Genomic DNA, 288,358 nt, shown 5'->3' on the forward strand with positions numbered 1-288,358 from the left:
ATTAGACTTTTATTCGATCGAATTTGGTTTTGATTTAAAATTCATAAATATTAAAATATGCATAGGTGCACTTACATGTACATATGTATATACATATATATGTACAAGAGCACATATACAAACAAAAGGTAGATTAAAAGAAGAACAAGAGAGGAGATAATTGAAATATTTTTTTTGTTAAGTCATTTTAAATTTAAAAGAAGAGAAACGAAATAACTAAATTTTTTTTCAAATCCAGAAACAATTTTAAACAAAAATTCTTTAAAATAAAAATATTTGAAAATATATATGCGTTCTCTTTTTGCAGCGCACGAAGCCAGCCGAAGGCCGCGACATTATTTTCACATAAAATTTACACAAAATCACACGCAAAAACATACAAAAAGATACAAGTTATTTGGTCGAAGAAAACACGCAAAACAACAACAAACACCAACCACACATACAAAAGGGGTCAATTGTCCAATTAAGGGATTGGGTTCTGTCTAAAAGGGCAGCCAAAGAGGCTATATTGGCCAAAAGCATCCGAACGAATTAGCGCCAGAATTTCGCAAACACATACATAAACACGCACACACAACATAGTCAAAAAGTCACCAACATCACACCGACAAGGAAATAAGACCAAACCCGAACATCAAAGGCAAGACACGCAACTTCACACTATACACATCAAACCACCACACAAAAAGGTAACACAACCTAGTTTACACCGACTTCGAAACCGAGGTCAGCCCGATATAGACAGCAGCAGAAACATCATTGCACGAATACAGGGTATAACAACAGCTACAACAACCAACGTACAAGAAATTCAAGGATCAGGATCCAAGAGACAATTATCCACACAAGGATTTACAAAATTGGGTTGGCACAAAATTGGAGGTAGTAATACATACGTGATACACAACAACACATAACTATAATCAACAGAGCAAAACACCAGGAATATTTCACTAACACACGCAAACGCATACACAAGGTAAAATCCATGAACACGACACAACATATTATCTACTATCACACATGAACACAAAATCCCGCAACATAACTACGGCAATATACTGGTAAGGAACACAGCAATAAGTGTCCCAGCAACATTCTGCACGGTGGCTGGCAACAAGTCAAGACAATACACAGCAACATTGGTAACATGAATCCACCACCACAAAAATATCAATACATGTAACACGCAACATCACTCACCAGAAACAACGGAGCAGAACATCAGCAACATAACTGATTGAGCGAACGGGAGAGCCGATGAAATTTCCCCCACTGGCGCTCTCATCATCCCACCTGCCCACCACTCCGATAAGTCATTAGGGCGCACCAGGAAAATTTAAGAATTTAATCACACAAAAATATTATACATTTTTTTTCTTCTAAGTAATCACATTTGCGTTTTTTTTTATTTTTTTTTTTCATATTTTTGCAAAACTTGTATAAGAACCGAAGCTGTAAGATAGAATTTTTTTTATTTTTGAAAAATTTATTTGCTTTTGAATTTTTTTCCACTGATTGCGTTTTCTTTTTAATTAGTTTACATAAGCAGTCACTTGTGTGCAAAAGGTCATAAGTAGGCTTCAGTTAGATATTCTCTTGGGGATTTTTCTTCTGCTTTGTTTACAATAAGAATTTTTAGACTTTTGTAGTAGAATTTTTTTCTTAATTACATTAATTGAGTTAGTCACTTCTAATGAAACTTACTCTTTCCACTTTTGCACACAAATTTCTTTTATTTTTGTAAACATTTTTTTTTAATTTGTCAAAGTTATGAATTTTAATTTGTTTCTTTTGATCATCAACGATTATGGAGATTTTTTTTTTGCAGTGAATACATCTGCTCACGGTCATGAACCTTAAATTCAATTAATATTTTCTTTTTTTCACTTTTTGTGATTGCACTTAACCTTTTTATTTTTCACTTAATGTACTCGCGCGATTATTTTTTCTTAAATTTTTTTATTTCACAAAAATTCATATTTTTTACGTCCGCGCAACCGAAGTAAAAATCGGAACTAAAAGAAAACTTAAACATCAAAAAGACCAAGAACTAAAACTGTCCTTGATCTTGGTTATTCGGCCAATGCCCTACTAACTGAGTACCCTACATGTATTGTTGTTGTATATTTTTCTTCACTTTCAGCTTAATACGCCGCCTTTGGTACCAAACCCGGTTGACAAAAGCGAGGTGAGTTCACGCTAATATAATAACATATATACACCACATGTACATATATTTATTTATTTTTTTTAATAACTAAACGTACACATATGTATGTATGTACATATTTAAAAGAAATTGAATTTGCATACATAGGCTTTGTGCAAGGAATATTAAGCAAGATCAGAATTTTTGAAAGTTAATTTATAGGACTTAGTTGAATAATGATAAATTATAATTTTTTTTTTGCTTTTGAAATAAAATAATTAGAAATAACTTTTGTTGGGGTAAGCTGTCAATTGATGATCGTTAGAAGAATTGAATTTCGTTTCTTGGGTTAAACCATTAAGTTAGGGAGATTTATTTTTGGATATTTAAATTTTTACGTGAGTTATATACTAATAAAGAATTTGGTATGATTTTATGAAATTATCCAGATACGTTATTATTATATGGGTTGAGGATTATTATTTTTCATACATAGGTAATTTCAGCTACAACATGTCTGGCTAAAGGCCGTTTCTTTGTTGGTGTAGGTGTTGCCCTTGCGGCAACTGATGGTAAGTTGGGGTAGTTGAGGGAAAAGATGGAAGATACGTAGATACATAAAGAAGGACATTAGTCAGGTTCAAGGGGACTCTACTCGGGAAGCGGAGCCATAGTAGAGTCCAAAGGCTGTTCACATCTCGTGAACAGGAGGGGTGGGAAGGCTCCACCTGACTCGGACAGGCTTTCTCCCGCTTTCCTATATTTATTTTTCTTTAGTTTGTTCAGATACTTTCCCTCAGGCATGAACTCAATTTTGCTATGTAACTGTTGGGGAAGGAGAAGTGGCAAGAACCGCGCCTCAAAGCCGACGAGCCTCAGCCGGGCTACTACCATGCCACTCCGCCACTCCTCCTCTCCGCACCAGGCAGTTACGTAACAAGTTGTATGAGTGATGAAAAAAAATGTGTAAAAGGTATCAAAAAAATTAATAATAGGTAAAAAAATGCTAAAACAAAAGTACCATTCAAACAATATGGTTGTACTTTAGGATATTTCAAAATACTAATAATTTCGAAATAAAAAAATTGTGAGTTAAAATCCAAAACTTCCTAACGACTAATGTGCAAGATCAACTTCTGTCAAAAAAAAGGAAAATTTATGTTTGCTTTGGTGATTCTGGTGCTGCCTTGGCGAAGGTTCGGTGAAGGCGATGACGTCCGTCTCTATAATGTGTCTAGTCAGCCGTCTTGCTGTCCGTGGAAGTGTGGCACATCATACCTATCAACTAGTTTCCAGGTGTGGCTGCCACACCCCCCTACTCCTATCTATCGTGGCGACGTATGCAAACCTCACTTACCGGCCATGCGGGATCACAGGTAATCCAGCTTCAACAGCTCGCCACGATCTGCTACTAACGTCCGTCTGCTAGCTGGGTGCCATGCCAGATACCACTTTGCCAAACTGTTGAAGTTCAGCAAAGGAACCCTGACATGGTCACTCAGCTTATCCCTATCCTTTCGTCATGATGACACTTATCGGCCAGGCGGACCCAAACGACGTTGCCATCATGACGGTCCCTGTCCTCAGTCGGGAGAAGGAAACTATGGTTGCGATTTCAAGAAAAAAGTGGAGATAGAAAGCGTTACAATTAGTGAAGGGTAAACAAAAGGAAAAAGTAGTAACATAAGAGAAAAATGGTAAGCAAAAAAAGCAAGAACGTTATTTGGCTATTACGTTGTGGATTTAAGGCCAAAAGGAAAACTGAAAAAAACTTTTTGTAACTAGAGGCAAATGTGCTAAAGATTACAAGTTTTTTTGCTATTGCGTTGAGAAACAACAAAAAAAATAAAAGGAAACTGAATGAAAATTTTGTAAACTAATAAGGCTAAATAAGAAATAAAAACGGAACTTTAAAGGTTAATGGAGGTTGAAAAAGAACAAAAAAGGAGATACAATTTTAAAAGTGATTTGAAAAGAAAAATGAAAAAAAGCTGATCGGGCTATTAAGCGTTGGGCGCCATTGTTACGTAGCTGGCTTGTTGGGGTGGTGAGGAGCGGCGGCAAGCAGGTATGCTAGCTCGTCGTATTGGGCGGAGTATTGCACCACCGACCTCACCCGCAGCCACATGAACAAAAAGGGTTCATACCTGCATGTGTATATAAAGGAGAGAAAACTGAAACAAATAAAAATAAACGTGAGGGGCAGAGTTAAGAGGGGGAAAAGATGAAGGCCTGTCCTGTCAGGTGGAGTCTACCCTCCCTCTGCAGTGCAACTTGCACCGCACCGTGGGCACTATGCTGACTCTTATCTACTTACAGTGCCCCCAATCCTGACCTAAGTCCGTCCGTCCGTCAACAAGTCATTTTCCTTTGTTCACCTTCACTTACCCTTATCGCGCAAGCGCAGCACCTACACCAAATATTTAAATTTAACCCTGCATGACAAAAAAAAGGAAACCTATATATTAAACCATACATTATTTATCAAATATTTCTTAACCTCTACGTAACAATAAGTTATGATTGATTTAAAAGAGAAAGGAAATAAAAAAAACTAAAATACGATTTCAAACAAAAAAAACCTAAATAAATCTAATCTTAATTGGCCTTATCTCACCCTAATACTACGACTACTATTTCAATTGCCAAATAATTTAAAATAAGCAAAAGCGATTACCAATAATATATAAAAAACTTAAGCTACGTTGATGTCTAATTACAAAATATTTAACTTCCAATTCACAAAGATAAACCGTAAATATAAAAGCAAAACAAAATTATATAAATGGCCACAAGGTTAATTCAAAACATTTCGTGTGGGGTTTCTGACCCACCCTAATATGCTACTTTCCGTATGGAATCTTATAGATACAATTTCAAAAAAAAATTCAGTGACAATATTCCTTACGCTAGTAACAAAAAAAAAAACCGACAAAACGAACAAAGCCCTAATCCCTGACCTAACTCAACATATAAATGTAACAAGAAGGGAATGTATACAACGGGAAGAATTAATAATTTTGCATATAAAAAGAATGAGAAAAAGAAATTGAAATTATAGAAATATGTACGTATCAAAATAGGTATATGCAAACATAAATTTCCACGAAATTTTGCGTGCATATATACTCAAATAATAATGCAAATTGTAGTTGTTTTACTCACTTACCAAATCACTCAATTCGTTGAGGGCGCCTTCGCGTGGTTGAGTAGCTAAGCAGGAAAGAGAGGTACACACTCAAAGCATATACGCTCAATAATTGAAATTTTTGTGCAAGAAGTAAAAAAAATTAGGCAAATAAAAAAAAATGCAAATGCCAGCTTTCAAAGCGTGGACTGTGCGCGAAAAGGGAGCGTAAATTTGCGAATAATCTATTTGCAACTTTTAATCTTGCATCAACAAATGTTTAGGTGAGAATTACCAAAATCTCAAAACTTCGTAATTTTGAGTTAGCCGCCATGACTAACTAGGAAACGCGAGTATACCGAAAATAGAGTACGTGACCATAAAAAAATAATGTCAGAAATAAAGCAGGATTAAATGAAAGGTAAAAGAAAAAAATGAAGTGAACAATGCGCAAAAGAAAACAAATGAAAATTGGAAGCAAAAATGGAACCAACTAAATGGTAGGAAAAAAGGGCAAAGAGAATTTTTGTTTTTTTTACAAAAACAGAACTGAATTGAATTTATGATAAAGAAAAAATAAAAAAATTGAATTTTTGAACAAAAAGGAAACTAAATGAATTTATAAAAAAGGAACATGAGTGAATGCACACTAAAAGAAAAAGGGAAGCTATGAAATTCTTATGTAAGAAAACTAAAGCAAACGAGATAATTTATGGTAAAAGAAAATTATGGAGCAAAAAAAACTCCCCCCCCCCCCCCCCAAAATTCACAAAAATTATGAAAGTAGGTAATTACTCTACTAATAGTCTGCAATAATCTAAATCTACAACAATCTAAAAAAAAAACAAAAATGACTCCGTGATCCGTGCCTTCTCGGACGTCGGGACTGCTTCTTCTCCACCTGGTGTTGTTGTTGTTGTCGCCGTCTCGAAATGTTGCTGGTTTTATATAACAAGGTTGGTGGTTGTAGCTTTTCGATACCTTTGCTTCTTGTTTCGTATTAGTGGTGCGGTTTGGGGATGTAAGCCCTGTTCCCGGTTATCATCGAACTATGTTGTGTGGAGGTACTATCACAAATTATTGTTGTAGTTGTAGTCATGGCTTAGTACCAAAAAGGTTTAGGTCTAATGGCCGTTGCATAAAAACATTGCTATATCGAGGTTTACGCCGCCAAATCGGGTTTAGAGCTGCCTAATCAAAGAGTTGTGGTTGTTGCTGTGGTGCGCTGAATAATATAAAAAAAATTCGTTGTGGCGGTCTTTGGTTTTTCAGGCTGGGTGCCGCCAAATGGTACGGTTTGTAGTTGTTGTTGCGTGGCCGATATGCCGGAAATGGCTGTGCCCAGTGGGTCTTACCAACTAGCAGGGTTACCTAGAATTATGAGAAAGGAATAAAAAAATCAAACTTTACTAAGTAAAATGTATGTCGAGCTTTAAAAATTCATCAACCATATTAATGCATACATTTCTTGTTTGCATGCTCATATACTCACCTTACATACATATATTTGTACGTAGGCTTACGTATATGCTTGCAATTTTGATTTGGGCTTGCTTGGGAGATGGACTAGGTTAATGTCCCAGCTCCCGTCGAGCACGCCTAGAAAAACAAACAAAAACTGGAGGTGCACTTACCTATATCTGGCTGGCTGATTATCGCCTTTTTGTGAGGGTTTGGTTGATTCGGCGATACATATCCCGAAACTATACTTTACGGCGCGGCGCGCACAATTTAAGAAAACTTCTTCTTTTTTTTCTAAACTGGTAACTTTGCGGCTTAATTCGCGCACTTTAACCGACTTTCTTCATGTACTTTTTAAATAATCACCCCTTTGACAACCACCACTGGACACTGCTTAAAATGTACTTTTGGCCCGTTGCCTAACGTTCTGCCTTTTTATCTCTACCGCCGTGGTAAGGAAAGTTACCCAAAACGGATAGTTTTAACACATACAAGCTTTTTACTTTCGGCTTTCCCGTACTTTCCTTTATGCATTTACACAATCATACATTCACACATTTGTACGTCCACACAAAATGACACCTACACAGATACATTTCGTTCGTGCCCTCACCGCAATGTAGCTATACCTTTGGCAACATTGTTGCAGCTAAAAACAACCTGATGCCGAATCGACTGGTCACTTCCGCTGCAACAATGTTGTCATAGCGGAGTGTAGATACGTTCTTCCCAACATTGCGGCTGAGGCATGAACCTAGACACACTACACACAGATACGGGCACACGCTACCATTCACTCAAACCAGTACCTATGGTGAAAGGCTGTCGTTACATCACACCAATGGGGAAATTTGTCACACCCTTTCTCCAATCTGTCGCAAATACTGCCCTTCCTAATTTAGAATCTTAGCGCAATGTGCACGATTATCGCATATGAATATCTCTTGTCTTCCATTAACGCAATACCATTTGGAAATTCTAAATGTTTACTACAACCAAATTTGTGTATACCATTGCCGTTCTGGTCGGATATAATGACACGCATCACCTTGCAATCAACACAATAATACGTCCCTTATTATAACTATAACACCACGTGGAGGCTGTAGTATATTGCCACCAAATTTACATACAAACTGTTCAGGTTGATTAAAGATTTGTATTTGATGTGTAGGCGAACGCCCAGTAACAATAATATCTCCAGAATTACGTATAACTGCAACACGATTTGGATATAAAAGTTGCGAATCACGTTTATCACATTCACCAATTTAAATTTAAAACGTCCTTCATTTGGACGTTACCACGTAGACGAAAGCAGCTTAAATCAGCAATACACAACCAAAATCGGGTTTCCTCGTGACTCACCAAAAATGAAAAGGGAAGAAAAAGCAAAGAATCCAGCTTACGTGCATGGCTTCCGCTATCTGGTTCCCACCGATAAATTTATACCCCGATATTCTGTTTAAGCGACTCGAACACAATTCGTTTTGTTCAACCCCATGGTGGCTTATGTCCCTGCCACACATGCCCTGTTCAAATTTCAAAATCGTCGTGTTGATGATAAGCGTATGAGATTCAGAAGCAACTTTTGTGTCGTGAGAGAATTATGCGCTAAGTTAGATGGATTTGCCAATAAGAATAATTTAAAGCGCTAAAAAAATATTCACCATCACGGCAGTGGTAATTACCATTGTGTTGATTACGTTTTGCCTTTGTCATCTCCTTTTGACAATTCCTATGCCAGTGAATTGGAAGAAGACCAAACTCAGCTGATGAGATGGAATTCCTGGCGATGTCAACCGCACGAAATTAGCACAGAAAGTGTTTAACCACCCCAGGCGACCATGACTGAGTGTGAATCCTAACCTTTTCACCTATCACTAACCAACTAGTGCGTTCAAAATGTGAATCCTCACAAGGGGACCATAACAAATCTTGTTTTCAGCAATGGTAACCGGTCACTTCCGGTTCGGTTAGGTTTTTTTTTGCGTTAGATTTTTTTTGAATTTTGAATTGAATTTAACGGTCTGTCCGTGGCATCCAGTTCGACCGGATGTCGTTTTATTTTTAATTTTAAGCGTTTTGAGTCGGCTCTGCGCTTTTTTGTCAGTTTTTTTTTAAGGCATGATATGACATTTTTTCTGTTTGTGGCGCAGGACGGCAAGGTTGGCAAGAACCCCGCCCAGCCGACATGACTAGCCACAGTGCACCGCTAGATAATGCCGACTGCCTTCCTTGCTGCTCCACTATCGATGCGTTTCCATAACAACTAATAAAGCTCCAGTCGCTTCAATGAAGCAAACAAAGTCACGAGCGATTAGGAACAACGAGCTTAATTGGGTTGCACAAGAAGAATATGCCAGGCCACTGAACATATTCCCCAATTTGGTCTATCCAGCGGCATATGATATTACACCTTAGACATTTTTTGAAATTCTTCGTTTCTGAAGTAATGAATATGCTGTGTGATCAAACTAATAAATATGCTGTGTTCAAAGTACCAAACAAGGCCATCCCAGCAATTACATCCGAAGAAATGCGGGTATTCCTTGGGATTACCATTGTAACTGGATATTGTCTTCCCTTGCTGACATGGGTAGTGTTATGGTTAAAAATACCATTAGACGCAATTGTTTCGAAGCGATACACAACAAATTTCATTTTGCGGACATATCTCAGTATGATGAGAAAGACAAAATATGGAAGCTTCGTCCACTCACCGACAAGCTGAAAACACCATTCCGAAAGAACTTTGTACCATAGCAACATCTTTCCTACGACGAGAGCATGGAGGAATATTTCGGCCGACGTTCATAAGAGGAAAGCCTGTGAGATTTGGTTATAAAATGTGGTCGCTAAACACACCTCAAGGCTACTTGATAAATTTCGAGATGTATCAAGCTTCAAATCCAAGGATTAACCCAGAATACATCGAAAAGTTTGATGAAGAGGTCAAACAGTATCCTTTTTTTGTCAAATGCTTTGGCAAAGTCGATCGAAAGGATAGACATGTGATATTTGTTATATAGAGTTTTACATATATGATGATCTAGGAAAGGAAGATCATACCAGACTGAAATCCTACTTGGAATGGGGATAGGAGCTTTTTGTTGTTTAAAAACCCCATCATCCTTGTAGCGACTATTTTTTCCACGGTTGTGCTCATGCAGGGAATAAATGATATAGGTCGAAAGTTTTTAAATCGTCTGGCTCTTACGTGGTTTATGTATTGGGATGATAGTTGCTGTTTTTAAACTTTGAGGGATTATACCGGAGTCGAAAATGGCAATGTAACGCTTTAGTAGCATCAGTTTTATGGATTTAGGGGGTTTGTGATACCTTTGACAGAGTTTAAGGCATGCAAATGTTGAGCAAACTGGAAAGATATATCGCTACTGTTAGTTATGATGGAGTTATTGTAATTGATGAATATAATTCTATTTGGATTGTATGGTCCTGTTAGGGTATTAATTCTTTTCCAAATGGCCGTGGATGAGTAACTTGAGCTAACTTCTTTTGTGAAGCTTTCTAGGAACTTAAATAGCGCATTCTTGTTTTGAAAGCTAATTAAAGAGTCGGGACTACTCAATCGTTGATATTCCTTCCAAGCAGTAACTTTTTCTTTGTGGATATTACTTAAAACTGGGCTCCACCATGGGACTTGTCTTGACGTTTTAGGGCAGAAGGTTGTTGGTATAGCTAGATTTGCTGCCTGTCTGATAGCTTTCGATAATGTAGCTGTTTCTTTGTTAGTGTTCCCTTGCATGAACTGCTCTAGGTTGATGGAGTTAAGAGTGACTTGGTATCTTGTTTGGTTGATTTTCCGACAGGGTGGATAAATGATGTATATTGGAATGATTTTCCGTCATCCCTTGTCAAATTTGGTTTTGAGACAAACCGGTTTCGGCGTTGTGCCATCATCAGTGTCGATTTTCGTTCTGATCTGTTGTTGTCGTTTGTCCTGTATTTATAGTTCGTAGGTATATGACCAGGTATTGTTAAATTGATGCTTGGGTATATTTAGTTATGTGTATGTGCTGTGTGTTCATTCAGAACCGAGGGTGGTTTACTAATCGATTTGTGTGGCTGACTGGGGTAGGTAAAAATCTGTGATTTTAGTCGTTTGACCTTCTTTGTCGGTTTTTTGTTTTGGTGTGTTAAATGTTTTGTATTTATTTGTTGTTGTGTGTTTGTCTGTTGTGCCTGTGTGATTACGTTGTTTCCTGTAAACAAGTTTTAAAGGCTCGAATATTGTGTCAGAAATTGTGTTTATCTGTTCGTTTATTATTCTACCGTCGAATGTCTTCTGTTTGTAGATTTCCATGTTTTCGAGTACGTTGAGACGTCGGCCCTTTTCTTGTATGTGAAGAACCCTAACTGTTTTATTGATGTTTGCTGGGGAATATTCATTCTCGACGCGAATTTCGGAGTAACATTCAATTCCAGGCATTTTTTGTTGAACCAAATGCTCGCCTTTGCTTTATATATTTTCAGTAGACGTCGCTTGTAAATTGTTAGTAGTTCGTTTGCGTTCAAGTTAAAAGCCTGACAAGCAATAACTGACTTATCTTGTTTGGTTGATTTTCCGACAGGGTGGATAAATATATATTGGAACGATTTTCCGTCATCCCTTGTCAAATTTGATTTTGAGACAAACCGGTTTCGGTGTTGTGCCATCATCAGTATCGATTTTCGTTCTGATCTGTTGTTGCCGTTTGTCCTGTATTTATAGTTCGTAGGTATATGAGCAGGTATTGTCAAATTGATGCTTGTGTATATTTAGTTATGTGTATGTACTGTGTGTTCATTCAGAACCGAGGGTGTTTACTAATCGATTTGTGTGGCTGACTGGGGTAGGTAAAAATCTGTGATTTTAATCGTTTGACCTTCTTTGTCGGTTTTTTGTTTTGGTGTTAATTGTTTTGTGTTTATTTGTTGTTGTGTGTTTGTCTGTTGTACCTGTGTGATTACTTTGTTTCCTGTAAACAAGTTTTAAGGGCTCGAATATTGTGTCATAAATTGTGTTTAACTGTTCGTTTATTATTCTACCGTCGAATGTTTTCTGTTTGTAGATTTCCATGTTTTCGAGTACGTTGGGACGTCGGCCCTTTTCTTGTATGTGAAAAACCCTAACTGTTTTATTGATGTTTGCTGCTCACAGAGTATATCAATTTTGTTCGCATAACGGCAATCCGTAGCGGCATAAACTAAACGAGATAGATATAGATATGTATAAACATGATCTGGGCGAAAAAAGAAATTCATTTAGCCATGTCCGTCCGTCCGTCCGTCTGCCCGTAAACACGATAATTTGAGTAAATTTTGAGGTATCTTAATGAAATTTGGTATGCACTAAGTTCCTAGGCACTCATCTCAGATCGCTATTAAAAATTAATGAAATCGGGCTATAACCCCGCCCAGTGCGATAATTCATTACCAAAGACAGATTGTAGGTGGGTTGACCTTATGATGCAGAGTAGAAAATTAGTACAATTTTGGACAATGGGTGTGGCACCGCCCACTTTTAAAAGAAGGTAACTTAAAAGTTTTGCAAGCTGTAATTTGGCAGTCGATTAAGATATCATCATGAAATTTGGCAGGAACGTTACTCCCATTACTATACGTGTTCTTAATATAAATTAGCAAAATCGGAAGACGAACACGCCAGCGGGTTAGGGGATCAGAATATACCCGTGGTAGGTATGCCTGTCGTAAGAGCCGACTAAAATACCAGATTCTAGGGGCTGTGTAGCGCAACCTTTGAGGTTGCCAGCGCAACATATAGCTTCTCCAAACCCAATTGTCAACCTCACCTATCCGCGGCGAATCCTGTTTCACTAACAGACGAGGCTTGTCGACCCCAAGCTCCTCATGGAACTTGGGGGTAGGGAGGGAGGGAATGGCCTGAAGGTTTAATGTGGCCACATTAATCGTTCCCGAGATGGTCGGGCTAGCACCTTAATGGTGCTATGATACCGGAGCGTACCGGATTTGTATCCGGCAAAGGACCATCACATCGATAACACTCCCCAAATTCTTCGGGGAGCAACCTTATCGCTACAACAACAACAACAACAACGAACACGCCATAAGTCGACAAAAATTTAACAACTCTTGTGAAATTTGGTAAGGGCATAGCTTCTATGACCACGCCCACTTTTTCGATATCGAAAATTACGAAAAATGAAAAAAATGCCATAATTCTATACCAAATATGAAAAAAGGGATGAAACATGGTAATTGAATTGGTTTATTGACGCAAAATATAACTTTAGAAAAAAACTTTGTAAAATGGGTGTGACACCTACCATGTTAAGTAGAAGAAAATAAAAAAGTTCTGCAGGGCGAAATCAAAAGCCCTTGGAATCTTGGCAGGAATACTGTTCCTGGTATTACATATATAAATAAATTATCGGTACCCGACAGATGATGTTCTGGGTCACCCTGGTCCATATTTTGGTCGGTATCTAGAAAACGCCTTCACATATACAACTAAGGGCCACTTCCTTTTAAAACCCTCATTTTAATACCTTTAATTTGATACCCATATCGTACAAATACATTATCTGGTCTACCTTTATGGCGATATCTTGAAAAGGCGTCCACCTATAGAACTAAGACCCACTCCCTTTTAAAATACTCATTAGCATCTTTCATTTGAAACCCATATCGTACAAACACATTCTAGAGTAACCCCTGGTCCACCTTTATGGACCTAACTCCAAAAGGCGTCCACCTATAGAACTAAGACCCATTCCCTTTTAAAATACTCATTAACACCTTTCATTTCATACCCATATCGTACAAACAAATTCTAGAGTAACCCCTGGTCCACCTTTATGGCGATATATCGAAAAGGCGTCCACCTATAGAACTAAGACCCATTCCCTTTTAAAATACTCATTAGCATCTTTCATTTGATACCCATATCGAACAAACACATTCTAGAGTCACCCCTGGTCCAACTTTATGGAGCTAACTCTAAAATGCGTCCACCTATAGAACTAAGGCCAACTCCCTTTTAAAATACTCATTAACACCTTTCATTTCATACCCATATCGTACAAACAAATTCTAGAGTAACCCCTGGTCCACCTTTATGGCGATATCTCGAAAAGGCGTCCACCTATATAGAACTAAGGCCCAATCCCTTTTAAATAATCATTAGCACCTTTTATTTGATACCAATATCGTACAAACGAATTCTAGAGTCACCCCTGGTCCACCTTTATGGCGATATCTCGAAAAGGCGTCCACCTATAGAACTAAAGATCACTCCCTTTTAAAATACTCTTTAGTACCTTCCAATTGATACCCATATCATAAAAACATATTACAGGGTTACCCTAGCTTCATTTTCCCACATGGTTATTTTCCCTTATTTTGTCTCCAAAGCTCGCAGCAGATTATGTAATATTCGGTTACACCCAAACTTAGCCTTCCATACTTGCTACTTTATAAAAATTCCCTCTTTCGCTGAGTATGCTACGATTCTCGAGTTCAGCCACTGGTTCGAAACAACTCTTGAGATTTTAGAAGTATGCCTAGTTATCAACATGAGCGCTAATGGTACTAAAGCCCAAACGCCATTTCGAACGAACGCAAATAAATGCTAGGTTAACTAGAGTTTAACACTGCTGGATCGGCCGCTGAAGCTCAGCTTAAACTTCAGTTAAAGTAGACTGAGAAACTGCAGAATAATTTTAAGCGTAGGCTAACTGACAAACTGAATTGAACTTGTACTGAAAAAACGGCCCCTAATCAAAGAGCACAGATTTCACGCATGTTCCGCCTACCACACCGAAGATCCTGGCTTCACGCCCCGGGCAAAGCAACATCAAAATTTTTGAAACTAGTTTTTTCAATTAGAAGAACATTTTTCTAAGCGGAGTCGCCCTCGGTAGTGTTTGGCAAGCACTCCGAGTGTATTTCTACCATGAAAAGATTCTCAGTGAAAAACTCATCTGCCTTGCAGATGCTGTTCGGAGTCGGCATAAAACAAGTAGGTCCCGTCCTGCCAATTTGTAAGCAAAGCTAAAAAGGAGCACGACGCAAATTGGAAGAGAAGCTTGGCCTAAAATTTCTTCGGAGGTTATCGCGCCTTAATTTTTTTTATGTATTTGGTACTCACTTTTGTCTTTTGGTTATATCAGTGTGTATGTGTGAGTAATTACTTCTGCTCTTACCCTGCAAAGAATGCGATTATTCTAGGATGATTCGGGATGAGTCGCGAGGGGTATGCGACTAATGCCAGTTTTGATATATTTTGTATGCGTTAAACTATTCCCTTTTGTTGGATCATGTCCTATGAAGAGACTAACGTACCCATTTATACCCGAACCGGAACGATGGGACCAAATCCCCTTTGTACACATACGGGAACGAAACAAAAAGTGTAAGTTTTCGTATGCCACGAGACTATGTACATTTTAAATGCAATATTACAACTTGCAAAAGATTGTTAAATACATACTTCTAAGTAAATAAATTATTAAGTCGCCAACTCATTCCAAGAGACATGTGGCGACGATAATGAAACAGATGGTCCAAGTCATTTAGGTTCGGTATAATGCACCGCTTTTCTTTAAATGATTCGAATAAATCACCTGTAATCTTTTTTATTTTGCTCATTTCGTTTGGTGTGTTTTATTGTTTCTTAAAGTGGGGTACATAGATTTCAAATTGTGTCCAAAAAGGACTAGAGGGGATCAATTATGCCCCAATGTGGACAAAAGAGATCAATCGGAGCCACTCTCTTTAGGAATTGATCGCACAATTTTTTACAGGGTAGTTGATAACTGCGTGTGTGTATGTGAAATAACCCTGCAAAAAATGCGATTTGCCTAGGATGAGTCGCAAAGGAGTATGCGACTAATGCCAATTTTGATCTCTTTGTATGCGTTGAACTGTTCCCTTTTGTTTGGGCACGCCTTATGAAGAGACTTGGGGTAACTTCATAAAAAAATCCGATTTTTTCGGTAGCCACTATCGTCTCGAATCTTTTGAAAATCTTTGCATCGACCTCAAAAACGGTTTAAGATATTGTGTTTTATAGCCATCTTTCCTTTTCAAAATCGCTTGATTACCGCGCCCACTTTCTGTACAAAAATGAGAAAAACAAATACGCATACAAATTCGAGATATGTAGCATTTTCCGCTTTTTCCCATGTATTTGGCGATGATAAAAAGTACATAAATTGTTCATAACAATATAGTTACACAGCAGTTTCAGATATTCATTAACGGATGTTTTCATATCCTGCTCAACAACAACCGACATTTAAAGATCCATAAAGCTATATGACATCCACCCGTTGATTTTCCTAAAGAAACAAAGTTTATTTGGGTGTTTAATTGATATCTGTGCATGTATGTGTGGCTGTTGTGGTTGCTTACTTTGCTGTTGTATAATCATCGATAGTCTACAGTGCGCGCACGGAAAGAGGTTGAATATCAACTTTTAATTACTTTCAAACAATTCCGTCGCTTTTAGTTATAATTTGAACGTTCTACCTCCAAATATGAAAAAGTCGGGCTTTGAGTTCCGTACGAAAATAGGTATTTTTGGTTTTCTTGATTTACAGATTATAAGAACTATGGAATGAAAATTTATTTAATAATTTGGAAAAAATTTAAACAACGTGACATGAGGACGGACAAGGCGACAGCTGTTTCGATTATATCTTGTAAATCTCTTCAAAGTCTTTTCTCCCGGGAGTGGGAGTCGAACCCGCACTCCTACGATAGTTGAAATGGTTACAAACGCATTCATCTACGTCATGCCTTAGTTGTTGTAAAATTTTTCCCAATTGCCTTCTTTTGCATATTTTTTTAAATCTTTTACACATTGCATACTTCGTATGCAATTATGTGTCAAAGCTATGCTTGTTGGTGAGGCGGTTTTCAAACAAACTTTGGTATTGTTGCTGTTTTTGTTCTATTTATAGAACTACAACGAATTAACCAATTTTGTCTGTTTGTATGATTTAATCGGGGATTGCCCGTATTGCTTTTTTAAATGTATGAAAATATTTTTTGAAGCAATTTTTAATTTTATTCATGCCTATCATGGCAAACGTCGGATGGGTTGCGGCGGGAGTTAAATCGATCAGCACTCAATTCACTTTCTTGCTAAAATGCTATCATTGAATCCGACGGATGCACTGCATTACAATCCGTAAACTGTATTATCAACATAATCAGCTGTGCAATAATTTCAAAACACAAATAAATATTTGTTCAATGTGTAATATGGATTCAATAGCGTTTTATTTAGATTTTGATGAAAACACAAGTAAGGATGCAAGAAGAACCCGAAAGCAAGTAAGAGATAAAGCTGTTGAGGTACTCCGGTTACCTGATGATGTGTAAGTTCACGGAGAATATATATTTAGAACAGTTGACGTTGTCAATTTATGTGTACTCCTTAGATTTGTTAAACAGTTCCGGCTCAATAAGTTAGCCTTTCAATATGTTCTGGATATATTAAAGCGGGAAATGCCTCCCGCTCGCATCTCATGGTCAATATCACCAGAGCTAAGATTGTTTGCTGAAGGGGGCTATCAAAATGGTACTGGACAAGATTTTAATAATGGCATGGCGCAATCCACAGTTTCCACAGCACTGTCCGACGTTCTTAATATTTTAGAAGCAACACTATGCCCTAGATGGATAAGCCTGACAATGACGGAGACTGAAAAGCTTGAAGCCAAAAGGTATTTTTTTGGAAAAACAAGAATTCCTGGTATAGTTATGTGTGTAGATGGAACCCATACAAAAATTTTAAAACCTGCTGGGGACAATGCACACCTTTATTATAATAGGAAAGGGTATTACAGTATTAATGCCATGATTGTAAGTTAATTTCCACTATATAATTTACTACGAAAATAATTTCCTTTCTTAAGATATGTGACCATAAGTTGCGAATAAGATATGTGAATAGCAGATATGCAGGTGCTAGCCACGATTCCTTTATTTGGGAAAATAGCGATGCTTCAACATATTTCCAAGCCTTGTACGAAAATGGAGACAGAAGCACTAGATTGCTGGGTATGCATTTAAGAAAAAAAAATTAACCATACATTTGTAATTTTGTTTTACATAATCTTGCCCTAGGTGACTCTGGATACCCACTTTTACACTGGCTGATAACACCCTTTCGAAATGCTGGAGCTAATACACCCCAAAGCCGATTCAATAAAAGTCATAGCTCGGGTCACAATATTGTTGAACGCACTATAGGTGTCTGGAAGAATTGGTGTCGATGCCTACTTTCCGCTCGCCAACTTCATTATTCTCCAGAAAAAGTGGCTCAAATTATAAACGTTGCGGCGGCACTTCATAACATTCGAATCCATTACAATATTTCAGATGAATATTTAGACGGGGTTTATGAAAACGATGATTATGAAATAGGTGAACCTGTACAACACCAAAAATATATAAATGAAGCAAACCAAATTCGCAATGAAATGTTACAGAACTTTTTGTGAAAGAAAATATATTTATTTTCTCTAAACATATGTATATATTTGTTAAAATTAAATAAAAAAAGCCTTCCTGGCAAATGTTGCACTTTAAAAACTAAAGCTAAAAAAATCACTAATTCAGTCAGATTTGAATACTTGTACTTATACTTATACTTATTTTTTAGGTGTCAGTTGTTTGTTGATCCCTCCTAGCTCAATACTTAAAAGTTTTTTTTTACCCTCAATTTTTCAACAGCATTCGTCTCCATAGCGATATTGTGCCTTTTTGTCTCTTCAAGAAAAGCTTGGAGAATTTCATTATTTTTTTTTTCTGGTAATCACCAAGCCTTTCTACGGATCTAGTCATTCGTTTTATATCATCTTTGACATTTCTAAAATGCAGTTCTTGCGCACCAACACCTTCGCTAATTTTTGAATATAAGCTCTCCTGCACACCTATTTGCTTTTCTAATAAATCAAATTGCTCTGGTCTATTTTTTTTGTGTGCATTGCAAATATTTTGCTGATTTTCTACATTTTCATTTCCTACGAACTCATGGTCCATGGCATCTCGTGAAGTATATAGATTACTACCCTCACGAGTTCTCTTCGATGTAGATGGAGTAATGTCATCAACTGTCAGCTCTAAATTTATTGGAGTGGTATTCTCAGTTATTTTCTTCTGAGGAACTCCTAACTGCTTTGCATTTCTAATGCCACCGACACAGTCATTTAGACCTACTAATTCAGCAACATCTTCTTCCAAACTAGTTAGCGGTTGTTGCCTATTTTCTCCTCCACCAGTTGCTTGCATTTCTCTTTTGTTGTGTGCCAACTTTTTCTTAACTGCAGACTTAAAGTCTAACCAAACCTAAAATTAATACGTAATTAAGTATATTTTCAATTAAATATTGAATAACCTACAAACCTTTTTCCATTCTGCAATGGTTTTCGATGGAGGTCCTAAAGAGTTGAGATCATCACGCACGCCTTCCCAAAATTGTTCTACCTCGTTTGGAGCATTTCTTGTAAAATTTTTGGCTATATCGGGATGCTCCTTCATTTTAGATACCAAGCATTTAAACTGGTCCCTGCTGGATGTGCGTTTCCTAAAAAAATGGAATTTTTAATATATATTACTCAAAAAAGATATATAAAAATATTTTCCCTTACATTTTATTGCTCTCCATCTTTATTTTAATAAGATCCGCAACACAATGAACTACGGATGAGAAACGAGTAAATTTGTTTTAAACGCGGATCGAATGCGTTATCGGTGACACCATTTATTTAATCGATCCGCGCACTACATTCTCGATCCGCACACTGCTTTATCATGCGTTTATTATGATACCGAATACCGTCGGATCGAGTATAACTCCCTCCGCAACCATCCGACGTTTGCCATGATAGGCATGATTATTTATTTAATAATTTGGGAAAAATTTAAACAACGATGTCAGGACGGATGTGTGCAATGTGTAAAAGATTAAAAAAAAATATACAAAAGAAGGCAATTGGAAAAAACTTTACAACAACTAAGGCATGACGTAGCTGAATGTGTTTGTAACCATTTCAACTATCGTAGGAGTGCGGGTTCGACTCCCACTCCCGGGAGAAACGGCTTTGAAGAGATTTACAAGGTATAATCGAAACAGCTGTCGCCTTGTCCGTCCTGATGTCACGTTGTTTAAATTTTTCCCAAATTATTAAATAAATTATAAAAGTAACAAGTAAGGAAGGTTAAGTTCGGGTGTAACCGAACATTACATACTCAGTTGAGAGCTATGGTGACAACATAAGGGAAAATAACCATGTAGGAAAATGAACCGAGGGAAACCCTGGAATGTGTTTGTATGACATGTGTATCAAATGAAAGGCATTAAAGAGTATTTTATGAGGGAGTGGGCCATAGTTCTATAGGTGGACGCATTTTCGAGGTATCGCAATAAAGGTGGACCAGGGGTGACTCTAGACTTTGTTTGTACGATATGGGTATCAAATCAAAGGTGTTAATGAGTATTTTTAAAAGGGAGTGGACCTAAGTTCTATAGATGGACGCCTTTTCGAGATATCGCCGCAAAGATGGACCAGGGGTGACTCTAGAATGCGTTTGTACGATATGGGTATCAAATGAAAGGTATTAATGAGTATTTTAAAAGGGCGTGGACCTAAGTTCCATAGGTGGACGCCGTTTCGAGATATCGCCATAAAGGTGGACCAGGGGTGACCCTAGAATTTGTTTGCACAATATGGGCATCAAACGAAAGGTATTAATGAGTATTTTAAAAGGGAGTGGGCCTTAGTTCTATAGGTGGACGCCGTTTCGAGATATCGCCATAAAGGTGGGCCAGGGGTGACTCTAGAATTCGTTTGTGCAATATGGGTATCAAACGAAAGGAGTTAATGAGTATTTTAAGAGGGAGTGGGCCTTAGTTCTATAGGTGGACGCATTTTCGAGGTATCGCAATAAAGGTGGACCAGGGGTGACTCTAGACTTTGTTTGTACGATATGGGTATCAAATCAAAGGTGTTAATGAGTATTTTTAAAAGGGAGTGGGCCTTCGTTTTATAGGTGTTCGCCTTTTCGAGATATCGCCATAAAGGTGGACCAGGGGTGACTTTAGAATTTGTTTGTATGATATGGGTATCAAATGAAAGGTGTTAATGATTATTTTAAAAGGGCGTGGGGCTTAGTTCTATAGGTGGACCCCTTTTCGAGATATCGCCATAAAGGTGGACCAGGGGTGACTCTAGAATTCGTTTGTGCAATATGGGCATCAAACGAAAGGAGTTAATGAGTATTTTAAGAGGGAGTGGGCCTTAGTTCTATATGTGGACGCCTTTTCGAGATATCGACATAAAGATGGACCAGGTGTGACTCTAGAATGCGTTTGTACGATATGGGTATCAAATGAAAGGTGTTAATGAGTATTTTAAAAGGGAGTAATCCTTAGTTCCATAGGTGGACGCCGTTTCGAGATATCGCCATAAAGGTGGGCCAGGGGTTACTCTAGAATTCGTTTGTGCAATATGGGTATCAAACGAAAGGAGTTAATGAATATTTTAAGAGGGAGTGGGCCTTTCTGGACCAGGGGTGACTCTAGACTTTGTTTGTACGATATGGGTATCAAATGAAAGGTGTTAATGAGTATTTTTAAAAGGGAGTGGGCCTTCGTTCTATAGGTGTTCGCCTTTTCGAAATATCGCCATAAAGGTGGACCAGGGATGACTCTAGAATCAGTTTGTACGATATGGGTATCAAATTAAAGGTATTAATGAGAGTTTTAAAAGGGAGTGGTGGTAGTTGTATATGTGAAGGCGTTTTCCAGATATCGACCAAAATGTGGACCAGGGTGACCCAGAACATCATCTGTTGGATACCGCTACTTTATTTATATATGTAATACCTGCCAAGATTTTAAGGGTTTTTTATTTCGTCCTGCAGAACTTTTTCATTTTCTTCTACTTAATATGGTAGGTGTCACAACCATTTTATAAAGTTTTTTCTAAAGTTATATTTCGCGTCAATAAAACAATCCAATTACCTTACCATATTTCATCCCTTTTTTCGTATTTGGTATAGAATTATGGCATTTTTTTCATTTTTCGTAATTTTCGATATCGAAAAAGTGGGCGTGGTCATAGTCGGATTTCGTTCATTTTTCATACCAAGATAAAGCGAGTTCAGATAAGTACGTGAACTGAGTTTAGTAAAGATATATCGATTTTTGCTCAAGTTATCGTGTTAACGGCCATGCGGAAGGACAGACGGACGACTGTGTATAAAAACTGGGCGTGACATCAACCGATTTCGCCCATTTTCACAGAAAACAGTTAGTGCCATAAAATCTATGCCCCTACCAAATTTCAAAAGGATTGGTTAATTTTTGTTCGACTTATGGCGTTAAAAGTATCCTAGACAAATTAAATGAAAAAGGGCGGAGCCACGCCCATTTTTAAATTTTCTTTTATTTTTGTATTTTGTTGCACCATATCATTACTGGAGTTGAATCTTGATATAATTTACTTATATACTGTAAAGATATTAAATTTTTTGTTAAAATTTTACTTTAAAAAAAAATTTTTTTTAAAAGTGGGCGTGGTCCTTCTCCGATTTTGCTAATTTTTATTAAGCGTACATATAGTAATAGGAGTAACGTTCCTGCCAAATTTCATCATGATATCTTCAACGACTGCCAAATTACAGCTTGCAAATTTTTTAATTACCTTCTTTTAAAAGTGGGCGGTGCCACGCCCATTGTCCAAAATTTTACTAATTTTCTATTTTGCGTCATAAGTTCAACTCATCTACCAAGTTTCGTCGCTTTATCGGTCTTTTGTAATGAATTATCGCACTTTTTCGGTTTTTCGAAATTTTCGATATCGAAAAAGTGGGCGTGGTTATAGTCCGATATCGTTCATTTTAAATAGCGATCTGAGATGAGTGCTCAGGAACCTACATACCAAATTTCATCAAGATACCTCAAAATTTACTCAAGTTATCGTGTTAACGGACGGACGGACATGGCTCAATCAAATTTTTTTTCGATCCTGATTATTTTGATATATGGAAGTCTATATCTATCTCGATTCCTTTATATATGTACAACCAACCGTTATCCAATCAAACTTAATATACTCTGTGAGCTCTGCTCAACTGAGTATAAAAATTGCTTCAAAAAATGTTTTCATACATTTAAAAAGCAATGCGGACAATCCCCGATTAAATCACACAAACAGACAAAATTGGTTAATTCGTTGTAGTTCTATAAATAGAACAAAAACAACAACAATACCAAAGTTTCTTTGAAAACCGCCGTACCAACAAGCATAGCTTTAACACATAATTGCATACGAAGTATGCAATATGTAAAAGATTAAAAAAAATATGCAAAAGAAGGCAATTGGGAAAAACTTTACAACAACTAAGGCATGACGTAGCTGAATGCGTTTGTAACCATTTCAACTATCGTAGGAGTGCGGGTTCGACTCCCACTCCCGGGAAAAAAGGCTTTGAAGAGATTTACAAGGTATAATCGAAACAGCTGTCGCCTTGTCCGTCCTGATGTCACGTTGTTTAAATTTTTCCCAAATTATTAAATAAATTATAAAATTAAAAATTGCTTCAAAAAATGTTTTCATACATTTAAAAAAGCAATACGGGCAATACCCGATTAAATCATACAAACAGACAAAATTGGTTAATTCGTTGTAGTTCTATAAATAGAACAAAAACAGCAACAATACCAAAGTTTCTTTGAAAACCGCCGTACCAACAAGCATAGCTTTGACACATAATTGCATACAAAGTATGCAATGTGTAAAAGATTAAAAAAAATATGCAAAAGATGGCAATTGGGAAAAACTGCATAGGTACGCGTTTTTTTTTTTTTTTTACCCATAAACGTAGACGTATAAACAACGTTTAAAAAAAAAAAGCACGGCAATTAAATCAATTTTATTATCCGTATTTAATTAGCGAGACATGCTCATATTGCTTTATAGAATTGTTTTTGTTTTTGTTATTAATATTATGCTTTAACACCTTGAGTCTTCTTGGGGTCAATACTACTACATATTCATATTTGTAACAAAAGCCGTAACGTGCAGGATAGACTATAATCATTGTGATTTACTCCGAGGGACTAGTTTGGATTGGGCCGACAACTTTACGAAATGCCAAACTGAGATACTTGGTTTTGTTAATGATCAAGTGTAAAAATCGAAATTAACGTTTCAAATGCTATTTTATATTTTCGCAAATAAACAAAGAGGTTTGAATATAAGTCCAAGTGATTTTTTAAACCCTTTTCATATATATGTCTCCTTTTAAGTACGAAGTGAGATAATTTCCAAAGGGGTATTTTAACACAATTGAGTCTCCGGGCGTAAGCTTGAGGGCTGGTAGCCAAGGTTTAGAGCAGATGTAGAACAATTATGTCCGAAAAGAGATTAATTAGTGGTAGCCTTTTTAAGAAAGAGTTACAAAATTAGTTTCAGGTGTGCCACCATACAAATGCAAAATGCTTCCAGATGCGTATTTCGTATTTCATTTTTGTTATATCCATGGACATTTCCTTTTTAACGGAATTTATTACATTGCTTGGCATCATCGATTTGGCCTATTCTTTTAGACAACCGGGATAAAGAAGTTTTAAAAATATCGGTATCTTTTTTGGATAACCTGTTTTTTAAATAAATGGGGTAAAAATTGAAAACATATTCGACTTGGGTTATTTTATTTGCATTCATTGTTCTTGTACGCGCAGCGCCCATATTTATGATATTGAACGACGGCGTGCGAAAAACGGCAAAATCGGCGTAAATTAGTTTTTATACCATAACCAAAGACTCTCTAAATATAAGATGGTACATTGTAGAGTTCTAAAGCTTTGTGGAAATTGTGGGACGGCTGTACAAGGAATTCACCATACTTTTTGCTATGCTGTCCGCCTCAACGTAGCTGATTTTTTAAGGCTGTTTAACTCTGTAATCTTTGCTGTAATCAGAGAGAGTAGATTAATAAGAGGGAGCATTGTAGAGTCGTTCATTCTCCACAAAGTGGGACGGCTGCACCAGGAATACACCATACGTTTTGCTCCTGCTTCGTTTTCACCATCTGGATTAAAAAGTCATGAGCCTGGGCATTTGCGCAATTTTTGTGATGTAAATTGCATGGCGCCAGCGCCAATGCGGTGCCAGCTCAATGGTAACTCATTGACGCAATGACTCCAAGCGAATTTTTGACGCTACTTAGTAGTGAGTGCGTAGTACATTTCACTTGCGCTATTGAGTGAAACAATTTTTGTGTGTCAGGCACGAGTTTGGTGTTATTGGCGCTACTGGCAATGATGACACTGAGCTGATGACGGTAGCGCTGATAGTTCAGCTTTTGAATCAGAGAAAGTATTGATGACCCGTGTAAATTATTATGGCTTTGCCTATTATTGGCTGTGACTTTGAACTAAATAAATGCTGCGGACATAACAACCAGAGTCATTTTTTAGTTTTATATTTTATAATTAATGCACAATTAATATGGGTGTGTTTGAGCAGCCAAATAATAACAGTAGTATTGCTAAAGTGCTGCTTAGTTGATGGAATGTCGCTAATTTCCTAGAGATGATCAATAGATTGTCAACATTTCGTTCAACGAACGCGCGAAAGTGCAACATCTGCTCAAATTTTCCAAGATTTTCCATTGTTGATTTAATTTAGGTTGTTATGCCAATATTTTTCAGCCAGCTTATTTCAAATAGGTCATTTTTCCAAAAGCAAAATAAATTACAGCAAAGATTACAGAGTTAAACAGCCTTAAAAAATCAGCTACGTTGAGGCGGACAGCATAGCAAAAAGTATGGTGAATTCCTTGTACAGCCGTCCCACAATTTCCGCAAAGCTTTAGAACTCTACAATGTACCATCTTATACTTAGAGAGTCTTTGCTGCGTCACACAGGGCAGACGTGAAAATTTATTTTTACCCTGAGGACGGTTACCGTGGAGTAACCGAAATATATTGGTTAGAAAAGAAAAACACTTGTGTTTTATTTTTACGAAAGTTGACCTAAAGCCAGCCTAACAACAAAGTTTAATATAATTATTGTTTTCAATAAAACCGTTTGACTTAAATTTTTTTTTTTAATTATTTCATTTTCAAGTTTTTAGTCTTTATTTAATTACCTATTATTTCTCATTCTATTTAGTTCATTTAGTGATTCATTACTACAAGGACTCTTTCCTGACAATTTGTTACAATCTAAGTCCTCAATACATACTCCTTCCGAAGACTTTACTCGACTTGGCGCGACGTATGCTTGTCCCTCCTCGAACTCCAAAGTATTTTGATGTCACTTCTACCGAACTGTATGTAATATTTGTTCCAAATATGAGCCAAATCGGACCACAAATACGAGTATTTTTAATATATTGATCCTTTCCGCACCTAGCCGGCTTTTTTTCATAAAGCGATTTCTATTTCTGTACGTAATATATGTTCCAAATATGAGCCAAATCGGACCACAAATACGATTTTTTAATATCTCGATCCTTGCGCCACCTGGCGGCGATTTTTTTCATAGGTCGCTTTATATTTCTGTATGTAATATGCGTTCCAAACATGAGCCGAATCGGACCACAAATACGATTTTTTGAAATTTTTCGATCCATGCGCCACCTAGCGGCGATTTTTTCCATAGGTATGTATTTTGTGTTCCAAATATGAGCCAAATCGAACCACAAATACGATTTTTCGAAATATTTCGATACATACGTCACATATCGGAGTTTTTAATCTTATTATTGCATTGCTATCGAGTTCTGAACTATATTCCAAGTTTCAAGCTTGTAGCTTATCGGGAGTTACTTAAATTCTAATTAAAAAATGCGTACACAACGGCCGGCCGCCCTGTCAAGCCAAGCTAAAAAAACCGTTTAATAAATAATTAAAAAAAAATGTTTAAGTTAAACGGTTTTATTGAAAACCATACCTTCATTAAGTAATAATAATACTAAAGCTAGAACATAATTAGGTAGGTCCTAGGTACTAGTCATCACACTCCTCATCAATGTAGGGCGATGATCAGACAATTAAATAAAAGCGTAGGGCGCGTGAAATTTCTAAAAATGGGAGGCCTAGGATTACCTGATTAAAGATCAGTTGGTCTTACTTATCTAATAGCGTTTTCTTTTCTGAAATAAATTTTAGCCTAAGTAAATGGTAAAGCCTTAATAGAGTTACTCTTACCTCAGAAAATGTAGAACATTTATAGAGCATGCAAAGAACATAAATGGCACCCCGTGGATTAGCTGAATTTTAACAAACGCGCTGTTAATGATAATAAAAATTCATTAGCAATTATTTTCATCATTTCAATTTTCTTCGCCTAAAAATATGTGAAGTTACGAAAATAAATTGTCACGATCAGCTAGTTTAGCAGAATTGCACTGCCACACCGCCATTTTTTGCAGGGTAAAAGTGTAACGCTTTTGCGTTGCGAGCAGGCAACAATTTTCACAAAAGAACGAAATACCCCGTAAAGGCGTTACCTGCTTTTTAGAACAGAACAAAATATATTTACAACCCTTGCGCGGCGTTCAAAAAGCGTTACATATTTGCCAGAAAAGAAAACGCTATAAGTGAAGATAAGCGTTTTTTTACCCGTAAACGTAGCCGTATGTATATATACAACGTGTAAAACTACGGCTATTATATCAATTTTATTATCCGTATTTAATTAGCGGGACATGCCCATATTGTTTTATACAATAGTTTTTGTTTTTGTTATTGATATTATGCTTTACCACATTGGGTCTTCTTGAGGTCAATACTACTACATATTCACATTTGTAACAAAAGCCGTAACGTGTAGGGTAGGCTATAATCATTGTGATTAACTCCGAGGGACTAGTTTGGAAAAGGGCCGACAACTTTACGAAATGCAAAACTGAGATACTTGGTTTTGTTAATGATCAAGTGTAAAAATCGGAATTAACGTTTCAAATGGTATTTTATATTTTCGCAAATAAACAACAGAGGTTTGAATATAAGTCCAAGTGATTTTTCCAACCCTTTTCATATATATGTATGTCTCGTTTTAAGTACGAAGTGAGATAATTTCCAAAGGGGTATTTTAACACAATTGAGTCTCCGGGCGTAAGCTTGAGGGTTGGTAGCCCAGGTTTGGAGCAGATGTAGAACAATTATATCCGAAAGGTAGCCCTTTTTAAGAAAGAGTTACAAAATTTGTTGCAGGTGTGCAACCATACAAATGCAAAGTGCTTCCAAATGCGTATTTCGTATTTGATATATGGACATTTCCATGTCAACGGAATTTATTAAATTGTTTGGCATCACCGATTTGGCCTATTCTTTTAGACAATCGGGATAAAGAAGTTTTAAAAATATCGGTATCTTTTTTGGATAACTTGTTTTTTAAATAAATGGGATAAAAAATTGAAAACATATTCGACTTGGGTTATTTTATTTGCATTCATTGTTCTTGTACGCGCAGCGCCGATATTTATGATATTCAACGACGGCGTGCGAAAAACGACAAAATCGGCGTAAAATAGTTTTTATACCATAATTGAATCATGAGAATCGAATTTTCTGGTGTGCTAAAAAAGGTACAAACCCGCATACTCTCTCATCACTGGCTGCTATAAAATGATATTAAGGTGAAAACAAAGAGAGTAGATTAATAAGAGGGAGCATTGTAGAGTCGTTCATTCTCCACAAAGTGGGACGGCTGCACCAGGAATACACCATACGTTTTGCTCCTGCTTCGTTTTCACCATCTGGATTAAAAAGTCATGAGCCTGGGCGTTTGCGCAATTTTTGTGATGTAAATTGCATGGCGCCAGCGCCAATGCGGTGCCAGCTCAATGGTAACTCATTGACGCAATGACTCCAAGCGAATTTTTGACGCTACTTAGTAGTGAGTGCGTAGTACATTTCACTTGCGCTATTGAGTGAAACGATTTTTGTGTGTCAGGCACGAGTTTGGGGTTATTGGCGCTACTGGCAATGATGACACTGAGCTGATGACGGTAGCGCTGATAGTTCAGCTTTTGAATCAGAGAAAGTATTGATGACCCGTGTAAATTATTATGGCTTTGCCTATTATTGGCTGTGACTATGAACTAAATAAATGCTGCGGACATAACAACCAGAGTCATTTTTTAGTTTTATATTTTATAATTAATGCACAATTAATATGGGTGTGTTTGAGCAGCCAAATAATAACAGTAGTATTGCTAAAGTGCTGCTTAGTTGATGGAATGTCGCTAATTTCCTAGAGATGATCAATAGATTGTCAACATTTCGTTCAACGAACGCGCGAAAGTGCAACATCTGCTCAAATTTTCCAAGATTTTCCATTGTTGATTTAATTTAGGTTGTTATGCCAATATTTTTCAGCCAGCTTATTTCAAATAGGTCATTTTTCCAAAAGCAAAATAAATTACAGCAAAGATTACAGAGTTAAACAGCCTTAAAAAATCAGCTACGTTGAGGCGGACAGCATAGCAAAAAGTAGGGTGAATTCCTTGTACAGCCGTCCCACAATTTCCACAAAGCTTTAGAACTCTACAATGTACCATCTTATATTTAGAGAGTCTTTGGTGAAAATCAGAACGAAACATAGCAAAGGCGCGTGCTAAAGATAATTTAGCAAGTTGTTTTTGTTTGAGTTTAAAGTTCACTAATTAACCCCTATTGTCCTTTCATATTTCATTTTATAGCTAATACTAGCCGTGGTTTTCCATGCATATACATCTCCCAGTATTGCATAACTTTTTCAAAAAAAAGCTACATTTTCTGTACTTTGAATAAAACGTATAAGAAATTTTGGAAAACGAAGGTTTTTATAAATTGCTCCTAACAGAAAACTAAAAAAATTCTTTTTATACCTATATGACACTACCTTCCTGTATTTTTTTGTCACCTTCCCTCTTAATACCGTTTCAGTGTTGGTGTAAGTGTGTAAACTATATCCCAAAAAACTAAAGAAATACAAGAATAAAATAATTTAAAAAAAAATTTAAGTTAAACGGTTTTATTGAAAACAATACTTACATTAAGTAATAATAATACTAAAGCTAGAAAATAATTAGGTAGGTCCTAGGTACTAGTCATCGCGCTCCTCGTCAATCTAGCGTGTTGATCAGGCAATTAAATAAAAGCGTTGGACGCGTCAAATTTCTATTGATAGTCATAAGTAAGACCAAATGAACTTTAATCAGGTTATGCTACGCCTCACATTTTTAGAAATTTCACGCGCCAAACGCTTTTATTTAATTGTTTCATCAACGCCCTAGATTGACGAGGAGTGTATTGACTAGTACCTAGGACCTACCTAATAATTTTCTAGCTTAAATATTATAATTATTTAATGTAAGTATTGTTTTCAATAAAACCGTTTAACTTAAAATTTTTTTTTTATTATTTTATTTTCAAGTTTTTAGTTTTTATTTAATTGCATATTATTTCTCATTCTATTTACTTCATTTAGTGACACATTACTACAAGAACTCTTTCCTGACAATTTGTTACAGTATAGGTCCTCAATACATAATCTTTCCAAAGACTTTACTCGACTTGGCGCCACGTATGCTTGCCCCTCCTCGAATATTATTCGTAGTATTTTGATGTCACTTCTACTAGACTGTATGTAATATTTGTTCAAAATATGAGCCAAATCGGACCACAAATACGAGTATTTTTAATACATTGATCCTTGCTGCACTTAGCCGGATTTCTTTTTCATAAAGCGATTTGTAGCATGCATATAATTTAGTATCATAATTATTTATTATTAGTAGTAGTGGCAACGTATATTATAATATCATAAGTATTTACTATGTTAGTAGTGGCAACACTGTAAATGAAAAGCTACATTCTACATTTCTAACTTCTACATTCTGTTAAATATAATCCACAGCAATTTGAATATTCTATAAACTGTAAGCAAAAGCTCTATGCTTGCAGCTATAAAAGCGCTGCTCTCCAGTGACCACTCTTTCACTTTGTGCAATCACTCGAGAGGTAAGCATCCTAAGTATTATTGTAAACAATTAGTTGGACATTGACAAAATGGTCGCTAATATTGTTACCAACAAAACTTATATATAACTGTTCAGCAGTATTTAGTAGAACACTGACAAAGTGGTCGCTAATACTGTTGAGCAGTAATAACTACAATTAAATCTATTTAGCAATATTTAATTGGACACTGACAAAGTTGATGCTAATATATTGTTAATAATAATAATATTAATGAAACAATATCTAATGTTTTGCTATTGTATAAATGATCCAATTTTAAGGTTTTTACTTTTGTTCATGAACCCTACCCGCAATCCAAATAAACAAAATACGCTGCGAATTTCATCCAATCCCTCTGTGTTTATCTTTTTTTGGAATTAAAATATTATAATTGACGCCCAACATCGTGGCAAACCTCTCGAGCAATTTAAATAATTATCGCCGAAGCGAAATAATTGCAAGGAAAAATAATAACATGGCTCAGCTTACTACAGAACAGTCTGAACAGTTTATGCAAACTTTCGGCCATTACAACACACGAAGTGGTTCGTTAAGCAATTGTACTGCTCGCTATGCAGGTGAATGCGATTCCACAAAAGTTGAGGAGTTCATTGCTGCTGTAGGTACTTTTAAAGCTGTCGAAAAAATATGTGACGCTGACGCTATCACTGGTATGCCCATGTTTTAGAGATTGACGCTGCAGAATGTTGGCGCGGTGTACAGCAAAAGCCCAACACTATTAATAATGTTGTGCGAATGTTGCGTGAAGCTTTTTGTCCCCCCAAGCCCAACTGGCGAATTTATGCTGAAATCATAAAAACCAAACAAGCCAAGAACGAGCTTACTGGTTCTTTAATTCGAGAAAACGTGCTCTCTTTTCCCAAATCACTAATGTGCCTAGTGAACCGGCCAAATGATCTTTTGTTGGGTATGACTCATTTACAAATTAGGGACATAGTCGTAAACGTATTAATACGTTCGGTGATTTATTAACTGAAGCTAGAGAAGCAGATATAACCTTGCGCGAACACAAAATATGTACTGCGAACGCCGCACAGTGTAACTTTTTTCACTTTTAGGATGCCAAAATTAATAACAGCCAAACCAATGGAGCAATTCATTTGAAATTTTGCAGTGTGGTTGCAGATATCTAAAGCTGATATGAGTATAAAAAAGGGCGTGATCCGCCCACTTTTTCTCCTTGTCCTCATATAAGGTGAAATTTCACATAATTATATTTTCTACTTTAAAAGCATTTTCCAGTGCCAATATAAATAAAAATTGCTTACATTTCTTAACTTTAGCTTAGAGGCTTTTGATTAGTATTTAACAAATTTCATTTTCAAAGTCAAACACAACATAGGTACATATGTTTGTAAAAACTAAATCGAAATACATACTTATAAGTAAAAAGTGATATTTTAACTGGTATAAAGTTAGTCGGAATCAATATCGTCGACATGCTCTGGTTCAGATAATAAACCAATAACATGCTCGCTGCTTTGACCTAAGGATTTTCCGCAAACTGTTTATGAACGAGTCTGACGATATAAGCAAATCCAAGTTACTACAAATTCTTGACTTTTTTGTGGTGAAAAGTTCACGATAGTTTCGTGCATCTTTGTTTCTGGACTCTTGAGCTTCTTCCGAAAGTTGACCAATAGGAAGAATAGCAGACACGATTATACTCTTTCCATGAAACAGAATTTTATATACGCTTACTGGCATATTGTACCAAGCATATTTTGCGATGATGCCTATGCCGACAGAGCGTTGAAAACTTTGCTATCAATAATGCACAACACAAGCGTTGATTTCACCAGTAAGTTTAGGTTATCTGTTGGAATTGTTATAGGACGAAGACTGGAAATTTGGTCTTTGACAGATTGCACCTCCATTGAAATGGCATCTCGTGTTTCTTTTGTAAAAACAAATTTTGTTGGGCGGCAGTATCTCTTGGAAGATGGAGCAGGATTACTCCAAACTATAACCTTTCGTTTGTCAACCATTGTATACATTTGAAGGAGTACTAGTGAAATGAAAAATATACTAGTGTCCGATTTGTTTTCTTCTGAAAATTGTTTTTTTGTAACAGCTATGCTCAGCTCCATCACATCCCCATTTTATAATTGCATTTAGTTCTTTAACCACAGGAATAGAAAGAAATACCTCTTCTTGTGCAAGACACAATTTCCGTAAGCTGTGATCAATTAGGGATTGCAATTCAATTTCAGCATAGGTTTCCGTTACGGTTATTTTTTCAGGATAGCATAAATTCTTTGATTCTTTTAAACATTTATATGAAGGATATATTTTACTGTTAACTTCTGAAGTGTGCTGCCGGATCATGGAGTATTCATGTGTTGAAAGATGTGAGTCAACTATCATCTCAATTGCTTGATCTGGTGACAAACTTTTCTTATTTCTTCCGATAGTCGGCACTTCTTGATTGCAGTGCCTCTTGATGGTGATGCCGTGGACAACTCCTCAATTATTTTTCAGAATTTATTTTCCCTGATGATCGTAATTTCAATTCCGCTGCCATTAACAGTTGATCATTGTCGACATTGTTCATTAGTTCCTTAGCTTTTCGTTTTTTTTTGTGCATATAGATTAATCAGTGAAGTTTTTTGTTGGCCTCCCCGGCTTAGGAATATCACGAGAAGTGCATGGCTGAACATCAAGCATATAATCTGTAAAATCCTGATTTTCTGATACCCATTCAAAGTTTTTCTCAATAAATCTACTTATAGATCGAAAACAATATGCCCATCTCTTACGAATATTATAAGTTAGCTTGATGATGTATTTTTTTAATTTTGAATGCTCCACATATCTTCCAGTTGTACTCAAAATATGGTTTAGTATGGCTTTGTTAGTTTCTCCATCTTTGCTTTTTAACCAAACTTCAAAGAGTGCATTTCGTGAAATAGGCATAACTAGTTGAGGATATAGGGAAATTTGGTACAGTGCAGTTGGTTTTACTTCAATGCTGTCGTTTTTGGTATGATTCGTTTTTAACTTTGTTCTCTATTTATATAGTCTTACCCCAAGCGTTTTATTATATCACTTAAACGAAAAATTTTCTAAGATTACCAAACTTTTAGTGGCTGCCTAAAACAAAAAAAAATTTTAAAAAATGCCTACGAGGCTGAAACTTACCAATGCTGTTATAAACTACCCAAGTATATTAAATAAAATAGTTTGAAGTCAAAACAGTTATCCACCACGTGACCACAAAGTTGGTCGAAAATTGTGGACTGTGAAATGATTTTTGCACTTGTTTCAATTATCCAAGTTTAATAATGCTTATCATGGTGATCTTGGGTTTTTTACTTTACTACGTAAACATTTTCTTAACAGTTGGTTATTAATCTGTTGCATGTCAAAACATTTTTGAGATTGGAGAACATTGTTTTTGGACTTTTGGTATCTTAAAAGTGAAAAAAGTTACACTGTGTGCCGATAAAGCTGTTGATAGTATAGGTGGTCCCGTATGTTGTAGTTTTTGCCGTAAAAAAGGCCATTACACAGAAGTGTGCTTCGAAAAGAAGAATGAAGAGGCTAAAATAGCGCAAACACAAGCAATTGCAAATGCTAAAGGCACAAAGCCGATGTTAGCTTGTTACGGATTCGATGCACCAGGTGTTACACGCGCAAATTGCCCGAAATGTTGAAATAAACCGTCCACTAGCTATGGTTCGGTAAGTTTTAATTCTATAATTATTCCGATAGGAAGAACGATCCCAATCGCTAATGTATAATTGCCTGGTATGCCTGGACCAATTTATTTTGATAGCGGCGCTCGAAATAGTGTAGCTAGCGCAAACTTGAAGCGCATGATGGATTTTATGAGGTGTACTTACCGCAAATTTGAATTCGAAATCACACTTGCCGACGGAAGTACGAAACTTTAAAGATGTCTTACAACAAAATGCGATATAGTAATTGGTGGGCGTAGCTTTAATATTCAATTCATGGTTTACGTGATGCAGTTGGTAACAGACCATTAATTAAAACAGATTTCGTGGAACAAGTGGAAATTGTTTTAAACATGGGCCAAAGATATTTGTATTTTGAAAGAAACCCAATGCAACATTTCGATTTCGTTGATCCAATGCCACTCGAACTAAATATTGTAGAACATGTAAAAGTATGTTCGCTTGTAACAAAACGTAAACCCGAGGAGGCAGCAGTCAAGGAGATTGACGAGCCAAAAGTATATTTATCTGAATTTGAGTATTATGGTCCTGATTTGCCAAACGATTACTCACCGCATACTGTACAAAGTATTTTTAGAGATGCGATTCCACCCAATATGATGACACCTGAAAGATCTAGGGAGAACAAATTGTTTACTGGCGTTGTTTATAATCAAAACATCACTGATAATGTTGATTTATTTTCGAATGATTTTAAACTTTTGAAGGCAAATGATGGTTTAGGTCTGGAAGTGTCAGAGAAAATTGAACACGACAATATGCTTCAATCATACGTACAAGTTTTTAGTGGGTCCTGCGAGCCGACGCCATATGCACAACATTACATTTGCATAACATAACAATTCATTTGAAATTTTGCAGTGTGGTTGCAGATATCTAAAGCTGATATGAGTATAAAAAAGGGCGTGATCCGCCCACTTTTTCTCCTTGTCCTCATATAAGGTGAAATTTCACATAATTATATTTTCTACTTTAAAAGCATTTTCCAGTGCCAATATAAATAAAAATTGCTTACATTTCTTAACTTTAGCTTAGAGGCTTTTGATTAGTATTTAACAAATTTCATTTTCAAAGTCAAACACAACATAGGTACATATGTTTGTAAAAACTAAATCGAAATACATACTTATAAGTAAAAAGTGATATTTTAACTGGTATAAAGTTAGTCGGAATCAATATCGTCGACATGCTCTGGTTCAGATAATAAACCAATAACATGCTCGCTGCTTTGACCTAAGGATTTTCCGCAAACTGTTTATGAACGAGTCTGACGATATAAGCAAATCCAAGTTACTACAAATTCTTGACTTTTTTGTGGTGAAAAGTTCACGATAGTTTCGTGCATCTTTGTTTCTGGACTCTTGAGCTTCTTCCGAAAGTTGACCAATAGGAAGAATAGCAGACACGATTATACTCTTTCCATGAAACAGAATTTTATATACGCTTACTGGCATATTGTACCAAGCATATTTTGCGATGATGCCTATGCCGACAGAGCGTTGAAAACTTTGCTATCAATAATGCACAACACAAGCGTTGATTTCACCAGTAAGTTTAGGTTATCTGTTGGAATTGTTATAGGACGAAGACTGGAAATTTGGTCTTTGACAGATTGCACCTCCATTGAAATGGCATCTCGTGTTTCTTTTGTAAAAACAAATTTTGTTGGGCGGCAGTATCTCTTGGAAGATGGAGCAGGATTACTCCAAACTATAACCTTTCGTTTGTCAAACATTGTATACATTTGAAGGAGTACTAGTGAAATGAAAAATATACTAGTGTCCGATTTGTTTTCTTCTGAAAATTGTTTTTTTGTAACAGCTATGCTCAGCTCCATCACATCCCCATTTTATAATTGCATTTAGTTCTTTAACCACAGGAATAGAAAGAAATACCTCTTCTTGTGCAAGACACAATTTCCGTAAGCTGTGATCAATTAGGGATTGCAATTCAATTTCAGCATAGGTTTCCGTTACGGTTATTTTTTCAGGATAGCATAAATTCTTTGATTCTTTTAAACATTTATATGAAGGATATATTTTACTGTTAACTTCTGAAGTGTGCTGCCGGATCATGGAGTATTCATGTGTTGAAAGATGTGAGTCAACTATCATCTCAATTGCTTGATCTGGTGACAAACTTTTCTTATTTCTTCCGATAGTCGGCACTTCTTGATTGCAGTGCCTCTTGATGGTGATGCCGTGGACAACTCCTCAATTATTTTTCAGAATTTATTTTCCCTGATGATCGTAATTTCAATTCCGCTGCCATTAACAGTTGATCATTGTCGACATTGTTCATTAGTTCCTTAGCTTTTCGTTTTTTTTTGTGCGTATAGATTAATCAGTGAAGTTTTTTGTTGGCCTCCCCTGCTTAGGAATATCACGAGAAGTGCATGGCTGAACATCAAGCATATAATCTGTAAAATCCTGATTTTCTGATACCCATTCAAAGTTTTTCTCAATAAATCTACTTATAGATCGAAAACAATATGCCCATCTCTTACGAATATTATAAGTTAGCTTGATGATGTATTTTTTTAATTTTGAATGCTCCACATATCTTCCAGTTGTACTCAAAATATGGTTTAGTATGGCTTTGTTAGTTTCTCCATCTTTGCTTTTTAACCAAACTTCAAAGAGTGCATTTCGTGAAATAGGCATAACTAGTTGAGGATATAGGGAAATTTGGTACAGTGCAGTTGGTTTTACTTCAATGCTGTCGTTTTTGGTATGATTCGTTTTTAACTTTGTTCTCTATTTATATAGTCTTACCCCAAGCGTTTTATTATATCACTTAAACGAAAAATTTTCTAAGATTACCAAACTTTTAGTGGCTGCCTAAAACAAAAAAAAATTTTAAAAAATGCCTACGAGGCTGAAACTTACCAATGCTGTTATAAACTACCCAAGTATATTAAATAAAATAGTTTGAAGTCAAAACAGTTATCCACCACGTGACCACAAAGTTGGTCGAAAATTGTGGACTGTGAAATGATTTTTGCACTTGTTTCAATTATCCAAGTTTAATAATGCTTATCATGGTGATCTTGGGTTTTTTACTTTACTACGTAAACATTTTCTTAACAGTTGGTTATTAATATGTTGCATGTCAAAACATTTTTGAGATTGGAGAACATTGTTTTTGGACTTTTGGTATCTTAAAAGTGAAAAAAGTTACACTGTGTGCCGATAAAGCTGTTGATAGTATAGGTGGTCCCGTATGTTGTAGTTTTTGCCGTAAAAAAGGCCATTACACAGAAGTGTGCTTCGAAAAGAAGAATGAAGAGGCTAAAATAGCGCAAACACAAGCAATTGCAAATGCTAAAGGCACAAAGCCGATGTTAGCTTGTTACGGATTCGATGCACCAGGTGTTACACGCGCAAATTGCCCGAAATGTTGAAATAAACCGTCCACTAGCTATGGTTCGGTAAGTTTTAATTCTATAACTATTCCGATAGGAAGAACGATCCCAATCGCTAATGTATAATTGCCTGGTATGCCTGGACCAATTTATTTTGATAGCGGCGCTCGAAATAGTGTAGCTAGCGCAAACTTGAAGCGCATGATGGATTTTATGAGGTGTACTTACCGCAAATTTGAATTCGAAATCACACTTGCCGACGGAAGTACGAAACTTTAAAGATGTCTTACAACAAAATGCGATATAGTAATTGGTGGGCGTAGCTTTAATATTCAATTCATGGTTTACGTGATGCAGTTGGTAACAGACCATTAATTAAAACAGATTTCGTGGAACAAGTGGAAATTGTTTTAAACATGGGCCAAAGATATTTGTATTTTGAAAGAAACCCAATGCAACATTTCGATTTCGTTGATCCAATGCCACTCGAACTAAATATTGTAGAACATGTAAAAGTATGTTCGCTTGTAACAAAACGTAAACCCGAGGAGGCAGCAGTCAAGGAGATTGACGAGCCAAAAGTATATTTATCTGAATTTGAGTATTATGGTCCTGATTTGCCAAACGATTACTCACCGCATACTGTACAAAGTATTTTTAGAGATGCGATTCCACCCAATATGATGACACCTGAAAGATCTAGGGAGAACAAATTGTTTACTGGCGTTGTTTATAATCAAAACATCACTGATAATGTTGATTTATTTTCGAATGATTTTAAACTTTTGAAGGCAAATGATGGTTTAGGTCTGGAAGTGTCAGAGAAAATTGAACACGACAATATGCTTCAATCATACGTACAAGTTTTTAGTGGGTCCTGCGAGCCGACGCCATATGCACAACATTACATTTGCATAACATAACAATTCATTTGAAATTTTGCAGTGTGGTTGCAGATACCTAAAGCTGATATGAGTATAAAAAAGGGCGTGATCCGCCCACTTTTTCTCCTTGTCCTCATATAAGGTGAAATTTCACATAATCATATTTTCTACTTTAAAAGCATTTTCCAGTGCCAATATAAATAAAAATTGCTTACATCTCTTAACTTTAGCTTAGAGGCTTTTGATTAGTATTTAACAAATTTCATTTTCAAAGTCAAACACAACATAGGTACATATGTTTGTAAAAACTAAATCGAAATACATACTTATAAGTAAAAAGTGATATTTTAACTGGTATAAAGTTAGTCGGAATCAATATTGTCGACATGCTCTGGTTCAGATAATAAACCAATAACATGCTCGCTGCTTTGACCTAAGGATTTTCCGCAAACTGTTTATGAACGAGTATGACGATATAAGCAAATCCAAGTTACTACAAATTCTTGACTTTTTTGTGGTGAAAAGTTCACGATAGTTTCGTGCATCTTTGTTTCTGGACTCTTGAGCTTCTTCCGAAAGTTGACCAATAGGAAGAATAGCAGACACGATTATACTCTTTCCATGAAACAGAATTTTATATACGCTTACTGGCATATTGTACCAAGCATATTTTGCGATGATGCCTATGCCGACAGAGCGTTGAAAACTTTGCTATCAATAATGCACAACACAAGCGTTGATTTCACCAGTAAGTTTAGGTTATCTGTTGGAATTGTTATAGGACGAAGACTGGAAATTTGGTCTTTGACAGATTGCACCTCCATTGAAATGGCATCTCGTGTTTCTTTTGTAAAAACAAATTTTGTTGGGCGGCAGTATCTCTTGGAAGATGGAGCAGGATTACTCCAAACTATAACCTTTCGTTTGTCAACCATTGTATACATTTGAAGGAGTACTAGTGAAATGAAAAATATACTAGTGTCCGATTTGTTTTCTTCTGAAAATTGTTTTTTTGTAACAGCTATGTTCAGCTCCATCACATCCCCATTTTATAATTGCATTTAGTTCTTTAACCACAGGAATAGAAAGCAATACCTCTTCTTGTGCAAGACACAATTTCCGTAAGCTGTGATCAATTAGGGATTGCAATTCAATTTCAGCATAGGTTTCCGTTACGGTTATTTTTTCAGGATAGCATAAATTCTTTGATTCTTTTAAACATTTATATGAAGGATATATTTTACTGTTAACTTCTGAAGTGTGCTGCCGGATCATGGAGTATTCATGTGTTGAAAGATGTGAGTCAACTATCATCTCAATTGCTTGATCTGGTGACAAACTTTTCTTATTTCTTCCGATAGTCGGCACTTCTTGATTGCAGTGCCTCTTGATGGTGATGCCGTGGACAACTCCTCAATTATTTTTCAGAATTTATTTTCCCTGATGATCGTAATTTCAATTCCGCTGCCATTAACAGTTGATCATTGTCGACATTGTTCATTAGTTCCTTAGCTTTTCGTTTTTTTTTTTGTGCGTATAGATTAATCAGTGAAGTTTTTTGTTGGCCTCCCCGGCTTAGGAATATCACGAGAAGTGCATGGCTGAACATCAAGCATATAATCTGTAAAATCCTGATTTTCTGATACCCATTCAAAGTTTTTCTCAATAAATCTACTTATAGATCGAAAACAATATGCCCATCTCTTACGAATATTATAAGTTAGCTTGATGATGTATTTTTTTAATTTTGAATGATCCACATATCTTCCAGTTGTACTCAAAATATGGTTTAGTATGGCTTTGTTAGTTTCTCCATCTTTGCTTTTTAACCAAACTTCAAAGAGTGCCTTTCGTGAAATAGGCATAACTAGTTGAGGATATAGGGAAATTTGGTACAGTGCAGTTGGTTTTACTTCAATGCTGTCGTTTTTGGTATGATTCGTTTTTAACTTTGTTCTCTATTTATATAGTCTTACCCCAAGCGTTTTATTATATCACTTAAACGAAAAATTTTCTAAGATTACCAAACTTTTAGTGGCTGCCTAAAACAAAAAAAAATTTTAAAAAATGCCTACGAGGCTGAAACTTACCAATGCTGTTATAAACTACCCAAGTATATTAAATAAAATAGTTTGAAGTCAAAACAGTTATCCACCACGTGACCACAAAGTTGGTCGAAAATTGTGGACTGTGAAATGATTTTTGCACTTGTTTCAATTATCCAAGTTTAATAATGCTTATCATGGTGATCTTGGGTTTTTTACTTTACTACGTATACATTTTCTTAACAGTTGGTTATTAATCTGTTGCATGTCAAAACATTTTTGAGATTGGAGAACATTGTTTTTGGACTTTTGGTATCTTAAAAGTGAAAAAAGTTACACTGTGTGCCGATAAAGCTGTTGATAGTATAGGTGGTCCCGTATGTTGTAGTTTTTGCCGTAAAAAAGGCCATTACACAGAAGTGTGCTTCGAAAAGAAGAATGAAGAGGCTAAAATAGCGCAAACACAAGCAATTGCAAATGCTAAAGGCACAAAGCCGATGTTAGCTTGTTACGGATTCGATGCACCAGGTGTTACACGCGCAAATTGCCCGAAATGTTGAAATAAACCGTCCACTAGCTATGGTTCGGTAAGTTTTAATTCTATAATTATTCCGATAGGAAGAACGATCCCAATCGCTAATGTATAATTGCTTGGTATGCCTGGACCAATTTATTTTGATAGCGGCGCTCGAAATAGTGTAGCTAGCGCAAACTTGAAGCGCATAATGGATTTTATGAGGTGTACTTACCGCAAATTTGAATTCGAAATCACACTTGCCGACGGAAGTACGAAACTTTAAAGATGTCTTACAACAAAATGCGATATAGTAATTGGTGGGCGTAGCTTTAATATTCAATTCATGGTTTACGTGATGCAGTTGGTAACAGACCATTAATTAAAACAGATTTCGTGGAACAAGTGGAACTTGTTTTAAACATGTGCCAAAGATATTTGTATTTTGAAAGAAACCCAATGCAACATTTCGATTTCGTTGATCCAATGCCACTCGAACTAAATATTGTAGAACATGTAAAAGTATGTTCGCTTGGAACAAAACGTAAACCCGAGGAGGCAGCAGTCAAGGAGATTGACGAGCCAAAAGTATATTTATCTGAATTTGAGTATTATGGTCCTGATTTGCCAAACGATTACTCACCGCATACTGTACAAAGTATTTTTAGAGATGCGATTCCACCCAATATGATGACACCTGAAAGATCTAGGGACAACAAATTGTTTACTGGCGTTGTTTATAATCAAAACATCACTGATAATGTTGATTTATTTTCGATTGATTTTAAACTTTTGAAGGCAAATGATGGTTTAGGTCTGGAAGTGTCAGAGAAAATTGAACACGACAATATGCTTCAATCATACGTACAAGTTTTTAGTGGGTCCTGCGAGCCGGCGCCATATGCACAACATTACATTTGCATAACATAACAATTCATTTGAAATTTTGCAGTGTGGTTGCAGATACCTAAAGCTGATATGAGTATAAAAAAGGGCGTGATCCGCCCACTTTTTCTCCTTGTCCTCATATAAGGTGAAATTTCACATAATCATATTTTCTACTTTAAAAGCATTTTCCAGTGCCAATATAAATAAAAATTGCTTACATTTCTTAACTTTAGCTTAGAGGCTTTTGATTAGTATTTAACAAATTTCATTTTCAAAGTCAAACACAACATAGGTACATATGTTTGTAAAAACTAAATCGAAATACATACTTATAAGTAAAAAGTGATATTTTAACTGGTATAAAGTTAGTCGGAATCAATATCGTCGACATGCTCTGGTTCAGATAATAAACCAATAACATGCTCGCTGCTTTGACCTAAGGATTTTCCGCAAACTGTTTATGAACGAGTCTGACGATATAAGCAAATCCAAGTTACTACAAATTCTTGACTTTTTTGTGGTGAAAAGTTCACGTGCATCTTTGTTTCTGGACTCTTGAGCTTCTTCCGAAAGTTGACCAATAGGAAGAATAGCAGACACGATTATACTCTTTCCATGAAACAGAATTTTGTATACGCTTACTGGCATATTGTACCAAGCATATTTTGCGATGATGCCTATGCCGACAGAGCGTTGAAAAGTTTGCTATCAATAATGCACAACACAAGCGTTGATTTCACCAGTAAGTTTAGGTTATCTGTTGGAATTGTTATAGGATGAAGACTGGAAATTTGGTCTTTGACAGATTGCACCTCCATTGAAATGGCATCTCGTGTTTCTTTTGTAAAAACAAATTTTGTTGGGCGGCAGTATCTCTTGGAAGATGGAGCAGGATTACTCCAAACTATAACCTTTCGTTTGTCAACCATTGTATACATTTGAAGGAGTACTAGTGAAATGAAAAATATACTAGTGTCCGATTTGTTTTCTTCTGAAAATTGTTTTTTTGTAACAGCTATGTTCAGCTCCATCACATCCCCATTTTATAATTGCATTTAGTTCTTTAACCACAGGAATAGAAAGCAATACCTCTTCTTGTGCAAGACACAATTTCCGTAAGCTGTGATCAATTAGGGATTGCAATTCAATTTCAGCATAGGTTTCCGTTACGGTTATTTTTTCAGGATAGCATAAATTCTTTGATTCTTTTAAACATTTATATGAAGGATATATTCTACTGTTAACTTCTGAAGTGTGCTGCCGGATCATGGAGTATTCATGTGTTGAAAGATGTGAGTTAACTATCATATCAATTGCTTGATCTGGTGACAAACTTTTCTTATTTCTTCCGATAGTCGGCACTTCTTGATTGCAGTGCCTCTTGATGGTGATGCCGTGGACAACTCCTCAATTATTTTTCAGAATTTATTTTACCTGATGATCGTAATTTCAATTCCGCTGCCATTAACAGTTGATCATTGTCGACATTGTTCATTAGTTCCTTAGCTTTTCGTTTTTTTTTTGTGCGTATAGATTAATCAGTGAAGTTTTTTGTTGGCCTCCCCGGCTTAGGAATATCACGAGAAGTGCATGGCTGAACATCAAGCATATAATCTGTAAAATCCTGATTTTCTGATACCCATTCAAAGTTTTTCTCAATAAATCTACTTATAGATCGAAAACAATATGCCCATCTCTTACGAATATTATAAGTTAGCTTGATGATGTATTTTTTTAATTTTGAATGATCCACATATCTTCCAGTTGTACTCAAAATATGGTTTAGTATGGCTTTGTTAGTTTCTCCATCTTTGCTTTTTAACCAAACTTCAAATAGTGCATTTCGTGAAATAGGCATAACTAGTTGAGGATATAGGGAAATTTGGTACAGTGCAGTTGGTTTTACTTCAATGCTGTCGTTTTTGGTATGATTCGTTTTTAACTTTGTTCTCTATTTATATAGTCTTACCCCAAGCGTTTTATTATATCACTTAAACGAAAAATTTTCTAAGATTACCAAACTTTTAGTGGCTGCCTAAAACAAAAAAAAAATTTAAAAAAATGCCTACGAGCAAAGACTCTCTAAATATAAGATGGTACATTGTAGAGTTCTAAAGCTTTGTGGAAATTGTGGGACGGCTGTACAAGGAATTCACCCTACTTTTTGCTATGCTGTCCGCCTCAACGTAGCTGATTTTTTAAGGCTGTTTAACTCTGTAATCTTTGCTGTAATTTATTTTGCTTTTGGAAAAATGACCTATTTGAAATAAGCTGGCTGAAAAATATTGGCATAACAACCTAAATTAAATCAACAATGGAAAATCTTGGAAAATTTGAGCAGATGTTGCACTTTCGCGCGTTCGTTGAACGAAATGTTGACAATCTATTGATCATCTCTAGGAAATTAGCGACATTCCATCAACTAAGCAGCACTTTAGCAATACTACTGTTATTATTTGGCTGCTCAAACACACCCATATTAATTGTGCATTAATTATAAAATATAAAACTAAAAAATGACTCTGGTTGTTATGTCCGCAGCATTTATTTAGTTCAAAGTCACAGCCAATAATAGGCAAAGCCATAATAATTTACACGGGTCATCAATACTTTCTCTGATTCAAAAGCTGAACTATCAGCGCTACCGTCATCAGCTCAGTGTCATCATTGCCAGTAGCGCCAATAACACCAAACTCGTGCCTGACACACAAAAATCGTTTCACTCAATAGCGCAAGTGAAATGTACTACGCACTCACTACTAAGTAGCGTCAAAAATTCGCTTGGAGTCATTGCGTCAATGAGTTACCATTGAGCTGGCACCGCATTGGCGCTGGCGCCATGCAATTTACATCACAAAAATTGCGCAAATGCCCAGGCTCATGACTTTTTAATCCAGATGGTGAAAACGAAGCAGGAGCAAAACGTATGGTGTATTCCTGGTGCAGCCGTCCCACTTTGTGGAGAATGAACGACTCTACAATGCTCCCTCTTATTAATCTACTCTCTTTGCTACGAGGCTGAAACTTACCAATGCTGTTATAAACTACCCAAGTATATTAAATAAAATAGTTTGAAGTCAAAACAGTTATCCACCACGTGACCACAAAGTTGGTCGAAAATTGTGGACTGTGAAATGATTTTTGCACTTGTTTCAATTATCCAAGTTTAATAATGCTTATCATGGTGATCTTGGGTTTTTTACTTTACTACGTATACATTTTCTTAACAGTTGGTTATTAATCTGTTGCATGTCAAAACATTTTTGAGATTGGAGAACATTGTTTTTGGACTTTTGGTATCTTAAAAGTGAAAAAAGTTACACTGTGTGCCGATAAAGCTGTTGATAGTATAGGTGGTCCCGTATGTTGTAGTTTTTGCCGTAAAAAAGGCCATTACACAGAAGTGTGCTTCGAAAAGAAGAATGAAGAGGCTAAAATAGCGCAAACACAAGCAATTGCAAATGCCAAAGGCACAAAGCCGATGTTAGCTTGTTACGGATTCGATGCACCAGGTGTTACACGCGCAAATTGCCCGAAATGTTGAAATAAACCGTCCACTAGCTATGGTTCGGTAAGTTTTAATTCTATAACTATTCCGATAGAAAGAACGATCCCAATCGCTAATGTATAATTGCTTGGTATGCCTGGACCAATTTATTTTGATAGCGGCGCTCGAAATAGTGTAGCTAGCGCAAACTTGAAGCGCATGATGGATTTTATGAGGTGTACTTACCGCAAATTTGAATTCGAAATCACACTTGCCGACGGAAGTACGAAACTTTAAAGATGTCTTACAACAAAATGCGATATAGTAATTGGTGGGCGTAGCTTTAATATTCAATTCATGGTTTACGTGATGCAGTTGGTAACAGACCATTAATTAAAACAGATTTCGTGGAACAAGTGGAAATTGTTTTAAACATGGGCCAAAGATATTTGTATTTTGAAAGAAACCCAATGCAACATTTCGATTTCGTTGATCCAATGCCACTCGAACTAAATATTGTAGAACATGTAAAAGTATGTTCGCTTGGAACAAAACGTAAACCCGAGGAGGCAGCAGTCAAGGAGATTGACGAGCCAAAAGTATATTTATCTGAATTTGAGTATTATGGTCCTGATTTGCCAAACGATTACTCACCGCATACTGTACAAAGTATTTTTAGAGATGCGATTCCACCCAATATGATGACACCTGAAAGATCTAGGGAGAACAAATTGTTTACTGGCGTTGTTTATAATCAAAACATCACTGATAATGTTGATTTATTTTCGATTGATTTTAAACTTTTGAAGGCAAATGATGGTTTAGGTCTGGAAGTGTCAGAGAAAATTGAACACGACAATATGCTTCAATCATACGTACAAGGTTTTAGTGGGTCCTGCGAGCCGGCGCCATATGCACAACATTACATTTGCATAACATAACAATTCATTTGAAATTTTGCAGTGTGGTTGCAGATACCTAAAGCTGATATGAGTATAAAAAAGGGCGTGATCCGCCCACTTTTTCTCCTTGTCCTCATATAAGGTGAAATTTCACATAATCATATTTTCTACTTTAAAAGCATTTTCCAGTGCCAATATAAATAAAAATTGCTTACATTTCTTAACTTTAGCTTAGAGGCTTTTGATTAGTATTTAACAAATTTCATTTTCAAAGTCAAACACAACATAGGTACATATGTTTGTAAAAACTAAATCGAAATACATACTTATAAGTAAAAAGTGATATTTTAACTGGTATAAAGTTAGTCGGAATCAATATCGTCGACATGCTCTGGTTCAGATAATAAACCAATAACATGCTCGCTGCTTTGACCTAAGGATTTTCCGCAAACTGTTTATGAACGAGTCTGACGATATAAGCAAATCCAAGTTACTACAAATTCTTGACTTTTTTGTGGTGAAAAGTTCACGATAGTTTCGTGCATCTTTGTTTCTGGACTCTTGAGCTTCTTCCGAAAGTTGACCAATAGGAAGAATAGCAGACACGATTATACTCTTTCCATGAAACAGAATTTTATATACGCTTACTGGCATATTGTACCAAGCATATTTTGCGATGATGTCTATGCCGACAGAGCGTTGAAAACTTTGCTATCAATAATGCACAACACAAGCGTTGATTTCACCAGTAAGTTTAGGTTATCTGTTCGAATTGTTATAGGACGAAGACTGGAAATTTGGTCTTTGGAAGATTGCACCTCCATTGAAATGGCATCTCGTGTTTCTTTTGTAAAAACAAATTTTGCTGGGCGGCAGTATCTCTTGGAAGATGGAGCAGGATTACTCCAAACTATAGCCTTTCGTTTGTCAACCATTGTATACATTTGAAGGAGTACTAGTGAAATGAAAAATATACTAGTGTCCGATTTGTTTTCTTCTGAAAATTGTTTTTTTGTAACAGCTATGCTCAGCTCCATCACATCCCCATTTTATAATTGCATTTAGTTCTTTAACCACAGGAATAGAAAGCAATACCTCTTCTTGTGCAAGACACAATTTCCGTAAGCTGTGATCAATTAGGGATTGCAATTCAATTTCAGCATAGGTTTCCGTTACGGTTATTTTTTCAGCATAGCATAAATTCTTTGGTTCTTTTAAACATTTATATGAAGGATATATTTTACTGTTAACTTCTGAAGTGTGCTGCCGGATCATGGAGTATTCATGTGTTGAAAGATGTGAGTCAACTATCATCTCAATTGCTTGATCTGGTGACAAACTTTTCTTATTTCTTCCGATAGTCGGGACTTTTTGATTGCAGTGCCTCTTGATGGTGATGCCGTGGACAACTCCTCAATTATTTTTCAGAATTTATTTTCCCTGATGATCGTAATTTCAATTCCGCTGCCATTAACAGTTGATCATTGTCGACATTGCTCATTAGTTCCTTAGCTTTTCGTTTTTTTTTTGTGCGTATAGATTAATCAGTGAATCACGAGAAGTGCATGGCTGAACATCAAGCATATAATCTGTAAAATCCTGATTTTCTGATACCCATTCAGAGTTTTTCTCAATAAATCTACTTATAGATCGAAAACAATATGCCCATCTCTTACGAATATTATAAGTTAGCTTGATGATGTATTTTTTTAATTTTGAATGCTCCACATATCTTCCAGTTGTACTCAAAATATGGTTTAGTATGGCTTTGTTAGTTTCTCCATCTTTGCTTTTTAACCAAACTTCAAAGAGTGCATTTCGTGAAATAGGCATAACTAGTTGAGGATATAGGGAAATTTGGTACAGTGCAGTTGGTTTTACTTCAATGCTGTCGTTTTTGGTATGATTCGTTTTTAACTTTGTTCTCTATTTATATAGTCTTACCCCAAGCGTTTTATTATATCACTTAAACGAAAAATTTTCTAAGATTACCAAACTTTTAGTGGCTGCCTAAAACAAAAAAAATTTTAAAAAATGCCTACGAGGCTGAAACTTACCAATGCTGTTATAAACTACCCAAGTATATTAAATAAAATAGTTTGAAGTCAAAACAGTTATCCACCACGTGACCACAAAGTTGGTCGAAAATTGTGGACTGTGAAATGATTTTTGCACTTGTTTCAATTATCCAAGTTTAATAATGCTTATCATGGTGATCTTGGGTTTTTTACTTTACTACGTATACATTTTCTTAACAGTTGGTTATTAATCTGTTGCATGTCAAAACATTTTTGAGATTGGAGAACATTGTTTTTGGACTTTTGGTATCTTAAAAGTGAAAAAAGTTACACTGTGTGCCGATAAAGCTGTTGATAGTATAGGTGGTCCCGTATGTTGTAGTTTTTGCCGTAAAAAAGGCCATTACACAGAAGTGTGCTTCGAAAAGAAGAATGAAGAGGCTAAAATAGCGCAAACACAAGCAATTGCAAATGCTAAAGGCACAAAGCCGATGTTAGCTTGTTACGGATTCGATGCACCAGGTGTTGAACGCGCAAATTGCCCGAAATGTTGAAATAAACCGTCCACTAGCTATGGTTCGGTAAGTTTTAATTCTATAACTATTCCGATAGGAAGAACGATCCCAATCGCTAATGTATAATTGCTTGGTATGCCTGGACCAATTTATTTTGATAGCGGCGCTCGAAATAGTGTAGCTAGCGCAAACTTGAAGCGCATGATGGATTTTATGAGGTGTACTTACCGCAAATTTGAATTCGAAATCACACTTGCCGACGGAAGTACGAAACTTTAAAGATGTCTTACAACAAAATGCGATATAGTAATTGGTGGGCGTAGCTTTAATATTCAATTCATGGTTTACGTGATGCAGTTGGTAACAGACCATTAATTAAAACAGATTTCGTGGAACAAGTGGAAATTGTTTTAAACATGGGCCAAAGATATTTGTATTTTAAAAGAAACCCAATGCAACATTTCGATTTCGTTGATCCAATGCCACTCGAACTAAATATTGTAGAACATGTAAAAGTATGTTCGCTTGTAACAAAACGTAAACCCGAGGAGGCAGCAGTCAAGGAGATTGACGAGCCAAAAGTATATTTATCTGAATTTGAGTATTATGGTCCTGATTTGCCAAACGATTACTCACCGCATACTGTACAAAGTATTTTTAGAGATGCGATTCCACCCAATATGATGACACCTGAAAGATCTAGGGAGAACAAATTGTTTACTGGCGTTGTTTATAATCAAAACATCACTGATAATGTTGATTTATTTTCGATTGATTTTAAACTTTTGAAGGCAAATGATGGTTTAGGTCTGGAAGTGTCAGAGAAAATTGAACACGACAATATGCTTCAATCATACGTACAAGTTTTTAGTGGGTCCTGCGAGCCGGCGCCATATGCACAACATTTTATTGATACTGGCGAGCAGGAGCCGATTGCATCCCCGGCGTATCGCTTATCATTTTCTAAGTCAAAGGAACTAAAAACTGAGATTCAAAAAATGCTTGAAAATGATATTATAGAAGAATGTGAGTCAGCGTGGTTGTTTTTGTTGTTATGGTGCCTAAAAAGATGGCGGTACTCGTGTATGTGTAGACTATCGTAAACTAAACCCGATAAGAAAGCCAGACCGATACCCATTGCCTCCAATGGATGACCTATTGCACGCTGCAAAAAGCACAAAATTTATGACCACCTTAAACCTTCAAAGTGGATATTTTCAAATCGCATTGCGGAAAGAGACAGAGACAAAACGTGCCTTATTACGCCTTTGGTTATTCCAGTTTAAGAGAATGCCCTTTGGCCTACGCAACGCGCCGTCTACATTCCAGAGACTAATTGATAGATTCAAAGCAATGTTACCAAATATACATATTTTAGCTTATCTTGATGAATTATAATTTGCTCACCCTCATTCACAGAACACTTAAATGACTTAAGGTGTGTATCCAAAAATTGGAAAAGGTCAAGCTGCGTTTAATTTTACCAAGTGTCGTTTTTGTTGTGCCAGTGTTAAATACCTAGGCCATGTATTAACAACCGAAGGCATACAAATTGACCCAGAAAAGACTCTGGCGATTAGGCATAGGAAAGATCCTAGAAGTATTAAAGAATTGATTTCGTTTATACAAACGTGTTCTTGGTATCGGCGTTTCATTGACAGTTTTGCTGAAATTGCTAAACCGCTTACGGAATTAATGAAAAAGAATGTTGTATTGAGGTGGGATACTCAGCAAATAGAAGCTTTTAACAAACTTAAACAATCACTTGTTTGCCCTCCCATTTTGAAGCAAGCCGAAGATAATATACCTTTCATCACCAAGGCAGATGCAAGTGCTTATGCATTGGGAGCAGTTCTAATCCAGGGGGAGAAAGAATGCGATCACCCAATCGAATATGCAAGCCGATAGTTGACAGCCGCAGGGAAAAATTACTCGACTACAGAGCGCGAATCCCTCGCTATTGTATGGGCATGTTCCAAATTCAGAGACATATAAAAGGAGCCGAAATTTTGTTGGTGTCTGACCACCAACCGCTGATATGGTTATTAACAGCCGCCTAGCAAGGTGGGTATTGCGAATACAGCAATACAATTTTAAAATAGAAATTACGCCAGGTAAAACGAAGCCCGTTGCCGGCATGTTGTCAAGGCCACCGTGTGACTACTACCGAAGCTACTGCCGAAAATTGCACCAAACTATTGATTGGTGAATTTTTTGTTTAAATACGGAGTTCCTAGACGCCTTAAATCAGACAATGGAATCTAGTTCATGTCAGCAGTAATGCAGCAATAGTTTACTGCATGGGAATTAACCAAGTTTTACACCTGCCTATCACGCTGAAAGTAATCCAGTCGAACGGAAAAATAGAGACCTTAAGGCTCAACTAGCCACCATCGTCCAAAATCAACACAACGTATGGAACATAGAGTTGCCCTCTATACGTTTTGCAATTAACTCAGCTAAGTATCAATCTACCAGTTATAAAGCAGCTTACCTCACTTTTGGAAGAGAGTTGCGCACATTCGATGACGTAGAGCATGATATATGCACTATAGAAGAAAAGTAAAATTTCATTCCGTAAATCACACCATATTTGAAGAATATTGCAGAAAATTTTAAAAACGATCGAGAGGTAGAACAGAAGACCCAATATCGCAACAAATTGGACTGTAGCATGCGTATAATTTAGTATCATAACTATTTACTATTAGTAGTAGTGGCAACGTATATTTTAGTATTATAAGTATTTACTATGTTAGTAGTGGCGACGTTGTAACTGAAAAGCTACATTCTACATTTCTACCGTCTACATTTTGTTAAATATAATCCACAAGAATTTGAATATTCTGTAAACTGTAACTGCAAAACCTCTATGCTTGCAGATATAAAAGCGCTGCTCTCCAGTGATCGCTCTTTCACTTTGTGCAATCACTCTAGAGGTAAGCATCCTAAGTATTATTGTAAACAATTACTTGGACATTGACAAAATGGTCGCTAATATTGTTACCAACAATACCTATATATAACTGTTCAGCAGTATTTAGTAGAACAATGACAAAGTTGTCGCTAATACTGTTGAGCAGTAATAACTACAATTAAATCTATTTAGCAATATTTATTTGGACACTGACAAAGTGCACGCTAATATATTGTTAATAATAATAATATTAATGAAACAATATCTAATATTTTGCTATTGTATAAATGATCCAATTTTAAGGTTTTTACTTTTGTTCACGAACCCTACCCGCAATCCAAATAAACAAAATACGTTATGAATTTTAACTAACCCCTCTGCGTTTATCATTTTTTGAATTAAAATTTAAATATATAGATTTATAATTCTGTATGCAATATGTGTTCCAAGCCAAATCGGACCACAAATACGATTTTTTTAATATATCGATCCTTGCGCCATCTGGCGGCGATTTTTTTCATAGGTCGCTTTCTATACATGTATGTATTATGTGTTCCAAATATGAGCCAAATCGAACCACAAATACGATTTTTTTGAAATATTTCGATCCATGCGCCACCTATCGGAGTTTTTTTTATCTTATTATTGAATTGTCATCGGGTTCTGAACTATATTCCATGTTTCAAGCGTGTAACTTATCGGGAAGTTACTTAAATTCTAATTAAAAAATTCGTTCACAGTATTTTGTAAATGGGGGTTCTAACTCAAATGGAGAAAGGAAAAGTATATACACACGGACACACATATATATACACCAAAACAATTTCGTTGCCTACTTTTAGGCGCGCATGTTCTTAAGCTTAGGGCTTTTTGTTTCTGTTCTGGCCGATGTATAAGAAAAAGCTTAGAGCTTTTTGCTTTTAGCAGAGCTTTGCCGTTCAGGAGAGGATCGTTAAATGGGGGGCCCTACATTTTTAAATGTCCCTCACATTTCTAATTTAAAGAGTCCCCTATATTTTTCTTATCGAGCGACTGCTCCCCAATACACCTCCCCTCTTTTTTCTCGTCTACCAACAGTAGCAGTTGGACACCTGTAGTACCGCCTAAGAGTGTGTGCATATGCTGGTGCTGGTCCATATACATATATGCATGTGAGAATTTCACAATTAGCTAAAGGTTATCTTAATATTGAGCCCCTTCAACGTGAATCATATAAAATATATATATGATATATATATATATCAACAAACCGCAAAATACATACCGACACAGACACACCCATCCATATACTTACATTTAGATAAGGGCTACTTGGCTCAATGTATATAAATTGGACATCTTTTCGGTAAAAAAATGTAGTAAATTGTTTAAAGCCGCTCAGCACTCATCTATATTTCACGGATAATCATTTTATAAGGATTTTCAACCGTGTTTAATCAGGATCACTTCTAATGAACAGTAATAAACTTTAATACTTATACATCGTTACTTCTTTAACACCGTTGCTTATTGTAGGCATATTCCATATTATGAATCAAGCTCTTAAGGATTTAAAAGCAATTTCAAAGGTAAAAACCTCGAAAAAGCCAATTAATAAAAAAATAAAAATATATCCGTGCAGTTCTTGTGAAAAGATATATACTCGGAAGAGGAATTTAGATAGACATATTACAATTAAACATCAAGTTATAAAAAGAGCCCCCATTTTTTGCGAGCAATGTAAAATTCAAGTGAAACAAAATGTATGGTCAGCACACTTGAGAACAAATATGCATAAAATGAATTGTATGCATAATGTAAATAGTAATTTTAAATGTATTAACGCTATGTTTAATAATCGTATTGCCACATACGTTTTGGAAAACGATCAACTCAGTGATTTAATTGTTGAACACTTTTTTGAAAAACATTTTAACGAATTATCTGTACTTTTACAGAAATCTATAGAAAAGCATGAAAGCATCAAATTTAACTTTGAGTTATTTTGTAATTATATTCAAATACAAGAAAATATTGAAGAATTTGCTACAATGTCACACCAAACATTAATGGCTGAAGCGTTTATGGAGAACAATAATGTTGGTGAAATAATTAAGGAAAAGTTTAGTAAATTGATTGAAAAAATTAAAACATATCAAGAGCGAGATAGTGGTTGGAGTCTAAGTGAAATTATTCATCTAGAAGAAAACATAAATAAATACCAACCAATTAGAGGCTCATTATATATACCACTACCAAAAGTAATAGCAGATAAAAGAGCTTGTATTAATATTGTTAACAATGATATATATTGCTTTAAGAGGGCCATAATTTCATCTCTTTACCAACCCTCAAAAAAAAAGAGAAAGGTGTTCTTCATATCACATTAGAAATATCCAAGTTTCCATTATAACTTTAATTAATAATAAAGTAGTCAATTTTGAAAATTTAAGTTTCCCATTACAAATAAAAGATATTGAAATATTTGAATCAAATAATCCAGGTAGTAGGACCCTATTATTTAACAAAAGAAGAAAAATCACATCACCTTAATCTTATTTATTTATACAGTGATGATTTCAATGAAAGCCATTATGTTTGGATAAAAAATTTAAGTAGATTAATGAGGGATCAAGTTACAAGACATAAGAATAAATATTATTTTTGCAATACATGTCTAATACATTTTGATAAGGAAGAAAAATTACTAACCCATAAAAAGCATTGTAGAAAAATTGTAACACGTATGCCTACACCTGAGAAAAGAATGCTAAAATTTGAAAATTTCAAAAAACAATTAGATGTACCATTTACTATATATGCAGATTTCGAATGTATTCTAAAACCAATAGATATTCAAAATTCTAGTAGGACTCAATGTGTGCAAGAACATATTCTTTATGCCTATTGTTGTTTTATTAAGTGCTCCTATAATTACCAACTGAATCGTTTTAAAATATATAGCGGTGTTGATGGTCCAAAACATTTTTTTAAAAGTATTTTCGATAATGTTTTAGATATTTACCACCTATATTTGAGTAAAATAGTTAGAATGCATCCATTAACTGCCAACCAAGTTAGGCGTCAAAACGAGGATATATTTTGCCATATTTGTGGAATGTAACTTTTATTAAATGATAGGGTAGCATACCATTGCCATTTAACTGGCGAATATAGAGGCCCAGCACATGATAAATGTAATTTAGAATATCAGATATCAAATTTTATTCCAGTATTTTTCCATAATTTATCTAAATATGATTGTCATTTATTTATTAAAGGGTTGCCATCTGTAAATATTATTCCTTTAAACAAAGAGTTGAATATTTCAATATCAAAGAGAATATATGTTAATAATAAAGATACCATTGAACTTAGGTTTTTAGATTCATTTCGATTCATGCCTTCTAGCTTAGATAGTTTAGATAAGAATTTAAGTAATAATGATTTAGAAATAACAAAGGCTTATTGCCCCAATGATCATCACTTTGATTTAATGAAACGTAAAGGTATTTTTCCATATGACTACTTAGATTCAGAAGAACGTCTCAACGAAACACAATTACCTGATTGTTCACATTTCTTTAATAAATTATCAAATCAATCGTGTAGTATCGATAATTATCAGCATGCACAAAATGTTTGGACAACATTTAATTGTTCCAATTTATTAGATTATTTATTATTATATCTAAAAGTAGATGTGCACCTCCTCAGTGAACTTTTTGAAAATTTTAGATAATTAAGTAAAGGAATTTATCGACTAGACCCTTGTCAATATTTTACATCTCCAGGATTATCTTAGGACGGAATGCTCCAAATAACTAGAATAGAATGAGGATTGGTTACTGATGAAAACATGCATCATTTTATAATGTCGGGTATTAGGGGCGGGATTGTTCAATGTTGCAAACGGCGTTCAGTTGCTAACAATAAATATTTAAGTGATTACGATGAGACTAAGGCTAAGGTGGTTATAATATGTTACAATATCTCCCTCATAATAATTTTGAATGGATTGAAAACGTAGAGGAGTTTGTCGTTTTTAGCATACCAGAAGATTCTTTAGTCGGATACATATTACAAGTAGATTTAGATTATCCCATAACCACTCACAATATTCATAATAATTTATCATTTTGTTTTGAAAATAAAAAAGTTGGCTCAATGAAAAACTCAAAGTTGATTGGTGATTTGAGAAACAAAATAAAATATATTATTCATTATAGAAATTTACAACAATGTATTAAACATGGACTTGTTTTAAAGAAACTTCATAGAATTCTACAATTTAATCAATCAGATTGGCTAAAAAAATATATTGATTTAAATAATTATCATAGAACATTAGCAGCAAAAATGTTTGAGGAAAATTTCTTTAAATTTTGAATAATGCTGTGTGTATAAAATGCACTAATGCGGCTAGACGCACTGAGGTATTAAGGGGGGGGTAGCACTTCACTTTACTAAATAAAATAAAAGCGCGATAACTTTCGATTTCAAATATAAACTTTATTTATTAGGATTAACTATTTAATAATTTCGAATTTATCCCTTTTGTTTATTTTGAATATTTATATTTGCGACGATTATAGTTAGGCTGATGGCGAATAACTAACTTTACAACGGCCCAGCACATTCCACTGGACCGTTTACTTCTTTTGCTGAGAGCATACGTATGTATGTGGGTATACATAGATATGTGTACGCTAAACAGTAATTATGTTTCTTATTTACAGGGTTCTTCAAACAGGTAAATATACATGGTATTCCAAAAAGGGTGAGTATAGAATAAAGGTAAGTAATTTTAAGCAAATATTTCATATAGGTAAATATTTCAAAGGTAAGTAAAAGGTAAATATTTATAATATAAGTATTAGAAATTAATTCATTTCAGTATAATTATAATTTTTCTTTTCAGATAATATGTATGTATTATATATATAAATTTATTTTAATCCTCAAACTCTATAAGGTTATCGCTCATGTCTTCAACATGCCGGCGGGCCTGGGGCGAGGTGATCTGCATGAGATCCTGCAGCTCCTCCAGCGTTTCCTTGGCTTGATTGAATAAGCCGCGAAGGCGCCTTTGGAGGATAGGACGACGTGGTTGGCGCGGCTTCTCTACACGACTGCGCTGGGACTGAGTAGTGGACTTCGGCCTGGTTGCCGTGCTAGTTCGCTGTTTCTGATTCCTCGGAGGTCGATTTGTTTCGCGGTCATGATTTGGCGAGCGTTTTGATAGAGCGCGGGGGGGCCTGTGAAGCAGAGTATGGTGTGCTAGCCCGCAGCGACGACAACTTGTTGGAGAGTCACAGGCGCCCGTTACATGTGAGGTGGCTAAACAATTTATGCAGTAACGGTGCGCCTTTGCGGATTCATAGCGCTCGTCTGGAGTCATAGCCAGAAAAGCGCGGCAAAATCGAAGTGAGTGAATGCGGCAGCAGAGGCGGCACTTCCGATAATCCTTGGATCTGGAAAGAAACGTCGAAACCTTATTAGAAGGGGGTATGTGTGATGAGGAGAGATTACATTCGGGTATCATGAGGGGTCCTATAAAAACTGAGGAATACGATTAGGCGGGGGGTAACAGACAGAGTTTCGTTATGTTGCGAGTGACAGTTCCGCCCTCGGTTCGGATATCTACTACGCGAACACTTTGATCACGAGCAGTATAAAGTTTTGTGATTCGGCCTAACCGCCATTCGTTGGGTGGTAAGAGATCGTCTTTAATGACGACGAGGTCACCTTCCTTAACGTTGGCTTCTTGGCGTTGCCATTTGTATCGCTTGTGGAGTTCCTGAAGGTATTCGGTTTTCCAGCGTTTGCTGAATTGGTGATGCAGTACCTTTAGCTTTTGCCATTTGTTCACTAAAGAGAGGTTCTCACAGTTAGGCTCAGGAATAGACAGAAGGGGAGCACCGCGTATAAAATGACCTGGAGTTAAAGCTTTTAGGTCGTCGGGGTCTTGTGACATTGGTGAAAGCGGTCTGGAGTTGAGGACCGCTTCTATGCGAATGAGGAGAGTGTTGAACTCCTCAAAGGTAAACTTCTGATTTCCGGCAACCTTGGTTAAGTGAATTTTAAAGCTTCTCACTGCTGCTTCCCTCAATCCTCCCATGTGGGGGGCGTACGGAGGGATAAACTGCCATGAGAGTCCGTGGAGAGCATATTTACTTACGATGTCTTCGGCAGCTTCCTGGAGAAATGTGGTAAACTCGCGTTGCAGGCTGCGTTGGGCTCCTACAAATGTTTTACCATTATCGGACATAATCTTTGAGGGGATGCCTCGACGGCCCACAAAACGGGCGAATGCTGCTTTGAAAGCTTCAGTGGTGAGGTCTGAGCAGACTTCGAGATGTATGGCTTTGGTGGAAAAGCATACGAAAACGCAGACGTATGCTTTGGCGTATGATGCACGTCGGAGAGTTGACGTTTTGACGAGGAAAGGCCCTGCAAAATCTACTCCAGTGGTATGAAAGGGCAGTGAGTAAGTTACGCGCTCTGGTGGTAGAGCGGCCATCACTTGAGATTTCATTTTTTGCTTATAGATAGTGCATTTCTTGCACTGAAATATGCATTTTTTCACCCTTTGTTTCAGGCGGGGAATATAATATTCTTGTTGGACCATGCGGATCATAAGTTGTGCATCGGCATGGAGTAAGGTTGCATGGAGGAAGTCCAAAAGGAGAGCGCAGTACCGTGAGTTGTCGGGTATGATTATAGGGTGCTTTTCGTTGTGACTCATGTCTGCATAGGCGAGGCGTCCATTTACGCGTAATAGTCCCATTTCGTCCAAGACCGGGTTGAGCGGGAGCAACGCACTTCCTTTTCCGAGAGACTTTGCGGCTTTGAGGTCTGCAATCACTTTTCCATACTGGTTTTTCTGAGCGTTCGCAATGAGCTGCACCTTTGCATGACGAATCTCTTCTTGGGTGAGATGAATTGTGGAGGGTATCAGCTGTTTCCTGGACTTCGAGACAAATCGGCGAATGTAAGCGAGGACTCTCAATGCTCGAGCAAATGACGAAAACCGGTCCAGAAAGTCATGATTTTCCAGTGAGTGCAGGGCTTCTATCCGTCGTTGTTCTGGGGGTGAGTCATTATGATGGCTATCTTTCGGCCAGTCAGGAAGGGAGTGTACGAGCCACCTTGGGCCGTTCCACCAGAGTGAACAGTCGACCAAGTCCTGGGGTCGACATCCCCGAGTGCCCATATCGGCTGGATTTTCTCCACTGGGTACATGTCGCCACGTTGCGTTACTGACATTGTCGAGTATCTGGGATACGCGGTTTGCTACATAGGTTTTCCATGTATTTGGTGGCTTTTCGAGCCAAGCCAGCACTATGGAGGAGTCTGTCCACAGAGTCAAGTTGCTCTCTGTGAGTTTAAGCGAAGTTCGAATATGCTTTACTAATTTTGAGAGGAGTAACGCTCCGCAGAGCTCTAATCGGGGAAGGCTCACTGTTTGTAGGGGTGCAACTTTACTTTTTGCTACGAGTAAGTGAGAGGATATAGAGTTATCGCTGTGTTGAACTCTTAAATAGACGCAGGCACAATATGCCTTTTCAGAGGCGTCGGAGAAACCATGTATCTGAGTGGGCACGTTGGGGGTGAATTGAACCCAACGTGGAATTTTTATATCTCCAATTGCTGAGAGGTCTTCCGTAAAGGATTTCCATTTGAGAAGTGAACCGGGTTTGACGTGCTCATCCCAATCCGTTCCTTCCATCCAGAGCTGTTGCAGGAGAGTTTTTGCTACTATCATTATAGGCGATAGCCATCCTGCCGGGTCGAAAAGTTTCGCGACGGACGAGAGAATATATCGCTTGGTTGCCGATTGTGCGTCTGATATGGGGTTGTAAGAATAAGAGAAGGAGTCTTCGAGTGCGTTCCAGCGTACTCCAAGAGTTTTTGTGGAGCTTGAGTCGTGGAATTTTAGAAAGTCCGCATCGAGAAGATCAGATTCGGGGATTGATTCCAATATTTCTGGGTGGTTCGCTGTCATTTTTTTGAGTGGGAAGCCTGCTGACTTTAGTGCTTCGATCAACTGAGTCATGGTTTCGCGAATGGACTGTATGTTATGTCCGCCTGAGAGAATATCATCCACGTAGGTCTCTCGCAGGAGAACGTTGGTAGCGAGGGGGAGTTCGGCTTTGCAGTCTTCTGCGAGCTGCTGCAGGGTGCGAATCGCCAAGTAGGGAGCACAGTTAACACCGAAGGTTACTGTTTTTAATTTAAAATCTTCTACTTGGCCTTGAGGAAATTGACGAAAGAGTATTCGTTGGAAGTCTTGATCTTCCTTGTGGACATATATTTGCCGATACATCTTCTCAATGTCGCCGTTAAATACATATTTGTAGAGTCGCCAGTTGAGTATAACGACCATTAAATCATTTTGTAAAACGGGACCTGTATGAAGCACGTCGTTGAGTGAGATGCCGGAGTGAGATCGTTTGGATGCATTGAAAACTACTCGGACTTTAGTAGTTTTACTATCGGGTTTAAGTACGGCATGATGTGGTAAGTAAAACGAGAAATACTTTCCATCACGTATAATTTCCCGAGGGGTTGTGGGCTCCATATGATCTAGGGTTAAGTATTCCGCTAAGACGTTGGAGTAGGTCGTTCGAAGCTCTGGTTTTTTCTCAATGCTTCGTTCTACGCTGAGGTATTGTTGCTGAGCAGCGGGTCTAGAGTGCCCTAAAGCTATTGAGTTGGGAAACGAGTCTTTAAATGGGAGTTTTACTACGTAGCGGCCATCATTTCTTCGGATTGTGGTACTTTTGTAGAGCTCTTCGCATATTAGATCATCGTCTTTGAGAGAGGAAGCCGATGGCACTTCTTCTTGTTCCCAAAAACTTTTGAGTAGGTCTTCGAGGAACTCCTTTTGCGTTTCAACTACTTGAGTTGAGAATGTTGAGATCTGTTCCTTAAGTGGCCCGCTTAATATCCACCCGAAGATTGTGTTCTGGGCTATTAAACTTCCAGCTACATTGGTTTTGAGGCCCGGAATCAGTATTTGAGGGAGTATGTCGCTACCTAGTACCATATCTATCTTGGCAGGCGCGAAACAGTTGGGGTCTGCTAGAGAGAGTGTTGAGTACTCTTTGAGGTCTATATAAGAGACTTTAAACGTTGGCAAGAATTGCGTCAGTTGAGGGAGTATGATCGCATTAGTTGCGATTTTAATATTGAGATCTGGAGAACATATGGTGATTGAGCACACCTTATCTGCTTTCTGGACTGTTCGTCCGCCCATTCCCAATATTTCGTAATTGGTCTTTTGAACGGGTAGACCAAGTAGCTTTTGTATTCTAGAGGTTACAAAAGTTTTTTGGGATCCTTGGTCCAGAAGAGCACGAATATTAAAGGTTTCTCCTTTGTGTAACACGGGGATGTTTGCTGTAGGGAGCAAGGTTCGCTCTCTACTACTAGAGAAGTGTGAGAGTACGTTCTTCGTGCTGTTTTGAGGAGCTAGCTCAGAGTTCATCGATGCCGCTTGTTGAGAGGTACAAGGCTTTTCTTCATCGATGGTCACGTGAGATGTGACGAGATTTTTCTTCGGTTTTGAGCTGTTTTGCGTTTGGTTGTTGGCTGAGTAGTGTAGGAGGGAGTGGTGTCGCTTTTGGCAGTAAACGCAAGTGAAACTGCTTCCGCATTGTCTTTCTGAGTGGGAGTAAGCCAAACAGTTCTGGCAATACCTGTTTTCCCTTACGAATTTGTTTCTATCTTGAACTGAGAGCTCTTTAAATTTGACACAATTCATCAGCGAGTGATTACTGTTGCACAATTTGCACGAAGCCTGCCTTTTTGGGTCAGTGTGCAATGAGTGTGTCTTGTTCCTTGAGTGGAACGAGTTATTAGTAGGAGTAGAAGACCGCGGGGTGAAATTCGATTGATTAGGCTTTGGTTTGTTAGGCCTATATGTGGTTAGGCGTTCAACTACCTCATACCGAGTAGTCAGAAACTGGTCCAATTCGGACCAAAGAGGTAACTCCTTACGAGAGTTGAGGGATTGCTCCCATAAAGCTAGGGTTTCGTCTGGCAATTTGGAGGAGCAGAGATATACTAGCATCGGGTCCCAATTAGCTGTGGATACTCCGTTTGCCTGAAGGGTTGAGAGGCAATTATTGATTGTGGTTTGCACATATTGTATGCGTTCACCATTTTCGCTGGTTACGGGTTGGATATTAAAGAGGGTTTTGAGCTGGTTGTCGACGAGAATTCTGCGGTTTTCATATCGATGCTTTAATGCATTCCACGCAAGCTCAAAACTTTGGTCATTAAGCGGGTAATTTTTAATAAGGAGGGCTGCTTTACCTCGGGTTTTTTGCCTCAAATGGTAAAGTTTTTGGGCAGGAGAGAGTTTGGGGTGACTAATGTACACTGCAGTGAACATGTCCCTAAAGGATGGCCAGTCTTCATATCCTCCGTAGAAGACCTCTGTGTCACATGCAGGTACCTTTAAATAATTGGGTTGATTAGAAGGGGGGAGCGTTGCCAGCGGAGTCGGATCGGTTCTGCTAGCTTCTTCTGGGGCTGGCCTAATACTACTGAGGATCTCATTTATCCGTAGTCTCGTATTTAATCCTGAATCGTTGATGTGGTCGTATCTTTCCTCACTCGATTTCCTTATTGTCTCTTCAATGTTGCTCATCTGAAGGTTTTCATTCGCCATGTCCACCAAAGCCATGTGTTTGTTTAGTTGCTCCAGATAGGTCTTGAGGCCAGCTTCCGAGTGGTCAGTTTCCGCGATGTTCCACCACTTGTCGCAAAATTTCTCTAATCTTGTGGCTTCAAACATGAATTTTTTATTGAAGATTGCTGCTTCCTCTTCGTCACTCTGAGATTTCGCTCTTGTTTTCTTTGGTGCTTGGGGTAGAAGGGATTGTGGTTTTTCTTCACCTGTGCCGCCCATTGTGAATTTAATTCAATAGGAAGAAGTTGATTTAGGGGTTCTAAAATTGTATCAAAAGTTTCAGGGTGATTTGAGTTCTTTTGACCCACTATATTTTGAGTTGTTTTTTATAAGTTGAGGGCCACTGTACTTTTGACTAGCCGGATTTGCATAAACAAGTGAGGGTGGGAAATACTTGTCTTAGCGCATCTAAGTCCAAGTATGTTTATGTGCATACAAATATATATATTCAGCGAACAGAAATAAATAGTGTTGGGCGGAGTTAATTTGCAAATTACCTAAATTAAATGGTGTTATAATAAGTACACCTAAAAGGAATTGAGAGAGTCAATAATGCGCTGATTAACTTTGAATGTTTCAGGGACCGAAACAGCATTAAATATTTTGCAGTTTTAAGGCGGAGTTTGCCTTTTGATTTGGGACGAATACATATGTGTATATATGTAACTTTTGTACTTTTGTAAGTCGCAACCAATATCTAAAGTAATTTATTCTAGGAGAGCAAATTTGTTGTGGTGGCTGTGAGAAACGGTATACGGTAAAATTTTAAGGGGAAATTCTAGTATAAGACCCGACAAATCTTACAGCGGGTTGGTATATAAGTAAATATGTGATATGTGTATGAGTATATATGGATATATGTAAGAATCACAAATTTGAGAGTATTACCAATATACCTATGTATATATAAGAAGAGCTTAGCGGAATTTTATTAAATGAGAGAGATTTGCGCAAAGCGGTGTTTTGTACGGATTCTTTCCAAGATCCTGTCAACTTTACCGTAGATGAGTGCGATTATTTGCTTAGGGGAATTCCGCTGCACTTATATATGCATATGTTTTGGGCAAGGTGTACTTACTTTGGCATATTTGCTTTTACCACCTGATTTTTCTGTTGCTGGATTGCTGTTGTTGTTGTCGCTCGGTGTCGCTGATGCTGTTGCGCTAGCGGCACTTCACTTTACTAAATAAAATAAAAGCGCGATAACTTTCGATTTCAAATATAAACTTTATTTATTAGGATTAACTATTTAATAATTTCGAATTTATCCCTTTTGTTTATTTTGAATATTTATATTTGCGACGATTATAGTTAGGCTGATGGCGAATAACTAACTTTACAACGGCCCAGCACATTCCACTGGACCGTTTACTTCTTTTGCTGAGAGCATACGTATGTATGTGGGTATACATAGATATGTGTACGCTAAACAGTAATTATGTTTCTTATTTACAGGGTTCTTCAAACAGGTAAATATACATGGTATTCCAAAAAGGGTGAGTATAGAATAAAGGTAAGTAATTTTAAGCAAATATTTCATATAGGTAAATATTTCAAAGGTAAGTAAAAGGTAAATGTTTATAATATAAGTATTAGAAATTAATTCATTTCAGTATAATTATAATTTTTCTTTTCAGATAATATGTATGTATTATATATATAAATTTATTTTAATCCTCAAACTCTATAAGGTTATCGCTCATGTCTTCAACACTGTGTATGGGAAAACTATGGAAAATGTAGATAAAAGAGTAGATGTTATATTAGTACAAGATTGGGAAAATACTAGTATTGGGGGAAGAGTAAGGAAAAAATTAGGTGCCAGGGCCTCAATAGCAAAACCAAATTTCCATATTGCAATTGCAACAAGTGTCATCTCTGTACAATAAACCGATACATATTAGTTTTACCGTATTAGAACTTTCTAAATTTAAAATGTATAGTTTTCATTATGATTATTATCAAAGAGAAATATAAAAATAATATTGCTTTGAATTATATGGATACTGTTTCATTCATATATGATATTCAAACTGATGACTTTTATAATGATATTCGTGATGATATTTCAAAATTTTTCGATACATCTTCATATCCAAAGGAAAATATTTTTAATTTTCCTCAGTTGAATAAGAGGTTCTAGGTATGATGAAGGATAAATGTAATGGGAAGTTAAAAAAAGAGTTTATAGGTTTAAGAGCAAAAATGTATTCATTTAAAATTGATAACGAAATAAATGAAACTAAAAAATTAAGGGAATAAAAAAGTGTGTAACTTCTACATTGAGTTTAAGTGATCTTAGAAAATGTCTGTTGGAAAATAAATTGTAAAATGCATCAATGTATACATTTAGATCTAAATTACATACGGTTAATACACAAAATATTTATAAATTAGCTCTATGCAATATGGATGATAAGCGAATTGTACGAGAAAATCGTATTGATACTTATGCTTATGGTCATTTTGAAACCTTATAGTAGTACTTTACTGTAATACATTTAAGAAAAAAGTAATAAACAATTTATATTTTATATAATTAATTTTTATTAAATAAAAATTTTAAACATAATTGATCATGATTGCTCATAATTGTAATGTATTGGTGACTTCAGATAATTAATCATTTCAATCGGTGGCTGTAAATTTCCAAAACTATCAAAATATTCTTTCTAGTTTTTCTTAATACTTTCATGGTCTTAGCCACATTTGCTAATACAGTCATATGATTATTTGACATGATTTTAAACGAGCGATCAAAAAAATCTGTTATCTATCAGCTGTGTATCTGATAAGAATCTGCTAAATCTGTTACCTAACAGTTGTGTATCTGATAAGAATCTGGTCTGATATCAATTTTACTTATTTTGAACTGTTATAAAGTAAACTTGACTCGGGGTTTGCTAACGAGGTCACTGTAACCTTTAATAATGTTACCGATAATTTCCTTGTACATATTTGTTGTGAAGATCTCTACTAATTATGCATCGACTTTGTTTTTGCAGATGGTAGGTTTTTACGTGTATTGGTCTGGATTCGCATCTTTGATGGAGCAGTAAGGAAGGCAGTCGGCATGATGTAGTGGTGCTCTGTGGCTAGTCATGTCGGCTGGGCGGGGTTCTTGCCAACCTTACTGTCCTGCGCCATAAACAGAAAAAATTCCTATCATGCCTTTGAAATGGTCAAACAGCGCAGAACTAATTCAAAACGCTGGAAATTCAAAATAAAACGACATCCGGCTGGACCGGATGCCATGGACAGACCGTTGAAATATTCAAATATGAAATTTTAAAAACTAAACTAAAAAAACAATATAACGCAAAAAAAAAATTACCGAACCGGACATGACCGGTTGCTAACGCTGGAAATCCGAAAAAATTTTAAAAACTGAAAAAAAAAAAATAAAAAAGGGGGAAAATAAAAAATAGGCCGAATATACATAAGGGGCGCCGCGGGTGTTGCTGCGACGCCCGGTGCTTGACCCACCCTCAAATCCATGGCCACCGACGCACCTATTTTTCGGCGGCCCCTTACCTGTATACCCTATGTGCCTTCTAAATGAGAAGAAACCTCAGCATTCCCATTTATAATACAGATTTATTTATAATTCATTATAATAGAAAACTTATTCCGTACTTATAGCCAATACATGTTATACGACTAACCCTATACTAAGGCTTATTCAAACTAATATAAGGGAAACCTTAAGCAAAAAATTCAAGGTTAGGCTAATCTCATATTCTTTTCAAAAAAAAAATTTAGTTGCAAGGTTAGCGGAAGGCCATAGATATAATTAAGTAGGGAGCGGAAGAGTATATATAAAAGAAATTGCTTTATTTTAACTTATTTTGTTTTATTTTCTTTTATTATAGTTTATTTTATTGTAGTTTAATCTATTTTATTTTTGTTTTTCTTATTTTAGTTTATCTCATTGTATTTTATTTTATCTTATTTTAGTTTATTTCGTTTTATTTAGTTCAACATTACTCTTAATTTTATATAAGGTAGTTTATTTGTTATTGAAGATTCAGCTCAATTTTATTGTATTTTATTCTAATTCATTTTATTTTATCTTCAAAAAAAAAAAAATGTTTTCTTCCTGATTTTAATAAATATTATATATATATATATATATATATATATATTTATATATATTCTAAATATATGTATGCAGTACCACTGTTAAGTATCGTAACAGGCTTAGTTTTTGAAGAAATGGAAATTTAAATTATTTCGCTCATCTAAAGGAGCATGAGATATAAGCAGCTGTGTCAAATATGCTTATCTACCCCATTTTTCTTATTTTATAATTTCGTCTGCTAACTATTAATAAGTTAGTGCAAAAACTTGCTCGAAGGTATGTTCAAAAAGCGCTAGTAGAGTATTCAATGCGCGCGAATGTTTTACAATTTAAATTATGCCATTGCCAATTTCGAAATTAACTTAGAAATGGTTTTCAAAATTTTGAACTTTCGATTTTTGCACTCTAATATTCAAATAATGTTAAGCTTCCTAATATTGGGTTTGAAAATTCAAAATTAGGTTCGAAATAATAAAAATAATTCCATTTCCTTATTCTGAAGTCTTAATGCCGTATTAGATAAGAATATAACATAGTACTATCAAAGGTGTACGCACGTACATAGGCTATGTTGCTGATACATATGCACATAAATTTAGAGTAGTTCTTGTAATTGATATTAACTATGAGTAAAAGATGAATGTATCGTTAGGCAGATGTACATACGTAAGTGCATCGTATGGCATTGTGTGGTTTTATTCTACTAGCAGCTACAAATAGGAATGTATGTTTATAAAATATGCTAAAGCAACGTTATAAAAAATTGAATTTTATTAAACAAATGCCATCAAAACCGAAATATTAATGAAGTAAATTTTGTTTGGTTACTGGCAGTCGCAAAATTTACTTACAAATTTAAAAAAAATAGTTTGAATTTCTGTGTATACATGTGCGTATGTTGTGTTGCTGATACATATGCACACAAATTTTAAGTAGTTGTATACTTGAGAATAAGCATATTTAAAAGATGAATGTATGTCTATGCCTATGTATATACGCAAGTGCATGATAAAGTATGAGTGAGTTGATTCTACTATTCTACTAGCAACTATGAATAGATATGTATGATTATAGAATACTAGCCTTTACCCGCGGCCCCGTCCGCAAGGAGAAAATGAAATATGTGGGCTATTCACGTTAGCCTGCTTATAAAGTTATCTGTTTAAAATTTTTTTCTGCCTAATGCATTTTATTTTTGTAATTGAGTAACAAAAAGAACTTTATGAGCTGATAACCTGATAGGATCCCAAAATGATAACGAAATTATCCAGAAAAAGCCACGAAATGACCCCGACGCTATCGCGGACGGATCCCGAAAACCATCCAGAAACGCCCCGGAAATGTTTCCAAAAGTTCCCGAAGTAGTCCCAAAAAAACCCGAAATGACAACGACACGATTCTAGACTTATCCAGAGAACCACACAGAAATGATGCCTGAAGGGTACCAAATTGATCCCGAAATAGTCCCGAAAAAGTTCCGAAATTACCCTGACGGGCTCCCGGACAGATCTCAAAAACCATCCAGGAAGGGTTCCTAAATTATCCCGACATAGTCCAGAAAAAGCTCCGAAAAAGTTCTGAAATGACCCCGAGGGATCCACAACGGACAGCGAAAACCATAAAGAAATGATTCCGAAAGGGTCCCAAAATGATTCCGAAATAGGCCGAAAATTAACCCGATGGAATCCCGCACGGATCCATATGTGATCCCGGAAGGGTTTCAAAACTATCCCGAAAAAGTAACAAAAAAAATCTCAAATAGAATCTTACGGCATCCTGGACGGATCCAGAAATGATCCCAACATGGTCCCGAAATGACCCTGATGGATCCGTCAAACGATCAAGAATTGATGCCGGAAGGGTCTTCAAATGATCACGAAACAATACAGATAAAGTTATGGAATGACCCCTAAGTGGTCCCCAAATGATCCCGAAATAGTCCCGAAAAAGTCCCGAAATTACCCTGATGGGTTCCCGTACAGATCCCGAAATCCATCCAGAAGTGATGCCGGAAGGGTTCAAAAATGATCCCGTATTGTCCCCGAAAAAGTCCCTAAATGACCCAGACGGGATCCCGGACGGATCCCCAAAACTATCTAGAAATAATAAAGGAAGGTACCCAAAATGATTCCGAAAAAGTCGTGAAATAACCCCGACGGATTTCGGACGGATCCCGAAAACCATTCAGAAATGATCCCGAAATAGTCCCGAAGAAGTCCCGAAATGTCCATGACGGGATCTCAAACGGCTCCCTAACTGACCCCGCCGGAATCCCGGACAGATCCCGAAATCCATCCAGGAATCATTTTGGCCCAAAATGATTCCGAAATAGTTTCGGAAAAGTCCACAAATTACCCTGACGGGATCCCGGACGAATCCTGAAAACCATGCTTAAATGATCCCGAAAAAGTCCCGAAATGACCCCGACGGGATCTCGGACGGATCCCCAAAACTATCTAGAAATGATGAAGGAAGGTACCCAAAATGATTCCGAAAAAGTCCTGGAATAACCCCGACCGGATTTCGGACGGATCCCGAAAACCATCCAGAAATGATGCCGAAAGGTACACCAAATGATACCGAAATGATCCCGACGGGATCCCTTACGGATCCCGAAAACCATGCAGAAATGATGCCGGAAGGGACCCAAATGATCCTGGAAGAGTCCTGAAATGACCCTGACGAGATCCCGTACGGATCCCGAAAACCATCCAGAAATGATGTCGGTAGGTACCCGAAATGATCCCGAAATAGTTCCGAAATGACCCAGTCGGGATCCCGGAAACTATTCAGAACTGATGCCGGAAAGGTCCTCAAATGATCCCGTATTAGTCGAGAAAAAGTCTCGAAATGACCCCGACGGGGTCCCTTACGGATCCCGAAAACCATCCAGAAATGATGCCGAAAGGAACACCAAATGATCCCGAAATAGGCCCGAAATGACCCCGACGGGATCCCGGACTGATCCCGAAAATTATCCAGAAATGATGTCGGAAATGTCCTCAAATGATCCCGAAAAAGTCTTGAAATGAATCCGACGGGATCCCGGACGAATCCCGAAAACGATCCAGAAATGCTGCCGGAAGGGAACCCAAATGTTACCGAAAAAGTCTCGAAATGACCCCGACGGGATTCCTAACGGATACCGAAAATCATCCAGGAATGATGCCGGAAAAGTCCTAAATGATCACCTAATAGTCCCGAAATGACTCTGATGGGATCCCGGACGGATCCCGAAAACCATCCAGAAATGATGCCGAAAAGTCCCCAAATCATCCCGTATTAGTCGAGAAAAAGTCCCGAAATGACCCCGACGGGATCCCGGACGGGTCCCAAAAACCATCTAGAAATGATGCGGGAAAGGTCCTCAAATAATCTCGCATTGGTCGAGAAAAAGTCCCGGAATGACCCCGACGGGATCCCGGACTGATCCCGAAAGCTATCCAGAAATGATGCCGGAAAGTTCCTCAAATGATCCCTTAATAGTCCCGAAACGACCCTGAAGGGATCCCCGACGGATCCCGGAAACTATCCAGAAATGATGCCGGAAAGGTTCCCAAATGATCCCCAAATAGTGCCGAAATGACCATGACGGGATCCCGGACCGATCCCGAAAACCATCCAGAAATGATGGCGAAACGGCCCCCAAACGATCCCGTGTTAGTGGCGAAAAAGTCCTGAAATGACTCCGACGGGATCCCGGACGAATCTCGAAAACCATCCAGAAATGATGCCGGAAGGGAACCCAAATTATCCCGAAAAAGTCCCGAAATGACGCGACGGATCCCGAAAATTTTCCAGAAATGATGCCTGAAAGGTCCCCAAATGATACCCTAATAGTCCCGCAATTACCCTGATGGGATCCCGGACGGATCCCGAAAACCATCCGGAAATGATGCCGAAAGGGTTCCCAAATGATCCCGTATTAGTCGCGAAAAAGTCCCGAAATGACACCGATGGGATCCCGGACGGATCCCGAAAACCATCCAGAAATGATGCCGGAAGAGCCCCCAAATGATCCCGAAAAGGTCCCCAAACGACCCCGACGAGATCCCGGACGGATACCGAAAACCATCCAGAAATGATGCCGGTAGGTACCCCAAATGATCCCGAAATAGTCCCGAAATGACCCCGTCCGGATCCCGAAAACTATCCAGAAATGATGCCGAAAGGGTCCCCAAATGATCCCGTATTAGTCGGAAAAAGTCCCGCCCGGAATGACCTGCGACAGGATCCCGGACGGATCCCGAAAACCATCCAGAAATTATGCCGGAAGAGCCCCCAAATGATCCCGAAAAAGTCCTCAGATGACCCCGAAATACTCCAGAGAAAGTTCCGAAATTGCTCCGAGGGGATCCACGACGGATCGCGAAAACCATACAGAAATGATTCCGGAAGGATCCCAAAATGATCCCGAAATAGTCCGGAAATGACCCAGATGGGATCCAGCACAGATCCAGAAATGATCCCGGAAGGGTCCAAAAACTATCCCGGAAAAGTAACAAAAAATCCGTAATGGCTCCTACGGCATCCCGGACGGATACAGAAATGATCTCGGAAGGGTCCCCAAATGATCCCAAAATGGTTCCGAAATGACCCTGATGGATCCGGCAAACCATCAAGAAATTATGCCGGAAGGGTCCCCAAATGATCCCGAAATAATACAGAAAAAGTCACGAAACGACCCCTAGAGGATCCCTAAATGATCCCGTATTAGCCCCGAAAATGTCCCGAAATAATCCCGACGGATCCCGGACAAATCCCGAAAACTATCCAGAAATGATGCCGGAAGGATCCCAAATGATTCCGAAAAAGTCCCGCAATGATTCCGACGGGATCCTGAACGGATACCGAAAACCATCCAGAAGTGATGACGGAAAGGTCCTCAAATGATCACCTAATAGTCCCAAATGACCATGACGGCATCCCGGACTGATCCCGAAATCCATCCAGAAATGATGCCAGAAAGGTTCTCGAATGATTTCCTAATAGTTCCGAAAAGACCCTGACGGGATCCCGAACGGATCCCGACAACTATCTAGAAATGATGACCCTGACGGCATCCCGGACAGATCCCGAAATCCATCCAGAAATGATCTTGGGAAGGTCCCAAAATGATCCCGAAATAGTCTCGGAAAAGTCCAGAAATTACCCTGACGGGTTCCCGGAGAAATCCTGAAAGCCATCCTTAAATGATCCCGAAAAAGTCCCGAAGTGACCCTAACGGGATCCCGAAAGGATTCCGAAAACTATCCAGAAATGATGCCGGAAAGGTCCTCAAATAATCCCCTAATAGTCCCGAAATGACCGTGACGGAATCCCGAACGAATCCCGACAACTATGCAGAAATGATGCCGAAAGGGTCCGCAAATGACCCCGTATTAGTCCGACGAATCCCAAAAACCATCCAGAAATAATGCCGGTAGGTATCCCAAATGATCCCGAAATAGGACCGAAATGACCTCGTCGGCATCCCGGACGCATCCCGAAAATTATCCAGAAATGATGCCGAAAAGGTCCCCAAATGATTCCCTAATAGTCCCGAAATTACCCTGATGGGATCCCGGACGGATCCCGAAAACCATCCAGAAATGATGCCGAAAGGGTTCCCAAATGATCCCGTATTAGTTGCGAAAAAGTCCCGAAATGACCCCGACGGGATCCCGGACGGATCCCGAAAACCATCCAGAAATGATGCCGGAAGAGACCCCAAATGATCCCGAAAAAGTCCCCAAATTACCACGACGGGATCCCGGACGGATTCCGAAAACCAGCCAGAAATTATACCGAAAGGGTTCCCAAATGATCCCGTATTAGTCGCGAAAAAGTCCCGAAATTACCCCGACGGGATCCCGGACGTATCCCGAAAACCATCCAGTAATGATGCCGGAAGAGCCCCCAAATGATCCCGAAAAAGTCCCCAAATTACCCCGACAAGATCAGGGACGGATCCCGAAAACCATCCAGAAATGATGCCAGAAGAGCCCCCAAATGATCCCGAAAAAGTCCCCAAATGACCCCGACGAGATCCCGGACGGATCCCGAAAACCATCGAGAATTGATGCCGAAAGGGTTCCCAAATGATCCCGTATTAGTCGCGAAAAAGTCCCGAAATGACCCCGACGGGATCCCGGACGGATCCCGAAAACCATCCAGAAATGATGCCGGAAGAGCCCCCAAATGATCCCGAAAAAGTCTCCAAATGACCCAGACGGGTTCCCGGACGGATCCCGAAAACCATCCAGAAATGATGCCGGAAGAACCCCCAAATGATCCCGAAAAAGTCCCCAAATTACCCTGACGAGATCCCGGACGGATCCCGAAAACCATCCAGAAATGATGCCGAAAGGGTCCCCAAATGATCCCGTATTAGTCGCGAAAAAGTCCCGAAATTTCCCCGACAGGATGCCGGACGAATTCCGAAGACCATCCAGAAATGATGCCTAAAGGGACTCCAAATAACCCCGAAAAAGTCCCGTAATGATCCCGGAAACCATCAAGAATTTATCTCTCGAAGGTACGCAAATAATCCCGAAAGTAGCCCGACGGGATCCCGGACGGATCCCGAAAACCATCCAGAAATGATGCCGGAAGGGTCCCCAAATGATCGCGAAATAGTCCCGAAATGATTCCGGAATAGTCCCGAAAATGTCTCAAAATAACCCCGACGGGATCCCGGACGGATCCCGAAAACTATACAGAAATGATCCCGGAAGGGTCCCAAAATGATCCCGAAAAAGTCCCGAAATTACCCCGGCGGGATCCCGGACCGATCCCGAAAACCATCCAGAAATGATCCCGGAAGGGCCTCGATATGACCCTTACGGGATTACAAATAAGGTGAAGGTAATTATAAAACCATGTTAATAAGGCAGCAGGCGCATTGGAGCGAATGAAAAGTTACATAGAAACATACAGGTATGCTAATAAAAGCGTGCTAATAAAAACAATTGAAGGTTGGCGGATGGCGGGTGTAGAAGGATAGGACTACTGATCGTTCCTCCAAAATTGTCTAGATCTCGATCTGTATGTGCCAGATACCAAAAACTATTGAAGTAGGAGAAAATTTATATTGAGTTATAACAATTTATAGATTTTACACCAGAGGGGAGATAAAGGGGGGAGGGGGCGGCGGAGTGTTTCACTGCTTACTTTGTAAGCCCTCGACTTATTTGACCCCATGAGTCTGTGATATTGGTGAAGGCCAGTATACGTAAAGTTATAATGTGTAAAAATTATTAAAAAGTAATTGCTCGAAAGGGTCGTGGGACCCCCACCCCTCTTTCCATGTTCGAAAAAAATTTCGCTAATAGACTACTGTCTGTGTCCCAAATTTCATCAAAATCCGTGTAGCCATTCTGGCGTGATTCACTCGAAAAGACGAAAAAATATAATAATTAAATTATAACTGTTCCTAGGGGGCGGGGACCACGCCCCTTTTGAAAAATATTTAGCTAGTAGATCCTTCTAGACTATTGGCTATATGTGTGCAAAATTTCATCCAAATCGGTCCAGCCGTTCTTGTGTTATTGAGTCACAAAGACAAACATCTGGACAAACATCCAAACATCCAAACATCTTCACATCCAAACTTTCCCATTTATAATATATATTAGATGCTGAGTGAAAATTATAATAAAATTGCATTTTATTAAACAAATGCAATCAAAGCCGAAATATTAATGAAGTAAATTTTGTGAAATGATCCCCGGACTGATCCCGAAAATTATCCAGAAATGATGTCGGAAATGTCCTCAAATGATCCCGAAAAAGTCTTGAAATGAATCCGACGGGATCCCGGACGAATCCCGAAAACGATCCAGAAATGCTGCCGGAAGGGAACCCAAATGTTACCGAAAAAGTCTCGAAATGACCCCGACGGGATTCCTAACGGATACCGAAAACCATCCAGGAATGATGCCGGAAAAGTCCTAAATGATCACCTAATAGTCCCGAAATGACTCTGACGGGATCCCGGACGGATCCCGAAAACCATCCAGAAATGATGCCGAAAAGTCCCCAAATCATCCCGTATTAGTCGAGAAAAAGTCCCGAAATGACCCCGACGGGATCCCGGACGGGTCCCAAAAACCATCTAGAAATGATGCGGGAAAGGTCCTCAAATAATCTCGCATTGGTCGAGAAAAAGTCCCGGAATGACCCCGACGGGATCCCGGACTGATCCCGAAAGCTATCCAGAAATGATGCCGGAAAGTTCCTCAAATGATCCCTTAATAGTCCCGAAACGACCCTGAAGGGATCCCCGACGGATCCCGGAAACTATCCAGAAATGATGCCGGAAAGGTTCCCAAATGATCCCCAAATAGTGCCGAAATGACCATGACGGGATCCCGGACCGATCCCGAAAACCATCCAGAAATGATGGCGAAACGGCCCCCAAACGATCCCGTATTAGTGGCGAAAAAGTCCTGAAATGACTCCGACGGGATCCCGGACGAATCTCGAAAACCATCCAGAAATGATGCCGGAAGGGAACCCAAATTATCCCGAAAAAGTCCCGAAATGACGCGACGGATCCCGAAAATTTTCCAGAAATGATGCCTGAAAGGTCCCCAAATGATACCCTAATAGTCCCGCAATTACCCTGATGGGATCCCGGACGGATCCCGAAAACCATCCGGAAATGATGCCGAAAGGGTTCCCAAATGATCCCGTATTAGTCGCGAAAAAGTCCCGAAATGACACCGATGGGATCCCGGACGGATCCCGAAAACCATCCAGAAATGATGCCGGAAGAGCCCCCAAATGATCCCGAAAAGGTCCCCAAACGACCCCGACGAGATCCCGGACGGATACCGAAAACCATCCAGAAATGATGCCGGTAGGTACCCCAAATGATCCCGAAATAGTCCCGAAATGACCCCGTCCGGATCCCGAAAACTATCCAGAAATGATGCCGAAAGGGTCCCCAAATGATCCCGTATTAGTCGGAAAAAGTCCCGGAATGACCTGCGACAGGATCCCGGACGGATCCCGAAAACCATCCAGAAATTATGCCGGAAGAGCCCCCAAATGATCCCGAAAAAGTCCTCAGATGACCCCGACATACTCCAGAGAAAGTTCCGAAATTGCTCCGAGGGGATCCACGACGGATCGCGAAAACCATACAGAAATGATTCCGGAAGGATCCCAAAATGATCCCGAAATAGTCCGGAAATGACCCAGATGGGATCCAGCACAGATCCAGAAATGATCCCGGAAGGGTCCAAAAACTATCCCGGAAAAGTAACAAAAAATCCGTAATGGCTCCTACGGCATCCCGGACGGATACAGAAATGATCTCGGAAGGGTCCCCAAATGATCCCAAAATGGTTCCGAAATGACCCTGATGGATCCGGCAAACCATCAAGAAATTATGCCGGAAGGGTCCCCAAATGATCCCGAAATAATACAGAAAAAGTCACGAAACGACCCCTAGACGATCCCCAAATGATCCCGTATTAGCCCCGAAAATGTCCCGAAATAATCCCGACGGATCCCGGACAAATCCCGAAAACTATCCAGAAATGATGCCGGAAGGATCCCAAATGATTCCGAAAAAGTCCCGCAATGATTCCGACGGGATCCCGAACGGATACCGAAAATCATCCAGAAGTGATGCCGGAAAGGTCCTCAAATGATCACCTAATAGTCCCGAAATGACCCTTAAGGGATCCTAGACGGATCCCGTAAACCATCCAGAAATGATCCCGATATAGCCCCGAAGAAGTCCGGAAATGACCCTAACGGGATCTCGAACGCATTCCTAAATGACCCTGACGGGATCCCGGACAGATGCCGAAATCCATCAAGAAATGATCTTGGGAGGGACCCCAAATGATTCCGAAAAAAGTCCCGCAATGATTCCGACGGGATCCTGAACGGATACCGAAAACCATCCAGAAGTGATGACGGAAAGGTCCTCAAATGATCACCTAATAGTCCCAAATGACCATGACGGCATCCCGTACTGATCCCGAAATCCATCCAGAAATGATGCCAGAAAGGTTCTCGAATGATTTCCTAATAGTTCCGAAAAGACCCTGACGGGATCCCGAACGGATCCCGACAACTATCTAGAAATGATGACCCTGACGGCATCCCGGACAGATCCCGAAATCCATCCAGAAATGATCTTGGGAAGGTCCCAAAATGATCCCGAAATAGTCTCGGAAAAGTCCAGAAATTACCCTGACGGGTTCCCGGAGAAATCCTGAAAGCCATCCTTAAATGATCCCGAAAAAGTCCCGAAGTGACCCTGACGGGATCCCGAAAGGATTCCGAAAACTATCCAGAAATGATGCCGGAAAGGTCCTCAAATAATCCCCTAATAGTCCCGAAATGACCGTGACGGAATCCCGAACGAATCCCGACAACTATGCAGAAATGATGCCGAAAGGGTCCGCAAATGACCCCGTATTAGTCGGACGAATCCCAAAAACCATCCAGAAATGATGCCGGTAGGTATCCCAAATGATCCCGAAATAGGACCGAAATGACCTCGTCGGCATTCCGGGCGGATCCCGAAAATTATCCAGAAATGATGCCGGAAAGGTCCCCAAATGATTCCCTAATAGTCCCGAAATTACCCTGATGGGATCCCGGACGGATCCCGAAAACCATCCAGAAATGATGCCGAAAGGGTTCCCAAATGATCCCGTATTAGTTGCGAAAAAGTCCCGAAATGACCCCGACGGGATCCCGGACGGATCCCGAAAACCATCCAGAAATGATGCCGGAAGAGACCCCAAATGATCCCGAAAAAGTCCCCAAATTACCACGACGGGATCCCGGACGGATTCCGAAAACCAGCCAGAAATTATACCGAAAGGGTTCCCAAATGATCCCGTATTAGTCGCGAAAAAGTCCCGAAATTACCCCGACGGGATCCCGGACGTATCCCGAAAACCATCCAGTAATGATGCCGGAAGAGCCCCCAAATGATCCCGAAAAAGTCCCCAAATTACCCCGACAAGATCAGGGACGGATCCCGAAAACCATCCAGAAATGATGCCAGAAGAGCCCCCAAATGATCCCGAAAAAGTCCCCAAATGACCCCGACGAGATCCCGGACGGATCCCGAAAACCATCGAGAATTGATGCCGAAAGGGTTCCCAAATGATCCCGTATTAGTCGCGAAAAAGTCCCGAAATTACCCCGACGGGATCCCGGACGGATCCCGAAAACCATCCAGAAATGATGCCGGAAGAGCCCCCAAATGATCCCGAAAAAGTCTCCAAATGACCCAGACGGGATCCCGGACGGATCCCGAAAACCATCCAGAAATGATGCCGGAAGAACCCCCAAATGATCCCGAAAAAGTCCCCAAATTACCCTGACGAGATCCCGGACGGATCCCGAAAACCATCCAGAAATGATGCCGAAAGGGTCCCCAAATGATCCCGTATTAGTCGCGAAAAAGTCCCGAAATTTCCCCGACGGGATGCCGGACGAATTCCGAAGACCATCCAGAAATGATGCCTAAAGGGACTCCAAATAACCCCGAAAAAGTCCCGTAATGATCCCGGAAATCATCAAGAATTTATCTCTCGAAGGTACGCAAATAATCCCGAAAGTACCCCGACGGGATCCCGGACGGATCCCGAAAACCATCCAGAAATGATGCCGGAAGGGTCCCCAAATGATCGCGAAATAGTCCCGAAATGATTCCGGAATAGTCCCGAAAATGTCTCAAAATAACCCCGACGGGATCCCGGACGGATCCCGAAAACTATACAGAAATGATCCCGGAAGGGTCCCAAAATGATCCCGAAAAAGTCCCGAAATTACCCCGGCGGGATCCCGGACCGATCCCGAAAACCATCCAGAAATGATCCCGGAAGGGTCTCGATATGACCCTTACGGGATTACAAATAAGGTGAAGGTAATTATAAAACCATGTTAATAAGGCAGCAGGCGCATTGGAGCGAATGAAAAGTTACATAGAAACATACAGGTAAGCTAATAAAAGCGTGCTAATAAAAACAATTGAAGGTTGGCGGATGGCGGGTGTAGAAGGATAGGACTACTGATCGTTCCTCCAAAATTGTCTAGATCTCGATCTGTATGTGCCAGATACCAAAAACTATTGAAGTAGGAGAAAATTTATATTGAGTTATAACAATTTATAGATTTTACACCAGAGGGGAGATAAAGGGGGGAGGGGGCGGCGGAGTGTTTCACTGCTTACTTTGTAAGCCCTCGACTTATTTGACCCCATGAGTCTGTGATATTGGTGAAGGCCAGTATACGTAAAGTTATAATGTGTAAAAATTATTAAAAAGTAATTGCTCGAAAGGGTCGTGGGACCCCCACCCCTCTTTCCATGTTCGAAAAAAATTTCGCTAATAGACTACTGTCTGTGTCCCAAATTTCATCAAAATCCGTGTAGCCATTCTGGCGTGATTCACTCGAAAAGACGAAAAAATATAATAATTAAATTATAACTGTTCCTAGGGGGCGGGGACCACGCCCCTTTTGAAAAATATTTAGCTAGTAGATCCTTCTAGACTATTGGCTATATGTGTGCAAAATTTCATCCAAATCGGTCCAGCCGTTCTTGCGTTATTGAGTCACAAAGACAAACATCTGGACAAACATCCAAACATCTTCACATCCAAACTTTCCCATTTATAATATATATTAGATGCTGAGTGAAAATTATAATAAAATTGCATTTTATTAAACAAATGCAATCAAAGCCGAAATATTAATGAAGTAAATTTTGTTTCTTGCTGCCAACCGAAAATTTTTCTAAAAATTTTAACCTAAGCCTTAGAAAAAAAATTAGCGCATATGCTGAATGCGAGCAGCAATTAAACACGCCTCAAGTTTTGCGTTTAATGTAACATACAATTAGGCGTAATTCTTATTACATATTTGGATATTAAGTTAATGAAAACGTTTTTCTTCTACAATGTCATCCCAAGACAGCTTAATGGCTTAAATATATTTAAATTAAATTATAAATTTAAATTCAAAGGAAAAAGTTTAAATTTCTAAATCGTCCGTATTATGGAACGAACTCACCCATTATATGGTGTTCTCGTTGTCTGAGCCGGTGGTGCGAGAGGCCGTTTAGGGGGGCCTCTGCCTTATGATGTCATTGCCGATGCTGCAGGAGGCCGTTTGAGTGGGTCTCTGCCTTTTAGTTGTCACTGCCGATGCTACAGGAGGCCGTTTAGGTGGGCCTCTGCCTTTTAATTGTCACTGTCGGTGGTGCAGGAAGCCGTTTAGATGGGCCTCTGCCATTTAGTTGTCACTGTAGGTGATGCAGGAGGCTGTTTAGGTCGGCCTCTGCCTTTTAATTGTCACTGTCGGTGGTGCAGGAGGCCGTTTAGATGGGCCTCTGCCTTTTTTTTTGACACTGTTGTTGTTGCAGGAGGCCGTTTCGAAGGCCTCTGCCTTTTATTTGTCACTGTTGGTGGTGTGCAGGAGGCCGTTTAGATGGGCCTCTGCTTTTTTATGACACTGTTCTCTTGGTGCACGATGCGGCGCGCTGATGATGTTCATGCGCGGTTGGGGTATTCGTTTGTAGGTAGTATTGGCGTGCGGTGTTGTCCTGTCGGCGGTGGTAGTGCGTGGTGTGGCGATGGTGGGGCTATGAAATAAGAAAGAATGCTGTTAATGTTTTATATGCGATAAAAACGTATAACATATTACATAGATTATGTATTGCTTTAGTTGGCAATTTGGTCATAATCCGTTTTCGTTAAGAACAGGGCTGCTCAACCCCTATGCACTTGTAGCACGTTTGTTTTGTTTTGCTCCGAATCATATGCGCAGATACAAATTCATACTTTAAAAAAAAATTTTCATGCGCTCGCATATGCCCTCACATTAATGTTGGCAGATCCCTTGATTTTTGAGGAACAATGTTATCTGTGATTGTGACCTCTCAGTCACAGCGGCTTTTAACCGTGACTGTGATGTAGGAAGAGCTACCCTTCAAGACGGTGGTGACTAGCTCACGGACATATTCAAAGCTTTTTTTTGCTCTCCACTAACACATGTAACATTTGATACTGTCATCGAAATGACAGTGTCATATTTAATGACAGCTGGAAATAATTAATCATTGTCGACTAAAAAATCCAAAAGGATCGGTTGTGGATTTAGTCGATCGTTTCGGTCAATTGGGTGGTTTTGATAATATTTTGGAACTGTATCAGAGTCAGGATAACAAATTGACACTTGCATTGATTGGAGCAATGCTAAGAGCAGCTGTTGGCACCTACAACCATTGCTAAGTACTTTATGCAAATTTAGAATGTTATGCAGGATTTATTATATAGTTTCTCTGATGATGACTTGAAGCATGAAGCCAAGCCGGAGGGGTGGAACCATTATATTAATGGTATTGCAAAGTCGGCACGTGTGTTAGCAAGTCGTTTGCTTGGACAAGAGGATTTGATACGTGATCTGGAAATGTTTCGTCTCAAAATGATATTGCACTTATTACAAGTATCTAGCTTCAATGGTAAAATGAATTCACTAAATGAAATCAATAAAGTGATTCTGATGTTTTGGGTATTGTGCTCGAAAGACTCCTTGCATCAGCTACAATATGTTAAAAAGCTGGAGAAGATAATACGATTTCTTATAAAAGAACATGCCTTAACACTTGAGGATTTGGATATAGTATGGCGTGCACAGGCTGGCAAACATGAAGCAATTGTTAAGAATGTGCATGACCACAACAACAACAACAACAACAACAACCTTTTGGTGAAATTAGCTTGGGATTTTACACACGAACCATTAGATCATCTGTTTGAATCATTCCAGGTAGATACAAACTTTGTACATATATGAATACAAAATTAATATTAATTGATATTTAAGAATAATCGTAAAATTGTCACTATGTTTTCTTTCTATAGGCTAGTATAACCACCGCTAATAAGCGTCAGCGTGAACGGCTTCTTGAACTAATAAGGCGCCTTGCCTTATGCCATTTAATCGCCAACAAGTAATAGAACGTTTGCAAAATGATTATACTTTCATCATAATTGTTACGAACAGTTTAACTGCATATATGGATAAAATTCGCAACATGATTGCTGAAATGCCGAATGTTGAGCGGAACACTTTATGTATTGATGGACGTTATCCGTATAATGCCTTAAACACAATGCCGAGCGACGACGATATACGCCGCGTCGGGCGATGACATTTTTCAAATTACGCCCAGACATTTCGTATACTTAAAATACAGTGCCGGGTGAAATTGACGCTGTTTATTCAGAGTGGCCATTATTTAGAAATAAAGATGAAAACAATTAAAACTTTTTTAATTCTCTGCTTTAGCACTTGACTGCTAAAACACGCCCAAAATGGTAAGAAATTAACAAAGATTATTATGTAAAGAAAAAAAATTGTTTTTGTATATTATGTTTTCTTTTTTTATACTTAAAAAATTGAACAGCAGCAACCCTTGGGATGTTTGTCGTCATCGCCCGGCGGCGACGATAGAAATAAATCTATCGTCGCAAAATGACGTCGCGTAAATTTCGCTCTTATGTTCACATTCATGTAATTATGGGGATTCTATTTTTGACAAGGCGATGTTCGTCGCGTTTATTTCGCGGCATCAGGGCATTGTGTTTCAAGCTTAATATGCAAATACAGGAGCGTTTGGATTTTCTCAAGTTGTTGTTAAAGGATGGGCAGCTGTGGTTGTGCGCCGAACAAGTAAGAGATTATTGCAATTGTTTTTCACCTATTAATAAAGGGGTTGTCAGTTATTAATTTTAAGATTTGGGTTTGTGTTGTTGTAGCAGGTTGTTGTTGTTGTAGAGTACTCGTTAGATCGCATTCACAATCCGTATGCATATAATGTGAGAAAAAGAGTGAGATAAGAAACATAAAATAAATATTTCATCCTGCTATTTCATTTTCTGAACTCTATGCTCCGAATTTTCATATGTACACTCTCGGTGTATTTGTGGCTGTCAAAAAACTCAGGTGAATGTGTGCGTTTTTGGTCCCACGATTTTTGCAGGGTAATAGTCGCAGCACGAATCACAGATTCATTGACTCATGTGATTGAGATTATATGTAAACGTGATTGTGAACGAAGTGCAGATGCTATCACAGTCAGTCAGACACGGCGATTCCTCAAAAGCAGTCACAGCGTTCAGCTGTGGTCATTCAGTACCTGTGACAAAATCACAGGTACACGGATATTTGCCAAGGTAGAGCCTCACATATAATTTTGAGTCGTATGAAAATGCTCGAATTTCTTATGGCAGTGCCAAGAAAAGCGCTTCCGTATGAAGCTTAGGCACTTGTGTAAGATAAAAAAAATGTTTACACTTGCAATTTGACAGCAAAAATGTATATTGATAATTAGAAAAATAGATAGCTAACCGCGTAGCTGAGTATATGGGGCATATGACCAAAGAATATAGGCAAAACTGTACCCAAAAGAAGAGGAGCCTCTTTGCACTGGTTATTTTCATGCTTGGTCGAAGAACGTTAGTGAAATCTCTTCTTGCTTTAACAACGTTAAGTCGGTAGATCTAAAATTTAGCAAGTTTTTGAGAGATTTCTTGGAGCAAGCTTAATATGAATGAATATATATTTTTACGTAGTTAGGTGCGTTTAATTTCAATACTTCCGCCAATAGACCCTTGAGCGACTTTTAGGACCACGAATTAGGCATATTATTGCCATATTTTTACTTCCCGGTTTACAACAAAATTAGTTAAAACTAATAATGGTCTAAACTTACCAATTTATTGGGTTTAATTTTAACAAAAACGCACTTTTTATTTCTCTTTTTTTTCACTACCACTCACATTGAAAAATTCACTTGGTGAAACATACCGCCGCCAACGATTGCAATTTTGCCAATGATTTCTACAAATGGCGCCCCACGCCGTCACTTGTTAAAACAAAATTCCACCATTATTTCGGCTGCGCAGTGGAACGGCGCCGTTAAATCGCATGATTTAACTGTATTTGCCATGTTGGAACCATACGAGGTGGCGGTCGCTGTGACATTCCTGCAGCCATCATTAAAAGTTCCATATACTTTGTTTTTGTGGACCGATGGACTAATGTCAAAATCGTACTGCGCTGAAAGTTAATGTGTCAAATCGTATAAAATTACAAGTCAGCTGTCACCTTGTATAGTTACGCCATGGTGGTTGCCGTTATTGGGAATTTTCCCACAAAAAAAAAAAAATATAAAGGTGTAGACATTTTGGTAAAGGAGAACTCGTCCAAACTCCGTAAGGCTAGTCCCATCCCAGCGTGGACTGCCAGGCTGTTCACGGTTCTCGGTGAGAACGCGTGTGAACACCTTATGAGATCGTTGCTCGGGGAGAATACTGGGCGAGATATCCCCGACCGCCAAAACGCCCAGAAAAAAAAGGTCCAATTGGTAGGTTTATTTAAAAAAGTAAATTTGTAAGTTAACAAAACGTTCTTTAGGGTTTATTGTGGACGAATATCCGAAGCATGGAAGCGACCTATCAATTTCCCGTTTAGGTCCTCGAGATCATATAATGCGTTGCCTATTTTCCGGAGCACTTGACACTTAAGATATTTTGGCAGGAATTTGGCGTTAATACCCTGTTTGAAGTTACTCAGAGCAAAGTTTCTCCGGAAAACTTCCTGGCCTTCCTTGTAGTTGACTTGCCTAGAGCGCTTGGTATAGGTGGTTATTCCCCTTTCTTTTGCCTGATCTAAATTTCCACGGATCTGCTCACGAATATTAGTTAACTTGTCAGCTCTGCTCACTAGCGTAACCTGATCTTCCCTAAGGCTGCCGAGTTTCTCTAAAATATTGTACGTTGAGGCATGCTGAACCGTGTTCTAGCCATATAATGCAATGCATGGAGAGCACTGAATCGCCGTATGGAAGTCGCTTCTCAACACTGATAGAATCTCGGATATATGTTTATCCCAATCGGTATGGTCGGGTTTATCCTTCAGGAAAATTCTAATTTTAGACACAATTGCTCTATTGACTCGTTCTGAGGCGTTCGCTTGAGGAGAATATAACCCCGTCCTCACGTATATCACTCCATAATTTTCTAAAAACTGGTTAATTTTCTTCGAGATAAATTGTTTACCATTGTCACTATGAATAAAGTCCGGGTCCCCTACAGCTGGAAAAATTTCTGTAGCGAAATAATTTGTAACGTTAACAGTTGTGGCTCTCTGCAAGGGCTTTAGCCAGACATATTTTGAAAGATGGTCCAATACTATAAAAAGAAATTGATTTCGTCGCTTAAATCTCTGATAGGGCCCTAGAAAATCGCAATAAAATCGCTGAAATGGCCTCGCGGATGCAAAGGCATTCTCTATAGGCGGTCTCGACAGCTAATTAGTGGGTTTTCCTGCTTTGCAAGTGTCACAACGCTGGACGTAGTCCCTGACGTCCTTAGCCTGCTGTGGACAGAAGTACTTTTGCCGGACACGTTCTAAGGTTTTCTGCCACCCGCCATGGTAACTCCGGTTAGCGTCATGTGCTAATCTCACTGCTTCCTCAGTCAACCCTTTCGGCAACCACAAACGCCACAGCGAGTCTTCTTCCCCTTCCACCCCCTTACGAAATTTAACTCTTTTGAAAATTATTCCATCCACCACTCGTGAGTCCGGAAGCGATTCCTCGTTTTCGGTGACGGTCCTAATCAAATCTAAATATTCGTTACTGCTAAATTCGGGAGAGACTAAATCTATTTCCCCGGGTGTGGTAGTGAAAGTCTCATCGGCATCAAACCGCGAAAGCGCGTCGGGTACAACATTCAGGGTGCCTTTGCGATGTTCCATTTTAAAGTCGTATCTTTGCAGCAGGAGTGACCACCTCGCCAACCTCCCGCTCAAGTCTTTTTGCGTCATCAACCACTTGAGACTGGAGTGGTCCGTGATAATCCGAAACGGCAATCCTTCAACATAGGGTCGGAAGCGCTTCACGCTGACTATGGCGGCGAGACATTCCAGCTCGGTTACTGTATAATTACGTTGAGCATTATTCAGCTTTTTCGAAACGAACGCGATTGGATGCTCAGCGCCCTCCTCATCGACCTGGAACAACACTCCGCCAACGCCTATTTTGGAAGCGTCGCATTGTATTACAAACTCTTTGGAAAAATCGGGTTGGGCGAAGACAGGAGCGGAACTCAAGGCTACTTTGAGTTTTTCGAAGGCCTCTATGGCTTCAGAGGTAAGCTTGAACGGGCATGATGAATTACGGAGGCAGTCGGTCAAGGGGCCTGCCAAGCCAGCAAAATTGGTAATAAATGCCCTGTACCAATTTGCCATGCCCACAAACCTACGCACCTGCCGAGGGGATATAGGGATCGGAAAGTTTTGCATCGCTTCTATTTTTCCTGGATCTATCTTCGAGCATCCGCTGCCTATCAAGTATCCTAAATATCGAATTTCCTTCTGACAAAATTTGCCTTTGTTTACGTTTATTGTCAGGCCTGCGTCTGTCAAACACTTTGCCACTTCCACCAGCATCTTCAGGTGGTACTCAAAGTTTGTACTGCATACCATCAGGTCGTCCAGGTAGACGAAGACATTCTCCCGCAGACGCCGAGGGGGTTGCCTTGTCCATCAGCCTACTAATAGTCTGCGGTCCATTGCTCAGACCAAAGGGAATTAACTTGAAGTGGTACAGCCCTCCCCGGAACCGCGAATGCTGTTTTTTCCTTGGAGGACTCCGTCAATTTGATCTGAAAGAACGCGTCTTTCAGATCAATGCCACTAATAAAGTGTGTATCTTTCGGTCTGCTCAATAAGCCGTTAATATGAGGCAGGGGGTATGAGTCTTTCTTAGTTACCGCGTTGACCTTCCTGGGATCTATGCACAACCTAACTTTACCTGGTTTCCGGACCAGTACCACAGGACTACACCACGGAGAGTTCGATTCTTCTAAAACTCCCAACCCGAGTAGCCTGTCTATTTCGCTAAAAGCTTCGGCTTGTCTCGGTGGCGAAAGAGCGAAATGTTTGCTTTTTATAGGAACAGCATCACCGGTGTCAATGTGATGCTCCACTAACTTCGTTTGCCCTAGACCTAACTTTTCGAATGAAGAAAACGCCTCTATGACCTTCTGTAAATTTCTTCTCCGGGTTGGTGACAGATCATGGAGATTAAGTTCTTCGTCCTTTTTGTTGCTAATCTCTATGGACTCTACGCTTGGGAATATTTCGGGAGCTAACGCAAATGCTCCCCAAAAATCCACCCCGAAATAAGTTTCTTGTAGAAGTGAAGGAACAAGGTAAAAACGAATAATCTTTGTGGTGTTTTTGAAGGTGACCGGTAGAGATACTGAGCCTAAGATTTTTTGCTTGTTGCCACCCGCGGTATGCATGTAAGGGTTGATAATCGAAGCCGTTATCTTTTAGGAATTCTACACCATTCTTTCCCAATATGGAGACGTTGGCTTCCGAGTCCAACAACCCTAAAATAAAACTATCTTTTAGTTTTGCTTTCACGAGAGGCCTTTCATCTTCCGTAAGCAATAACGTGGTTGTTTGCAGCAATCTACTACCCTGTGATATCTTTTCCTACACTTCAAAATATTGTCTGATACCGGTTGTTGTTCAAAAATTGCATGTCTTATTTGTTCATACCTATGTTCCCTTTCTTATAGATTAAGTGAGAAATGCGGCTGGCAAGCGGCATCCCTATGCTGGCGTTGCAGAATTCTGGTCGGTTCGCCCATCGCGTATGAGGACGTTTGGCTATCGGATTCAAAACTATTGGAATTATCCGTACTGTCAGGGAAAGTTATTATTACATTTGGGTATTCTTTCGCCAGGGTACTACTGCACCTCGGAAGCTCACTATCTCCATGCAACCCGATACCTGCGAGAGACCCACCCTCTGGTTCAGCGCACTGGACGACGCCTCGAGCACTGGCTGGTATGGGGGCTATGACACCGAACGAGGTTCCCCCGCCTTCTCGTTCGGGTACTGGTTTCCCTGCCTGCGATGCTCTCTAGTGCATTTAGGAGTAAGTACTCGCTTATACCCACATTTAAAATATAACGAATTCCTAATGGGTTCCTCACAGTAAATATAGGAATGCCCCATAGCCTGACAATTCCAACATTGGATTCCTGAATAGTCCGGCTTCCTGTTGCGTCGATACTCCAACGCCTCTATCTGCGGATCAGCTTTGCAGTCCTCGCCTTACATCCTCATGTCCGGGGTTATCGTACGGGATTCGTTCACGTGCCGTCCTGGGTAAGTGGCTTGCTTTCTTTTCAGCACTTGTTCTCCTCTGCGTGCTACATCGCGTAGATCATGGAGGGTCCTCACTTCCGCGTTGTAGAGCATCAGCTTAAGGCTACTCTTGACGTTCCTTTTTATGATGTCAATCAGTAAAACCTCTGACATTGGTTCTCTTAAACGCGCGTTCAAGGAGATTATGTCCGTGTGAAACACGTCATAGCACTCACTTATCTTTTGCTTACGCATGGAGATCTCCATCATAATCTCGTCGTCACTCTTTAGAGTATCGAACTCTCTCTTTAAGGAATAGCACAAAAAGGCATATGCCGCATTTGGGTTTTGCTTCGTGAACAGCCAGTACCACTTTTCGGCCCGCCCAGAAAAGAATAGGTGGAAACTAGCCATTATTTGGTCGTCAGTACATTTTTTACGGTCACACAGGGTGTTTAGCTTAAATATGAAGTCCGCAACGCTCCCAGTGCCGTCGAACGATATTTTCCACTCCTGGGGTTTTACTACTATGTTGTTCGGAGCAGGGTTCATTGGAGTTACAACTGCTGGAAGTGGATTACGGTCCAGACTCGAGAGCTGCGTTGAGTTGGTCCATGTTGTTTCGAATTGTCCCATCTTCCTACGCATTTCTTCCTGCGAGGTCCGGAAAAGCTGGTGTAACACTTCCACCCACGAGTCTTGACGAGGGGCTTCGGTAGGGATCCCTGGGGTGTGCGCCCTATCGCTTGCAGCTTCTCCAAAAGTTCCACAATTTAGTGGTAAAGCACTAGCTCCGTCTAGTGCGTATGTCGACACATTGGTCATTAGCCCCGAGACATTATACGCGTTCATCGGGGACGCGTTCTGGTTACTGGTGCTTCCCGGTCTATCCAGTTCTTTGTGCTGGTCATTTAGGTCCGAGCCTGCATTTGTCCCCGCGGGATCTCCCTATTGCCTACCTACTGGCGTATGCATCACCAGGGGACGCTTAGTCTTCGAAAAAAACCCCTATTATTGCCACCCCGGTGCTAGTTCCCTCTAAAGCTTCCAGCACTCCCGAACGGAGTATTCCGGCCCGGTTGCCCAAAAGACTGGTCACGCGACATTATAATCAAGAAAAAATTTGTAAATTGTTAAATCTTAGTATTGGTATCTCAGAAAAAAATCTTCTGTTTAAAACAAAACGTAAAGCAGTTAGGAGTTAAGAAAAAAGTTCAGAATTCGACCCCCTTCACCCTATATTCTGACGATGATTGGTTAAAAAAATGTATATATATATATATATAAATTTGCGCGAGGAAATAAGAAAAATTCGCGGGAATAAATACAAAAATACGATTAATATTTATTCGATAACCGTATCGAGTAATAAAAAAGAGGTGGAAAGAAAGTGATTATTTAAACATACATACGTCTTATATAATCAATAAAAAACAGGATAGGTTTCGCAAAACTACTTGTGTATTTAGATGCAATGGGAATGTTGACATCCCATCATACGAAGGCACATGGTATATAAAAAAATTTTTGTTACATAAAAAAAAAGATTCACTCACACTGGTCCCTAGTGTCCCCAACCGCAGCGCATAAGGGGGACTTGAGGACCTGCCTCTGGGACTGGTTGGGGCCACTAGGGTCAATTTCCTACACACACAGTTTGGTCCCAACACACCCAGCCACAACGCAGAGGCGGTCTCCAGGGGCTCGCCAGTGGGACTGGCTGGGGGTGTTGACGCCTCCCGTCCATTCACCCTGGCCATCCCTCCTGCCTCCACCGCTATGGGTGGACCGGCTTCATTGCCCGCTCCCCAGACTGGTGGGACAGGGAAGGGTGCCGCTTTGAATCCCAGCTCAACCCGTCACAATCCAGGTGGTATTCAGCGCTACCACTTGAGACGTGAGATGAGCTGGGCTCCTTACAATTCACACTCACTCACACATACCGGACAACACAAATTCGGCAAAAGAAAAAAATTAAACGTTATAAAAAAAAATTAATAAAATCCAAATAGCGGACATATATATCACCAAGCCGACTAACGGACAACATCCGGGAAAACTAAAACCCCAAATCTACAAAAACTAAATGCGTGCAGCACTGCCTCACCGGGTGAATACAAAATCCGGAGGACTTGACGTGTAGTCTCGTGGATCCCTCAGCTACCGGAGACGATGATCACTCCGGACACCCTGATCCGTTCAACCATCCCACCGCAACGCAGGTGGGTGCTCCTGCGGCTGCTCACCTCGGACTGGTGGGATGGTCAACTTCCCAAATTGACCAGGAATGACCCTCGCAACCAGCGCCTCAGGAATCGCGTTGGGCGCCATCTGTTATGGTGCCCTCTGCAACTGTCATCGCAACAGTGCCTCGGACACCAAAACGTTGGGTGCCATCTGTTATGGATTCGCATCTTTGATGGAGCAGTAAGGAAGGCAGTCGGCATGATCTAGTGGTGCTCTGTGGCTAGTCATGTCGGCTGGGCGGGGTTCTTGCCAACCTTACTGTCCTGCGCCATAAACAGAAAAAATTCCTATCATGCATTTGAAATGGTTAAACAGCGCAGAACTAATTCAAAACGCTGGAAATTCAAAATAAAATGACATCCGGCTGGACCGGATGCCACGGACAGACCGTTGAAATATTCAAATATGAAATTCAAAAAGAAACTAAAAAAACAATATAACGCAAAAAAATTACCGAACCGGACATGACCGATTGCTAACGCTGGAAATCCGAATAAATTAAAAAAAACTGAAAAAAAAATAAAAAAGGGGGAAAACATAAAAATAGGCCGAATATACATAAGGGGCCGTGGGTGTTGCTGTGACGCCCGGTGCTTGACCCACCCTCAAATCCATGGCCACCGACGCACCTATTTTTCGGTGGCCCCTTACCTGTATACCCTATGTGCCTTCTAAATGAGAAGAAACATCAGCATTCCCATTTATAATACAGATTTATTTATAATTCATTATAATAGAAAACTTACTCCGTACTTATAGCCAATACATGTTATACGACTAACCCTATACTAAGGCTTATTCAAACTAATATAAGGGAAACCCTAAGCAAAAAAACTCAAGGTTAGGCTAATCTCTTATTCTTTTCAAAAAAAAAAGATTTTAGTTGCAAGGTTAGCGGAAGGCCATAGATATAATTAAGTAGGGGGCGGAAGAGTATATATAAAAAAAATTGCTTTATTTTAACTTATTTTGTTGTATTTTCTTTTATTATATTTTATTTTTTTGTAGTTTAATCTATTTTATTTTTGTTTTTCTTATTTTAGTTTATCTCATTGTATTTTATTTTATCTTATTTTAGTTTATTTCATTTTATTTAGTTAACTCTTAATTTTATATAAGGTAGTTTATTTTTTATTGAAGATTCAGCTCAATTTTATTGTATTTTATTCTAATTCATTTTATTTTATCTTCAAAAAAAAAAATGTTTTCTTCCTGATTTTAATAAATATTATATATATATATATATATATATATATATATATATATATATATATATATATATATATATTTATATATATTCTAAATATATGTATGCAGTACCACTGTTAAGTATCGTAACAGGCTTAGTTTTTGAAGAAATGGAAATTTAATTATTTCGCTCATATAAAGGAGCATGAGAAGTAAGCAGCTGTGTCAAATATGCTTATCTACCCCATTTTTCTTATTTTATAATTTCGTCTGCTAACTATTAATAAGTTAGTGCAAAAACTTGCTCGAAGGTATGTTCAAAAAGCGCTAGTAGAGTATTCAATGCGCGCGAATGTTTTACAATTTAAATTATGCCATTGCCAATTTCGAAATTAACTTAGAAATGGTTTCAAAATTTTGAACTTTCGATTTTTGCACTCTAATATTCAAATAATGTTAAGCTTCCTAATGTTAGGTTTGAAAATTCGAAATTAGGTTCGAAATAATAAAAATAATTCCATTTCCTTATTCTGAAGTCTTAATGCCGTATTAGATAAGAATATAACATAGTACTATCAAAGGTGTATGCACGTACATAGGCTATGTTGCTGATACATATGCACATAAATTTAGAGTAGTTCTTGTAATTGATATTAACTATGAGTAAAAGATGAATGTGTCGTTAGGCAGATGTACATACGTAAGTGCATCGTATGGCATTGTGTGGTTTTATTCTACTAGCAGCTACAAATAGGTATGTATGTTTATAAAATATGCTAAAGCAACGTTATAAAAAATTGAATTTTATTACACAAATGCCATCAAAACCGAAATATTAATGAAGTAAATATTGTTTGGTTACTGGCAGCCGCAAAATTTACTTACAAATTTAAAAAAAAAATTATTTGAATTTCTGTGTATACATGTGCGTATGTTGTGTTGCTGATACATATGCACACAAATTTTAAGTAGTTGTATACTTGAGAATAAGCATATTTAAAACATGAATGTATGTCTATGCCTATGTATATACGCAAGTGCATAATAAAGTATGAGTTAGTTGATTCTACTAGCAACTATGAATAGATATGTATGCTTATAGAATATGCTGAGTGAAAATTATAATAAAATTGCATTTTATTAAATAAATGCAATCAAAGCCGAAATATTAATGAAGTAAATTTTGTTTGTTGCTGCCAACCGAAAATTTTTCTAAAAATTTTAACCTAAGCCTAAAAAAAAAAATTAGCGCATATGCTGAATGCGAGCAGCAATTAAACACGCCTCAAGTTTTGCGTTTAATGTAACATACAATTAGGCGTAATTCTTATTACATATTTGGATATTAACTTAATGAAAACGTTTTTCTTCTACAATGTCATCCCAAGACAGCTTAATGGCTTAAATATATTTAAATTAAATTATAAATTTAAATTCAAAGGAAAAAAGTTTAAATTTCTAAATCGTTCGTATTATGGAACGAACTCACCCATTATATGGTGTTCTCGTTGTCTGAGCCGGTGGTGCGAGAGGCCGTTTAGGGGCGCCGCTGCCTTATGATGTCATTGCCGATGCTGCAGGAGGCCGTTTAGGTGGGTCTCTGCCTTTTAGTTGTCACTGCCGATGCTGCAGGAGGCCGTTTAGGTGGCCCTCTGCCTTTTAGTTGTTACTGCCGATGCTGCAAGAGGCCGTTTAGGTGGGCCTCTGCCTTTTAATTGTCACTATCGGTGGTGCAGGAGGCCATTTAGATGGGCCTCTGCCTTTTAGTTGTCACTGTAGGTGGTGCAGGAGGCCGTTTAGGTGGGCCTCTGCCTTTTATTTGTCACTGTTGGTTTTGCAGGAGGCCGTTTAGATGGGCTTCTGCCTTTTTTTTTTGACACTGTTGTTGTTGCAGCAGGCCGTTTCGAAGGGCCTCTGCCTTTTATTTGTCACTGTTGGTGGTGTGCAGGAGGCCGTTTAGATGGGCCTCTGCTTTTTTTATGACACTGTTCTCTTGTTGCACGGTGCGGCGCGCTGATGATGTTCATGCGCGGTTGGGGTATACGTTTGTAGGTAGTATTGGCGTGTGGTGTTGTGCTGTCGGCGGTGGTAGTGCGTGGTGTGGCGATGGTGGAGCTATGAAATAAGAAAGAATGCTGTTAATGTTTTATAAGCGATAGAAACGTATAACATATTACATGGATTATGTATTGCTTTAGTTGGCAATTTGGTCATAATCTGTTTTCGTCAAAAACAGGGCTGCTCAACCCCTATGCATTGTAGCACGTTTGTTTTGTTTTGCTCCGAATCATATGCGCAGATACAAATTCATACTTTAATAAAAAAAAATTTCATGCGCTCGCATATGCCCTCACATATAATTTTGATTCGTATGAAAATGCTCGAATTTCTTATGACAGTGCCAAGAAAAGCGCTTCCGTATGAAGCTTAGGCACTTCTCTAAGTTAAAAAAAAATGTTACACTTGCAATTTGACAGCAAAAATGTATTCAAAAATAAATAGCACTGAAAAAATGGTTATTAAAATTGGTTCATAAATAAAATTATGATATTGATAATTAGAAAAATAGATAGCTAACCGCGTAGCTGAGTATATGGGGCATATGACCAAAGAATATAGGCAAAACTGTACCCAAAAGAAGAGGAGCCTCTTTCCACTGGTTATTTTTATGCTTGGTCGAAGAACGTTACTGAAATCTCTTCTTGATTTAACAACGTTAGGTCGGTAGATCTAAAATTTATCAAGCTTTTGAGAGATTTCTTGGAGCAAGCTTAATATGAATGCATATATATTTTTACGCAGTTAGGTGCGCTTAATTTCAATACTTCCGCCAATATACCCTTGAGCGACTTTTAGGACCACGAATTAGGCATATTATTGCCATATTTTTACTTCCCGGCTTACAACAAAATTAGTTAAAACTAATAATGGTCTAAACTTACCAATTTATTGGGTTTAATTTTAACAAAAACGCACTTTTTATTTCTCTTTTTTTCCACTATCGCTCACATTGAAAAATTCACTTGTTGGAACATACCGCCGCCAACGATCTCAATTTCGCGAATGATTTCTACAAATGGCGCCCCACGCCGTCACTTGTTAAAACAAAATTCCACCATTATTGCGGCTGCGCAGTGGAACGGCGCCGTTAAATCGTATAAAACTACAAGTCAGCTGCCACCTTGTATAGTTACGCCATGGTGGTTGCCGTTATTGGGAATTTTCCCACAAAAAAAAATATATGGGTGTAGACATTTTGGTAAAGGAGAACTCGTCCAAACTCCGTAAGGCTAGTCCCATAGCAGCGTGGACTGCCAGGCTGTTCACGGTTCTCGGTGAGAATGCGTGTGAACACCCTATGAGATCGTTGCCCGGGGAGAATACTGGGCGAGATGTCCCCGACCGCCAAAACGCCCAGACAGAAAAAAAGGTCCAATTGGTAGGTTTATTTAAAAAAAGTCAATTTGTAAGTTAGCAAAACGTTCTTTAGGGTTTATTGTGGACGAATATTCGAAGCATGGAAGCGACCTATCAATTTCCCGTTTAGGTCCTCGAGATCATAAAATGCATTGCCTATTTTCCGGAGCACTCGAAACTTAAGATATTTTGGCAGGAATTTGGCGTTAATACCCTATTTGAAGTCACTCAAAGCAAAGTTTCTCCGGAAAACTTCCTGACTTTCCCTGTAGTTGACTTGCTTAGAGCGCTTGTTATAGGTGGTTATTCCCCTATCTTTTGCCTGATCTAAATTTCTACGGATCTGCTTACGAATATTAGTTAACTTGTCAGCTCTGCTCACTATCGTAACCTGGTCTTCCCTAATGCTGCCGAGTTTCTCTAAAATATTGTACGTTGAGGCATGCTGAACCATGTTCTGGCCATATAATGCAATGTATGGAGAGCACTGAATCGCCGTATGGAAATCGCTTCTCAACACTGATAGAATCTCGGATATATGTTTATCCCAATCGGTATGGTCGGGTTTATCCTTCAGGAAAATTCTAATTTTAGACACAATTTCTCTATTGACTCGTTCTGAGGCGTTCGCTTGAGGAGAATATAACCCCGTCCTCACGTGTGTCACTCCATAATTTTCTAAAAATTGGTTCATTTCCTTCGAGATAAACTGTTTACCATTGTCACTATAAACTCCGGGACCCCTACAGCTGGAAAAATTTCTGAAGCGAAATAATTTGTAACGTTAACAGTTGTGGCTCTCTGCATGGGCTTTAGCCCGACATATTTTTTTAAAGATGGTCCAATACTATAAAAAGAAATTGATTTCGCCGATTAGATCTCGGATAGGACCTTAGAAAATCGCAATACAATCGCTGAAATGGCCTCTCGGATGCAAAGGCATTCTCTATAGGCGGTCTCGACAGCTAACTAGTGGGTTTTCCTGCTTTGCAAGTGTTACAACGCTGGACGTAGTCCCTGACGTCCTTAGCCTGCTGTGGACAGAAGTACTTTTGCCGGACACGTTCTAAGGTTTTCTGCCACCCGCCATGGTAACTCCGGTTAGCGTCATGTGCTAATCTCACTGCTTCCTCAGTCAACCCTTTCGGCAACCACAAACGCCACAGCGAGTCTTCTTCCCCTTCCACCCCCTTACGAAATTTAACTCTTTTGAAAATTATTCCATCCTCCACTCGTGAGTCCGGAAGCGATTCCTCGTTTTCGGTCACGGTCCTAATCAAATCTAGATATTCGTTACTGCTAAATTCGGGAGAGACTAAATCTATTTCCCCGGGTGTGGTAGTGAAAGCCTCATCGGCATCAAACCGCGAAAGCGCGTCGGGTACTACATTCAGGGTGCCTTTGCGATGTTCCAGTTTAAAGTCGTATCTTTGCAGCAGGAGCGACCACCTCGCCAACCTCCCGCTCAAGTCCTTTTGCGTCATCAACCACTTGAGACTGGAGTGGTCCGTGATAATCCGAAACGGCAATCCTTCAACATAGGGTCGGAAGCGCTTCACGCTGACTATGGCGGCGAGACATTCCAGCTCGGTTACTGTATAATTACGTTGAGCATTATTCAGCTTTTTCGAAACGAACGCGATTGGATGCTCAGCGCCCTCCTCATCGACCTGGAACAACACTCCGCCAACGCCTATTTTGGAAGCGTCGCATTGTATTACAAACTCTTTGGAAAAATCGGGTTGGGCGAAGACAGGAGCGGAACTCAAGGCTACTTTGAGTTTTTCGAAGGCCTCTATGGCTTCAGAGGTAAGCTTGAACGGGCCTGATGAATTACGGAGGCAGTCGGTCAAGGGGCCTGCCAAGTCAGCAAAATTGGTAATAAATGCCCTGTACCAATTTGCCATGCCCACAAACCTACGCACCTGCCGAGGGGATATAGGGATCGGAAAGTTTTGCATCGCTTCTATTTTTCCTGGATCCACCTTCAAGCACCCGCTGCCTGTCAAGTATCCTAAATATCGAATTTCCTTCTGACAAAATTTGCCTTTGTTTACGTTTATTGTCAGGCCTGCGTCTGTCAAACACTTTGCCACTTCCACCAGCAACTTCAGGTGGTCCTCAAAGCTCGTACTGCATACCATCAGGTCGTCCAGGTAGACGAAGACATTCTCCCGCAGACGCCGAGGGGGTTGCCTTGTCCATTAGCCTACTAATAATCTGCGGTCCATTGCCCAGACCAAAGGGCATTACCTTGAAGTGGTACAGGGGCCTCCCCGGAACCGCGAATGTTGTTTTTTCTTTGGAGGACTCCGTCAATTTGATCTGAAAGAACGCGTCTTTCAGATCAATGCCACTAATAAAGTGTGTATCTTTCCGTCTGCTCAATAAGCCGTTAATATGAGGCAGGGGAATGAGTCTTTCTTAGTTACCGCGTTGACCTTCCGGGAATCTATGCACAACCTAACGTTACCTGGTTTCCGGACCAGTACCGCAGGACTACACCACGGATAGTTCGATTCTTCTAAAACTCCCAACCCGAGTAGCCTGTCTATTTCGCTAAAAGCTTCAGCTTGTCTCGGTGGTGAAAGAGGGAAATGTTTGCTTTTTATAGGAACAGCATCACCGATGTCAATGTGATGCTCCACTAACTTCGTTTGCCCCAGACCTAACTTTTCGAATGAAGGAAACGCCTCTATGACCTTCTGTAAATTTCTTCTCTGGGTTGGTGACAGATCATGGAGATTAGGTTCTTCGTCCTTTTCGTTGCTAATCTCTTTGCACTCTACGCTTGGGAATATTTCGGGAGCTAACGCAAATGCTCTCCAAAAATCCACCCCGAAGTAAGCTTCTTGGAGAAGTGAAGGAACAAGGTAAAAACGAATAATCTTGTGGTGTTTTTGAAGGTGACCGGTAGAGATACTGAGCCTAAGATTTTTTGCTTGTTGCCACCCGCAGTATGCATGTAGGGGTTGATAATCAAAGTCGTTATTTTGTAGGAATTCTACACCATTCTTCCCCAAGATGGAGACGTTGGCTCCCGAGTCCAACAACCCTAAAATAAAGCTATCTTTTATTTTTGATTTCACGAGAGGCCTTTCATCTTCCGTAAGCATTAACGTGGTGATTTGCAGCAATCTACACTCCTGTGATATCTTTTCCTGCACTTCAAAATATTTTCTGATACCGGTTGTTGTTCAACAATTGCATGTCTTATTTGTTCATACTGCTAAGCCCGAATCACTAAACTGTTGAATAAATAACTCCAATATTGAATAATGGAAAAATGGCCTTTATTAAAGTACTTCACAATAACACTTATACTTTTCAACTAGCTGGCTTAACAACCAAGCTGATTGATAGCTCAAATGAAACTCTACTTTCAAAATAATACTGCTATGGCTATGGCTAGATAGCGTCTTAATCGAAACTATTTGATAGCTCAACTCAAACTGAATTCCAGCGCCTCTACATTTTCTGCCTTTTATACTCTCTGATTTCAATGTTCGCATCTCCTAGGCGCTTCCAGAATCTACTAGTTGCCATCAGCTCTCAAACTTCTCAGCTGTAACTACTATTGCACGATTTTATAGCTTCTCTCATTGCATACTTTCAGGAGTATCTCAGATATATGCGTGTGTTTGTGCATTGATTCTCCGCTGCTAGTATATGTACATGGTACATGTGTGTAGACGCAATTATTGTTTCGTTTATGTAGATAAATAATGATTGATCTATGGATGTGCATGATATCACTGTTTAGCATCGGCTTAGAGATAGCAGCACCCCTTAGTTTTGCTAATATTCGTAACACTGCCCTCCACCTAAGTCTGATCGTCCCGATTAGACAAATCTCCCGATCTAAACGTTGCCAGCATTTCCAAGTGGATCACTTTAATTTTGGTTCGTGGTTTACCGATGGTTTGTATGCGGTACACTACATCGTTGATCTGTTTTACAGCTTTGTATGGGCCCTCCCAGTTACACTGCAATTTCGGGGACAAACCTTTTTTACGTTGCGGGTTGTATAACAGCACCAAATCTCCTTCCTGAAAACCTTCCGAATTAATTGCTTTATCGTATCTGGCTTTCATCTTGTCACTCATAATCATTGTTCGTTGCCTTATCAGCTCATGTATTTCTCTTAGCTCTTCTTCCAAATCACTAGTCGATTTCTTGCCATTTCTCTCCACATTGGCATCTATCCCAAACTTCAAATCAGCTGGCAGTCTAAGGTCATTGCCAAAAATTACTTTTGCAGGGGTTTGGCCCGTTGTCCCATTCACTGCTGATCGGTAAGCCATCAAGAATAATGGTATGCGGGTATCCCACTCTTTATGGTACTTGTCTACTACTTTCCTTAAGTGCTGCTCCAATGTTCTATTGAATCGTTCTACCATACCATCGGATTGAGGATGCAATGCAGTTGTCCGTGTTTTTCGTATGCCCAATGATTTACACATTTCCTGGAACACAGCTGATTCGAAATTTGGGATAGATGCCAATGCGGAGAGAAATGTCAAGAAATCCACTAGAGATTTGGAAGAAGAGCTAAGAGAAATACATGAGCTGATAAGGAAACGAACAAAGATTATGAGTGACAAGATGAAAGCCAGATACGACAAAGCAATTAATACGGAAGGTTTTCAGGAAGGAGATTTGGTGCTGTTATACAACCCACAGCGTAACAAAGGTTTGTCCCCGAAATTACAGTGTAATTGGGAAGGCCCATACAAAGTTTTAAAACGGATCAACGATGTAGTGTACCGCATACAAACCATCGGTAAACCACGAACCAAAATGAAAGTGGTCCATTTGGAAAGGCTGGAAACGTATAGATCGGGAGATTTGTCTAATCGGGACGATCAGACTTAGGTGGAGGGCAGTGTTACGAATATTAGCAAAACTAAGGGGTGCTGCTATCTCTAAGCCGATACTAAACAGTGATGTCATGCACATCCATAGATCAATCATTATGTATTGACATAAACGAAACAATAATTGCGTCTACACATATGTACCATGTACGTATACGAGCAGCGGAGAATCAATGCACAAACACATGCATATATCTGAGATACTCCTGAAAGTATGCAATGAGAGAAGCTATAAAATCGTGCAATTGTAGGTACAGCTGAGAAGTTTGAGAGCTGATGGCAACTAGTAGATTCTGGAAGCGCCTAGAAGATGCGAACGTTAAAACCAGAGAGTATAAAAGGCAGCAAATGTAGAGGCGCTGGAATTCAGTTTGAGTTGAGCTGTCAAGTAGTTTCGATTAAGACGCTATCTAGCGAGCCATAGCAGTATTATTTTGAAAGTAGAGTTTCACTTGAGCTGTCAGTCAGTTTGGTTGTTAAGTCAGCTAGTTGCAAAGTATAAGTTTTATTGTGAAGTACTTTAATAAAGGCCATTTTTCCATTATTCAATATTGGAGTTATTTATTCAACAGTGATTTGAGCTTAGCAGAAGGGCAAATAAGGGGATTTGCAAGTAAATTCGTTACAATTTGTATGCGGGCTTGCTCAAAAGTGACGCTGTTTCCTGAGTCAGTGCATGGGATATTGTTTCTGCAAATTTTGGCTTTGGGTTCGCGTATGTGGCTCGCTTCGTTTCAACGTCCCGTATGCCGTTAACAAAGCTCTGAATCTTTACCCTTTCACTATATTTCACGGGTGCGTCCGCATTTGCAAGATGAGCCAATCTTTCAACATCCGAAGCAAACTCCTGTAATGTCTCATTTGCTTTTTGGTAACGGTTTTGCAACTCAATTTGGTATATCTGTTTTCTATGCTCGCTTCCATAACGTCTCTCGACAGCGGCCATCAATGCTTCATAGTTGTTCCGCTCTCCCTCGGGAATCGTCTGTAGGATTTCGGCTGCTGGCCCCTTCAATGCTACGAATGGAGCAGCAACTTTATCTTCAGCATTCCAGTTGTTCACTGCTGACGTCTTCTCAAATTGAAGCTTGAATACTTCGAAAGGAACAGAGCAGTCAAAAGATGGAGTTTTTACCCTCGGATTGCTCGCTGGAACAGCTGGGCGATTTAGTTGTAACTGTTGCATAAGACCTTTCAACGCTTCTAACTCGGCATCAATTTTGTCCTCGAGTTGTAAAATTTTTGCATCCTGCTCTTCCAGTTTCGCAAAGAGCTGCGATGATACCTGTTCCGAAATTTTTGTCGACATTCCAGATATACGTGCCTCTTGCGCTTCCAGTTGAGATGACATATGCGACGCCTTTTCTGAAATGCGTGCCTCCTGTGACTTCAGCTGAGATGCCATTGTCGATGTTTGTACAGATATTGTGCTCGTCACTGTCTGCGGTGTTTCGTTTTTTTCTTCCATTTTTGTTGTTGTTTTGTCGCTATCATAATGAAAGACATACTCCTCAGCATTGTAGATTCCTTCAAAAACCATAGCTACACTTAGTCGCTTTTGTAGTTGGGATTTATCGCCAGAAGTAGCCAATCCACGGACTTCCAACTCCTCCTTCAGTTGCTGGATCGTCACTTCACTCAACTTTGCCATGTCCAAGTTGTATTCCCAATCTTCGGAATTTATTCAACAATTCCTCTTCTGACACCGATTGTAACGAATTTACTTGCAAATCCCCTTATTTGCCCTTCTGCTAAGCTCGAGTCACTAAACTGTTGAATAAATAACTCCAATATTGAATATTGGAAAAATAACCTTTATTAAAGTACTTCACAAAAACACTTATACTTTGCAACTAGCTGGCTTAACAACCAAACTGATTGATAGCTCAAATGAAACTCTACTTTCAAAATAATACTGCTATGGTTCGCTAGATAGCGTCTTAATCGAAACTGCTTGATAGCTCAACTCAAACTGAATTCCAGCGCCTCTACATTTGCTGCCTTTTATACTCTCTGATTTCAACGTTCGCATCTTCTAGGCGCTATCAGAATCTACTCCTTGCCATCAGCTCTCAAACTTCTCAGCTGTAACTACAATTGCACGATTTGATAGCTTCTCTCATTGCATACTATCAGGAGTATCTCAGATATATGCATGTGTTTGTGCATTGATTCTCCGCTGCTCGTATACGTACATGGTACATATGTGTAGACGCAATTATTGTTTCGTTTATGTAGATACATAATAATTGATCTATGGATGTGCATGATATCACTGTTTAGCATCGGCTTAGAGATAGCAGCACCCCTTAGTTTTGCTAATATTCGTAACAATACCTATGTTCCCTTTCTTTTAGATTAAGTGAGAAATGCGTCTGGCAAGCGGCATCCCTATACTGGCGTTGCAGAATTCTGGTCCGTTCGCCCATCGCGGATGAGGACGTTTGGCTACCGGATTCAAAACTATTGGAATTGTCCGTACTGTCAGGGAAAGTTATTATTACATTTGGGTATTCTTTCGCCAGGTTACTACTGCACCTCGGAAGCTCACTACCTCCATGCATCCCGGTACCTGCGAGAGACCCATCCTCTGGTTCAGCACACGGGACGACGCCTCGAGCACTGGCTGGTATGGGGGCTATGACACCGAACGAGGTTCCCCCGCCTTCTCGTTTGGGTACTGGTTTCCCTGCCTGCGATGCTCTCTAGGGCATTTAGGAGTAAGTACTCCCTTATACCTACATTTAAAACAAAATGAATTCCTAATGGGTTCCTCACAGTAAATATAGGAATGCCCCATAGCCTGACAATTCCAACATTGGATTCCTGAATAGTCCGGTTTCCTGTTGCGTCGATACTCTAATGGCTCTATCTGCGGATCAGCTTTGCAGTCCTCGCCTTCCATCCTCATGTCCGGGGTTATCGTACGGGCTTCGTTCACGTGCCGTCCTGGGTAAGTGGCTCCCAACAACTTGCTTTCTTTCAGCACTTGTTCTCCTCTGCGTGCTACATCGCGTATATCATGGAGGGTCCTCACTTCCGCGTTGAAGAGCATCAGCTAAAGGCTACTGTTGACGTTCCTTTTTATGATGTCAATCAGTAAAACCTCTGACATTGGTTCTCTTAAGCGCGCGTTCAAGGAGATTATGTCCGTGAGAAAAACGTCATAGCACTCACTTATCTTTTGCTTACGCATGGAGATCTCCATCATGATCTCGTGGTCACTCTTTAGAGTACCGAACTATCTCTTTAAGGAATAGCATAAAAAGGCATATGTCGCATTTGGGTTTTGTTTCGTGAACAGCCAGTACCACTCTTTTACCCGCCCAGAAAAGAATAGGTGGAAACTAGCCATTATTTGGTCGTCAGTGCATTGTGTACGGTCACACAGGGTGTTTAGCTTAAATAGGAAGTCCGCAACGCTCCCAGTGCCGTCGAACGATAGTTTCCACTCCTGGGGTTTTACTACTATGTTGTTCGGAGCAGGGTTCATTGGAGTTACAACTGCTGGAAGTGGATTACGTTCCATTCTATTCGCGTTCCTGTTCAAATTTATGGATTGCTGCGCAGACTCGAGAGCTGCGTTGAGTTGGTCCATGTTGTTTCGAATTGTTCCCATCTCCCTACGCATTTATTTCTGCGAGGTCCGGAAAAGCTGGTGTAACACTTCCACCCACGAGTATTGACGAGGGGCTTCAGTAGGGATCCCTGGGGTGTGCGCCCTATCGCTTGCAGCTTCTCCAAAAGTTCCACAATTTAGTGGTAAAGCACTAGCTCCGTCCAGTGCGTATGTTGACACATTGGTCATTAGCCCCGAGACATTATGCGCGTTCATCAGGAACGCGTTCTGGTTACTGGTGCTTCCCGGTCTATCCAGTTTTTTGTGCTGGTTATTTAGGTCCGAGCCTGCATTCGTCCCCGCGGGATCTCCCTATTGCCTACCTACTGGCGTATGCATCACCAGGGGACGCTTAGTCTTCGAAAAAAAAACCCCTATTATTGCCACCCCGGTGCTAGTTCCCTCTAAAGCTTCCAGCACTCCCGAACGGAGTATTCCGGCCCGGTTGCCCAAAAGACTGGTCACGCGACATTATAATCAAGAAAAAAATTTGTAAATTGTTAAATCTTAGTATTGGTATCTCAGAAAAAAACTTCTGTTTAAAACAAAACGTAAAGCAGTTAGGGGTTAAGAAATAAGATCAGAATTCACCCTATATTATAGACGATGATTGGTTAAAAAAATGTATATATATATATATAAATTTGCGCGAGGAAATAAGAAAAATTCGCGAGAATAAATACAAAAATACGATCAATATTTATTCGATAATCGTATCGAGTAATAAAAAAAAGGTGGAAAGAAAGTGATTATTTAAACATACGTCTTATATAATCAATAAAAAACAGGATAGGTTTCGCAAAACTACTTGTGTATTTAGATGCAATAGGAATGCTGACATCCCATCATTCGAAGGCACATGGTATATAAAAAAATGTTTGTTACATAAAAAAAAAGATTCACTCACACTGGTCCCTAGTGCTCCCAACCGCAGCGCATAAAGGGGTCTTGAGGACCTACCTCTGGGACTGGTTGGGGCCACTAGGGTAAATTTCCTACAGACACAGTTTGGTCCCAACACACCCAGCCACAACGCAGAGGCGGTCTCCAGGGGCTCGCTAGTGGGACTGGCTGGGGGTGTTGACGTCTCCCGTCCATTCACCCTGGCCATCCCTCCTGCCTCCACCGCTATGGGTGGAGAGGCTTCATTGCCCGCTCCCCAGACTGGTTGGACAGGGAAGGGTGCCGCTTTGAATCCCAGCTCAACCCGTCACAATCCAGGTGGTATTCAGTGCTACCACCTGAGACGTGAGATGAGCTGGGCTCTTTACAATTCACACTCACTCACACATACCGGACAACACAAATTCGGCAAAAGAAAAAAATTAAACGTTATAAAAAAATAATAATAAAACACAATTAGCGGACATATATGTATATCACCAAGCCGACTAACGGACAACATTCGGGAAAACTAAAACCCCAAATATACAAAAATTAAGTGCGTGCAGCACTGCCTCACCGGGTGAATACAAAATCCGGAGGACTTGACGTGTAGTCTCGGGGATCCCTCAGCTACCCGAGACGATGATCACTCCGGACACCCTGATCCGTTCAACCATCCAACCGCAACGCAGGTGGCTGCTCCTGCGGCTGCTTATCTCGGACTGGTGGGATGGTCAACTTCCCAAGTTGACCAGGAATTACCCTCGCAATCATCGCCTCAGGAACCGCGTTGGGCGCCATCTGTTATGGCGCCCTCTGCAACTGTCATCGCGACAGTGCCTCGGACACCAAAACGTTGGGCGCCATCTGTTATGGATTCGCATCTTTGATGTAGCAGTAAGGAAGGCAGGCGGCATGATCTAGTGATGCTCTGTAGCTAGTCATGTCGGCTGGGCGGGGTTCTTGCCAACCTTACTGTCCTGCGCCATAAACAGAAAAAAATCCTATCATGCCTTTGAAATGGTCAAACAGCGCAGAACTAATCAAAACGCTGGAAATTCAAAATAAAACGGCATCCGGCTGGACCGGATGCTACGGAGAGACCGTTGAAATATTCAAATATGTAATTCAAAAAGAAACTAAAAAAACAATATAACGCAAAAAAAATTACCGAACCGGACATGACCGGTTGCTAACGCTGGAAATCTGAAAAAATTAAACAAACTGAAAAAAAATAAAAGAGGGGAAAACAAAAAATAGGCCGAATATACATGGGGGGCGGCTCGGGTGTTGCTGCGACGCCCGGTGCTTGACCCACCCTCAAATCCATGGCCACCGGCGCACCTATTTTTCGGTGGCCCCTTACCTGTATACTAGAGATATACGCCGCCGATAAACGCGCCGCCGCCGCCGATTTTGGTCGTTTTTCGCACGCCGCCGCCGAATGTCAAAAATATCGGCGTGGCGGCGCGGCGTCCGGCGCGTTACTATATTTTCTACTCGTTTAAGACTGTTTAGGCCATTTATTGTTCATGTCGAAAATTGGTCGGATATGGTAGAAAGTGGTATCAACGGATGCGCAGTTATAAGAAACTAATTGCAAAATGTAACTATTTATAACTATTCAAAAGTTATTTAAAATAACAGGCGCTTTCGATGTCAGCTTAACACGGACTTTCCATCACCCAATTCAGCAAGTTATTAAAACAAAATACTAAAAGAAAAGTTATATAATAAATTTATATGCTCACTTTGCATTTTTGAAAAAATTAATAATGAACAATCAATTCAAATAATATGACCCAAGGCGAACATGTTTTTAAATTGTCCTCAAGAAGAAATCAGTGATGCAAAATCCTTTAGTAAGTTCTAGGGGCATAAACACTCCTTTGAAATTATTCTTACCTCATACTTAAGTTGAGGATATATGTACTTATGAGAAGGGTTTGAAAAATCACTAAGTCTTGCATTCAAACATCTGTTGTTTATTTGCGAAACTGTACAATAGCGTCTGAAATGTTAATTTTGATTTTCACACTTAATCCTTCAACACCCAGGTCTCCCGGTTTAACATTTCCTAAAGTTGGCGGCCCTATCCAAAACTAGTCCCTTGGAGTGAATCACATTGATTATAGCTGTTGAAATAATAACTTGGAGTTTTAAGTTCAATATTTCCTATTGAGAACATATTTCTAATAATTAGAATGAATAAGACATATTACATATATTGATGAGTTAACTATATGTACACATGAATTTTATGTTTTAGTCCTCATTAAATCGTTGAACTAAGAAGTGCTTTTCTTTTATTGTACCGGACATTTACGCAAGTATACAAATCCCCTTCCAAATTCCTACCAACAAAGGTTATGGTCCCAGATCGCGTGTGAAGTTATTTAAAATTTAATAATTAATCGGGTTTTACAAAAAAAAATTTTAAAAATGAATTCGAGTTTGCAAATCGAAAAACTGAGCGATAATAACTATGATGTGTGGTGCATGCAAATGCGCAGCATATTGGTTAATATGGACCAATGGCGCATCGTTAATGAAGATTGTAAGCGCAGTGATGAAAATGCAGAAAAGTGGGATCAAGATGATCAAAAAGCGCTAGCTAATATTATTTTATGCGTAAAACCGACGCAACTCAGCAATATTAAGGCTTGTAAAACTTCAGTGGAAGCATGGAAGAGACTTCGTGATGTTCATGTGCCGAGGGGACCTTTACAAAAAGTCTCGCTTTATAAAAAGTTGCTTGGTTGCAGTATGTCTGCTGGTCAAAGCATGTCAACTTATCTAAATTCGTTTGTCGAAGTCGTAGATAAATTAGCCGAAGTGAACATCGAGTTAAACGAAGAGCTAAAAGTCATAATACTATTATCTAGTTTGCCGTCCGAGTACGAAAACTTCGTGGTAGCTATCGAGACTCGTGATGAATTGCCGAGTTTCAGTACTTTAAAAGTAAAGCTGTTAGAAGAGGGTGCTAGAAGGGAACAACAAGCAGATCAAAAAGCTCCTGCGCAAGCTGTTTATACAAGTGTAAGAGAATCAGCGCATAATGGTAATAAAATAAATACAAAAGCAAAAAGTCATGTAAAGTCAAATGAGTTCAAGGGTAAATGCTTTAGTTGTGGCATGCGTGGCCATACGGCTTCACAATGCAAAAGAAAGGGCAAACAACAATATGATCGTGAAGATAAACAAAGTTCTAAAATTAACGAGCTTTCTTACGCTGTATATGCTGCTGCTGTGGGGGATGAACGAAGTAAATACAATTGGTGTGTCGACAGTGGTGCAACAACACATATGTGTTGCGACAAGAATATGTTCGTGTCATTCATCGAAAAACGAGAAAAAGTTATGTTAGCAGCAGATAATTTCACTTACTCACAAGGTATAGGTACGGTCAAAATAAAAACAAATGAATGTGAAATAGAGCTACGTGATGTATTGTTTGTGCCTTCACTGAAAATGAACTTTTATTCTGTTAACAAAGCTCTGCAGCATAAACATACAGTGGTATTCAAAAACTATGTTGTGGAAGTAAAAAATTCCATAGGGTTAACATTGCTTAGAGCTAGATTACAAAATGATTTGTTTATATGCAATGCACAAGTACAAGGTTCAAAAATTTATTTAAATAATTTAAAGTGGCATAATCGATATGGTCATATAAACTTCGAAAGTTTAAAGAAAATTGCCGACAAAGGTTTAGTGCGAGGTATGGACACAAAAGATGTGAAAACAAAAACAAATTGTGACACATGCAACAAAGCAAAATTAAGTGCAATGCCTTTTCCAAAAAAATTTGAAATTGAGTCAAAAGAAATATTAGAGCTTGTGCATACAGATGTATGTGGACCCATAAACGTAAAATCAGTAGGTGGTGCACGATACTTTCTCACATTTATTGACGATTTCTCGAGAATGATTTTTGTTTATTGTATTAAAGAAAAGAGCGAAGTATTTGAAAAGTTTCAATTATTCAAAAATATGGTCGAATGTCAAACTCAGAAGAAAATTAAAAAGCTCCGAAGTGACAATGGTACGGAGTACATAAACAATAAATTTACCGATTTTTTAAATGAGTGCGGAATTAAAAGGCAGTTAACTGTGCCATATACTCCCCAGCAAAATGGAGTGGCAGAGAGAGTTAACCGCACAATTGTAGAAATGGCTAGAAGTTTGCTGGTGCATGCAAATATAGAACAAGAATTGTGGGGTGAAGCTATACACACAGCTGTATATTTACGTAATCGCGCACCTACAAAATTACTTAGAGATTGCACTCCTTATGAGATTTGGTACAACAAAAAGCCGTCGGTAAAACATTTCAGGGTTTTTGGTTCGCGCGCATTCGCGTTAAATAAAACGCAGCGTGGTAAATTCAGCGCAAAGGGCAAAGAGTATTTGTTCGTCGGATATTCTGAGGTTGCAAAAGCTTATCGCTTGTATGATAAGGAAACAAGGCAAATTTGTGTAAGACGTGACGTAAAATTTTTAGAAGATGAAGTCAACTTAGCTGTGCCCGAAGGTGACACCAAAAACAGAGATGAAAATGACATTGCTACAATTTTTGTAAAAATCGACGATCGTAAACATGTTGAAGAAGAGCGGAAAGAAGATGAAGAGTTTGAAAGTTGCACCGAAGACGAAACAGAGGTAGAAGAGGCAAATGTAGGCAATGTTGCAGAGAATGGAATCGTTTCGGATGAAATGCAAATAATAGGTGAGTCTCATAGAAATGGAAACGAATCACGTCGCGGTCGAGGTAGGCCAAAAATTATTCACACTGGTCAAGTAGGGCGTCCCAAAAAAGAGTATCAGATGCTAAATTATCTACAATATGGTGAAGATGTAGACACGCCTCGATCGGTCAAAGAAGCATTGTCAAGCGAATACTCCTTTGAGTGGAAGAAATCAATGGAAGAAGAATATTCGGCGCTTCTTGCTAACAACACTTGGTCAGCAGTAGGTCTGCCTGATGGTCAAAAAGCGATTGGATCGAAGTGGGTTTTTCGAATAAAACGTGATTCAGATGGCAATATTCAAAAGTTCAAGTCGAGACTAGTAGCAAAAGGCTGCAGTCAGCAGCTGGGTTTAAATTACTGGGAAACTTTTTCGCCTGTAATACGATATGAAACAATTCGTATGCTACTTGCTATTGCCGTTGAGAAAGAGCTTCACTTACATCAGATCGATATTTCCAATGCATATCTCAATAGTAAGCTTACGGAAGAAATTTACCTTAAACAACCAGAAGAATTTGTAGACAATAAAAATCCTAATAAAGTTTTAAAGCTAAATAAAGCCATTTACGGCTTAAAGCAGTCTGGGCGACACTGGAATAGTACTCTTGATGTAGCATTGAAAGATATGGGTTTCAGCCCATGCAAAAGCGAACCGTGTTTGTATGTCAAACAATACAATGGCAGTTATAGTTACATCGCCGTTTATGTCGACGATCTTATCTTAGCATGTCCAAGCGAGAAAGAGATTGCGAGCATTAAAAAATCATTATCGTCTAAATTTCAACTACACGATAGCGGGGCAATGACATTTTTTCTTGGCTTCGAAATAGAACGTCAGGGTAAGACAGGTGCGATTTCTGTGTGTCAGAAGAACTATATAAACGAGTTATTGAGTATGTATGGTGTGACATCATGTCGTCCGGTAAGCACACCTCTAGATCCTGGTTTTCAAGTAAGCTGCAGAAATGACAAGTGCACTAAAATAGACGCAACAAGCTATCAATCGTTAATTGGATCTTTAATGTACTTGGCCATTTCAACGCGGCCAGACATTATGCACGCAGTAAGTTTATTAGCACAAAGAAACCAAGAACCCCACACCGAACATGAGGCTGGTGCAAAACATGTCCTACGATACTTATCAAAAACCATCAATTTAAAGTTACACTACTGCAAAAATGGTAAACCGGTAGAAGGCTATGCGGATGCGGATTGGGCGAGTAACAATTTAGATAGGAAGTCATACACCGGTTATTCGTTCTTTTTGGCGGGTAGCGCTTTTTCCTGGCAAGCAAAGAAGCAAGATGTAGTCGCATTGAGCAGCACAGAGGCTGAGTACATCGCTTTAAGTACGGCAGCAAAAGAGGCTGTATATCTGCGGCGCTTACTTAAAGAAGTTGGTTTTATTCACGACATCGGTCCTGTTAAGTTAAAAGGCGACAACATGAGCGCAATTCAAATTTCAAAGAACCCTGTGTTTCACAAGCGAACCAAGCACATAGATTTGAAATATCATTATATCCGAGAAGTTGTCGAACAAAAAATAATAGAATTAGAGTACGTCTCCACAAATGAAAATGTTTCTGATATTTTTACAAAAAATCTGCAAAAACAGAAACATTTAAAATTTGTTCAAATGCTTGGTCTTAAAAATTAACTGAAGAAATATTTAACTTAAGAAAGAGTGTTGAAATAATAACTTGGAGTTTTAAGTTCAATATTTCCTATTGAGAACATATTTCTAATAATTAGAATGAATAAGACATATTACATATATTGATGAGTTAACTATATGTACACATGAATTTTATGTTTTAGTCCTCATTAAATCGTTGAACTAAGAAGTGCTTTTCTTTTATTGTACCGGACATTCACGCAAGTATACAAATCCCCTTCCAAATTCCTACCAACAATAGCCTATCAACCAAGTTTAAATATCACCTACACGTTACGGCTCCTTTTACAATTGTGAATACGTAGGCACATATATCTATCAGTTGAGGCTTTGTCCTTCGCAAGAACACTCAAAGTGGTGAAGCAAAAGCTTTCCCAAGACAGTGGAACTAATGACCGTGTGATACTACCCTAACGTAGTGGACAGTCGAACTTGTCTGAAAACTGAAGCTACGCGGTCATCCATAATGAGCTACTATATCGTAAGGCCGGAAAACAGTAGTTAACAACTTTCAACTTAAAATCCGTCGACTTTCATTCTAAATTTGATTTAACGAAGACTATTGAAATCAATGTTGTGAACACAAACGTCTGCAATCTTTGGTCTACATTTTAAAAATTTTATCCAGGGTCCTTGTAAAATTTTAATTATGTAGATGCGCCGAGGATTATATGGATTTTCACCCATGACGCAATGACATCCACTTAGACTGCTTATGAATTCGAGGGCGGCATCTTTGGCCGAATAGTCACTCCCTAACGTTTCAAAGTGTAGCTCGGCAGCATAGCGCGACAAAAGCATCCGTTGGAAAGTCTTCGGAGCTACACCTAGAGCTTCTAGGAAAGTGACGTCGACGAAGGTATGAGTTCGAAGTCGCAGTCCTTTAGCTTCTGTACTAGCATATGGTGTGAGGCTCAGGAGGCGTGGTAGCGATTCCTACAGTTCTCACGTCGGAAATTTTAGCTCTTAAAAACAGCTGAAAAAACTGGAGGCGCCCTGTGCCACGATAGTAATGAGTATTAATAGACCATTCATAGCAACCCTAAGTCGCCTTTATGCGTGACCGCCAAGGAGCGACAAATGATTTAAAGAAATTGTGTTCGCGACGATTATTAGGAGTTATACCTAGGTGAAACTACGCTTTGCACGAGATATACAGGCAAAAGTGTGACTATTTTATGTATCTCTATTTCTTTTCAGCAGACGCAGCAGTACCAATTCCAAAGACCGGGGTTAGGTTCGAAGCCCCTCTGGAGCATGCGAATGAGGGACAATCCCTTCGCAAGGAGCTACTCCTGAAAATTTTTGAACGGTCTGCGAGATTTTGATGCAAAACCCCGGATCTTTCCGAAATGGCCAACACGTTGATTTCCTTAAATACATATAAACAAAACCTTTCCTAAATATTATTTTTTTAAATAGAAAAATCATGATCGGCGTAAACCTCTAGTGTATACCCTATGTGCCTTCTAAATGAGAAGAAACCTCAGCATTCCCATTTATAATACAGATTTATTTATAATTCATTATAATAGAAAACTTATTCCGTACTTATAGCCAATACATGTTATACAACTAACCCTATACTAAGGCTTATTCAAACTAATATAAGGGAAACCCTAAGCAAAAAACTCAAGGTTAGGCTAATCTCATATTCTTTTAAAAAAAAAAAAAATTTTAGTTGCAAGGTTAGCGGAAGGCCATAGATATAATTAAGTAGGGGGCGGAAGAGTATATATAAAAAAATTGCTTTATTTTAAATTATTTTGTTTTTTTTTTTTTATAGTTTAATATTTTATTTTTGTTTTTCTTATTTTAGTTTATCTCATTGTATTTTATTTTATCTTATTTTAGTTTATTTCATTTTATTTAGTTTAACATTACTCTTAATTTTATATAAGGTAGTTTATTTTTTATTGAAGATTCAGCTCAATTTTATTGTATTTTATTCTAATTCATTTTATTTTATCTTCAAAAAAAAAATGTTTTCTTCCTGATTTTAATAAATATTATATATATATATATATATTTATATATATTCTAAATATATGTATGCAGTACCACTGTTAGGTATCGTAACAAGCTTAGTTTTTGAAGAAATGGAAATTTAAATTATTTCGCTCATTTAAAGGAGCATGAGAAGTTAGCAGCTGTGTCAAATATGCTTATCTACCCCAATTTTCTTATTTTATAATTTCGTCTGCTAACTATTAATATGTTAGTGCAAAAACTTGCTCGAAGGTATGTTCAAAAAGCGCTAGTAGAGTATCCAATGCGCGCGAATGTTTTACAATTTAAATTATGGCATTGCCAATTTCGAAATTAACTTAGAAATGGTTTTCAAAATTTTGCACTTTCGGTTTTTGACTCTAATATTCATATAATATTAAGCTTCCTAATATTAGGTTTGAAAATTCGAAATTAGGTTCAAAATAATAAAAATAATTCCATTTCCTTATTCTAAAGTCTTAATGCCGTATTAGATAAGAATATAACATAGTATTATCAAAGGTGTATGCACGTACATAGGCTATGTTGCTGATACATATGCACATAAATTTCGAGTAGTTCTTGTAATTGATATTAACTATGAGTAAAAGATGAATGTGTCGTTAGGCAGATGTACATACGTAAGTGCATCGTATGGCATTGTGTGGTTTTAGTCTACTAGCAGCTACAAATAGGTATGTATGTTTATAAAATATGCTAAAGCAACGTTATAATAAAATTGAATTTTATTACACAAATGCCATCAAAACCGATATATTAATGAAGTAAATTTTGTTTGGTTACTGGCAGCCGCAAAATTTACTTACAAATTAAAAAAAAAATAGTTTGAATTTCTGTGTATACATGTGCGTATGTTGTGTTTCTGATACATATGCACACAAATTTTAGGTAGTTGGATACTTGAGAATAAGCATATTTAAAAGATAAATGTATGTCTATGCCTATGTATATACGCAAGTGCATGATAAAGTATGGGTGAGTTGATTCTACTAGCAACTATGAATAGATATGTATGCTTATAGAATATGCTGAGTCAAAATTATAATAAAATTGCATTTTATTAAACAAATGCAATCAAAGCCGAAATATTAATGAAGTAACTTTTGTTTGTTGCTGCCAACCGCAAAATTTACTTACAAATATTAACCAAAGCTTTAGAAAAAAAATTAGCGCATATGCTAAATGCGAGCAGCTATCAAACACGCCTCAAATTTGGCGTTTAATGTAACACACAATTAGGCGTAATTCTTATTACATATTTGGATATTAACTTAATGAAAACGTTTTTCTTCTACAATGCCATCCTAAGACAGCTTAATGGCTTAAATATATTTAAATTCAATTATAAATTTAAATTCAAAGGAAAAAAGTTTAAATTTCTAAATCATTCGTATTATGGAACGAACTAACCCATTATATGGTGTTCCCGTTGTCTGAGCCGGTGGTGCAGGAGGCCGTTTAGATGGGTCTCTGCCTTTTATTTGTTACTGATGGTTTTGCAGGAGGCCGTTTAGGTGGGCCTCTGCCTTTTAGTTGTTACTGCCGATGCTTCAAGAGACCGTTTAGGTGGGCCTCTGCCTTTTAATTGTCACTCTCGGTGGTGCAGGAGGCCGTTTAGATGGGCCTCTGCCTTTTAGTTGTCACTGTAGGTGGTGCAGGAGGCCGTTTAGATGGGCCTCTGCTTTTTTTATGACACTGTTCTCTTGTTGCACGCTGTGGCGCGCTGCTGATATTCATGCACGGTTGGGGTATACGTTTGTAGGTAGTATTGGCGAGCGGTGTTGTGCTGTCGGTGGTGGTAGTGCGTGGTGTGGTGATGGTGGAGCTATGAAATAAGAAAGAATGCTGTTAATGTTTTATAAGCGACGTACAACCTATTACATGGATTATGTATTGCTTTAGTTAGCAATTTGGTCATAATCCGTTTTCGCTAAGAACAGGGCTGCTCAACCCCTATGCACTTGTAGCACGTTTGTTTTGTTTTGCTCCGAATCATATGCGCAGATACAAATTCATATTTTAAAAAAAAATTTTCATGCGCTCGCATATGCCCTCACATATAATTTTGAGTCGTATGAAAATGCTCGAATTTCTTATGACAGTGCCAAGAAAAGCGCTTCCGTATGAAACTTAGGCACTTGTGTAAGATAAAAAATATTTTACACTTGCAATTTGACAGCAAAAATGTATTCAAAAATAAATAGCACTAAAAAAATGGTTATTAAAATTGGTTCATAAATAAAATTATGATATTGATAATTAGAAAAATAGATAGCTAACCGCGTAGCTGAGTACATGGTGCATATGACCAAAGAATATAGGCAAAACTGTACCCAAAAGAATAGGAGCATCTTTGCACTGGTTATTTTTATAATTGGTCGAAGAACGTTAGTGAAATCTCTTCTTGCTTTAACAACGTTAAGTCGGTAGATCTAAAATTTAGCAAGCTTTTGAGAGATTTCTTGGAGCAAGCTTAATATGAACGAATATATATTTTTACGCAGTTAGGTGCGTTTAATTTTAATATTTCCGCCAATAGACTAGACCCTTGAGCGACTTTTGGGACCACGAATTAGGCTTATTATTGCCATATTTTTACTTCCCGGATTACAATAAATTAGCTAAAACTAATAATGGTCTAAACTTACCAATTTATTGCGGTTAATTTTAACAACGCACCTTTTTTTCTATTTTTTTTCACTACCAATCATATTGAAAAATTCACTTGGTGGAACATACCGCCGCCAACGATTGCAATTTCGCGAATGATTTCTACAAATGGCGCCCCCACGCCGTCACTTGTTAAAACAAAATTCCACCATTATTGCGACTGCGCAGTGGAACGGCGCCGTTAAATCGCATGATTTAACTGTAGTTGCCATGTTGGAACCATACGAGGTGGTGGTCGCTGTGACATTCCTGCAGCTATCATTAAAAGTTCCATATACTTTTTTTTGTGGAGCGATGAACTAATGTCAAAATCGTACTGCGCTGAAAGTTAATGTGTCGAATCGTATAAAACTACAAGTCAGCTGTCACCTTGTATAGTTACGCCATGGTGGTTGCCGTTATTGTGAATTTTCCCACACCATTGGATTATTTCGCGAAGCCACCTGCGCGAAATTAACAACAATTTGCTTTAACCACCCCAGGCAGACATGAGTGAGGGTGAATTCTACCTTTTTCCCTATCACTAGCCAACTGGTACGTTCCAAGGGTGAATCTCCCAAGTGGACCATAACAGTATATTAATCCACAAGTTGCTTAAGTATATACACACCGAGACACATATATACAGCAAAACAATTTCCTTGTCTACATTTAGGCGCATCCGTTCATTGGGTTTGTGTTCTGGCCGATCTATATCATTTAGGTGCATTCGTATGACACCGCAAAACAACAAAACAATTTCGTTGCCTACATTTAGGCACATCCGTTCAAAACCGCAAATGTGTGCATGTGTGTGTGTGTGTGTATGCGTTTGAACTTTGTAAACCCAGCAAATCGAGTGACTGATACTGATCTGATCAGATTTCTTGCTGCTGCTGCACACATTTGCGGTTTTGAACGGATGCGCCTAAATGTAGGCAACGAAATGATATAGATCGGCCAGAACACAAACCGAAAAAACGGATGCGCCTAAATGTAGGCAACGAAATTGTTTTGCTGTATATATGTGTGTCGGTGTATATATACTTAAGCAACTTGTGGATTAATATACACATAAAAACCTACCATCTGCAAAAACAAAATCGATTCATAAATAGATGAGATATCTTCACAACAAATATGTACAAGGAAATTACCGGTAACATTATTTAACGTTACAGTGACCTTGTTAGCAAACCCCGAGTCAAGTTTAATATATAACAGTTCGAAATAAGTAAAATTGATATCAGACCAGATTCTTATCAGATACACAACTGTTAGGTAACAGATTTAACAGATTCTTATCAGATACTCATCTCATAGATAACAGATTTTTTCGATCGCTCCTTTAAAATCATGTCAAATAATCATATGACTGTATTAGCAAAGCGGGTTGTGCGCTGGGCTTGGGACCCGCCACGTAAAACCATACTCCAATGAAATATAACAACAAGCCTCGGATAAATACACTCTCTATTGATGACGAACATGGCAAACGTTTGAAGGACAATGAATTGAGGGCATGCACCTGGAACGTTCGCTCCCTGAATGGGATTGGTGCAGATGCCCGGCTGGTTGATGTCCTCGTCAAAGCAAAATCTGACATCACCGCCATCCAAGAAATACGTTGGACGAAGCAAGGAAGAAAGAAGATCAAAAATTGTGACATCTATTGGAGTGGCCATACGAATAAGCGCAGTTTCGGCGTCGGATTCGTGGTGGGAGAGAGACTTTGTCGCCAAGTGCTGGCATTCACTCCTGTGGACGAGCGTCTCGCCGCTATCCGAATAAATGCAAAATTTTTTAATATATCATTCATCTGCGCCCATGCGCCGGCAGAGGAAAAAGACGATGAGGTGAAAGGCACTTTTTATGAAAAATTAGAACGCACATACGAGCGCTGCCCCCGTCATGATATAAAAGTCGTTCTTGGCGACTTTAACGTCAGGGTGGGCAAAGAAAGTGTTTTTGACCCTACAGTCGGAAAGTTCAGCCTACACAATGAAACTTCTCCTAACGGACTGAGGTGATTGACTTTGCCGGTGCTCGAAACAAGGTCATATCCAGCACGAGGTTCATGCATAAAAAGATACATCAAGCTACATGGCTGTCCCCTGATCGAAATACTCGCAATCAGATCGATCACGTTGTGATAGACGGACGGCATGCCTCCAGTGTTTTAGATGTGCGCACGATCCGAGGACCTAACATCGACTCGGACCATTATCTCGTTGCAGCCAAAATACGCCCCCGCCTCAACGCGGCTAAAACCAAGGAACAAAAAGCAAAAGGAAAGCTAGACGTCGAAAAGCTTCAATCACAACAGACTGCCAATGATTTCGCAACTCGACTCTCACACCTGTTCTGTGAGAGCACAAATCATTCTGAAGGAATACAGGAGCAGTGGGAGCATATCTCCAAAGCACTTCGTACTGCCGCCGAGGAAAAAATTGGTTACCGGCGGCCACGAAAAAACAACTGGTACGATGAAGAATGAAGCGTTGCAACTGAAAGAAAAGATGCTCCCTACAGGGCTACGTTAAAAGCAAGCGCGACAAGAGGAGTGTGTGAACGCTATCGTGAGTGGAAAAGGGAAGCGAGACGCCTTTTCAGGAAGAAAAAAGCAGAAGCAGAAAGGCGTGAGTTCGAGGAGCTTGAGCTGCTAGCCACCAGGAATAACGCCCGAAAATTCTACCAAAAAATACGGCGACAGAAGGAAGGTTTTAAGACCGGGGCAAACTCCTGTAGGAATGAAAACGGCGACCTTGTAACTGATATCCAGAGAGTGCTTAGATTATGGAGGGAATACTTCTCTGCTCTCGTAAATGGAGGCAGCAATTCACCGCGCAGAGATGAAGAACCCGATGCCGCAATCGATGATGATGGAATATATGTCCCCCCACCCGACTTGACGAAGTTAGCATAGCAATAACCAGATTGAAAAACAACAAGGCCGTGGGCGCTGATGGATTGCCTACGGAGCTATTCAAGTACGGCGGCGAGGAGTTGGTAAGGCGCATGCAGCAGCTTCTTAGCAAAATATGGGCGGACGAGTGCATCCCGATGGTTGGAATCTAAGTGTTCTTTGCCCAGGCCACAAGAAGGGGGATACTGCAAAATGCACCAACTATCGTGGAATCAGCCTTCTTAATATCGAATATAAGATCCCTTCAAGTGTATTGTGCGAAAGATTGAAGCCCACCGTGAACCGGCTGATTGGACCTTATCAGTGCGGCTTCAGACCTGGTAAATCTACCATCGACCAGATTTTCACAATGCGTCAAATCTTGGAAAAACCCGTGAAAAGAGAATCGATACACATCACCTTTTCGTCTACTTTAAAGCCGCCTTCGACAGCACGAAAAGGAGCTGCCTATATGCCGCTATGTCTGCATTTGGTTTCCCCGCAAAACTTATACGGCAAAATGACGTTGAGCAACACCATCAGCTCAGTCAGAATTGGGAATGATCCGAGCCGTTCGAAACTAAATGAGTTTTCGGACAGGGTGACCCCCTATCGTGTGATTTCTTTAATTTGATGCTGGAGAAAATTATACTAGCTGCAGAACTTAACCGCACTGGAACCATATACCTACTATAAAAGCGTGCAATTACTGGCATATGCTGATGACATTGATATCATCGGCCTAAACACCCGCGCTGTTAGTTCTGCTTACTCCAAACTGGAAAAAGAAGCGGTAGAGATGGGTTTAATGGTGAATGAGGACAAAACGAAGTACCTGCTGTCATCCAGCAAAGAGTCAGCGCATACGCGCCTTGGCAACCACGCGACTGTTGGCAGCCATAATTTCGAAACAGTAAAAGATTTCGTTTATTTGGGAACCAGCATCAACACTAGCAACAACATCAGCACTGAAATCCAGCGAAGAATCAATCTTGCCAATAAATGCTACTTTGGACTAGGTAGGCAATTGAAAAGTAAAGTCCTCTCTCGGCGAACGAAAATCATACTCTACAAGTCACTTATCGTACCCGCCCTGCTATATGGGGCAGAAGCATGGACCATGACAACAGCAGATGAAGCGGCTTTGGGATTGTTCGAGAGAAAAGTTCTTCGAAAGATTTATGGACCTCTACGCGTTGGCGATGGCGAGTACCGAAGAAGATTTAATGATGAGCTGTACGAGCTATACGCAGACATCAACAAAGTCCAGCGAATTAAAACGCAGCGGCTGCGCTGGCTAGACATGTTATGCGAATGAATGATGATGCTCCGGCCAAGAAAGTGTTTCTATCGGAACCCGCCTATGGAAGCAGAGGTAGAGGGCGGCCCCCACTCCGTTGGAAGGACCAGGTGGAAAACGATTTAAACTCCCTTGGTGTGACCAATTGGCGCCGGTTGGCGGAGCGAAGGAGCGACTGGTGCGCCATGTTGGACGGCCATAAACGTTTAGACGGTTAAGCACCAATTAAGTAAGTAAGTAAGTATTAGCAAATGTTGCTAAGACCATGAAAGTATTAAGAAAAACTAAAAAGTATATTTTGATAGTTTTGGAAATTTACAGCCACCGATTGAACTGATTAATTATCTGAAGTCACCAATACATTACAATTATGAGCAGAAAGTAAAATACAACACAGTAATATGTGATCAATTATGTTTAAAATTTTTATTTAATAAAAATAAGTTATATAAAATATAAATTCTTTATTATTTTTTTCTTAAATGTATTACAGTAAAGTACTACTATAAGGTTTCGAAATGACCATAAGCATTAGTATCAATATGATTTTCTCGTACAATTCGCTTATCATCCATATTGCTTAGAGCTACTTTATAAATATTTTGTGTATAAACCGTATGTAATTTAGATCTAAATGTATACATTGATGCATTATACAATTTAATTTCCAACAGACATTTTCTAAAATCACTTAAACTCAATGTAGAAGTTACACACTTTTTTATTCCCTTAATTTTTTTAGTTTCATTTATATCGTTATCAATTTTAAATGAATACATTTTTGCTCTTAAACCTATAAACTCTTTTATTAACTTCCCATTACATTCATCCTTCATCATACCTAGAACCTTCTTATTCAACTGAGGAAAATTAAAAATATTTTCCTCTGGATATGAGGATGTATCGAAAAATTTAGAAATATCATCACAATTATCATTATAAAATTCATCAGTTTGAATATCATATATGAATGAATCATTATCCATATAATTCAAAGCAATATTATTTTTATATTTCTCTTTGATATAATCATAATGAAAACTATACATTTTAAATTTAGAAAGTTCTAATACAGTAAAACCAATATGTATCGGTTTATTGTACAGAGTTGACACTTGTTTCAATTGAATCGCCATTAAATTATTAGAAAATTTGTTTAGACTATGGAAATTTGGTTTTGCTTTTAAGGCCCTAGCACCTAATCTTTTCCTACCTTTTCCCGCAATACTAGTATTTTCCCAATCTTTTACTAATTTAACATCTACTCTTTTATTTACCTTTTCCATAGTTTTCCCATACACAGCATTTTTAAATGATTTAAAGAAATTTTCCTCAAACTTATTTGCTGCTAATGTTCTATGATAATTATTTAAATCAATTTATTTTTTCAGCCAATCTGATTGATTAAATTGCAGAATTCTATGAATTTTCTTTAATACGAGTCCATGTTTAATACATTGTTGTAAATTTCTATAATGAATAATATATTTTATTTTGTTTCTCAAATCACCAATCAACTTTGAGTTTTTCATTGAGCCAACTTTTGTATTTTCAAAACAAAATGGTAAATCATTATGAATAATCTGAGTGGTTATGGGATAATCTAAATCTACTTCTAATACGTATCCGACTAAAGAATCTTCTGGTATGCTAAAAACGTCAAACTCCTCTACGTTTTCAATCCATTCAAAATTATTATGAGGGAGATATTGTGACATATCATAACCATATAAATTATTAACATCTAAATAAATTATATAATATGAAGCCTTAGTCTCATCGTAATCACTTAAATATTTTTTGTTAGCAACTAAACGCCGTTCGCAACATTGAAAAATCCCGCCCCTAATACACGACATTATAAAATTATGCATGTTTTCATCAGTAAACAATTCTAATTCTATTCTAGTTATTTTGAGCATTGCGTCCCAAGATAATCCTGGAGATGTATAATATTGACAAGGGTCTAGTCGATAAATTCCTTTACATAATTTTCTAAAATTTTCAAAAATGTCACTGAGGAGTAGCACTTCTACTTTTAGATATAATAATAAATAATCTAATAAATTGGAACAATTAAATATTGTCCAAACATTTTGTGCATGCTGACAATCATCGGTACTACACGATTCATTTCATAATTTAGTAAAGAAATGTGAACGATCAGGTAATTGTGTTTCGTTGAGACGTTCTTATGAATCTAAGTAGTCATATGGAACAATAACTTTACGTTTCATTAAATCAAAGTGATGATCGTTGGGGAAATAAGCCTTTGTTATTTCTAAATGATTGTTACTTAAATTCTTAGCTAAACTGTCTAAGCTGGAAGGCATGAATCGAAATGAATCTAAAAACATAAGTTCAATGGTATCTTTATTATTATTATATATTCTCTTTGATATTGAAATATACAACTCTTTGTTTAAGGGAATAAAATTTATATCCCCCTTTACAGATGACAACCTTTAATAAATAAATGGCAATCATATTTAAATAAATTATGGAAAAATACTGGAATAAAATTTGATATCTGATATTCTAAATTACATTTATTATGTGCTGGACCTCTATATTCACCAGTTAAATGGCAATGGTCTGCTACCCTATCATTTAATAAAAGTTACATTCCACAAATATGGCAAAATATATCCTCGTTTTGACGCCTAACTTGGTTGGCAGTTAATGGATGCATTCTAACTATTTTACTCAAATATAGGTGGTAAATATCTAAAACATTATCGAAAATACTTTTAAAAAAATGTTTTGGAGCATCAACACCGCTATATATTTTAAAACGATTCAGTTGGTTATTATATGAGCACTTAATAAAACAACAATAGGCATAAAGAATATGTTCTTGCACACATTGAGTCCTACTAGAATTTTGAATATCTATTGGTTTTAGAATACATTCGAAATCTGCATATATAGTAAATGGTACATCTAATTGTTTTTTGAAATTTTCAAATTTTAGCATTCTTTTCTCAGGTGTAAGCATGCGTGTTACAAATTTTCTACAATGCTTTTTATGGGTTAGTAATTTTTCTTCCTTATCAAAGTGTATTAGACATGTATTGCAAAAATAATATTTATTCTTATGTCTTGTAACTTGATCTCTCATTAATCTACTTAAATTTTTTATCCAAACATAATGGCTTTCATTGAAATCATCGCTGTATAAATAAATAAGATTAATGTGATGTGATTTTTCTTCTTTTGTTAAATAATAGGGTCCTACTACCAAATTGTCTTCTATACCAAACACATTTACACTAATATCTGGATTATTTGATTCAAATATCAATATCTTTTATTTGTAATGGGAAACTTAAATTTTCAAAATTGACTACTTTATTATTAATTAAAGTTATAATGGAAACTTGGATATTTCTAATGTGATATGAAGAACACCTTTCTCTTTTTTTTTTGAGGGTTGGTAAAGAGATGAAATTATGGCCCTCTTAAAGCAATATATATCATTGTTAACAATATTAATACAAGCTCTTTTATCTGCTATTACTTTTGGTTGTGGTATATATAATGAGCCTCTAATTGGTTGGTATTTATTTATGTTTACTTCTAGATCAATAATTTCACTTAGACTCCAACCACTATCTCGCTCTTGAAATGTTTTCATTTTTTCAATCAATTTACTAAGCTTTTCCTTAATTATTTCACCAACATTATTGTTCTCCATAAATGCTTCAGTCATTAATGGTTGGTGTGACATTATAGCAAATCCTTCAATATTTTCTTTTATTTGAATATATTTACAAAATAACTCAAAGTTAAATTTGATGCTTTCGTGCTTTTCAATAGATTTCTGTAAAAGGGAGCTTTGCTCATATTGCTTTATACAATGGTTTTTGTAATTGATATTAGAGAAAAATTGTAAGTTTACAAACGGCGATGGTTACTAGGACATGTTTCTGAATTTCACTTCTTCATCAGCTAGCTTTTCGGGAGCTGAGCGTTGAACTCGAATTTGCAACATTTATATCAGTGCAAGCCTTTAGCTTCTAAGCCATATGAATGTCCCGTTGTTCGCTGTACAATTGGTCTCTAAGAGTTGTCTTTTTGTTTATATTCCTTTTGATCACCATGTAGGCACACACACTCTGTATGTAGTTTATTCCTAATGGTGTGGATATGATTTTTAGGCACGCTTTTGAAAGCTTAGTAACATTTGTTCGGATTTTTACAGTATTTGTGTTTAATACTTCCGCTGTTACTATTATATCAATATAATCATATGTATTTAATTAGCGAGCTTTGCTCATATTGCTTTATACAATGGTTTTTGTAATTGATATTAGAGAAAAATTGTAAGCTTACAAACGGCGATGGTTACTAGGACATGTTTCTGAATTTCACTTCTTCATCAGCTAGCTTTTCGGGAGCTGAGCGTTGAACTCGAATTTGCAACATTTATATCAGTGCAAGCCTTTAGCTTCTAAGCCATATGAATGTCCCGTTGTTCGCTGTACAATTGGTCTCTAAGAGTTGTCTTTTTGTTTATATTCCTTTTGATCACCATGTAGGCACACACACTCTGTATGTAGTTTATTCCTAATGGTGTGGATATGATTTTTAGGCACGCTTTTGAAAGCTTAGTAACATTTGTTCGGATTTTTACAGTATTTGTGTTTAATACTTCCGCTGTTACTATTATATCAATATAATCATATGTATTTAATTAGCGAGCTTTGCTCATATTGCTTTATACAATGGTTTTTGTAATTGATATTAGAGAAAAATTGTAAGCTTACAAACGGCGATGGTTACTAGGACATGTTTCTGAATTTCACTTCTTCATCAGCTAGCTTTTCGGGAGCTCAGGGTTGAAATCGATTCTCCAACATTCATATCAGTGTAAGCCTTTAGCTGCTAAGCCATATGAATGTCACGTTGTTCGCTGTAAAATTGGTCTCTAAGAGTTGCCTTTTTGTTTATATTCCTTTTGATCACCATGTAGGCACACACTGTATGTAGTTTATTCCTAATAGTGTGGATATAATTTTTAGGCGCGCTTTTGAAAGCTTAGTAACATTTGTTCGGATTCTTACAGTATTTGTTTTTAATACTTCCGCTGTTACTATTATATCAATATGATCATATGTATTTAATTAGCGAGCTTTGCTCATATTGCTTTATACAATGGTTTTTGTAATTGATATTAGAGAAAAATTGTAAGTTTACAAACGGCGATGGTTACTAGGACATGTTTCTGAATTTCACTTCTTCATCAGCTAGCTTTTCGGGAGCTGAGCGTTGAACTCGAATCTCCAACATTCATATCAGTGCAAGCCTTTAGCTGCTAAGCCATATGAATGTCCCGTTGTTCGCTGTACAATTGGTCTCTAAGAGTTGCCTTTTTGTTTATATTCCTTTTGATCACCATGTAGGCACATACACTCTGTATGTAGTTTTTTCCTAATGGTGTGGATATGATTTTTAGGCGCGCTTTTGAAAGCTTAGTAACATTTGTTCGGATTCTTATGAAATTCTCACATGCATATATATGGACCAGCACTAGCATATGCACACAAACTTATAACCTAATAAAGAAGACAAATAAAATTTTCAATCTACCCCTGATCGGGTTACTATGTTTAATGCTTACGTAAAATTCTGATAACGAATTTAATTAAATGAAAAACAGCATGCAGTGTTATTTACATATATACATATAAATATGTTTCAATGTTGTACGGTTAAGGATTTTTATCAGTGTGGTTTAATAAAATTCCCACGTACAAACATATGTTGATGGCATGTACACACAAACTTATAACCTAACAAAAAAGACAAATAAAATATTCAATATTCATATTTAAAAAAATATAATTTATGTATATGCTGTCATTTTTAACGAGCTCAAATGGAAAATCATGAGTTCAATATTAAGATAACCTTTAGTTCATTATGAAATTCTCGCATGCATATATATATGGACCGGCATCAGCATGTGTACACAAACTTACAATCAAACAATCATATGTGACGGCATGTACATACAAATGTTCAACATTCATTTTTAAAAAAATATAATTTATGTATATGCTCTCATTTTTAAGGAGCACAAATGGAAAATCATGAGTTCAATATTAAGGTAACCTTTAGTTAATAATCTGCCGTGATCGGTTGCCCGACAGGCCCGTTTTGCAGACGAAAAAAAGGGGGGCGGTACTACAAGTGCCCACCGACTCCTTTTTGTAGACGAGAAAAATGGGGGTTGGGGTTGGGGGGTTCGGGTTGGGGGTTGGTGGTTGGGGGTTTGGGGGTTGCGCGGTTGGGGGGTTGGGCGGTACTACAGGTGTCCAACTGCTACTTTTTGTAGAGGAGATAAAAGAGGGGGGTGGGGGAGGGGAATTGGGGAACAGTCTCTCGATTAGAAATCTATGGGACTCTTTAAAACGGCTCGGGTGAAGTCTAGGACTCATTAGAAATATCAGAGACATTTAAAAATTTGCGGCCCTTAAAAAATGTAGGGCCCCCCATTTAACGATCCTCTCCTGAACGGCAAAACTCTGCTAAAAGCAAAAAGCACTAAGCTTTTTCTTATACATCGGCCAGAACAGAAACAAAAAACTCTAAGCTTAAGAACGTGCGCGCCTAAAAGTAGGCAACGAAATTGTTTTGCTGTATATATATGTGTGTCGGTGTGTATATACTTTTCCTTTCTCATTTTTCCTTTCTACATTTGAGTTAGAACCCCCATTTACATACTATTGTTCACAACGTCCAGCCGGCCTGTCAAGTCAAGCTAAATAAAACAGGGATGCACCTTAACGTTAAGCTAATCGTTTATCAAAAAATTTCCACCGTTTCCGTTGAAACACTTCGAAATATTATCGATAAAGAAATTATCAAGATAAATTGTATCTCGTTTTTATCCGAAACGAAAAGCTTTCGTTAACGTTAAAAACGTTAACAAAAACGTGATACTTTATGTTTGAATTGTGCTGGCAATGCTATAGCCATGGTGAAGCCGTAAGGTGGTAACAACGAGCGCACATACACACACAAACTCCGTATAATTTGTTTGTGTAATTCTTTGGTGGTAATGTCAAAAACACTCTGAGAAATGTTTGTACTGTCAAAATTCATGAGAAAAGTTGCAATCAGCTTGGCTATTGCTTTCACCTTTAATGACTCCGCCATCAATCAGCTTTGCCAGCATAGTTTGAAATTAATAATGAACATAAACGATTTGATTCCGTTTTGATATGGCAGAAAACGAAACGAAATCATTTCGTTAATTTGACGTTTTTAACGTTAATAAACGAAACGAAATGACTTTGTTTCGTTTATTAACGTAAATTATCGTAACGAAATGATATCGGTTCGTTGGTTAAGCATGCCTGAAATAAAACCGTTTGATAAATAATAAAAAAAAATGTTTAAGTTAAACGGTTTTATTGAAAACAATACTTACATTAAGTAATAATAATACTAAAGCTAGAAAATAATTAGGTAGGTCGTAGGTACTAGTCATCACACTCCTCATCAATCTAGGGCGTTGATCAGACAATTAAATAAAAGCGTTTGGCGCATGGAATTTCTAAAAATGTGAGGCGTAGGATAACCTGATTAAGGTTCAGTTGGTCTTACTTATGACTATAAATAGAAATTTAACGCGTCCAACGCTTTTATTTAATTGTCTGATAAACGCCCTAGATTGATGAGGAGTGTGATGACTAGTAGTCTTTATTTAATTGCGTATTATTTCCCATTCTATTTAGTTCATTCGGTGACTTATTATTACAAGGGTTTTTCCTGACAATTTTTTACAATCAAAGTCCTCAATATATAATCCTTCCAAAGACTTTATTCGACTCGTCGCCACGTATGCTTGTCCCTCCTCGAACTCCAAAGTATTTTGATGTCACTTTATTCGGACTGTATGTAATATTTGTTCCAAATATGAGCCAAATTGGACCACAAATACGATTTTTTAATATATCGATCCTTGCGCCACCTGGCGGCAATTTTTTCATATGTCGCTTTCTATTCATGTATATAATATGTGTTCCAAATATGAGCCTAATCGGAGCACAAATACGATTTTTTTGAATATATCGATTCCTGCGCCACCTAGCGGCGATTTTTGCATAGGCGCTTGCTATTTCTAATGTAATATGTGTTCCAAATATGAGCTGAATCAGACCACAATAACGATTTTTTGAAATGTTTCATTTGCATTGTCATCGGGCTCTGAACTATATTCCAAGTTTCCAGCTTGTAGCTTATCGGGAAGTTACTTAAATTCTAATTACAAAATTCGTTAACAATGGCCGGCCGACCTGTCAAGTCAAGCTAAATAAACCCATCATTAAAACCAAACGAGCCAGTTTGTTATTCGACAGGTTTTTTTGACATTCGGCCGTTTCTTTTATTTTTTCTGACAAATGAAAATTGCATTTTTATGTTGAAAATTTTGTGGATAAATATGTAACGAAAATCAGCGTGCTTGTGTTATAAATAAACTAAAAGAACGTGCAATAATTTTGCCGCTGTATTTTCATTGTTTTATTGTAAAAAAAAATTGGTGAAAAATAAAATCATGAAAACAGAACAATAATATGTCAAACTTATTTCTTTTGTGGGCAATATTGCTCTCTCTTGGTCTGGTTCGAAATTATTTTTGTAATTTGACTTTCCGATAAACTTTTGTCAGTATTTTGAGCTTAATATTTATGTGTACTTCTTTAAAAAAATATAATATTTCATCCTGTAAAATCGACTAAGATATGTATTTTATTGGTGTCTAAATTTTGTCGCGTATGTCCTCTCTTTCATAGGTTAATTTATGTATTAGCCTTTAACTTTATTTGGCAGGCGCCGTAGTGGTGATAGCGAGCTCCGCGCACCACACCGAAGACCTTAGGTTCAAGCCCCCGGCAAAGCAACATCAAAGATTTAGAAACAAGTTTCTTCATTTAGAAATAAGTGTTTCTAAGCGGGGTCGACCATCGGTAGTCATTTGGCAAGCACTCCAAGTGTATTTCTGGCATGAAAAGCTTCTCAGGGAAAACTCATCTGCTTGCATTCCAAGTCGGCGTAAAACATGTAGGTCCCGTCCCTGCAATTTGTAGAAAAAATTAAAACGAGCGTGATTCATATTGCAAGATAGGCTCGGCCTAAAATCTCTCCGGAGGCTATAACGTCATGCATTTATTTTTTTTAATAAATTTATTTCTTTTTATTTTGTCGCGATATGCTGCCGAGCTACACCAGAGACTATTCGGCCAAGGATGCCGCCTTCGAAATCACAAGCAAACTAAGTGGATGCCTTTGCGTAATGGGTGGAAATCGTACAATCCTCGGCACATCTACATAATTAAAATTTTAAAAGAACCTTGGATAAAAATTTTAAAATGCAGACCAAAGTTTGCAGACGTTTGTGTTCACATCATTGATTTCAATAGTCTTCGTTAAATCAAAACGATATTTTAGAATTAAAGTCGACCAATTTTAAGTTGAAATTTGTTGACTGCTGTTTCCTGATATAAGAGCTCATTATGGATGACCGCGTAGCTTCAGTTTTCAGACTAGTTCGACTGTCCACACATGGTCAATAGTTTGACTGTCTTGCGAAAGCTTTAGCTCCACCACTTTGAGTGTTCTTGCGAAGGACAAAGCCTCACCTGGTAAATATATATATGTGCCTACGTATTCACATTTGTAAAAGGAGCCGTAACGTGTAGGTGATATTTAAACTTGGTTGATAGGCTATAATCAATGTGATTCACTCCAAGGGTCTAGTTTGGACAGGGCCGCCAACTTTATGTCAAACCGGGAGAATTGGGTGTTGAAAGATGAAGTGGGGAAATCAAAATTAACATTTCAGACGCTATTGCATAGTTTCGCAAATAAACAACAGATGTTTGAATGTAAGCCCAAGTGATTTTTCAAACCTTTCTCATACGTATGCACATATATCCTCAACTTAAGTATGAGGTAAGAATGATTAGGATTTTGCATCACTGATTTCGCTTATTCTTTCAGTCAATATAAAATTTTTTTAAAAATCGGCCCCTTTTTGGGTATTTTGCTTTTTTAAACAACTTGAGGACAAGTTGAAAACATATTCGCCTTTGGTCATTTTATTTGAATTCATTGTTCATTATTAATTTTTTGAAAAAAATATGCAAAGTGAGCCTATAAATTTATTATATAACTTTTCTTTTAATGTTTTGTTTTAATAACTTGGCGAATTGGATGATGCAAAGTCCGTGTTAAGCTGACACCGAAAAGGCCTCTTTTTTAAAATAACTTTTGAACAATTAGAAAGAGTTAAATTTAGAAATAAGTTGCTTATAACTGGCAGTGATGCGCATCCGTTCATACCACTTTCGACCATATCCGAACAATTTTCGACATGAACAATAAATGGCCTAAATAGTTTTAAACAAGTCGCCGCCGCCGCCGCCGCCGCCGAATGCGAAAAACGACAATAATCGGCGGCGGCGTATATCTCTAGTCACAAGGTAACGACAGGGGGCATCTGCACTGCGAATGAAAAGATAGAAGCTGTAAAGGATTGGCCAAGACCACAGAACTTGCATGAATTAAGAAGTTTCCTTGGGCTGTGCACATATTATCGCCGGTTTGTACCAAACTGTGCCAGCGTAGCACATAGCCTCCACGAGCTTACAAGAAAAAATAAAGCTTTTGAATGGAAGGAGCAAGAAGTGGCATTCCAAACATTGAAAGAGCGTTTGTGACCCAATGTTGGCATATCCGATTCCAGGAGCAACGTTTATTCTAGATACAGATGCAAGCGGATATGTCATAGGAGGCGTTTTGGCACAACTGGTTGATGGACAGGAGAAAGTAGTTACCTATTAGAGCCGATCAATTGGAAAACCAGAGAGAAACTATTGCGTTACACGGAGAGAGCTGTTAGCATTGAAAGAGTGCATTAAACATTTTCACAAGTACCTCTACGGCCAGCGATTCCGCGTCAGGACAGATCACGCAGCGTTGAGATGGCTTATGCAGTTCCGTAATCCAGAAGGATAATTGGCGCGGTGGATCGAGCGACTACAAAGTTATGACTTTTCCATTGAGCATCGGAAAGGTAGTACCCATGGGAATGCTGATGCAATGTCACGAAGACCATGTAGTTTGGAATACAAGCACTGTTCAAAGGCCGAGGCTAAAGAAGACATTATAGATGTCCGGCTAATGTCTATAACGTGTTCGGATGAATGGGACATGGAACAACTAAGGAAGTGTCAGCTAGAAGATACAGATCTATCAAATTTTATGCAACGGTTCGAACGAAACGAAAGACCAAATAGAGAGGAGATGTCAGCAGAGAGTCCCATTGCGAAGTCATATTGGGCACAGTGGGTCAGTTTAGAATTGATATCCGGTTGCCTTCATCGGGTATGGGAGAGTGAGGACGGTCAAAATAAGAGGAAACTGATAGTTGTTCCAAGGAAAAGGATTCCCGACGTTCTCAGTGAGCTACATAACGGTCCAAGTGGAGGTCATCTTGGAATTAGGAAGACGCACGAGAAGATTAATCAGAGATTCTATTGGGTTGCTTGCCGTCAGTTCACTGAGTGGATTGCCAACTGCGAGGTTTGCAGCAGAGTGAAAGGGCCCAAAACCCGGAGTCATAGTCAGATGAAGCAATATAACCCAGGTGCGCCATTTGAAAGAATCGCCATGAATGTCGCAGGTCCATTTCGTACTAGCCACCGCGGAAATAGATACGTACTGGTGGTTATGGATTATTTCAGTAAATGGCCAGAGGTATACCCAATCCCAAATCAAGAAGCGGAAATAGTACCAGAAGTGGTTACAAACGATTGGGTTGCAAGGTATGGTGTACCAATGAAGTTACATTCTGACCAAAGCAGGAATTTCGAATCAGCGGTGTTTCAAGAAATGTGTTAGAAATAGGGCATTCGAAATACATGGACAACTGCATTGCATCCTCAGTCCGATGGTATGGTGGAACGTTTCAATAGAACCTTGGGGGAACACTTAGAGAAAGTAGTCGACAAGTACCATAAAGAGTAGGATACACACATATCATTATTATTGATGGCTTACCGATCGGCAGTGCATGAGACAAGGGGCCAAACTCCCGCAAAGGTAATTTTTGGCAATAACCTTCGACTACCAGCTGATTTAAAGTTTGGGATAGATGCCGATGCGGAGCGACATGCCAAGAAACCCACTGGTGTCTTGGAAGAAGAGATGAGAGAAATGCACCACCTCGTAAAGCAACGAACAAAGATTACGAGTGACAAGATGAAAGATATGATATGATATGATAAATCAATGAATGCATAAGGATTCCGGGAAGGAGATTTGGCGCTGCTATACAACCCACAACGAAAAAAGGGTGTTTCACTGAAATTGCAGTGTAATTGGGAAGGCCCATACAAAGTTGTGAAACGGATTAGTGATTTAGTTTGCCGCATACAAACAACCACGAACAAAAATTAAAGTGGTTCATTTGGAAAGGCTGGCAGCGTGTAGACCGGAAAATTTGTCTGATCGGGACTATCAGACTTAGGTGGAAGGCAGTGTGACGAATATTACCATCTGTAAGGTTATTAAATAAAGGCACAACAACAGAAATATTAAGCAAGCTACATAAACACATTAATCATCATTTACCCACATATATACAAGGCAACGAAGAGATAACTCACATACAGGTGTAGTCATCGGTGGAAGTAGTACTCATACATACACGCGCATATGGCTATTCGAGAGGCTATAAACGTGTATCTGTAGTTTATAGCTGGTAGCGTATAGCTGGTAACCAAGTAGAAAATTCTAGCAGAAGAGACTCCTAGATATTTGGCACAGAGTATAAAAGTAGCGAAAGCTGAGTAATCTGGAATCAGTTTGATTTAAGCACGCTATCAGTTACGAAGTGGAGTTTAATTGCGAAGTACTTTCAATGTAGTCTAATGAAGACTATTTTATAATACAGAATATTGGAGTGTTTTATTCAACAGTTTAGCGATACGAACGTAAGCAGAAGGTTTCAAATAGGCAGAATTTCACTAAATTCGTTAAAATATATACTCATTTGAATGCATCGGAGAATAAACAGATGGAAAGTTGAATTTCAGTTGATGCCTTCACTTATAAAAGGGGAAATTTTGCCCCTAGATCCGGATTTTGAGGGCGTATTCGGAACTCCTAGGATGCAGATTTTTCAATGTCAAATAGCGGAATTCATTATGAAACAATTGTCGCGTCCGTTATCGTATAGCTTATAGCTAGAGTTTTAAAAAGACATTTCTACGAGCATAGGGCCTTGTTTCACCTTCATCCTCTCGTCTTTAAAGAATCTGAAATTTTCCCTAAGATTCGCTAAGTTTTTCATACTTTCACAAGTATTAAAAAATTACTTTTAACCGAACCGCATTATATATAGTCATACTAGAAGACCCGGCAGACGTTGTCCTGTCCTAAATTTGCATACATTTTAATAAGCTTTGTCCGTCTGACTCTGTACTCCCCCCCTCTTCACTTTTTCCTAATCCTTTTATTCACTCCTCCCTCCGTCTTTTTCTCTTCCTCTTCGTCTCATTCTACCTCTTTCTCAATCTCCTTCTCCTTCTCCCTTTTCTCTTCTCTCAATTCCTTCTCATTCTTCTGCATCCCTTATTGCCTGTCCCAGAGGGTGATATGTATTTTATTCCAGTCCCAATCCCAGTCCCACTCCGAGTTTCAGTCCCAGTCCTAGTCCTAATCCCAGTCCCAGTCCGTCTCTGGATAATATATTACTCTATATCAAAGCACTAATCAACAGCTTTCATTTGATATCCATATTGTATAAACACTGTCTAGGAATTCACTGGCCCACGTTTTGGCCTATATCTCGAGACCCTGTACCTGTAGTAACCACCGCGTGAGGTTTACGCAACTTGTGTGAAAGTTTGAACAAAATCGACCGACGCATATCTTCAAACACCGGCGACCAACTAACACACATTTAGCCTTTCTTTTTATATATATAGATTTTTATTTTTCACACTTCACTTTTTTATTGATAAGCAGGTTGTTTAATTAAACACCAAGCAATTACACGGAAGTACATCCGCACCACCTGAAAATATGAATGCCACTGCGTATACGTAACATTTTAATATTACGTATAAACAAATAAAAAAAATTGCAATAAAATAATATTGCGACTATAAACTGAGATATAACCTATCCTATATTTCAAGTTAGATCAAACTACACACGGGGTGCAAAACAAATTCAAAATCGGTTCAGTATTTTAGGAGTCCATTGGCGTCAAACCTGTGACACGTGTTTTTTATATATTAAGAAGATATAAGTACTTAAACGTTCAAGATGGCCGATCTTTTCTTAGAATAAAGCATTCTGGTAGTGCTATCGAAACATTAGCCGTGTCTTTTTTACATCTATAGACGTTTACGCTTAAACTTTATATGGACTGCTAAGCGTCAAACTTTAAATACACCTCTGATATTGATGCGCATAAAATTTGTACTACTAAATTTCAATACGCATTATACTCAGATCTAACTGAAATATGTGTCTATGTTTCACCTCAACATTAATTCTATGTTTCACCTCTAAAAATTGTGTCTATCCACTATTCATCACCGATTCAGCTATATGGTATACGTTTGGGCCACCAGAGGTTTGCGTCTCCGATTTTAGGTACACCCTGTTCTGTAGCTAGTTACATATTTAAACACTGCCGCTAGATGGGTCTCCTAAGCATTATCTAAGGATAAGCATTTTTTTTACGCGCAAACGTAAACGTATACACGTGTAAAAAAAAAAACACGGCTATTATAATATCAATTCAGTATACTGCTAATGCTCCCTTTTAAAAAGAAATAAATAAATGTAAGGCGCGATAACCTCCGAAGAGATCTAAGGCCGAGCTTCTCTTCCAATTTGCGTCGTGCTCCTCTTGATTTTCCCTACAAATTGGCCGGACGGGACCTACATGTTTTATGCCGACTCCGAACGGCATCTGCAAGGCAGACGAGTTTTCACTGAGAGGTTTTCATGGCAGTAATACACCCGGAGCGCTTGCCAACCACTGCCGAGGGGCGACCCCGCTTAGAAAAATTTTCTTCTAATTGAAAAACCTTATTTCTAAAATTTTGATGTTGCTTTGTCCGGGGTGTGAACCTGGGGCATACGGTGTGGTAGGCGGAGCACGCTATCATCACACCACGGTGGCCGCCAATGCTCCCTTTTATGCAGGTTTAATTGTGTGCGAATGTCGCTTCCGTGACCTCGGACCGGCACATTTCCATAAATAAGTCTTAAAATAGTTCAATGTCGTAGTGTTGTCATGGCAGCACTTCTTTCTTTCTTTAGTCTGTATCTTACATACAAAATTGAACTTAACATTTTTAAATGAATGTTATTTCGCTGCTTCGTATTACGTTTTTCATAGTTCTTAAAGTTCGCTCCAGTCCTGTCAAAACTATAAATTCGAAAATAAACCTGGAAAGGCTTGTAAATAATGAACCTTTCCCAAAATTAAACTTCGCTCGAAAATAGTTTCGGGGCAGAAAACGATATAAGGCTGATGTTGTTGCGCTTCCCAAGGCAGCCGGTTCTATGTACCGGAGCGACTCGGGATTTTTCCCGACAAAGGACTGTGATTTCAGTGTATTCCCATTTAATTTGTTGCGTCCTTCCCACAAATTGTCATCCTCCCAGCAGCTCCTTGCAGCGGGAGTGCGCCATACTCTCCTGCTCCGGGAAGGTATTGAACCCAATCCGGGTCCTTCTCCTGACCCCGGTCCTGAAAAATGATTTTGCTGCGTTTGCCGGAAAAGAATCTTTTTTGGACGGTCATACTCTTGTCAGTGTGTCACCTGCAAAGGATGGTTGCATAGAACAGGTTGCTCTGGGCTAGATCCCAACTCCCGACGTCCTCGTAACTGTTATAAATCCTTTGTGGCTCTTTGCTGTTCACGCCCAGGGGTTTTCCGTAGTCTATGCCTCAGCGCCCCCCCTACCTTTCAGCAGCTCTGCTGCTCAGCAAGCCACAACAAGTACCCGCTGCTGCTCGCGCCCTAAGGCGCCACCAGCTCATACGGCCGCTCCCACTCATAACTACAATCTCCGTAGTAGAGTCGGTAGCAGTGCCGAGCATCAGCCCCCGCCACCATTTTCTTCTCCCCTCTTTTCCGGCAGCAATCGTGTAGGTCAGGGAAACATACTCTTAGTCACTACCACCTTTTGCACCGTTTGCCAGCACAGAATATATATGTTTGCCTCATCCGCCCAATGCAGTTCATGCCTTGGACGGTGCCACTTTCCTAGATGTTCTGGTCACCGCGACGGCAACCCTCGACGGGCTTTATTGCGCCATGTTGCCAGGCCGCAAACCCAATTACACCCACTTGCTTACCCAGGGACGTCCAGTCCCAGGGCCACAACAGCAATTGCGTCCTGACCTCTCACAACTCAGGCGTAGTCACCCGTCACTTACCCCTAGAGTGACGGCGTCACTGCACTCCAGAATTCTGCAGTTAAACTGTAATGGATTAACTGGGAAGATCACGGAGATAGTCGAATTTTTAGCTCTTTTTTTGCACTTTTCACTCCACTGCACTCACCTCGAACAATCGTAGCGAAAATGAATAAAAAGAAAAAGGATTTCCAACTTTAATAAAAGTGGACAAAATGATTTATTTAAGTTATTAAGCTGCGATGACGCAAATCGACCATAGCGTTCGAAATTTTACAATTTGTGATTTATGTTTATATGTAATGTATATGTTTGATGTGACAATTTATGTGTGTGAATGTGTTAGTGTGTGGTGTGTTAAGTGGGTGGCAGGGTTGCACCTGCCAGTGTGCCCGTGAGGTGGGTCACGCGTGCTTAGCCCCCCTAGGCGAGTTGTCAGCCTAGTAGTCTCTGCAGCTGCTGCAACGTTTCCACCACGTTACTAAGCCCGGTTGGGCGACGAGAGCGTTGCCGTGCTGGATGCCGATGAGTTGCTGGTGCTGGAGGGCGATACCATGCCCCAGGATATGCCCATTGCCTTGGACGATGTTCTTGCTGCCAATGTGGACGCCGTGCCTGCGTATTGTGGTGTGTGTGCGGCCGTTGTCGCACGATGTTGCGAGTGTGTCGTGTAGGTGGTGCCATGAGTTACATACCTAATATTTATCCATGACCCTTAAAGGGTTAATTGAAACTTAACTCGAGAGTGCACATTGAGTAAAAAAAAAAACAAGTAATAAGCAAAGCTAAGAAATATGTAGACTGAGAACAGTTCTCCGTTCTTGGGTCATAGTCGAGACGAGAGGAATCAATTGTATTCTTGATGTTGAGTTGTTTAACACGTAATTCGGATCATCTGATTAAAATAATAAATCTTACGCTACATAAAAATTACTTTCGACAAAATAAAATGTATTTATCTTTAAATAAGATCTAAGAAATATAGTTTTGTTAAAATAAAGAAAGTTTCATTAAATGGTCATTTTTATTTATTTGGCGCAGTCGGTGAAATCGCTTAAAAGCCGCGAACTTTGTAACAAAGTGAAAAATAATACTTTCGCTAAGAAAAAAACTGAATTGAACTAAATTTCGAACTATAAGTTTCACATGAGAAACAGCAAGAGTTAATTATATTAATTATATAAAATTATAAAATTGTAATGCGAAACGTAATTTGCCTCATATATTGTAGTAGCCTATTAAAAAAAAAAAAAAGAGAAAAAAAAATTTACTAAAAAGTACAGTTGCGAACAAATATATATAAGTTAACAGTTAAAAATAATAACGCCAAAAGAAAAAAAGGAGAGTGAAAAATTTGACTGCACACACAAAAAAAAAACAGGTTTCTAAACACACAAAGGAAAAACACGAAAAAAAGAAATAAAATAGCGAACATTTGCGGCGAACACAAAAAAAAAAAAAAGCAAGCGCTAGCTATTTTACAAAGAGAAAAACAAAAGTAAAATAAAACGAAAAGCTAAAGAAATACTTAGGTGAGACATAACTGAGATTCAAACTTGCTTATACGAAATAAATAAAAGCAAATATACACCAAAGAAAATAAACATCATTTTTGGAGAGAGCTGAAGTCAACATGTCATCCACAGTGTTCGATATTATAAAAGAAATTCCATCTTTTTCTGGACAGCCAGAAACATTGGCCTTATTTATTAAGCATGTAGATTGTTTGTTCAACTATACACTTCAGGAAACTAGTGATGTTAATGAAAGAAATTTAGTTTTTTTACAAGTGAGATCTAAAATAATTGGAAGAGCAAATAAAATTCTTATAAATCATAATAATCCAAAAAATTGGGAGGAAATTAAAAGCGTTTTAAAAACCAATTGTAATATTGCTGATTCTATCGAAACTATTATAAATAAAATAAAACTGTTAGAGTTCAGAAGTTCTGTTGAAGTGTTATATGAAGAAGTCGTAACTAAAATGACTGAACTTAATATTAAATCAAATTTGTCTACAGATATAGCGGAATGGTATAACAGCAAACAAAACGAAGCAATGATTTTAAGGCTATTAATCAATAAGTTGCCAAATGGTCCTAAATTAATATTAAATGCCAGAAATCCAAGAACACTTTCCAAGGCAAAAGAAATTTTGATTGAGACTGATAATTTTTATCAAAATTATAGTAGAAACACTAGAGAAAAGGCATCCGGGTTCAAACAAGCTGAAACAAATAATTATAGACACATTACTACAAATAATTCATTGAACTCTGGAATACAAAATAACGACAATTCGCAACGAAATGCAAATAATTTAGGAAATTTCAGAAGAAACTATGATAATTTTAATGTTTTGAATGAAAGTAGGTCTGGAAATATTCGCCATAATACCACTTTTCGACCAACTAATTTTTCACAAAACAATTCCGGTAATTTTAAACCTAGCAACGCATCCCAGTCTAGTAGTTATAATCAACGTGCTCCATTTCAGTCCGACAGCCTTCGAGGAAATCCTGTGAATAGTTCCACAAATGTTAGGCAAAATATCGTAGGAAATCGAGATCAGGTATTAGAAAGTATGGACATCGGAAACCTCGATCCGGATTTTCCATTGGAAGCGTCCGTACTCTTCCCTGCATAGTCGTCAAAACCAAATCTATTCCTTTAAAATTATTAATCGACTCCGGAGCAGGAACATCGATTATTCAAAAAGGTCTATTCCATAACTCTTTTCAAACGAAGCTGAGTAAACCCCTGCACTTAAATACGATAAATTCAAAGGCGGCCATAGACTCGAAAATTACCATCCCCTTATTTAAAGAGTTCAATTTACCAAATGTATATATTGAAATGCTCGAAACAGAACTAAATAGTGATTTTGATGGAATAATCGGCTGTAACTTATTAAAACCTTTGCGTAGCAGAATCGATTTTGAAAAATCTCAATTGATTTCGGAGAAAAGTACCTTACCTTTAATTTTCGATAGGTCACCAGCAAAGCTGTCTGACGACGAAACCAAAAGATTTGTTAATAATATTTTTGATATTAATTTCCAAAGCCCCGAAATTGAAAAAGTCATAGATAAATTTAAATATGACCATCTTAATTCAGAAGAAACAAAATACCTAACCGAAATTATAAAAAAATTCAAAAACGTATTTTATTTCGAAGGAGATAACTTATCATCCGCTGCAAAATATAAACACAAAATTTTGAAAAAACATGATATTCCCGTGTATTCCAAAGTGTACCGATACCCTCAGATACATCAACAAGAAGTTGAAAGACAAATATCTGAAATGCGTAACTCTGGTATTATTAAAAAGTCTACCAGTCCTTATAGCGCACCCATATGGATCGTTGCGAAAAAATCCGATAACTCAGGCTTGCAGAAGTGGCGGCTCGTCGTGGATTATCGCAAATTAAATGAGATAACCATAGAAGACAAATTCCCCCCATTCCAAATCTGGAGGATATCTTCTCTAAGTTGGGTAATGCTCACTACTTTACCACCATAGATCTGGCTAAAGGTTTCCACCAAATTGTTGTTGATGAAGCAGACCAACATAAAACCGCATTCTCGACTTCTAACGGCCATTACGAATTTACTCGTATGCCGTTTGATTTAAAAAACGCTCCTGCGTCATTTCAGAGAATGATGAATGAGGTTTTGCATGACTACATCAACAACATTTGCGTGGTATACCTGGACGACATATTGGTATTCTCTACTTCACTTCAAGAGCATAGAGATTCCCTTAACATATTTCCCTTAAAATATTTACGAGATTAGTTGAATATAATTTGAAGGTACAGATCGATAAATGCAGTTTCTTTCGGTATGAAACCGAGTACTTAGGGCACATCATAACTGACAACGGAATAATCCGAATCCAAATAAAATTGCAGTTATTAAAAGCATTCAGCTACCACGTACAACGAAAGAAATTAAATCCTTTCTGGGCATTACAGGTTTTTACCGTAAGTTCATTAGGGACTACTAAAAAGTAGCCCTTCCAATGACCAAATTTCTGAAGCATAACGCAAAAGTCGATATATCGGATCAGATGTACATTGAATCATTTAACAAGCTTAAAGATCTTATATGTACCAGTCCCGTGTTAGCATACCCTGATTTTAAGAAGCAATTTACCTTAACCACTGACGCTAGTAACGCGGCTTTGGGCGCTGTGCTTTCCCAAAACGGTCATCCGATAGCTTACGCTTCTCGAACTCTAAACCAACACGAGATAAACTACAGCACAATAGAAAAGGAGCTTATATCTATTGTTTGGGCTACAAAGCAATTCAGGCCGTATCTTTTTGGGCGAAAATTTAAGGTACAAACGGACCATCGGCCACTAGTTTGGTTAAATTCTCTTAAAGAACCTAACTCCAAACTCCAAAGGTGGAAGATTCATTTAAATGAATACGAGTTTGAAATTGAGTACATTAAAGGAAAAGACAATTATTTAGCCGACTTTCTCAGTCGCGTAGGTGTAAACCATTTAAATGATGACGAAATTAGGTCTGACATAGCTACCATACATAGTGGTATAGAGAATAATGATGTCCATATCTATATAACAGAAAATCCTGTTAACATTTATAAATATCAATTGATTATAGAAAAATCAAATTCAAACTCTTTCGTCAACAAATTTTTATATAAGAAAAAAAGAAGAATGACTTTGCGTCTTCAAGAATATGACGAAAATTACGTATTAAAAGTTCTAAAAGAAATATTTCCTATAAAAGGAACAGTGGGAGTATATTGTAAAGAATTTGATATGTTTAAAAAATTTCAAGAATCTATTGTGAAATATTTTTCAAATGCAACAAATATGAAAATGTTAAAATGTAACAAATGTTTAGAAGATATAACAAGTTTAGAAAAGCTACTAGAGATAATCGAAGAAAACCATATCGATAAAAATCACAGAGGTATCGAGGATACTTATTTGGAACTAAGAGATATAATTTACTATCCTAACCTAAAGTTAGAAATACATAAGTATATCAACAACTGTATCATTTGTAGTATGTGTAAATATGATAGAAATCCATGCAAAATTAAATTTTCAATAACAGAGACGCCTAGTAGACCCAATGAAATAATACATATCGATATCTGGTTCGCAAATAAGAATTCAATGTTTCTTACACGCATCGATAAATTAACTAAGCATGCTTCGATACATCCAATTACAGATAGAAATTCTACATCGATTGTTAGTTTGCTAAAACAAAGATTTGCTATCTTAGGAAAACCTTGTAAAGTTATAGCTGACAACGAGTTTAATACAGCCTTCATAAAAAACTTCCTCTCTGAAGAAAACATTTTATTTCATTTTACTTCGCCCAACACTCATACTGGAAACTCTAACTTAGAGAGGTTTCATTCGACACTAAATGAGCATATGCGTTTATTTAAGCTTAGTGAAAGGACTATGGATATGGAAAATAAAACCTTAGCTTTCAAGGCAGTAGAAATTTATAACAACACGATACACTCTACAACGAAATATAAACCAAACGATCTCTTACATTCAAATCTAAATTCAAAAGAATGGGAAATTTTGAAAAAACGAGTAGTAAGTTATAAACGTAAAAGAATTGGTAAGTTAAATGAAAATAGAGTAGATCATCAACAATACCGCGAAAGAGAACTAGTTAAGAATATAGGATTTCATAATCTAAAACATTTACCAAAATATGTTATCAAAAATGTAAAAGAAAAGGGAAATACGTATTTCAAAGATGATAAAGGATGTAAACGCGATAGGCGAACAGTAAAGAGAATTTTTAAACACCAAAAGTCTATTGAAAATGCAACTTTCGATAAAAAACAAATAAGTAGAGATTATTCGAAGAGAAAACAAAAATAAATATGTGTAAATATCTTTGCTTTTACCATAAAGAATTATTCATTCACGTGTTAAAAACATTGACATCAAAAATAATGAAATATATATTGATTTACTTTTAAGAAAGAAAAACGCATTTCAGGAGTAATGCTTAATCATGCGCGGTTGGAGTTACATACCTAATATTTATTCATGACCCTTAAAGGGTTAATTGAAACTTAACTCGAGAGTGCACATTGAGTAAAACAAAACAAGTAATAAGCAAAGCTAAGAAATATGTAGACTGAGAACAGTTCTCCGTTCTTGGGTCATAGTCGAGACGAGAGGAATCAATTGTATTCTTGATGTTGAGTTGTTTAACACGTAATTCGGATCATCTGATTAAAATAATAAATCTTACGCTACATAAAAATTACTTTCGACAAAAGAAAATGTATTTATCTTTAAATAAGATCTAAGAAATATAGTTTTGTTAAAATAAAGAAAGTTTCATTAAATGGTCATTTTTATTTATTTGGCGCATTCGGTGAAATCGCTTAAAAGCCGCGAACTTTGTAACAAAGTGAAAAATAATACTTTCGCTAAGAAAAAAACTGAATTGAACTAAATTTCGAACTATAAGTTTCACATGAGAAACAGCAATAGTTAATTATATTAATTATATAAAATTATAAAATTGTAATGCGAAAGGTAATTTGCCTCATATATTGTAGTAGCCTATTAAAAAAAAAAAAAAGAGAAAAAAAAATTTACTAAAAAGTACAGTTGCGAACAAATATATATAAGTTAACAGTTAAAAATAATAACGCCAAAAGAAAAAAAGGAGAGTGAAAAATTTGACTGCACACACAAAAAAAAAAACAGGTTTCTAAAACACAAAGGAAAAACACGAAAAAAAGAAATAAAATAGCGAACATTTGCGGCGAACACAAAAAAAAAAAAAAAAAAGCAAGCGCTAGCTATTTTACAAAGAGAAAAACAAAAGTAAAATAAAATGAAAAGCTAAAGAAATACTTAGGTGAGACATAACTGAGATTCAAACTTGCTTATGCGAAATAAATAAAAGCAAATATACACCACAGAAAATAAACATCATTTTTGGAGAGAGCTGAAGTCAACATGTCATCCACAGTGTTCGATATTATAAAAGAAATTCCATCTTTTTCTGGACAGCCAGAAACATTGGCCTTATTTATTAAGCATGTAGATTGTTTGTTCAACTATACTCTTCAGGAAACTAGTGATGTTAATGAAAGAAATTTAGGTTTTTTACAAGTGAGATCTAAAATAATTGGAAGAGCAAATAAAATTCTTATAAATCATAATAATCCAAAAAATTGGGAGGAAATTAAAAGCGTTTTAAAAACCAATTGTAATATTGCTGATTCTATCGAAACTATTATAAATAAAATAAAACTGTTAGAGTTCAGAAGTTCTGTTGAAGTGTTATATGAAGAAGTCGTAACTAAAATGACTGAACTTAATATTAAATCAAATTTGTCTACAGATATACCGGAATGGTATAAACGCAAACAAAACGAAGCAATGATTTTAAGGCTATTAATCAATAAGTTGCCAAATGGTCCTAAATTAATATTAAATGCCAGAAATCCAAGAACACTTTCCAAGGCAAAAGAAATTTTGATTGAGACTGATAATTTTTATCAAAATTATAGTAGAAACACTAGAGAAAAAGCATCCGGGTTCAAACAAGCTGAAACAAATAATTATAGACACATTACTACAAATAATTCATTGAACTCTGGAATACAAAATAACGACAATTCGCAACAAAATGCAAATAATTTAGGAAATTTCAGAAGAAACTATGATAGTAGGTCTGGAAATATTCGCCATAATACCACTTTTCGACCAACTAATTTTTCACAAAACAATTCCGGTAATTTTAGACCTAGCAACGCATCCCAGTCTAGTAGTTATAATCAACGTGCTCCATTTCAGTCCGACAGCCTTCGAGGAAATCCTGTGAATAGTTCCACAAATGTTAGGCAAAATATCGTAGGAAATCGAGATCAGGTATTAGAAAGTATGGACATCGGAAACCTCGATCCGGATTTTCCATTGGAAGCATCCGTACTCTTCCCTGCATAGTCGTCAAAACCAAATCTATTCCTTTAAAATTATTAATCGACTCCGGAGCAGGAACATCGATTATTCAAAAAGGTCTATTCCATAACTCTTTTCAAACGAAGCTGAGTAAACCCCTACACTTAAATACGATAAATTCAAAGGCGGCCATAGACTCGAAAATTACCATCCCCTTATTTAAAGAGTTCAATTTACCAAATGTATATATTGAAATGCTCGAAACAGAACTAAATAGTGATTTTGATGGAATAATCGGCTGTAACTTATTAAAACCTTTGCGTAGCAGAATCGATTTTGAAAAATCTCAATTGATTTCGGTGAAAAGTACCTTACCTTTAATTTTCGATAGGTCACCAGCAAAGCTATCTGACGACGAAACCAAAAGATTTGTTAATAATATTTTTGATATTAATTTCCAAAGCCCCGAAATTGAAAAAAATCATAGATAAATTTAAATATGACCATCTTAATTCAGAAGAAACAAAATACCTAACCGAAATTATAAAAAAATTCAAAAACGTATTTTATTTCGAAGGATATAATTTATCATCCGCTGCAAAATATAAACACAAAATTTTGACAAAACACGATATTCCCGTGTATTCCAAAGTGTACCGATACCCTCAGATACATCAACAAGAAGTTGAAAGACAAATATCTGAAATGCTCAACTCTGGTATTATTAAAAAGTCTACCAGTCCTTATAGCGCACCCATATGGATCGTTGCGAAAAAATCCGATAACTCAGGCTTGCAGAAGTGGCGGCTCGTCGTGGATTATCGCAAATTAAATGAGATAACCATAGAAGACAAATTCCCCATTCCAAATCTGGAGGATATCTTCTCTAAGTTGGGTAATGCTCACTACTTTACCACCATAGATCTGGCTAAAGGTTTCCAATTGTTGTTGATGAAGCAGACCAACATAAAACCGCATTCTCGACTTCTAACGGCCATTACGAATTTACTCGTATGCCGTTTGGTTTAAAAAACGCTCCTGCGTCATTTCAGAGAATGATGAATGAGGTTTTGCATGACTACATCAACAACATTTGCGTGGTATACCTGGACGACATATTGGTATTCTCTACTTCACTTCAAGAGCATAGAGATTCCCTTAATAAAATATTTACGAGATTAGTTGAATATAATTTGAAGGTACAGATCGATAAATGCAGTTTCTTTCGGCATGAAACCGAGTACTTAGGGCACATCATAACTGACAACGGAATAATCCGAATCCAAATAAAATTGCAGTTATTAAAAGCATTCAGCTACCACGTACAACGAAAGAAATTAAATCCTTTCTGGGCATTACAGGTTTTTACCGTAAGTTCATTAGGGACTACTCAAAAGTAGCCCTTCCAATGACCAAATTTCTGAAGCATAACGCAAAAGTCGATATATCGGATCAGATGTACATTGAATCATTTAACAAGCTTAAAGATCTTATATGTACCAGTCCCGTGTTAGCATACCCTGATTTTAAAAAGCAATTTACCTTAACCACTGACGCTAGTAACGCGGCTTTGGGCGCTGTGCTTTCCCAAAACGGTCATCCGATAGCTTACGCTTCTCGAACTCTAAACCAACACGAGATAAACTACAGCACAATAGAAAAGGAGCTTCTATCTATTGTTTGGGCTACAAAGCAATTCAGGCCGTATCTTTTTGGGCGAAAATTTAAGGTACAAACGGACCATCGGCCACTAGTTTGGTTAAATTCTCTTAAAGAACCTAACTCCAAACTCCAAAGGTGGAAGATTCATTTAAATGAATACGAGTTTGAAATTGAGTACATTAAAGGAAAAGACAATTATGTAGCCGACTTTCTCAGTCGCGTAGGTGTAAACCATTTAAATGATGACGAAATTAGGTCTGACATAGCTACCATACATAGTGGTATAGAGAATAATGATGACCATATCTATATAACAGAAAATCCTGTTAACATTTATAAATATCAATTGATTATAGAAAAATCAAATTCAAACTCTTTCGTCAACAAATTTTTATATAAGAAAAAAAGAAGAATGACTTTGCGTCTTCAAGAATATGACGAAAATTACGTACTAAAAGTTCTAAAAGAAATATTTCCTATAAAATGAACAGTGGGAGTATATTGTAAAGAATTTGATATGTTTAAAAAATTTCAAGAATCTATTGTAAAATATTTTTCAAATGCAACAAATATGAAAATGTTAAAATGTAACAAATGTTTAGAAGATATAACAAGTTTAGAAAAGCTACTAGAGATAATCGAAGAAAACCATATCGATAAAAATCACAGAGGTATCGAGGATACTTATTTGGAACTAAGAGATATAATTTACTATCCTAACCTAAAGTTAGAAATACATAAGTATATCAACAACTGTATCATTTGTAATATGTGTAAATATGATAGAAATCCATGCAAAATTAAATTTTCAATAACAGAGACGCCTAGTAGACCCAATGAAATAATACATATCGATATCTGGTTCGCAAATAAGAATTCAATGTTTCTTACACGCATCGATAAATTAACTAAGCATGTTTCGATACATCCAATTACAGATAGAAATTCTACATCGATTGTTAGTTTGCTAAAACAAAGATTTGCTATCCTAGGAAAACCTTGTAAAGTTATAGCTGACAACGAGTTTAATACAGCCTTCATAAAAAACTTCCTCTCTGAAGAAAACATTTTATTTCATTTTACTTCGCCCAACACTCATACTGGAAACTCTAACTTAGAGAGGTTTCATTCGACACTAAATGAGCATATGCGTTTATTTAAGCTTAGTGAAAGGACTAAGGATATGGAAAATAAAACCTTAGCTTTCAAGGCAGTAGAAATTTATAACAACACGATACACTCTACAACGAAATATAAACCAAACGATCTCTTACATTCAAATCTAAATTCAAAAGAATGGGAAATTTTGAAAAAACGAGTAGAAAGTTATAAACGTAAAAGAATTGGTAAGTTAAATGAAAATAGAGTAGATCATCAACAATACCGCGAAAGAGAACTAGTTAAGAATATAGGATTTCATAATCTAAAACATTTACCAAAATATGTTATCAAAAATGTAAAAGAAAAGGGAAATACGTATTTCAAAGATGATAAAGGATGTAAACGCGATAGGCGAACAGTAAAGAGAATTTTTAAACACCAAAAGTCTATTGAAAATGCAACTTTCGATAAAAAACAAATAAGTAGAGATTATTCGAAGAGAAAACAAAAATAAATATGTGTAAATATCTTTGCTTTTACCATAAAGAATTATTCATTCACGTGTTAAAAACATTGACATCAAAAATAATGAAATATATATTGATTTACTTTTAAGAAAGAAAAACGCATTTCAGGAGTAATGCTTAATCATGCGCGGTTGGAGTTACATACCTAATATTTATCCATGACCCTTAAAGGGTTAATTGAAACTTAACTCGAGAGTGCACATTGAGTAAAACAAAACAAGTAATAAGCAAAGCTAAGAAATATGTAGACTGAGAACAGTTCTCCGTTCTTGGGTCATAGTCGAGACGAGAGGAATCAATTGTATTCTTGATGTTGAGTTGTTTAACACGTAATTCGGATCATCTGATTAAAATAATAAATCTTACGCTACATAAAAATTACTTTCGACAAAAGAAAATGTATTTATCTTTAAATAAGATCTAAGAAATATAGTTTTGTTAAAATAAAGAAAGTTTCATTAAATGGTCATTTTTATTTATTTGGCGCAGTCGGTGAAATCGCTTAAAAGCCGCGAACTTTGTAACAAAGTGAAAAATAATACTTTCGCTAAGAAAAAAACTGAATTGAACTAAATTTCGAACTATAAGTTTCACATGAGAAACAGCAATAGTTAATTATATTAATTATATAAAATTATAAAATTGTAATGCGAAAGGTAATTTGCCTCATATATTGTAGTAGCCTATTAAAAAAAAAAAAGAGAAAAAAAAATTTACTAAAAAGTACAGTTGCGAACAAATATATATAAGTTAACAGTTAAAAATAATAACGCCAAAAGAAAAAAAGGAGAGTGAAAAATTTGACTGCACACACAAAAAAAAACAGGTTTCTAAAACACAAAGGAAAAACACGAAAAAAAGAAATAAAATAGCGAACATTTGCGGCGAACACAAAAAAAAAAAAAAAAAAGCAAGCGCTAGCTATTTTACAAAGAGAAAAACAAAAGTAAAATAAAATGAAAAGCTAAAGAAATACTTAGGTGAGACATAACTGATATTCAAACTTGCTTATGCGAAATAAATAAAAGCAAATATACACCAAAGAAAATAAACATCATTTTTGGAGAGAGCTGAAGTCAACATGTCATCCACAGTGTTCGATATTATAAAAGAAATTCCATCTTTTTCTGGACAGCCAGAAACATTGGCCTTATTTATTAAGCATGTAGATTGTTTGTTCAACTATACTCTTCAGGAAACTAGTGATGTTAATGAAAGAAATTTAGTTTTTTTACAAGTGAGATCTAAAATAATTGGAAGAGCAAATAAAATTCTTATAAATCATAATAATCCAAAAAATTGGGAGGAAATTAAAAGCGTTTTAAAAACCAATTGTAATATTGCTGATTCTATCGAAACTATTATAAATAAAATAAAACTGTTAGAGTTCAGAAGTTCTGTTGAAGTGTTATATGAAGAAGTCGTAACTAAAATGACTGAACTTAATATTAAATCAAATTTGTCTACAGATATACCGGAATGGTATAAACGCAAACAAAACGAAGCAATGATTTTAAGGCTATTAATCAATAAGTTGCCAAATGGTCCTAAATTAATATTAAATGCCAGAAATCCAAGAACACTTTCCAAGGCAAAAGAAATTTTGATTGAGACTGATAATTTTTATCAAAATTATAGTAGAAACACTAGAGAAAAGGCATCCGGGTTCAAACAAGCTGAAACAAATAATTATAGACACATTACTACAAATAATTCATTGAACTCTGGAATACAAAATAACGACAATTCGCAACAAAATGCAAATAATTTAGGAAATTTCAGAAGAAACTATGATAATTTTAATGTTTTGAATGAAAGTAGGTCTGGAAATATTCGCCATAATACCACTTTTCGACCAACTAATTTTTCACAAAACAATTCCGGTAATTTTAGACCTAGCAACGCATCCCAGTCTAGTAGTTATAATCAACGTGCTCCATTTCAGTCCGACAGCCTTCGAGGAAATCCTGTGAATAGTTCCACAAATGTTAGGCAAAATATCGTAGGAAATCGAGAACAGGTATTAGAAAGTATGGACATCGGAAACCTCGATCCGGATTTTCCATTGGAAGCATCCGTACTCTTCCCTGCATAGTCGTCAAAACGAAATCTATTCCTTTAAAATTATTAGTCGACTCCGGAGCAGGAACATCGATTATTCAAAAAGGTCTATTCCATAACTCTTTTCAAACGAAGCTGAGTAAACCTACACTTAAATACGATAAATTCAAAGGCGGCCATAGACTCGAAAATTACCATCCCCTTATTTAAAGAGTTCAATTTACCAAATGTATATATTGAAATGCTCGAAACAGAACTAAATAGTGATTTTGATGGAATAATCGGCTGTAACTTATTAAAACCTTTGCGTAGCAGAATCGATTTTGAAAAATCTCAATTGATTTCGGTGAAAAGTACCTTACCTTTAATTTTCGATAGGTCACCAGCAAAGCTATCTGACGACGAAACCAAAAGATTTGTTAATAATATTTTTGATATTAATTTCCAAAGCCCCGAAATTGAAAAAAATCATAGATAAATTTAAATATGACCATCTTAATTCAGAAGAAACAAAATACCTAACCGAAATTATAAAAAAATTCAAAAACGTATTTTATTTCGAAGGATATAACTTATCATCCGCTGCAAAATATAAACACAAAATTTTGACAAAACACGATATTCCCGTGTATTCCAAAGTGTACCGATACCCTCAGATACATCAACAAGAAGTTGAAAGACAAATATCTGAAATGCTCAACTCTGGTATTATTAAAAAGTCTACCAGTCCTTATAGCGCACCCATATGGATCGTTGCGAAAAAATCCGATAACTCAGGCTTGCAGAAGTGGCGGCTCGTCGTGGATTATCGCAAATTAAATGAGATAACCATAGAAGACAAATTCCCCATTCCAAATCTGGAGGATATCTTCTCTAAGTTGGGTAATGCTCACTACTTTACCACCATAGATCTGGCTAAAGGTTTCCAAATTGTTGTTGATGAAGCAGACCAACATAAAACCGCATTCTCGACTTCTAACGGCCATTACGAATTTACTCGTATGCCGTTTGGTTTAAAAAACGCTCCTGCGTCATTTCAGAGAATGATGAATGAGGTTTTGCATGACTACATCAACAACATTTGCGTGGTATACCTGGACGACATATTGGTATTCTCTACTTCACTTCAAGAGCATAGAGATTCCCTTAATAAAATATTTACGAGATTAGTTGAATATAATTTGAAGGTACAGATCGATAAATGCAGTTTCTTTCGGCATGAAACCGAGTACGTAGGGCACATCATAACTGACAACGGAATAATCCGAATCCAAATAAAATTGCAGTTATTAAAAGCATTCAGCTACCACGTACAACGAAAGAAATTAAATCCTTTCTGGGCATTACAGGTTTTTACCGTAAGTTCATTAGGGACTACTAAAAAGTAGCCCTTCCAATGACCAAATTTCTGAAGCATAACGCAAAAGTCGATATATCGGATCAGATGTACATTGAATCATTTAACAAGCTTAAAGATCTTATATGTACCAGTCCCGTGTTAGCATACCCTGATTTTAAGAAGCAATTTACCTTAACCACTGACGCTAGTAACGCGGCTTTGGGCGCTGTGCTTTCCCAAAACGGTCATCCGATAGCCTACGCTTCTCGAACTCTAAACCAACACGAGATAAACTACAGCACAATAGAAAAGGAGCTTATATCTATTGTTTGGGTTACAAAGCAATTCAGGCCGTATCTTTTTGGGCGAAAATTTAAGGTACAAACGGACCATCGGCCACTAGTTTGGTTAAATTCTCTTAAAGAACCTAACTCCAAACTCCAAAGGTGGAAGATTCATTTAAATGAATACGAGTTTGAAATTGAGTACATTAAAGGAAAAGACAATTATGTAGCCGACTTTCTCAGTCGCGTAGGTGTAAACCATTTAAATGATGACGAAATTAGGTCTGACATAGCTACCATACATAGTGGTATAGAGAATAATGATGACCATATCTATATAACAGAAAATCCTGTTAACATTTATAAATATCAATTGATTATAGAAAAATCAAATTCAAACTCTTTCAACAAATTTTTATATAAGAAAAAAAGAAGAATGACTTTGCGTCTTCAAGAATATGACGAAAATTACGTATTAAAAGTTCTAAAAGAAATATTTCCTATAAAAGGAACAGTGGGAGTATATTGTAAAGAATTTGATATGTTTAAAAAATTTCAAGAATCTATTGTAAAATATTTTTCAAATGCAACAAATATGAAAATGTTAAAATGTAACAAATGTTTAGAAGATATAACAAGTTTAGAAAAGCTACTAGCGATAATCGAAGAAAACCATATCGATAAAAATCACAGAGGTATCGAGGATACTTATTTGGAACTAAGAGATATAATTTACTATCCTAACCTAAACTTAGAAATACATAAGTATATCAACAACTGTATCATTTGTAATATGTGTAAATATGATAGAAATCCATGCAAAATTAAATTTTCAATAACAGAGACGCCTAGTAGACCCAATGAAATAATACATATCGATATCTGGTTCGCAAATAAGAATTCAATGTTTCTTACACGCATCGATAAATTAACTAAGCATGTTTCGATACATCCAATTACAGATAGAAATTCTACATCGATTGTTAGTTTGCTAAAACAAAGATTTGCTATCTTAGGAAAACCTTGTAAAGTTATAGCTGACAACGAGTTTAATACAGCCTTCATAAAAAACTTCCTCTCTGAAGAAAACATTTTATTTCATTTTACTTCGCCCAACACTCATACTGGAAACTCTAACTTAGAGAGGTTTCATTCGACACTAAATGAGCATATGCGTTTATTTAAGCTTAGTGAAAGGACTAAGGATATGGAAAATAAAACCTTAGCTTTCAAGGCAGTAGAAATTTATAACAACACGATACACTCTACAACGAAATATAAACCAAACGATCTCTTACATTCAAATCTAAATTCAAAAGAATGGGAAATTTTGAAAAAACGAGTAGAAAGTTATAAACGTAAAAGAATTGGTAAGTTAAATGAAAATAGAGTAGATCATCAACAATACCGCGAAAGAGAACTAGTTAAGAATCTAGGATTTCATAATCTAAAACATTTACCAAAATATGTTATCAAAAATGTAAAGGAAAAGGGAAATACGTATTTCAAAGATGATAAAGGATGTAAACGCGATAGGCGAACAGTAAAGAGAATTTTTAAACACCAAAAGTCTATTGAAAATGCAACTTTCGATAAAAAACAAATAAGTAGAGATTATTCGAAGAGAAAACAAAAATAAATATGTGTAAATATCTTTGCTTTTACCATAAAGAATTATTCATTCACGTGTTAATAACATTGACATCAAAAATAATGAAATATATATTGATTTACTTTTAAGAAAGAAAAACGCATTTCAGGAGTAATGCTTAATCATGCGCGGTTGGAGTTACATACCTAATATTTATCCATGACCCTTAAAGGGTTAATTGAAACTTAACTCGAGAGTGCACATTGAGTAAAACAAAACAAGTAATAAGCAAAGCTAAGAAATATGTAGACTGAGAACAGTTCTCCGTTCTTGGGTCATAGTCGAGACGAGAGGAATCAATTGTATTCTTGATGTTGAGTAGTTTAACACGTAATTCGGATCATCTGATTAAAATAATAAATCTTACGCTACATAAAAATTACTTTCGACAAAAGAAAATGTATTTATCTTTAAATAAGATCTAAGAAATATAGTTTTGTTAAAATAAAGAAAGTTTCATTAAATGGTCATTTTTATTTCTTTCAGGGGGACGTTGCGCCTCGCCGGGCGATGTAAAAGAGTATGGTGCGGCCTGTCGCACAGTTGGGGCAGGTCGATGGAGGTGCAACCTTCCGTGGCATGCCATAGTGCCAAGCAATTAAGGCAATAGCCATGCGCATGTGCCACTTGATGCCGCTGCGTTGGTTGCATGCCCCTAAAGATTGCACATAGGCGTAGCGCGTGTGGATGGCAACACAGTGGGCAACGCACGCCATGTGCCGCCACTGGATCGCTAACTGTAGCCGGAAATGCGGCCACTGTATCGGCCCTTGGTGTGGTTCGTCGAGACGTTGCGCTCGGTTGGGCTGCTGTCCTGGTGGTTTTAGTGCAAGGCTGTGCGGTTGGCGGCGCTTTTGGCTGTGGTACGATTGCGGCTGAACGGATAGCTTGTGTCGGTGCGATTTTGTCGGTTACCATATCCATGTTCATCTGTTTGGAGAAAGAATGGACTTTAGTGTCTCATAAGGGCGTATTGAGTGCTTGATAGGAGAAACTATGGACATAAGTAAATATAAATATTTTTTTATCATCTAAGCGGTTTTTCGATTGGTTCTTAAAGCATATTCGTTTAGATCGGTAACTTGTTTTGATTTTGTTTATTGTTATGATATTAGATATTTATGTGATCAATATTATCAGCATTAGGTTCGGTAGGTAAAAAGCAAAGCTTTACTAGCGGTCGAGTGAGTGTGCCGTTTTGTGTACGCAGGTCAACTACTCGGACATGACCGTCGGAGCCATAGTGTACCTTTTCAATGCGACCTAGCCGCCATTCAGTTGGAAGGAGACATTCGTCATGAATTAGAACGCATTCTCCAATTTTTGGGGCTTCTTTTGTATTTTTCCATCGACATCGTTTAAGGAGGTCTTTTAAATATTCCTCCTTCCCTCGGCGACTGAAGTCGTGGTAATTTTAATTCGTTCCCTTCGATTTATGAGGGATAGTGAGTCCAATTTGCGTCAGGGATAGCCAGAAGTAAAGCTCCTCTTAGAAAATGCCCAGGAGTAAGGGCTGTAAAATCGGAGGGGTCTTGCGAGAGCGCTGAGAGTGGCCATGAATTTAGAACGCTTCCACTCGTATTAAAAGAGTCGTAAACTCTTCAAATGTTAATTTATTATTGCCAGCTTTTTTCTTAAAATGTAATTTAAAGCTTTTTACTGCTGATTCCCATAGTCCACCCATGTGTTTTTCACTGGGAGGAATAAATTGCCAATTAATGCCTTGCGGTGCGTATTTTTTAATGATATCCGGCGAGACTTGCTTAGCGAATGGGATGAACTCCTTTTCGGTGGCACTTTTTGCTCCGATAAAGGTTTTTCCATTGTCGCTCATGATTTTTGAGGGAAATCTACGCCGTCCAACAAAGCGTACAAATGCCGCGAGAAAAGCTGAAGTGGTAAGATCAGAATATAATTCTAAGTGCACCGCTTTTGTCGTAAAACATACAAAGACGGCCACGTAACCCTTTATTATGGTAGAGGATCATAGCATCGAGGCCTTTAGCTGGAAGGGTCCGGCAAAGTCAACACCCGTGATAGTGACGGACAGAGTGAAATTGCAGCGCTCAGGTGGTAAAGTTGCTATGATCTGCGTGCGCATTTTCTGTTTATGCAATGTGCATACTTTACACATGAAAATGCACCTTTTTATTAACGGCTTTAGTCTGGGTATATAAAATTCCTGTCGGATAACTTATGCATTAGCCGAGGTTCGGCCTGTAACATTAATAGGTGCAGGTAATTAATAAAAAGTGTGGCAAATGCGGATTTTTCCGGAATTAATATAGGATTCCGTTCATTGTAGCTCATATTCGAGTTTACTAGTCTATCATTGGCCCGAAGCAGACCCTTCGAGTCTAAAAAGGGGGTAAGAACTAACAGTGGGCTATTTTTGTTAATCGAATTTGATGCCGTCAACAATGCCTTTTCACTGGTGTAATGTCGATTTTTTGTGAATTCGATTAAGGATATCTTTACCCGCTGCACATCTAGATGCATTAGATCATAACTTGAGGTATTTGGGATTCCTCTTACTTTATTCTTTAAGCGATTTACAAATTGAAACATATACGCTATTATCCTTAACGCTCGGGGGAACGACAAAAATCGCTAAAGGATGTCGTTTTCCACCAGAGTCGCATGGAAGCCTTCGATTCTTAGACTTTCCGGAGCTATGATATTACGTGCAGGGGACTTTGGCCATGATTCTGGTAATTCTATTAGCCAATGAGGGTCATTCCACCAAAGTGCTGTGGTTGTTAGGTGCAGTGGTTTGCAGCCCCTTGTGTCAAGATCCGCAGGGTTATCAGCACTGGAAACATGTCGCCAAGTTGCTGGCCCAACTAGGTCAAGATTTTGACCTGTGTGGTTTGACACGTTTGTCTTCCATGTATGCGGTGGTTTTTCTAACCAAGCTAAGACAATTTCTGAATCGATTGCTTAGCTTTAAGCTGCTTTGTACGGTTGAGGCTAGTTTGGCTCGAGCCGTGGAAAGCTTACGGTTTTAAGGGGTGTGACCTTGCCTTTTGCAACTAATAAATGTCTTGTAGTTCTGCCATTGTGCTGCGTTCGTATGTAAATAGCTGTGCAGTATGCTTTTTCCGAAGCATCGCAGGAGCCGTGCAGTTCCACATGATGATCGGGTGAGTTCACCCACCGAGGTATTTGTATCTCGGATATAGTATGCAAGTTATTTGCAAATCGGGACCATTTTATTAACCGAAGTGGTTTGACTACTTCATCCCAATCTGTTCCATCTAGCCATAATTCTTGTATAAGGATTTTCGCTTGTATTATAATTGGCGCAAATATCCTGCGGGGTCGAAAAGTTTTTCCACAGATGACAGAATTTGTCTTTTCGTTTTTGCTGATATTGCAGATCTTGACTCAAGCGTGTATGGGAATTGATCTGATGTCGAATTCCACTGTATGCCCAGGGTTTTGGTTATGCTCTCTTTTTCCAATTTCAAAAAATTTGTATCCAATTGATGATCTTTATTTATATTTGCCATGATTTCTGGATTGTTTGCAGTTATCTTTTTTAACGGGAGTCCTGCTGAGTCAAGAGCTTTGATGACTTGATGCAGCGATTCGCACGCTAGGGGAAAGCTATGGCTTCCAGACAGGATGTCGTCTACGTACGTTTGCAACGTACGTTACGAAGGGGGCGCAGTTTACGTCAAATGTCACCGTTTTCAGTTTGTAGTCTCTTATCGGACTAATATGTGAATTACGAAATATTATACGTTGGTAATCTTGGTCGTCTGTATGTACAAGGATTTTTCTATACATTTGTTCGACGTCACCATTGAATACGTATTTATACGTACGCCACTGTAAAATCAGTAGTATTAAGTCGGGTTGCAATGTTGGTCCCGTATATAGAACATCATTTAGCGAATTGCCTGAGTTCGTTCTTTTAGATGCATTAAATACCAATCTTACTTTTGTGGTAAGTTTTTAAGGTTTAATAACTACATGGTGTAGGAAATAAAATGATTGATGTTTACCATTTGTAATTTTTTCATAGGAATTTACTGCTTCCATATGATCGAATTGTAGGTATTCCTCAAGGACGTTGTCATATGAGGTTTTTAGATCGCCTTTCTTAAGTAAGTTTCTTTCCATACTTAGAAATTGCTGAAGTGCTGAGGTTCGTGATTGACCCAAGGCGAGTGTGTGGATATTGGTGTTTAAATGGTAGTCGAACGACGTACCTTCCGCTACCTGATCTTGTAGTTGTGGATTCATAGAAAGCTTCACAATACTTATCTTCAGGTGTAGTAACGGGTATGGGAGGGAGTTCTTCCTCTTCCCAAAATTTTTTCAATTGTGAGTTAAGATCGTTATTCGAAATATCTTCCACTTGCGTGGTGAATGTGAATATTTTCTCTTTGACTTGGCCGCTTAAAATCCATCCGAAAATGGTATTTTGGGCCAAAATTGTGTTGGAAATTTTCTCAACACCTTCTAGTATTATTTGGGGGATTAAGTCGCTTCCCAATAATATGTCGATTTGATCTGGTGTATGGCAATTAAAGTCGACTAGTTTCAGATGCGAAAACTTTTGCCAATGCTTGTTGCTAATGTTATAGCTTGGAAGCATTTTTGTAAGTCGTGGTAGCGTGTGCTTTTATTCTTTGATCGGCGTTATGAGAAACCAGAGTAATGAGGCAGATTTTAGTTGAGTTTTGTACTACTCTTCCGCCCATACCTGAAATTTTGAAACTGGCTGGTCTGGTTGGCAGATACAACCTGCTTTGAACCTTAGAGGTTATGGAGGTTCGCTGTGATCATTGATCTATACGGGCTCTTAATTTAAACAATTCTCCTCGGTGTTCTATAGAAACAATTGCTGTAGATAATAAGGTTTTGCTTTCATTGTCGGAATGAAGCGTTTGAATGTTGGCAGATTTTGAACAAATTGGTTGTTCTTGGCAATTTTCGGGATTCCCCGTTTCGGGATTTTCAGACGTAGCAGTTGCAGCTAGTCCTGTGGTTCTTTTAGCGTTAAACCTATTTTGGTTATTATTATAATTGTTATTATGGAGCAACGAATTATGTCTCCTTTGGCAATGTAAGCAGCTGTATTTGCTCGGGCAATTCTGTAGCGAATGAGTACTATATAAGCAGTTTGTATAGAGTTTTTTGGTTCTAACCAGATTATTTCTCTCATTTACTGAAAAGTTCTTAAATTTCTCTTATTACATAACCTCCATTGCACAGTTCGCATGACGGATATCTTCGTTGTTCTGAAGTGAACGACTGGTTTCTATTGAAACCCTTATTGTTTGAATTATATTTATTGGCTTGGGGTTTAAAGAAGTTTTTGTTTTGCATTTGTTGCATATTTTTCGGCTTTGTGGCTTTATTATCTACCCGTTCCGCGATTTCGAACTGGGTGGTGAGGAAGTCTTTCATTTGTTGCCACGTTGGGCATTTCTTTCGGGATGAGAGAGATTGCTCCCATAAAATTAATGATTTTTCTGGTAGTGTGGCAGCACAAATATTTACCAAAATGGGGTCCCAGTTTTCAGCGGAAATATTTTGGGTTGCTAGAACCGATAAACAGTTTGTAACTGTTGCTTGTAATTTAAGAAATTCCTCGCTTGTTTCTTTTTGAATTTTTGACAAGTTCATTAATGTGGTTATTTGTTTATCAACCAACACTCGTTCATTTTCATATCTACTCTTTAACGCTTCCCAAGCCAGATTAAAATTGTCGTCATTAAGTGCGAACTATTTTACTATAACCGCTGCTTGACCTTTTGTTTTATTTCTTAAATGATATCATTTTTGGGCTTGTGATAACTTTGGGTGGTTTATATACACGGCTGTGAACATGTTCCGGAAGGACGGCCATTGTTCATAACCCCCATGAAATACTTCGGTATCACATGCTGGCACAGTAAAATTCCCCATTACGAACAGTCCTTATAACCGGACAGCTGCAATAACCGGACAAATTTTGGGCACACAGGTATTTCATTCATTTTTTCATACAAATATCATCCTAATAAACGGACACTCTAATAACCGGACGTGGACAAAGTATATCAAACCATTATCATAAAAAATTTCTCATAAACGGACAAAATTTAAAAATATCACAAGCAATCTTTGTAAAAGGTATAGTATAGTGAGCCCAAAAATTTAATGGTAGTAGGTACACGTTTATTTTGCTTTGAAAGGTTCAGTTTTGACAAACCACAAGCTACTGAAGTCAATAAAAATAAAGAAAAAACTCTTTCTAAATGAGGTTAATGTTCATCAAAGGCGAAGTTTTCTTAAAGAAGGCGGCTTTAAAAGAGACAAGATGTATTTTAATTGGTTCGCTAAGGCTAAAAGTCAAAACATTCCGATTTTTGGTCCCATTAGATTATTTCTCTCATTTACTGAAAAGTTCTTAAATTTCTCTTATTACATGACCTCCATTGCACAGTTCGCATGACGGATATCTTCGTTGTTCTGAAGTGAACGACTGGTTTCTATTGAAACCCTTATTGTTTGAATTATAGTTATTGGCTTGGGGTTTAAAGAAGTTTTTGTTTTGCATTTGTTGCATATTTTTCGGTTTTGTTGCTTTATTATCTACCCGTTCCGCGATTTCGAACTGGGTGGTGAGGAAGTCTTTCATTTGTTGCCATGTTGGGCCTTTCTTTCGGGATGAGAGAGATTGCTCCCATAAAATTAATGATTTTTCTGGTAGTGTGGCAGCACAAATATTTACCAAAATGGGGTCCCAGTTTTCAGCGGAAATATTTTGGGTTGCTAGAACCGATAAACAGTTTGTAACTGTTGCTTGTAATTTAAGAAATTCCTCACTTGTGTCTTTTTGAATTTTTGGAAAGTTCATTAATGTGGTTATTTGTTTATCAACCAACACTCGTTCATTTTCACATCTACTCTTTAACGCTTCCCAAGCCAGATTAAAATGGTCGTCATTAAGTGCGAACTATTTTACTATAACCGCTGCTTGACCTTTTGGTTTATTTCTTAAATGATATAGGTTAGGTTAGGTTGGGTGGTAGCTTCCCTGATAGGGGAAGCTCACTTGGACAACATGACGGTCCGTTATGATACCACATATAATAAACTAAACTAACGGTGATGTAGATATAACTACTTAGAGAATCGTTGGGTAGCAACGATCCAAGTGAGTCAACCGAAATACTTTCGCCTAGTTCTGGCAAAAGCTGGGCAGTCAAGCATAAAGTGATTTGGTGATTCCACCTCATCATCCTCCATACAGCTGCAGCAGGATGGAGTTTCCAATATATTGAGACGTACCGCATGGATACCCATGGGACAGCGCCCTGTCAAAACCCCAATTACCATTGATAGGTGAGCCTTAATGAACCCAATTATTTCAGCAGACCTCCTGCCATCCACTTTCGGCCAGAAAGATCTTGATATCCTGCAAGACGTAGTGTCCGCCCAACGTTTGCTGAGCTGACTCGAGGCCCAGCTATGGAAGAGCAATCCACAGGTGGCTTGCGGAATCCCGAAATCCCTACAGCCATCTTCATCCGGTTCAGTTGTACCGATTCGGGCTAAGAGATCCGCTTGGCAGTTACCCGGAATATCACTATGGCCCGGGACCCAGATAATCTTAATTGTAAATTAATTCGATGCAATCGCAAGTGAGGTCAGGCACTCCCAGACCACCCTCGATCGCACTGTAGTTGAGCTCAAGGCCTTTATAGCCGCTTGGCTATCAGAGTAGATGTTAAAATACCTAACCGTAGAAGCGCTGGATAGCATTTCATCCACCGCATCCTTATTCGCAGCAACTTCCGCTTGGAATACACTGCAGTGATCAGCCAACTTAAACTTGCGGCTTACATTTAGCTCTTGACAAAAGACCCCCCCCCCCCCCCGCCAACCTTTCCGTCCAGCTTCGACCCATCCGTGAACAAGTTAACCGGTCCCATGCCCCAGATAATTCCTCTTCTCCACTCCTCCCGCGGGGGAATGACTGGGGTGAAGGTTGTATAGGGAGCGGCCACCGGCATGCAATAGTCCGTCCTGTCCGGGATAAAGTCGAAACTAGTAAGAAGGCTAGAGTGTCCGAAATCAGAAAGCATATAACCCATATCACGAAACCTGACCAACGACCTGGCCGCGGCTGCCTTTCCCGCAATATCTACTGGATGTATATTCAGCATGACATTCAGTGCCAAGGTAGGTGTTGTTCTCATAGCGCCACTGATACCGATAAGCGCCGTCCGTTGCACTGACACTAACATTTTGGAGGTGCTCGCCGTGTCCAGTGCTTTCCACCAGACCAGAACCCCATAGAGCAGAATCGGTTTAACCACCTTCTCATAAAGCCAGTGTACTACTCCTGGCGAGAGCCCCCATCTCTTTCCGATAGCCCCCCTGCAGCAGTACAAGGCAACCGCGGCCTTCCTGGCCCTATCTTCCACATTGGGCCTCCAGGACAGCTTCTTGTCCAGAACAACTCCCAAATATTTAACCCTGTCAGTAAGTACCAACGGTACCCCTCCAATCGAAGGAGTTCTGAAGTCGGGTATCTTATATCTCCTTGTAAAAAGAACCAATTCTGTTTTTCCCGGATTGACCGCCAATCCACATGATTCAGCCCACCTAGCCACAGTATCGAGGTAGCCCTGCAGAACATCGTGCAGGGTGCCCAGAAATTTGGCCCTGACTAGGATAGCGAGGTCATCTGCATAGGCAACCACCCGACAACCATTGGCTTCCAGCTCCACAAGAAGCTCGTTGACTACCACAACCCAGAGCAGAGGAGATAGGACACCCCCCTGTGGCGTGCCCCTGCACACCTTCCTCCTAATTATGGCCCCTCCCCACTCCGCTGCGACAATTCTGCCGCATAGAAGTTTGCTAATAAATTCAACCAGAGCTGCTTCGACTCCTAAACCCACCAGAGCTCTTCCAATTGCCCCCGGTAAGACATTGTTAAAAGCCCCCTCGATGTCTAGAAAGGCACCCACAGCATACTCTTTATGTTCTAGAGACCCCTCTATTTGCTTTACAATCGAATGGAGAGCCGTTTCCGTCGATCTGCCTTTGCAGTACGCATGCTGTGAAGCCGACAGTAACCCCCCAGGTATCCTTTCCCGTAGGTACATGTATTAAAAATATCGAGTCACTTTGAAAATAAACATTTTAAATTAAAGCAATCACTGTTCAAGCAATCAAGCATTACCCAATTTTTTCAATCAAACTAGTATTGAAATGTAAAGACTTGTACAATGTACTTAATCGATATATGGATATGTATTTCAATGTAATATTAAAGTATGCAAATATTCTTTACTTCCAAAAATTTCTTAAATAAATTTTTGTATTTGGGGCAGCTCTACTCGTTGAGGTGGAGTAGGTGCAGTAACCGGCTTTAGAAGTTTGAGTTGATCGGAGATCATATAGCCTTTGTTTCTTCGTATCGCTCTAAGCAGTTTTCTTATTTTGAATACGCCGAGTCTTTAAAATTGTCAGGTAAATCTGAATCGTCGGTTTCGATAATTGCGTCATACGCAGATTGTAGTCGTGTCCAAAAATGTTCAAGGGATTTTTCTTTTACCTCGAGAACCGATTCCGTGTTTTCCTCTATAAGTAATGAGGAGAATCTAGTGCAGTATTTTATGACACTGTCACTTTCTGCAATGAATTTTGCAGCTGAAAAGTTTTTGCCTTTTTTGGCTCTTGAACCCTGTTTTGCGCGTGTAGCGTCTGCAGGGGTACCTTGGGGTTTTTCTTCATCACACATTTTTGATGGAATTAAAAGAGGCGTTTTAGGGTTAGTTGACATTTATTGTCGAAATAAATTTAAAGATGTATTAATAGTTTTCTTGTTTTTTTATTCAATTTTCTTCGCTTAAGAGGTTCTTTATTATTCGCTTTTTCGTTTATTGGGTTTTCAATAAATTTATATAAGTTTATATATATATATATATGTATATATTTAATGCTTTTATTTTGCTCGCGAGTGTGTTTTCTAATCGTTGTTTAATAAAAAACGCGTTGTTGATTTTATTCGATATAATATTTCCTTAAAATTTTTTGTATGCTTTTATGACCCAAATGTTCGTTGGGCTGCGCTTCAAGTAAGACCGGTTATTACCTTACTTATGTGTATATATGTATGTATGTTTGTGTATTAAGCTATTGCGGGGGTGGCTAAACACAAGTTAGTGTGTTTGTTTATTTGTATGCCTAGAACAATAGATAAATAATAATTTTGTTTTGTTTTGGTTTTCTTTCCTTTAAAGTCAAGGAACTGGTGATTTGGGTTTTTTCTTATACTGCAGCTTTGTCGCTGACCAAACGTTTATTTGTTTGTGCAAATCTTGCCCTGAATAGGCTTTGTAAGATATGTATGTGAGTAATAAGTAGGTAAAGTAAAGTGCGTTGGAAATGATTGTTATTTTTCCTTTGTCTTGTGCCTACTGCTTATTTAGTTTACACAATCCTGCCTTTGCTCGACTATGGATATGTTAAGAGACACAAGCAGAGGGGGTATTGCGAGATAAATTTGCAAGTTAAAACTTGAATGCTAATTTGTTTTTGTTTTATGGCGATTAAGTTGCGCTTAGCAACAAGAAAAATAAGCAGTAGATTGTTTTTGTTTTTTTTTTTTTGTGTTTTGTCCTTTATTATGGATCTATATATGTATGATTTTAATATGGGCTAACGTAAGTTTATACATAAGATTGATAAAAAATATGTATATTATGTTATTTTATGGGTGCAAACAACGGGACGATAAGTTTATATTTGTATATGTTGTGAGGACCAAATATAATCCATTAATTTGGCCCACACAAAAGCACCACCCCATAACACAGGAGCAGTACTAAAGACAACACGAGACACAAACAAGTCTCTGAAACATCATAAAAACACGATTAGCAACATTGCCAACACAACACGGGACACAAACAAGTGTCAGAAACATCACTAGCGCAACAAGTTGCCGCAACACGCCACAGCAACACCGTAACCATGGCAACGCAACGAACTATGCTAGCAACATCAAAAGCATTGGCTATAAAAAGGGCAACACGAGAAGACAGGATGCAGTCAGCACGCGGTTGTGGTTGCGACCGGAGCTACTATTGGAGCGCTCTGGAAGGCACATCGGTGTTGACCATTGGAAGCCAGTGCGTTTCATAGGAGAAAGTCGTGGACTGAAGATTGTGGGTAAGCAGGTTTTGACCGCTCTACAACGCTTTAGATCACGCTTGCTCCCTCGCAAGCAAATGCCCTCCCCAGCATCGTGATCCCGCGCTCAGCCAAACGTCGTCCGCGGCAGAAGTACGTCGGCAACCGCAGTAGGAGTGAGTCGAGGTGAAACGCAACAACGTGACTGTACCGAGGCTAACGGATCTCACCTAACGGGGCGCAAAGTTACGACTGTCACCTGAGCAGCAATTGAAGGGCATCTGAAAGGCGTATCGGTTTTGACCATCGCAAGACAGTTCCCGTCATAGGAGAGAGCCGTGGGTTGAGGATTGTGGGTAAGCTGGTTTTGACCGCTCTACAACGCCTTAAACTACGCTCGCTCCCCGCTAAGCGAAGGCCCACAACGTCACGAGCCCGCACGCCATCGCCATAAGCCTCGGCGGCAGAGTCACGCACACACACGACGCCAGCAGAGTTACGCATACACACGACGTTGGCCACAGCAGAGTCACGCTTACATACGACGTTGGCCGCAGCAGAGCTACGCAAATATACGACGTTGGCCACAGCAGAGGCCGCAGCAGAGCTACGCAAATATACGACGTTGGCCACAGCAGAGGTCCGCCGACGCACAACGTAACCAGGGTAAGCCAGCGCGAACCGCGGCAGTAGAAGTACGCCGGCAGAGGCCGCAACAGAGCGGCAACGCACGTAAACCAGCAGTCAGTCAGCACGGAGCTGTGGTCGTGACCAGAGCTACTAGCGAAGTATATCCCTATTGCAGTTGACCTTCTCTATGCAATAGGAATCCACTTCATAGGAGCGAGTCGTGGAATGGTGATCGGGGTTGACTTTCTCTACGCATCACCCCCAGAGACCAAAGGCCCCGCCACAGTAACGCGCAACCGCGACAGGTGACACCCGCTCACCTCCGTCAGTAGAAGTACGCCGACAGAGGTCACGTCAACGCGGCGACGCATAGCGCAGCCAGGGTAAGCCAGCGCCAAGCGCGGCGGCAGAGCGCAGCAGAGGTACACCGACAGAGTAATACAAGTAAGCGCCGACGTAGGGCGCGACAGAGCATCGCCTCAGCAATACAAGTAAACGCCGACGTAGGGCGCGACAGATTATCGCCCAGCAAATACGAGTAGACGCCGACGCAAGGCGCAGCGGAGTAATACAAGTAAACGCCGACGTAAGGCGCGTCAAGGCACCTACGCCACATACTAACGGGATCCGTCTAACGGAACACGGCGACAGAGTATCGCTTCAGCAATACAAGTAGACGCCGACGTAAGGCGCGACAGAGCACCGCAGCAGAGAGAGACGCCGTCATAAGGCGCGTCAAGGCACCGACGCCACATACTAACGGAACCCAGCTAACGGAATACGGCCGGACCGCTAAGGCCCGCCACCGCAATCAAGGATACCGCAAGATAATCCAAGTGAAATTAAAAATGAAGTATACAAACACGTTTTATCTTATATTATAGAATTTAGAACCAATAAAGACAGTGAAGTTTTTTATATTAAATCGATTTGCAAGGTGCCCCTTTAATACAAATTTATTGTAAACGAACCCTGGGCACGGCGACTATACCCCAGCAAATATCAAAGAAGCAACGGGGCACGAAAAAGCTTCGTTACAATGTAATATCGAAATATGTGATATGTATGTATATAATATGAAAATACAAATTCTACTTTTTGCCGCAATTAATTTTTTATGTTTATATTTTTTCTATTAAGCAATCCTGCTTCGAGCTTTTTTTTAAGGCGAAGGGGTATTGCGGGATAATATTGGCAAGTATATATTTGCAATTATAGCGGCCTTTTAGATTTGCTATTGTGCTAGCACAAGAAAAAATGCATTAGCCTGGAGGGAATAATAATTTATGTTTAAAGTATTTGCTTCTTCTTTATTTTTTTTTTCTTTTCCCCTAAGGCAATTCTATTATTGGTTAGATACAACTTACCGAAATCTATCAAGGGGTTAGAGTGGGTTTAAAGAACCATTAAGGCCGTAGAGCGTAAACGATTTCATGTTTAATGCCTTTTGGTTTATACTGTTGTTTTACTTCGTAGGGTTGTTTATTTGTTGTATTTAGTGCACGCCCGAAATTTATTTTGCTCTTTCTTTGAATTAACTCGTTTTAATTAAATTTGCTAATAATTTTACGCTTTTCGAAAATGCGTAAATTTTATTTTTTGTGTGTCACCCTAATGTGTACCCACTTTTGCAGTAAAATGTTTTTTTTTTTGTGCTTAAAATTTTGTTTCAACCTGTATGTACATATGTATATATGTATGTTTTATATAGTATATTGTTGAAATTTTCGCGCCCGTTCTGTTTTGTTTTAATTAATGTGATTTTGTACCGTGTATTTTGTTTTTATAATTTTGAAACGCCCCTATATTTTGACTTATTAAATTGTTGAATGTATGTATTTTTTTGTTTATGCACTTTTAACTTGGGCTTTTATTTCTCTAATATTCTTTGTTTTGAAATATTTTTTGCTTGTGGACTGTATTGTCTCTTTTTGATAAATTTTCTTTTTTATTGTCCTTAAGTGGCTTTCCTTACGGCTTGCTAAGGGCCATATATAATTTTTAGCCAGTTTCTTTGCACTTTTCACTCCACTGCACTCACCTCGAACAGTTGTAGCGAAAATGAATAAAAAGGAAAAGGATTTCCAAATTTAATAATGATTTATGTTTATATATGAATGTGTATGTTTGGTGTGACAATTTATGTGTGTAAATGTGTTAGTGTTAGTGTGTGGAGTGTTAAGTAGGTGGCAGGGTTGCACCTGCCAGTGTGCCGGTGTGGTGAGTCACGCGCGCTTAGCCACATGAAGCGGCACAACATCCGTATCGCTGCGATTCAAGAGAATGAACTCACAGCAAAATCTGCTCTGCAGACCTGTTCTGGGTATAATGTCCATAGAAAAGATCGCGAGAACGTAAATGGAGGCGGTCTCGCGTTTATCATACACCACTCAGTGCAATATAATATATTTGATCCCGACATCGGCCGCAGGAACAGTGCCTTAGAACGTCACGGCTTATCTGTCCGGTCAGGCGATGTAAAACTAGAAATCAGAAACCCTAGGGGATACCGCCCTAATATCAGGGCCCTACTCACTGGCGATAATCGCATTATCTTAGGCGATTTCAATGCCATCACGATATATGGCATTCAAACCTGCAGGGGACGGCAGAGTGAGATGTTGGCGGATCAAATATATAGAACGACGTTCTGCACAATAAACGGAGACGCCCCCACTCGTATGGTAGGAAGCTGTCACAGTTCGCCAGATATATCAATCGTGAGCGCAGCACTCGTAAACTGTGTCAACTGGCAGCCGATGGTAACAAATTTATCTGACCACCTGCCTATACTTATTTCGTTTAAGCGAACCGCCGACTTCATATTGACAGAAAAACGCACTTTCATAAAATTTAGAAAGGAAAGTGGGATAAGTACAAATCCTTTACAGACAATCACTTTGCTGCCCTCCCTATCCCGATTGATACTCGCCAAGGGAAGCGTGCTTTCCGCAAGGTCATTGAATCCGCCTCGGCTAGTTTTATTCCCCCCCGTAGAACTCCCGAAATTCGGCCTCATTTTCCGGCGGAGGCCGTAAATTTAGCGAGAGAACGTGACCTTATAAAACAGCTCGACCCCCATCGCCTTGGGCGATAAAGTGCTATCGGATGCGAAAAAACGCGCGAGCGCTTTTTGCCGACAATATATAATGCATTGTACGGTTGACAAAGTTAGACGGAGGGCCAACAGACACGCACATAAACATAAATTCAGCGCGTCCCCAACTACCATCACCGCCAAAGAGGTTGAAGATGCCATCGGTTATGTTAAACCATCTATAGCAGTGGGCTCAGACGGCATAGCCAAATTTTAGCACATGTCTTCAACCTGTCCCTTTCTACCTTTGTCATCCCCGAAAAAAGGAAAATGGCCATGGTGGCCCCGCTACTAAAGCCTGGGAAACCAGCTAACATAGGAGATTCTTATCGCCCGATATCTCTCCTATCGTCAGTAGACAAGACACTTGAAGTCCTACTTTGTAGATCCTGATCAAACGTCATACCCAAGATTTTGGGGTGTAAGACAGTCGGTAGCGTAGTGCCATTGGCGTGGATGTTCAAAATGGTCGACATTTGGGACGTCAATGTTGTAAATAAGGTCGCAGATAATTTAGTCGGTGGTAATGTCAGGTTTCGCGGGGCGAAAAAACTGGAGAGATCAGGGAGGTAGCCGTTTATTTTGTTGCAAAGCTTATCGATCTGTGGGACTGTGCAGTCATCGGCGTAAGAAACGATACTGACTCCTCCCGATGGCGAAGGTAGTTTTCATATGTAGAAGTTAAACAAAAGTGGGGATAGGATACCACTATGTGGCACCAATTGTTAATTCTTCTTGGTTTTGATGTTGCGTTCCTAAATTGCACCGATGCCTACCGACCACCCAGATAATTTGCGGTCCACCTTTTAAGGCTTGGGAGAAGGGTAGACCCTTCCAGGTCTTGCAGTAACGTGTCCTGGTTGACCGTAGTAAAAGCTTTTGATAGGTTTAGCGCAACGAGTACTGTTCTATGGTGGGGATTTTGATCTAAACCGCAATTTATCTGGGTGCCAATGGCATTTACCGCCGTCGTTGTGCTATGTAGTTTTCTAAAGCCATGCTGATGATAGGATAGTTGCAAATTTGCTTTAAAGTAGGACTTCAAGTGTCTTGGCTACTGACGATAGGAGAGATATCGGGCGATAAGAATCTCCTATGTTAGCTGGTTTCCCAGGCTTTAGTAGCGGGACCACCATGGCCATTTTCCATTTTTCGGGGATGACAAAGGTAGAAAGGGACAGGCTGAAGACATGTGCTAAAATTTGGCTATGCCGTCTGAGCCCACTGCTTTAGATGGTTTAACATAACCGATGGCATCCTCAACCTCTTTGGCGGTGATGGTAGTTGGGTACGCGCTGAATTTATGTTTATGTGCGTGTCTGTTGGCCCTCCGTCTAACTTTGTCAACCGTACAATGCATTATATAACATAATATAACATTGACGTCCCAAATGTCGACCATTTTGAACATCCACGCCAATGGCACTACGCTACCGACTGTCTTACACCCCAAAATCTTGGGTGTGACGTTTGATCAGGATCTACATTTGGGTGAGCATGCATCTGCAATTGTACCGAAAATCCAGAGCCGCAATAACATCCTCAAATCTCTTGCTGGCAGTACTTGGGGTAAAGACAAAGAAACGCTCATTACCACTTACAAAGCAATTGGCCAGCCGATTGCATGCTACGGGTACCCGATATAGTCGCCAAGCCTAAAGACCACTCACTGGAAGAAGCTACAGGCCTGCCAAAATCTCAGAACCGCCACGGGTTGTCTTCTTATGTCCCCAGAACACCATCTACATAATGAGGCGAGAATACTCCCCATCAGGGAGATAAATGAAATGCTAACCAAACAGTTCCTGTTGAATACCCAGAAACCTGGGCATCCCAACAGACATCTGATTGATGAACCAACACTGCCCGGGGGCTTAAGAAGTCTTCTCCGCAAGCATTATGAGGAAATACGGCACCTGAAGACACAGCCGTATGAAGCTTAAAAACACAAGCAGCCCCCCCCCCTCACCCCCACCACCCTCATTATGGTCCAACCCTGTTGAAACAGCAAGTTTCCTTGGACTCCTGTTAGAGGATATTGATGACAATTTGTGATCGGTCGCCCCTATTGGATGGGGTGGAGCACTGCTATAACAACAACAACCACAACAGGTTGATGTTGCTTTAATAAATTTACTACGCTTCGATTTATGCCTACCTTAACGCTATCTATTCTTAAGCCCCTCAAATTTCTAACATTTTTTTTTAAATTTAGCTAACGCGAAACTGTTTATCTAAATTTTCCACAATTCATCAACATTTGCACCTACAACAAGTAAGAAAAGCTAAGTTCGGGTGTATTCTAATATTACATACTCAGCTGAGAGCTTTGGAGACAAAATTGTCTTTTTCATGGATACATAATAATTATAGCTGCGTTGGTTTCGTATATGGTTTATAAGTGGTTTTTAATTCCATATCACATACGTTTGGGAAATATGGAGCAAATTGTAGACAAAGGGTGAAATTTTTTGGAACGATTTTCCTTCATCCTTTGTCAAATAAGGGAAAATCACCATGTAGGAAAATGAACTTAGGGTAAACCTGGAATGTGTTTGTACGACATGAGTATCAAATTAAAGGTGTTAAATACTATATTAAAAGAGAGTAAACCTTAATCTATAGGTGGACGCCTTTACGAGATATCGCCATGAAGTTGGACCAGGGGTGACTCTAGAATATGTTTGTACGGTATGGGTATCAAATAAAAGGTGTTAATGAGTATTTTAAAAGGGAGTGGGCCTTAGTTTTATAGGTGGACGCCCTTTCGGGAAAGGTGGACCAGGGGTGACTCTATAATGTGTTTGTACGATATTGGTCTCAAATTAAACGTATTAATGAGGGTTTTAAAAGAAAGTGGCCCTTAGTTGTATATGTGAAGGCGTTTTCGAGACATCGACCAAAATGTGGACCAGGGTGACCCAGCACATCATCTGTCGGGTACCGCTAATTTATTTACATACATATATATGTAATTCCACGAACAGTATTCCTGCCATGATTCCAACGGCTTTTGATTTCGCCCTGCAGAACTTAATTATTTTGTTCTACTTAATGTGGTAGGTGTTACACCCATTTTACAAAGATTTTTCTAAAGTTATATTTTGCGTGAAAAAACCAATCCAATCACCATATTGCATCGCTTTTTTCGTATTTGGTATATAATTATAGCATTTTTTTTAATTTTTCGAAATTTTCGATATGGAAAAAGTGGGCGTGGTCATAGTCGGATTTCGCCCATTTTTAATACCAAGATAAAGTGAGTTCAGATAAGTACGTGAACTAAGTTTAGTAAAGATATAGCGATTTATGCTCAAGTTTTCGTGTTAACGGCCGACGACTGCTTATAAAAACTGTGTGTGGCTTCAACCGAGTTCGCCCATTTTAACAGAAAACAGTTATCGTCATAGAAGCTATGCCCTTACCAAATTTCACAAGGATTGGTGAATTTTTGTTCGACTTATGGCATTAAAAGTATTCTACACAAATTAAATGAACAAGGGCGGAGCCACGCCCATTTTGTAATTTTCTTTTATTTTTGTATTTTGTTGCACCATATCGTTACTGGAGTTGAATGTTGGCATAATTTACTTATATGCCGTAAAGATATTAAATTTTTTGTTAAAATTTGACTTAAAAAAATTTTTTTTTTTAAAGTGGGCGTGGTCGTCATCCGATTTTGCTTAAATTTATCTAGAACACAAATATTAATAGGAGTAAGGTTCCTGCCAAATTTCATCATGATATCTTCAACAACTGCCAAATTACAGCTTGCAAAACTTTTAAATTACCTTCTTTTAAAAGTGGGCGGTGCCACGCCAAAATTTTACTAATTTTGCATTCTGCGTCATATGGTCAACCCACCTACCAAGTTTCATCATTTTGTCCGTCTTGGGTAATGAATTATCGCACTTTTTCGGTTTTTCGAAATTTTCGATATCGAAAAAGTGGGCATGGTTATAGTCCGATTTCGTTCATTTTAAATAGCGAAATGAGATGCCCCAGCGGGTTAGGGGGTTAGAATATACCCGCGGTAGGAATGCCTGTCGTAGGAGGCGACTAAAATACCAAATAGGTTCAAGGGGTGGTGTAGCGCAACCCTTTCAGGTTGCCAGCACAATATATAGCTTCTTGTCAACCTCACCTATCCGTGGTGAATCCTGTTTCATTAGCAGCCGACGCTCTGGCGAGCCCCAACTCCTCATGGATGTAAGGGGTGGGAGGGCGGGATGGCCTAGAAGGTCGCATGTAGTCAAAACAAATCGTTCCCGAGATGGTCGGGCTTGGTACCGGAACGTACCGGATCTGCATCCGGCAAAGGACCATCAACATCGATAACACTCCCCAAGGCCTTCGGGGAGTGTCCTTATCGCTACAACAATAACAACAACAGCGATCTGAGATGAGTGCCCAGGAACTTACATACCAAATTTCATTAAAGTACCTTAAAATTTACTCAAGTTATCCTGTTAACGGACAGACGGACGGACGGACGGACGGAAATGGCTAAATGAACTTCTTTTTTCGGCGAGATCATTTTGATATATGGAAGTCTATATCTATCTAGATTAGTTTATGCCGTTACAGGCAGGGGCGGATCCAGCACGATTTGGGAGGAGGGGGGGGGGGGGGGGGGGGGGGGGGGAGGGCGTTTCAAGTAAGTTTTTAAGTAAGATAAAGTGACCTTAAAATTTTTCACACAAACACACATACATATCTATACTCATCTACAAAAGTCATCATCGCTCAGATTTTTCCAGCTTTTACTAAGTTTTGCTTCGACCTTCATTATTTTCAATATTTTTATAAAAATATGTATTATTATATAACACAAACAATCCAAATATACTCTTAAGACTTTTTAGAAAATTCGGGAAATTTCCGCGAATTTTCATGCAAATTTTTAGCTTTCAGTAAGAATTTTTAGAATTTATCCCTCAGATGGGGTTTTGCATGAACGTTTGCGGGCAATCAAATGAGAGATTTTTTGAAATACATAGGTACATACATACAGTGTTGCCCTTGTGTCGCTTTGCGGAGATTTCATCCTTTTTAGAACATTTTGCTCCTTTGAAAACTATTTCAAATATTCGTATGAGTTAATCGGGATTGCCCGTATTGTTTTAAATGTATGAAAACATTTATTTCAAGCAATTTTTAATTTTATAATTTATTTACAACAACTAAGGCATGCCGTAGCTGAATGCGTTTGTAACCATTTCAACTATCGTGGCAGTGCGGGTTCGAATCCCACTCCCGGGAGAAAAGGCGTTGATGAGATTTACAAGGTATAATCGAAACAGCTATCGCCTTGTCCGTCTTGATGTCACGTTGTTTAAATTTTTCCCAAATTATTAAATAAATTATAAAATTAAAAATTGCTTGAAATAAATGTTTTCATACATTTAAAGCAATACGGGCAATCCCCGATTAACTCATACAAACAGACAACATTTGGATAGTTCGTTGTAGTTCTATAAATAGAACAAAAAAACAGCAACAATACCAAGTTTCTCTGAAACCGCCTTACCAACAACATGCATAACTTCAACACATAATTACATACGAAGTATGTGATGTGTAGAAGAATTATATATGCAAAAGAAGGCAATTGGGAAAAACTTTACAACAACTAAGGCATGACGTAGCTAAATGCGTTTGTAACCATTTCAACTATCGTAGGAGTGCGGGTTCGAATCCCACTCCCGGGAGAAAAGGCTTTGAAGATATTTACAAGGTATAATCGAAACAGCTGTCGCCTTGTCCGTCCTGATGTCACGTTGTTTAAATTTTTCCCAAATTATTAAATATTTCAAATATTTTTAAAACTGTTTTCGGGCTCAATGTTTTACCCAATCATAAACATCAAAATTAAAAATGCACTTGATTATTTTAAGAAGTATCTATAGAAATATGATTCAGAAATTATATCCTTTCGAATTTATAAGAAATCCATAACTTAAAAATAAAGGTGCGTATTCAAAGTCGAAATATAGTTATTTGTACTTCAAATTTGGTCACAGCTTTTTTGACATATTGTCCATAGCAAATTATTTTAAAAAGCCTACCTACATAACATTGATTGTGAATATGACCATAGTTTTTTGGGTATTTTAATGTAGAGAAGGATTTTTATTAGTCCTTTTAAATTGATTTACAGCTTATAGCTGTTTAAAATTTCAATTAAAAGGTGCATTGCTAAGAGCTTGACTTTAACTGATCAGTTTGTGGCACGCTTCTGTGTGGAAGTGTAGCATAAAAGTAAAATCCCTATTGACCGCTTTGTGAAAATTCTCAACAACACTGTTCACAGCAGATTCGAAGAACGGTACTTTTGACATAACGGCTACGGTTACCACTTCGATCCATTTATAGAAAACTGGTGGTTTTTTTAGATTTGGTCTGATGGCCACTTTTCCTCCAGTCTGGTTCCTTGTACGGAAGCGAGAGCAAAAGTGATAAAAACATAGATTTGTTTGCGCCACTAAAATATATACTTAAACCAAGACCGATTAACAAAATTATAGATTTTTCTCCAAGATTTCACATTTCAATGCATATTCAGGCGACTTTTTGGCCGAAGTGAAATAAAAGATTTTTTTATGTGTGTATATCTTTTTTCATAGTAGGGAGGAATGGCCTGAAGGTTTAATGTGGCCACATAAATCGTTCCCGAGATGGTCGGGCTAGCACCTTAATGGTGCTGTGTTACCGGAGTGTACCGGATCTGTATCCGGCAAAGGACCATCACATCGATAACACTCCCCAAGGCCTTGGGGAAGCAACCATATCGCTACAACAAAACAACAACAACAACGGAGCCAGACATTGCTAAATTTACAAATAAACGATTGAATAGGCAGTCCTGAACTGTGATAAAAAATAGATAAAAACAAATATATGGGTCGTTCTTAAAAAACATGACCATTCTGAATTTTGTAATTTTTAAAAATTAAGTTGGCCTCATGTCGTTACGGATGGTATCAACAATAGGAATCCATAACCAGCAGTATTTTTTTTAATTTTTGGAGTTTTTACAGATAAAAACATGAAGAAACCAATGCACTTTCGTCCACTCTGTTACCTAAATTAAATACGAAATAAAAAAACATCAACAATTGAAAATTAAATTCTTTTTATTGTTTTTCCCCAGGAAAGATAATTCATTTTAATTTATTATATAAAAAATTTAAAAAGTAATATAAAAATAACAAAAAATAACACATAATGTCACCCATATTAATTCAAATTTCATTTTGGTGAACTAAGTTAATGATAAATAAAATATTAAATAGTTTAATACTGGTTAATTATTTTTAATGACTTTAGGCCAGTGTACCTTATTAAATTACACTCATATAATAAATCTAATGACTTAGCCTTATTTCTTAATTAAAGAAAAGTAGATGGTAACAGAGGAGACTTAACGTAACAGAGGAGACACTGTTACTGAGGCACTGTACTATTTAAGTATCCGCTATTACCATCACTTTTTTTTACAAAGTAGATTATTAATTTTGTGCTTCTAATATATCTATTGTATGGTTGAAATTGTAGTAAATTCGACCACCTTTCAATTTTATGTTCGCATTTTCCAGGATTTTAATTACTGCTTCTTTTTTTATATACGAAATGTCATTTTCTTGAATCCTGAATTTTGCACTTGTGCTGTCATTCGAACGTAGAAAAATTACCTTGATATAACCATCTTCATCAACACACGTTTTTGCTATACAAACGTATCTATAAGTTATACTTTTTCCTAACACTTGAATTAGTAAAAATGTCCCATTCATAATTCCATTCTTATTTTCAATATCCGTATTTTCTTTTTCACTTTCATCTTCTGACGACGACGGAGTATAGACTTCTTTATAAAATAATTTTTTTTTGAGTAGTTTTTCCTTCTTCTTTTCTGATTAAATTAGTTTTATATACTTTGCTTTCAAAACAGCTACAAAATCCTCGTGGAATGTTGCTACAAAAGCAACAAACATCACGATATAAAACAGTACCCTGAATTTTAGTCATAAGTTGGTGGAGACGCATGGTACCTTTCAGTAATGGTATATTGGACGGAAGTGTCTTGCTGATGCAATCAATTGCCGCTTTATCAATTAGAAATAATTTTATTGTTGTTTCTTTTTGTACCTGTTCAAAAAACTGCTGGCTGTTCATGATGTCTGCTCCGTGTGCGACCATTCTATCAGCAACCCTTTTTAGCACTCCACCAATCCCATCGGCTGCTCCTTTACCATGAGCTGCTTCAAAAAAATTCCACGTTGCTAGCTGAAATCCATTTTCAAAAAGCTTTATTCCGAAAAGGTAAAAATTTTGTTTTTGTCTATACTGAGTGCAGGGCCCGTCTGAGAAAATATGAATTGTGTTAACATCCTTTTTTGAATTTCTTATCAAATCAAACGAGCCCATATTGCGCTGGGGCTGTGTTCGTTACAGGCTGATATGGTACAAAAAGAAAAAGGATTATTTTCACCTGAAAAATATAATATAAGATTGATAGGTGTACAAAAAGAATGGGGTAAGTTCACCTTACATGAGAAATATAATACCCCTGTATGTAGTGTGATCTGGTTACGCGAAGATCCAAAATGATGGCTTTGGATTTCCTGACCCATTTTACAACTATAGTTCTCACTGAAGTCGACGTGTAATACAGCCTCATTGGTTTTTAATTGATCGATACAGCTACGATATGCTTTATGTTGAGTGCGAATATTAAATATATGTTTTTTAAAAACTTGTAATTGAGAACTAAATTTCTCTGATAATAACGATGTTGTTGTGGTATGCTCTACTCGTATCATTTTAATAGCAACAGTTACTTTTTCATTTTTTTGGAACCGCTCTTCTTTTCGAATCCATTCTTTCCAGGCTACTTCAGATTCATTTTGAATACTTAAAGTGCAAGTTTTATTTTTGCATGAGGTGCATTCATTGTACATGCATCTTTTGCTGTTCATATCGCAAACTACAGACATTAATAATTCATTTAAATTGCTAACATGAATTGCATTAATTTGTTTCAAAGCTGACAATTTGAATTCAAAGTTTAAATGAAGTTTGCATGCACATGTATCTCTTGATGCAACTGTTGGTGAAACCACATAAAATGGACGATGAGCAGCAAAATATGAATAAGAATACCGACCTCCTTCAGACTTATACTTTTTGTAGATATTCTATAAGGTATCAAGAAGATATCGTTTTTGTAATTTCTGTTTTAATTTAGTTCTAGTTTCTTTCTTGCCAGCAGTGGCGCGAATTATGTCATCTCTTTCGTAAAAACGTTGCAGACTTAAGATATCGTCTGTTTTTGTTTTTGAAAAACTCTTACGTACTCTTGTTAAATTGAACACATCGTGATGAAATTGCATTTTTAGCTTGTATTTCCGAATAAGTTTATTGCTCAAAATTGATTTAAATCCTTCTTTTTGGCTCTTTGTTCGCAATTCCGCATACCTATTTTTTAACCCTTCAGTTAGTGTGGCGTATTTCAGTAAATTTTTTTTAACAGTTTCAACTCCAACACCTCGTACATTTGGCAAACATGTGTTTATTAGCTCGTTGGTTTTTGAAAGTGGGCTTAACGCTGAACTGATAATATTAACTTTTTTGGATCGCTGTCTCTGCTTCTTCAATTTCTCAACTTTTTTTTTTAACTTATTAACTTCGACTTGCAATTTGATATTCGTCCTATGTATTTTTGCTTTTTCCATACGCATTTTTTTACGGCCACAGACGACATTTCGAACCTGCTCTGTAGAAGGCGACGATGGTGGTGTAATATCGATGACGGCTTTAAATTTTTTTACAGGTTCACGATAGTTTTTTTTATTTGTGCGCCATTTTCTTCTTGCTAACCTAGCCTTTCTAATTTTCATATCACTTATAAGTCTTTTTTTATTATGATACCTTTCCAAATCTTTCTTCTTATTTTCTTCAACTTATATCAACCTTACTAAGCTTCCTTTTTTCCCAATATCGGCGTTGTTTTTCCGCTGCAGATAATGGTTTATTCTTGCCCATTTTCTGAGAAACAAATAGCAAATTTAAGCATAATTGTACACTCTGTTACTTTTGAGTCCCTTCTGTTACTTATTAATAAGTCACAGAGTGGACCGGTAACAGAGGGGACAAATTAACTCAAAAATACCATATTTTAGCTTTTTATTCGAATTTTGGAGAATTTATTTGTCCACTTAATTAATGTACATAAAATATTTATAAAAAAATTATAAAATAAATAAAAAATCACTTTACTCACCGTTTTTCAACAGTAACAGAGTTGACACTGAATAAGGGTACGTACCCGGCATACAATTGGGTTCCTTACTCAACAACGCACTAAACAAGACTGAACAGTTCAAAACACATTTTGTTGATTTTAGCTAAGTTATGATGGAGAAGCATAAGAGAAATATACGCGTCATAACGTTTAACAAAAATTTTTCAATAAAATGAGTGGACGTAACAGAGGGGACCAAAACCTGGGGACAAAAATTTTCTTCATAAAAATTATACAAAAAAATTATTTTTCATCGTTCTTTTCTATATATGGTATTAATATACACAAACTGAATAACAAAAATTGTAAATATTATTTTTTTTCAATTTTATTTCTACTGAAAATAACTATTAAATTTAAATAAATTGGCTCGGGACACAGGTTTTTGCTAAACCTTTGACATTGAAAATATTTTTTAAGTTATTTTCAGATAATTAATTATTTTTTTTTTATAATATAGTTACGTAGAATCGATAATAATTTATAAAAATGCAGATATTTTTCTATTTTCTTTTTGGAGAAACAAAATATAAAATAGTAAAGTCTGGGGGCACCAATTGGTCATGTTTTTTAAGAATGACCCATATACTTGGCGCGATTTATCTCAGAAAATATTTAGGCTGAGCTTCTCTTCAAGTTTGCATCTTGCCCCTTTTTAGTTTTTCCTACAAATATACGGGACGGGACTTCAATTTTTTATGCCGACTCCGAACGGCACCTGGAAGGCACTGAAAAGTTTTTTAATGACAGAAACTTTTCGGAGGGTTGGCCAAACCACTGTCGAGGGCGACCACGCTTAGAAATGCTTTTTTGTAATTAATTCAACTTTTTCTTAAATTTTGATGTTGCTTTTGCGGGGGTTTTGAGCCCAGCACCCTCGGTGTGGTAGGCGGAGTACGCTACCAGAGTCTTGAACCATCAAAAGCAATAAGTTAAGCCTAAATTCCGGTTAAATAATTTTAAGATGAAAATAACAAGTGTTCACTTGTTTTTGATGAAAAAGTTTATGTTACATGGAAAATTTACGCTTATTGTGAACCCTAAACAACCTGTTGGAAAGGATATGTTATTATTCCGTTTTTTCGGGTCGTGTATTGAAACATTATATTATACAGGTTTTGAAACATTATAAATGTGTCAATTAGGCTATTTCAAGACTATTTTTATTAGTTATCTCAGCTGAAAAATATACAAGTTTATCCACATTTAAGCAACTCTCCACATCGTTCATAAAGTACGAGCCAACGACTTTCAAAGAATTTCTGCTGCATTAACCGAATTTCGGACCGGAGGAAGATAGGTTCATTCAACTACTGCCCAAAGAACTATAGGTTGAATTAATTTTACGTATTTTTTATCTTTATGTAGAATTATGTATAGTATAAATCAGAGCGTGCCACAATTCCCAAAATAATATAGACGTGAATGTATTACTGCTGCCAAATAGTAACACATTAACGCGGTGTAGGGACTGAAATTCGTTTTAAAAATATTGGTCTCTCTTTTGTTTTTTCAAAAGGAATTTTCGTACAGAAACAAGATGTGGTGTGGCAACCGTGATCATGAAATAGTGACCAAGGCTGCCAAATTTCAGCGAAAAGTACGCAATTCTTTCTTCAAATACCAGAATGGTACATTTTTTCTGCTGATTTTACCCACAGTGAAACAAATGGAAATTGGAAACGAATATATAGCTAAACTATTCATTTCATAAAATATTTCAACCGAAGTATTATAAATTGCAGATCTTGGAGGGGGCGTAAAAACACTCTTGGAGAATATCACATAGTAGTAGTGTATGGAGCGGTAATGGACACACAAAACGTTTAGTCATAGTACTAGGTGGTCCATGGATCGTGAAAATTCAAAAAATCTTCGGAGCTTGGAAATTTTGCTTTCGACTCTTAACGAACTTCCCGACAACCCAGTGAACTGAAACTTTGAACATAGTTTCGGGCTGTACTATGTTGTAATATTTAGAATTAAACAAGTGCATTTATATCATGTGGAATCTTTCGACCGCTATTTGGGTAACTTCGCGTAGAGCTAGATTATTGAAACTAAGAACATAAGGGAAAAAAAATTGCTAGCTGGTCCAGGGATCGAGAAAATTAAAAAAATCGTCCAACTTGGAAATGTTTCTTTCGAGTTTTAAGGAACTTCCCGAGAACCCTGAGACCTGAAACTTAGCACGAAGCTTTGAACTCTTATTAGGTTATAATAATTAGGATAAAAAAGTTCTCTATATTGACAGGGATCCAGATATTTAGAACTATTTAGGAAATCCATTTACAACATGTTGAATTTGCCCTCGCTATTTGAGTAACTTCCCGTAGAGTGGAAGCTTGGAACTTAGAACATATTTCAGAACCTCATTACTATGCAAAATCAGTAAAAAAAATCTTCGCTAGGTGGTACAGGGATCGTAAAAATTGCATGATTCGTCTGAACTTGGAATTTTTGCTTTCGAGTTTTGAGGAACATCCCAATAACCCAGAGAATAAGGTTGTTATATTTAGGACAGGGATGAAGGTATTCAGATGTATTAAAATGTCGGTTTAGAATTCTGGAGTCTTGCAATCGATTTTTAAGTAACTACTCACTGAGCTACAAACATGAAACGTTACACATAATTCAGGTCACCTTGACAATGCAACAAACAAAGGATATAATCTTCAATCAAAGACATACTCTTGCTGAACTTTGATATTCAAATTTGAATATAAACCCCGTAAAAATGTGTATGATGAGCAAAATTATAAAGGTGGAGTGTAATAAATAGGCTTTCTATATAATCTTTACCTAAACCCGACAATGTGCGCTCCATCTTTATATTTTTGTTCCTCATAAAAATGTTTACAATGAATATGTTAAACTATGAATATTAAAGTTCAACAAGATAATTGTTAAATAATAAGCGTGAGCTCAAAAGTCGTCTGGCCGTGTTGAATTCTATTTCATATCTAATTTTATTTAGGCTTCAGAATTTTAACATAGGTATCATTACAATGTAAAAGAAGGTATGTGGATATATATATACACTAGCCTTTACCCGCGGCCCCGTCCGCAAGGAGAAAATGAAATATGTGGGCTATTCACGTTAGCCTGCTTATAAAGTTATCTGTTTAAAATTTTTTTTCTGTCTAATGCATTTTATTTTTGTAATTGAGTAAAAAAAAGAACTTTATGAGCTGATAACCTGATAGGATCCCAAAATGATAACGAAATTATCCAGAAAAAGCCACGAAATGACCCCGACGCTATCGCGGACGGATCCCGAAAACCATCCAGAAACGCCCCGGAAGTGTTTCCAAAAGTTCCCGAAGTAGTCCCAAAAAACCCGAAATGACAACGACACGATTCTAGACTTATCCAGATAACCACACAGAAATGATGCCTGAGGGGTACCAAATTGATCCCGAAATAGTCCCGAAAAAGTTCCGAAATGACCCTGATGGGCTCCCGGACGGATCTTAGAAACCATCCAGAAAATATCCAGGAAGGGTCCCTAAATTATCCCGACTAACTCCAGAAAAAGTTCCGAAATGGCTCCGAGGGGATCCACGATGGATCGCGAAAACCATACAGAAATGATTCCGGAAGGATTCCAAAATGATCCCGAAATAGTCCGGAATAGACCCAGATTGGATCCCGCACAGATCCAGAAATGATCCCGGAAGGGTGCAAAAACTATCCCGGAAAAGTAACAAAAAATCCCGAAATGGCTCCTACGGCATCCCGGACGGATCCAGAAATGATCTCGGAAGGGTCCCAAAATGATCCCAAAATGGTCCCGAAATGACCCTGATGGATTCGGCAAACCATCAAGAAATTATGCCGAAAGGGTCCCAAAATGATCCCGAAATAATACAGAAAAAGTCACGAAACGACCCCTAGAGGATCCCCAAATGATCCCGTATTAGCCCCGAAAAGGTCCCGAAATAACCCCGACGGGATCCCGGACAAATCCCGAAAACCATCCAGAAATGATGCCGGAAGGAATCCCAAATGATTCCGTAAAAGTCCCGCATTGATTCCGACGGGATCCCGAACGGATACCGAAAATCATCCAGAAGTGATGCCGGAAAGGTCCTCAAATGATCACCTAATAGTCCCGAAATGACCCTTAAGGGGTCATGGACGGATCCCATAAACCATCAAGAAATGATCCCGATATATTCCCGAAGAAGTCCGGAAATGACCCTGACGGGATCTCGAACGCACCCCTAAATGACCCTGACGGGATCCCGGACAGATCCCGAAATCCATCCAGAAATGATCTTGGGAGGGACCCCAAATGATCCCGAAAAAGTCCCGCAATGATTCCGAGGGGATCCTGATCGGATACCGATAACCATCCAGAAGTGATGCCGGAAAGGTCCTCAAATGATCACCTAATGCCAAAATGACCCTGACGGCATCCCGGACTGATCCCAAAATCCATCCAGAAATGATCTTGGGAAGGTCCCAAAATTATCCCGAAATAGTCTCGGAAAAGTTCAGAAATTACCCTGACGGGTTCCCGGACGAACCCTGAAAGCCATCTCTAAATGATCCCGAAAAAGTCCCGAAATGACCCTGACTGGACCCCGAAAGGATCCCGAAAACTATCCAGAAATGATGCCGGAAATGTCCTCAAATGATCACCTAATAGTTCCGAAAAGGCCCTGACGGGATCCCGAACGGATCCCGACAACTATCTAGAAATGATGCCGAAAGGGCCTGCAAATGATCCCGTATTAGTCGAGAAAAAGTCCCGAAATGAACCCGACGGGATGCCGGACGAATCCCAAAAACCAGCCAGAAATGATGCCGGAAGGGACACCAAATGATCCCGAAAAAGTCCCGCAATAATTCCGACGGGATCCTGATCGGATACCGAAAACAATCCAGAAGTGATGCCGAAAAGGTCCTCAAATGATCACCTAATAGTCCCAAAATGACCCTGACGGCATCCCGGACAGATCCCGAAATCCATCCAGAAATGATCTTGGGAGGGACCCCAAATGATCCCGAAAAAGTCCCGCAATGATTCCGAGGGGATCCTGATCGGATACCGAAAACCATCCAGAAGTGATGCCGAAAAGGTCCTCAAATGATCACCTAATAGTCCCAAAATGACCCTGACGGCATCCCGGACAGATCCCGAAATCCATCCAGAAATGATCTTGGGAGGGTCCCAAAATTATCCCGAAATAGTCTGGGAAAGGTCCAGAAATTACCCTGACGGATACCGGACGAATCCTGAAAACCAATCTTAAATGATGCCGAAAAAGTCCCGAAATGACCCTGATGGGACCCGGAAAGGATCCCGAAAACTAACCAGAAATGATGCCGGAAAGGTCCCCAAATGATCTCCCAATAGTTCCGAAAAGACCCTGACGGGATCCCGAACGGATTCCGACAACTATCCAGAAATGATACCGAAAGGGCCCGCAAATGATCCCGTATTAGTCGAGAAAAAGTCCCGAAATGACCCCGACGGGATGCCGCACGAATCCCAAAAACCATCCAGAAATGATTTTGGAAGGGACCCCAATGATCCCGAAAAAGTCCCGCAATTATTCCGACGGGAATCTGAACGGATACCGAAAACCATCCAGAAGTGATGCCGGAACGGTCCTCAAATGCTCACCTAATAGTCCCAAAATGACCCTGAGGGCATCCCGGACAAATCCCGAAATCCATCCAGAAATGATCTTGGGAAGGTCCCAAAATGATCCCGAAATAGTCTCGGAAAAGTCCAGAAATTACCCTGACGGGTTCCCGGACGAATCCTGAAAGCCATCCTTAAATGATCCCGAAAAAGCCCCGAAATGACCCTGACGGGATCCCGAAAGGATTCCGAAAACAATACAGAAATGATGCCGGAAAGGTCCTCAAATGATCCCCTAATAGTCCCGAAATGACCGTGACGGGATCCCGACAACTATCCAGAAATGATGCCGAAAGGGTCCGCAAATGATCCCGTATTAGTCGAAAAAAAGTCCCGAATGGACCACGACGGGATCCCGACCGAATCCCAAAAACCATCCAGAAATGATGCCGGTAGGTATCCCAAATGATCCCGAAATAGTCCCGAAATGACCTCGTCGGCATCCCGGACGGATCCCGAAAATTATCCAGAAATGATGCCGGAAAGGTCCTCAAATGATCCCCTAATAGTTCCGAAATGACCGTGACGGGATCCCGAACGGATCCCGACAACTATTCAGAAATTATGCCGAAAGGGTCCGCAAATGATCCCGTATTAGTCGAGAAAAAGTCCCGAAATGACCCCGACGGGATCCCGGACGGATCCCGAAAACCATCCAGAAATGATGCCGAAAGGGTTCCCAAATGATCCCGTATTAGTCGCGAAAAAGTCCCGAAATGACCCCGACGGGATCCCGGACGGATCCCGAAAACCATCCAGAAATGATGCCGGATGAGCCCCAAAATGATCCCGAAAAAGTACCCAAATGACCCCGACGAAATCCCGGACGGATCCCGAAAACCATCCAGAAATGATGCCGGAAGAGCCCCCAAATGATCCCGAAAAAGTCCCCAAATGACCCAGACGTAATCCCGGACGGATTCCGAAAACCATCCAGAAATGATGCCGGAAGAGCCCTCAAATGATCCCGAAAAAGTCCCCATATGACCCCGACGAGATCCCGCACGGATCCCGAAAACCATCCAGAAATGATGCCGGAAGGGTCCCCAAATGATCGCGAAATAGTCCCGAAATGATTCCGGAATAGTCCCGAAAATGTTCCAAAATAACCCCGACGGGATCCCGGACGGATCCCGTAAACTATACAGAAATGATCCCGGAAGGGTCCCAAAATGATCCCGAAATAGTCCCGAAAAAGTCCCGAAATTACCCCGGCGTAATCCCGGACCGATCCCGAAAACCATCCAGAAATGATCCCGGAAGGGTCTCGATATGACCCTTACGGGATTACAAATAAGGTGAAGCTAATTATAAAACCATGTTAATAAGGCAGCAGGCGCATTGGAGCGAATAAAAAGTTAGATAGAAACATACAGGTAAAGCTAATAAAAGCGTGCTAATAAAAACAATTGATGGAGGGCGGATGGCGGGAGTAGAGGAGAGGACCACTGATCGTTCCTCCAAAATTGTCTAGATCTCGTTCTGTATGTACCAGATACCAAAAACTATTGATTTAGGAGAAAATTTAGATTGAGTTATAACAATTTATGGATTTTACACCAGAGGGGGAGATAAAGGGGGCGGGCGGAGGGTGTCACTGCTTACTTTGTAAGGCCTCGACTTATTTGACCCCTTGAGTCTGTGATATTGGTGAAGGCTAGTATACGTAAAGTTATAATGTGTAAAAATTATGAAAAATAATTTCTCGAAGGGTCGTGGGACCCCCACCCCTCTTTCCATGTTCGAAAAAAATTTCGCTAGTAGACTACTGTCTGTGTCCCAAATTTCATCAAAATCCGTATAGCCATTCTGGCGTGATTCAGTCGCAAAGACGAAAAAATATAATAATTAAATTATAACTGTTCCTAGGGCGCGGGGACCACGCCCCCTTTTGAAAAATTTATAGCTAGTAGATCCTTCTAGACTATTGGCTATATGTGTGCAAAATTTCATCCAAATCGGTCCAGCCGTTCTTGCGTTATTGAGTCACAAAGACAAACGTCTGGACAAACATCCAAACATCCAAACATCCAAACATCCAAACATCCAAACATCTAAACATCCAAACATCCAAACATCCAAACATCTTAACATCCAAACTTTCCCATTTATAATATATATTAGATATTAGATAAGTAGGTACGTACGTACATTGTTATTGAAAAATAATAAAGCATGTAGCGGTACAAGAGATCATCCGATGGACAGGTATCAAAATACAAATAACTGCCTTAAATATGTATGTTTGTAAGTATGTACTAAATGTATGTACCCTTTGTTATTTATTGTTTGGTTTCGGTCACCAACATCTGACGCGAGAGTTGGATGCATTTATTTAAGTATATGGTCATACATACTTATGCGAAAGGGTGTCTCGAAATGAGCGAAGCTCCGCGGGTTGTTCATAGAAGCTTAATAGAATCTTATACATCCTGCCCGGCTGAACCTTCGCGGTTCAGTAAATCATGGTCTGGCCCAGTGAGGCGGCATATTTTCTGGACTGGTCGTTGACAAGTATGTTTTATGAGATACCCTTCTGAAGTCCTTTGTCGGCTGTTGTATTCCACAGTAACCACTCTTACAAGGCCATCTCTGCCCGGGTGAACTGCAACTATCCGTCCAGTGCGCCAATGTGCAGGCGGCAAATTTTCACTAAGGATGAGCACAAAATCATCACACCGGAGATTAGGTTCTGGGCGTGTCCATTTGTTACGTGACTGGAGCGAGATCAAATACTCGTTTTGCCAGTGTTTCCAAAAATGCTCATACATACGCTGTATACGCTCCCAGTATTGAAGACGGTTGTCTGGTACGTCGCGTAGATTAGGTTCTGGTCGGGATACAAGGGGTCTGCCAACCAGGAAATCACCGGGTGTAATCGCTAGCCCTCCTCCTGGGTCGTCATGCAGCGCAACTAGCGGTTTAGGCATGCCTCGGTCCGTACCAAAAGCGTGCTCAATGCGTTGAATCGTAAGGTTTGTTTACCTAGAACCCGAAAGAGATGTTTTTTCGCTGAACGAACTGCGGCTTCCCACAGCCCACAATGATGAGGTGCAGATGGGGGAATACATTCCCAACGCGTTCCAACCTGAGCTATGTGCTGCTGCGAATAGGTACACATCCATTGCTCTAAATCATGCTCCATCAGATGAACGGCACCAACAAACTGCGTGCTGTTGTCGCTATACATGACGCTGCAAATACCACGGCGACTAATAAATCTGTCGAAGACATCGATAAACGCGCGTGTGGACAAATCCTCTGCTAGCTCGATATGAACTGCCTTCGTTGTCATGCAAACAAAAATCGCCGCATAAGTTTTGGTGGTTACGTTGGACAGGCGCACAGTGTTTCGTGAAGAACAAGCTAGCTGGACAAAAACAAAGTTCTTATTCCAAGAAAAGTGTAATGAGAAATGAAAGAAAACAAACAAAATAACGGGATTTTTGCTTTTTTTTGATATTTTTGCTCATATATATTGAGTAATTGAAGTAAGAAGGTAGGAGTGGCCGTAAAATGCATTGATTAATTTGCAAAATTCTTGTTGAATATTAAGCTTCATATTTATTTTAAGTGAACACTTTTATATAATTTTTTTGATGGATTCTAAACTCTAAGGTAAGGAAAATTTTTTAATAGTAATTCTTTCGCAATTAGAGTATTTTCAATATATTTAACATTCCATTATTAAAAAGAAAAGCTTTTTTTCTCTATATTTTTAAATTTAGGGACAAAAAAGTTACATACATCCGCAGACGTCCGGGCTAAATTTTATATGTTATAGTCGCAATTATTCTCTAATAGTCGAAAGAAAAAGCCATTGCGAATTCTTTGCACATCTATTTTTATTTTTTTTGTTTTGCAGATTTAGTTATCTCTACAAATAAAATAGGATGTATGTACGTACCAGCTCCGACGGGATATTTGAACCATTAAAGCTGATCTACAAACGGCAAAACCAATTCCTAGGTACAGGGAACAAACACGTAGCCATAAAAAGCACAAAAATAAACGCGAAAGGTCAACAAGAGCACACCAAAAGCAAAAAGGCGAAGACCACTGACTTCAACCTGCCACAACCTACCGCACCAGTCACCAAGGCATAAAAACAGGTACATACAAAGCAATTCTAATGCAGGTATAACCACACAGGAACGCTTCCCAAGGCAGTCGGTTCTATGTACCGGAGCGACTCGGGATTTTTCCCGACCAAGGACTGTCATTTCAGTGTAACCCCATTTAATTTGTTTCCCCCATTTAACACAAAACAACCCCATTTGGTAGCATCTACGCCAATACCTGAATGTAATATAAATACTGCACAACTTAGATTAATAGTAGATAAACCAAAACCAGGTTTCGGCAATACCAATGACGGCAATACTGCTCGTAGGTTTTTCGAAAATTCTGAGGCTAGTGCTGAGATTACGGGATTGGATGTTACGCTCATCAAAAAATTCGACACTCTCCTTCGCGTATTCGCATCTGGGTACAATATAAATATCCAAAGATTTGAAAAATTTGCGGTCGAGACTAAAAAACTTTACATAGATCTCTATCCATGGTTTAATATGCCTGTTACAGTTCATAAAATCTTAGTGCATAGTACGGATATTATAAAATCAGCAATTTTACCTATTGATCAACTTTCTGAGGAAGCACAGGAAGCCCGTAACAAAGATTTGAGATGATTCAGGGATGATAACATACAAAAGCAGTCGCGTGAAGCCACGAATAGAGATCTTATGAATATGTTGCTTATAACATCGGATCCTTTAGTTAACAGTTTTAGGGAGATACCTAAGAAAAAATTTAAAAGTCTGACTTTAGAAGTCTTAAATTTACTGTCCCCCGATAATGTTGAGGAGTCAGTAAATACCCCAGTTGTTTCAAGCTTTCACAGTAGTGTTGCTGATGCTCATGACTACTCCACAAGTGACTCATGGAATGAAAGTGATGATAGCGAATAATAACATAATTATAAAAGATAACCTACCCTATAACTTTTTCTTGGATCAGGTTTCATTTAATTTAAATATATAGTCTTTTCTACTGTGTATGATACTTTACTTTTAAGTTTTTGTAATAAGTAATTTTCACATAATTAATTTAATTATTTACATTGTTATTATTATTATTGTAATTTACTTTTACATTCCTGACTGGTACTATAAAATAATTTTGTAAAAATTGTAGTGCCAGGATAAATACTCAAATAAATACAAAATATGTATGTACATATGTACAGTCACTCACATAAATAAGTAGACACCCCTTTTTGGACAATTCTTACAATTTTCGCTTTCGCAAATTTATTTTAACTAATTTCCCATAAGAAAATTTGACACGATCTATAACAAAAACTAAATTATATTTAAAAAATGTTTGAAAAATTCGACGAATTTTCATATTTTAACTAATTCCCAATAAAAAAAGTTTGTCACGATCTATAACAAAAACTAAATTATATTTAAAAAATGTTTGAAAAATTCGACGAATTTTCATAAAAAATTTTAATTTTTTTTCCGAATTTCTAGAATTTTTTAGAGTATTGAGATTTGTAGTCCATTCAATTTAAGTACAATAAAGTAATATTCTTAAGTCCTTTAAATTTTTTTGGATCTATGTCACTTATTCACATGAGTTACTGTATATGAAATAAGCAAATGTATGCATATGAAGTAAAATTTTGGAAAAAAATAAAAAAAAGAACATATTGCTGAAAAAAATGACGTAGTTGTAATAAATGACTGCATATGAAACGGAAAATCTCATAAAATAATTTTGTCCAGCTAGCTTGTTCTACCCGAAACACTGTGCGGCGTCCGCCATGACGGACGTGGAATGGACCACAGTAGTCCAATCCAGTACGGGTGAAGGGGGAGCGACAAGTACTCGAGAACCAGGAAGAGAAGCCATTTGTTGCTGCTGACTTACTCTTTGCTGGCGACGGCATACCACACATCGATGAATATATGACTTAACCACACCTCGCGCGTGTACAATCCAAAACTTGCGGCGAAGGAACTGAAGCATTTGTTGTATACCGCCATGCATGTATACCGTATGAGCGTCTGCTACGAGCAGCGTGGTCAACCTGCAATTCTTCGGAATAATCATTGGATGTTGCTGGTCGTATGGCAGCTCCGCTAGATCAAGGCGTCCCCCTACTCTCAATATTCGATTATCATCCAGAAATGGATTCAGAGAGAGTATCTTGCTTAATGAAGAGACACTAGAACAAGACTCGAGAGAATTAATTTCAGAAACGAATATATTACCTTGCGCTTGTCTTATATGAACGGTAATAGCCCAACTTAGTTCATTCGGTGTCAGAATGTCGTTCCGATGGCCTCTGAACATTGGCCGTATCCTCCGAAGACGTGCCGTGACGTACAATAACCGACTCAATCGGCTATAACTCTCAACCAAGGGTATTCTCTGATCGTTATGTGCTGTCAGAATGTATGGCGTCTTAGATCTTACGCTGAGTAGTGTTCGAGGCCCACGACCTTCATCCAAAAGTGCTTGTTCATCTGCTGCTGTCAGCCCAGGCAACTTCGTTGACGATGGATGCTTATTGCGAATGCAGTTGGGACCGGACCAGCATAGCGAATGCCTTTCGAGGCAGATGGAGTTATCCCACGACTCGCGCAGTCAGCCGGATTCGATTCGGAACGTATGTGGTGCCAACAGTTCACATCACTATGCTTTTGAATATACGCGACCCGGTTGGCAACAAACGGCTTTAGGGAGGACGAGTCCTTCCGTAACCAGTGAAGTACAATTGAGACGTCGCTCCAAAGACGTAATCTGCACTCTCTAATTGTAACACGTTACGAATGCTTTGGAAGGTAGAAACTAGGAGGTGAGCTGCTCGGAGCTCGAGCCGTGGGATTGTTATGTGCGACACCGGTGCCACCTTAGTTTTAGCCGCAACCAACGCAACTCGGACCACGCCATCGGAGGTTTTGGATCTTACGTAAATTACTGCAGCATAAGCCTTAGCGCTCGCATCGCAAAAACCATGCAGTGTAACGTTGCCATGGTTGCACATGCCCAGCCAACGAGGTATACGAATTCTACTCACTGAGGCCAGACCATTACGAAATGCAAGCCAACGTTCCTGTAAATCGGTTGGTAGTGGCGTATCCCAACATAAGTTTGCCTTCCACAATTCTTGTATCAATATTTTTGCCGATATCACTATCGGAGCTAACATCCCAATCGGATCATACAAGCGCGCCACTTCACTTAATATTGTGCGTTTAGTTGGTACCACGTCATAAGCGTTTAGCCGCACCTTGTAGAACAGTTCATCACCTATTGGGTCCCAGTGAAATCCTAAAACTTTCGTACGACACTCACCCAAATCCAGTTGTGCGGCTGATACTGTGAAGCCATTAAATGCCTTTAGGACCTCCGAGCTGTTAGAGTTCCACTTGCATAGTTCAAACTGACCTTTCTTAAGAATCTCATATACGTCACGACCACGAATCACAGTTGAATTTGCATCGTCAACGCTGTCTAAATAATCATCTACGTATAAATTGTGAAAGATGATGTCTCGTGCCGCTGCTGCTCGGCCAAATCGACTATGGTTTCGTAGTTATCGATGGCGCATTGCTGCAATGCTCGAACGGCATTGTAAGGTCTAAAAGCCATCCCATAAGTAACGGTGTTCAGTTGATAAGTGCGGAGAGGGTCGTCAGGAGACTCACTCCAGAGAATTTGTTACCAAATTCGATGCCTAGGGTCGACTTCAATCTGGCGGAACATCTTTTTTATATCAGCTGTGATCACGACCGCGAATCGACGAAACCGATGCAAGATATCAACAAGGTTGTCCTGGAGTTGAGGACCCGCAAATTGAGTATCATTCAGGGATACTCCGTTGCTAGTTTTCCCTGAAGCGTTAAATACGACTCTAAACTTCGTTAGTACAGCGTGATGTGGAATGAAATAGCATTGCCCATGGCCGATATCAGTATCGGCAGCCACCTGCATGTGGCCTAGGGCTTCGTATTCTCGCATAAATTCAATATACCTTTCCCGAAGTTCCTCTCTGCTTGCCAATTTGCGTTCCACTTGAAGAAATTGACGAAGCGCTGCTCTACGTGAATCTCCAAGTACCGGGGCTTTACGCCGAAATGGAATTTGTACACAGTATCGTCCGTCTGATCGACGAGTAAATGTGTTCCTGAAGAGGCTTTCACACTCGTCTTGAACGTCGTTTCTCAATTCGGAAGGAACTTCCTCATTCTCCCAAAATTTCTGAAGTAGTATATCGAGCCGTTGTTCTTCACATTCATTCACAGTATATATTTGTGCTGTTGTAGTCTGAACGTTAGCCTTGATTTGACCTAACACGATCCAACCGAGACGGGTCTGTAAGGCTCATGACTGGGTCGCCTTACTGGTAACCACCCCTTCTTGAATAATCGCGCTCCAAGTATCAGCTCCTAAAAGCAAATCGATTCGCCCAGGAGTACCAAATGTGGGATCGGCCAACCGGAGACCACTAATATGTTTCCAAGAACTGGTATCAATTGACGTGGCTGGTAGTGGGGACGTAATTGTACGCAGAATATAGGTATCTAAAGTGATACTGAAGTCTTCATGAATCATTGATTGTAATTTTAAAGTGGCTATGCCCTTCGTGTAGGCTGATGAGCCTCCTCCAATGCCTTCCCCTAGTACTTCGCCGCGTTGTCTACGCAAATTTAGCTTATTAATCATGGACTCAGTTACAAGACTGACCTGAGATCCCATATCGCAGAGTGCTCGGCAGGAATGTTGATTCCCATAGTGATCAATCTGCCAAACGTTATCAGTAGCGAGCAATACAACACGATCCCCATGGATGAGGTATGACTGAACCTTGTCCGTTAGTCATTGAGACCTGGGCAGAACTTGTGGAGGTGTGTTGACTGAAGTATTTAATTTCGAAGCAGTGTCTGGTGAACCATCTGTTGTCGGAGTAGGCAAAGAAGGTGTTGCCGTCCCAGAATCTTCACCTCGGCAAGGTATTGTGCTTACGTCGGCATAAAGTGCAAAGTCTTGACGAGCAGTCCGCAGTACCGTGCCCTGAAATCAAACAATTAAAACATAACTTCAATCGCCTTACCATCGTCCACCGATCGGTTACTGATAAATTTTGAAACCTCTGACATTTGTTTAAACGATAGGCCTGTTGGCAGCATGGGCAGGTTATAGTTGTTGATGTGCCCAAATTAACCTTAGCAACCCGCTGGGGGGTACGACGTGATGATACAGCTCCCTCACGAGGGGTGGCAGTGTTTGGCATATTGTTCCAAAAATCCCAGCAGATCGTCAAGCTTCGGGATATCATTTGTGCGTAGACTCATACCCCACTCATTCTTCGTTGCATCCGGAAGTTTTGGTAGTAGAACAGTAACTATTATAGCGTCCCACTCTTTGACTGGTAAGCTCATTATGGACAGAGCGCGATAGCTGTTGCGCACACAATCGATAAAATCGCGCAACGCCCTTGATGTGTCAGCTGGACGATTTGGCAAATCCAATATTAGCTGGGTATGTACTTGAGACAATAGCATGGGGTTATCATACCGCCGTTTCAGCTCCGCCCATACTTCAGTATATCCTCAGTACAGTCCACCGATCATTGGAACTTTGTCGGCCTTGACATATTGGCGCAACTTACCCAATTTGTATGTGGGATCGAGGTCGGTACGGTTATGTACAAGGCTTTCGTACATGTCCTTAAAAACAAGCCAATTCGACAGTTGGCCGTCGAACTCGTGTATAGCGAGTGATTCTAACCTTAGGTCGCAGGAACGGTGATGGGTTGAAATTGCTTCAGTGGCTCGCTCAGGTACCAGCTGCAAACGCTTTCTACGCAGTTGTAGACAAGCCTTAGTGAACATCTTCTCCGTTTCGGCAAACAACTCATCATGTGTTTCTACCTCCTCAGCTAATGAATCAGCAACGAGCAGATAGTGGTGCTCGACAAAGCGGTCCCAATATTGCTGCAACATTGCTGCCGTATAATCAACTTCCGTTAAGTCAGGTGCAAATCCCTGAGCCTGTACTACTCCAAGAAATCGAGCAATTGATGCGCGAACAGATTTCCGTATATTTAGGGATGACATTATGATGCTTGTATATCATTCCTCACAGGAGGCACCAGAATGTTAAATAATAAGCGTGAGCTCAAAAGCCGTCTGGCCGCGTTGAATTCTATTTCATATCTAATTTTATTTAGGCTTCAGAATTTTAACATAGGTATCATTACAATGTAAAAGAAGGTATGTCTGGATATATATACATATATGCATAAGTAGGTACGTACGTACATTGTTATTGAAAAATAATAAAGCATGTAGCGGTACAAGAGATCATCCGATGAACAAGTATCAAAGTACAAATAACTGCCTTTAAATATGTATGTTTGTAAGTATGTACTAAATGTATATATGTACCCCTTGTTATTTATTGTTTGGTTTCGGGCACCAACATCTGACACGAGAGTTGGATGCATTTATTTAAGTATATGGTCATACATACTTATGCGAAAGGGTGTCTCCAAATGAACAAAGCACCGCGGGTTGTTCAAAGAAGCTTAATAGAATCTTATACAATAATGTCTTTGTTTAAAAAGACAATTTTCTGTTTTTTTATATATTTATATAAAGCACGTGCTTAAAAATTTGTAATCTTTTTTTTTTAATTTTTTTCTTAAAAATTATGAACTTGTATAACTACCGTTTGTACCACTTGCAACACGGCGAACATTTTTTGTGCTAGGTGGTCCAGGGATCGGGAAAATGTAAAAAATCATCCGAGCTTGGAAATTTTGCTTACGAGTTTTAAGGAGCATTCCGATAACCCAAGGACCTGAATCTTTGAACATAGGTTCAGGCTTTACTACGCTATAATATTTAGGATAAAAAAGTTGTCTCGGTTGGACAGTGATCGAGATATTCAGAGATATCAAAAAGGCCATTTACAACATGTGGAATCATGCGACCGTTATTTGAGTTACTTCCCGTGAAGCTAGATTTTTGAGATTAAGAACATACTTCCGATCACCATGGCTATGCAACATCAGGAAAAAAAGTTTGCTTTCGAGTTTTAAGGAACTTCCCAATAACCCAGAGACCTGAAACTTTAACGCAACTTCGGCTTTTATACGGTTGTTGTATTTATTGTTGTTTTTATTTTCGGCCTTTCCAAAGTTATATTAAAAGGGATTTTCGAGCTCTAAGCCACACAGTAAACACCGCCAAAAATTTTATCAGGTGAGCTCTCTCTATCAGCGATAGAATATATTACCGAAAAAATATAAGCATCATCAAAAAAATACTTCAAAACAACGAGTTTCTGATGCACCTTATTAATGGCTATATCCACCAATTTTACGCTACAAATAAAAACAGAGAACGAAACACAAATAAAATATAAAAGACTGCCATGTTTGCACCTGGTTTGTCTAACCGTATAAAACATTCAAACATGAATGACAAGGAAAAATTTCAAATCGCGTTCCAGTATAAGAATACCCTACAACAAATTTACAGCAATACCAAAAGCAAATTCGAAAAATACAAGAAATCCGACGTAATATACAAAATTAAATGTAATGGCGACGGGTCCAACTTATGCAACAAAGTATATGTGAGTACCACTAAATCAAAACTAAAGACAAGGATTTCCGCTCACAAATCGAACATCAAAAATCGCGACAACTCTAACGAAAACAGAACGGCTTTATCCCATCATGCCAGGCCACGGGACACTCTCCGGACTTAGAGAATGTTACAATATTGCAGGAAGAAAAACAATATTCCAAGCGGTACACTCTTGAAATGCTACATATTATCAATACGCGTAATGACATACAAGCCAACCTAATAAAACCGCACTGCGTTTTTTTAGCGCACGCAAACAACCGGCGTTTTTTTGCCCTAACCGAAATAAGCATGCGTTGCGACAATATAAAACATGTATGCAAACGTCCAACCGAAATGCCACGCAGATCAAAAATTGGAAATCGAGTTAGCTTTTTGCGCAGTAAATTCAATTTCGGTTGCTCTCATGCAAGTTGTATGTGGATGAGACATTTTTGACAGAAAATGACTTGCGTGCGTTTTTATTAGGTTGGCATGATACACATGAATTTTAAGAGCGACACCGACCACATCACTCACGCATACAAGCAATTGAAAATGAAGAAAAGCTAGCAACAATAATGCTGAGGGTGTCTAATAAGTTAATATGTTGTTGTTAGCAGATATTTTGTTTATTATTACTGTTTATTATTTGTGTACATCTTTGTTTTCTGTTTATGATACTCTCTGTTCTTACTGGAATTTTAAATTTGTCGACAAGTTGCATTCACAAATGTAAGTATTAGATTATGTTTGTGCATTTATGGTTTTTATAAAAAAATGTGTTATTTACAGCCCTGAAGATGATTTCTAATTGAAATCGAAATATCGACAAAACAAATAAATACGACATATATGGTATAATTGGTTGAATTTTTATTACCCATATATCTGTGTGGCCTAGAGCTCGAAAATTCTTTTTAATATATTAATGATAAAATTTTTTTCTAGATGGGGCAGGGATGAAGATATTCACAGGTATTAAAATTTTTATTTAATCCGGAATCCTGCGTGTGGAATCTTGCGACCACTATTTGAGTAACTTCCCGTGAAGCTAGATTTTCGAGACTAAGGACATACTTCCGATCCACATGATTATGCAACATCAGGGGAAAAAATTTTGCTTTCGAGTTTTAAGGAACTTCCCAATAACCTAGAGACCTGAAACTTTAACGAAAGTTCGGGCTTTATAAAGTTGTTATATTTATGAAAAAATTGTTTTCTAGAATGGACAGGGATGGTGATATTCACAGGTATTAAAATGTTTGTTTAAAATTCCGGAATCCTACGTCCTATTTTTAAGTAACTCCTCACTGAGCTAAAACCTTACACGTAATTCAGGGGCCAAATCGTAACATCCGTGATCGTATAACTCGTGACTTTCGGATTATGACATACGTGATCGTACTACTTCGATCGTAATTTTGGATCGCAACATACGTGACGAGTGACTGAACGTACACGTTGCGTTCCACTTCCATTCGAACACAAGCTGGCTATCGTATACACACAAATTTCATTGAAAATGTAAGAAAATTGTTAATTAGATGAATAAATAAAATATAACAACAAATCTCAAACTCTTATTATTACCAAAGGTCGAATTCAAACAAGCTTAATCCAAGTCAAAAGGATATATTGGCGAGACACCCGCTTTGGTATTAGCTTGCTTCAAATTTAACTTCTCCAGAAAGTAACTAATAGCTTCTTAAGTTAAGTGAAATCTCTTCAAGAAACTGCAATAATTTCTTATTACGAAGAAATAATACATAAATGATATGCTTACGCTTTGTTCGATAAGTCCAAAGGGTTACTGCACTCTCTTAACCACCTTCGGACTATCTTTCCATCGCCTTCGCTATTACTGGAGCTCAAACAAAACAATAAAATTGGGTCCATCGCAGTAATTTACTTTATTTTTTTTTTTTGGCAACCAATTTGACAGTTCAAAATCTATTGTGAGCTGGAAGTACAATCCAACCTAATGTAGATCGTAAAATTTATTGTGAATGGAAAAGAAATTACGTTCGGTTTGCTATCGTATGTTGTAATCCCATTTTGTTTATACGTTTTACGTATCACGCAATTTTCTTTCGTATGGTTGTCGAGCCGTGATCGTATGTTACGATTCGAGCCCAGGTCACATTGTCAATGCAACAAAAGGAGAAAATAAAAAGAAGATAAAAAGGTTTTAAGTACTTTCTTTATATAAAAAGGCCAAAAGAAACAAGCACATCATCTTTTTGAACTTTAATATTCAAATTTTAACATATCCACTGTAAAACGTTTTTTTATAAAAGTGGAGTGGTAATTATTATTTCGATATAACCTTTACCTTAGTCCGATAATGTGAGGCTCACTTTTATATATTTGTTCCTCAAAAACATGTTTACAGTGGATATTGTTATGGAAACGCATTTACAATGGAGTAGCAAGGAAGGCAGTCGGCATGATATCGTGGTGCACTGTGGCTAGTCATGTCGGCTGGGCTGGGTTCTTGCCAACCTTGCTGTCCTGCGCCATAAACAGAAAATTTCCTATCATGCCTTTCAAAACTGACAGAAGCAGAGATGACTCAAAACGCTTATAATTTCCAAATAAAACGACAACTGGTCGAACCGGATGCCACGGACAGACCGTTAAAACATTCAAATTGAAAATTCAAAAATTCCAAAAATAAAAATAAATCTAAACGAAAAAAAATTTGCCGACACATAGACTCGGATTTAAATTTGATTATAACTGGAAACTACTAGTATACCGGAAAACAAGGGAAAAAAATTAGGACCGGATACGACCGGTTATAACGCTGAAAATCAAAAAAATAAAACGGCCGAAAATTAAAATAAAAGTAAAAAGGCCGAATATACATAGGGGACACCGCGGGTGTTGTTGCGACGCCCGGTGCTAGTCCCACCCTCAAAACCATGGCCACCGACGCACCTAATTTTTCGGTGGCCCCTTACCTGCATTACCTATGCCTCCCAAATCAAAAGAATGCCAGCATTCCCATTGTTACAATATTTATTCAGAATTCATTATCTTAAGAAAATACAAAGCCGCCAAGGATGGGGTGCAGAAGAAGAAGAGTGGTGTTGATGGAAATCCGTCAAATCAATGTTCAGCATTCTAAGACCGCTTCCGCAAACTTGTTGCTCTGTCTTGAGAAAGGCGGAGTGGATATAGTCCTTGTCCAGGAGCCATGGCTGAGTAGTAAATGCGGAGAAATTTCTGGATTAAGGACGGGAAAATTCAACACCTTGGTGCATGGGGAGGCAGGTAGGCCTATATCCTGTGTGCTTATTAAAAAGGAATTTAAAGATTTTATTCTCTCTAATTTCAGCAATGCTGACGTAACCACGGTCTGCCTCGAGCGAGGCAGTAACGAATTGTGGGTGGTCTCAGCGTATATGCCCCATGGGGACGTAACGGTACCACCACCTGTGATACTGGGCGAAATCACCGCTGAAGCAAGGCGGAGAGGCGTTGACGTAATCATAGGTGCCGATGCTAGTGCACACCATAGCATATGGGGTAGCTCGGATACGAACACCAGAGGTGAGTCTTTATTTACTTTTATTGTAGATGAGGGACGTTGTATATTTAATAGGGGGAATGACCCGACTTTTATTACTGTGGTAAGGGACCTCACCCTGGTTTGCAGAGAATTGGAAAATCGGATATCCGGTTGGAGGGTTCTCAACGAGCACTCCTTCTCTGATCACCGATATATTCAGTTCTCGGTGAACGAAGAACGTCCCGGTAAAATATCTTTTCGGAACCCTAAAAGTACCAACTGGGACTTGTTTGTTTGGGAGAGCTATTGCCTGAGACGCCTATCGTTGGTTCGGACCAGTCCGAATCTGAAATAGACAGTCTGGTGGAAAACTTCACCTCGGCAAGCAATAGCGCCTTTCAACTATCCTGCCCACTGAAAACTTACAGGGGGAAGGGCAAGCCGCCCTGGTGGTCTGATTCTTTTGGCGATCTAAGAGCGTCCAGTAGGCGGCTCTTTAACAGAGCCAGAAGGAGTAAATTACCCTCGGACTGGGAGCTCTATAAGGTGAGTCTGGGAATTTAAAAAATTAAAAATTAATGTAAGGCGCGATAACCTCCGAAGAGATCTAAGGTCGAGCTTCTCTTCCAATTTGCATCGTGCTCCTCTTGATTTTCCCTACAAATTGGCCGGACGGGACCTACATGTTTTATGCCGACTCCGAACGGCATCTGCAAGGCAGATGAGTTTTCACTGAGAGCTTTTCATGGCAGAAATACACCCAGAGCGCTTGCCAAACACTTCCAAGGGGCGACCCCGCTTAGAAAAATTTTCTTCTAATTAAAAAACCTTATTTCTAAAAGTTTGATGTTGCTTTACCCGGGGTGCGAACCCAGGGCATACGGTATGGCAGGCGGAGCACGCTACCATCACACCACGGGGAATTTATAAATATGAAATAAGGATAGCCAAGCGAGATTCATGGCGAAGCTTCTGCGAAAACGTAGAAGGCTGCAATGAATCCGCGAGGCTTAGAAAAATACTCTCTAGGAATCCCGCCCCTCGGGGGTATCTAAGAGATGATGGTGGGGACTGGTCGATGAGTAGCGAGGAGTCCCTAAGACTTTTACTGGACAATCATTTTCCCGATGTTCCAGTTACACAGGGATCTTCGCTTGCTTGGTCGGCGGTTGCTGGCCATGCAGAAATGCCTGCCATTCCACTACGGGAAAGTCAAATATCCTGGGCTATAAGTTCGTTCAAGCCCTATAAGTCACCCGGCCTGGATGGCATCATTCCTGCGCAACCTCAAAAGTATTTAGGGATTTCCTGCCGCTGGTTGGCCATCATCTACACTGATTGCCTCGGACTTAACTATATCCCTAAGTCGTGGCACATGGTTAGGGTCATCTTCATTCCGAAGGCCGGCAGGAGCTCTCATGTATCACCTAAGGATGCCAGGCCAATCAGTCCCTCGTCGTTTCTTCTTAAGACGTTTGAGCAGTTGATTGGCCTGTACCTACGGGAAAGGATACCTCGGGGGTTACTGTCGGCTTCACAGCATGCGTAATGCAAGGGCAGATCGACGGAAACGGCTCTCCGTTCGATTGTAAAGCAAATAGAGGAGTCCTTAGAACACAAAGAGTATGCTCTGGGTGCCTTTCTAGACATCGAGGGGGCTTTTACCAATGTCTTACCGGGGGCAATCGAAAGAGCTCTGGTGGGTTTTGGAGTCGCAGGGGCCTTGTCGCGGCAGAATTGTCGCAGCGGAGTGGGGAGGGGCCATAATTAAGAGGAAGGTGTGCAGGGGCACACCACAGGGAGGTGTCATATCTCCTCTGCTCTGGGTTGTGGTAGTCAACGAGCTTCTTGTGGAGCTGGAAGCCAATGGTTGTCGGGTGGTTGCCTATGCAGATGACCTCGCTATCCTAGTCAGAGGCAAATTTCTGGGAACCCTGCGCGATGTTCTGCAGGGCTACCTGGATACTGTGGCTAGGTGGGCTGAATCATGTGGATTGGCAGTCAACCCGGGAATAACAGAATTGGTTTTTTTACAAGGAGATATAAGATACCCGACTTCAGAACTCTTTCGATTGGAGGGGTACCGTTGGTACCTACTTACAAGGTTAAATATTTGGGAATTTTTCTGGACAAGAAGCTGTCCTGGAGGCCCAATGTGGAAGAAAGGGCCAGGAAGGCCGTGGTTGCCTTGTACTTCTGTAGGGGCGCTATCGGAAAGAGATGGGGGCTCTCGCCAGGAGTAGTACACTGGCTTTATGAGATGTTGGTCAAACCGATTCTGCTCTATGGGGTGCTGGTCTGGTGGAAAGCACTGGACACGGCGAGCACCTCCAAAATATTAGTGTCAGTGCAACGGACGTCGCTTATTGGTATCAGTGGCGCTCTGATAACAAAACCTACCATGCTGAATATACATCCAGTAGATATTGCGGGAAAGGCAGCCGCGGCCCGGTCGTTGGTCAGGCTTCGTAATATGGTTTATATGCTTTCTGATTTCGGACACTCTAGCCTTTTTACTAGTTTCGACTTTATCCCGGACAGGACGGACTATTGCATGCCGATAGCCGCTCTCTATGCAACCTTCACCCCAATCATTCCCCCGAGGTAGGAGTTGGGAAGGGGAATTATCTGGGGAATGGGACCGGTTAACTTGTTCACGGATGGGTCGAAGTTGGACGGAAAGGTTGGCGGAGGGGTCTTTTGTCAAGAGCTAAATGTAAGCCGCAAGTTTAAGTTGGCTGATCACTGCAGTGTATTCCAAGTGGAAGTTGCTGCGATTAAGGATGCGGTGGATGAAATGCTATCCAGCGCTACTACGGTTAGGGAATTTAACATCTACTCTGATAGCCAAGCGGTTATAAAGGCCTTGAGCTCAACCACAGTGCGATCGAGGGTGGTCTGGGAGTGCCTGACCTCACTTGCGATTGCATCGAATTATTTTACAATTAAGATTATCTAGGTCCCGGGCCATAGTGATATTCCGGGTAACTGTCAAACGGATCTCTTAGCCCGAATCGGTACAACCGAACCGGATGAATATAGCTGTAGGAATTTCGGGATTCCGCAAGCCACCTTTGGATTGCTCTTCCATAGCTGGGCCCCGGGTCAGCTCAGCAAACGTTGGACGGACACTACGTCTTGCAGGGTAGCAAGATCTTTCTGGCCGAAAGTGGATGGCGGGAGGTCTGCTGAAATAATTGGGTTCACTAAGGCTCACCTATCAATGGTCATTGGGGTTTTGACAGGGCACTTTCCCATGGGTATCCATGCGGTACGTCTCAATATACTGGAAACTCCATCCTGCTGCAGCTGCATGGAGGATGATGAGGTGGAATCACCAAATCACTTTATGCTTGCTTTTGCCAGAACTAGGCGAAAGTATTTCGGTCGCGACTCACTTGGATCTCCCGAGGAGCTATCCAAGGTTGAGATCGGGATCATTCGGAACTTTACCGTTGCTACCCAACGATTCTCTAAGTAGTTATATCTACGTCACAGTTATTTTACTTTATTATATGTGGTATCACAACGGACCTTCATGTTGTTCAAATGAGCTTCCCCTATCAGAGAAGCTACCACCCACACTAACCTAACATTGCTTCCACATCTACACAGTTCCCCCTTTTCCCTAGGTACAAAAAAAAAATTATTTTCCTTTCTTCCTAGTGAGCAGGGTTTCCAGATTAATTGAATGTGAAATAGATTTTCACACGCCTAAATTTATTTCTCTACAACTACGAATTTAATCAAATCGGGATATTTATATATACATACTAAGATATATAATCCAAAATCACTGTCTATATCTTATATGCCATACTTGAATTCGTTGCTATTCAGCTATGTCAAACTCGATAACCTGGTCATACAATTTTCAATACTTCCTTTCGATCTTCGAACCTATCACTTTGCGCTTTCTAGACGTTATACTAAATATATTCTATATAGCCCTAGCTTATTTTGGCAGCGTTTAACAATAGATTCGTGTTTTTTTTTTTCTTGTATGCCTTATTTTAGAGTATTCATAATAAATTGGATAGTGTCAATTTATGTCATTAATAGTTTACATAAGCGGTTGCTCGCTACATACGTATTACAAATATATCATGTATATACAATATCAAAAGCATTGGAGCTTGAGCTTTTGTTGGTTATTCACAAGTTTCGTATAAATATTAATTCAGTATAATAATTGGTTTACCAGTTTCTTGATACGGTCTGTCTAAAAGCAATTCATTTGTTGTCAATGCAATTCAATATCCTTTAATGAAAAAAAAGAAAGGCAGAAAGAATGCTGAATTACCTACAGCAGTGAGCACGAAAATAGCAATGAAAGTTGCTAACAATTATTTTCAATTAACATCTCCCTTCATTTATTTTCGTTCGAAAACTAAAAAGTGTTCAGCATTCTTCATTAACATCTCAAAACTCTCCAAAACAATTTCGGAACCATTATCGAAGAGGAGAGAAAAAAATCTAAAGTTGGAAAAATGTTTATGAAAGTTTCGCAGTTTTATTTGGAAAGGTCATGAACTAGTTCAGTTTTGCTAATTTACATTACATGCTTTGGCAGTTGTCTAAATTTTTTCTTTTTTCTATTCTAATTAAAAAAATGTTTCAATTAAGAAAAAATATATTATAACAATAATAATGATAAAATAATTATTGTTAGGCCTTGAGCTCGATTCAAACTTGCGATCTTACAAATTAGTAGGCCGATATAGCAACAAAAAATGTTAATACATCCCAGAGCACGGGGAAAAAGTGTCAATAAAATATGACACTATGGCATCATCGCCATAAACAAAGTCCAATTTTCACAACTATTCTGTAACAGATGTCGCAGTGCTGTGAATATCAATTGGCAAGAACCAGAATTGTAGTAGGAATAATGAAGACAAACAAAAAACCGCTGTGGTGGCTGAATGGTTATAGCAGCGGCGCCTAAACGTTGCCGATGAAGGAATTTAGCAGTTCCCGAAATGAATCTATACAACGAGCTTTGGCAGTTGTCTAAATTTTTTCTTTCTTCTATTCTAATCAAAAAATTTTTTCAATTAAGAAAAAATATATTATAACAATATTAATGATAAAATAATTATTGTTAGGCCTTGAGCTCGATTCAAACTTGCGATTTTACAAATCAGTAGGCCGATATAACAACAAAAATTGTTAATACATCCCAGAGCACGGGGAAAAAGTGTCAATAAAATATGACACTATGGCATCATCGCCATAAACAAAGTCCAATATTCACAACTATTCTGTAACAGATGTCGCAGTGTTGTGAATATCAATTGGCAAGAACCAGAATTGAAGTAGGAATAATTAAGACAAACAAAAAACCGCTGTGGTGGCTGAATGGTTATAGCAGCGGCGCCTAAACGTTGCCGATGAAGGAATTTAGCAGTTCCCGAAATGGATCTATACAACGAGCTTTGGCAGTTGTCTAAATTTTTTCTTTCTTCTATTCTAATTAAAAATTTTTTTCAATTAAGAAAAAATATACTATAACAATAATAATGATAAAATAATTATTGTTAGGCCTTGAGCTCGATTCAAACTTGCGATCTCAAAATAATTTTAAATAAAAGAGATTTAACTCGGCATCAACTTGTGTTCCAATGAATTTTAAAGAGTGTTACACTTATTTAATTTTGTTGTTAACCTTATTTAGTATAATTAGTATAGTTTTGTACTACTTAAATCGATTTATACAATGTAGTTGGTTTGTATTTCAGTATACAAGTATTGAGTATAGACTAATCTGAAAATTTGGTATGATTTTTTTTTTCTGTTTTAGCGGCCAGCGTGGTGTGATGGTAGCGTGCTCCGTCTGCCACACCGTATACCCTAGGTTCACACCCCGGGCAAAGCAATATCAAAATTTTAGAAATAAGGTTTTTCAATTAGAAGAAAATTTTTCTAAGCGGGGTCGCCCCTCGGCAGTGTTTGGCAAGCGCTCCGGGTGTATTTCTGCCATGAAAAGCTCTCTGTGAAAACTCATCTGCCTTGCAGATGCCGTTCGGAGTCGGAATAAAACATGTAGGTCCCGTCCGGCCAATTTAAGGGAAAATCAAGAGGAGCACGACGCAAATTGGAAGAGAAGCTCGGCTTTAGATCTCTTCGGAGGTTATCGCGCCTTAAATTTTTTTTTTTTACTTTGTACATTAGTTTAAAGTGTTGGTACATTAATTTATAGTTTTCCTTAGGAATGTTTTGTTTTGTTACAATAACGATGAAAAAAAAACTTATAAATTAGTTTTGATTTTTATTTTTTTTCTTATGTATAGGGTTGTTTACTAGGTAATTCATGAAGTTTGCTTTGTATGTAGCAATGCTTATGAGGAAAATTTTAGATTCAAAACTTTTCTTTTTTCTTTTTGTGTTTATGCAATGATATACAATGGAAAAACTATTTTAAGTTACTTTTTGTAATCTCTTTTTGCGCATTGTTTTTGGCTTTTTAGTTTCTTTGTCAAGGATTGTTACATTTACGCCATCCACTTGTTTGACTACATGTGGACCCTCGTAAATGCTTGTATGTTTGTTGCGTGACGTGTGAAGGACGTGTATTTCTGTCGTAATACAATTTATTACGTTCTTTATATTTAGTTATGAGCTCTTTTGCTAATGTATGGGACTTTTGCATGCGGTACTTTACTTCTTTTGCGTAATTCTCAATATTATATATTGAATCAATGGTTTCTTTCTTTAGCTCATTTGGTAAAACTGGTTTTCTACCAAATGTTAGTTCAAAGGGAGTGAATTTATTATCGAACACAGTATTGGATGTTGTGTTGTGCAAGAAAGTAAAATGCTTTAAATATGTATCCCAATCAGAAAATGTATTATTAAGATAAGCCCGAAGGTATTCGTTAAATACTCTATGGTTACGTTCGATTGAGCCTACCGTTTCGTGATGATATGCTGTTGAAAAGTCGTGTTTGATATTAGAAAGTTTGATAAGTTCTGCAAGAATTTCATTCTTATACTCGGTACCTAAATCTGACTTGATGGATTTCATAGGTCCATATATCAAAATAAAACTTTCGAAAATTGCTGAAGCTATTGTTTTGGTGCTTTTATCTGGCACAGCTTTTGTTACCAGGTATTTGTTAAATCGCATATAATGGTAACTGCGAACTTGTTACCGTAACTTGATTGTGGTAAAGGTCCGATTGTATCTATAACAACTATATCAAATGGCTTACTCGGAGTTGCAGTCAGTACTAGATTTTCTTTGATTTAAGTTTAACTTTGTTCAAAAAACATTGTTGACAATTCTTAACAAATTTGGCAATGTCGCCAGTCATACTTTTCCAATAGTATTTAGTACGAATTTTCGCGTTAAGCTTTTTAACACCGCAATGACCGCCTGATATAGGGCCATTGTGATAAATTGTCATGATTTTGATTTTTGTATTGTCGTCTATTATGGTTTCGACTGGGTCTGTAAGAAGTATTTCTAATGTTTTTAAAATTTTATTTCCGCATTGCTTTAGGTTTAAAATTGTACAATATTTGAAAAATAGATCATCTTTTGGCCATTCAACTTTGTTAACATAGTGATTGTTAGCTACTGCTTGTAACTTCAAAAGTAACTCTCCTAAGTTTGTTATTTCGTTAGCAATCTCCATATTAAGTAGTTCGATCTTTTTACGACGCATATGCGCGCCGATATGTATTCTAGAAATTTAATTTTTATCATCGTGAAAAATTATGGATCTGATACGCGGAACCTTTTTAGAGAATTTGTATGCATATTTGTCGTAAACCTTTACGTTATATGGACTCTCTGTGTCGTTATCGCTATTTTGTACGTCTGTATCGTTTTTTTGTTTTGTCATCGCTCTAGTTTGTACCGCCAAAACGTTTTTTGTTGACTCTTTTATTTCCTTGAAAGTGATACGTGAAAGTTCATCGGCACCAACGTTTAACTTTCCTTTAATGTATTCTATTTCAAAATTGTATTCTGCTAACTCGAGTCGTATTCTCGCAAGTTTCGATGTTGGATCTTTCATATTAAAAAGATATACGAGTGGCCTATGATCAGATTTAACAAGAAAATGAGTTCCGTAAATATATGGCCTGAAATGCTTAATGGCAAAGTAAATCGCTAGCAGCTCTAACTCTATGATGGGTTTCTTTTGTTCTGCGTTGTTAAATGATTTCGACGCAAAGCATATGGGTAAGTCGTTACCTTCATGGATTTGACTGAGTATTGCACCACAACCTGCTTTGGACGCATCGACTGTAATTATAAACTGTTTTTTGAAATCTGAATATTGTAGTAGTTGTGGTGACATTAAATCGGATTTTAATGATTGAAATGCGTTTACACAAGCACCGTCTCAAATAAAGTCTACCTTTTTTCTATTCAAGCGATTCAAGGGTGCTGCCAGTGAAGCAAAATTAGGAGTAAATCTTCGATAGTAATTTGCAAACGCTACGAAGCATCGCACAGCGCCTTTGTCGGTTGGTTTTGTATATTTATTAATTGCTTCAATTTTTGACGAATCTGGCAACAAGTCCTTTACCGAATACTTGTGACACAAAAAGGTTACTTCTGGTCTAAGAAAATGGCATTTATTAGGATTTAATTTTAAGTTAAATTTCCGACAAGTGCTGAAAACTTGTGAAAAATTCTTAATATGATACGCTTCGCTGTAATCTATGACAATAATGTCGTCAACGTATAAAAATTCTACGTTAGGTGGTATACCAGAAAAAGCTATAGTCATCATTCTTGAGAATGAATTCGGCGCTATGTTCAAGCCAAAAGATACAATTTTCCATCTAAATGATCCACGATCGGTACTAAAGGATGTTATATCTCGCGAGTCGGGATGTAACGGTATTTGATGAAAACCGGAAAATAAATCTAGAGTTGAAAAACACTTCGATCTGCCAAGGTTATCAAGGATGTCATCCACTCTAGCGAGAGGGAATTTATCGGCGATGAGCTTTTTGTTTACCGCTCGAAAATCTACACACATCCTATATGCCTTTTGCCCATTCGTATCTTTTTTTGGAACTATAATAAGTGGACTGTTATAGTTGGAATAACTTTCTTCGATTAAATCGTTTTCTAACAATTTGCTAACTTGTTTATCACTTGGCGTTGCGAATGCGTTAAGCGGTAATTTTTTATATACACCGGCGGTGGTGTCATTCAGTCTTAATCTTTGTTCGTAGAAATTGTTTAGTGTTATTTTGTCATCGTTAAGGGCAAAAATATCCGAATATTCTAAACATAAGTCTAGTAAACTGCTTGCGGCGTACCTAGGCATTTGGTTTTTTAAAATTCTCTTTAACTCTTTAATGTGATTATTTTCTTTTGACGTTTTGTTGATTTTATAAACGTAATAATTAGAAATAGGTTCAGTGCGAATGTTACAATTTTTTATATATTTTATGCTGTTGGTAGTATTTATTACTTTTAGAATAGGATTACTTTTATCTATGATACAAAAAAATAAAAATAAATGTAAGGCGCGATAACCTCCGAAGAGATCTAAGGCCGAGCTTCTCTTCCAATTTGCGTCGTGCTCCTCTTGATTTTTCCCTACAAATTGGCCGGACGGGACCTACATGTTTTATGCCGACTCAGAACGGCATCTGCAAGGCAGATGAGTTTTCACTGTGAGCTTTTCATGGCAGAAATACAATCGGAGCGCTTGCCAGACACTGCCGAGGGGCGACCCCGCTTAGAAAAATTTTCTTCTAATTGAAAAATCTTATTTCTAAAATTTTGATATTGCTTTGCCCGGGAGTTGAACCCAGGGCATACGGTGTGATAGGCGGAGCACGCTACCATCACACCACGGTGGCCGCCATCTATGATACATCTTGCTGTAAAAACACCATCTGTGATTTCTTGTGAGTCCACGAAAAGTGGTTCTGGTGATTTGTTTAAATCAAAAATTCGAAAAACTTCGCATCGAGTTGGAATAACGCAAGTATCGTCTTCCGTTCCGTGCAGGATTTGAACTGATATTTTTTCGTTGCCTATCCAAAAAGAAGTACTATTTGAGTTATAGTTGATATTACATTTGTTTTCTTTTAAGAAATCTTTTCCTAGTATTCCGTCTGTCGGAATATTAAAATCATTATTTACCACGTGCAGGGTATGTATTGTAACGAAGCTTTTTTCCTGGCCCGGTGTTTCTTTAATACGTGCTTGGGGTATACTCGCCGTGTCCAAGGTTCACTTACAATAAATTTGTAATTCGGGACACTTGCAAATCGTTTTCATATAAAATTCACTTTATTTCTTTAACTCTATATATTTTATAACTATAATGAAAATCATGTACTAAAAGAAAGATGTATTTGTATTCTTCACTTCGCTTTGTGCTTGCTCTATGGTTAGTGGTGGGCTAACAGTCCCCGTGTCCCGTTAGGATCGTCCCGTTAGGAAGCCTTGCTGGTCGTTGCCTGGGTGTGTGTATATGTATTCCTGTGACGCCCTGCGTCGGCGGGTCTCTCGTACGGCTAGCGACTGCGCTGTCTCTGCTGCGGCATATGTCGGTGCGTCTGCGTGTGTGTGTGTGACTCTAGTATTCAATGTAGTATGCTTACGTAGCGCTGTTGCGGCCAGCGTCGTACGTTAGCGTGGCTCTGCTGTGGCCCACATGGTATATTTACGTAGTGCTGTTGCTGCCAGCATAGTGTGGTTGGGTAGCGTTGTTGCGGCAGGCATCGTATGTTAGCATAGTGCGGTTGCATAGCGCTGTTGCGGACAGCGTCGTGGGTTATCGTGACTCTGCTGTGGTCAACGTAGTATGTTTGCGTAGTGCGGTTGCGGCCAGCGTTGTATGTTGGCGTGACTCTGCTGTGGCCAACGTCGTATGCTTGCGTATGGCTGCTGTGACGCGGTCACCGTCGGCGCAGGCGGGCGGACGTCACCTGTTCGCAGGTGCGTGTCACTGTGGCAGAGCCGTTGCTTACGAAGTCTCAAGCGGTGTTTGGTGGTATAACCGACACATTCATCACTTGAGGCCACGACTTACTCCTATGAAACGATCTCTCCAGATGGTACAACCGATACCTTCGAGATGCGCTCCACTGGTAGCTCCGGTCTGCTGTGGCGCGGTCACCGTCGGCACAGGCGGGCGGACGTCACCTGTTCGCGGGTGCGCGTTACTGTGGTAGGGCCGTTGCTTACGAAGTCACAAGCGGTGTTTGGTGGTATAACCGACACATTCACCACTTGAGGCCACGACTCACTTCTATGAAACGATATTTATGCTTGGTATAACCGATACCTTCGAGCGACGCTCCACTGATAGCTCCGGTCACGACCAGAGCTCCGTGCTAAGTAACTGCTGTACTGCTGTGTCGCTTCTTTTATAGCTGTTGTGTTTGGTGTAGCTAGCTCAAATGGTTGCGTTGCCATGGTTACCGTGTTGCTATTAAATGTTGCGAACGCTCGTTGTGTTGCTGAGACTTGTTAGTTTGTTGTGTTGCTATTGAGGGTTGTGATTGCTTGTCAGTCTCAGCAACTTGTTGGTTTGTCGTGTTGCTAGGGCCTTTGTGGCTGGCTGTTGTGAATATGTGGTGGGATCGTTTTGTGTGGGCCAAATTAATGGTGTTTTATTTGGTCCTCACAGTGCGATGAAAAAATTAGAAAAATGTAGCTTGGTTGTAAAAGTGCCTAGCGTAGAAACCGTATCGGAAGTAACTCCCGTTATATTAATTGTATTATTATGATTAACTGATGAAGTTTTTTTGATACAAGAAATTTTGATCAAGGAGATGTCGGCTTGTGTGTCGACAAGGAATGTGCAAAGTTTGTTAGAACCGTTTAGGTTAATTTGGATGAAGTCAGAGAAATTTAAATTTAAACAGTAAATATTTAAAGGATTGGATTTTTGTGATGAATCTCTCGCTTCCTTCCTCAGGGTGCGCTGCTGAGGGGCTTCCGCGTTTAAAGCCCTGACATTCGCGTTTCCATTTCTGTTGTTGGAAGTTCGAGAATTATTTGTATTGCCTGTATTGTTACTGTTGTTACTGCTATTACTATTGCTTTGGAAACGACTGTTTGTCGGACGAAAGTTTTGCATTTGATTGCCTCGAGTAAAGTTGTTGTTAAAATTTTGCCTGTTTTGCCTATATTTATTAGAATTACGATATTGGTTGTGAAAACCGCGACCACAATTGGTACCTTGAAAACTTCTATACTGATTATGCGTTCTTTTATTTCGTTTGATTGTTCAACAATCAGTTTAGCTACTACGTCTTTGGGATCGGAAAATTTGGTGGAGGCTAAAATGGTTTTTACTAAAAGTGTTCTCGCGTTTAACCGACAAACATTAACTGTTTGTTCGATAGCCATCTCGTGTGCTTTGGATTGAATAATAAGCGAACGTTTTAATGAATCGGCTAATTCTTCAACGCATTGAGCAAAATCAGTGTAGTTATTATTGTTTATTTGCAAAGCTGCAATTTTTCAGCCACAACTTTCGAGTTGACGGGTTTTATACAGTTTCGTACTGCTATTTTTATATCATTAACTGAAAGTATTTGAGTTGGTATCGCTTCTCGAGCTTTACGATCGAGGTTGGATTTAATAAATGAAATACTAGTGCCAGTTAAATTTTCGTCGACAAATTCTTCGATTAACTCAATTTTATTAATATAAGATTCAAGACCCAGGGGCTCGCCGCTATAATTTTCACGCATAATATCAGCACACATGCCAATAAACGTTCTTTTTTTCCTCAGGAGTTGCCATATTTGTATCGGAATTAGGAGGATTTGAAGCATGTGTTTCGGGCAATTCCTCAAATTCGTGAAACTCTCCGGACAAAGAAAGTCTAACAACAAGGTTTTTGATTGTACTGGTGGTTGAGCCTTCGGAAACTGGGCTTTTAAAATCAAGATTTTCGGAATCTGAGTCTTGCTCTGAAATTATGGGAACTACCTTCTTGTTTCTAAGAAACATATGTAGTAGGAAGCAAAGAAGAAATATTTAAACTGATTAAAGTCGAATTTATAGAAATTGCTTACGAAAATTTAACCGAAATTGAAATTGAATTGAATTTTGATGTGAAATTGAAAGAATTATCCGGCAATTTAATGAAAGACTGAATATTTAATGATAAATTGAATGTATGTTGAAGTAACTTAATTTAATTTGATTTCAGAGGAAAATATTTTATGTTGGTAAAAGGACCTGGCTGTTGATAACGAATCTATTATTAAAAGATATCAATGTGTTGGTGTTATTAAGGAAGCACCGTTTTTATGAAAATTGTATGGTTTTATTTTTATAGATACGGGCGCACCGCATCTTTTCAAACTTGTAATATGAATGTCCTCGGACGCACTGGGATTAAAAAAAATTCATTGGTTTTTCACGGAACCACCGTTTACGCAAAAAAAATCTCTTTGGTTATTTGTGGAACCACCGCTTTAATGTGAAATGAGAGAAAATGAGAGATGTCGCGCCTTACATTTTAATTGGTCCATGATATATGTATATATTTGTGCACTAAATATTAAAAGGCTTCAGAAAATGTACTGTGGTTGAGTTGGTGATACTTCAATGTAGTTATCCCTTGGTATGATTTTTCTTCAGTTAATTTCTCTATTTAGATAGTTCTATTCCGCGCTTTATTTCAAAGCGTATGTACAGCGTCTTCTTTTTTCGCATGGACGAAGGAAATGATTAAGCCCATCATATCTCAATGTCTCCTCTGCTGTTCCTTCCAAAGACCTTTTTCGAGGTCCCTTTGATTTGGGGTGGTCACCGAAGTGTTTGCACTAATAAATGGCTATTTGTCGTCGAAACTCGAGCTGAGGTATTTCTGGGTAGACTGATCTGTGTAGCTGCCAACTACTTTGTACCGAAACGTCAACTAGCCACGTAAAGATACTATTCCACCATTTCCTTCCTCTTATACCTATTCGATACAAGCCCACATTCTGATCCATACGATCTACGCCGCTCATGTATTTATCCGGCAGTACAGGATAACTAATGGCCGTGGAACATCTATAAATTTTTTTGCTTCTGTGAGTATTGAACTGCATTTGTTATCGGGTTTGCGCCATACTTAGTCGAAGCGATGCTAACAACTGCGTTATCATTCCATTTTGTGAGAAAAATATTAGCTTCCTTCAATTTTGTAGACTCAATATTACCACGCTTCTTATTTTTCAGTATTTTTTTATGTTCAGTCGGGCAACTTTTTGGAAGCCGATTTTTCCGGATCGTACCTGTTGCGGTATATCCTCGAGCTTCCTACTAAACTAACAGAGGGACACTGGTGAAAAGATTATCAAACTAGAAGGAAAACGGTAGATTCTGAACCGCCAGTGTAAAATCGTCTATCATGTTCAGCAGTGGAGCCGCTGATTTTCCAAATGTTTGTTCATAAGTGCTATTGGCGTGAGGATTATTTCCTTGGTAAATTTCAAAATTAACTAAATATCCCGATGGCGTACACAAGAACCAAACTTTATATCCGAACCGCAATGATTTTCCTTTGATGAACTGCTTGCATCCGTGACGTCCAAAATATGATATCATGCTCTCGTCAAATGAAAGGTGTTGTTCCGGAGGAAAAAGCTTCAGCATATTTGATTTTAAGTGGTCGGTTAAAGGCCGCAGTTTCCACATCTTATCTCCGTCAGTTATTTTTTTACAATTATCCTCAAAGTGCAAGAATCTTAAAATGTCTTCGAATCAATTCCTACGCATGGCTAAGTATAACATCTCGTTGCACATGTCATTTTCAACGCTCCAAAATTACCTGAACGTACTTAGACCATTATATCCACTGACCAACAAGATTGCTATGAAAACCTTAAGCTCAGCACTGGTAATTTGAGGATTTGGTTTACCAAAAAAAATTGCATATCTTCGCGATTCGTTTATAATGTGCTCTATAGGTTCATCGTCAAAAAACTTTTCAAATTGTTCATGAGGCTTCACCTTACGGTCTTCAAAATTTGATGATGGGAAAATAGGGATCAATCCGTCCGAGTTATCTTCTACCCACGTAAAATGTGATTCCTTACGTGAGAGTGGCGGTAGCACTGAATACGTTGTAGGTTTCAATTTTACATACGTTTCAGGTTGTGATGACGGCGGGTCTATTGAAATTTCGCCCTGTTCCTCTAACAAATTCGTTTGCAAGTTCTTCGTAGAGTTTTCTAATATGTCGATCAAGACAGAATCAGCAACTTCCAAGTCAATCTCCTCATCATCATTATCAATTGTTAAAACCCTTTTACCACTGCTCATCACTAACTCACAAGGTGCTTTCAATTGACCAACACATATATCCTCTGTGGCTTACCTACGTCGTCTTCATCACCATCATCTTCTTCACTGATTGCATCATTTTCCTTGTCCGGAGGGAAGATATATACAGCTACAGGCTAATCTTCTTCATCGCCATCACAAAAGTCATTTAGATAGTCAATAACCTCTTGTGTGTTTAAACGTCTGAAAGTTTGGAAAGAACTCACCACGAATTACAAAGTTTTCAATTCATTTGAACGAAAATTACGTTACATAAAATGAGACGTTAATCTAGCCCAGCGTGACCATATGGTCACACCAGGAAAAAATACCGTTAATCGTCAACAAGAAAGTTTTATTTTTTTACCAAATAGAACTGTCATATATTTTAGCTTTATTATTAATCAAATTGAAGCGTAACTTCTTTTAAAAGCAACACACTTCAAAAAATATTAGCGTACTTACCTTTTGTTTCTATTAAAATTCGTATTTTTTGCCATTTTTTTTTCTTACAACTTTTTCACACCGGCTCACTTCGAAACAAAGACACTATGAAAAATTTGAAACGCAGTTCCCTTCGCGCATGTGTAATTAAATGGAAAAAGGTAGTTCAAAGGAAATTATTTGAGTGAGCTCTGATTTTTTTTTTTTTTAATTCAACTACTACTTCTTGCGTGACCATATGGTCACGCTGGGGTTATCTGAGGTAAATAGCTATCTAGTCCCGCTTCTTGCATCAGTTCTGATGAAGCAAAGGGGATAGAAAGGTGTCTCATCTTCATTTTTGAGAAACGATTTTTTAACAGTGGATAGTTTTGATGGATCGCTAGTATTAATGTGAGAGAGCTTATGTTCTAATTGATTGTTTATATGTATTTTGATATTTTCCTGGATTAGTTTCTTGATTAGTTTTAGTTTTGTCTTTTTTTGTTGTATGTTGCTGAAAGAGCACTGTAGTTGTAGCCGGTTATATTTTTTTATATTGGTAAGAGTTTTACTTTTTTCTAGAAGTAATGTTTTTAATACTGGTATTTTGGTTAGGTTATGAGTAATGCTGTTAGTTTTTGTTTTCGGGACTCTCTTTTCTATGGCAGTTAGAATAATATTGTTTAGCTTATCCAAGTGGTGGTCGATCTCAATATTATTTAGGTTTCTATTCTCTGGTGTTCGGATAACGTTCTGGAGTTCTGAAGTCAAGTTGTTTTTGAATTTTTTCCAATTGGTTTTTTGTAGTCCAATGTTTCCTCTTCTGTGTTGGCCAGTAGTGTAAAAAACGTATCGTCTCTGCGAGCTATAATTTCTATGGCATTGTGATCGCTGTCATAGTGCAGGCATTTCAAACAGTTGACGGTGTCGTTGGATTTTAGTATATTTAATCTGTGGTCAGAAATGCAAACATCCAAAAAAGAGCTTGCTCTCATGTATGAAGGTGATACAGAGGCATACATATTGCATCTAAATTTTAACTCATTTGTGATAAGCCAATCTTTTAACGCTCTGCCCTTAGGATTATCTTGGGCATTTCCCCAGTCCATGTGCTTACTGTTAAGGTCCCTTGCTAATATATAATAGTGATTGAGTTGCTCGAGATTTAAAGCTTCGAAAACTGTGTTAAACTCTGTCTTAAATACATCGTTATTATTTCCTGCTGGGTAATATGCTGGTATTATATATAATATGTTATTCGGGGGCATATGTATCTTAATTATGCAAGTTTCAAGGCATGACAGATGATCAATTTTGCGGTTAAAGACTTTGGTGAATTTAATGTTTTCTTTAATTAGTATTGCTGTGCCACCACCTCTCATGCCGGCCGGCCGACCTATCTTTTCTTATCAAGTTATATCCAACAAATTTTAGTTTGTGCTTCGGGTTTAATTTAGTTTCATTAAGTAATAATATGTCTGGGTTTTTGTTTTTCAGAAATTCACTTAGATCTAGTCTCCTACATAAGCTTATGAGAGAGTTGACGTTAAGGGAAATAATATTTAATTGGGGTTTAGTAATAGCCTGCATGGGTCCAACGCTCATACTGAGTCCATTAAACCACATATTGCATCGACTCTAGCCGTCTGCAATTCTACTTCTTTTTGAAGGTTTGTTATTTGATTGTTTAAAGATAAAATTGTATTTTTTAATTCTACTAGAAATGAATTTTGAATATTTTGATCGTTGGGAGTGTTTAAGGTGAGCTTCTCTAGTTACATTTGCATAGCTTAAGTTAGAGTTAGTGAATCTATTTGGGTTGTTAGTGTTGTTAGTCTTAGTTATAGCTAGATTTTGCTTTTTCAGTCTTAACTTCTGTTGTAGCTCCTTATATCGTTCGCATCCCCTGTAGGCTGCTGGGTGCCCTGATTTTTTGCATAGTACACAGTATAGGTTTTCCTTTTCTGTATTTTCTCCATGTGAGGGAGGGCAATCTTTGCTGTTATGTGTTCCGCTACATTTCACACACCGCGGTGGCATATTACAGTTGGCTGCGCTATGGTAGAAGTTTTGGCAATTTCTGCACTGTGGGATCTGAGGTCTACGTAGATGCTCCCATTTAATGCAATGGTATAAAATACAATTGATTGCTTTCAATTCATTAATATTGCTTTCAGCGGTTACTTGGACCATGAATATTGGCAGCTGCATATTTCGCTGTATTGATTTTTTAGTGGTAAATGGACTTACTTTACGAATTTTTAGGTTGTCGTTTTGGTAGCTGCAAAGCTCGTTGAGAATTTCTTCACACTTGGTATTGCCGTTTAGGCCTTTCAGTATATTTGTTTTTGTTTTTAGGCATTTAGGTGTATATGAATAATATTTGACGTCGGCTTTTTCAAGGTAGCCGCAACTCTTTTGTAATCGTCAATGTTTGTTAAGTATATCGCTAATTTATTTTGGTTGTATTCTTTAATTTTAAATTGTGTTATCTTAGACCATTTTTAATAAGTTCGATTATTTCTTTTGATTCTACATCAAATGTATTAATAGGTGGGATGTTTTTGTTATTACTCTTGCTTTTGACATTTGTAATTACTGTCGAAACATTGTTTTGAGTTACATTAGCAGGTGCAGCTTCGGCTGCTGCTGCGCTAGTTGATGGGTTATTGTTGTTGTTTAGACCATTATTATCTCGTGTTTGTTCGCTCTCATCATTTAATTTATGTACATGTTGTTTAAATTTTTCAAATGCTTCATTACACTCTTCTAGATCATCGTCTAGTAATTTGTATTGTAATTGTAATTTTTTGACATTGTGTTCTCGGTCACGTTGTCATTTTTCCTTTTTCTATTTAACTCATTTTTTTTAGAGTTTATAACTTTATTAAATACAAGGTGAAGCGCATTGCGCTCGCAAGAAAATATACTGTTAATTGCAGAATTTTGAGGGTTATTGTTTGGAAATGGGTTTTTAATAGTAAGGTAATAAGATTTTTGTTTTTAAATACGCTCTTGAATGCTTTTTAGCTGTCTAAATTAAATTTTGATATAATTTTTGAGCATCATAGCTATTGCAATGATCAATAGTATGAATGCAAAAATAAAATGGCTAACCAAACGTCGGGGATGTTTAATTATTCGGTTCTCGGATACCTTGTTTTCCGAATTTCCTGAGTTTTCTTTTCCTATGTCATAACCAGTTATGGCTATCGTAATGTCGTTTGCCAATTTTTCCCACCAAGACATTGTGAAAAATAAAAATTTCCTTTAATAACTTTACTGTTTTGAAAAAAAAAGAAGGACTAAGAATATGAAAAAGGACTAATTTTTGCTAATAAAATTATTGATTCTGTTCTTACTTAAAATTTTATTTTCCACTTTCTTGTTTGTAAAAATTTTTCTTTTTAAAAATATTTTCTTTTCAAAATATCACAATTTATTTTTTATTTAACAAACTTTACAGAATATTGGAATTTGAAAATTTATTTCTCTACTATTTTCATTTATATGGTATTTTTATTTCTTTTTCATTTTCTATGCCACTTTGGGCTTCATATTTTTTCTCTTTTTCTTCATATACACTGATCTACCTAAGTTTAAAAAAAAAATTCACAAAATTTTAAATTAATTTATTTTTTTTTTTCGTCCTAATAAAAAAAAAAAACTTTCTTAAATGTGTTAATTTCTTAATTAATTTACCACAACGCAAGAATACTGCGTCAAATTCGTCCTGATTACTAATGATGGTCATTTGAAAAAAATGTTCTTAAATTTATTGGCAAAAATCTACTTTTTGCTCGTAAACTGGCAGCCGTTAGGTTGCCAAATGTTTCTATTATAATCTTACAAATACCTAAATAATAAATACATAATCTGCTGTATCTGCTTATTCCAACAATCGTCCGACACAGTAATCAGAATGCTATTTTTGATTGGGTCTTCGGGACCCGGCCAACTTCCAACAAGTTGTATAGCGCATAAGGTTTATTCCACTTCGTTATGCGTCGGCGGTGGTCGTGTTGGTGGCGGTAGTGGGCTTGCAGTTGCAAACATTTAATTTAATAACGAGAATGCAATCAGTATTAAAGACCAAAAATATTTTTCCTTCTTTCCTTTGTGGTATTCGAGAATTTTTAAAATTTGAATTGCACCCTTGTTGTCACTATCGCTGTGATCCGCCCCTTTGCATTGACCAGACCATTCGCCGTTGCAAAGTTGATGCCTTGGACTCCTTTGCAAAAAGTAAACTTTTTCCAAAGATTTTTCGTAAAAAGGTTCTCCTCGCCTTTAATCCAATTGCAATTTCCTGCATTGGAATCTACCCCAATGATTAGGTGGTTGTCCTGCTTCAGGTTTTGCAGGATCCTTTCAAAAGTTTAAGGATTTTTGGAGGCAGACTATATTTCAAGCAGCAGACGAGGGAGTCATTTCGGAACTTTTTCGGGACTATTCGGGATCATTTTGGTACCCTTCAGGGATCATTTCTGTGCAGTTCTCTGGATAAGTCTAGAATCGTGTCGTTGTCATTTCAGGTTTTTTTGGGTCTATTCCGGGAACTTTTGGAGAGCCCCGGAAACTTCTCGATGGTTTTAGGGATCCGTCCGCTATAGCGTCGGGGTCATTTCGTGGCTTTTTATGTATAACTTCGGGATCATTTGGGGATCCTATCAGGCCAGGCAAGAACGGCTAGACGGATTTAGATGAAATTTTGCACACATATAGCCAACAGTCTAGAAGGATCTACTAGCTATATCCTTTTGAAAAGAGGGGAGGTTCTCGCCCCCTAGTAACAGTTATAATTTCATTATTTTATTTTTTCTTCTTTGTGACGCCAGAACGGCTACATGGATTTTGATGAAATTTGGGACACAGACAATAGTCTACTGGCGAAATTGTTTTCGAACATGGAAAGGGGGTTTGGGGTACGACCCCTTCGAACAATTAATTTTTAACAATTTTTACACATTATAACTTTACGTATACGGGCCTTCACCAATATTACAGACTGAATGGGTCAAATAAGTCGAGGGTTTACAAAGTGAGCAGTGACATCCTCCGCCCCCTCTCCCCTCTGGTGTAAAATCTATAAATTGTTATAACTTTATATATATTTTCTCCTAAATCAATATTTTTTGGTATCTGGCACATACAGATCGAGATCTAAAAATTTTTGGAAAAACGATCAGTGGTCCTCTCCTTCTCCTCCCGCCATCCGCCCTCCACCAATTGTTTTTATTAGCACGCTTTTATTAGCTTTACCTGTATGTTTCTATGTAACTCTTCATTCGCTCCAACGCGCCTGATGCCTTATTAACATGGTTTTATAATTAACTTCACTTTATTTGTAATCCCGTTAGGGTCATATCGAGACCCTTCCGGGATCATTTCTGTATGGTTTTCGGGATCCCGACGGGGTCATTTCGGGATCATTTTGGGACCCTTCCGCGATAATTTCTGTATAGTTTTCGGGATCCGTGTGGGATCCCGTCGGGGTTATTTTGGGACATTTTCGGGACTATTCCGAGATAATTTCGGGACTATTTCGCGATCATTTGGGGACCTTTCTGGCATCATTTCTGGATGGGTTTCGGGATCCGTCCGGCATCCCGTCGGGGTATTTTCGAGATCATTTGCGCACTTTGAGAGATAAATTCTATATGGTTTCCGGGATCACTACGGGACTTTTTCGAGGTCATTTTGAATGACTTCCGTAATCATTCCAGGATGGTTTTACGGATCCGTCCGGGATACCGTCGTCGTCATTTCGGGGCTATTTCGGGATCATTAGGGCTCTCTTCCGACATCATTTCTGGATGGTTTTCGGGATCCGTCCGGGATTCCGTCGGGGTCATCTTGGGACTTTTTCTCTACTAATACGTGATCATTTGGGGACCCTTTCGGCATCATTTCTGGATGGTTTTCGGGATCCGTTCGGGATCCCATCGGGGTCATTTCGGGACTTTTTATCGACTAATTTTGGGATCAATTCTTTCGACACCATTTCTGGATGGTTTTGGGATCCGTCCAGGATCCCGTCGGGTCATTTTGGGACTTTTTATCGACATAATTTCTGGATGGTTTTCGGACTCCGTCCGTGGGGGTAATTTCGGGACTTTTTCGGGATAATTTCGGGACTATTTCGGTATCATTTGGAGACCCTTCCGGCATCATTTCTGGATGGGTTTCGTGACCCCGTTAGGGTTTTGGGACTTTTTCGGGATGATTTTGGGACCCTTCCGACATCATTTCTGCATGATTTTCGCGATCCGTCCGGGATCCCGTCAGGGTCATTTCGGGACTTTTCGCGATCATTTGGGGATCTTTCCGAGATCATTTCTGGATGGTTTTCGGGATCACGATAGTATAATTTGGAGACTATTCCAGGATAATTTGGGACCCTTCCGGCATCCTTGCTGGATAGCTATGGAATCCCTCCAGGATCCTGTGAGGATTATTTCGGTGCTATTTCGGGATCATTTGGGGACTCTTGCTGTATAATTTCTGAACGATTTTAGGGATCCTTCCGGGTACCCGTCATGGTCAGTTCGGAACTATTTCGGGACTATTGCGGGATCATTTTGCGACCATTCCGGCACCATTTCTGGATAGTTTTCGGGATCCGTCCGGGATCCCGTCGGGGTTATTTCGGGACTTTTTCGGGAGTGTTCCGGGGTAATTTGGGGATCCTTCCGGGATCATTTATGGATGGTTTTCGAGATCCCTTCGGGGTTATTTCGTGACTATTTGGAGATCATTTGTATTTTTTTCTAAGGCAGGGCGCAGTGCACGAAATAAGCTGTGACCTTAGTTCTTGAGATAATTTTAGTGTTTATTAAATAATTAGCACAAAGTGTAAACACATGAAAATTAAGTATTTGTTCAAATAAAAGCATATTGTTTTTAAAACTGTGCATTTGAATTTTTTTGACACTGTCACTAGTTTCCTTTCTATATAGCTCAACAGTTTTCTTCTATAGCTGCACGAAATAAGCTGGGAGCCACTGTATCTATATATGTATCTATATATGTATAAAAAATCAAATTCTGTGTGTGTGTGTGTGTATTCTGGAATATATCATACTGCATATCTCTGGATGTAGTAATGATAGGATAATGAAAATTGGTAAGGAGCTATATGACGTTAAGTCATAACACCTCCAGTAAAATGTGGAATTGGGGAAAAAGGCACGTGGCACCTTCCTTACAAATGGGATTTTTCAGAATTATGACTACCGTACAAACTTCGGTTATTTTAACACCTAAAGTTTGACTGTATTGTAGAGTTTCGCTGTTATTCCTTTTGGACGTTTAGTAATCTTCGCCGTTAAAAAAATTTGTTAGCTTCGGTCTATCTTCATCTTCTATAAAAATCAAATTCTGTGTGTGTGTTCGCTATGGAAACGTATTTTCCACACTTCAATCATCACAAAATTTTGGCTATAGGTTCCTTGGGTCCTTCATATTTCAGAATTAAGAATTTTAAATTAAAATTTTTTTTTTTGCCATGCGAACGAGCAATCTTAGCTGCCAAAAATGATCATGTTAGCAAAATCAATGATGGCATTCAAATCCAAATTCCTGGTGAAGTGGCGAAATATAAATCGATCGACACAGTTGCAGATGTGAATTATCCAATTGAATTTCTAAACCCTTTAGAACCACCAATCATGCTTCGTCGGAGTTTAGACCCACCAAAATTGTGCAATGGAACCAGACTTTGCATTAAGAAATTAATGCCGAATGTAATCGAAGCAACGAAGGACAATCGCTTACTGTTGCAGTATTAAATTTAGAGAGTTCATGCTTTTTCCATTGCCAGCTATACATATGTTGCTTGCTCTAGAGTTGGAACGCCAAGAAATTTGTTTATCTTTGCACCGAACGAAAAACCAAAAATATTGTGTACCCACTTACATTACAATAAGATACAATAATAAAATGTTTTAAACGAAAATTTCGCCAAATATCCCTACATAATTTAATCCAATTTACAGAAGAGTAAAGTAAATTATCAACAAACAAAACAGAAAAAATTACGCAACATTCATTCAATCTCGGGCGTTACAACGTACGCCGGGTAAAGCTAGTCTAATCTAATATCTATTATATCTAATATATATATATTATAAATGGGAAAGTTTTGATGTTTGGATGTTTGTCTTTGTGACTCAATCACGCAAGAACGGCTGGACCGATTTGGATGAAAGTTGGTCTAGAAGGATCTACTAGCTATATTTTTTTTGAAAAGGGTGGAGGTCCCCGCCCCCTAGGAACAGTTATAATTTAATTATTGTATTTTACTACTACCTACTTACTAGCGAAATTTTTTTCGAACATGGAAAGGGGGGTGGGGTTCCCACGATCCCTTCGAACAATTACTTTTTAAATATTTTTACACATTATAACTTTACGTATACGGGCCTTTACCAATATTACAGACTGAATGGGTCAAATAAGTCGAGGGTTTACAAAGTGAGCAGTGACATCCTCCGCCCCCTCTCCCCTTCTCTCCCCTCTGGTGTAAAATCTATAAATTGTTATAACTTTATATATATTTTCTCCTAAATCAATATTTTTTGGTATCTGGCACATACAGATCGAGATCTAAACAATTTTGGAAAAACGATCAGTGGTCCTCTCCTTCTCCTCCCGCCATCCGCCCTCCACCAATTGCTTTTATTAGCACGCTTTTATTAACTTTACCTGTATGTTTCTATGAAACTCTTCATTCGCTCCAACGCGCCTGCTGCCTTATTAACATGGTTTTATAATTAGCTTCCCCTTTTTTGTAATCCCGTTAGGGTCATATCGAGACCCTTCCGGGATCATTTCTGGATGGTTTTCGGGATCCGTCCGGGATCCCGCCGGGGTCATTTTGGGATCATGTTGGGACCCTTCCGGGATAATTTCTGTATAGTTTTCGGGATCCGTCCGGATCCCGTCGGGTTTATTTTGGGACATTTTCGGGACTATTCCGGGACTATTTCGCGATCATTTGGGGACCCTTCCGGCATCATTTCTGGATGGGTTTCGGGATCAGTCCGGCATCCCGTCGGGCTATTTTCGGGAGCATTTGCGGACCTTTGAGAGATAAATTCTTTATGGTTTCCGGGATCACTACGGGACTTTTTCGAGGTCATTTTGGGTCCCTTCCGTAATCATTCCTGGATAGTTTTAGGGATCCGTCGGATCCCGTCGGGGCCATTTAGGGGCTATTTCGGGATCATTAGAGGTATCTTCCTGCATCATTTCTGGATGGTTTTTGGGATCCGTCCGTGATTCCGTCGGGGTCATCTTGGGGCCTTTTCTCTACTAATACGGGATCATTTGGGAACCCTTTCGGCATCATTTCTGGATGGTTTTCGGGATCCGTCCGTGATCCCGTCAGGGTCATTTCAGGACGGTTTCGGGATAATTTGGGTACCTACGAGCATCATTTCTGGATGGGTTTTCGGTATCCGTCCGGGATCCCGTCGGGGTCATTTCGGGACCATTTTGGGTCTCTTCCGGCATCATTTCTAGATTGTTTTCGGGATCCGTTCGGCATCCCATCGGGGTCATTTCGGGACTTTTTATCGACTAATACGGGATCATTTGGGGACCCTTTCGGCAACATTTCTGGATGGTTTTCGGGATCCGTCCGCAATCCCGTCAGGGTCATTTCGGGACTATTTCGGTATAATTTGGGGTACCTACCGGCATCATTTCTGGATGGTTTACGGGATCCGTCCGGGATCCCGTCGGGGTAATTTCGGGACTTTTTCGGAATCATTTGGTGTGTCTTCCGGCATCATTTCTGGATGGTTTTCGAGATCCGTTGGGGTAATTTCGAGACTTTTTCGTTTGGGGACACTTTCGGCATCATTTCTGGATGATTTTTGAGATCCGTCCGGGATTCCGTCAGCGTCATTTCGGGACTATTAGGAGATCATTTGGGGACCTTCCCGGCATAATTTCTGGATAGTTTTCGGGATCCCGACAGGGTCATTTCGGGATTATTTCGGGATCATTTATGGTACCTACCGGCATTACATCTGGTTGGTTTTCGGAATCCGTCCGGGATCCCGTCGGGTAATTTCGGGACTTTTTCTCGACTAATACTGGCGACCCTTTCGGCATCATTTCTGGATGGCTTTCGGGATCCGTCCGGTATCCCATCGGGGTCAATTCGGGACTATTTGGGGATCATTTCGGGACTTTTTTGGGACTAATACGGGATGATTTGTGGAGTCTTCATGGATGATTTTCGGGATCCTTATGGAATCCCTTCAGGTTCATTTCGGGACTTTTTCGGGATCATTTAAGCATGGTTTTCTGGATCCGTCCGGGATCCCGTCAGGGTAATTTCTGGACTTTTCCGAGACTATTTAAGGATCATTTTGCGACCCTTCCAAGATCATTCCTGGATGGATTTCGGGATCTGCCCGTGATCCCGTCAGGTTTATTTAGGGATCCGTTCGAGATCCCGTCAGGGTCATTTCGGGACTTCTTCGGGGCTATTTCGGGATCATTTTGGGATGGTTTTCGGGATCCCTCCTGGAGCCCGTCTGGGTCATTTCCGAACTTTTTCAGGGCTAATACGGGATCATTTGGGAACCCTTCCGGCATTACTTCTGGATGAATTTCGGGATATGTACGGGAAGCCATCAGGGTAATTTCTGGACTTTTTCGGGACTATTTCGGGATCATTTGGAGACCTTTTAGGGGTCATTTCATGACTTTTTCTGTATTATTTCGGGATTATTTGGGGACCCGCCGGCATCAATTCTTGATGGTTTGCCGGATCCATCAGGCTAATTTCGGGACCATTCGAGATTTTTTTTGTTACTTTTTCGGGATAGTTTTGGGACCTTCCGGGATCATTTCTGGATCCATGCGGGATCCCATCGGGGTCATTTCGGGAGTATTTCGGGATCATTTTGGGACCGTTCTGTAATAATTTCTGTATGGTTTTCACGATACGTCGTGGATCGCATCGTGGTCATTTCGGAACTTTTTCTGGACTATGTCGGAATAATTTAGGTACCCTTCCTGGATATTTTCTGGATGGTTTTTGAGATCCGTCCGGGAGCCCGTCAGGGTCATTTCGGAACTTTTTCGGGACTATTTCGGGATCATTTTGGTACCCTTCAGGGATCATTTCTGTGCGGTTCTCTGGATAAGTCTAGAATCGTGTCGTTGTCATTTCGGGTTTTTTTTGGGTCTATTCCGGGAACTTTTGGAAAGCCCCGGAAATTTCTGGATGGTTTTAGGGATCCGTCCGCGATAGCGTCTGGGTCATTTCCTGGCCTTTTATGTATAATTTCGGGATCATTAGGGGATCCTATCAGGTCAGGCAAGAACGGCTAGACGGATTTAGATGAAATTTTGCACACATATAGCCAACAGTCTAGAAGGATCTACTAGCTATATCCTTTTGAAAAGAGGGGAAGTTCTCGGCCCCTAGGAACAGTTATAATTTCATTATTTTATTTTTTCGTCTTTGTGACTGAATCACGCCAGAACGGCTACATGGATTTTGATGAAATTTGGGACACAGGCAAAAGTCTACTGGCGAAATTTTGTCAAACATGGAAATGGGGTTTGGGGTACCCACGACCCCTTCGAACATTTACTTTTTTAATTTTTACACATTATAAATTTACGTATACGGGCCTTCACCAATATTACAGACTGAATGGGTCAAATAAGTCGAGGGTTTACAAAGTGAGCAGTGACATCCTCCGCCCCCCTCTCCCCCTTCTCTCCCCTCTGGTGTAAAATCTATAAATTGTTATAACTTTATATATATTTTCTCCTAAATCAATATTTTTTGGTATCTGGCACATACAGATCGAGATCTAAAAAATTTTGGAAAAACGATCAGTGGTCCTCTCCTTCTCCTCCCGCCATCCGCCCTCCACCAATTGTTTTTATTAGCACGCTTTTATTAGCTTTACCTGTATGTTTCTATGTAACTCTTCATTCTCTCCAACGCGCCTGCTGCCTTATCAACATGGTTTTATAATTAACTTCACTTTATTTGTAATCCCGTTAGGGTCATATCGAGACCCTTCCGGGATCATTTCTGTATGGTTTTCGGGATCCGTCCGGGATCCCGACGGGGTCATTTCGGGATCATTTTGGGCCCTTCCGGGATAATTTCTCTATAGTTTTCGGGATCCGTCCGGGATCCCGTCGGGGTTATTTTCGGACATTTTCGGGACTATTCCGGGATAATTTCGGGACTATTTCGCGATCATTTGGGGACCCTTCTGGCATCATTTCTGGACGGGTTTCAGGATCCGTCCGACATCCCGTCGGGGTATTTTCGGGATCATTTGCGCACCTTTGAGAGATAAATTCTTTATGGTTTCCGGGATCACTACGGGACTTTTTCGAGGTCATTTTGGGTGCTTTCCGTAATCATTCCAGGAGGGTTTTAGGAATCCGTCCGGGATCCCGTCGGTGTTATTTTGGGACATTTTCGGGACTATTCCGGGATAATTTCGGGACTATTTCGCGATCATTTGTGGAACCTTCTGGCATCATTTCTGGATGGGTTTCGGGATCCGTCCGGCATCCCGTCGGGGTATTTTCGGGATCATTTGCGCACCTTGAAGAGATAAATTCTTTATGGTTTCCGAGGTCATTTTGGGTCCCTTTCGTAATCATTCCCGGATGGTTTTAGGGATCCGTCCGGGATCCCGTAGGGGTCATTTCCGGGCTATTTCGGGATCATTAGGGGTATCTTCCGGCATCATTTCAGGATGGTTTTCGGGATCCGTTCGGGATTCCGTCGGGGTCATCTTGGGACTTTTTCTCTACTAATACGTGATCATTTGGGGACCCTTTCGGCATCATTTCCGGATAGTTTTCGGGATCCGTCCGCGATCCCGTCAGGGTCATTTCGGGACTGTTTCACGATAATTTGGGTACCTACCGGCATCATTTCTAGGTGGTTTTCGGTATCCGTCCGGGATCCCGTCGGGGTAATTTCGGGAATTTTTCGTGACTATTTGGGTTCTCTTCCGGCATCATTTCTGGATGGTTTTCGGGATCCGTTCGGGATCCTGTCGGTGTCATTTCGGGACTTTTGGGGGATCATTTGGGGTCTCTTCCGGCATCATTTCTGGATGGTTTTCGGTATCCGTTCGGGATCCCATCGGGGTCATTTCGGGACTTTTTATCGACTAACACGGGATCATTAGGGGACCCTTTCGGCATCATTTCTGGATGGTTTTGGGATCCGTCCGGGATCCCGTCGGGGTCATTTTGGGACTTTTTATCGACATAATTTTTGGATGGTTTTCGGACTCCGTCCGCGGGGGTAATTTCGGGACTTTTTCGGGATAATATCGGGATTATTTCGGTATCATTTGGAGACCCTTCCGGCATCATTTCTGGATGGGTTTCGGGATCCCGTCGTGGTTATTTCGGAACATTTTTGGCACTATTCCGGGATCGCTCCTGTATCATTTCTGTACGGCTTTCGGGATCCCGTCAGAGTTATTTCGGTACTTTTTCGGGATCATTTTGGGACGCTTAGGGAATCATTTATGGATAGTTTTCAAGATCCGTCCGGGTCATTTCGAGACTTTTTCAGTATATTTTGGGGACCCTTCAGGCATCATTTCTGGCTAGCTTTCAGGATCCGTCCGGGATACCGGGAAGGCTATTTCGGGATCATTTGGGGACTCTTCCGGTACAATTTCTGGACGAATTTCGCGATCCGTCCGAGTACCCGTCATGGTCATCATTTTGGAACCCTTATGAGATCATTTCAGGGTCCGTCCGGGATCCCGTCAGGGTCATTTCGGAACATTTTTCGCACTATTCCGGGATCGCTCCTGTATCATTTCTGTACGACTTTCGCGATACCGTCAGAGTTATTTCGGTACTTTTTCGGGATCATTTGAGGTTCTTCCGGCATCATTTCTGGTTGATTTTCGGGATCCCCCGGGATCCCGTCAATCATTTCGTGAATTTTTTGAGATTATTTCGGGATCATTTGCGCACCTTTGAGAGATAAATTCTTTATGGTTTCCGGGAACACTACGGGACTTTTTCGAGGTCATTTTGGGTATCTTCCGGCATCATTTCTGGATGGTTTTCGGGATCCGTCCGGGATTCCGTCGGGTTCATCTTGGGACTTTTTCTCTACTAATACGTGATCATTTAGGGACCCTTTCGGAATCATTTCTGGATGGTTTTCGGGATCCGTCCGCGATCCCGTCAGGGTCATTTCGGGACTGTTTCAGGATAATTTGGGTACCTACCGGCATCATTTCTGGGTGGTTTTCGGTATCCGTCCGGGATCCCGTCGGGGAAATTTCGGGACTTTTTCGGGACTATTTGGGTTCTCTTCCTGCATCATTTCTGGATGGTTTTCGGGATCCGTTCGGGATCCTGTCGGTGTCATTTCGGTACTTTTGGGGGAACATTTGTGGTCTCTTCCGGCAACATTTCTGGATGATTTTCGCGATCCGTCCGGGATCCCGTCAGGGTGATTTCGGGACTTTTTCGCGATCATTTGGGGATCCTTCCGGGATCATTTCTGGATGGTTTTCGGGATCACGTTAGGGTCATTTCGGGACTATTCCGGGATAATTTGGGACCCTTCCGGCATACTTGCTGGATAGCTTTGGGATCCCTCCAGGATCCTGTGAGGATTATTTCGGTGCTATTTCGGGATCATTTGGGGACTCTTGCTGTATAATTTCTGGACGATTTTAGGGATCCTTCCGGGTACCCGTCATGGTCATTTTGGAACTATTTCGGGACTATTGCGGGATAATTTTGGGACCATTCCGGCACCATTTCTGGATAGTTTTCGGGATCCGTCCGGGATCCCGTCGGGGCTATTTCGGGACTTTTCACGAGTATTCCGGGGTCATTTGGGGATCCTTCCGGGATCATTTCTGGATGGTTTTCGAGATCCCGTCGGGGTTATTTCGTGACTATTTGGAGATCATTTGGGGACTCTTCCGGTATAATTTCTGGATGATTTTCGGGATCTGTCCAGGTACCCGTCAGGGTAATCTCGGGAGTATTCGGGATCATTTTGGAACCCTTACGGAATCATTTATGGATAGTTTTCAAGATCCGTCCGGGTCATTTCGAGACTTTTTCAGTATATTTTGGGGACCCTTCAGGTATCCTTTCTGGATGGCTTCCGGGATCGCGTCAGGGTTATTTCGGGACTATTCCGGGATAATTTGGGGACCCTTTCGGCATCATTTCTGGATAGCTTTCAGGATCTATCCGAGATCCCGTGAAGGCTATTTCGGGATCATTTGGGAACTCTTCCGGTACAATTTCTGGACGATATTCGCGATCCGTCCGGTTACCCGTCATGGTCATTTCGGGACTTTTTCAGGGCTATTGCGAGATCATTTTGGGACCCTTATGAGATCATTTCAGGATCCGTCCGGGATCCCGTCAGGGTAATTTCGGAACATTTTTGGCACTCTTCCGGGATCGCTCCTGTATCATTTCTGGATGGCTTTCGGGATCCCGTCAGAGTTATTTCGGCACTTTTTCGGGATCATTTGGGGTTCTTCCGGCATCACTTTTGGCTGATTACTGTATGGTTTTCGGGACCGCGTCAGGGTAATTTCGGGACTTTTTCTGGATCATTACTGTATTATTTTCGGGACCACGTCAGGGTAATTTCGGGACTTTTTCGTAGTCATTTGGGGACCATTCCGGCATCATTTCTTGATTGTTTTCAGGATCCATTCTGTATTCCGTCAGGGTCATTTCGGGACTTTCTCGGGACTACTTCAGGATCATTTTTCGATCCTTCTGGCATCATTTCTGGATAGTTTTTGGGATTCGTCTGGGGTCCCGTCAGGGTCATTTCGGGACTATTTCGGGATCATTTGAGGTACCTACAGGGATCATTTCTGGATGGTTTTCGGTATCCGTCCGGGATCCCGTCGCGGCCCTTTCGAGACTTTTTCGGGATCATTTGGGATCTCTTCCGGCATAATTTCTAGATGGTTTTTGGGATTCGTCTGGGATCCCGTCGAGGTCATTTCAGGGCTTTTTCGGGATCATATGGGGCACCTTCCGCATCATTTCTAGATGGTTTTCTGGATCCGCACGGGATCCCGTCGGGGTAATTTCGGGACTATTTCGCGACTAATACGGGATCATTTGGGGACACATTCGCCATCATTTCTGGATGGTTTTCGGGATCCCGGGATCTCGTCAGGGTCATTTCGGGACTATTTGGGGAATATTTGGGAACCTTTCCGGCATCATTTCTGAATAGTTTCCGGGATCCATGGGGATCCCGTCAGGGTAATTTCGGGACTATTAGGGGATCATTTGAGGACCTCTCCGGCATCATTTCTGAATAGTTTTCGGGATCCATCCTGGATGCCATCGGGGTCATTTGGGGACTTTTTTGGGATAATGTTGGGTCCCTTCGGGTCTCATTTCCGAATGGTTTTCGGGATCCGTCCGGGATCCCGTCAGTGTCAATTCGGTACTATTAGGGTATTATTTGGTGTACCTTCCGGCATCATTTGTAGATGGTTTTCGGGATCCGTCCGGGATTCCTTCGTGGTCATTTCGGGACTTTTTCTCAACTAATCCGGGATCATTTGGGGACCCTTTCGGCATCATTTCTGGATGGTTTTCGGGATCCGTCGGGGATACCGTCAGAGTCATTTCGGGACTATTAGGGGATCATTTGAAGACCTTTCCGGAAACATATCTGGATGGTTTTCGGTATCCCGGGATCCCGTCAGGGCCATTTCGGGACTATTTGGGAACCTTTCCGGCATTATTTCTGGAAAGTTTTCGGGATCCGTCGGGGATCCCGTAGGAGTCGTTTCGAGATTTGTTTTTTACTTTTCGGAATAGTTTTGGGATCATATTTCGGGATCATTTTGGGTCCCTTCCGGAATCATTTCTGTATGGTTTTCGCTACCCGTCGTGGATCCCATAGGGGTAATTTCGGAATTTTTTCTGGACTATGTCGGGATAATTTAGAAACCCTTCCTGGATATTTTCTTGATGGTTTTAGAGATCCGTTCGGGAGTCCGTCAGAGTTATTTCGGAACTTTTTCGGGACTATTTCGGGATCATTTTGGTACTCTTCAGGGATCATTTCTGTGTGGTTCTCTGGATAAATCTAGAATCGTGACGTTGTCATTTCGGGTTTTTTTGGGACTATTCCGGGAACTTTTGGAGACCCTTCCGGGGCATTTCTGGATGGTTTTCGGGATCCGTCCGCGATATCGTCGGGGTCATTTCTTGGCTTTTTCTGGATAGTTTCGGGATCATTGGGGATCCTATCAGGTTATCAGTTCATTTAGATCTTTAGATCTCAGTTGAGCAGAGCTCACAGAGTATATTAAGTTTGATTGGATAACGGTTGGTTGTACAGGTATAAAGGAATCGAGGTAGATATAAACTTCCATATATCAAAATCATCAGGATCGAAAAAAAATTGATTGAGCCATGTCCGTCCGTCCGTCCGTCCGTCCGTTAACACGATAACTTGAGGTATTTTTAACGTATCTTGATGAAATTTGGTGTGTCGGTTCCTGAGCACTCATCTCAGATCGCTATTTAAAATGAACGTTATCAGACTATAACCACGCCCACTTTTTCGATATCGAAAATTTCGAAAAACCGAAAAAGTGCGATAATTCATTACCAAAGACAAATAAAACGATGAAACTTGGTAGGTGACTTGAACTTATGACGCAGAATAGAAAATTAGTAAAATTTTGGACAATGGGCGTGGCACCGCCCACTTTTAAAAGAAGGTAATTTAAAAATTTTGCAAGCTGTAATTTGGCAGTCGATGAAGATATCATGATGAAATTTGCAGGAACATTACTCCTATTACTATATGTACCCTTAATAAAAATTAGCAAAATCGGAGAAGAACCAAGCCCACTTTTAAAAAAAAATTTTTAAGTAAAATTTTAACAAAAAATTTAATATCTTTACAGTATGTAAGTAACTTATGTCAACATTCAACTCCAAAAAATACAAAATAAAAGAAAATTTCAAAATGGGCGTGGCACCGCCCTTTTTCATTTAATTTGTCTAGGATACTTTTAATGTCATAAGTCGAACAAAAATTTACCAATCCTTTTGAAATTTGGTAGGGGCATAGGTTTTATGACGCTAACTGTTTTCTGTGAAAATGGTCGAAATCGGTTGAAGCCACGCCCAGTTTTTATACACAGTAGTCCGCCTGTCCTTCCGCATGTCCGTTAACACGATAACTTGAGCAAAAATCGACATATCTGAACTCATTTTATCTTGGTATAAAAAATGAACGAAAACCGATTATGACCACGCCCACTTTTTCGATATCGAAAATTACGAAAAATAAAAAAAATGCCATAATTCTATACCAAATACGAAAAAGGGATGAAACATGGTAATTGGATTGGTTTATTGACGCGAAATATAACTTAAGAGAAAACTTTGTAAAATGGTTGTGACACCTACCATATCAAGTAGAAGAAAATGAAAAAGTTCTGAGGGCGAAATAAAAAGCCCTTGAAATCTTGGCAGGTATTACATATATAAATACATTAGCGGTAACCAACAGATGATGTTCTGGGTCACCCTGGTCCACATTTTGGTCGATATCTGGAAAACGCCTTCACATATACAACTACCACCACTCCCTTTTAAAACTCTCATTAATATCTTTCTTTTGATTCCCATATTGTACAAACAAATTCTAGGGTCACCCCTGGTCCACCTTTATGGCGATATCCCTAAATGGCGTCCACCTATAGAACTATGGCCCACTCCCTTATAAAATACTCTTTAATGTCTTTCATTTGATACACATGTCATACAAACACATTCCAGGGTTTCCCTCGGTTCATTTTCCTACATGGTTATTTTCCCTTATGTTGTCACCATAGCTCTCAACTGAGTATGTAATGTTCGGTTACACCCGAACTTAGCCTTCCTTACTTGTTTTTACTCAATTACAAAAATAAAATGCATTAGACAGAAAAAAAGATAACTTGATAAGAAGGCTAACGTAATAGCCCATGTATTTCTTTTTCTCCTTGCGGAGAAATGGGAAAGTTTGGATGTTAAGATGTTTGGATGTTTGGATGTTTGGATGTTTAGATGTTTGGATGTTTGGATGTTTGGATGTTTGTCCAGACGTTTGTCTTTGTGACTCAATAACGCAAGAACGGCTGGACCGATTTGGATGAAATTTTGCACACATATAGCCAATAGTCTAGAAGGATCTACTAGCTATAAATTTTTCAAAAGGGGCGTGGTCCCCGCCCCCTAGGAACAGTTATAATTTAATTATTATATTTTTTCGTCTTTGCGACTGAATCACGCCAGAATGGCTACACGGATTTTGATGAAATTTGGGACACAGACAGTAGTCTACTAGCGAAATTTTTTTCGAACATGGAAAGAGGGGTGGGGGTCCCACGACCCTTCGAGAAATTATTTTTCATAATTTTTACACATTATAACTTTACGTATACTAGCCTTCACCAATATCACAGACTCAAGGGGTCAAATAAGTCGAGGCCTTACAAAGTAAGCAGTGACACCCTCCGCCCGCCCCCTTTATCTCCCCCTCTGGTGTAAAATCCATAAATTGTTATAACTCAATCTAAATTTTCTCCTAAATCAATAGTTTTTGGTATCTGGTACATACAGAACGAGATCTAGACAATTTTGGAGGAACGATCAGTGGTCCTCTCCTCTACTCCCGCCATCCGCCCTCCATCAATTGTTTTTATTAGCACGCTTTTATTAGCTTTACCTGTATGTTTCTATCTAACTTTTTATTCGCTCCAATGCGCCTGCTGCCTTATTAACATGGTTTTATAATTAGCTTCACCTTATTTGTAATCCCGTAAGGGTCATATCGAGACCCTTCCGGGATCATTTCTGGATGGTTTTCGGGATCGGTCCGGGATTACGCCGGGGTAATTTCGGGACTTTTTCGGGACTATTTCGGGATCATTTTGGGACCCTTCCGGGATCATTTCTGTATAGTTTACGGGATCCGTCCGGGATCCCGTCGGGGTTATTTTGGAACATTTTCGGGACTATTCCGGAATCATTTCGGGACTATTTCGCGATCATTTGGGGACCCTTCCGGCATCATTTCTGGATGGTTTTCGGGATCCGTGCGGGATCTCGTCGGGATCATATGGGGACTTTTTCGGGATCATTTGAGGGCTCTTCCGGCATCATTTCTGGATGGTTTTCGGAATCCGTCCGGGATATCGTCGGGGTCATTTGGGGACTTTTTCGGGATCATTTGGGGGCTCTTCCGGCATCATTTCTGGATGGTTTTCGGGATCCGTCCGGGATCTCGTCGGGGTCATTTGGGGACTTTTTCGGGATCATTTTGGGGCTCATCCGGCATCATTTCTGGATGGTTTTCGGGATCCGTCCGGGATCCCGTCGGGGTCATTTCGGGACTTTTTCGCGACTAATACGGGATCATTTGGGAACCCTTTCGGCATCATTTCTGGATGGTTTTCGGGATCCGTCCGGGATCCCGTCGGGGTCATTTCGGGACTTTTTCTCGACTAATACGGGATCATTTGCGGACCCTTTCGGCATAATTTCTGAATAGTTGTCGGGATCCGTTCGGGATCCCGTCACGGTCATTTCGGAACTATTAGGGGATCATTTGAGGACCTTTCCGGCATCATTTCTGGATAATTTTCGGGATCCGTCCGGGATGCCGACGAGGTCATTTCGGGACTATTTCGGGATCATTTGGGATACCTACCGGCATCATTTCTGGATGGTTTTTGGGATTCGGTCGGGATCCCGTCGTGGTCCTTTCGGGACTTTTTTTCGACTAATACGGGATCATTTGCGGACCCTTTCGGCATCATTTCTGGATAGTTGTCGGGATCCCGTCACGGTCATTTCGGGACTATTAGGGGATCATTTGAGGACCTTTCCGGCATCATTTCTGTATTGTTTTCGGAATCCTTTCGGGATCCCGTCAGGGTCATTTCGGGGCTTTTTCGGGATCATTTAAGGATGGCTTTCAGGATTCGTCCGGGAACCCGTCAGGGTAATTTCTGGACTTTTCCGAGACTATTTCGGGATCATTTTGGGACCTTCCCAAGATCATTTCTGGATGGATTTCGGGATTTGTCCGGGATGCCCTCAGGGTCATTTTGGGACTATTAGGTGAGCATTTGAGGACCGTTCCGGCATCACTTCTGGATGGTTTTCGGTATCCGTTCAGATTCCCGTCGGAATAATTGCGGGACTTTTTCGGGATCATTGGGGTCCCTTCCAAAATCATTTCTGGATGGTTTTTGGGATTCGTGCGGCATCCCGTCGGGGTCATTTCGGGACTTTTTCTCGACTAATACGGGATCATTTGCGGGCCCTTTCGGTATCATTTCTGGATAGTTGTCGGGATCCGTTCGGGATCCCGTCAGGGTCTTTTCGGAACTATTGGGAGATCATTTGAGGACCTTTCCGGCATCATTTCTGGTTAGTTTTCGGGATCCTTTCCGGGTCCCATCAGGGTCATTTCGGGACTTTTTCGGCATCATTTAAGATTGGTTTTCAGGATTCGTCCGGTATACGTCAGGGTAATTTCTGGACTTTTCCCAGACTATTTCGGGATAATTTTGGGACCCTCCCAAGATCATTTCTGGATGGATTTCGGGATCTGTCCGGGATGCCGTCAGGGTCATTTTGGGACTATTAGGTGATCATTTGAGGACCTTTTCGGCATCACTTCTGGATGGTTTTCGGTATCCGATCAGGATCCCCTCGGAATCATTGCGGGACTTTTTCGGGATCATTTGGGGTCCCTCCCAAGATCATTTCTGGATGGATTTCGGGATCTGTCCGGGATGCCGTCAGGGTCATTTTGGGACTATTAGGTGATCATTTGAGGACCTTTTCGGCATCACTTCTGGATGGTTTTCGGTATCCGATCAGGATCCCGTCGGAATTATTGCGGGACTTTTTCGGGATCATTTGGTGTCCCTTCCGGCATCATTTCTGGCTGGTTTTTGGGATTCGTCCGGCATCCCGTCGGGTTCATTTCGGGACTTTTTCTCGACTAATACGGGATCATTTGCAGGCCCTTTCGGCATCATTTCTAGATAGTTGTCGGGATCCGTTCGGGATCCCGTCAGGGCCTTTTCGGAACTATTAGGTGATCATTTGAGGACATTTCCGGCATCATTTCTGGATAGTTTTCGGGATCCTTTCGGGGTCCAGTCAGGGTCATTTCGGGACTTTTTCGGGATCATTTAGAGATGGCTTTCAGGGTTCGTCCGGGAACCCGTCAGGGTAATTTCTGAACTTTTCCGAGACTATTTCGGGATAATTTTGGGACCTTCCCAAGATCATTTCTGGATGGATTTTGGGATCAGTCCGGGATGCCGTCAGGGTCATTTTGGCATTAGGTGATCATTTGAGGACCTTTCCGGCATCACTTCTGGATGGTTATCGGTATCCGATCAGGATCCCCTCGGAATCATTGCGGGACTTTTTCGGGATCATTTGGGGTCCCTCCCAAGATCATTTCTGGATGGATTTCGGGATCTGTCCGGGATCCCGTCAGGGTCATTTAGGGGTGCGTTCGAGATCCCGTCAGGGTCATTTCCGGACTTCTTCGGGAATATATCGGGATCATTTCTTGATGGTTTATGGGATCCGTCCATGACCCCTTAAGGGTCATTTCGGGACTATTAGGTGATCATTTGAGGACCTTTCCGGCATCACTTCTGGATGATTTTCGGTATCCGTTCGGGATCCCGTCGGAATCAATGCGGGACTTTTACGGAATCATTTGGGATTCCTTCCGGCATCATTTCTGGATGGTTTTCGGGATTTGTCCGGGATCCCGTCGGGGTTATTTCGGGACCTTTTCGGGGCTAATACGGGATCATTTGGGGATCCTCTAGGGGTCGTTTCGTGACTTTTTCTGTATTATTTCGGGATCATTTTGGGACCCTTTCGGCATAATTTCTTGATGGTTTGCCGAATCCATCAGGGTCATTTCGGGACCATTTTGGGATCATTTTGGGACCCTTCCGAGATCATTTCTGGATCCGTCCGGGATGCCGTAGGGGCCATTTCGGGATTTTTTGTTACTTTTCCGGGATAGTTTTTGCACCCTTCCGGGATCATTTCTGGATCTGTGCGGGATCCAATCTGGGCCAATTCCGGACTATTTCGGGATCATTTTGGAATCCTTCCGGAATCATTTCTGTATGGTTTTCGCGATCCATCGTGGATCCCCTCGGAGCCATTTCGGAACTTTTTCTGGAGTTAGTCGGGATAATTTAGGGACCCTTCCTGGATATTTTCTGGATGGTTTCTAAGATCCGTCCGGGAGCCCATCAGGGTCATTTCGGAACTTTTTCGGGACTATTTCGGGATCAATTTGGTACCCCTCAGGCATCATTTCTGTGTGGTTATCTGGATAAGTCTAGAATCGTGTCGTTGTCATTTCGGGTTTTTTGGGACTACTTCGGGAACTTTTGGAAACACTTCCGGGGCGTTTCTGGATGGTTTTCGGGATCCGTCCGCGATAGCGTCGGGGTCATTTCGTGGCTTTTTCTGGATAATTTCGTTATCATTTTGGGATCCTATCAGGTTATCAGCTCATAAAGTTCTTTTTTTTACTCAATTACAAAAATAAAATGCATTAGACAGAAAAAAAATTTTAAACAGATAACTTTATAAGCAGGCTAACGTGAATAGCCCACATATTTCATTTTCTCCTTGCGGACGGGGCCGCGGGTAAAGGCTAGTATATTATAAATGGGAAAGTTTGGATGTTTGTATGTTTGGATGTCCAGACGTTTGTCTTTGTGCCTCAATCACGCAAGAACGGCTGGACACATTTGGATGAAATTTGGCACACATATAGCCAATAGCCTAGAAGAATCTACTAGCTACATATTTTTCAAAACGGGGAAGGTCCCCCCCCCCCCCCCCCCTAGGAACAGTTAAAATGTTATTATTATATTTTTTCGTCTTTGTGACTGAATCACGTCAGAACGGCTGTACGGATTTTGATGAAGTTTGGGACACAGAAAATAGTCCACTAGCGAATTTTTTTCGAACATGGAAAGGGGGGTTGGGGTCCCACGACCCCTTCGAAAAATTAATTTTTAATAATTTTTACACATTATAACTTTACTTTTACTGACCTTCACCAATATTACAAACTCAATAGGTCAAATAAGTCGAGGGCTTGCAAAATGACTCCCCCCTTCTCACCCCCTCTGGTGTAAAATCTATAAATTGTTATAACTCAATATAAATGTTCTCCTAAATCAATAATTTTTGGTATCTGGCCCATACAGATCGAGATCTAAACAATTTTGGAAAAACGATCTGTGGTATTCTCCGTCTCCTCCCGCCATCCGCCCTCCTTCAATTATTTTTAATAGCACGCTTTTATTAGCTTTACCTGTATGTTTCTTTGTAACTTTTCATTCGCTCCAACGCGCCTGCTGCCTTATTAACATGGTTTTATAATTATCTTCACTCTATCTGTAATCCCGTTAAAGTCATATCGAGACCCTTCCGGGATCATTTCTGGATGGTTTTCGGGATCCGTCCGGGATCCCGACGGGGTCATTTCGGGACTATTTCGGGATCATTTTGGGACACTTCCGGGATCATATCTGTATAGTTTTCGAGATCCGTCTGGGATCCCGTCGAGTTTATTTTGGGACATTTTCTGGAATATTCCGGGATCATTTGGGGACTCTTCCTGCATCATTTCTGGATGGGTTTCGGGATCCGTCCGGCATCACGTCGGGTTATTTTCGAGATCATTTGCTTACATTTGAGAGATAAATTCTTGATGGTTTCCGGTATCATTACGGGACTTTTTCGGGGTCAATTTGGGTCCCTTCCGGCATCATTTCTGGATGGTTTTCGGGATCCGTCCGGGATCCCGTCGGGACCATTTCGGGGATATTTTGGGAATCATTTGGGGTATCTTCCGGCATCATTTCTGGATGGTTTTCGGGATCCCGTCGGGTTCATTTCGGGACTTTTTCCCGACTATTGCGGGATCATTTGGGGACCCTTCCGGCCTCATTTCTGAATGGTTTTTGGGATCCGTCCGGGATCCCGTCAGTGTCATTTCGGAACTATTAGCGGATTAAATGGTGTACCTTCCGGCATCATTTCTAGATGGTTTTCGGGATCCTTCCGGGATTCCGTCGGGATCATTTCGGGACTTTTTCTCAACTAATACGGGATCATTTGGGGACCCTTTCGGCATCGTTTCTGGATGGTTTACGGGATCCCTCCGGGATACCGTCAAGGTCATTTCCGGACTATTAGGGGATCATTTGGGAACCTTGCCGGCATCATTTATGGATAGTTTTCGGAATCCGTCGGGGATACCGTAGGAGTCATTTCGAGATTTTTTTGTTACTTTTTCGGAATAGTTTTGGGACCATTCCGGGATCATTTCTGGATCCGTGCGGCACCCCATCGGGGTCATTTCCAGACTATGTCGGGATCATTTTGGGTCCCTTCCTTAATCATTTCTGTATGGTTTTCGCTACCCGTCGTGGATCCCCTAGGGGTAATTTCGGAACTTTTTCTGAACTATGTCCGGATAATTTAGAAACCCTTCCTGGATATTTTCTGGATGGTTTTTGAGATCCGTCCGGGAGCCCGCCAGGGTCATTTCGGAATTTTTTCGGGATCATTTTGGTACTCTTCAGGGATCGTTTCTGTGTGGTTTTCTGCATAAGTCTAAAATCGTGTCGTTGTCATTTCGGGTTTTTTTGGACTATTCCGGGAACTTTTGGAGACCCTTCCGGGGCATTTCTGGGTGGTTTTCGGGATCCGGCCGCGATATCGTCGGGGTAATTTCGTGGCTTTTTCTGGATAGTTTCGGGATCATTTGCGGATCCTACCTGGTTATCAGCTCATTTAGATCATTTTTTTTAATCAATTACAAAAATAAAATGCATTAGACAGAAAAAAAGATAACTTGTATTTCATTTTCTCCTTGCGGACGGGGCCGGTGGTAAAGGCTAGTAGTATATTATAAATGGGAAAGTTTGGATGTTCGTATGTTTGGATGTCCAGACGTTTGTCTTTGTGCCTCAATCACGCAAGAAAAGGGGCAGGTCCCCGCCCCATAGGAGCAGTTATAATTTAATTATTGTATTTTTTTGTCTTTGTGATTGAATCACGCCAGAACGGCTACACGGATTTTGATGAAATTTGGGACGCAGATAGACAATAGTCTACGGGCAAATTTTTTTTTCGAAAATTTCGAACAATTACTTTTTAATAATTTTTACACATTATAACTTTACATTTACTGACCTTCACCAATATTACACACTCAATAGGTCAAATAAGTTGAGGGCTTACAAGTGAGCAGTGACAACCTCTGTATCCTCTCCCCCTCTGGTGCAAAATCTATAAATTGTTGTAACTAAATATAAATTTTCTCCTAAATCAATAATTTTTGGTATCTGGCTCACACAGATCGAGATCCAAACAATTTTGGAAAAACAATCGGAGGTGCTCTCCTCCTTCCGCCATCCGCCCTCCTGCAATTGTTTTTATTAGCACGCTTTTATTAGCTTTGCCTGTATGTTTGTTTGTAACTCTTCATTCGCTTCAGCGCGCCTGCTGCCTTATTATCATGCTTTTATAATTAGCTTCATCTTATTTGTAATCCCCTCAGGGTTACTTCGTGACCCTTCCGGGATCATTTCTGGATGGTTTTCGGGATCCGTTCGGGATCCCGTCGGGGTCGTTTCGGGACTCTTTCGGGACTTTTTCGGGATCATTTTGTGAATCTTCCGGGTATCATTTCTGTATAGTTTTCGGTATCCGTCCGGGATCCTGTCAGGTTCATTTCGGGACTATTTCGAAATCATTTTGGGACCCCTCCTGTATCATTTCTGGATGGCTTTCGGGATCCCGTCAGAGTTATTTCGGCACTTTTTCGGGATCATTTGGGGTTCTTCCGGCATCACTTTTGGCTGATTACTGTATGGTTTTCGGGACCGCGTCAGGGTAATTTCGGGACTTTTTCTGGATCATTACTGTATTATTTTCGGGACCACGTCAGGGTAATTTCGGGACTTTTTCGTAGTCACTTGGGGACCATTCCGGCATCATTTCTTGATTGTTTTCAGGATCCATTCTGTATTCCGTCAGGGTCATTTCGGGACTTTCTCGGGACTACTTCGGGATCATTTTTCGATCCTTCTGGCATCATTTCTGGATAGTTTTTGGGATTCGTCTGGGGTCCCGTCAGGGTCATTTCGGGACTATTTCGGGATCATTTGAGGTACCTACAGGGATCATTTCTGGATGGTTTTCGGTATCCGTCCGGGATCCCGTCGCGGCCCTTTCGAGACTTTTTCGGGATCATTTGGGATCTCTTCCGGCATAATTTCTAGATGGTTTTTGGGATTCGTCTGGGATCCCGTCGAGGTCATTTCAGGACTCTTTCGGGATCATATGGGGCACCTTCCGCATCATTTCTAGATGGTTTTCTGGATCCGCACGGGATCCCGTCGGGGTAATTTCGGGACTATTTCGCGACTAATACGGGATCATTTGGGGACAAATTCGCCATCATTTCTGGATGGTTTTCGGGATCCCGGGATCTCGTCAGGGTCATTTCGGGACTATGTGGGGAATATTTGGGAACCTTTCCGGCATCATTTCTGGATAGTTTCCGGGATCCATGGGGGATCCCGTCAGGGTAATTTCGGGACTATTAGGGGATCATTTGAGGACCTCTCCGGCATCATTTCTGAATAGTTTTCGGGATCCATCCTGGATGCCATCGGGGTCATTTGGGGACTTTTTTGGGATAATGTTGGGTCCCTTCGGGTCTCATTTCCGAATGTTTTTCGGGATCCCGTCAGTGTCAATTCGGTACTATTAGGGTATTATTTGGTGTACCTTCCGGCATCATTTGTAGATGGTTTTCGGGATCCGTCCGGGATTCCTTCGTGGTCATTTCGGGACTTTTTCTCAACTAATCCGGGATCATTTGGGGACCCTTTCGGCATCATTTCTGGATGGTTTTCGGGATCCGTCGGGGATACCGTCAGAGTCATTTCGGGACTATTAGGGGATCATTTGAAGACCTTTCCGGAAACATATCTGGATGGTTTTCGGTATCCCGGGATCCCGTCAGGGCCATTTCGGGATTATTTGGGAACCTTTCCGGCATTATTTCTGGAAAGTTTTCGGGATCCGTCGGGGATCCCGTAGGAGTCGTTTCGAGATTTGTTTTTTACTTTTCGGAATAGTTTTGGGATCATATTTCGGGATCATTTTGGGTCCCTTCCGGAATCATTTCTGTATGGTTTTCGCTACCCGTCGTGGATCCCATAGGGGTAATTTCGGAATTTTTTCTGGACTATGTCGGGATAATTTAGAAACCCTTCCTGGATATTTTCTTGATGGTTTTAGAGATCCGTTCGGGAGCCCGTCAGAGTTATTTCGGAACTTTTTCGGGACTATTTCGGGATCATTTTGGTACTCTTCAGGGATCATTTCTGTGTGGTTCTCTGGATAAATCTAGAATCGTGACGTTGTCATTTCGGGTTTTTTTGGGACTATTCTGGGAACTTTTGGAGACCCTTCCGGGGCATTTCTGGATGGTTTCGGGATCCGTCCGCGATATCGTCGGGGTCATTTCTTGGCTTTTTCTGTATAGTTTCGGGATCATTGGGGATCCTATCAGGTTATCAGTTCATTTAGATCTTTAGATCTCAGTTGAGCAGAGCTCACAGAGTATATTAAGTTTGATTGGATAACGGTTGGTTGTACAGGTATAAAGGAATCGAGGTAGATATAAACTTCCATATATCAAAATCATCAGGATCGAAAAAAAATTTGATTGAGCCATGTCCGTCCGTCCGTCCGTCCGTCCGTCCCTCCGTTAACACGATAACTTGAGGTATTTTTAACGTATCTTGATGAAATTTGGTGTGTCGGTTCCTGAGCACTCATCTCAGATCGCTATTTAAAATGAACGTTATCAGACTATAACCACGCCCACTTTTTCGATATCGAAAATTTCGAAAAACCGAAAAAGTGCGATAATTCATTACCAAAGACAAATAAAACGATGAAACTTGGTAGGTGACTTGAACTTATGACGCAGAATAGAAAATTAGTAAAATTTTGGACAATGGGCGTGGCACCGCCCACTTTTAAAAGAAGGTAATTTAAAAATTTTGCAAGCTGTAATTTGGCAGTCGATGAAGATATCATGATGAAATTTGCAGGAACATTACTCCTATTACTATATGTACCCTTAATAAAAATTTGCAAAATCGGAGAAGAACCAAGCCCACTTTTAAAAAAAAAATTTTTTAGTAAAATTTTAACAAAAAATTTAATATCTTTACAGTATGTAAGTAACTTATGTCAACATTCAACTCCAGTAATGATATGGTGCAACAAAATACAAAAATAAAAGAAAATTTCAAAATGGGCGTGGCACCGCCCTTTTTCATTTAATTTGTCTAGGATACTTTTAATGTCATAAGTCGAACAAAAATTTACCAATCCTTTTGAAATTTGGTAGGGGCATAGGTTTTATGACGCTAACTGTTTTCTGTGAAAATGGTCGAAATCGGTTGAAGCCACGCCCAGTTTTTATACACAGTAGTCCGCCTGTCCTTCCGCATGTCCGTTAACACGATAACTTGAGCAAAAATCGACATATCTGAACTCACTTTATCTTGGTATAAAAAATGAACGAAAACCGATTATGACCACGCCCACTTTTTCGATATCGAAAATTACGAAAAATTAAAAAAATGCCATAATTCTATACCAAATACGAAAAAGGGATGAAACATGGTAATTGGATTGGTTTATTGACGCGAAATATAACTTAAGAGTAAACTTTGTAAAATGGTTGTGACACCTACCATATCAAGTAGAAGAAAATGAAAAAGTTCTGAGGGCGAAATAAAAAGCCCTTGAAATCTTGGCAGGTATTACATATATAAATAAATTAGCGGTAACCAACAGATGATGTTCTGGGTCACCCTGGTCCACATTTTGGTCGATATCTGGAAAACGCCTTCACATATACAACTACCACCACTCCCTTTTAAAACTCTCATTAATATCTTTCTTTTGATTCCCATATTGTACAAACAAATTCTAGGGTCACCCCTGGTCCACCTTTATGGCGATATCCCTAAATGGCGTCCACCTATAGAACTATGGCCCACTCCCTTATAAAATACTCTTTAATGTCTTTCATTTGATACACATGTCATACAAACACATTCCAGGGTTTCCCTCGGTTCATTTTCCTACATGGTTATTTTCCCCTATGTTGTCACCATAGCTCTCAACTGAGTATGTAATGATCGGTTACACCCGAACTTAGCCTTCCTTACTTGTTTTTACTCAATTACAAAAATAAAATGCATTAGACAGAAAAAAAGATAACTTGATAAGAAGGCTAACGTAATAGCCCATGTATTTCTTTTTCTCCTTGCGGACGGGGCCGCGGGTAAAGGCTAGTATATTATAAATGGCAAAGTTTGGATGTTTGTATGTTTGGATGTACAGACGTTTGTCTTTGTGCCTCAATCACGCAAGAACGGCTGGACACATTTGGATGAAATTTGGCACACATATAGCCAATAGCCTAGAAGAATCTACTAGCTACATATTTTTCAAAACGGGGAAGGTCCCCCCCCTAGGAACAGTTAAAATGTTATTATTATATTTTTTCGTCTTTGTGACTGAATCACGTCAGAACGGCTGTACGGATTTTGATGAAGTTTGGGACACAGACAATAGTCTACTAGCGAATTTTTTTCGAACATGGAAAGGGGGGTTGGGGTCCCACGACCCCTTCGAAAAATTAATTTTTAATAATTTTTACACATTATAACTTTACTTTTACTGACCTTCACCAATATTACAAACTCAATAGGTCAAATAAGTCGAGGGCTTGCAAAATGACTCCCCCCTTCTCACCCCCTCTGGTGTAAAATCTATAAATTGTTATAACTCAATATAAATGTTCTCCTAAATCAATAATTTTTGGTATCTGGCCCATACAGATCGAGATCTAAACAATTTTGGAAAAACGATCTGTGGTATTCTCCGTCTCCTCCCGCCATCCGCCCTCCTTCAATTATTTTTAATAGCACGCTTTTATTAGCTTTACCTGTATGTTTCTTTGTAACTTTTCATTCGCTCCAACGCGCCTGCTGCCTTATTAACATGGTTTTATAATTATCTTCACTCTATCTGTAATCCCGTTAAAGTCATATCGAGACCCTTCCGGGATCATTTCTGGATGGTTTTCGGGATCCGTCCGGGATCCCGACGGGGTCATTTCGGGACTATTTCGGGATCATTTTGGGGACACTTCCGGGATCATATCTGTATAGTTTCGAGATCCGTCTGGGATCCCGTCGAGTTTATTTTGGGACATTTTCTGGAATATTCCGGGATCATTTGGGGACTCTTCCTGCATCATTTCTGGATGGGTTTCGGGATCCGTCCGGCATCCCGTCGGGTTATTTTCGAGATCATTTGCTTACATTTGAGAGATAAATTCTTGATGGTTTCCGGTATCATTACGGGACTTTTTCGGGGTCAATTTGGGTCCCTTCCGGCATCATTTCTGGATGGTTTTCGGGATCCGTCCGGGATCCCGTCGGGACCATTTCGGGGATATTTTGGGAATCATTTGGGGTATCTTCCGGCATCATTTCTGGATGGTTTTCGGGATCCCGTCGGGTTCATTTCGGGACTTTTTCCCGACTATTGCGGGATCATTTGGGGACCCTTCCGGCCTCATTTCTGAATGGTTTTTGGGATCCGTCCGGATCCCGTCAGTGTCATTTCGGAACTATTAGCGGATTAAATGGTGTTACCTTCCGGCATCATTTCTAGATGGTTTTCGGGATCCTTCCGGGATTCCGTCGGGATCATTTCGGGACTTTTTCTCAACTAATACGGGATCATTTGGGGACCCTTTCGGCATCGTTTCTGGATGGTTTACGGGATCCCTCCGGGATACCGTCAAGGTCATTTCCGGACTATTAGGGGATCATTTGGGAACCTTGCCGGCATCATTTATGGATAGTTTTCGGAATCCGTCGGGGATACCGTAGGAGTCATTTCGAGATTTTTTTGTTACTTTTTTCGGAATAGTTTTGGGACCATTCCGGGATCATTTCTGGATCCGTGCGGCACCCCATCGGGGTCATTTCCGGACTATTTCGGGATCATTTTGGGTCCCTTCCTTAATCATTTCTGTATGGTTTTCGCTACCCGTCGTTGATCCCCTAGGGGTAATTTCGGAACTTTTTCTGAACTATGTCCGGATAATTTAGAAACCCTTCCTGGATATTTTCTGGATGGTTTTTAAGATCCGTCCGGGAGCCCGCCAGGGTCATTTCGGAATTTTTTCGGGATCATTTTGGTACTCTTCAGGGATCGTTTCTGTGTGGTTTTCTGCATAAGTCTAAAATCGTGTCGTTGTCATTTCGGGTTTTTTTGGACTATTCCGGGAACTTTTGGAGACCCTTCCGGGGCATTTCTGGGTGGTTTTCGGGATCCGGCCGCGATATCGTCGGGGTAATTTCGTGGCTTTTTCTGGATAGTTTCGGGATCATTTGCGGATCCTACCTGGTTATCAGCTCATTTAGATCATTTTTTTTAATCAATTACAAAAATAAAATGCATTAGACAGAAAAAAAGATAACTTGTATTTCATTTTCTCATTGCGGACGGGGCCGGTGGTAAAGGCTAGTAGTATATTATAAATGGGAAAGTTTGGATGTTCGTATGTTTGGATGTCCAGACGTTTGTCTTTGTGCCTCAATCACGCAAGAAAAGGGGGCAGGTCCCCGCCCCATAGGAGCAGTTATAATTTAATTATTGTATTTTTTTGTCTTTGTGACTGAATCACGCCAGAACGGCTACACGGATTTTGATGAAATTTTTGACGCAGATAGACAATAGTCTACGGGCAAATTTTTTTTCGAAAATTTCGAACAATTACTTTTTAATAATTTTTACACATTATAACTTTACATTTACTGACCTTCACCAATATTACACACTCAATAGGTCAAATAAGTTGAGGGCTTACAAGTGAGCAGTGACAACCTCTGTATCCTCTCCCCCTCTGGTGCAAAATCTATAAATTGTTGTAACTAAATATAAATTTTCTCCTAAATCAATAATTTTTGGTATCTGGCTCACACAGATCGAGATCCAAACAATTTTGGAAAAACAATCGGAGGTGCTCTCCTCCTTCCGCCATCCGCCCTCCTGCAATTGTTTTTATTAGCACGCTTTTATTAGCTTTGCCTGTATGTTTGTTTGTAACTCTTCATTCGCTTCAGCGCGCCTGCTGCCTTATTATCATGCTTTTATAATTAGCTTCATCTTATTTGTAATCCCCTCAGGGTTACTTCGTGACCCTTCCGGGATCATTTCTGGATGGTTTTCGGGATCCGTTCGGGATCCCGTCGGGGTCGTTTCGGGACTCTTTCGGGACTTTTTCGGGAACACTTTGGGACTCTTCCGGGATCATTTCTGGATGGTTTTCGGGATCTGTCCGAGATCCCGTCGGGGTCATTTCGGGATCATTTTGTGAATCTTCCGGGTATCATTTTTGTATAGTTTTCGGGATCCGTCCGGGATCCCGTCGGGATTATTTTGGGACTTTTTCGGGACAATTTCGGGATCATTTTGTGAATCTTCGGGGTATCATTTCTGTATAGTTTTCGGTATCCGTCCGGGATCCTGTCAGGTTCATTTCGGGACTATTTCGAAATCATTTTGGGACCCCTCCGGTATAATTTCTGGATGATTTTCGGGATCTGTCCGGGATCCCGTCGGAGTTATTTCGGGATCATTTTGGCACTCTTCCGGGATAATTTCTGTATGATTTTCAGGATCTGTCCGGGATCCCGTCGGAGTTTTTCAGGACTTTTTCCGGGCTATTTTGGGATCATTTGCGAACCCTTCAGAGATGAATTCTGGATGGTTATCGGGACCCGTCCGGTATCCCGTCAGGGTCATTTCGGGACTATTTCGGAATCATGTTGGGACCCCTCCTGGTTAATATCTGGATGATTTTCGGGATTTGTCCGGGATCCCGTCGGAGTTATTTCGGGAATTTTTCGGGACTATTTAGAGAACATTTTCGGACCATTTCGGGATAATTTTGAATGATTTTCGGGATTCTTCCGGGATCCCGTCGGAGTCATTTCAGGACTTTTTCGCGATCATTTGGTGATCCGTCTACAGTCATTTCTGGATGGTTTTCGGTATCCCGTCAGGGTCATTTCGGGACTTTTTCGGGACTATTTCGAGATCATTTGGAGACCCTTCCGGCATTATTTCGGGATATTTTTCGGGATCCATACGGAATCGCGTCAGCGTACTTTCGGAACTTTTTCAGGGCTTCGGGTTCCGTCAAAAATATTTCGGGACTTTTTTGGGAGTATTTCGGGATCATTTGAGGATACTTCAGGGCTAATAATTTCGGGATGGTTTTCGGGATCTCTCCAGCACCTCTCCGGGATAATTTGTGGATGATTTTCAGGGTCTGTCCGAGATCCCGTCGGAGTTATTTCGGTACTTTTTCGGGAATCTTTTCGGGATCATTTTCGGACTCTTCCGGGATAATTCTGTATGATTTTCGGGATCTGTCCGGGATCCCGTCGGAATTTTTTCGGGACTTTTTCCGGACAATTTGAACAATTTTGATGAATTCTGGATGGTTATCGGGACCCGTCCGGTATCCCGTCAGGGTCATTTCGGGACTATTTCGGAATCATGTTGGGACCCCTCCTGGTTAATATCTGGATGATTTTCGGGATTTGTCCGGGATCCCGTCGGCATCATTTCGTTACTATTTTGGTTTAATTTGGGACCCTTCCGGGATAATTTTAGGTCTCTTCGCAACCGGTAGTCAGCATACATGCCTTTTAATATTATGAGCTTTTATGGCCATGGATTTATTTCAAATTGTTTGTTATTAAAATTCGGTATGTTTTATCTTTAATATCTAACACAGCTTCTTCGTTCTATTTTTGAGTTTTGTAAATGAATCCTGTAACGAACTGTTATTAATTACACTTTTTGTAATATTTTAACCAACTAAATAACCGAAAAAGCAACACTATTTTCATCTAAAGTTTCTCTTTGGTTTTAGCTAATTGTAGTTTCACTCCTTTGTTCTATGAGTAGTAATTCTTTCACTCCTGTCATATCAATTAATTTAACTTAAAAACAAAATGTATTTTTTTAATTTTCAAAAAAACTATATTGTACTATTCATGTAAGCGTGCCTTTCAGCTTATCAGATCATTTAGTTCTTTTTTTACTCTATTACGAAAATAAAATACATTAGGCAAAAATAAGTTTTAAACAGATAACTTGATAAGCAGGCTAAAGTGAATGGCACATATATTTTAATTTTCTCCTTACGGACGGGGCCGCGGGTAAAGGCTAGTTATTTCATAATCTCTAATTGTACTTTTTAAGGATGCATTATAAACCATTTCTGTAGCAAGCTGCTGGTGTTAGTGACATTACAACTCCTTCTGAGATACTTTTGTCAATTAGATTATCTATTTGTGACTATGTTAATGACATTTAATAACAAGTAAGGAATGCTAAGTTCGGGTGTAACCGAAAATTACATACTCAGCTGAGAGCTTTGGAGACAAAATAGGGGAAAATCCCCATTTAGCAAAATGAACCTAGGGTAACCCCGGAATGTGATTTTATGACATGGGCTTCAAATGAAAGGTATTAAAGAATATTTTAAAAGGGAGTGGGCCATAGTTTTATAGGTGGACGCCATTTCGAGATATCGCCACAAAGGTGGACCAGGTGCGACTCTAGAAGGTGTTTGTACGATATGGATATCAAATGAAAGGTGTTAATGAGTATTTTAAAAGGGAGTGGGCCTTAGTTCTATAGGTGGACGCCTTTTCGAGATATCGCCATAAAGGTGGACCAGGGGTGACTAGAATGCGTTTGTACGATATGGGTATCAAATGAAAGGTGCTAATGGGTATTTTAAAAGGGAGTAGGCCTTAGTTCTATTGGTGGACGCCTTTTCGAGATATCGCCATAAAGGTGGGCCAGGGGTGGCTAGAAAGCGTTTGTACGATATGGGTATCAAATGAAAGGTGTTAATGAATATTTTAAAAGGGCGTGGGCCTTAGTTCTATAGGTGGACGCCTTTTCGAGATATCGCCATAAAGGTGGACCAGGGGTGAATGTTTTTGTACGATACGGGTATCAAATTAAAGGTATTAATGGGGGTTTTAAAAGGGAGTGGCTCTTATTTGTATATGTGAAGGCATTTTCGAGATATCGCCCAAAATGTGGACCAGGGTGACCCAGAACATCATATATTGGGTACCGCTAATTTATTTATATATGTAATACCACGAACAGTATTCCTGCCAAGATTCCAATGGCTTTTGATTCCGCCCTACAGAACTTTTTCGTTTTCTTCTACTTAATATGATAGGTTTCACACCCATTTTACAAAGTTCTTTCTAAAGTTATTTTGTGCAATTGTTTTTGTTTTTATAGGCCTATTGATAAATGATTCGAGGTTCGATTCGAGCTCAAGGCCAGAACAATAATTTTTTTCTAATGATAATTATTGTTATTTTTTTAATTTTTCTAAATTTGAAAAATTTTATTTTTTTTTTTGGAATAGTAAGTAGAAAATTTTTCAGACAACCTGCCATAGCTGCGCAGATAGATCCATTTCGAAGGGTGCTAAGCCTTCATCACCAGGCATGCTGCGCTAACCATTTAGCTATACAGCGGTGGTTTGTTTGACTGGCAAATTTGCTACTTCTATTCCTTTTTACCAACTATATTTATTCAGTGTTGCGCCATCTGGTGCAAATCACTGATAATGCTGGATTTTTGTTTATTGTCAATTACTTTGTTATTGTTTTAATTTTTCTAAATTTGAAAAATTTTATTTTGTTTTTGGAATAGTAAGTAGAAAATTTTTCAGACAACCTGCCATAGCTGCGCAGATAGATCCATTTCGAAGGGTGCTAAGCCTTCATCATCAGTACGCTTTAGGCATGCTGCACTAACCATTTAGCTATACAGCGGTGGTTTGTTTGACTGGCAAATTTGCTACTTCTATTCCTTTTTACCATTTATTTTTATTCAGTGTTGCGCCATCTGGTGCAATTCACTGATAATGCTGGATTTTTGTTTATTGTCAATTACTTTGTTTGACATTCCCAAGTGCTCATGGTTTAATAACAATTGTTTTTGTTTTTATCGGCCTATTGATAAATTATTCAAGGTTCGATTCGAGCTCAGGCCATAACAATAATTTTGTTCTAATGATAATTATTGTTATTTTTTTAATTTTTCTAAATTTGAAAAATTTTATTTTGTTTTTGGAATAGTAAGTAGAAAATTTTTCAGACAACCTGCCATAGCTGCGCAGATAGATCCATTTCGAAGGGTGCTAAGCCTTCATCATCAGTACACTTTAGGCATGCTGCACTAACCATTTATCTATACAGCGGTGGTTTGTTTGACTGGCAAATTTGCTACTTCTATTCCTTTTTACCAACTATATTTATTCAGTGTTGCACCATCTGGTGCAAATCACTGATAATGCTGGATTTTTGTTTATTGTCAGTTACTTTGTTTGACATTCCCAAGTGCTGATGGTTTATTCATCTACATTTATTTCTTTAATTAAACGCACTTCAGTATATGTATATAGAAGACATGTACATACGCTTTGAAATAAAGCGCGGAATAGAACTATATAAATAGAGAAATTAACTGAAGAAAGATCATACCAAGGGATAACTACATTGAAGTATCTCCAACTAAGCCACAATACATTTTCTGAAGCCTTTTAATATTTAGTGCACAAATTTATACATATATCATGAACCAATTAACATCAGCCAATTCACCGATGTCCGTAAAAAATCGCCAGTTTGCCGAAATAAAAGAAAAAATAGTCAAGGGAGACTATAAAATCATTTTAACTGCCGTAAAGAGCAAAGTTTGGAATATTTTCGGCAAAGTAGATATTGGCGACAGCTTTTTGGACAAAGTAGTAGCTCGCAAGGACTGCGTAGTAGTAGCGTTTTAACCTTTACAAAGAACACATCGAATTAGTCAAACACAAGTGCTACAAAACTTTTACAGATCGAGTTGACAATAGGCCCCGAATAGATGTTGACGAAACAAGAAAGGACGTTGTCCGATCTGTTACAGGATGGGTTGTAAAAAATTGCCGATTGTTTCAAATTGTCGAGGATGAAGGCCTGCAGGAATACACAGAGCTAATATTGTCAACAGGAGCCAAGTATGGTCCAAATGTAGACGTAGAAAAATTGCTACCACACCCTACCACTGTATCCAGAAACATAGACAAGCTCTACAAAATTGCCTACGATGAAATGAGAACAGAACTAAAGGAACTAAGTGGCGGATTTCTTGGACTCACTTCGGATATATGGACAGACACTGTTTCAAAGCATTCCTACTTATCACTAAGGGTGCACTTTATTACAAATGCAAAATTAGTCACAACATTTCTTGCTTTTAAGTCCATGGACTCCGAGCCCTGTACCAGTACGAATTGCCTATTTCAATACCCTGCTGAATACCCTGATTGTTTTTTCACGAACTTTTTCACAATATACGGAAGCTCTGGACGAATTTGATTTCTCCTTGGATAAAGCCATTATTGTTACGGATAGAGGAACTAACATGAAAACCGCTTTCCAACATCACAGCCACATATTTTGTATTACCCATTTATTGCACAATATCGTGGAAAAATCTCTTAACGAGTCAGCCGATATTATCGAAATGAAAGAAAAATGTTCACATGTCGTCAGGTATCCCAAGAAATCTGGAGCCAATGCACAATTGACAACAACCCTTAAAAGCATTTCTCCGACAAGATGGAACACAGTTTACTACATGCTACAGTCTCTCAAAAATAACTAGGTACACGTTGGAAATATTTTGGAGGAAAATCGTCAGCTGAGCCGTATTAGTGGAATAAGCTTAAATACCTTAACAGATACACTTAAAGTGCTAGCTAAATTTGAGGAAACATCAAAAGAGTTGGAAGGTGATAGCTATCCAACCTTACATTTAGTAATAGTACATGTTTACTACTTAATGCGGCATTGTGAATCAACCAACGATGAGTCAGAATGCATACACGATTTAGTAATTAAACAATGATTCATAAAATAGCTCTATTTCTGTACCCACCGACTAACAATCTCCCCAAGTTTACTGCTGTTGGGAAAAAGGAAGTCAAAGAACATTGTAAAACTTTGCTTGAAAGGCTAATAAAATGAAACTGTCACCAGAATTCTCTTTCAAACGAAAAAGAATGCCTATTTTCCGGATTTCTCCTGCCTCAAATCATACCTAGTAGTACTGACCGAGTACAACAAGAACTGATGCTATATGAAAATATTTCTGAGGTCATGCACAACGATTTTGACGTTCTAAAGTGGTGGGAGTTTAATAAACTTAAATATCCTCTGTTATTCCAAGCTAAGCCGAAAAATATTTGCTACTCCTGCTAGTAGTGCCCCTTCAGAAAGAGTATTTTCAAGCGCCAAGCAATTACTTTCATATAATGAAAAAATTATGTTTTTACATATCAATATGAAAAATATTTAGAACATATATAAAAAAAACTTGCTTACTTAAATATTATAAGTTAAATCTACTTAGTTAAATAGATATTAATATCTACCATAAGAAACTGCATTAATATGAAAAATAAATAAAATCCTAAAATGGCATATTTATGCCCTTTATTTTGTTATAATAATTTGGTTTTACACGGGCAACTAGTGTAAATTTTTACAACTCCTTAAAGTTCACCAAACTGTAGTTCTATACACAAGTACACCTGCGATACATGTAGTACTACTGAATATACAAGAATATACTGAATATACAAGTTGTACTACACACATGCGTTGACGCCATTGGTTGTAGTTGTGCTGCATGAGACGAGACCGTGCAAGTAATTGTATATTTTGCTACTCACAGTAGAGCTGCAGAGGTATCGATATAAATATCGATACATCGATACCAGGTTCGTGGTGCGATTATCGATGTTTTTTTCTAAATATCGAGTACTTTATTCCCATTTCTTATTCATTTTTCTAGCGGCAGAATTACAAGCGTCTAAAACTTTGGTAAGACAAATAAAACATGAATAAATAAAATTACATACATTATGTCAGATTTGTGTTTATTTTAGATGAATACCTAACAAGTTGGTGGCTCTGAATATTGAAAAATTCTAAAAAAAATTCAATGTGAAGGTTACGTTATTTTTTTTATATTATATACACATATATACATATATTTGTATATGTAGATATACACGCAACAGAAGACATCATTGAGTTTGAAGACGAAAATTGTGTTGCCAAAAAGCTACGAGGTACAAAGTCAAGCATTTGGACCCATTTTGACAAAATCAGTAATACTATCGCAAAAAATGTTATACAACTAGTGGTAATACGTCCAATTTTTTCACCATCTAGAACAATCGCATACAACTACAAATTTAGATTCACGTAGCTCGCCAAATAAGATTAATTTTTATATGAAAAACACATGAAGATCCATCATCACGTAAAAGGCTTTTGCCAGCACCCTGCTGAGGTTTAGCCACCGCAGACGTTCGACCTTTTCCCATAGTGGATGACAAAGGGTGTCATAACTTTGTATATACCCTCGCTTCGCTGTATAAGCTACCATCGCGGACAACTTTGCAGAATGTGTTTTATGATCGTTTCGAAGTTATGAAGACAATATTACATATATATATATATATATATATATATATATATATATATATGTATATATTATATTTACATAAATGTCTGATATATACCTGATATTGCTTATAAATTAAGTAAGCGCTTTTCACTATAACTAAAAATTCGATATATATCGCGATAAATCGATACCCTCACTCTTAAATATCGAAAATATCGAGTATGCCGAATATCGATACTTTTGCAGCTCTAACTCAGATCCTTTTGTACGCATACACATAAGTTCTCATGCCAGTGAATTGAATGAGTGCTTGTACAAAATTTGTGTGAATGTATTCTTAGGCATATTTTTGTGCATTCATGCAGGGGTCTAGTGGACGCCTTTTCGAGATATAGCCATAAAGGTGGACCAGGGGTGACTAGAGTGCGTTTGTACGATATGGGTATCAAATGAAAGGTGTTAATAAGCATTTTAAAAGGGAGTGGGCCTTAGTTCTATTAGTGGACGCCTTCTCGAGATATCACCATAAAGGTGGACCAGGGGTGACTAGAATGCATTTGTACGATATGGGTATCAAATGAAAGGTGTTAATGAGTATTTTAAAAGGGAGTGGGTCTTAGTTCTATAGGTGGACGCCTTTTCGATATATCGCCATAAAGGTGGACCAGGGGTGACTCTAGAATGTGTTTGTACGATATGGGTATCAAATTAAAGGTATTAATGAGGGTTTTAAAAGTGAGTGGCTCCTAGTTGTATATGTGAAGACGTTTTCCAGATATCGCCCAAAATGTGGACCAAGGTGACCCAGAACATCATCTGTTGGGTACCGCTAATTTATTTATATATGAAATACCACGAACAGTATTCCTGCCAAGATTCCAAGGGCTTTTGATTTCGCCTTGCAGAACTTTGCGTGGCTTCAACCGATTTCGCCCGTTTTCACAGCAAATAGTTGTCGTCGTAGAAGCTATGCCCTTACCGAATTTCAAAAGGATTGGTAAATTTTTGTTCGACTTATGGCATTAAAAGTATTCTAGACGGATTAAATGAAAAAGGGCGGAGCCACGCCCATTTTGAAATTTTCTTTTGTTGTTGTTGTTGTTGTTGTTGTTGTTTTTATGTTTTGTTGCACCATATCATTACTGGAGTTGAATGTTGACATAATTTACTTATATACTTTAAAGATATTCAATTTTTTGTTAAAATTTGACTTAAAAAAATGTTTTTAAGTGGGCGTGTTCGTCAGCCGATATTGTTGATTTTTATTTAGCACACATTAATAATAGGAGTAACGTTCCTGCCAAATTTCATCATGATATCTTCAACGACTGCCAAATTACAGCTTGTAAAAGTTTTCAATTACCTTGTTTTAAAAGTGGGCGGTTCCACGCCTATTGTGGGCGTGGTTGTAGTCCGATTTCGTTTATTTTAAATAGCGATCTGAGATGAGCGTCCGGGAACCTACGTACGAAATTTCATTAAGATACCTCACAATTTACTCAACTTATCGTGTTTACGGACGGACGGGCGGACATGGCTAAATGAATTTCTTTATTCGCCCAGATCATTTTGATATATAGAAAGAAGTCTATATCTATCTCGATGATTTTATGCCGTTACGTATTACCGTTATGCGAACAAAGTTAATATACTCTGTGAGCTCTGCTCAGCTGAGTATAAAAATAATAATTAAAAACATTAACTAAAAGCCAAACTACACAACAATCTACAAACAGTTTACCACGTTTACGTCCATAAGCTGCAGGAGAATAAATTCAATTCGCCATTTTTATTTCAAACATCTAGCATCTTTATTTTCTTCATCAAAATATACCTAAATACAAAACGGTTTAATAATGTTTCAATTACAAGGTACAACTACAACAACTTGACAAAAATTCACGTCAAGTTGGTGTTATTGGACAACTACAATACATAAGCATTTTTTCTTATTAAATTCCATTATTTTTCATTAAAAACCAAATTCGCAAGTAGGTATAAACCTCACATGCAATCGAGTATAAACCCACCACTCGTTCAGAGTATTAATAATGCGTAGCATTGAAATTGCAAACAAATTTACATATTTATTTTAAACCGGAATCAAAAATAGTATTTTTAGAGTTTAGTTGCTGTTTCTTATTTCTCATAATAACAAATTTTACAATACAAATAACGTGCCTTTTTTCACTCAAAATAACACAATTGTGCACAATCATTTAATTCCGGATTGCCTAATCAATTAAAATATGCAAACCTGATGGACGCACTCCACTAATTAGTCATTAAGGTTTTTTCTTGCCTGCTCTTTGTTGTTGCTGCCTGTGCAGCGACACTGCAACATAAATCCCTTCTTGGGTGTTACTTTCAGCATAGTGTATAAACATATGTACACACAGGGTCTTCATTTAATTGGAATAATCTAAAAAGAAAACTAAAAACAAGTTAGTCAAATCATACAATTAATAAATTACAAAATTCCTCTATGTTTACTTACCGGCATGTTTACTAAGTAATTACATTTCTCTTTTGTCATTTACATGACATTTCATCTACGCGGTATGGTATTGCCAGAGGGAACATTGTTTTTACACCAATATGGGTGTTTTAGTGGAACATGATCCGTACGATTTTTTTTTTTTTTTCAATGTTTGTAATTACTGATTTCACGAATACTTTATTGAAAAATATTGCAAAATAAATACGAATTGGAAGAAAATCGTTCAAAACTCGAAAGCTTTGAATTTTTTCGCAACAAAATTTTTTTAGCTACAATATTTTGACCGAAATCCACAAATTTAGTTGGAAAATGCGAAACTTTCTTGGGTGGCAGGAAACTTTGGGACAAATTAAATCACAAAGGTAAAAACCAAATTATAAATTTTCGATCAGATTCGAATATACAAATTTTTATTTATTGTATTCAGTAGAAATTATGAATTGATCACTAGCAAGTGTAACTTATTCATTTTCTACCTATGATTACAATGCAGAAACACGAAATTTAATATAAAGAAGAGAAAGGATGTACTCAGGGAGCATTTAGAAAGTGATCAATAAACAGTGATAAACAGTTGTGCGCTCATGTGGTCATTCTTTTTCGCTATTCCAAATGCATCACTGCACGAACTTTGGACAACCCCCCTACAAGACGGAGGTAACCAGTTCACCCACACATTCAAAGCTTTTTTCGCTCTCGACTAACACATCGACGTTTCATGCTGTCATCGAATATTAAGTTAATTTTAGTTGTGACATGTGACGGAAATTCAAAATTTTGTTGCAGAGAACACCTTTTTGTGTTGGCAGCCTTCGCCCAAAATAATACTAAGGGTAACGTTTTGCAAGACGGTGCACCACCTAATTTAAAAATTATCAAAATTATGTTTTGACAGAAATAAGAATTTATATTTTCGGATATTTCGGATTCTAAAAACGAAGCTCGAGGCGCGTCTTTTGATTCCACGTTTGATAATTTTTCATAAAAATTAGGTGGTGCACCGTCTTTTAAATCGTTACCATATTAAGTTGTATAGAATCGACCGGATGGCCTAGAAGGTTTCATGTCATACTAAATCGCTCCCGAGATGGTCGGGCTAGTACCTTAATGGTTCCCCGAACGTACCCGATCTGCATCCGGCAAAGGACCAACAAAGTCGATAACGGGGCGTGTCATCGCTACAGCAACAACAACATTATTTCTGCGTTTCATTCATACGTATGTGCATTTTTAAATAATAAAACAAATTGTATATTATTCTAATAGATAGCATATCCGCCGGGGTGTGATTCAGCTAAGAATATGCCAAAACCAGAGGAAACCTACAATTAAATGCAGATTCACGTGTCATTTGCCAAGGATTTACCGCTAAACAAGGTACTTTACACAACCAACATGCTTTGGAATACGGTACCAAACTGGTTGGATTTATTTCCCTAAAAAAGGGTGGAACTACGCATCTTGGTTCGCCAGTATTTGCTTCGGTAATTTATATTGATTTGTATTGATTAAAAATTGCAATAGTAGATAATGTAATGTGAATTAAAATTGAATAGGTAGCCGTAAGAAAACAGGCAACTGACCCGCATGCAACTGTTATTTCTGTGGCGCCACCGGGAGCTGCTGCTGCTATCCTAGAAGCATTAGAAGCAGCAATTTCTTTGATTGTTTGCATCACCAAAGGTGTGTCATAACATGATATGGTTCGCGTTAAGCACGCTCTCTTAAGGCAAAAAAATCGCGTCTAGTCAGGCCCGATTGTCCAGGAATCATCGCACCAGAAAGGGTAAGTAAATTGTCTACCATATTAAATATATAAACAACATGTATGAATTTGTTAGTGATAACACTGTGCTACACTGATTTTGAACTTTAATAGCGACCTAGTGTCCGTTGTGGGTCTTGATGAGTAGATCAAGATGCCGTGTTTCAAAATTTTCTAACACCCCGAAATTTTCAAGTTATTGTTGAAAAAATGTTTTTCTTGTACCACGCGCATTCAAAAATTCGTTACTCCGTCATTTTTCCATAAATTTTTGATTGCTTAACAGTTTTGGAAAGCTGAAAGATAGGGCTTTAAAAATATATATATTTGTCTACACTTTTTATAGCAAATTTTTGAGATTTTTTAAAAGTCATCTAAAATTTTCTCGTTCATCAAAACGATGGCAGCGATATACTGAAATCATACATTCAATCCTGACATGGCGCGATATCGATTCTACGATGAGAGCAAAATTTTCTTGTTCACAAAAAGTGTTGTCATTTCAACAATTCTCAACCGAATTTGATCAACCTGTACTTTTTTTTCTCGAAATAGAATGTTCTCTCAACCTCTTTAAGAAAAAAAATAATTCATTACAGAAATGATACATTAAAAAGCCGTCGAACTTTAAAAAATTAAAAAAAAAACGGGAAAATTTTAGATAACTTTTAAAAAATCTCAAAAATTTGCTATAAAAAGTGTGAACAACTATATATATTTTTAAAGCCCAATCTTTCAGCTTTCCAAGACTGTTAGAAAATTTTGAAACACGGCATCTGGATCTACTCATCAAAACTACAACGGACACTAGGTCGCTACAAAAGTTCTTGAGATATTTTTTTTTTTTGTAGCACTGTGTTATTTGTCATGCTTTTGTTGATAATCAACTAAAGAATGCAAATATGACAGAGTTCGAAGTTCATGTAAATACCAATTGATTTTTTTTAATTAGCATTTGGAGAGAAAAATACATATGTATGTATGCATAGAACTGCATAGAAGGGGAGGAATTAATTAATTATTATCAGTAGATTTACAAGATTTTTGTCATTTTCCCTGCGTCGCAGTTGTCATTACATTGCGTTAGGAGAGGACATCAACACCTTATTACCCACAGCCAGTTACAATTTTAGTAAATTTTGCTCTTTTCATCACTGTTTCAAAACGTGGTAAGTTATATATCGAGCATTCCATGGAGAATGGTATATTTTAGCAGACTTTCGCATTGCGGTCATTATTAATATTCAATCCTTAGAAGGTTTAATGTAGTCATATCAATAGTTCCCGAGATGGTGGGGCTAGTACCTCAATGGTGCTTGTTACCGGAACGTAGATAGGTAGATAATTTATTGAGGATTGCACAGTGACTTGCACATCTCCTTCACAGCACCTCATCCTAGCCGACTTCCTTGATGAACCCTAGCAGTGTTCTTGGCTTGAGGGATTAAATGTGGGAATGCTCTGGCCATGGTGAGCCCATAAACTTAGCCCTACGTCTTGAAATTGCGTCGCATTCTAGAAGGATATGGTCCGCCATCTGCTGATCCATCACAAAATCGGCATGTGTTGTTCGATATTATACCCGGCTTTTGCATGTGACTGTTCAGTCTACAGTGTCCTGTAAGAATAGCCGTTAGGATTCTTAGGTTATCTTTCGAGAGACCTATTAATGCCCTATATCGAGTTGTGCTGTAACCCCCTAACAGTAACTTAGATTTACTCAGGCCTGGCATATTGCGCCAGTGTTCTCTCTTTTCTCTCCCTTCTACTATTAGGGGCATTTATTGAGTGAGCCAACTGCCAGGAACGGCTCGGGATCGATGAGTCATGCAGTTGCTGCCTCTCTCTCCGGGTTGTCCGCCTGCTGTTGTTGTTATAGCAGTGCTTCGTCCCATCCAATAGGTGCGACCGATCACAAATTGTCAGCAATGTCTTCTAACGGGAGTCCAAGGAAACTTTCTGTTTCAATAGGGGTGGACCATAATGAGAGGAGTGTTAGAGGCGTTGGTTCCACAATACAGTTATAGAGATGGTTGGTGTCATGTGGGGACACATTACAAGCAGGACAATGTTTTGTATGTCGGGGTTGATTCTGGATAGGTAAGAGTTTAACCTGTTACGTTATCCAGCTCGAAGTTGAGCTAGAGTGACTACTCTTGTTTCCCTAGGGAGAGTGCGTTCCTCCTCTGCTAGTTTTGTTCTTTGAGTACAGGAATCACCGGCATAGAGGTCCGACGCCTGTTTGTGGAGTTCACTGAAGACATGCTTGTGTTTTTTAGCTTCATACGGCTGTGTTCTCAGGTGCCGTATTTCCTCATAATGTAATGAGGCCGTGAACAACAAGAGCCACAAAAGATTTATAAAAGTTACGAGGACGCTGGATTTTGGAATCTAGCCCAGAGCAACCTGTCCGATGCAACCATCCCTTGCACGTGAAACACTGACAAGAGTATTTATTTTTTTAATTTAATTTATTTATTATTACGGCTGTTTAGGCCTAAAACTTAAACTACTAAGTACAATTCATTGTTATAATCACTTATTTCTATTGAATATGCTGTTGGAATGCCATGTGATTCCGATCAGCATATTTACTAGCGTGACAAAGGGACGAATCTGGGAGCCACTCATTTAAGGAAGGTTGGAAAGGACGCGTTTCCAATCCTCCAGTGCTCCCAGCTTAAGGCAACAAAATTTGGAACTTATATTTTTCAATTATATTTGTATTTTAAGCTGTCGGAATGCATTAGTCTCCGATCAACACAGCTAAACATGTCTTTGGATGTTGGAAATTGAAAATAACGTGTATCCAATCACCCCTCAACTTTGTTTAGTAAAGACGCTGTCGGAATGCATGAAGATTCCGATTAGCACAGCTCAACATATAATGGGAGGTTGAAAAGGACGTGTTTCCAATCCCCTCTGCTCCAACTTTTGTTTGGCCTTATTTTCGTAGTTTTTGTTACACATTATATAATTTTATTGTTATATTAATGCTGTCGGAATGCGAGTGATTCCGGTCAGCAACAGTAAATATCGGCTGGAAATACCCAATTCCAGCGAAATTAGTTGTTGGAACTGTCTGGAGTTACAGGTGGCGACCGATTTTCTTTTCCTTAGGGCCGGATGCATTATATTTTGCTGCTTCCAATATTACCATTCCCTTTTCGCGCTTTAGTATCGGATATATCATGTAAAAAATAAGAGGAGAAAACTTTATCTTATTGGAAGATTAGGAAGTTCATTATTATTGGAAGGGTTTTACAATGCTCGAATAAACTTTTTTCAAAAGTATTGAAGTTATTACTACTTTTTATGTGATTGGGAAGTTCATTGAAATATTTCAGGCCCTTATATATATGACCGTCCTAAAAAGATTCTTTTCCGGCAAACGCAGCAAACTCATTTCTCAGGACCGGGATCAGGAGAAGGACCCGGATTGGGGTCGATACCTTCCCAGAAGAGGAGAGTATGGCGCAGACCCGCTGCAAGAATCTGCTGGGAGGATGAAAATTTGTGGGAGGGACGCAATAAATTAAACACTGAGTCCGCCTGCTCATTACCCTCTACTCCCCTGTGGCCTAGGACCCAGGGCAACAGTACTACGTTGTGTGCTCCTAATTGATTTAGCTTTTCTACGCACTGAAGGACCAGTGCTGACTTTATTTCGAACGCCGCAAATGCCTTTAGTGGGGCCTGACTGCCTGGATGTATGGCAATTGTTTCATTGGGGTATCAGCGCTGAAGGTTCAGCTTAGCGCACTAACTTATGACGAATACTTCCGCTTGACAATGCTCGGATGTGCTTTTAGAGTTACTGATATTTTGGCTCTGGGTCCGAAAACTCTTGCTCCAATCCCCTCTGGCGTCTTCGAGCCATCTATGTACCATACGATCTTGAGCAGACTAGTAATACATTGCACCCGGCCATACCTATACAGCCGTACCAAGAGACTGAGCAGCCCATTACATTTTGGCACAAGCGGAGCACTGCTGGACATCCAATCTATATGAAATCTATGCATTCAAAAGTGTTTGTACCAGTGGTTGGTGCACACCGAACTGGACCAATGTATGCTATATTGATGCCTGCACAAATACCAAGCTATGCTTATGTGAATAATGTTACTGCTTATGTCCATTTGCACGGTAGAGCACATACAGTACCTACTTTTATACAAGGTGGAACACCACACTATCTATATGGCGATGTAGCCACCGATCACGTTGTTGGAAGAGATTAATTAAAATATGTTATTCATAAACACTGATTCTTATATTTTTATTATCATTAAACTGTAGACTGTAGACTCATGACGGGTATTCTTACTGGACACTGCCTTCTGGCGTCACATGCCTTTAAATTAGGCTTGGTCACTGATAGCAGATGTAGGAAGTGCGGGTTGGAGGAGGAAACTATAGATTACGTTCTGTGCTCGTGCCCTGCGCTTGCCAGGCTAAGACTCCAGCTGTCAGCTGTCAGATGTAGAAGCAGCAAGTGGCTTAAGTTCTAGGAAACTTCAGGTATTTGTCAAGAGGACGGAGTTATTTTAAAACATGTCCTGGTTGTTGATAGGGTTTTTAGCTTGGCCATTAAAACAAACTTCTGGTAACACTACGGACTCATTCAGTCTATGTGAGGTCGTCATGAACCCGCCAGTTCAACCTAACCTATATTTTGTTTTGGTTTTTACTTTAGAATCAACCGTTTAAGTAAGCGATATCAGCTAACTAAGCGCCTTCAATGTAGATCCATAAAGAACATGAGGTCGCCAGAGCCTCAGCTGTTAAAGAAACAGGATTCGCCACGGGTAGGTGAGGTTCACAATTGGGTTGGAGAAGCTATATATTGCGCTGGCAACCCATTGAACGGGTTGCGCTACACAACCCCCTGAACCAAATTGGTATTTTAATCGCCTCTTACGCAGGAATGCCTACCGTGGGTATACTCCAAGCCCCCTAACCCGCTGGAGCCATGAGAAGCGTTAGTGACCTTGGGTGTCCCAAGGAAAGTTCCGTCGTGTCTGGTGTTGTTGGGTGAGCGGCCAGGCAGCAGCGTGCAACAAATGCACCATTCAGGAGGATACCCGTGCTGAGCCCAGAAAATCTGGGAAAGTGTGATGTACTGGTCGGATGCAGCAAACGAGTATATTCTGTAATAGCATATGATCAACTTGGAGATAGGTTAAGTTAGGTTAGGTTGCAAGGGCTGAGCTGAACTCTATGGTAACAGCTCACTACTTAGGCCACCAATGGACCCATTGTAATACCCTATACGGTCTCAAAGGAGGACCCCTACCCTGCCTAAAGCGGGTCAAACCACCTCGTGGAAATTATAAATTTTGCCAGAGTCTTTACTTCATAGCAAGAGACCTCAGCGCACAGTGTTTCGTGTAGAACAAGCTAGCTGGACAAAAACAAAGTTCTTATTCCAAGAAAAGTGTAATGAGAAATGAAAGAAAACAAACAAAATAACGGGATTTTTGCTTTTCTTTGATATTTTTTCTCATATATATTGAGTAATTGAAGTAAGAAGGCAGGAGTGGCCGTAAAATGCATTGATTAATTTGCAAAATTCTTGTTGAATATTAAGCTTCATATTTCTTTTAAGTGAAGACTTTTATATAATTTTTTTGATGGATTCTAAGCTGGAAGGTAAGTAAAATTTTTTAATAGTAATTCTTTCGCTATTAGAGTATTTTCAATATATTTAACATTCCGTTATTAAGAAGAAAAGGTATTTTTTCTCTATATTTTTAACTTTAGGTACAAAAAATTTACATACATCCGCCGACATCCGCGCTAAATTTTACATATGTTATAGTCACGAGTATTCTCTAATAGTCCAAAGAAAAAACCATTGCGAATCCTTTGCACATCTATTTTTAATTTTTTTTTTTGTAGATTTAGTTATCTCTACATATAAAATAGGATGTATGTACGTACCAGCTCCGACGAGATATTTGAACCTTTAAAGCTGATCTACAAACGGCAAAACCAATCCCCAGGTACAGGGAACAAACACGTAGCCACAAAAAAAATAAACGCGCAAGGTCAACAAGAGCACACCAAAAGCAAAAAGGCGAAGATCACTGACTTCAACCTGCCACAACCTACCGCACCAGTCACCAAGGCATAAAAACAGGTACATACAAAGCAATCCTAATGCAGATATAACCACACAGGAACGCTACACAAAACAACCTCATTTGGTAGCATCTACGCCAATTCCTGAATGTAATATAAATACTGCGCAACTGATAACAAATCAGAACGATCAACGACACTTAAGATTGCAGCACAACAATCATCAACTATTCACCCTCTCGGAAAATCAAAAACACAAAGCAGTTTAGTTATAACCGTACCAAGAGCGGAGTTTTTTGACATTTGTGTTCAACATTCGAAGGAAACCAGATATACAAAATTATTGAGTTTTGTTGTACTTAAGTACGATTTAAGCGAAGCAGCCGAGTATTCGATAAAAAGTTTAAGCTTACAAATATCGGCATATTCGTCGAAGCTGGATCAAAAGTGGAACACTTCTGGAAGACATAAGGAGCGATTTTTGAATAAAAACTCGGAGTGGCTTTCGGGTCCAGACTTCACATTTACAATAACGGTGGATTCAAAGTTGCCATCAGACTAACCAACCACTTCTTCAGGTAACCCCGGCCCCGGAAGACGAATGAAGGACATTGTTAGCTGCAGTGAAAAAACCAAACGGCGTCGAGTGGATGACCTCTTGCAATCTAGAAGTCCTGGTGAGTTACTTTATGCGACAGAAGTATCAACACGTATGTCCGGCAACAGAAATGTTGCTAACATTATAAAAAAATCACAGGAAACCACTCAAATATCCGGCAAAAAGATGACATGTGAGCAAGATGCTTGAGCAATGTAGAAGCTTTAGCATACTACGTAGATAGCAAGTCGACGACTCATGGGTACAAAACGACTCGGAAGTGGGTTTATCCATCATTTTATAGTCTAAGAAAAGCTAAGCAAGAATGCTATCCAAATGAAATTCATGTGGGTGAAATTAATAAAAATGTGCGGAAATTAAAGTCCAGTCCGTATTAGATAAAACTGTTGAGCGTTTAGTTTTAGCAAATCAAGAAGTTTTTGTTAGTTTATTACCTACAAACTTGACGTATACTTTAATCAGCAAGTGGGGTTGCGATGGAATCTCTGGCCATAGCACATACAAGCAAACGTTTACATGCAGTTCTGACACATGAATTTTTGTTTATATTTTCCTTCGTTCCTCTTCAATTACAGGATGAAAAAGGTAACATTGTTTGGCAGAATCTTCGACCTTCTTCTACCATGTATTGTCGTCCAATTAAATTTATTTTTTCTAAAGAAACAAAAGATTTTATTGTTTTTGAAACGAACAAAGTTTTACAGGAGATAAATGCGTTGTTGCCAACAAAGTACATGCTCGAAGAATACGAAGTTTCCGTAAATCACAATATGCTTCTAACAATGATTGACGGAAAAGTTTGCAATGCTTTGACTGAAACTTCTTCCGCACAAAAATGTTATATTTGTGGTGCCACTCTAAAAGATATGAATAATGAGTTACGGGACTTTACGCCTAACCAAGATAATCTTGATTTTGGTTTGTCTACTCTCCATGCATGGATAAGATGTTTTGAATGCTTGCTTCATATAAGTTATCGCCTCGAAGTAAAAAAGTGGCAGCTTAGGAATGAGGCAGATAAAGAGAGTGTAAAGCTGCGTTCCAACGAAATCCAGAATAAATTTAAAAGTGTACTTGGATTGATAGTAGGTAAACCAAAACCAAGTTTCGGCAATACCAATGACGGCAACACTGCTCGTAGGTTTTTCGAAAATTCTGAGGCTAGTGCTGAGATTACGGGATTGGATGTAACGCTCATCAAAAGATTCGACACTCTCCTTCGCGCATTAGCATCTGGGTACAATATAAAAATCCAAAGATTTGAAAAATTTGCGGTCGAGACTAACAAACTATACATAGATCTCTATCCATGGTTTAATATGCCTTTTACACTTCATAAAATCTTAGTGCATAGTACTGATATTATAAAATTAGCAATTTTACCTATTGGTCAACTTTCTGAGGAAGCACAGGAAGCTCGTAACAAAGATTTGAGACTATTCAGGGATGATAACACACAAAAGCAGTCGCGTGAAGCCACGAATAGAGATCTTATGAATATGTTGCTTATAACATCGGATCCTTTAGTTAACAGTTTTAGGGAGATACCTAAGAAAAAATTTAAAAGTCTGACTTCAGAAGTCTTAAATTTACTGTCCCCCGATAATGTTGAGGAGTCAATAAATACCCCAGTTATTTCAAGCTTTCACAGTAGTGTTGCTGATGCTCATGACTATTCCACAAGTGACTCATCGAATGAAAGTGATGATATCGAATAATAACATAATTATAAAATATATAACTTTTTGTTGGATCAGGTTTTATTTAATTTAAATCTATTGTCTTTTCTACTTTGTATTATACTTTACTTTTAAGTTTTTGTAATAAGTTATTTTCACATAATTAATTTAATTATTTACATTGTTGTTATTATTATTGTACTTCACTTTTACATTCTTGACTGGTACTATAAAATAATTTTGTAAAAATTGTAGTGCCAGGATAAATACTCAAATAAATACAAAATATGTATGTACATATGTACAGTCACTTACATAAATAAGTAGACACCCCTTTTTGGACAATTCTTACAATCTTCGCTTTCGCAAATTTATTTTAACTAATTTCCCATAAGAAAATTAGTCACGATCTATAACAAAAACTAAATTATATTTAAAAAATGTTTGAAAAATTTGACGAATTTTCATAAAAAATTAAAATTTTTTTTTCGGAATTTTTTAGAGTATTGAGATTTGTAGTCCATTCAATTTAAGTACAATAAAGTAATATTCCTAAGTCCTTTAAATTTTTTTAGATCTATGTCACTTATTCACATTTGTTACTGTATATGAAATAAGCAAATGTATGCATATGAAGTAAAATTTTGGAAAAAAAAGAACATATGCCTGAAAAAAAATGACGTAGTTGTAATAAATGACTGCATATGAAACGGAAAATCTCATAAAATAATTTTGTCCAGCTAGCTTGTTATACACGAAACACTGTGCAGCGAGGTCATGTAGAAACGGTTTACCAAGGATAGGCATTCTACGCCTACTAAGCGCTGGAGAGTGACAGAGAAGGTGCTGGACGCTCTCTTCCTCTTCTGTACATCTGCAGCTGCGACAATAGTCGAAGGTCGTTACCCCCATTCTAACACCGTGCGTGCCCATTAAGCAATGCCCTGTTAGAACCCTTATCAGGAACGATAGAGCTGATTTGTTTAAAATCAGAAGCGCTTCTGTGCGCCCCTTGTCATATGAGGGCCAGGTTTGCCTGGATGTCTCACACGATGATATGGCTGACCATAGTCCATTTGCGATTCTTATAGTGCTTCTGTTCACACGAAGCCTGAAAGTGGCCATGGGTATGCCTACCGAATCATTTCCCGGAAGGATTTCGTCGGTAGTACCTCTTCTGGCCAGCTCGTCTGCTCTGCAATTGCCTTCGATATCCCTGTGCCCAGGTACCCATATAAGGCTGATACTGAAGTGCTGAGCCATCTCGTTAAGAGATCTGCGGCATTCAGTGACCGACTTTGCGTTGTCGACGAATGAGTCCAGGGCCTTTAAGGTGGCCTGGCTGTCTGAGAAAATAAACACCCGTTTACCATCCTTAGGCATAGACCCTAGATGGTTCACAGCCCTGTGTATCGCCAGCATTTCCAGTAATCTGGTAGGCGAAAAGAGACCTCTAGACCCAGATCCGGCGAAAAGAGGCCTGCCCCCACCTTCCCGTCAAGCTTAGAACCATCCGTGAATATGTTGATGGCACCCGGTACCGTATGTTGTCTGGTATTCCAGTCCTGTCGCGATGGTATATATATACTATAGCTTTTAACGAAGACGTTGTTTGGCGTGCAGTAGTCAGTGCGCACCGGTATTGGGACAGGGGCGCTCGTGCCCAAGATTGTTGCGTGTCCACTAGATCCATTTGGCCAGAGACCTGTTTCCCTTATGCGTAGAGCGGCGATGACCGCTATTTCCTTCGCCACCAGGTCAAGAGGTGGAAGGTATAGCATTGTGTTGAGTGCTTCAGATGGAGTGGAGCCGAGAGCCCGGTGATGCAGAGCTCCGAACTCCGTTGCACCTTTTGAAGCGTCTTAAGATAGGTAGTTTTAGCTAGTGCAGGCCACCAGACCAAGGCACCATAAAGAAGAATCGGGCGCACAATGGCTGTATAAATCCAGTATGTCACCTTGGGGGAGAATCCCCAGGAGGTGCCAATTGCCCTCTTGCAGGTGAACAGCGCTGCTGCTGCCTTCTTGCATCGCTCCACTATATGGTCACTCCATAATAGCTTCCTATCCAGAATTATTCCCAAATACTTGACTCGACGCTAAACGCTAAAAACGTACCCCCAATTCTTGGCGGAGTTAGATTTGGTACCTTATACCTCCTCGTGAAGAGGACAAGCTTGGTTTTATCCGGGTTGACTTCCAAGCCTGTGGCTGTGGCCCAGTGCGAAATTTTGGAGAGTGACCCTTTCATTAGGTTGCAAAGAGTTTGCGGAAATTTCCCCCGCATGGTGACGCAGATGTCATCTGCATACGCGATCACTTGGTGACCTTCTGATTCCATGAGGCGGAGTAGTTGGTTGACGGTAACCACCCAAAGTAGCGGAGAGAGAACACCTCCCTGCGGAGTACCTCTGCCGACCGGTCTGCGGATCACGCATCCACCTAGCTCAGTTTTAATCTGCCTACGTGTAAGCAGATTGTATATAAACTCCACCAGGCACGCGTCCACCCCCAGATCGGTCAGCGCCGAGGTGATGACCCCCGGGAGAACGTTGTTGAAGGCACCCGCTATATCTAGAAATGCCACCAATGTATATTCCTTGAGGTCTAGTGACTTTTCGATAGCGGATACCAGTGAGTGCAAGGCCGTGTCAGTTGACCTGCCCTTAGTATAGGTATGCTGTGCTTGCTAAAGAAGCGACGGCTCAATCCTCCTCCTGATGTGGTCCTCTAGAAGTCTTTCGAGCGCTTTAAGCAGAAAAGAAGATAAGCTTATAGGCCTATAATCATTTGGTTTAGAGTGGGAGGGTTTCCCTGCCTTGAGGATAAAGACCACGTTGACTTCCCTCCACGATACTAGTACGTAATTGAGCCTAAGACAACCTATAAACATCCCTTTAATCCAGGGCCTTTTATGTTCGGCAGTATACTGGAGCTGAGCCGGAAAAATTCCATCCGGCCCCGGCGATTTATAGGGCTTGAAGGTCTGTAAAGCCCAATCTATCCTTTTATCATCTGTGATTTCGCTTATCTACTGATCATTAGGTGACCCTCCGCTGAAAATACTTGAAGACACGCCCGTAATTGCTGGGAAGTGCGTATCCATTAGCAAGTTTATGGTTTCAGCGCTGGAGTCCGTCCAGTGCCCATCCGGCTTTTGGTCGTAACTTAGCTGAGTTGGAGATTTCGATAGCACCTTCCCTAACCGGGAGGCCGCGGATGCGGATTCAATCCTGCCGCAGAAATCCCTCCAGGAGAATCGCTTTCCATTCCGGATTGCTTTTTTATATATATTTATCTTCGCTTTATAAGCAGCCCATGAGGATTCATGTCCATCATGCTTTGCTTTATTGAAGGCCGCCCTACATGACTTCCTAAGTTTATCAAGATCAGACGGCCACCATGGTGGTTTGCGAGTTTCCAAAACCTTTTTAACCGGGCAAGTCCTATCTAAAGCATTCCTGCAATTTGGACTGAAATTATTTACAAACACATCCAGCTCCTCCTCGCTTTCTGGGACTCGTACCTCCTCAGATAGCTTTTTACCTATAATCTTTTTATAGTAGCCCCAGTTAGTTCTTCTAATATTTTGTATATACTTAGGACTTGCGTGTGCCTGCGATATAGAAAAACTTTTATATCTATGGTCAGAAAAGGAGTGCTCCTTTAGAACCCTCCATGAAACGATCAGGTCACTGAAAGAGTCTGTGACCAGTGTTATGTCAAGGACCTCTCCGCGGTTCCTCGTAATGAAGGTGGGATCATTTCCCCTATTACATATACTCAGATTAGTGCCTAACAGATAGTTGAATAGAGACTCACCTCGGTCAATTGTATCTCTGCTGCCCCACTGGGCGTGATGAGCATTGGCGTCGCCTACGAGTAGGATAAAATCGTTTCGTGGATTTGCCGCTCTCACGAACTCCTTGAAATTATCCGGTGGTAATGAGCCTTGGTGATCGTGCGCTAGGTAGAAGGAGGCAAGTTTAAAGCTCCTCCCTAGCACCTCGAAGCTGACCGCTGTCAAATCCCCATCGCTATAATTGGGTAGAAGAAAAACATTAAGAGTAGACTTAGCCAATATACATGTGCGAGGCTTACCCTTTTCCTGAGCGCTATAAAGCTTATACGTTGGTGTCCGCAGTCCACAGATCCTATTGCCAGCGATCCACGGCTCCTGGACTAGAACGATGTCTACCGCACCTGAAGACAGGTGCAGTAGGAGTGCAGCTGATGCTGCTTTGCAGTGATGCAGGTTTATTTGGAGGACCCGGATCACTGCTTGTTTGTGCTCTCCTCCGTGAGCGTCGCATCGGAATCGCCATCCTCCAGAAGCTGACCCTCAGAGTACAACCCTCTGAGAGCCAAGCTTCCACTCGAACCTGACGAAGCATAGCCACCAGCTTCTTCGCCCTCGTCTACCTCCATCTCGTCTTCACTGGGGGGAGTTCAGCCACCTCCAGTTTTGGGTCAGTAGACCCGGTTTGTACTCCTGGAGCAGTTCCAGGATATCAGGGGGGTCCGTTGGCGTCACTGGAACCCAGCCTCTCGCCCTTGGTCGTGAGGGGATATCACACGCCTCCACTACCTTGAGGCGCGCGCCCGGATACACCTCCCCTATCAGCGAAACGGCGGCTTTGTAAAGCTTCGCCGACCTGGCGTCGTCACTTAGTTTTGTATTGCCCTGGAACCACCCCGCATCGGTATAAGAAGGCGGCGGACCAGGGTTATCTTTTTTGACCTTAACGGCCACAGTAGCGAGCGCTGCCTCAATCCACTTCCACTGCTGTTTCGGGATCCTGCCATCTTCGTTGCTCTCGTCCATAACACCAAAGATCTGCCGATCCTTGGCTATTTCGGCGAAAGACCGAGTCCAGCCTCCCTGCATCTTGGCCCTTTTCGGCGCCGTAGGGTTGGATTCATCCATAGACCGCTGGCGCTTTGAGGCTTCATCGCTCCCGACCCAGTCCGGCCTGAACTTCGGCAACATCTGCTTCGCCCAAGCAAGATCGCGCTGAGCCTTCGCCTAGTCCTCCGCGGAAACTTCCCCCTCCCTTATCGGCGAGGAGGCATTCCTACGCAGGATCCGGGCAGCCCAGCGCTTGTCCTGATGACTTGGCTTTTTGACTCCCTTGACCCTAGAGCCGGGCCCCCCACACCCCTGGAGCCCCCAGCAGCCAAACTGCCAGACGCTTGACGCTGAGTGGCAGCCGTGCTGGTGCCTACGAGATGGGCGGCAGCCGCCCCAAGGGCCTCCCGGTCGGTGGCCCCTCCCCGAGAGGTACCGGCCTTTGGAATACCCTGGCTGGATTTTCCCTCAGCCCTTTCCTGCCTAGATTGGCCCTTGGCGCTATAGCCGACCCCCCCCCCCCTCCTGAGGCCTCCAGCAGTTGACCCACCACACGCTTGTCGCTGGGTGGAGGGTTTGCTGGTGGGGCTCAAGGGAGGGGCGGTAGTGGCACTGATGGCCTCCCGGTAGGTACCCCCTCCATGAGATGTACTGGCCATCGGACTGCTCGAACCGGATAAACTCTCGGCCCTTTTCTGCCTATCTGCCGCTGCAGCAGCGAACCTCTGAGGAGTTCTCTCAGCTAATTTGAGGCCCGGCTGAGCCGTAGCCTTTTTGGAGCAAGCTCCTAACGACTTCTTATTTGGAGAGTCGCCCTCCTTACCAATTCTTGAAAATTTTTCCTCCATACTTAACATCCCACGAGTAGCGGAGAAGGGGAAAGTTCCACCCGGACAGAGATCCGCGATGTCCGGGTAAGGCTTAATAGCACTGAAGGTCGCCCGGTATTCGATGCACTCCGTTAACGACTGGGCTATTTATGGCCCCCCAGCCAGGCTGATCCTCGGCACGGGTCGTATAACACCTTGATCCAGCCCATTAAGGAGAAGGGGAGAGAAAAAGGAAAAGGAAGAAGGGAAAATAGGGTTGAGGGGAGTGGGTAGAAAGGTCGCCGCTCGAATTAGCCGCCGAAGCGTTACCAGGTGCCACCACGAAGAGGCTCTGCCCCTATATGTGGGAGGGAGGGTTTAAAAACACCTACGAGTCGACGGTTTGGGGTGACGCCGGTGACTGCAAGGCGCAAACACCCCCATGAAAGGCACCCAACTTGTAGATAACCAAACGTTTATTTTCCTGTTCAACAGGGTACTGGTTCTTTCTAGACCCTGCTGCTAAAGAAGGATAGGCGTAGTCACATGAATTCGTTCCCGGGTTACTCGGGGAAATCAGTTTTAGCAGTACTTTGCCCTTTTCATACTGCACGTCCATACAAGAACTTCGGATAATTAATTAAACAGTTGTTGTTGTTGAATTAAACAGTCATCTGCATTTGTTTGTTTTTGTAGCACGTCTAATTTCCTTCGTAACATCAATCAATTATCCCTTGTTATAATGTTGTGTTCTCTATGAATGCAACAGCGAAGTATCTTCGGGTACCCCTGATTGTAGTTATTTGAAATCTCCTTGAGTCCCTTGTGCCTTTGGCCTCTCAGAAAATAGCTAATTGTGGAGCCCTATTTATAGAACACTTTTCGGGTTAAATATATTAAAAACTTTAATCTATCCTTACTGATATTAGTTTCTTTCTCATTCTAGGTAATTTGATTTTGACGATGTGCGCATAGCAATATTCCAAATATTCCAGCTGTGGCTGAAGGAAGAACAGAAATTTGCTCAAATTATAAGAAAGCTGCGACAACTATCCCCCCGCCTTTTTAGTACCACAGATAAGGCGCTAACAAGCATACTATGGGAAAGGGTCAAGACCAAAGGATCAATATCACCTGTAAATCGACTTTTATAGCACGAATTGGGGCTTCCGGTATTATCCCTACAAAACTCATATGGCTCTGCAAACTGATGTTGAACAACACCACCAGCGCAGGAAAAATTGGGCATCATCACTGAGCTTCGAAAGTTTCAGAAAGGGCACAGCTATAAATAGACGTTATTGTACTTAATTAGCTTGTACATATCAATATACACGTATGTAAAGTTCACTAGAGTAATAAGGGTATAATTTAAATTGTAAAAAAAAACATTGTATATATGAATTATTTATAATTAAATATTATCTGAACATAAGGACGCGTTTCATTCATGGAAAAAGCGACTTGACAGAAGGTAACCGATACGGGTAACCGATAGGCCAGTTACCCGTGTTGTTGTTGTTGCATATGTTTTGGTTAGCGATAACGAAAACATAACTGATGCAGTAACTTAAAAATGTAAATAACATCAAGCGAGAAGGAATGTCGAAAACACAATAGGTAAGAGCGAGAAAGCGAGTTACACGTACACTATTTTGAGCATGGTTCAACTATATCCAGGTTGCCTCATCTGCAAAGCAACAAAATATGTCTGTTCAAACTGTCAAAATCTGTGTATTGGTGTTGGTGCGAATGGTATGGAATGGAAACAAAAAACTTACCAGTTTTTGTATGTGTAAGTAAAATGTTGCCAATGTGTTGGTTTCATTTTGAGTTTGCCATCTCCTTTTGACAATCCCTTCGACCATGCAATGACATAAATAAAATCAGCTGATGAGATGAGCCAACCTGTACATAATTGAACCATGATTTTGAGAGAGCGCATGCGTTACCTTTGTCACGACAGCAATGTAAAAGTCATTAAGACGATACCCAGCAAAAATCTAGTGACCAAAAATGGCGGCCAACAACAAAATATCCCACATTGTTCCACAATTGATAGTATGGCAGAATGAGATGGCCTAATTGAAATGCCCGATACATATATGCTTGCCTTTTCTTACATGCTATGTACCCTCAAATACGTCACAAAAATTTTCTGCGAATCCGCCATTTGTTATTTTCAGCTTGAAGCGCCACAGCAGAGTAATAAAAATTTAATTACAAATAATTTCGGATATAATAACAACTAAATTTAAATTAAGTGTTGTGTGCGCTACGGTATTTGCATTTATATTTTCCACAAAGGAACCAAAATCAAGTGAGTTTTAATGGATGTAGGTTATTGCATTTTTGGTAGCATCTGCGTACAGTGAATAATTCAATTCGTGCATGTAATTTCTTTTGTGATTGTGGAAAAGATGTTGTGGAGAAAATGTTTCAATTTATGTTGTCTTTTAATGCATGTTTATCGGAAAGCCAAGAAAAAATATTCGCTCAGCATCAGGTGGGGTAATTGTTTTTGTATATAAATGAACACTGCGAAAAATGTGACTATCGCGGCTTTGATGGAGGTGGTCGTTGCGAATATTTTTCCCTATGGTAATAGTCTAGTTGAGGGGTCGACTTCTAATACGCTACCAAAAATAAATAGAGAGGTGTCAGAAGACGCGTATTAATTTCGAGAACAATAATCCGAAGGCGGAAAGTAAAAATTTTATCTCTGTCCGGAGATATTTGCAGTTGAAGTTGGTGATTTTCATGTGGGTGTTGTTGTGTTCGTGCCCACAAAAAAAATTGTGCATCACCGTGGCGGTAGCCACGGTTATACCACACACCCGGACTTGGCATGGCGTTGCCCAGGGTTATTTTTTATAAGCGCGACCGAAGGCCGCCAACGCAGAAAGGTGTTTTGCGCAAAAATACTATGGATTCCACCCCCCGTTACGGAGGTACCCGTGGGTCAATCAAGGTGGTGATTGCAATATTTCTAAGAATTCCAAAATAGGAATTAAGTTTAAAGGAACTTTACCACCAAAAAGTCCCATCGTGATTTCGTCGACCACATTTCACATGTTGATCCTATCGACGGGGTAGTTTTCATCGATCCCGAAAAAAGATCACAAGGTGTTTGGACAAGTACTTGCCGCTTTCAGATATGGACGTGAGGATTTGGACGTGCTTGGTCTGACATTTCGTAAAGACTTGTATTTAGCGCATGAGCAAATATATCCGCCACAACAAACTGAACGTTTGAAGTTCCTCCTTATTGTCCAGTTTCTGTCACTACAACCCGCGCCTGGCGATACGGGTAAATCTTGTGGCGTTGACTATGAGTTAAAAGCCTTTGTTGGTAAGTATAATTAACAGTAACCAATAGCTACATTGTAAAAAAAATAATGCACAAGTATATTAAAAAAATATACTATTTGGAGCCTGAGAATCAGATTCACTTGGGCAAATCATAAGAGTGGTATTCGTGTAAAATTTTCAGTTGTTTCCATTGTTTCAAATATATAATTTGATTAAATCATAGGGTAATTCTTTACTTTAGCTCACAACTGCTAAAACTCGTGCAAAATTATTGGGAGGGGTGTCAAAAGACGTGCTTTGGGCCCAGGATCACAAATTAGACAATTTTCATGTGGTTGTTGTAATTTTGATGATTTTGTTGAACCCACAAGAAAAGCTGGGTAAAAGTGTTTTGCGCAGATATAGTTTTGGTCTCCAAACCGGTGTTGTACCCACCCAGTAAAGGTGTTCTGCGCAAAATTACTTTGGATCCCACCCCCGGTTTCGGAACTCCCCAGGGCCATTTTTCGGTTTTGGAAATATCTTTTGACAGAAACTAATTATTTAATTTCCGCTTTCGGATTCGTGGTCCTGGGTTCATAACGCGTCTTTGACACCTCGCAATATTTTTGAACGAGTTTTAGCAGTTGTGAGCTAAAGTAAAGAATTACCATAGCTTCTCCAACCCAATTGTCAACCTCACCTACCCGTGGCGAACCACGTTTCTTTAGCATCCGAGGCATTGGCGACCCCAAGTTCCTCATGGAACATCAATGTCGTCGCGTTTAAAATTCGGACTTTCATATTTACTGAAGTGTCCCATGATCTTTTAGTTCGCCCATAACCTATTATAATCTCACGGTTTTATAATAATAATTTATTTGAAATTATATTAAGGATACAGAAAACAGTTTAAATTATGGTAAGAAAAATCTTCGACTGAAAAAATATGACAAAACATTTTTTTCTTCATAAACTTGAATTACATAGATTGCTACAGTGATAATGCCAGGTTTCGCGCGGCGAAAAAACTGGAGAGATTAGGAGGTAGCCGTTAATTCTGTTGCAAAGCTCATCGATCTGTGGCGGTTATTCTGCAGTCATCGGCGTAGGAAACGATAGCAACTCCTTCTGGTGGCGAAGGTAGCTTAGATATGTATAAATTAAACAAAAGTGGGGATAGGACACCACCCTGTGGCATCCCTTGTTTAATTCTTCTTGGTTTTGATGTTTCGTTTGTAAATTGCACAGATGCCTGCCGACCACCCAGATAATTTATGGTTTCCCTTTTGAGGCAAGGAGGAAGAGGAGACCCTTCCAAATCCAGCAGTAATGTGCCGTATTTTACTGCAGGGAGAGCAGAATGGCTTCGTGTGTCTGGCTGAAGAAGGTGGACAAAGACTGGTTGAAGACATGTGCTAGATATTTGAATCCCTCATTGTTTTTGAGCATCGGCATGGCTATCTAGCGCTACTGCTTTGGATGTTTTAAAATGTTTTGATGGCATCTTCCTCTTTGGCGGGGAGGGTAATAGAAGACGCGCTATGTTTTTGCTTATGTGCGTGTTTGACGTCCTGCCGTTTAGATTTGTCAACCGAGGAATGCAATACATGTCGCAAGTGCTGTTGGGTTTCTGGCTCAGAATACGAGACAGCCTTAGGCGTAAACAACAAGGTGCCACAAAAGATTTGTAAAAAAGATTTATTTAGACACACACAGCAAAATTAATTTGCTGAGCCAGGATTAGGTTCTGGACCCGGATTGGGGTCAACGCCTTCATGGAGCAGTCCCTCTGCAAAGATCTACTGGGGGATGACAGCTTGTGGGAAGGCCGCAACAACTTGATTGGGGTAACGCAAAAACGACAGCCTTTGATCGGGTTTTCCCGTCTATCGTGGGAAGCCAAACACATATTGCGGTGCTCTTTAGCAATGCCAAAGGGCGGGTAAATTAAAAAATTGTTTTTGCAACTCATTTTAGTTTTCATAATTAAATAGAATTTTATTTTATTTATTTTCTGACCAACTTTTTAACATTGAAGTCTACCCCAAGATCGTACATAATCGACCACAATTCACTATATGTCACACCATACCACAAAGGACGCACAACAAGTACAAAGAGAAGTAGCTCACGTATTCGTAAATGTTTCTTCTTCAAATTACTGCGTGGCCACCAACGCCACCAACTTTCATTTGCTCCATTTTTTTTTTTGATTTGTTGAGCTTTCGTTATTAGCGTTGTTGCCGCTACCGTATTTTTATGCGAACATACGCAGTTCCTCCCGATGTCCAATAGTTTTTGGTGGGGCAGGCTCTTCCCATTCACCCAATTCGGCATCATAATATTGAGCAGCACGGAATGGTCTCAATTCCCATGGTACTTGATTTTCCATAGCTGTCAGTTGAACACCCAACTCCTCTAAGCATGGTACATCTGCGCGCACAACATCGGTAACAAATTCTCGTTCAACACGTTCCAAACACAAATTGCCAATGGGTGCCCCAGGACAAATAAGCTCTGTAAATTTGGTTTTGAGGACGAAGGTAGGATCGTAACGCATGTCGTAGCGCCAATAGCCCCACCATTTTGGATCTTTACACATAACACGATGGAACCAGTCAACCAATTCACTCAGCTGATAACGTTTGGGTCCGTAAAGATAAAAAACATTTTAGTATACGGTGATTGCAGGACTGCCTTGATTTCTTTTATGAGAAAGCTAGAGACAGGTGAGTTGGAATAGGAAACAATATATCTTCTAATCTATGTTATTCTTACTCTCCTTACCTGCCGGGATGGCTTGAAGATTCAATGTGGTCATACCAAATCGTTCCCGAGATGGTCGGGCCAGTACCTTAATGGTGCTTGTTACCGGAAAGTATCGCATCTGCATCCGGCAAAGGACCATCAACACAACAGGCCTTCGAGGAGTGTCTTTATCGCTACAAAAACAACAACAGGTTATCCTCGAACTAACTTCGCTACAATTAGCCATAGTAGGGATTCAAGGGGTTAATAGACGAAATACAAAGCTTTATAGCTAATAATAAAAAATGTTAGCTAAAACTCACAGTTGTAACAACCAGTTTATGTATCTGATGTTGCGCAGGTGACCTGAAATCCTTGTCATGAGCTTGAGTTTTGTTGTCCCCACATATACCTTCTCGCATATGCGGGACCCGTCGCCGTTGCATGGGATTCGATAAACTACGTCAGATTTCTCGAACTTGGGGATCTTATCCTTTATGTTATTGAAAACTTGCCTTAGTGTATTTTTGTACGTGAACGCTAGATTATAGCTATCCTTGTCGTATAGATTGGAGCTCCTTATCCTCTCCGATGTTTTTATTTAAATTGGCCTTCAGCCCAAAAATTTAAAAATATATTATTTAATATAAAGGCTATTAATTCTTATCAAAAAAAAAAATTTTTTTTTCCTTTACATTTTAGAACTGTGTACAAAAATATGTAATTTTACATATCGAAACCTAAACAAAAAAGTATTGCAACTCATAATCAGAGAAGCTTTGTGTTGAATGTTGATTTATACAACAGAAATAACAAAATTCTTAACTAAACGATAACGTTAACTACCAAAAAAAAAAGTTTTTTCACGATGCTTTCATGATCGTTTACACTTAAATACCGATTTAAAATTTTTTCAGTTTTGACATTTTTTATATGCGATATATACATTCAGTTGAATAATTTTACATTGAGGGTACTTTATGCAATTTTCTTTTTTTCGTGATTTTGCAATAATAAACGTAGGTACTCATAGTAATATTTTGTTTTAAATTATGTGATTACAATATTTATAAGGACCGTTTAGTTGATGGTTTTGGTACTGTCAGTTAAATTCATCAGCAAATATTATATTCAAAATATTTTTTGTTATACAGCTAGTTTATAAGGTTTTCTTAAAAATTTTTGACAAAAATCTTTGCAAACTTTATGCGATTGTTGAATATTTTTTTTAAATAGAGCATAAAAAGCTTAGAATAGGAACGTAGGAAAAAGCTTAGAATTATTAGATACTCAAGATTATTTCAGTATGTGTTGTTCGTTTGTTGTACAAATTCGTTGCATATTAATTTTCAGATCAAGAATACTCAAAGGTGTCGTGGAATCGTCTTGTTGATCAATCGCGCGCCGCAATATCCATTGGTGGCAATTGACTGTGTTGGCAAAAGATATGCTGAACTGTAGAGGAAGAAACATTTTTTTAAATTTAATAAAATCAAAAAATGATAGTTGTGCTAAAAAGGGGTAAAGTATTGTATGTTAAAGTATAGCAAAGTCTCAGCGGCCTTGTCCTGGTGAAAATTGAGTTTGAATAGGTCTCAATCTTCATTCTCAGAAACATGTACGAAGGTACCGTAAGATATTAAAAATACTCAACGCTTTTTTTGAAATAACTTCAAAAAAACTCGCATTCAAACCGGTGTCCTATCTCTACTCCTGTTTAACTTCTACATATCAATAGCTATCTTCACCACCAGAAGGAGTCACTATTGTTTCCTACACCATATGGTCGCCAAGCCTAAAGATTACCCACTGGTAGAAGCTACAGGCCTGCAAAAATACTGCCCTCAGAACCGCCACGGGCTGTCTCCTATACCCAGGAACCTGGGCATCCCAACAGACATCTGATTGATGGCGGTGCCAATTTCCTAGATGTTCTGGTCTCCGCGACGGCAACCCCCCGACGGGTTTCATCGCGCCATGTTGCCAGGTCGCAAATCCCAATCTACCGGGTACCCCAATGCTTGCTCAAGGACGCCAAGTCCCAAGGCCACAACAGCAGTTGCGTCCACCAATTGGTAGTTTAGCTAACACAACATTGGCGTCGTACTTGGCTAGTTTATTGTACAGAATACGCCATTCAGCATCAACAATTTTCCGATACTCTTGAACATTATCAATATGTACTTCAGCATTGTCACGCTCAGCCTTGAATTCCCATTCTATATTTAATGCGATTTAAATTTTTTGCATGACGTTGGATCCACAAAAGAAAAGTACAGCGTCCACAACCATTTTAAAAAAGAAATATTTTTGTTGATGAATAAGTTTGGAGGGCATTGCTGTAGCAGCGCATTTTTCCAATAAAGCACGTTGTTGTTCCTTTGATTGGCGCTTCGACATGTTCAGCCATGTCATATTTTGGTCATGCATAATTGTAATGCTTTGCGTATAGTTTTAATGATGATACGTGCATGCACGCTTTCCTGAACATATGGCTTAACTTGTTTTAAGATTTCACATGCTTAAAGTACTACTGAAGTGGTGCCATCGCCGACCTGATAAGAGAAACATTTTTATTCTACACATTCTAATATAACAAAAAACTTACCTCAGCATTTTGAGATTTGGCGATGTCGACTAGAGTTTTACGGCTGGATGCACAATATCCAATAGTTTCATAATGGTTGCCCCATCATTTGAAATTGTGGCCCTACCACTGGAATCAACAATATATTTGTCCATACTGTGTGAATCCAATGTAGTGCGTACAGCGTCCACCATTGAATGCGAGGTATTGATGTTGGATATGAGTTGAGGTTCTACCTTAAGAGCTATCGGTACCCAAATATTTTTTACACAAAAACTCATGTACCCAATACCAGTTCAGGACGTTCATATTTATCGACACGCTGTCCGGTGTGGCCCAAATGTTGGAAATATTCAGTTGGCACTGTTGAGAAAAAATATTGTCACGGATATTAGCATCACTAAGTTATCCCATCACTAAGGCGATGATAAGGCCATGCCAAGCAGTATTCACATCAATAATTCAATCATTATGTATCTACATAAACGAATAAATAATTGCGTCTACACATATGTACGTATACGAGCATCGGAGCGGCAATGCACAAACATATGCATATATCTTATCTGAGTTGTCACAAGAGAGAGCAATAATTTGTGCACGTAGTTGTGGCTGGCGATTTTGTAGCCGAACTAACTAGTAACTTCTGGAAACCGAAGAGCCTAGAAGTATGCAGCGTAAACTATAAAAGCGGGGCAGGCGAGTAAGAAGTAATTCAGTTTGAGTTGAGCTATCAATCAGTTTGATTAGGCACGAGATCTGGCGGCCAATAGTAGAGTTTCATTTGAGTTATCAATCAGTTTGGTTATTAAGCCAGCGAGTAGCAAAGTATAAGTGTTATTGTGAAGTACTTTAATAAAGGCCGTTTTTCTATTATTCAATATTGGAGTTATTTATTCAACAGTTTAGTGATTCGAACTTAGCAGAGGATTGCAAATAAGAGGATTTGCAGCAAATTCGTTACAATTGGTGTCAGAAGAGGAATTGTTGAATAAATTCCAGAGGACATGGCAAAGTTCAGTGAATTGAAGATCCAGCAACTAAAGAAGGAGTTGGAGAGCCGTGGATTGAATACAAGCGGCATTAAACTTGAACTTCAGGCACGGCTACGAGAGGCAATGGAAGCGGAAGGAATTGATGTGGAAGAGTATGACTTTCATCTTGATAGCGAGGAAGTAACTAAAATTGAAGAGAAAAACGAAACATCGCAGACAGTTACGAGCACAGACTTGAACATGATTTTGGCTGCAATATCTGCTCAAACATCGACAATGTCATCACATATGGAATCCCAAGAGACACGAATAACATCGAAAATTGAAGCACAAGAAACACATATGTCAGAAATGTCGACACAGATTACATCAAAGATGGAGACACAACTGAAAGAACAAGAGGCACGCATAACAGTACAACTCGAAGCGCAAGAGGCGCGTATATCATCAAAACTCGAAGCACGTATGGACGAGGAAATAACACAGTTTGAGGAAAAAATCGAAGCCGAGTTGGATGCTTTGAGAGGTCGTATACAAGAGTTGCAATTAAACCGCCCAGCTGTTTCAGCAAGCAATCCAAAGGTAAAAACACCATCATTTGACGGTTCTGTTCCTTTCCAGGTCTTCAAGCTACAGTTTGAGAAGACCGCAGCAGTGAACAACTGGAATGCGGAAGATAAAGTTGCTGCACTGTTCATGGCGTTGAAAGGGCCTGCAGCTGAGATTTTACAAACCATTCCAGAGGGCGAACGGAAATGTTATGAAGCATTGATGGGCGCTCTAGAGAGACGATACGGAACTGAGCATAGGAGACAGATATGCCAAATGGAGTTGCTGAACCGCTTCCAGAGACCTGGTGAAACATTGCAAGAGTTTGCGTCGGATATTGAAAGGCTAGCACATTTAGCAAATGCGGACGCACCCGTGGAATATACTGAAAAGGTAAAAATCCAGAGTTTTATAAATGGCATAGGGGACGCCGAAACAAAGCGGGCTACATATGCGAATCCAAAACTAACATTTGCTTGAAACGGTATCGCATGCTCTGATTCAGGAAACAGCGTCGCTTCTGTGTAAGCCAGTTTTCAAAGCACGCCGTGTGGAAGTAGAAAGGCCAGAGTGGGTAGACACAATTTAGGAAGCACTGAAGGGATCTCAACAGATGAATGCCGGGGTTATTAAATGTTTAAAGTGCGGCAACTCAGGTCACATTGCACGTCATTGCGATCTTGGTCCTAATAGTTCCAACAATGTGGGTGGCCGTAAACGCAAAGCTGGCGAAAATGAGCAAGAGCGTGTCGAATGTAAAGAACGAAAACTTGCCCCGGCTATTGAATGTCCTATGATATCTGTGTCGCAAATTGGAAGGGAATCAAGCAGTCTTACCGTCAGAGGGAATGTGGATGGTAAAGAACGTGTACTGACTGTAGATACGGGCGCATCTCATTCCTTGATCCGATCTGACTTGGTCATCAGGAGAGTAAAGTCATTACCTGGAGCAAGGTTGCGTACGGTCACAGGCGAATATAATCAAGTCCAAGGCGAAGTGGTATGTGAGGTATTAATTGGGAAAGTCATGGTTCTACACAAATTCACCCTCAACCGTGCGTTCCATTGGTGAGATGGTAAGTGTAAAGGACAAAGCTTTTGTTTTTAATAAATCAGCTGTTGCAGGTATGCAATAAAAAGGCCTGGAAACGAGAAAGATCAATGTAAATGCCAAACAAAAAATTAATTTCGAATATCAATACCTAACGTAACGTGGCGAGGAGTTACCCTGATCTTGTACGACATATTTTGTGGTCACCAATGGTGGTAATAAACCCTGTTCATTAGTAATAAAAGCACCACCAGCGCTATTTTATTTTCAGCGATAACGCTTTTTAACTTAACGGTATTGATATTCGAAATTAATTTTTTGTTTGGCATTTACATTGATCTTTCTCGTTTCCAGGCCTTTTTATTGCATACCTGCAACAGCTGATTTATTAAAAACAACAGCTTTGTCCTTTACACTTACCATCTCACCAATGGAACGCACGGTTGAGGGTGAATATGAGCCACCCATTGTAAATTTTGGTAAAAATGGGTCCAATTAGATGTAATCGTTTGCAAGGCTAAAATGCAATTTGTAGATGCTGGTCGTCGTTTCCTATGTTAATGTAATATGTAAAGTAACAACAGATGGTAAAAAAAAATCTTTCACTTTTACTTGTGTTCATTGATACATATTGTAACGAATTTGCTGCAAATCCTCTTATTTGCAATCCTCTGCTAAGTTCGAATCACTAAACTGTTGAATAAATAACTCCAATATTGAATAATAGAAAAACGGCCTTTATTAAAGTACTTCACAATAACACTTATACTTTGCTACTCGCTGGCTTAATAACCAAACTGATTGATAACTCAAATGAAACTCTACTATTGGCCGCCAGATCTCGTGCTTAATCAAACTGATTGATAGCTCAACTCAAACTAAATTACTTCTTACTCGCCTGCCCCGCTTTTATAGTTTACGCTGCATACTTCTAGGCTCTTCGATTTCCAGAAGTTACTAGTTAGTTCGGCTACAAAATCGCCAGCCACAACTACGTGCACAAATTATTGCTCTCTCTTGTGACAACTCAGATAAGATATATGCATGTGTTTGTGCATTGCCGCTCCGATGCTCGTATACGTACATATGTGTAGACGCAATTATTTATTCGTTTATGTAGATACATACTTACTTACTTAATTGGCGCTTAACCGTCTAAACGGTTATGGCCGTCCAACAAGGCGCGCCAGTCGCTCCTTCGCTCCGCAAACCGGCGCCAGTTGGTCACACCAAGGGAGTTTAAATCGTTTTCCACCTGGTCCTTCCAACGGAGTGGGGGCCGCCCTCTACTTCTGCTTCCATAGGCGGGTTCCGATAGAAACACTTTCTTGGCCGGAGCATCATCTTTCATTCGCATAACATGGCCTAGCCATCGCAGCCGCTACGTTTTAATTCGCTGGACTATGTTGATGTCTGCGTTTAGCTCGTACATCTCATCATTAAATCTTCTTCGGTACTCGCCATCGCCAACGCGTAGAGGTCCATAAATCTTTCGAAGAACTTTTCTCTCGAACACTCCCGAAGCCGCTTCATCTGCTGTTGTCATGGTCCATGCTTCTGCCCCATATAGCAGGACGGGTACGATAAGTGACTTGTAGAGTATGATTTTCGTTCGCCGAGAGAGGACTTTACTTTTCAATTGCCTACCTAGTCCAAAGTAGCATTTATTGGCAAGATTGGTTCTTCGCTGGATTTCAGTGCTGATGTTGTTGCTAGTGTTGATGCTGGTTCCCAAATAAACGAAGTCTTTTACTATTTCGAAATTATGGCTGCCAACAGTAGCGTGGTTGCCAAGGCGCATATGCCCTGACTCTTTGCTCGATGACAGCAGGTACTTCGTTTTGTCCTCATTCACCATCAAACCCATCTTTACCGCTTCTTTTTCCAGCTTGGAGTAAGCAGAAGCAGAACTAACAGCGCGGGTGTTTCGGCCGATGATATCAATGTTATCAGCATATGCCAGTAATTGCACGCTTTTATAGTATATTGTTCCAGTGCGGTTAAGTTCTGCAGCTAGTATAATTTCCAGCATCAAATTAAAGAAATCGCACGATAGGGGGTCACCCTGTCTGAAACCTCGTTTAGTTTCGAACGGCTCGGAGAGGTCCTTCCCAATTCTGACTGAGCTGATGGTGTTGCTCAACGTCATTTTGCACAGCCGTATAAGTTTTGTGGGGAAACCAAATTAAGACATAGCGGCATATAGGCAGCTCCTTTTCGTGCTGTCGAAGGCGGCTTTAAAGTCGACGAAGAGGTGATGTGTGTCGATTCTCTTTTCACGGGTTTTTTCCAAGATTTGCCGCATTGTGAAAATCTGGTCGATGGTAGATTAACCAGGTCTGAAGCCGCACTGATAAGGTCCAATCAGCCGGTTCACGGTGGGCTTCAATCTTTCGCACAATACACTTGAAAGGACCTTATATGCGATATTAAGAAGGCTGATTCCACGATAGTAGTAGATACATAATGATTGAATTATTGATGTGAATACTGCTTGGCATGGCCTTAGCATCGCCTTAGTGATGGGATAACTTAATGATGCTAATATCCGTGACACTGCCCTCCACCTAAGTCTGATCGTCCCGATCAGACAAATCTCCCGATCTAACTGCCGCTAGCATCTCCAAATGTACCACTCTTCTAATCCGTGGTTTCCCAGTGGTTTGTATGCGGTAGATGGTATCACTGATCTTCTTCACAACTTTGTACGGGCCTTCCCAACAGCACCGAAATTTGGCTGGAACACCTTTCCGCCGGTGAGGGTTGTTTAACAGTACCAAATCTCCCGCCAAGAAACCTTCCGAATTAAAGTTCTTGTCATGCCAGTGTTTCATCTTACTACTCATTACCCTGGGCCGTTCCTTCACACTCTATTGTTTGGTCAATGAACCACTTCATAGAGCTTGCGCTGGACGGATTTGCTTTGCATAATCGGTATCGTTCCCAGATTTCACAACAGTAGTGCGCTCCGGCTTGAAACTACACTCGCATTCTTTCTCGGAAATTCGTTGCTTCGTTTTCCTGCGTCTTTTAGGTTTTGTCAATGCCAGTGTTTCTCTCGCAGGTACTTTTGATTTATTTGGCCCATTCGATCTATCAACTTTTGCCTTTGACTTTCGTGGTCTTTGTCGAGTCTTTTCCACCAGTACCCGATTACTGCTGAACCCTTTTTCCAAACTAAAGTTAAGTGGTATGTCCTGGTTCTTATAGCGCATAATTTTTCTCCGCATATCGATCCTGACGTCATTGTCAACCAAGAAGTCCACTCCCAATATGACTTCATCAAAGATCTCCGCCACAACGAATTTGTGTAGAACCATGACTTTCCCAATTAATACCTCACATACCACTTCGCCTTGGACTTGATTATATTCGCCTGTGACCGTACGCAACCTTGCTCCAGGTAATGACTTTACTCTCCTGATGACCAAGTCAGATCGGATCAAGGAATGAGATGCGCCCGTATCTACAGTCAGTACACGTTCTTTACCATCCACATTCCCTCTGACGGTAAGACTGCTTGATTCCCTTCCAATTTGCGACACAGATATCATAGGACATTCAATAGCCGGGGCAAGTTTTCGTTCTTTACATTCGACACGCTCTTGCTCACTTTCGCCAGCTTTGCGTTTACGGCCACCCACATTGTTGGAACTATTAGGACCAAGATCGCAATGACGTGCAATGTGACCTGAGTTGCCGCACTTTAAACATTTAATAACCCCGGCATTCTTCTGTTGAGATCCCTTCAGTGCTTCCTAAATTGTGTCTACCCACTCTGGCCTTTCTACTTCCACACGGCGTGCTTTG

The sequence above is a fragment of the Eurosta solidaginis genome, chromosome 1 (genome assembly GCF_040869045.1).
Source record: "Eurosta solidaginis isolate ZX-2024a chromosome 1, ASM4086904v1, whole genome shotgun sequence".
NCBI lineage: Eukaryota > Metazoa > Arthropoda > Insecta > Diptera > Tephritidae > Eurosta > Eurosta solidaginis.